This window comes from Eublepharis macularius, chromosome 15 (genome assembly GCF_028583425.1).
Source record: "Eublepharis macularius isolate TG4126 chromosome 15, MPM_Emac_v1.0, whole genome shotgun sequence".
In the NCBI taxonomy this organism is placed as follows: domain Eukaryota; kingdom Metazoa; phylum Chordata; class Lepidosauria; order Squamata; family Eublepharidae; genus Eublepharis; species Eublepharis macularius.
Window position 1 is genome coordinate 17926419 of NC_072804.1, and position 207217 is coordinate 18133635.

At 41.8% G+C, this 207217-nt stretch overlaps 2 protein-coding genes across 7 annotated transcripts; one reads left to right on the top strand and one right to left on the bottom strand.

The window, feature by feature from the left end:
* The first annotated feature begins 25705 nt into the window (after nt 1-25705).
* Nucleotides 25706-145383, top strand: LCORL (ligand dependent nuclear receptor corepressor like). Of its 2 annotated transcripts, none has more exons than XM_054999460.1 (7): nt 25706-25847; nt 72612-72677; nt 85333-85412; nt 85640-85769; nt 92250-92504; nt 117176-117263; nt 145313-145383. In XM_054999460.1, the coding sequence occupies exons 1-7, from the start codon at nt 25706-25708 to the stop codon at nt 145320-145322; spliced, it is 771 nt and encodes a 256-aa protein (XP_054855435.1). In that variant the 3' UTR covers nt 145323-145383. The 2 variants fall into 2 exon arrangements, with proteins under 2 accessions (XP_054855435.1, XP_054855433.1); XM_054999458.1 differs by lacking the exon at nt 145313-145383 and adding an exon at nt 118541-121077.
* A 7734-nt stretch (nt 145384-153117) lies between these two features.
* NCAPG (non-SMC condensin I complex subunit G) lies at nt 153118-192129 on the bottom strand. 5 transcript variants are annotated; one of them, XM_055000023.1, is made up of 22 exons: nt 192020-192129; nt 187362-187465; nt 185014-185229; nt 184075-184303; nt 182899-183044; nt 180961-181045; nt 179256-179448; nt 177935-178084; nt 176855-176995; nt 175119-175242; nt 172587-172676; nt 172282-172461; nt 170699-170809; nt 169911-170030; nt 168937-169179; nt 167903-168084; nt 166973-167147; nt 166371-166532; nt 164584-164758; nt 162957-163031; nt 154360-154441; nt 153118-153628 (listed from the first exon to the last, which is right to left on the bottom strand). In XM_055000023.1, the coding sequence occupies exons 2-22, from the start codon at nt 187461-187463 to the stop codon at nt 153502-153504; spliced, it is 3108 nt and encodes a 1035-aa protein (XP_054855998.1). In that variant the 5' UTR covers nt 187464-187465; nt 192020-192129; the 3' UTR covers nt 153118-153501. The 5 variants fall into 5 exon arrangements, with proteins under 5 accessions (XP_054855998.1, XP_054855999.1, XP_054855997.1 ...); XM_055000024.1 differs by lacking the exon at nt 192020-192129 and adding an exon at nt 191785-191854 and having other exon boundaries at nt 153118-153625; XM_055000022.1 differs by lacking the exon at nt 192020-192129 and adding an exon at nt 191785-191854.
* Between the last annotated feature and the right edge of the window lie 15088 nt (nt 192130-207217).

Here is a 207217-nt window from a genome sequence, read left to right on the forward strand (position 1 = left end):
TTAACTATTCTTGCCCTAGAGTTGTCATGCACAGCCTGGAAGCAGGCAAGAGTCCAGGGGAGGGGTGGAGACATGGGAGCACTCTCAGCATAATATCATTTCTGGGGAAAATCTGCAGATGACAAAATGCCTTTCTTTGAATTGCCAGATACTCTGTGGTAAAACTATAGAACTTTCAATGATTCCTAGAGAAGCATGACATCACTTCTTGTTTTTCCCTGGAAGTGACATCACATCATCAACCCAACAGCAGTTCTTTTTCTCCCTCCATCAATCTGAGTGGTGGCAGGAAAAGTGGGTTGCAACTTGCCAGTGGGTGTCCTCCTGCCTCCTGACAACTCTGTCTTGCCCCATACTCTTCAGTTCTTGATAAGTGCAAGTTTGTTGAAATTTTTTCAGCTTTTGCCACAGTCATTGGAAATTCATGGGGGAAATCCACTTCACACTTCAGTGAAAAGTAGTTGCAGGATCTTTATTCTCTTTTTTAAAATATTTTTAATAAGATGTGGGATCATTCTCTTTTGATTGAACTCTTTCATGCAAGAAGAAATTCAGCTTTTGGCAAAGACTTTGCTAGCTTCCATATTTCTTCAGAAGTCAGGATGACATCAGACAGAACACATTTTTGATGATTGTATATTGCATTGTATTGTCGAAGGCTTTCATGGCCGGAGAACGATGGCTGTTGTGGGTTTTCCGGGCTGTATTGCTGTGGTCTTGGCATTGTAGTTCCTGACGTTTCACCAGCAGCTGTGGCTGGCATCTTCAGAGGTGTAGCACCAAAAGACAGAGATCTCTCAGTGTCACAGTCACTGTGACACTGAGAGATCTCTGTCTTTCAGTGCTACACCTCTGAAGATGCCAGCCACAGCTGCTGGCGAAACGTCAGGAACTACAATGCCAAGACCACGGCAATACAGCCCGGGAAACCCACAACAACCATTGTATATTGCATTGTTGTATTTTTAGCCTCAATTTTTAGAAAAATATGAACCAGGTATGGTAGCACTACTTTCTCCTCCTTTTTTGTAAATCTTCTTATGAACGTGACGCTGCTTGCCCATTTTTGGAAAGCATTAGATTGGAGTCACATGATACACCGGGCAGCTTTTCTTTATCCTCCATTGCCACAGATCTGGTCTCTGCACTGAAATCATTTTCTCCTTTTGGGTCCATATGGTAATGAGGCACCTGCTGATACCTATCTTGGCATCCACCAAGTGTTTTTAGAAAATGAGCAAGACCAGGTGGCACTTTTGCCCAGCAGGGCTTCTGCTTGGCCATTGGAGATCTAATTGCTTGTACAAATTTTTAAAAGTATTGCTTTGGGAGCAACTACCACCATAGTATGAGGATCTTCGCTGCATGAAAAAAGGTAGGCTGTGTATATGCAAGAAAACATTTTAAACATGTTCATTTAATAGGCATCCTATTAAAAACAACTTCTGCCTGAAATAGGGAAGAGTTTACTATTAGTGTTATACATGGCTTCGCTCCCTGACTTTTTGTAGTTGGCTCCACCTCCCTTGGTGGCCATTTTGTGGTTGTGTCCACCACCCTGTGTCAAAATTCCAAAAGTTACTCACAGGCTCAAAAGGCTGGGGAGCCCCGCCCTACAACCATAACACCAGCCAGGCAGCTTGGAGAGAACAGGTACTAGCAGCAGTGGCTGATGACAAGACAAAGCACAACTAAACGATGAAGATTCTTTCCACACAGGACCTTCTAAAATTCAGCAGCTTGTCTTACGAGGACAGCCTTGTCATCTTCCGTAATGTTTTCCATGTGTGCTTTCTCTAGAAGGCTGGTTTGAGAGTAAAATGGATGCCCTCACTTGAAAGCTAAAATTATCTTTCTCCATGTTATTTGTTTGCTGCATCAACAAGAACCTCCTTGATTTGCGCCTGGAAAGTTGACAACTGTAACATAAAGAAACATAAATGAGCCAAAGGAATGTTTAATAACTTTTTGATATTGACTTTAAAAAAATTGTAAGCTTTCCTTGAATCACATTCATTTGCCCCTGGTTTACATAGAAAGCTTCGTTTATAAGAATTAATAATCTGAATTCAGTTCTTAAGTAAATTGTTTATCTTACAGTCCACCAGAGCAAAGGTGCTTTTCCAGGGTGCTGTGTAAACTGATGTCTTAAAATAAGATCTTGTGTGTGCTCGTGTGTGCATTTTAGATGATACGCACCAAACACAATCCAAGAGCTCAGTTTCATTTTCAAGGCTGGTATCCTGGAAGAAACTATTGACAGATGGGCTCTCCCTAGTCGGTCTCTTAGATTGGTTTTTCTGAGCTTTTTTGGGAAACTTGTTTTTCTTATTCTTCATATGAGTACTCCAGGAGTTCATACGTTTGTGACCTACTCTTGCAAAGAAGCGATAGGACAATGGGGAGTGTTTGCAGGAACTGGGAGGAGTTGCAAACTCCCAGGCTCCCCAGTATGTTCCAGTATATGGGCTTGGTTTATTTTGCTCAGGAAATGAAGGCTAAGTGCCACCATGGCCTTTATAAGGCTAGAGTGAATTTCTTGAGCATTAGCAAACTCACCCTTCCAAGCCTGTATTGTTGAAAATGCATATAAAGCTACACTATAATAATAACACTCTTTGTAAACCACTCTGAGTGGGCATTAAGTTGTCCTGAATGGTGGTATATAAATCGAATGTTGCTGCTGCTGTTGGCCCACTGAGCTCAGTATAGTCTTCTAAGACTGACAGCAGCACTCCAGAACTCTCTAACTCTTTACCTTGATCCTATACCTGGGATTGAATTTGGGACCTGGGCTGCTTCCACACATGTTGGATAATCCACTTTCAATACTCTTTAGTGAACATTTGGAACTGCTTTTCCATGTGTGGAACAAAAAATCCAATTCCAAAGGATTGCTAAAGTGCATTGAAAGTGCATTATTCAACGTGTGTGGAAATGGCCCTTGTATATACAAAACTGCTCTTCCCCTTGAGGTTTGGCCCATCCGCTCCTGTTCAGTCATCGTTTTGTTTTCGTCATACGAAGGCTGTGACAACAAGTGCAGACAAACTACCCAAGTGGTTTGGTCATCTGTGTAAGCTCAGACAATAATCTTATGGAAATAGTTATACCCTTGTCATGACAAGTTGCCCGTTGTTCACTTGCCATCTGTATTCGCTCAAACTGAACAACAATTCTAAAAGTCGAAGGCTTCTAATAATTCATTCCTCTGATGATCAAAGTGCAAATGAATTAATTCTATCATGACTGATGTAAAGCACAGTCTTCTAAGGTAAACAGGAACAAACTCAACATAAGAAAAATATCATTAGAAGAAGTTCCACATTGATATACATAGAGCAAAGGAGAACTGCCCTGAGCCTGCGAAAGCGGGGAGAGCGGAATATAAATATAATAAATTAAATTAAATTAAATCTAAGCAATCACCTTCAGCAGGGCTTTTTTTCAGCGGGAACGTGGTGGAACGGAGTTCCGGCAGCTCTTGAAAATGGTCACATGGCCAGTGGCCAGACAGATCTCCAGACAGAGGGGAGTTTAGATTGCCCTCCACGCCGCTGAGCGGAGATCAGGGGGTGGGGCCACTGGCCATGTGACTATTTTTGCCAAGGGCAATTTAAACTTTAAAAAACTCCCCCCCCTGTTCCAGCTGACCCAAAGTGACGTCATTGTGCGGTCCTGAGTTCCACCACTGAGTTCCACCACCTCTTTCCCCAGAAAAAAAGCCCTGACCTTCAGGGATTCTGGCAGCAGGATCCAGTTACCTTTGCGCCAGCACTGCAGTTTGTCAGCATAGGTGTTGAGGATATTTGTTCGTTAATTGTAGCAAAGTTGCACAGGCAAGAAAGCGTGGGATCGTGTGGGGTGGAAACACTCTTCAAGCCACAATACTGCAACATTTAAAACTTAGTTTTATTGATGCTGATTCACATTCACTTGCATTTTTGTAGTCACAAAAGAAAAACAGAAAACCTAATCGAGATAACACTGTTGTTTATTACAAGTGGCCAGCTAATCCAGCTGTACGTGACGAGGAGTATAAAATCATAGGTGTGCCTCTAGCATGCTTGCATAGGAGAGCTCTGCAGAACTGTCTTGCTTCTTGTGCGACCACAAGGAGAGAGAAAACAAAAGCACAGAAAGAGAAGGAGAAACGTCTAACTCAGACAAAGAGAGGCACCAACACAGTCTGGTTTTAGAGAAAAGGGGAAAATAGCACCCCTCCAGTGACCAGGCATGCTGAGTCGCCTCTGTTCCAACAGAAGGGAAATGTGGGCCTTCCCTCCTCTGTGCCAGAGTACCGCTGCTGCAGAGGGCTTGAGGGCAATATGGCAGCTACCACCAATTCAGCAGAGAGCAGATGAAAAAAAGGGACCAATGGAGTCTCAGTTAATCTGGTGAAGTTGCCAACTCTTGCCCAGTTTCACAATCTAACCATAATCAACACAATGGACCACAGTGTAAAGTCAGAAGACTAAGACCAATTTTTTGCTGTACAAGAAGTGTATTAATATATAATTGTTTGTAACTTTATGTATATCAGAAGCTACATAGTAATTGAGAACTGTTGCAATTCTATACTGGTTTATGTAGGTATTGTAAGAAATTTATGAAATGAGTATTATTTTCAGTTGATTTTGTATTGCTGTATATGGGATTTTGAGTGTCTGTATATTCCTTTATAGATTTGTCTGGTTTCTCACCATCAAAAAAAATTTTTTATTGAAGATTACCATACAAGTAGAAGATTTTGCTTCTTGTTGAAGCAATACCACGTATCTAACATGATGGAGGAAATGGATTCCTGAAACAGGATTAATACTGGAAGCCCGTTGTTAGATATTTGCGTTAGACAATTCTTGAATGGATTCCATGTATTGAATTAAGTTGTTGATAATTGTAAATTGTTACAGACATCATATTACAAGAATTATGTTCATTTGAGTAACTGCCTTACTAATAGTTTTTGTGCTTCCATAATACACGGTGGTTGTATAGTTCTGCAGTTTCACAATCTAATCAGTTCCTTACTCAGGCGCATAACTTCCCCAGTCAGCAAGTCTCCGTACACGAGACGCCTGGGCACGTGTACCTTATTCAGGCACAGAACATCCCCAGTCAGTCTCTCTACACGAGACGCCTGGGCACGTGTACCTTATTCAGGCACAGAACGTCCCCAGTCAGTCTCTCTACACGAGACGCCTGGGCACGTGTACCTTATTCAGGCACAGAACGTCCCCAGTCAGTCTCTCTACACGAGACGCCTGGGCACGTCTACCTTATTCAGGCACAGAACGTCCCCAGTCAGTCTCTCTACACGAGACGCCTGGGCACGTGTACCTTATTCAGGCACAGAACGTCCCCAGTCAGTCTCTCTACACGAGACGCCTGGGCACGTGTACCTTATTCAGGCACAGAACGTCCCCAGTCAGTCTCTCTACACGAGACGCCTGGGCACGTGTACCTTATTCAAGCACAGAACGTCCCCAGTCAGTCTCTCTACATGAGATGCCTGGACACATGTCCATCAAGTGCTAGGAGATGCAATGTTAGCTGGGAAGTGTATTTTTAAAAGACAGAGCCTGCGGAGATTGCTCACCTTTTAACTCCTCTCCCCAGGTCCTCTACCGAGAATCAGTTATTTCAAAGTTTTAAGCAGCAAAGGTGGCAGGGCAAAGGCTCCAGAAGGGGAGACAATCTGGCACACAAGAGCAAAGGGGGGCTGTGAGAGAATCCCTCCCTTCCAGAGCGATCTCCACTGGCTCTGTCTGCGCTTTTAATACTACGCTTCCCTGCTAACATTGTGCCTCCCGAGTCCCGACACATGAAGAACGTGTGTCAGAAGTCTTGTGTAGAGAGATTCTGAGCTGCTTTTGGTCTCCTCCCTGATCCTGTGGCCCAAAGGCCTATGAGCTCTCAGATATACCCACTTGTTTCTTGTATGTGCAGGGAGACCATATTCATTTAAAGGAAGGGAACTGACCCACATACACATTCCCTTACATGCACAGTTCAGGCCTGTCCATTGAAATGCAAATGGGAAAGTATCCCCATTGAGGAAGCTCTAAGAAGAGAACAGAATTTCTGTGCTTGTCCTACATTGGGGTGATTCTAGTGATTGGAGATTCTGCAGATCATTCCTAACAAGAAAATGTTGTTTATAATTCTGGAGCAGAAGTGCTCAAATAATGCAGGATACTCAGTCTACAATTATCCAGTTATCAAATATTTATATTAAGGAACAATACTACTATGGGATCTGTGAAATGTTTTGTGTTGTGACAAACACCAAATTTTATGTTGGAAGAAGTGAAGTCTTCAGTAAGTTAACTCCCATTTAACTAGATTTTATTTGTCCGTCTGCTAATGTGTAATATGGATGCCATATCCTTTAAGGTCTTTGCTAGTCATGTGTGTTTGTATGCATAAGATTACAGGTTCCAAGTCCCATTAAAAATCTCATGTCATAAATATCTTACAGAAACTTTGGAGAGACCCTGTGAGATACAATTTTGAGCTAGATGGACCTTTGATCTAACCCAGCATCAGATAAAAACCATTTCAGCACAATGGAGAACATCAAATTATTCGATATTGCTTTACTGTGATCTATGTACCTGGTGTTAATAGTAAATGATATTGTATACCAGACAACAATCATCCTTAAATTATTTTTCCCACTAATGACTATTTTTATTTGGAGTTTCATAAATTAAAAACACACTACTATGAACTCACTGCTCATCCACAGATTTTTTTAAAAATGTATGTAGATGTGCTACAATACTTTACATGTGCAGGTATAATTTCATTTATGAACGGTATACCTAATTCACCCATAATCTTTGGTAAACTAGTTTAACTAAGAAATGACCCAAAGGCAGGAAATTAATTCCTAATTCTGGGCAGTTCCAGTTCAGTTTGGTAAAATGTTAAACATTTTATAATACTTTTAAAAGGCATTCTTGCCCTAATCCAGCTAGGGACTTAGGTAAGCAGGCTTCCACCCATGACTCCATTGCTGGGCAAGAGACTGCACAAAGAGATGGGTGTTACACACCTGAGATTCCTTTGCCCAGTCCTCTTATCAGAACTGTTTATGTGGAGACTTCTTTTAAAAGCCCTAAAGATACCTGCTGCTGACGCCTTAGAGAACAGCGAACAAGTTTAGCACAAATCCACTACTTCCTCCTCCTCTTCTTCCTCCTTTTTCTCCTCCTAACATGGGGCTGCTTAATTGTTCTAGAAGAGACTTGGGGAAGTATTGGGGGATTTTCCTAGCAGCCTCCCACCTCACATATGCTTCCTTCAACATCAGGCAGGACCACGCCTTTTTTCATCGCAAAAACAAAGCTGTGGCTCATGATTCTGAGACTCTCTGCACTGTTGCCACTGGCCTTGAACAAAAACGTTAATTGCAGGTATCAGCTGTTCAGGAGGGGAACTAGAGGGCTGGACTTTGTTCTCTTCCCCCTCCCTGCCACACAGATGATCAGAGCAGTCTTTAAAGAGAGCTTCGCCTATGAAGCCTGGGCTGCCGCAAACATGCGCAGTCGGGCTGGAATATCTGTCATTTACCCAAGGCCCTTAGCAATGAATGGGATTTTCCAGTAAATGTCATCACTGAATCGGTTATTTGGTTGGGCCTGGAAATTATCCCACCTGGCTTAGTAAATGTCAACACTTACTGGGATAACTAGAATTATGGTCATTAGCCGAAGGACCTGGATAATTTATTCTAAAGTATTCTAGTAAATGACAGAATGTTCTGACATTTCCCACTTTCTTTGCAAAAGTTATGATTTGCCAATAAATGCCAACATTTTCCAACCTTCTGACATTCACTGCAAAAAGATCATAAACACACATAATATAATATCAACAAATGTTGCCTTTGACTCCTCATATTGTAATATACCTAAAGCGCATGCCAAGTCCTGCATACTAACTAATGATTCAATATACTAATAAAGACATATTGTAATAATGGAAAGATAATGCCAATGTATTTGAAGTTGTACACTCCCAATAATGAGAAGTGTTTCTTTCTGGGCCTCAACCTGACTTACTTTTTTTTAGCCCACTGGCTTTTAAACTGTATTCTGGGGAACCCTGGGGTAATATTTCTTTCTGCAAACTTTGCAAAATGTTGCAGGAAGAGATGTAAATGTAGAAAAATCCATGTATAACTCTTACAACAATTAATTTCAAAATATCTGTGGCTATAAATTTCAGTTCTCCTTTGGTGTTCCCTGTAATGGCTACCCCCCACTGTTGGGACACTTTTGTTCCTACACCTAAGAGCCAGTTTGGTGTAGTGGTTTAGAGCGGCAGGACTCTAATCTGGAGAACCGAGTTTGATTCCCCGCCCCTCCACTTGAAGCCAGCTGGGTTACCATGGGTCAGCCACAGCTCTCTCAGAGCTCTCTCAGCCCCACCCACCTCACAGGGTGATTGTTGTAGGGATAATAATAACAGACTTTGTAAACCACTCTGAGTGGGTGTTAAGTTGTCCTGAAGCACAGTATATAGATCAAATGTTATCATTATTGTTGTTGTTGCTGTTGTTTTTCCCCTCGAATCACACACACACACATCCCTTGAGTAGCGTATGTTGCACAGCGTATGGGTGTGTATAATGTTTAGCTTCTTTTACTGGGAGATAAATCTGTCTCTTAAGTCTTCCACCTACCAGTGAAAACTTGTTCTGTTTTGGTTTTTTGGCATTAATTCTTATTAGTCCTCCTTTCTGTCTGTGTTTGATATAGTGGTAAAGAGTGGCAGGACTTTAATTTGGAGAATTGGGTTTGATTCCCCACTCCTCCACTTGAAGCCAGCTGGGTGACTGTGGGTCAGCTCCACTTACCTCACAGGGTGTTTTGTTGTGGGGATAATAATGACATACTTTGTAAACCGCTCTGAGTAGGTGTTAAGTTGTCCTGAAAGGTGGTATATAAATCGAATGTTATTATTGTTATTATTATTCTCAGATATTATCATGGATTCTTTTATGGCAACAGATGCAGAGGAGTTAGGAGTCACAGGGTGTTTTGTTGTGGGGATAATAATGACATACTTTGTAAACCGCTCTGAGTAGGTGTTAAGTTGTCCTGAAAGGTGGTATATAAATCGAATGTTATTATTATTACTATTATTCTCAGATATTATCATGGATTCTTTTATGGCAACAGATGCAGAGGAGTTAGCCGTGTTAGTCTGTAGTAGCAAAATCAAAAAGAGTCCAGTAGCACCTTTAAGACTAACCAACTTTATTGTAGCATAAGCTTTCGAGCATCTGACAAAGAGAACTGTGATTCTCGAAAGCTTATGCTACAATAAAGTTGGTTAGTCTTAAAGGTGCTACTGGACTCTTTTTGATTTTATGGCAACCTTTCTTGAAACACATCTGCTACTTATGTTTTGGTGCTTTTCTTCTTGTTCCTATTTCATCCATCCAAGATTTTTTCCAGTCTTATTTTGGTTTAAGGGTAACCCAGGTGACATATAATGTTTGAATTGTATTAACCTGCACAATTTCAATAACAATGGTGAGGAGGACCCATTCGTATGGACGTGACTGGTTTTGAGAATGCTCTTGAGGACTTTGAGAACCTAGGCAGAGAGCTGATGTAGTGTAGTGGTTAAGTAACTGAGCTGCAATAAAGCCCTTCACTGATTCGAATCTCACCACTGCCATGAGCTCCATAGGTGGCCTCGGGTAAGCCACTCCTGTCAGCCCCTGCTCCCCAGCTGCATTGTGGGGATAAAAATACTGACTTGGTTCACTACTCTGTGTGGGCACTAATCTGTCCAGAAGAGCAGTAGACAAATGAACTTATTTATCTTTATTGTCGTCATCATCATCATCATCTCTCCACTGAGGGTTTGGCAAGCCAGACTCCCAATGGTAACTGACAGAGTTGCTTCCCAGCACACCCATCTTTTACGAGACTCCAAGAAGCTTGATTTCTCAGGATGCTGAGGGAGATGAAGAGGATGAGGAGATAGCTAGAAACAAATCTAGCTATAACATGTTATAGAATCCATTAGAAGGACCATGAGATGACAGTTGCAATAGCAAATAAGGTTTTAGTCTCTGCTGTTATTGCATCAGCCAATTTACATCTAGCTCAATTCTTTACAATAATTCAGAACTTGACAACCCTCAGGATGGTGTCCCAACATGATATCCAAAAATGGCAATTAGATTTTGCATGGATTTTCCACTGATAAAACCCCCGATTTCTGACCTGACTTGGACTCCATATTGGGCACAGGTCAGGGAGCAGATGTCATCAGAAGCACTGTTAGACTGGTGATTTGTGTGGATGGTCTTGGATCGGTCTTCCTGAATGATGTTGACAAGATCTGGTCCTGCTTGGCTTGTTAGGTCTTGTTGGGATAAAGTAAGAGGGCTTTTGATTAATATTATCAACTCCTCGTTACCAAGGGGGTGATTTTCCAACATCTCTGTTGAAAAGCTGCTTCTTAGTCAAAATGTCAAGACTCATTCACCTGTATCAAACTTGTCTTCTGTGAGTAAAGTGGTTTTGAGAGTGGTGGCAGAAGAATTTCAGAATTTTCTGGATAACTCCTCTGCACTTGACCCTTTCCAGTCTAGCTTTGGGACAGAGATTGCTTTAGTTGCTTTGGTGGGTGATCTCTGCAGTTTTTATTTATTGTCTATTTACATTACTTTTTGTCTACCTTTCTCACTGAGACTCAAGGAGGAAAACACAGTGTTAATTCAATATGATCAACGGCTAGGACATTCAATAAAGTCCAGTTAGATGAGAGAAATACATCTACTTTGATCCTATTGTATCTCACTGCTGGCTTTGATATAACTGACTACTTGATTTTGTTGAGATGCCTTGAAAGTAGGCCAGGCTTGACTGTGTAAAACAGGTTTTAATTGTTTTCATTTGGGCAGACGCAGAAAGTCAAAGTGAATGAGTAGCACATGGGGCTTATCTTGTGGAGGGTTTGATCCTTTCATCAATGGTGTTTAGTTTTATGTTAGACCTTTAAATGAGCTCATCCAAAGCTCTGGGGTTCAGTATAAGCAGCTCTACATTTCTTTAAATAAGCCACAAGAAGCAGCACTCCCAGTCCTGGAAGAGTGTCTGGATCCTGCAACCGAGGGAAAAGAAGCTAAAACAGAACCCAGAGAAGATGGGTGTGATGCTGGTCAGGAGTGCAGAAGCTCTGAAGGGGACACTCTCACCTCTTCAGATGGAGTGGTACTGAACCTTAAATTCAGTGAAGAGCTGGAATTTTTATTAGAGCCCATTTTAACTGTAATGGGCAGCTGTAATGGAGAGCTAAGCTGTAAAACCAGGACGCCTACGTTTCCCATCAAAACTTGAGGTAAACTGACAAGTGCCCAACCTGTGTAAGGCGTCACTTGTAGCTTGGCTCTAAGAAAGTTGATGGAGAGGGAGGGACAGAGAAGTGGGGAGTGGCATAACTGATTTTCATATGTCACATCCCCTGACCTCACCTGTCCTGGCTGTTTTGGACCCAATCCTGGCCATTCAGGGCCAAAATTGGGCCCAAAATGGCAAAAAGGGGCTGAAAATGGTTGAAAAGGGGCCCCAAATGGTCAGAATTGGGCCACTGCTGAGTGGGAGAGTGATCCACCACCTGTAAGAGGCCCAATCCTGGCCATTTTGGGCCCAATCCTGGACAAAATGGGCCCAAAATGGCCAAAAATCAGGTGGGCAGGGCAACCTGACATGTGACCTCTTTGGAGAACTACCGGAACTGCATTCCTGTGCGTTCCCCCTCAAAATGAGCCCTACAATAAAGTCACAACAAGCATGAACCAAGAGAGGTGAACAACCAGCAGCAAAGCTGGTGTCAGGAGACACCATGGAGTGAGGTCTTATAGAATCAAGGACGCATTTTCCAAGGTCTGGAAATTCAGAGGGCATCTTGGCAATGCAACCACAAGAATCCCCAGAGGAAGCCTGGATAGCTGAATGTTCAGTTGGACCCAAGTGATCCTGGAGTGTCATGATTCCAACATGTTTTTGGGCCCTAAAAAGCAGTCCTGGGTGGAGGAGGGCTGAGGTGGATTGGGGCTATAGCAGGGGAAAGGGTTAAGAAAGAGCCAGTCTGGTGTAGAGAGCCAGTTTGGTGTAGTGGTTAAGAGCGCAGGACTCTAATCTGGAGAGCTGGGTTTGATTCCCCTCTCCTCCACTTGAAGCCAGCTGGGTGACCGTGGGTCAGTGGCAGCTCTCTCAGGGCTCTCTCAGCCCCATCTACCTAACAGGGTGATTGTTGTGAGGATAATAACAACAGACTTTGTAAACCACTCTGAGTGTGGCATTAAGTTGTCCTGAAGGGCAGTATATAAATCAAATGTTGTTGTTGTTATTAACTCCACACATACACACATGCAGTTTCCCTGGTTGATAAAGCCGACCTGGATTGCTTTTAGCCCCAGTAAGGAAAAATAAACGCACAACACAAGAGCAAGATTGGGATTAGTAGCTCTTAAAGACTAACTAGATTTACAGGGCATGAGCTTTCAAGAGTTAAAGCATCCTTTGTCAGATACGAGGAGTGAAAAAATGAAGCAGTCCTTATTAGAGATAGGCACGAACCACAAAAAAAAGAACCATGAGGTTCATGAACTGGCATGAACTGGGGCAAGTTTACGAACCAGTTCGTGGTTTGTGGGGTTTAAATGCCCCTTTCCGGCTGCTTAGCAGTGGCAGGGAAAGGGACATTTGACAGTTTAAAGGGCCTTTTCCTACCTTGCAAGTGACAGGTCCTTTTAAACTATCAGCTAGCAAGCAGCAGGGGGGGGAATCCCCCCTTGCTGCCTGCCAGGTGATAGTTTAAAGGGACCTGCCACTTGCAAGCAGCAGGGCCCTTTAAACTGCCCAATCCCCACCCACCCCCCAGCCCCAGCCCCACACTTACCTTGTCCTGTGGGCCTGCAGCGTCCTCCCCCTTTGTCCATGAGGGCGGGAAGGCCGTTTTTGGCCTCTTCTGCGCCCCTCGCGGGAGGAGAGGGAGGATGCCACAGGCCTGCAGGGCAAGGTAAGTGTGGGGCTGGGGTTTGGGCAGTTTAAAGGGCCCTGCAGCTTGCAAGCAGCAGGTCCCTTTAAACTATCAGCTGGCAGGCGGCAAGGGGGGGTTCCCCCTGCCACCTGCCAGCTGATAGTTTAAAGGGACCTGCCACTTGTACGCTGCAGGAAAAGTTTATATGGCCATTTCCCTGGGGCCATTTAAACTGCCCCTTTACGACCCAAACGAACCAGTAGACCAGTTCGTGGAAACGAGCTTTCGCAAACCACTGGTTCATGAACCATGAACCAGCCTGGTTCATGCGTTTTTTGGGGTCATAGTTCGATTTGTGCCCATCTCTAGTCCTTATAATCCAGGCAGAGGGTGGGAGGGGTATAGACCAACACAGCTACCCACCTGAAACTATCTACACAATGCAAGAACTTGTCTTATCTCCCCTCTCCCCGCATTGGAGCAAAACACAGGTGGGGGAGGGATTTTCAAGTAGTAAAACAACAGAGGAGGAAGAATTACCCCCCCCTTCCCAGTACCACAATCTCAAACCATATGGGTCCCCAGCTTTTTACAACCAAAGAAAAAAATCACACAGATAGATTCACAATGCAATCTTGAGCAGCTACATCCTTCTAAGCCTAATAAAGTCTGTTGATTTCATTAGGATGTAACTCTGTTTAGGTCAGCACTGCCAGGCGTGGAATCCCAAAGACTTCTGAAATCTCTTCCTGTGTCAGCACAGTTGCTTGTCTATTGGACTGTTGCTAGGCTTTCACTCTCTTAACCTTAGTCTTGAGTGGTTTGCATAAGGATAGATCAACTTCCAGCTAGTCCTATCACGAGAGCTGCAGATTTCTTCCACACTGAGGGCCAAGCTAGAAGTGATGAGTTACACTTGAATGGCAAGTGAATGTATTCCTTCCTGTTCACTTGCGCTCCACTTGCACTCCACTCGATATGTGATCGAGTGGAATGCAAGTGGAGTGCAAGTGAACAGGGAGGAAAACGTGAGTCTGTTCACTTGCCATTCAAGTGTAACTCGTCACTTCTAGCTTGGCCCTGAGTGAAACAGTTTAAGCCTCTGAATACCAATTGTGGGGGGGAGGTGAAGTTGGATGGAAGCACCTTCAAGCACTGCTTCTGGGCTTCATGGAAGGCTGGCTCCACTACTGGCAACAGGATACTAGATTAGAAAAACATGGAAGAAGGTGTAAACATTCTCCATATTTCTCCAAGCAGTAATCAGTTCCAGGGGCAGCACTTACCTGTTTTGCTTTCTCTTGGAAGAGAGGTCAATGGAGCCTTATAGCATTTATGCAGCATTGGCTTTATTTACAAATATACAGGTTAGACACAGGTGGAGGCAAAGAGACACCCCTACAGGGCAGAAGATCTGCTACTCCACATCAGATCTCCAGAGAGAGATTCTACACCCCCAGGGCGCTCCAGGCAACTCGCAGCAGTGGTTGTCTGGTTCTCTGGCCCTGCTAAACTGCATGCTTCTATCAGACACCAATCTCACAATGCAAGCAAAGCTAGAATAGGGTATTCTGTCACAGATTATTTCCTGCTCTGGGAGAAAAGGAAACAAATATTCCAGGGGCTGGAAGAATGTTTTTTGAGGGCTGTTATTTATAATGTCAAGTACACATGGCTCTGCCAAGTGATAACAAAACGTGTTGAAGAAAGGTTACTGGCAAATATTTAAGCAGTTAAGACATGGAATAGCAAATGGTGTGCTGTAAATGGATACAATTTAAAATGTAAAATGCTTTTGTTCAAATGAGGTCATGTCTACACAACACTCCCATATATGGGGACCTTTGTTTCCATGGACACCTCAGATTAATCGAGTGGTATACCCTCAAAAAATGATCTTCCTCCTTCATATTGGCATCTTCAGATCATTTCTGTGCGTGGAAATTCTCTTCAGATCGACAAAACGCTGCAATCCAAAGCACAATTACTAGGCAATAAGTCCCATTACATTTAGGGAGACTTACATGTATTTAAATACATTTCAGACCTATGCAAGCAATTTATTATGAATTCTGTGCACAGTCATGTGAAAAGCCCTATCTTCGTAGATATTTTTGCTTTTTGCCTGAAGATTTAAAAAATGTTAATCTGTATTCTGTTGTTTTTTTTTAAATAACCATTGGAAAAAGGAAATGTGTATTTCCACAAAAATTATAAATCTCTCTGTTCACAAGTTCCTGGGAGATATTAAACCAGTCAATCAATGGGACTGCTTTCCTAGAAGTGAAGAATGAGCGTGTGGGAACACACGCCTGCTTCAAAGGTACAGGTGCACCTGCAGATATCTAGTTAGCACAAGCCAAATCCCACAACAAGATGATGTAACTGTTGCATTTGATGCCCCTATGAAGGCAACATGATTCCATTTTCCACCTATCGAAGTAAATCTTATAATCCTGTAATACAACAATACAAGCTGTCCGTGGACCTTTGCAGCTGAAATACATATTTCATACTACATACCATTCTAGCTTTTGGGATCTTTAAATTCTGACTCCCTGATTCAGTATCACAATGCTAAGAAGTTAGGTCCTGTCCATTTCACTGAATACAACTGCTCTCTTATCTTGATATATTCCTTTCTCACAACTTTTCTTAAAAGCTTAATTTATGTCAAGGTCAGTAGATGGAAAATTCCAAATCACTTTACCTGCAAAGACAGGAAAAGGCAATACAAGTATGAACAGCCAGCATTAAATGGGAGCTGCCACTGGCCAAATTTCCCTCTATGCAAGCAGCTGTGCTCTCTCTAAATGAAAACCTTACACGCTCCTCCCATTGGCAATTACAGCAGCAGTTAGCTGGGTTCCAGAACTTCCAATAAAAATGGCTTTGGAAATATCCTCCCACCCACCCACTCCTCATGCCTTGAGCTATGTCTTTTCCATTGTGATTGGTCATTCGTCTGTCCCTAAACAGCTAATTTCTATAGTTCACAATTTTGAGAAAGCCTGCCTTGTTTTCCTAGAAATATTTTACTCATCATATTTTGTTTTGTTTTTTGCCCTCAATCATTCTCTTACCTACTTTGGGCTAGTTCTTGTCTTTGAAAAGATGTGCCTGTCCTAGGGTTGCCAGCCTCCAGGTAGTGGCTGGAGATCTCCCGGAATTACAACTGATCTCCAGGCCACAGAGATCAGTTCAACTGGAGAAAATGGCTTTTGGGGGTGGACTCTATGGAATTATGCCATGCCAAGGTCCTTTCCCTCCCCAAACCCTGCTTTCTCCAGGTTTCACCCCCACCCCACCCCAGATCTCCAGGAATTTCCCAACTTGGAGCTGGCAACCCTAGCCTGGCTCTGATTCTGGAATGGAATGCAAAATTCTTGGAGTCCACCAAAGAAGGATAACTGTAGGACAAGGTTTCTAGGATAACAGAAAAATGCTGTATCCTGAATGAATGGAAGCCAGCAATTCCTGGATGCTTGCCTCCAGCTGAAGATGAGAAGCATAATCAATGGAAATGCTCTCTTTCTTTCTCAATACCTTTATCTGCTTACCTAGTTAAGGAAGCAGGATTGCAACTGGAGTTGTGTTAGCAATAGGGAGAAATTGCTCTGAAAATGTGACTTCTGTATGCTCTTTCGTGCATTGGACCCTTTTGGATATGTAATATGAAACTGCAATTAGCAATGTATCCTCTGTAGGGTTTATCTCAATATATTTTCAGCTGCAGGGTTGCTGTGGTGATGACACACTTAGAATAACGGAGCTCCTCTGAGAGAACCATATAGTGGGCCGCCTGTCTGATGAAACTGTACAATGAGTTGAAACCCACCTTTTGTTGGTAAATAGTATGAACTGTCGTATCAAAGAAAACTTAATTTGGTAAACAGAATGAGAAAATACTGTAGGTACATTTTACCCCCATAGTTCTTGCACTGTGAGCTGGATGGAGACCTCAAAGTGTGCAATGGCTCTCTTGCAGGTCGGCTACAAGGCTGGAAGGAGGAGACGAAGAAGCTTTGAGAGGGAAGATGGCAAAGCTGGGTTTGCCTCAGCATAAGGTGAAAAATGGTCTGGTTCAGGGTTAAGCAGGTTTTATAGTGGGGAAGGAGAACGTTGCGTGGAATAAATATGCAAGTGGGCTCCAAAAGGTCTTCTAGAAGTATGTTCAGAAAAGCAAGCTTAGAAATAGGTCCTACTTCAAATATATTGGGACTCACGGGTCTAAACAGTACTAATAGAGCAGAACGTTATAGAAGAACTTTGTTACATCACAAATTCATGTATGTTTTATAACTGATGTGATTCTTCTGCTCTCCTTCTTCTTAGGCATGTCTGTGTGCACTCTTACGTGCATGTAAAGATCTCTGCTGCCTTTCATGGAACTTAAGTTTCCCTGGAAGATGTAAAACTACTTCAAATGTAGGGCTTCTCTAAGGAAATGTTTTTAAAGAGACAGTAACCATTTACAAGGTAAAACTCTCTAAATGCCATAATTGTCCTAATTAAGGGTAAATTTCCTCCCAGGTAGAAGAGAACAGCTGATTACAAGGTGGCCAAAAAGCTGCTGAGAGCAAATGCAGAAAGGCGATGGGTATGGTAAGGAAACATTAAATTTGTAAGGAGGTCATTCTCTAAGTCTGACCATTACTGTGGCTGCTGAGAAGATTAATATTGGTATCAAGGGTAACCAGTGTTACTGCTTTGATAAGAATAATTATGTTCTATCAGGGTTTGAAAAACTAGACTCTGTACCTGATTGGTTAAGATTTTGCCATGCTGCCACCTACCCCAGTCTAGGTAATACCATGTACATCTTGTTACAAAACTGGCAAAGTATATTTAACCTATCGTCAATGGAGTCACTTGGTGGAGGAAAGAGTACACAATAAAACCTTTGGCATTGAGGGAGGAAGCAGCTTTTAAGTGACTAGGGGGCAGTCAAATCTGCTCCAGACAGACCCTTTGAGAAAAGAGAGGTTAGGCACGATGTCCTAAATGCCTTGCGTACCCTTGGGCCTGTGGAGCAGGGCACATGTAATTTGTATTCATATGATGTTTGGGACACATCCAAATGTTCTAAGGAGAAGCCATCCGGAAGGGGTCTTTGTCTGGGGCCCCACAGAGGGTATTTCACATCCCTGATGTATGCTATTGGTACAGTTAGCTGGAAAACTCTCTTGTGTAACTTTTATTAATTTCAATAGTATTTTTGCAGGTGGGCTTCCAGTGGATAGACCACTATATTAATCTGGAGGCTTCTTTCTGTGTTGGGTGCCAAAATGTTATACTATGTCTTCAAACACCATTGTGTAGTAATGTCAAACTAGGATCTGGGAGACCAGGTTTGAGTGCCCACTCTGCTGAACCTCCACTCTGCTGGCTGACATTGGGCCAGTCGCACACCCTCAGCCTAGCCTACACGCAGGGCTGTCGTGAGACAAAATGAGGAAAATAATGCGAGCAGCTTTGGGTCCCAGTCAGGGAGAAAGGCAGGGTGTATATAAAGTAAATAAACAAACTAGGTTGAATAGGGAAGTTTATAGCCGGGAGTATGCTGAACCATGTCCTAACGAATTTCAGAGCAGTCCAGTTTCTTAACTACTTATAGTTGCAGTTTGGGAAGACTGAATTAAGAGGGAAGAAATCTGAAGGATTTTTAGGGGCAGGCTACCAGACTGTGTCCTCATTTAATTTGTTGGGGATGATGGTAGAGCCAAAGCGGGGAACAGATCAGGCTATTGATGTTCTGTTACAAATATTTTCCAAATAGAAGATAGTTGCTGATGCTGGACTGTTTTAAAAATAGTAAGTTGGGAAAAGGCATTATCTTCTAGCACCGCTTATAAAACTTTAAAAAGACACTCCCAAAATCTTTTTCAAAGGCAAAATAGGCACAGTTTATTTATCTGCGATGAGTCCCAGAAAACTGGTACTGTGCCTGGTAAAAAGGTTAGTGAGAACATAGGAATAGGCAAGGGAGAGTAAATGAAGACGGTATGAATTGGCCAGGACAGTTAATTTGGCTACTAGCAGTAAGAATTGGTTTTGCTAACCCATTCAATGGAACCAAAGACTAATGTTCCCCTTGAAATTAGATCTTCCACTTTTCTTCCAGATTTTTGGAATAAATAGAACTTAAACTGCAATTCTATGAACATTTCCATGGGAGTAAGTCCCACTGACTAAAATGGAATTCACTTCTGAGTAGATCGGCTTAGAATTGTTCCCTCAATATTAATGTAGTCCCACCATGTTCTAAATGTAGTATAGAATAGTTATGCATTGTTAGTGGGGGGGAAAGGGAAATGTTGTGTAGTGGCTGAAGCGCTGGACTAGAACCTGGAAGGCTTAGGTTTGAATCAATACTCTGCCTTGGAAGCCTGCTGGGTGTCCTTGGGCCAGTCGCACACACTCAGGGCCAAGCTACAAGTGTCGAATGACACTTGAACGGCAAGTGAACAGACTCACATGTATTCCTCCCTTTTCACTTGCGTTCCACTTGATCACGTAGTGAACAGGGAGGAATACATGTGAGTCTGTTCACTTGCCGTTCAAGTGTCATTCGACATTTGTAGCTTGGCCCTCAGCCTAACTTACCGCACATGGATGTTGTGAGGATCAAATGGAGGAGAGCAGAATGAGGTAAGATGCTTTGGGTCCCATTGAAGTAAATAAATAATGTTGACAGCAAAAGGTTCAATAGCTTGTCTAGAAAGAGTGTATTGTGACGAAACCTCAAGGGCCAAAACAGATATGATGGCTTTTTTAAAAAGTTAACATCAGCTGCAAGAGGGAGGGCAAGGGGATGACTGAAGGATCATCAATTCCGATCACTTTCCTGGTGCAAATAGTTCCCCCAGGAGCTGCTATTTGTCCCATAGGGGAAAGCATACGTGTACTGATCGGGTTCTCCCACAGAGCAGAAAGTAGCTTTATTGGAGGAAACCAACTCTGTTTTGCATCTGGAAAACATTGGAAGGAGGAGGGCAACCCGTTCCCCAAAGGAGGTCATTTGCAGCTGCTATTAACTTATAAAAACCCTCAGGAAATCCATTCACAGATCTGCTGCCTGCTGTATGTGTTTTGGTCCCAACATAAAGATGAACAGAACATTAAGGCTATTAGCCTCACCCTATGTACTTTCAACAAAATTCTATCATCATAATTCTGAACATGGTCAATGCAACCACTTTATTTGCCATCTTACAAAATTCTATGCCTGTTATGTCAGATACATATTACAGGGGTCACATGGTGTTACCGGAACTGCTCTCTGTTTGGATGGGGAATTAGCTAGCAGTCCAGAACTGAAATTAGCGGGGATCCAACCAATGTATACCAAGGTCCTTTTTCCAGAGACTCACGTGACAAAGAGGCAGACTACAATTATTCAATCAATAAGGTGTATTTTCTAATAGTGTGGCGTATGCTTGAACTTACACACACATACAAGATTACATACAAGAGCTAAGAAATACAGAGTAGGAAAATTAGAGACGGATGCAGGAGCAGGGACCCCACGATGACAAGGGCATACTTACAATCCCTGGGCGGAGCAGAGATCTAGCAGCGAGGTGGTCTGGTGCCAGCACTAGGACCACGGGTAGAAGGGTAGCAAGGAAGTTAGGATAGGAATGGCGCGCGCCCTCTGGTCTGAGGGGCTAGCTTATATACTCTCAAAGTATACAGGGCTGGGGGCCCCGTTCAGTGGTTCCCACGACTTAAATCAAAGGATTCGGGGCTATCGGAGTAGCCTTGATTGGACACTGTTTGAAGTCTGATTGATATATCATGACACCTTTTGGGAGAGGGGACGGGGGAAGGAAGGGGATCCGGGCAGTTTGCACATTAACAGCGCTCATCCTGGTGCCATCAAGTCCGGTGTGCGGAGGCTGCTTTGATGTGCGCTCGTTGATTGCTCTGGCTGACTGGCGCTCCATCTTCATCCTGGATAGGTGTTAAGATATGCAGAGGACAGCGGAATTCTCTCGCTGTGTACGTGGTCAGCTTGCTTCTTTGAAATGGCTTCCCAAAGCAGGAAGTTCCCCTCAGTTTCCTGGCTGCCTGAGAACAAGGCTGTCGTCTGGGCACGGCTGGGGCTTACTAGCAGGCTGCCCGGTAGCGAGGGCGAGCTTGGTAACCAGTCCGCGGGAGGCTCCTGGCAGGAGCTGGCCAGGGGGCGCCTGGCCAGGTTCGCTGAAAATCTCCCTGGCTGGCGCCTGGCTGCTAGCAGCGTGGCTGGGGCCCAGGGTGAGGCAAGCTCTCATGGCAGGTGAGGAAGCAGTGTCTAAGACACAGTCCATGATTGGTGGTAGGGTAGAACCACAAGGGAAAGTCCAAATATAAGCCTGAACAGGGCTGTGCCACACAAGGGTCTTGCAAGCAATTGTCCAGGAGACTGACACTGTCTGTTGCAGCATCAGATATGAAACTGACACGTGTATTAGGGGCACACGTGCAAGGCAATCTTTTAGTGTAGAACTCAGACACAGTTCGTGGCTGGCCTCAAGGCAGGAGGGGGGGGGGGCTGCTCGGTAACAATGGCGGTTGCCAGCCATTCAGCTCTGCCCTCCGCCTCATCTCACTACTAGCATGGAGTGAGAACATCTTTTTAAAAAAAAACAAAAAACCCAAATGTAACCTGACTGATGTGGTGGTGTGTGCCTGTGGCTAAGAGGTATGCAGGCTGCTGATAGCAGCATATCCCTCTAACAAGTAGTTAGTCAATGAAAGTAACAGAGAAAGCACTGGCCAGGCGTCCGTTATCACATCAAGTAAGGTGAAACAATTGAATAGGAAGAACACTTTTTACTCATTCTTCAACAAATATGATGTGACCAATCATACTTTGTCACTGAAATGGAAATTGCAAGCTCACACAGTCTCAGCTCATATGGAAAAGAAAGAGGAGGTTGAACCTCTTAGTTATGACAAGTAAAACTGGCTCCCCTGCTTGGGCTGCCAACCTCCAGGTAGGTAATCAACAAAGAAAAAAAAGCCATGATAAACTTACTAGAAAACTATTTGTATATTTCAGTTAAAGAGCCATACGTTCATACAACAATTTTTTCAAGGGTCTCAGATAAAGTACATGTATTAGTGCATGGTTACATAAGGAAGGCAAAGCATCTTATAAAGATGGTTGTTGTGGGTTTTCCGGGCTGTATTGCCGTGGTCTTGGCATTGTAGTTCCTGGCGTTTCGCCAGCAGCTGTGGCTGGCATCTTCAGAGGTGTAGCACCAAAAGACAGAGATCTCTCAGTGTCACAGTGTGGAAAGGATGTAGGTCATTTGTATCTACTCAGGAGGGGTGGGGTTGAACTGAGTCATCCTGTAAGAGTTTCCCAGGGTGTGGAATGCTAATGGAGGGAGGCTTCACTGTATCCTGAGGAGGTTCTTTTGCATATGGATTGGTACTTGATGTGCTAATCTTCTCTGCAGGGCTATTGTCGGGGATAGAATGTTTTGTTAGCCTGGTGTTTTTCAGAACTGGAAACCATGCTCTGTTCATTCTTAAGGTTTCTTCAACAGGAAAGAAGAAACCTTAAGAATGAACAGAGCATGGTTTCCAGTTCTGAAAAACACCAGGCTAACAAAACATTCTATCCCCGACAATAGCCCTGCAGAGAAGATTAGCACATCAAGTACCAATCCATATGCAAAAGAACCTCCTCAGGATACAGTGAAGCCTCCCTCCATTAGCATTCCACACCCTGGGAAACTCTTACAGGATGACTCAGCTCAACCCCACCCCTCCTGAGTAGATACAAATGACCTACATCCTTTCCACACTGTGACACTGAGAGATCTCTGTCTTTTGGTGCTACACCTCTGAAGATGCCAGCCACAGCTGCTGGCGAAACCTCAGGAACTACAATGCCAAGACCACGGCAATACAGCCCGGAAAACCCACAACAACCATCGTTCTCCGGCCGTGAAAGCCTTCGACAATACATCTTATAAAGGTTTCACATTCACTTTAACAATGACAAGAACAAAGTGCCAAGTGCAGAAGTAAACATCACAAATTTCCTATTTATATAACAAAGTGCCTGTGCCTGAAATTGACAAAAATACTGTCTAACAAGTAACCAAAAGCATAGTCAAGTTATTGACGGTGTGGATGAATCCAATAGTTTCAAATCTTCTGTATAACGATCCAAGATGTCAATTATGAGTGATGATAACTCTGAATAATAACTGCAACGGGAAGCCAGCAAGTCCACCTGTTTCAAATCTTCATCTTGGCAATTATTATAATACGGATAGATCAAATACAAGTACAATCAAGCATTTCACTTCTCTCCACCGCTATCAGCAGCCATCCTCCATTTTAGGTGTTACTTGTTAGACAGTATTTTTGTCTTTAACTGCTAAACCCTTCCTTACTACATTTACTTTGAGCAATGGTTGTATCAGGCCTGAGTGCAAATTGAATACAGCAATAACTTTCAGGAATGCTTTTCAAACTGGTTCTTCTGCCAAAAACCTCTTATGTACTTCAGAAGTTTGTGAGGCTTCTTTTAATGGTGCTAACTTAGTTCACACAAGGCTGGATGGACAGTTAGACCTATGGTTGCCAACTCTGGGTTTGGAAATTCCGGAACATTTGGGAGGGGAGGGACCAGTGGGCTCTAATGCAATGGAGTCCATTCTCCAAAGCAGCCATTTTCTCTAGGGGAACTGATCCTGGTAGTCTGGAACTCAGTTGTGATTCTGGGCGATCACAAGGCTCCACCTGGATGTTGGCAACCCTAGTTAGGCCTCTTTTGTTGTCTTGCTATTGGTTTTCTTGCCTTGCTGCAAGAGTTGGCCATCTTAAGGGAACCAGATCTACCATTAGTTAAGGTCTGTCAGTCTACTGTATCCCTCCATTTCTCCAAAGAATTTAGGCCAGCTTACATTTATCCTTTTATTTATTACATTTACACAGGCTTTCTCTGTGGTGGCTGACCGCCTACCCTGTGGAATGGCCTGCCTGAGGTCAGGCCCACTCTCCTGGCTTTTCCCAAATGATGCAAAATCCAATTATTCAGAAAGGCTTTTTACTCAGATCAGAGGGCTGGATTGTGAGGAGGGGGTGGTGGTCTCAGATGAGTTAGGAACCATAGATTCCACCACTATAGACTTCACCACTATGTTGATGTAGGATTCCTGCTAATGCTTTGTCTTTGTGAACGTGTATCTATTTACTGTATGGCATTGTTTATGGAAATGTTCTTGATATTGACTGTGCTAATCTCACACTGTGTCATCTGCCTTGAGTCTCAGTGAGAAAGGCAGACTATAAATGACAAATAAAATGACATAAATAAGTCATAGCTGACTTATGGTGACCCCTGCTGGGGTGTTTAAGGCAAGAGACCAACAGGGGTGGTTTGCCATTGGCTGCCTTTGCAACCTTAATCTTCGTTGGAGGTCTCCTATCCAAGTACTAACCAAGGCTGACCCTGCTGAGCTTCTGAGATCTGACCAGGCTATCCAGGTTAAAGTGGCTTTCTGAGTACGCCACCCCAAATAGCTGGCAGTGAGGGTCATCCTTGGCCGCTGAACTCAGGCCCCCCCAAACAGCCCACAGAGAGAACCAGCTTCTCTCTCTCCAGGCTCCCCTCCCAACATCTGTCAAACTCCCTGTTCAACCCACCGCTGCCTCTTCCTGCAGTGAGTTTCACCCGCCCCCCCCCTGATGAGCCGTTGGATTCTCAGTGAGAAAGGCAGAGTATAAATGACATAAATATCCTTACAACAACCCTATGAGGGCAGGTATTGCCAGCCTCCAGGGGGTGGCTGAAGATCTCCCAGAATTAAAACTGATCTCCAGGCCACAGAGATCGGTTCCCTTGGAGTAAGTGGCCGCTTGAGAGGGTGGAATCTATGGCATAATGCACCCTACCGAGGCCCCTCCCCTCCCCAAACCCTGCCCTCTCTAGACCACCCCCCCCCCCGCAATGTCCAGGAATTTCTCTACCCAGAGGTGGCAACCCTAGGAGGTGCTGAATGGCTCCAGACCGTCATGGCTGAGAGGGAGCTCCCCTCCCTCCACCGGGGATGGGGGCTCCGTTTGCGAAACCTTCCAAGGAAGCCGCAGCAGTTCTCAGGTAAGCCGTTCGGAAACCGCCGGGGCGTTGCAACAACAGGGCAGAAGACCGGTCCCCCTCCTTTCCTCAGAATGACTGGCACGTTACTATTTCTTTTCCGGTTGGGTTGCGAGAGGTTTGTTTGCATGGTTTGTCGCTGTAACGCTAAAAGCACTGCCTCCCATCCCCACACACCCCTTCCCCTTCAAAATGAATTTCTCTTCTTCGAAAAACTTGGGGAACGCGGAGGAACTACGAATCCCAGCATGCCTCGCGAGAGGTTGAGCGTACAGGCAGCCGGTGGAAGAGGCGCGGGGTCTTCTGGGATCGGTAGTCTCCACGAGAGCCCTTCCTTTCGAGGGGTTTCCTCGAGGTCTCTCACCGCCCCTTCCCCAATTCTGGATGAGCCGCCTGGCGCGCCGTCCTTTTTCTCCTCAGGGTTTACAAAAGAGGCGGCTCGCCCGTCCTCTTTCCCGCGCTCTGAGGTGCGGAGAAGCCGGCGCGCGCCGGGCGGAGGAGGCGGGGCGCCCGGGGAGAGAGGAGGCGGGGGAGGCGCGGCGCGCGCGCTCCCGGTATGCAAATGAGCGGGCGTGAGGTCAGAGGCAGATGGAAAAGGGAACAGACAGAATGGCCGCCGCGGCTCCCGCTCCTGCCGCCTCGCAGTGCCGGAGCCCCCGCTGCACGGCGGAGCGCAGGGGAGTCCGCCGCGAACTCGACTCCTGGCGGCACCGGCTCATGCACTGTGTGGGTAAGAGGGGGAGGCGGGCGAGGGAGGGACGGCGCGGGCGAGGAGCCGGCGGTGGGGATGGCAGCGCGGGGGTGCTCCCCTCGGAGGGGAGCGCTCCCTCAGAGGCGGCGGCTTCGGACGACCCTCCCTCAGAAAGGCGGGCCTGACTCGGGGGTCTTGCGGGCGCCCCTTCTCCGGGCTTGTCCTAAGCCGGCGCGGCCGCGCCGAGGCGGGGCGGGGGGAGGTTTGGAGCGAGCGGCCGTTTCTTTTGTGCAGGCTTCCTTCTGGCCGGAGCGCGCCGGGGTCTGTCCCCTTTAAGAGGGGAAGCCGCTCGTGCGTTGACGGTTGGGATTTGAAGTTCCCCCCCTCCCCTCCCCTCTCTCCCGCCGGCCTGCCTGCCTGCACCGCTCGCTCTCTCGCTCGGCGTTGTCATAACAACGGCGGTTCTCGCTCCCGTTCTCTCCTCCTCGCCCCCCCCTCCCACCCCCCTGGGCTGTCCTGCGTCCTGAAGGGGCTGGATCTGGAGCGGGATCGTTGCCTGCCTGTCTTTTCTCTCCCCTTTCGCCTTTTCAAACTTTTAAAATAAACTTTTCCCCCCCTTGGCAGAAGAAAAGCGCAAGAGTCCCGTAGTACTTCTAAAACTAACAAAAATTGGTGGTAGGGTAGGCGCTTTCCTGAATGACAGCTCACTTCTTCAGATACCGCAAATGTTGTTAGCCTTAGAGGTGCTACGGGACTCTTGCTCTTTTCTGCTGCTACAGACGGACCCACACGGCTACCCATCTTGATCTTTCTTTCCTTGCTTTGCTTCACGTTGTTGTGAGCGGAGACCTGAATTTCCGCCTTCTTTTCCCGGAGTCCCAGATCCACTGTGTTTGTTCGTATGAAGCGCTGGGCAGGAACACCTGCCCCAGAGTTTCAGGATTTTCTTGTGGGAGGGAGGATCTCTTGTAGAATGGTGGGAGATGGTGTGATCCCTGGCTCAGTCATCTCTATCCTCTCCCTTTTCCCCTCCTTTTGCTGTTGTGAAGTTGCTGCTTTGGGAGGGCACCATTAAAGGATAACAAAATGTAAGAGAGATAGGTGTGACCTACAGGGAGTAAAGTCAATAATGCTTGGAAAAGTGGCAGTAGGAAAAGAGGAAGACCTAAAATGAGATGGTTTGACTAAATAAAAGAAGCCACGTCCTCCAGTTTGCAGAATTTGAGCAAGTCCATTAATGATAGGATGTTTTGGAGGTCTTTCCTTCATAGGAGCATCATAGGTCAGAGGCGACTTGACAGCGCATAACACACACAGAGAGAGTAAGTATTCTGCATACACCTCATTGAAATGGTGTTTCAGGCCCTTATTCATTTCACTGGGATATTGTGGCCTGTTATTAGAGGGGGTTGGAAGGCTGGACAAGAGAATATCATTGGGATTTTCTGCCTCATGTGCCATAATGTCTTGGGCTAACCCTGCCTCTGTCCATACCTGTTCATTTGCCAGAAGTTGAGCAAGATGGAAGATTGTTTGGACTAACTTTAGTGGGTCTTATTGGCAATTGAGGATCAATTGCCTATTGGTTATGGCATGAATCAAGAGGGGTCCTTAGCTTAGGGTGTGTGATGTGCTGTTGAGTTGGGGAGATGTTATGAATTAACAACCTCAGTAGTCTTGCTTTATTCATGTATGGTTTGCAAGATTTTTTCATACCATTCTGAAAGTTTAGGGCAGACCTACTTTTTATCCTTTAAAATCCTGCTCCCATTTGGAATTATGGGGCATCCTGTTGCCTGTTTGGTTGAGGATGGACTATAATCATACCCAGCTGCTGCTGATGAGTATTGAATTACCGTCAGACCACACTGTTTGCATGTTCAGCTGTCAGGGGAGACTGTTACAGACAGCGGAGATTTCTTTTGTGTATCTGACTGTTGTGCCTCAAGAATGGCTTGAATTCTTAAATTTTTTAGTTTTTTATGAGGTACATTGTCCTATATTTATCAAATGAATCAAAATCATTCTCTGTTCATTTCTGGCTTACAATTTGCTTATTGGAAAGGTGGTCAGAAAGACACTGGGAGATGAATATATTCAAATTGTGTAAGATGTGGATGATAGCTGATGTAGTCAGAGAGCTTATGTCAGACTGCCTTGACTCCCCCTATTCTGTAATTTCAGAGTGGAGTTGCAGATTTGGCTGGGAGGTCCTCCAGTATCTTCTAGATTATAACTACTACTTATCTATAGTAATATTTTGCTCCTCCTCCCCCCACCCATGCAACTGATAAGAAGAAAACATTGATCTTAATTTTCCAGAGTACTTTAGTGAGAGAGCAGGGGGCCTGCATCTTCATGGCTGACATACTTGGATGTTTATACAACAGACTAATGGAGAAGGGTATAAATCCTGGCATTCAGCTTGCAGAGGGTTGGTTTTGCATAATCGACTGTGTCCAGTGTACAAATACTGAGTTCATAAAGCATAAAAAACTTGGGCATGATTTCTCTTGCACCAACAGAAATAGCTTAAAACTGATGTTATTGGGAGTTGAGACATAGTACCTGTTGTCACTTAAGAGATAATAGCTAGGTAGTTGCTGAATATAATAATCGCTCCTGCTAAATATTTATTTCCCTCACTTACATTCAGTGTATCTGTATGCAGAGACTAATTATTTAACATGCAGCTACCATATCTTCAAGTTGCCATGTACTTTTGAAGTAATTTAGGCAAGGCCTTTTGTTAACTGCTAGTATAAGTTCACTAGCTAAGATATGGGTCTACATAAAATTATCATGTAATTAAATATTGCCAAAGTATTTTCAAAGGATTAATTGATCCTACATGTTATACTCATAACCCAATAGATCATAAGCAAACAAAAAAGAATATATTAATATATCAATATACAGACAGTATAAAAAACATGAGAATACAAAATTCAGAAATAATGCCATTAAATGCCATAGACAAAAATTTTTTACAATTGCAAGAGTCACGTTTGGATCGATATCTGCTAATAACAGCTACAGCTTATTGTTTTGTAACAAACCTCTATTTTTGTATATATGTGCTTGTTAATGCACTAAGTAATCACAAATACCTCTGCTACAAATCATAAAACATTTTCCAAAAAATATACGTTGTAGTTGGTCTGTGGAAGTTCTATATCAGAAGTAACAATTGTGAGCAACATAACAGTTTTAGACGTTGAGAACTTGTTATAGAAATATGAATGGTTTATGGTAGGTATTTTATAAATCCTCAGACAGTACTCTCAAACCTCTGCCTTCATGAAACTATCTCCACATCTCCCAAGGAAAACTAGCATGGTGGCAGAAGAGTCTGGGATATATTCCATGGTGCATATTGGTTGTTGGACCTTGATACTGCTCTCTTCAAAGTTAGCAGAAACCCTCCAGGTATATCATATTGTTTAATTTTCCTGGTGCTGTATAGTTTTTAATGCCGCTGTTTCATTGTAAATCTGGATTTGTAAATCTGGATTTGTATTGTATTGTATTTATATTGACTTGTTTTTTAGACATAGTAAGCCATCTTAAATGCCCCTTGGGGCAGAATGTAAATGGTTAAAATGATGAACATAGTACACTGTAAAACAAAGTAAAAGCTAGCCACCAGAAAGCTTTTTTCAGGCACCTTTTTTCCTGTTACCAAAATTATCAACAGAGATTGCTTGACACAAATTGTGGGGAATATAGAAGTTCTGAGGAACATGATGTGGCACTAAACAACAACAGTCTATGGAGGAGGGTTCGCACCGGATGTTCCAGCAAGCAGCTGGACATGGCCAGAGTGCAAATCATCTTGAAATTCTAGCTACCTTACTGAGGGTACCTTTACATTTTTATGAACTTCAGTAACCTTTTTTTCCAATTTTAACTTTTTAATTCATCCTCCATTAACCAGGTAGCACCACAGAAAAAGCTCTGCCTGGTGCATTCCCACCTCATGAGGGAGGCAGTACCCAGTGAGCGTGTGAGTGCGTGCACGCGCGCACACGCACACACACACACACACACACAGAGGAGAAAATGGTCCTTCAAGTACCCTGGGTTTAGACTCTATAGGTGAAAACCAGCGCTTTGAATTGCGTTCAGAAGCCAACTGGAAGCTAGTGCAGATATCTCAATGCTAGCATAGTATGTTTTCTCCAGTAACTATTCTCGCTACTGCATTTTCAACTAGGCAAATCTTTAAAAGCAGTCCTTCATAAAGCAGACTGCAACAGTCCAGGCCAGGTGTAATCAGTACATGAATGTCTGAGGCCAGGTTATGACTTTGAGAAACAGCTGCAGCTAGTTAACAAAACCAGGTTGGTTAATGGTATTACATACTTTAGAGGAGATGCATGCCTCACATTGTAGCCTCAGGTCTACATACCTTATTCCTCCGAGCTGGCTCCTTAAGAGTAAGTGCAGCCCTCTCCAAAACAGACCAGCTCTGCAATTCTCAAATGATTTTTATTGTTTGTCAACAGTATCTGCGTCTACCTGGCTTGAACTTTGGTGTGCTACCCCTCATCTAGCTTATCGCTGCGTCTGGCAACAAGGATCTTCACAACTTCACTTTATACTGTTGGAAAAAAGAAGTAGAATTGAGTATCACCACATACTGGATCTCTTAGCAAGATAGAGGTCCATTATCTGTTTCTGACACTGTAAAGATCTATATCGGTCTCTTTCATGTCCTGCTCTTTCCCTGCTGTATTGATGTCACCAGCTCCCTTTTTCTTCTGCACCTCTACATTATTTCTGTTTTTCTTCTGCCACACAGGATTCTCCATTTACCTTCTTATTCTCCCTATATCTGTGCCCTGCTCAGTTTCTGTTCCAAATTCTCATATCTGCTTCTCCTCAATGATTACTGCAGCATAAGCACAGAAAGCATTCATGCTCCCAGCAAGTCATGCTGGTGAAAGCACAAGTGTCCTGATGCCGTGTAGCATGGCCTGTTGGCTGAAACAGGCTAGGAGCTAATTCCACCATGCATATTTGAATCCAGGGAGGGAAGGATCAGTACGGATGTAGTTATGCAGCCATTCTCCCCTCCCCTGTGTCACGGGCTGGGCTAGCCCAAGCAGGGTGGTTCAAGTCCAAACCTTAAGGCCAAAGTCAAAGGGGAGTTCCAAGAGCGAAAGCCAAGTCAAACCGGTGGTCAGAGCACAAGATAAAGCTAGGAGTGAGTCCAGAGTCCAAGAGCGAGGTCAGGCACAGTCCAAGGTCAGTCACCGATAGCGTCAGGTCCAAAAGCAGGCACAGGCGAGATTCACAGAACATGGAGCAGTTGCAGGCAATAGACACATTGCTTCCACGCCCGGCAGTTCCTCCAGACTGGCTCTTATAGCCAGGCGTGGTTTTCAGCCAGCTGCTGGGGCTCCAGCCTGACGCTACTCATTGTCACTCTCCAGCAGCTGGCATTGGCTCAAGAGGCAAGCACTGCGCCGTCTCTCCTGCAGTTCCAGCCCCTGGCGCTGCCTGCGGCGTTCCTTGGGCGTGGGTGAACCTGGGGGGGGGGTGGAGGCTCTTGGCTGCGCTGCACCTGTAGAAGTCCCTGGCTAAGCTTCCCCTGTGGTATTGGAGCTAGAGGGTGCTGGTGTCTCAGCTGCTGGCTGCAAGCTCTGATCAGACAGCAGCTGTTGCTCCTGATTGCTGGCTTCTGCTGAATCAGGGCTAGGGCTGGCTACACAGGGCTCCTCTTCTCCTGAGGAGTCCTGGCTGGCTACACGAGGCTCCTCTCCTCCAGAGGAGACCTCACTCTCAGACTGGGCCATGACACCCTGGTTCTGATGTCTTGTGGGGACCTGTATTGTTCCCCAAGGAGGAGGGAAAGGCTGCGGGTGGTTATAGTAATTTCCTCAAAGGGACCGTAGATAGAGGAGGGGACTGACGTTGACCCCTTAAACTGTGCATGTTTGCCTTATTCATAGTGCTATCTACAATTGCTGATGTCCTCAGGTACATTTTTTCCTTTGTATGATTGTAGAACATAGACAGAGGTTAGAATTATTAATAATGACAATTCTGTTTTCCCAGTCTCTACCAGATGTTTGGGCAGGAATTTTTGGTCCAAGTAGCATGTTCCAAAAAGTACAGTTGTTTGCAACTTTCCAGTTGTTATTCTTTCTATGGCAATACCTCCTTGGTGTTTAGTCCTTTGAGAATTGCACCTAGTGAGTGCCCCTATCAGTATTGGAATAATTGATCTATGTTTCTCCCAGAGATGCTGGACTTCAAATCTTAGATCATGATATTTTGTTATCTCAGTCTTTCCCCTCAATTTGATTGTCACCTGGGATTGCCACATTAATCATTTTTGACCTTTTTAGCTTTCTTGTTGAGTTGCACTTAGCTTGGAAAAATGGTTTTTAAAAAGCTGATAGGCCAAGGATGATAGTTTGCTATCTTGAACATTTCTCATAGCTATCTTAATGCATTGTTTTGAATTTTGAGCTCCCTTATTGGGTCCTCAGATCACAAAACTTCTTCAGGAGGTTGAAAAACTGCAGTGTTAAATGGAAGAGCTGTAGGACTAAAGTAACAACAAGTGTATCTCTTTACAACACTTGAATTTGCTGTTAGTGTAACATATGGTAATAATTGCTGCTTGGCTAATACAAAATCTGAATAGTGTTTGGTTTATAATTCAAGCAACACTGATTCTGTTAAACTTCTTGGTTTTTTTCTGTATTATGAGAGCTTGCAAAGTTATACCTGTATGGGAAAAAAGTCTTAGGATAAGTTATTTTTTTATTCATTTGCTAACAGGGTGATAGAGTTTCCTTTCCTTTCTTGGCAACATATTAGCTCATGAGATTTGAGGAGATGGGAAAAATTGTGTGTGTGTGCGTTTCTGACACTGGTTATAGAAACATGATCTTGATAATCTTGAGGAAAATGTACTTTCAAATGTTGCAGAACAACAGTCAGATACAGTCTACAAAACAAGAAACTGGAAGAATTTCCAATTCCCTAATTACAACTTGACTTCATTTAGCATATCTGTTCTAACAGGTTTTAGTTGAAAAATCCCAAACAGATCTCATTTTAATTTTATGTCCCAGTAGCAACAAATATTTGAACTGAAATATTTGATTAAAAAAAATAAGTGCATGTGCTTCTCCTCATTTGATGAGGAAGACACTGAAGACTGACGTACAGTTCTTTGAATGTGTTAAATTTATTGTGTGATTGGCTAAACCTATCACTAAATCCAGAAAAGAAGTCCACACTCTGCAAAGATGAACGATGTTGATTCAGGTTTCTGGCAACTGGTTTTCTTCTCCAATGTGCAACAGAGAAACCAAGAGGTTGGAGAAGGGATAAAGAGGAAAATGCAGAAGATTATGCAGGGGAAGAAGTAAGAAGCATGGGGAACAAAGGGGAAAGCACAGATTGAAAAAAAGAGTTCTTCCTTTGCTTTCTCTTAGAAAGTTTCTTTTTTCTGGAATGATCACAGGATCTTCATGGTTCGTTAAGATACTATTAATCAAACTAGGAATTAAGAATAGATAAAAGGTACTAGTGTAAAACAATCGACCTCAGGCCAAGAGACTATTAAAATGTAGACTTGCTTTCTCTTTTTACCACCCAAGGTCTATTCTTTTTCCAAAGATCTGTTTTAGGGCTTTGTATGTTGAGAAAATACAAAATTTAAATGCATGAAAATTTTTCCCTCTTGTTTGTTCAGGAATCAACAAAAATGTTCTCTACTCTTGCATAAAAATTGGTCTCCTCAACACACAATGCCTTAGATCTTGGAAAAAGGAAACAATCTTGTTTAGCCAGAGCTAATATTTTCTTTACACACACACTCACCCAAATTCCCCTGATGAAGAGCCATCTGTGATCTGAAGTGCATTGGGCTTTCGAGCTGAATTGTTTGCTTATTTTGAACTTCGAATTAATCTCCTTCTGCACCACTTATGGACTGTCCTTGGGAAGAAAAAAGAGCAAAAGGCCATTCGATGAAGTACTTGCCACCCTGCTGCAAGAGCAGTGTGATTGGCAGATTTCCAGACCACATTCTGTGACCTGCAATTGGGATAGGTGGGGGGGATATGTCTGCCTGAATCTCTCGTTGAATGAGGCACTGGATTCATGCCAGTTTGCACTTACAGGGGAATCCCTTGTATAAGAATTGCAACCTTCCGAGCAGTCACTTATAACACCATATTTCAGCCCCTTCTTCTAAAAGCTTTTCCACAACCTTGACTCTACTAACACTGCCAGGAGGAAAGGGAGTACCAACGCTTTACTTTACCTACACCATTAAGAAAATGAATTTCTCCTACTTACGCAATTATTCTTTCTGTAGGGGTGGACACACTGCCTTCATTGGCAAGTCCAGGATTTCTCCTTCACCAGCACTCTTCTTTTGTGTGTCTCCCTCAGGAGACTGGTAGTCCTGGCCACCTCCTTCACTCCCCACTGTGACTGAGCTCATAGATATATCACATCTGGGGGCCACATGCTGTGACCAAGCTGGCTGAGTTTTTCCACCATGGGGTGCCAAAGTGCAGATATGCACACCTGCAATAATTTGCTACCAGAGACATGAGGCAGATTTTTTCCAGTGATTTATTTTGCCAAAAAACCTACCCCATTTCTAAACATTGTTTCAAATGATGTTTCTGGACACAGTATTGTGGACACAGTATTAGGCAAACTTGTATCAAAATCATGATGTTTTTCACATGATTGTGTGACAGCATGTGTATGCTTCACTAACTTGGTAAGCAGGAGATGGGGGGGGGAGGGAACCAAATGCATATAATCCATTAAAAAAAAACAAATCAAATTAGGAATGTACATACCTTATTGAATGTGCAGGTAAAATCAAAACCAGAATTCTTATTTATGCATTTCTCACATGGTGGAACAGATACCAATCTGATATGGAACTAACAAGTAATGCAAGTGATAGTACAGAGAGGGATAGTGAAACTGAGGTGCTCCAATGACTTCAATGGACCAGTTAAGTTCTGTTGAAACAGATGAGTGGACAACTGTGCTTTCATGCTTTCTTCAAAACATGGGAGGGGTTTGAATGAGCAATCTTGTCTTTATTCTCCCCCACAATAATTTCAGCTTTCTTTATGATTTGGGAGAAAGGTGGTGGGTTCTATATAAGATTATACTGACTTTTTAAGTTCTGCCTAAAATGTGTAGAGTGCATTAGCTCTGTAAAATAATAGGTTTTTATTCTGTTGGTATTTTCTCTACTGTAGGCTAAGTTCATTCTATTGTGTGTTGTCATTTGGTGATGGGCAAATTCAGCATCTCTGGTAGTAAATGTGATTTTGATACTGTACATACCTCATTTAATGGGTATTGTTGTTCAGGATCAAATGTTCAGATCTTTGAATTTAAGATAGCATGAATCAGACAACCGCTTTAATGGAATATGGCACATGCTTGGAAACTTGACAAAAGGAAATGTTTCACTCCTTCAAGGTAGTGGGTGCCAGGTATTAGAGCAGGCAGCATTGAAATTTTGGCACAGGGTGGTGAGGACCACAAAAACTCAAGGAGTGAGGTTGTACATGATTCTTCAATAGTAACTTGAGATTTCAGACAGAAGTTCTGCTTAACAGGACACTTCCAAAAAAAATAAACATTGTTTTAAAATCTTTTCTCGAGTGCCTGTGGGAGTCATGATGCTCACAAACACCCCTTTTGGCAACCCGCTAAATATTTCTAGAATGTGGGCAAGGCTAGGTGGCAGAAGCCGTTAGTCATGCAGTGATGATCCCTGTGCTGTGGTGGCAGCTGTTGTGGAAGCATTTTTATCTACACAGCCAAGCAGATCTCCAGTGGTCAGTCAGAAGCAAAAATGCCACCTAGCCTTGCCCACATTCTAAAAATATTTAGCGGGTTGCCAAAAGGGGTCTTTGTAAGCATCATGACTCCCACAGGCACATTGTTGGGGACCCCTGCAATAGAGGGTTTGACTAGGAAGTAGATACGTACAATTTCTGATTCGTTTTCGTTTTCTCGGCCAAGTCGGACGCTCCTGTCCGCAGGTCCGAGAGGAAGCGCCCGAGCAGCCTGACAGGGCGGCTGATCTGCGAAGATTTAGCCCCCAGGACTCCCAGTGAGGGAGGCAGGGTCCGGGACGCGGCGGGAAGAGCCCCCTGAAATCGATGCGGGGGTAAATTGCCCGTTTGTCCCTATGGAGGCCGGCAGACGTGCGCGGCACCTCGAGTGCTGCCGGGCCATGGAAAACGGCAAAGAGCAGAACTAGGAGGAAGCCTGTAAGTAAGCGGATCCCTTCTGTTATTACAAGCGCACGCGAAGGAGTGGTGGGATCTGAAGCTAAGAAGGCTCGTTCTTCCCCCTCGCTGAGTTTCAGAATTTGGTCGGCGGTCCCCCCCCCCCTAAAATGGCAGCGAAAAAGCAGAGTCCCGCTTTGGGCAAGTCAGTCTCGGCTGCCTTGCAGGGGAAAGGAGAGTCGCTCGAGGACTTGGTGAAGAGGTCGGTTATCGAAGCCATAAAGCCCTTTGTTGACAAGCTGAATGAAACAGATCAAAGGGTGGGCTTAATTGAGAGCGAAGTGAAAACCATTAAGGAAGCAGCGGGGGGGGGGGGGCAGAGAAGTCTGCTCGGGAAAATGCGTCACTCGTGAGGGCAACGAATAGAGTTAAAGCTGGTGGAGAACCAGCTGATCAGGCTACAAGTGGAACGAACACAGACAATTTTGCGCCTCCAGAATGTGAAAGAGGAGGAAAATGAGGATTTATGGGGTCTGGCCTCGGAACTATTGGTGACACCCGCGAGGGCAACTAAAGAAGAGGTAAAAAGCGCCATTTTGGAAGTCCGTCGGGCTTCTTCAAAATATGCAATGAAGCGTCAGCTGCCTCGTGAGATCATCATCGATTTTTCATCTAAGAGGATCCGAGACACTATCCTATACAACTCATACAATGCGGATCTGGACTTTCTGGGTAATAAAGTTAAGATACTGAAGGACATCCCATTTTTAGTTCAGAAAAGAAGATTTAAGTATAAAAAGTTCGCAGCTCTTGTGAGGGAACGTGGAATAAAGTATAAATGGCTATTTCCGGAAGGTATCTGGTTTAGTTACAAAGATCAAGCTTACAAGATAATATCAGAAGATCAACTAAGGGATTTTGAGGACAAAAATCAAGAATTTCAGCAAGACACCAAGCAAGAAGAAAAGGATTTGAAGTCTGAAGGGGAGGGGGAACGAGCACTGCGGTTGCAGTTGCTCAGAGAGAACTGCGTCCGAGGCCCCGGGGGGGGGGGAGGAAGACTTAATTTGGATTGTAATCTGTATTTTGCAAGGTCAACCACTCCATCAATATCTTACAAAGTTTTAATTTTTTAATAATGGCAGTATGAAGGGAAAGCATTATTTGTAGTGTAGTGTTGTTATATGTTGCTGTTTTTTTTTCTTTCCTTCCCCTGCCCCCCTTCTTTCCCTCTGTATTGTTAGTTAATGTAGGTAATAAAAAAATAAAAAAATTTCAAAAAAAAAAGATACGTACAATTTCTAAAAAAAAAATTTGAAACCACGAGAGGGGGAAAAAATGCTGTTCTGTTTGAAGAGGATAGAGATTTGGGGGGGGGGATGAAATACACCAAACTGAGAGCCAGTTTGGTGTAGTGGTTAAGAGCGCGGGACTCTAATCTGGAGAGCTGGGTTTGATTCCCCACTCCTCTGCTTGAAGCCAGCTGGGTGACCTTGGGCTAGTCAAGGCTCTCTGGAGCTCTCTCAGCCCCACCCACCTCACAGGGTGTTTTGTTGTGGGGAAAATAATGACATACTTTGTAAACCGCTCTGAGCGGGCATTAAGTTGTCCTGAAGGGCGGTATATAAATTGAATGTGGTTGTTGTTGTTATATGTAATAATAATTTTCATATGTGATACTGTTAATCGTTAACATAAAAATAGAACTAAGCTGAAAAATCATCAACATATAATGAAAATAACATTCCTGAAGAATTTTTGGAGCTGTGGGAAAAAGACACCATCGCGAGACCTGCTGTGGGAAGACGGGAGACAGGAAGTGCGTAACAACAATAGAGTGGCTGGAGGGAAGCGGCCCTTGCCGACGGACAGGAAGTAGGGAATCGCCATTTTTGAAAAGGGAAGGGTCGCGGCTTCAGCGGAAGAGGAAGTAGGCCATCTTGGATTACAATAACATAGAGAAACCATAGAGAAAAGACGCCCGACATTTTGGATACAAAAAATTAATTTTGGCAAAGATTGGGACATTTGAAAAAAAAGGAAAACGTTTAAACATACGCCACGGAGCTAAGGAAGAGAGCAGATTCGTGGGAGCGAGCTAAAGCAAGCCCCACGATGTCGAAAAAAGAGTGGCAATCGGCAATAGAAAATTTGGACAAAAAGCTTATAGACATGATGAAAGAACTTAAGGACACGAAATTGGAGCTTATTAAAGAGGTCAAAGAAGTTACACAGACAGTAAAGTCGGAGCTGTCAGAAGTGAAAAAAGGCGTGGAAACGATTAGTAGTGAATTACAAGGAACGCAGCAGAGAATTAAAACAGTAGAAGACGCGATGGAGAATTTAATAGAAACGCAACAAACAGAGATGAGACTGGTGAAGGGGAGGATGTCAGTTGCAGAAACTAAACACATGGAGAAGCAGCTTCGTTTTCGTGGTCTGCCAGAAGTGGAAGGGAAGTCAGCGTAAGAACAGATGACTGAGGTGTTGGCTGATTACCTGGGGAAGGAGGAGGAGGAAATTGTGGCTATCCTAGATGTGGCGTACCGTGTGAACTCGAGAATTGCAACCCAGAGGAAACTACCAAGGGATGTGATTGTGCAGTTTACAACTAGAAACATGAAAGAGAGGATTGTGACAAAACAATTTCAAGATCCATTGGAGATTGATGGCAAGACGATTATCATAATGAAGGAACTGCCCAGATCAGTGTTACTGGACAGGAAAAAATATAGAGTGCTAATTCAAACTTTGAAGGACATGAATATCAGATACAGATGGGAGTTACCGGAAGGAGTGTCCTTTGAGTTTGGAGGGGCAAAAAAACGCATCAGATCTGAGCGGGAGATGGAGAGATTTATCAAGGACAATGAAAAAGACTTACCAACAAAACCATGAATATGGAGTGTAATGTATTATCTTGGAATGTAAATGGACTAAACTCACCGAATAAGAGGAAAAATATTTTTCATTGGCTACTAAAACAAAAATGTGATATTGTTTGTTTGCAGGAGACCCATATTAGAAAACAGGATGTAAAATATTTAAAATCTGGAAAATTGGGCAAAGAATTTGTAGCGGCCTCTAACAAGAAAAAAAGAGGAGTGGTGTTGTACATAAAAGAGGAGCTGCAGCCAAAATTTGTTATGAGAGATGTGGAAGCTAGATTTGTAGCGGTGGAATGTAATTGGAATTTAAAGAGAGTGTTGGTAGTCGGACTTTATGCACCTAACGGTGCAAAGGAAAGCTTCTTTGAGGATTTAAGGAAGCATTTAGACGATCTTGTATATGACCAGATAATTCTTGCTGGAGATTTTAATGGAGTGACAGATTTGGAACTAGATAAAAAGACTACAACAGCACAAAAGAAAAGAGGACTATTGCCAAAGCTTTTTTTTGAGTTGATTCAACAAGAGACTCTCGAAGATGTATGGAGGAGAGAATATCCTAAAACCAAACAGTTTACTTTTTATTCTGCAAGGCATCTTACATTATCAAGAATTGATATGATCTGGGCCTCAAAGGACTTAGCGTTATGGACTAAGGAGGTAGAAATAATGCCGATGGTAGGCTCAGATCACAATCCAATTATGTGGAAATTTGGAAAAAGGAGAAAAAGGAAAGCCTGGAGAATAAATGAGGACTTGCTACAGGAAAGTGAAAATATGGAAATATTGAGAAGAGAGACAAAGTTTTTTATACAATATAACGTGAATAAAGAAGTACCAACCAGTAAAGTTTGGGACGCGTACAAGGCGGTTGTAAGGGGCATACTAATGGACTTAAATGGCAGAGCAAGGAAAAAGAAAGAGGAGAAAAGACAAGAGATTGAGGAGAAAATAAAGGCCAAAGAAATACAGTTAAAAAAGAGACCAGGGAAAAAGAAAATACATCAGGAAATTAAAATTCTTCAAGAACAGTTAACAGCAATGAGTAATAAAGAATTGGAGTGGAACCTTAAAAGACTGAATCAAAAAGCTTTTGAGGGTGCTAATAAACCTGGGAAATACTTGGCATGGCAATTGAAGAAGAAAAGGGAAAAGAAAATAATAAATAAAATCTGTGAAGAAAATAAAACGTACCTGGAGCAGACTACCATTAGTAGAGCCTTTTATAAATTTTATGCTAAGCTGTATAATAAAAAAGAAGTAACCAAAGAATCAATAGCATCATATTTGGAGAAAACCAAACTTCCAGAGATCTCGGAAGCTTGGAGAAATAAGTTGAATAGTGAAGTAACTGATGAGGAAATAAGTAAGGCAATACAATCTGCAAATCTAGGAAAGGCGCCAGGGCCAGATGGACTTACGGCTAAATTTTATAAGACAATGGCCAACGAACTGGCACCATTCCTAAAAGAGGTGATGAACGGAGTTTTTAGGGATCAAAGAATTCCAGACACTTGGAGCGAAGCGAATATATCATTGATCCCAAAAGAGGGCCAAGATTTGACTAACGTGAAAAATTACAGACCTATATCACTACTTAACAATGATTATAAAATTTTTACGAAGATATTGGCGGAGAGACTGAAGGGGTGGCTCTCGGAAGTCATAGAGGAGGAACAAGCAGGCTTTTTGCCAGACAGACAAATAAGAGACAATTTAAGGACAGTGATCAATGCTATTGAATATTATGATAAGCGTTGTGACAAAGAGGTTGGTTTCTTCTTTGTAGACGCTGAAAAAGCGTTTGACAATTTAAACTGGGATTTTTTGTTTGCCACTATGGAAAAGCTACAATTGGGAGAAAGATTCATCAGAGCAATTAAAGAAATTTATAGAGACCAGACTGCAGCAATTGTAGTGAATGATGAACTGACCAAGAAATTGACGATTAGTAAAGGAACAAGACAAGGTTGCCCGTTATCTCCATTGTTGTTCATTTTAGTATTGGAGATTCTGATGATACAAATACGACAAGACGAGGAAATACGAGGAATAAAAATAAAGGACTATTCATACAAGGTTAGAGCATTTGCAGATGACATAATGTTAATTGTAGAAGATCCATTGGAGAACATGCCAAAAGTGATAGACAAGATCAAGGAGTTTGGTGACTTGGCAGGTTTCTTCATTAACAAAAAGAAGTCAAAGATATTATGTAAAAACATGACTAAGCAGAAACAACAATTGTTAATGGAAACAACGGACTGTGAAGTAACTAGTAAGGTGAAATATTTGGGAGTTGAGCTGACTGCAAAAAATATAGATTTGTTCAAGAATAATTATGAAAAATTATGGACTCAGATAGAGAGAGACTTGATCAAATGGAATAGACTGAATTTGTCATGGTTGGGCAGGATTGCAGCAGTTAAGATGAATGTGTTACCAAGAGTAATGTTTTTGCTACAGACAATACCAATCATCAGAGACTCTAAACAATTTGAAAAATGGCAGAGGAAAATATCAGATTTTGTTTGGGCAGGCAAGAAGCCTCGAGGGAAAGTAAAAGTTCTACAAGATGCAAAGGAAAGAGGCGGAATGCAACTGCCCAACCTGAGACTTTACCATGATGCAATCTGCCTAGTTTGGTTAAAAGAGTGGATGACATTAAAGAATAAGAAACTATTAGCCCTAGAGGGATATAAAAAATTTTTTGGATGGCACGCATACCTATGGCATGACAAAGTAAAGGTCAACTCGATGTTCCTGCATCATTTTGTAAGGAGAAGTTTATATACAATCTGGAAGAAGTACAGAATTTACCTACAAGAAGGAACCCCTTTGTGGGTGGTTCCATACGAGGTGATAGATCCGAGAGCTGTTGATAATGAACAACAATGTTTAACGTACAAAGAAATAACTAAAACTGAAGTGTCTAAACTTAGAATAAAGACGCAAGAGGAACTATCACCGAACTACGATTGGTTTCAGTATAGACAGATCAGAGATTTGTATAACTCGGACTCTGTAAAGGGAGGTATACGAACAGAGAATTCGGAACTAGAGCAGACCCTTTTTAAAGAGGACAAGAAAAGAATATCCAAGGTATACCAAGTACTGTTGAAATGGTATACCGAGGATGAGACAGTTAAAACACAAATGGTGAAATGGGCTATAAATTTTAATAAAGAAATAACAATGGAGGCATGGGAATACTTGTGGAAAACTACAATGAAGACAACGACATGTATTAATATTAAAGAGAACATTTTCAAAATGATCTATCGTTGGTACATGACACCAAAGAAGATTGCGCTAGGAAACTTGAACACTTCTAATAAATGCTGGAAATGTAGAAAGCATGAGGGCTCCCTCTATCATATGTGGTGGTCGTGTGAGGTAGCTAGGCAGTTCTGGGGGGAAATAATAAGAGAAATGAGTGAAATTTTACAGTTTCAAATAAATAAGAACCCAGAACTCCTGCTGCTAAACTTGGGAATGGAGGGAATCCCAGCCCACCATAGGACGTTGATATTTTATATGACTGCAGCAGCTAGACTTTTGTATGCGCAGAAATGGAAAGTACAAGAAGTGCCAACTATTGAAGATTGGATCTACAAATTGCTGTATATGGCTGAAATGGACAAGATGACAAGAAAACTGAGAGATCTGGACTCAGGGCAGTTTAACACAGACTGGGAGAAGCTGAAACAATATCTGGAGAAGAAGTGGGAGGTGGGAGGAAAACTGAGGCAGTTTGAGAACTACTGAAGTACAATAAAAGTATAAAAGAGAGGGGTGACTTTACCGGGGGAGGAAGAGAAATGTGAATTTATAAGCAGTTAGATTAATTAATTGATTGAGATATATATAGATATGTAAAGGTTAATTGATAGAATATTGATAGAGAATAATTAACGGTTTAAACATGAGGATTGAGTAATTAACAATATTTTTTTTTTACTTGATAAGACTTATATGCACCAAACTGAATGTATAGAAGAGTTAAAATGACTGACTATGTGATGAGTTATATAGAAATAATATAAAAAGAAGAAATGATTAATATAGAGAGAACAAATCAAATTGTTTGATTTAAATGTGGGAAATTTTTATGGTTTATGACATACAGAAATATTCAAAACTGGAAAATGGGATAAATTGTTTATCTAAAGAAGTATAGTTTGGATGTTTAGTAAGTAAAAGAGTTAAAGATGTACTGCTTAATATAATGGAGAATATATATTTGTTTTAGATAGAGGAAATTAATAGAAGTAAGGGAAAAGGGACAGAGGGTGGGAAAGCTGTTGGAAGTCAACAAAAGGGGGGGAAAGGGAGGGGGTTAGAAACGAAAAATTAGGGGATAATTGAATGCAATGTAATGTAAAAATATTAATGTTCTAACCCAATAAAAATTTTACAAAAAACATTCCTGAAGAATTTAAAGATCATATAAAGGACAGATTTGCATTACTAAGTTTAATTAAAAGTGAAGCAGAAGAACTATAGGCTGAAGAATCTGCAAAGACTATTCCTGTAGCTAAAAGAAAGAAAAAACTTGATGGATGACTGATGAGACAAGTGCTAAAGATAGACAATAAGTAAAAGTAAATGCTTTTCACTGACTTGAAGCAGAGATAAAGAACCTTTATAATAGCCACTACAAAGAAGTAGAAGAGAACAACAAAAAAGGAAGAAGAGATTTGTTCCACAAGATCCAGGAAATCAAAGGAAAATTCAAACCATGGCTAGGGATGCTGTTCAACCTCTATGCAGATCATATCATAAGAAACGCTGGATAGGATTTAAAAGAAGGTGGAATGAAAATTGGTGGAAGGAACACTAACGATTTGAAATGTGCAGATGACACCATGTTACTGGCAGAAAAAACGAATATGTGAAACAACTACTACTCTATGGTGTAGAGGTGTGGGGATGGAACAATACTATCATTGCCAGTCTGGAGAGAATCCAAAATCTCTTCATGAAAAGGCTCCTTGCATTACCCATAAATACCCCAGCTGCACTGTTAAGAGCTGAATTGGGCCTTCCTTCTCTCCGCGCACATGCATATAAAGCCTTCCTCAACTACTGGCACAAACTGAAGAGAGCCCCTGCAGATCATCTTTCACCCATCTGTTTCCTAGCCAGCCAGAAAGACCCCAAATGGCAGCTGACATATAACAGTATTCTGCAAACATATAACCTCCCAGATGTAATCTTCGGGCCTTCTCAGGCGGACTTTAACAGCAGGGAGCAAATATACATGCAAGACGCTGCCCTTGATAGGCGAGTTATACAAGAAAATAAATCCTCACTTTGGTTCAAATTAATTAAGCTGGACCATACTAGGGCACAATACCTAATCAAGATCTCAGTTAGCAAACTACGTGTAGCCCTTCACCTCAGTCCGCTTTCAGTCCATGAAAACAGCCATGCTCGAAGGCCGTTCTTCCAAGATTCCAGCTGCTCAGCGCCTTTACCCGTGTGGTGGCTCAGAGCCAGAAGAGTTGTGTCACTATTTACTACACTGCCCGCTCTACACATCCCCCAGAAAGAAATTTTTAAGTCCAATCCTAGCTAGTTTAGGTTTCAGACAAGATAACGAAAACATTGTTGCTGCATTAGCAGATGTGGACCCAGAGACCTCGTACAGGGTTGCTCTTTTTGCCCTTGCAGCAGGGAAAATCTGAGAGAAGGTCGTGACAGCACAGGGCTGTCCACAGGCTATAGTGTAATTCCTATAGTGTTTTATCAAGTTTGTATATTTTACCTGCATCGTCGCTCATATTTTTGTTACTGTTTTATTGTTTGTAACGGCCTTTGGCCTAATGCAATAATGCAATAAACCATACCTACCTACTGGTGAAGGTTAAAGGAGAAAGTGCCAAAGCAGGATTACAGTCAAACATTAAGATGACAAAAATAATGACTACTGAGGAATTAAACATTTTTAAAGTTAACCGTGAGGAAATTGAAATTAGATATTCTGTTCTTTGGCTCAATCCTCAACCAAAAGGGAGGCTGCAACCAAGAAATCAGAAGAACATTGAGACTTGGAAGAGCAGCTGTGAGGGAACTAGAAAAGATCCTTGAAGATGAAGATGTCTCTGGGGACCAAAATCAAGATAATCCAAGCTATAGTGTTCCCCATTAGTATGTACGGATGTGGAAGTTGGATAATGAAGAAAACTGACAGGAAGAAAGTTGATTCATTTGAAATGTGGTGCTGAAGAGAGTTTTACAAACACTGTGGGCCACCAAAAAGATAAGTGAGTTCTAGATCAAATCAAGCCTGAATTCTCCCTAGAAGCTAAAATGATGAAACTGAGGCTATCATGCTTTGGTCACTTCATGAGAAGGCAAGACTCGCTGGAAAAGACAATAATGCTAAGAAAAGGTGAAGGCAGTAAGAAATGAGGAAGACCCAACATGGTATTGATTGACACAGTAAAGAAAGCCACAGCTATCAGTTTGCAAGGTCTGAGTAAGGCTGTCAGTGATAGGATGCTTTGGAGAGCATTCATTCGTAGAGTCACTATTAATCTGATGCAACCTGATGGCACATAAAACACAGCTTTCATATGAAACAAACTACTGCTTTACTGATAACATCATAAAATACACCATTCATGACTTATTCAGCATATAGAGTTGTAGTATGTGGCATATATTTATACTTATAAATTCTATATATCTTTATTTTCTATAAGAAAAATGGCAAGTATAGTCAAGAGTTGCAAACTGCTCATCCTATACTACAACAGTACATACATACTAGTTTTTGCTTCCTGAGAGGTAGGAAAAAATAAAAATTGTAAGTAAAAACAAAATTCAGTAGGAAACAAGAGAGTGCAATATTTAGACTGAAATGTTCTCATGTAGTCAGAACAGGTAGGGCTGCTAGTATTTTTGGATATTAAGCTTTATAACATTGAAAACACTGAATTCTTTAATAATACATTATTCATATTATAGCATTTTAATTGTAGCCAAAATTATTTGTATGTAAACAAAAAATCTTGATGTTATATATGTCTTCAGTATACAGATGAATTATCTAATGCTGTAGATTGTCTTACATATAATTTCTCATACTACACTTTTTATGATAGAAGATCTAAGGACTGTAAAATCAACCAGTTGAGACCGAGGATATTGAATTTAATACTGGAACATGATTTGGTAGTGCTCAGTGGTAGAAGGGGAGTGGGTAAATGTGGAGATTACCCTTTTTTACTCTCAAGGGTGTAGCTTGATTGACTATTTTCTTATTTTCCCTGCATTTCTTAGTTTTCTGCTGATTTACAGGTGTGTCCTCATCTTGGTAGTGACCACCTGCCGATTACACTACTGTACTGAGATCTGAATTAGGTGTGCGCTCCCTAGAGGCAAGGACCTGAATACCTGCTTTTGGATTTTGGTTTAAGCTAACTTATTCTTCCCTGGGAACGGGTGGGCTCTTTTTACTGAGGATGGATGCCTTTAAAACCACCTGGTAAACTCCAGGTTTACTGAACTGGGTGGGGATTTCCCCTAATGATACCGACCACCCCAGTCTGACTTTATTAGAATTTTAATTTTGAGACGCATTTATGCCTTAGCCAAGTTCAGTACTAGAACTTGCTCCCCTCTCTACTTGGGATTGGTATATACAAAATCTAGCTCAGCATATCTTGATTACTTGACGGTTCCTAAATATCGATGAGCCTTTATGTTGGCTCATTTTAATGCAATCCCAACGGCAGAACTATCTGGCCGCCTTGGAAGGATTCCATTAGCTGATAGACTTTGCAGCTGTGACACAAGGAGCCTTGACACCTTGTTCCATTGTTTATTGGATTGTCCAAAATTCCATAGGTATGACTGACTATGTTTCTTTCTCCCTTTGTAAAGGATCTGGCCTGTGTCCCAGCTCATCATAAGCTATAGATCCTTTTGGCTGTAAGTGATCATAATATCACTCTGGAAGTAGCAGGGTGGATTTGATTTAAATCAAACTGATTTAAATCACGATTTAAATCACGATTTAAATCACTAGTCATTAAGACTTGATTTAAATCATAGTTTTCTACATAAAGACTAATTCTTGCTGGTATAACTTTAATATGCAAGTAGATGCCTGCCTTACCGATAGGTAAAGGAACTTCATTAAAGTATTCCCAAACTGGGTCTCTTTTACGGCCTGCTGCCATTATAGGTTTTTTCCTCCAAGGAAAGAATGTGATAAACCTCAGGTCATACACACAAAAGATCCAAAGACTTGTGCAGTATTGTGCTCAAAAAGTTTCACTGTCATTTTGTACTGCTTGCCCCTCCCTCCTCACACTTAGTTTCTTCTTGTGCAGATCTATTCCACTCCAAACAATCAGAAAAATACTGTTTCTATTCACTGAACTTCTTGAAACTTAGCCCTGGAGGGGTTGGTTCTGTCTTCATAGGTTTGTAGAACAATAGGATTAAGGTCTTTTTCTCAGCTCTGTTCATGTTATAACATTTTTGCTGTGAAGAAGAGGCATGTGATCTCTGCTGAGCTGACAAATTCAGTTTTGAGAACTGCAAAACCAAGCATCTGTGATAATATCTTGTAGGCAGAGAAACTGCCCAATAATCTTACAAAAACCTCTGGAAGAGCATGACGTTGTGAATGGATTAATGGAATTTATTTACCAAAAAAATTAAACACATACAGCTTTATTCTACATAATTAAAAACTAATCTTTATTTCATGATGGAATATGGATGGTAATATGTTTTCCTCAAAAAGCATTTTATTTTAAAAAATCCGATTTAAATCAAAAAAATTCAATTTTTTTTATTTTTTTTAAAAAATCATTGATTTTTATCCACCCTGGGAAGTAGCCAAATACTTATCCTATGTTATAATTATCAGTTGCTGATATCATTTTAATTGCTTTCTGTTCTTCTGCATTGTTGATGCTCAAGACTAGTCCTGAGAACAGAAAATAAAGTAAAACGTCCCTCTCCTTGACTCAAACTCTAGTTTGCCATGATGCTAATATCCAAATACGTGTGCCAGTCAAATCTGAGTTTGCTTTCTCCTTGCAAACCAGTTTTCTAACTGACATTGTGCTTTTTTTTATTTAGAAAATCAGTTTTGGGGAGGAAGAAAGCTCCCATTCGGCCAGGTATCTGGATTTAAACATGGCAAATTGAAGTTTTATCAAGGCTTCTGAAACCAGAAAGCTTTCCATTGTTCTCTGTGTGAGAGGGGCAGGAGGGAGGTGGTGGGTGAGCATAGCAACAAGAAGATTTTATGCCTGCTACAAATTACTTTGTTCATGACTTCTGAATGCTTATAAATTTGTTAAAAGTGTTTATAATTAAAAATCTTGCAGCCTTGAGTGCAAGTTATATACCATTAGCTCTTCATATTAATATTTGAACTCGTAGCCTTTCCTGGACTCCAAAAGAGCCGTGAAATAAAACAGAAATATAAAAAATCATTAAATTCCACAGGTAATGTTTATCTTGGTGTGGCTTTCCCAGTATTTTTCAGCTTTTAAAAATATTTTCCTTGAATCTGATACCAGTAATCTGTTATACAAATTTGTGTGGAGATTCTTCTTCATAATCTCATACAGCCTCCTGTTGTGACATGCAAAGAATCGTAGTCTGGAGTGCTGAACAGAACTTTTTGGAGTTCTTTGAGTGTATTCAAACATGTGGATAAAGGTGAACCAGTAGACATTTTATACTTGGACTTCTAGCTTACTTTGGGTGAAAGACTCCAGAAGTAAAATTTCTGCAAATTTTGAGGTCATGTGGAACCTTTTTTCTGTTTTTTAGAACAAATTTGGTAATTTAAATGTATGAAATACTTTCGTATCAAAGCCAAACTTACTTCAGTAATAACACAAAATACATGATTTATAACGGCGTTCAAATTGGCATGATTTGGCATATTTAGGGAATTTCTACAAGTGAAAATGCAAATATACCCAATACACTAGAAAGAACTTCAAACTTCTGCTTCGTATATTACCATACGGCACATATCTTAATTTTTGCCTTCTGCCAAGTAGGAAAAAATACAAGTTGGAGCTAGGAAAGAAGTTTCATAATAAACTATTGTATTATTTGGGCAGAAATAGTGGCATACAGTCACAATAGAACTACAAGCATATCAATACCAAGTTAAACTTTATAATGTTCAGCTCTTTAGTGTTTGATATCCATGTAACTATAGCATATAAATTATTGCCAAAATATTACACATTTCATAGCCACAAAAATATTTTGTCTTTTAAATCCCACAGCTCCGGAAAGCCTCACTCCTACTTCTTCAATTTGCAGTTCTCTACTTTTCATTGGGGTTCTCTGGTTTGACATTGGTTCCCTTCCTTCTCTTGTGTTCTGTTGGGTTTTGTTGGTTCAGGTTGCATGAGAGTGAAACCTGTGTTTGGGACAAGTTTTTGGACAAGGATTGCCTTTGCTTAAGGTTTTCCTTTGTCTGGAAACCCTTGGAAATGTTTCCACCATTGGAAACAGTGGAGAGTGACTGGGGACAGCTTGTTCAGGAGCCCATTGAATTGGACCTGGGGTCTAGTCTTTCTGAAACTTGGGGTCTTTAGTGAACAGGAAGGAGTAGACTTTGCTTGCAAAATGACTCCCCCTGCCCAGCCTCTGGGATAGTTTTCTCCATAGGGAATAATTGCTGGATAAATTTGAGATTCTCTAACCGGATTAGAGAATCTGACCTGGATTTCAGGGTTACCAAAAAATTTTGGTATCCCTGAAACCCAAATCTGGATCACCTGAATTTTGGGGGGATGCACACCCCTAGTATTGGGCATGTGCAATGATGAACTCACACTATATTGTTTGACTTGAGCAAGGCATCAAGTTTCTGTGCACGTGCTGCCTCCGTATGGGTTAATGGGTATGGAGGCAGTACATGCATGGAAAACCTGCTCATTTCTCAAGTTGCATGATATGCAGTGGTACATATTTTGGGGACTGTGTGTTCATAGTTTCCATCACATGTTTATTTGAGGGAGATGGATGGCTTCTGTGCTGCAATTTGATTTGGGCTGCTCTCACCTTCCTTCTCTGTGTATAATACCTGTCTTTGCATGACCTCTTGCAGGTGTAGATTTGAGATTGCCAGTGGCTTTGTATGTACAGCCAATGAAGTGCACAAGATGTACAATTTCCATAAATTTTGAAGCTATATTGGGGAAATTCTCCTCACCTCCAAAACACAGAAATTTGGAGGGACATCTAAAACATAAGTTTTGCATGTGTATTACCAACACTAAACTCGTACTGTTTTAATTTAAGATTATCATTTATAAAGAAATGAAGGCCCTTGAGGAATAAGTATAAATGATGGTTTTTCCATTTTATTTTGAGTACTTTTTTGGTTTTACTGAGGGGAAATTGGTAAATCTTTAGTTTTTCAACAGTGAGAATTTCTCTAAGGAAAATTACCTGGGAATAAACTCTGTAGAACACAGAGAGATTTATTTCTAAGTAAGTCTGTATGGATTGCACACCATCATTCTTCATTCCATTGCAACTTTATCACACTGTTTTCATTCCTTAGGTTGCAGAGAGAAGAATAGAGTTTGGAATGTGCAGCTTTCCTTGCTGAAAGGAACTGAGAGCTTCTCTCTCTGTCTTCCCTATGAATTTAGTGCATGACTTTTCTATAGCTCTCACCTTTGTGTTTTTTAAAAACTAGCATAGCGTCTTGAGTTGGGAAGAGAGGAGAGATGGGACAAGAAGAGCTCTTATTGCCCTTCTAAGTTTCAGAGCCACTCTTGTGTGACAGTTGTAGTCTTAAAAAAGTAGAGATGCTGGAGTCCAAAGACATGTAGGAGCAGGAGGCTAGACAGAGTGGGAAGCTGGTGCATGCATCACAAAAGCAGTTAGTGTCATGAATAGCACATCAACAGGCCTTGACACTCGAGATGAGAATTGGTTGCTGAAAAGAGATGGAAAATCTAGATCCCTTGGAGATAGGTTACCCTATTTTCTATGATAGAAGCTGTAAGAACAGTAAAATCAACCAGTTGAGACTGAGGACTCTGAATTTAATATTGGAACATGATCTGGTAGTGCTCAATGGTAGAAGGGGAGTGGACATCAACATCTGGATGCCAGAGCCTCCAAACGTGTGATGCTGCAGTTGTCACCTGCCACCCCATCCTGAGAATGGCTTTGAAACTCAGTAAGAATTTCCATTTGTAGGCACCATCCCAACACCCTAGCTGTTTTTTCCCTGTCCAGATTCACTGTCTAAGTATAAAACCTGTTTTTTTGGTCTCTGTTAGCATTTTGTTAACTTTTAAGGTGACTTTTTTCTACGTTTGTTTATTTGAACAACTGTGGATGATATATCCCCAGTTTGGTGCCCACTGAAGTAATTCCTGGTGCCTACTTGCTTCTTAACCATAGTCAAGAGCGAATTCTGAGTTTTGATTTTCCTGCCTCCTGTCCTGATGGGAAGAATCAGGTAAGGATGTCCTCCATACCTCCAAGCAGACATAACAGTCCTGTGAGTCCAGAGTCCCATATTATACCTTCCATTGCCAAAAGTGACAAGATAATGGTCATATAACGAGAAAAAATAGCCAGGAGAGGGCTGGTGTAGTTGCAGTAAGAGGAACCTGCTTCTAGGACATACTTTGAATGTGCCCTCTGAACTGGGAGAGATAGAGGCTAAAAAAACAATGCTCTTTCTGGGCAAAGTGATTGAGAGAGCAATAGTGGACCAGTTCTAGGTAGTCTTTGATAACTGATGTGCTGTGGACTCTTCCGTCTGCTTTCAGGCCAGATTATGGAACAGAGACAGCTCTGGAGGCTTTAGTTTGATGACTTCTATCTGAATGTAGACGAAGGCTGTGCTTCTTTGCTATTCTTATGGGATCTATCTGCAGTAGATCATGCCATCATGCTAAGGCATTTGGAGGCAGAAATAGGTATCAGAGATGTACCTTGGAGTGATTTAAACCATTCCTTGTGGGTTTGACACAAAAGGTAGAGAACAGCTATCTTCAGTGTGGGAGTTCCACAGGTTTCAATCTTATTCCCCGTGTTATTCAACCTTTTTAAAAGCCTTTAGATGAAATCATTCATAGCTTTGGAATTGCATATCGTCAATATGTTGATGATGACACCCTGTGTCTTTTTATTCAAATTCCGTAGTGATACAGTAGAGTTCTTGAGCCAGATCCTAACTGTTGTGATTAAAAGCCTGAAAGTCAACAAATTGAAACTGAACCCAGACAAGACGGAGTCTAGTCCACAAGCTGGCCCCTTCCTTGATCCAACTGATCTGGCCTTAATAGCATCGAGATTAGACTACTGCAATACACTCTACATAGGTCTCCCCTTGAAGTCAACTCAGAGACTCCAGTTAGCGTGGAACACTGCAGTCCAGTTATTATTGGGAGCTAGGCAGAGCATGCATATTACTCCCATTCTGCCATCACTCCATTGACTGGCCATCAGTTACTGGGCTCAATTCAAAGTATTGGCTATCACATACAAAGCTATTCATGGCCTTGGTCCCTTTTATCTGTGGAACTGCCTCTCCTATTCTCCACCATGACAGATTTGCTCATCTTAGCAGGGCCTTCTCCAGGAACCACCTTGCAAATGGGTAAACTCAACAACTACCCATATCTATGCATTCTCTAGTGGCCCCCACCTTATGGAATGGCCTGCCTGATGAAGTTAGGAAGGCTCCCATGCTCTTATCTTTCTGCAAACTATGGAAAAACTGAATTATTTAGGAAGGGTTTTTTACTCAGATAATAGGGCTGCACTGTAATACAATGGTTTAGAAATGAATAGAGACCACATACTGTACTCCTGGGTATGTATTGCCTATTACTGTCCTACTGTGTAATTTTTGCATCGTTTAAATGTCTTCTTTAAATGTTTGTTTTGTTTCAACTTTCAGATTTCTGCTTTTCATATTTCTAAAATCCAAACCCTATTGCACTGTTTATTGGATGTCCTGTGCTGTTGATTGTAGTCTGTTACACTGTGTAATCCACCTTGAATCTCAGCAAGAAAGGCAGACTATAAATAATGTAAATTTAAAAAATAAAAAATAAATATGTAAGTTGAAGCCTGAAAGAAAAGACATATTAATGTGTGGGGAAGCCAGGACGAGGCTGGTTAGCTTGGAGTGTGGCACCAGGGATGTGGTAGCACCCCCATGGTTGGGCCAAGGGATTGCTGAGAAACATGACAGTGGAGGCTTCTAGACCGTTTAGCAACATGACCATAAAAAGATGGCTAGAAGGGAGATGGGGTTGGATTAAGTGAGAAAGAAGGCAGAGAAATGTGAGAAAACAACTTTTGACATGCTCTGGGGAACTTTATAACTGCCAAAAACAGAACAATGAGAAGGCGACTCAGCAGTCTTGGAGGGTCAGCAGTGTTGTGTACCCTGGGCAACAGGCTACTTGGCATGAGACAGAGATCCCTGCCCAGCTTGCTGTGTCCAGTGGCCTTGGCACCTCCATTGCCTAGCATGGTCCTGTTCACAATCACAACAGCGTATTATTAGTTTAAAGCCTTCGCTGAAATAGTCTTTATGTTTCTGTTAATTTGTGTTCTATGTTAGGGAAGAACTTCCTTGAGTTCTTGAGCAGTTTCTTGGACAAATATCTCTGTCCAGCAGCACAATTTCAGTCCCGTGGCACCTTAGAGACCAACAAGATTTTCAGAGTGTAAACTTTCGAGTCAGAGCTCCCGTCTTCTGATGCCATGAGCAACACCTATCTAAAACTGTCAGATGTGTAACCATAGGTGGTATATGATCCTTGAACATCAAGTTTCTCTCCTCCATACAGATTCATGGAGATGCCTCTCTTAAGAGACTTGAAAGCCACTTTTCCACCCAAACGATCAGAGTAGCTTGGATTAAATGGGTTGAATCCAAAGTACGGAGTGGAGTATAGCTTGCAGAATAGGACTTCCTTCTGAGCATTCTGCTGCTGGCGACCGGGGAATGAACAGCTGGGTTAGAAATAAGCCACAAAATCACCCCCTCCCTCAGCAGAAGTGCCATTACGCAAGAATAAATGCTGTTATGGTGGTGGATCCATAGCCATGTCTTTTATAATTGAAATGGCAAAAGAAACACAGCCAGTTTCTTCTTGAAAGGCAGTAAAAGGAAAGCAATGTGTGATATTGCTTTAACCCAAGCCAGAACTCATCAAATCTCAGGTGTTAGGAAAAAAAATCTCAAGTGTTAGGTCATAATAACACTTAAAAATTTCATTGTGGACCTAGTATTTCCAGCCATTTTCAGTGGAAGTACAAACCAGCTTTTCCACTGACAATAAGGGAAGGAAGGGGTGCCCTTTGACCATCAAAAAGGCTATGTTTGGATCATGGGACCTGCAAAATGTCATGTGGAATGGGTACTTGAACAGAAAAGCTGGCTGGATCCAACCCACAGCTTATTTATCATACTACCTCATAGTGTTTTATATGACAAAAACTGGGCATGAAGTCATCGTTACTGCTTGTTTATATATAAACTGAACTTTACACTATTTGGTGATGCTGGATAAATTATTTTCTTAGCTAGTTGCTTTCTACACTGACTCCAATATTAAATTAAATTGAGCTGTTTAAAGCAATAATGGGATTATGAGAAATTGGGGAGAAGTTATACTGAGGTTATAGGTTACAGGTTACCTTTTTGTTGTAGTGATGACAACCATGGTTACCCTTATATTTACTGACACTTATCAACAGAAACTCTGAAGAGATTAGGATTAAGTTTTGTGGTAAAAATAATTAAAAATTTGGTTATTAAAATATGGAACCCAGAGGGCTGAAAATGAACCTGGCTCCTAAGTTTTTGGACTAATGTACAGTGACTTAAATGCACAAGTGGGACCAAGGAATTTGTAATATTTCATTAAGTGCTTTTGTAATAATTGGAGTTGTTTGTATTACCTGTTGGTTCAAGACTGATGGTATTGAATGTCCAAATGTTTGTAAAGTTATTACAGTGTTTGTATAAGGAGCACTTAGCCCCAAATTTTAAAGTAATGGTCAAATAGGTTAGAATTTTGTGTTGGGGGAGGGGTTGACACAGCTGAAAAATAAGAACTACTTGAGTAAAAAATATTTTACTTGAGTAAAAAATATTTACTGAGTGTGTGTATATACACATACACCCTCCAGTACTGCTATATACAAGCTTTCATGCATATGTCACTAATACTTCTTGCTAATATATGCCAATTTTTAAACTTTGATTTCATTGATTTGTAAATTTCTGATGTGGGATTTCCACATGCTATATAAGTGAGGTTTACTGTTGTGGTCTTAATTGTTGTGTTTACTCAGTTATAGAACTTTCTGTCCATGAAGATTTGTCTATTGGTGATAGTTTATGTGCAGTTGCTTTCTCCCTAGCTCTGTTAGTTTTATAACGCTGTTCTTTTAAATACTCATCTAAAGTTGTTTTTTGTTGTGGTTGTAATGCTTTATATTCGATATATACAATTTTGATTCATCTTTTTTAATTTAGAAGTCACATTTGGTACCACCACTTAAAAGTGGATTCCAGTCCATCAATTCATTTATAACACTTTCCTTAAATATTAGTAAGATTTATTTCATTTTCAGTCTCTTCAACCATAAGGTTATTGGATTGTGAATAAAATAGAAACAATATATCCATAAAACAATAAATACTAAGATCATTTAAAAACATATGCAAGAAATCTAGCAACAGCTGCCCACCAGCTTGCATCATTTGAAAACAACAGTTTCAGAATAATACAATTATTAGAACACTGGACGTCAGAGTTGACAAGGGATCCCAATATATCATGCCTAGCTTCAATAAAATAAAGGACAGTGTAACAGCACATATGAGATGGTGTCTTGCTCCAGATGCGTAGGGACAATTTCTTTCAGTCCAAGAAATACCTTTAAGCCCTTGTGTGTGTTCAGCTGTTGGAAGTGTATTACATCTTGCCAAAAAAATTTAAACATCTGTGTTTGAAATTTTTTATAGTAACTAGATAATTAGCAACGCTAAAGGAAGTTGTAGGGATATAGCCATAATACAAAGAAGAATACTTCCTATATGAATCAGTGAATAACCCAGGCAAAATTGCTTCTGTTATAGTTTTCAATAGGTGATCTGAATAGTAATTAAATAGATTATCGTCTAACAAAAATCCCAATTCACACAGTTTGTCAAAAAGGAATTTGTGGGGGGGGGGGCGTGGTGTCAGACCCACATGATGGATTCCTAATAGATGAGCTCCGTCTCTCCCACCCACTAAAGCTCAGCGAAAAGCAATACATCACCCTTGTTTACCTTCAAATTATGGGTAAACAAGACCCAGAGAAAAAGAAGCCTCTGTCTAAAGCAGCAAAAAAGTTACAAGAATATTTCCCGTCAATTCAGCTGCCTTTATTGAGGGACGGAAGTGTCGAGCTCACAGAAATCGCCGACTCTGAGAGCTGTGACGCAGTAAATACCTCTTTAAATCTTAATGATACAGATCTATCTCCGCAACTAGCAAAGCTACAGCAGAATATTTTCAAACGAATGTCAGAGTTACTGCAACCGATCATGGAGCAGCTCCATGATATTAAAATGGAGCTTCAAAGAATATCTCAAAAAGCCGATTATACTGCTGATCAAGCTCACAGGATGCAAAATGAGCTGCAAGAGCTTCAAAAAGAACATACCAAAACCCAAGACAGACTTTTATATTTAGAAAGTATCTCTCGGCAACGGAACCTTAAATTCCATGGCTTGGAAGGATTAGCAACACAAACAGAAGATCTAATGTCCTTATTATCGAACTGGTTAACTATGTCGTTACATTTAGAAGAGAGTTCCACTCCGATATTAACCAAAGCCTATAGAATTGGCTTTAAAAAAAACTATGAAAAAAACAAACCAAAAGATATAGCCAAGTTTCAAGATCAACAAGTAAGGGAAAAAAACACTAGATCTCGCTAGAAACCAAGGCTCTATACTGTACAATGGATTGCCAATCCAAGTATTTACGATTTGCCTAGTGAGGTTCTCCTCAGAAGAAAAGAATGGAAAGAAATAGCGAAATCACTGAGAGAGACCAATATATATGACAAATGGCAACATTTTTCTAAACTTTATGTATGTATCTCATAAAGGAAACTTTATATGCTTCAGATCTCAAATCAGGAAGAACCCTTCTTTGTAATCTCAATATGGAAACACCAATGGATTGGGACAGAAACATTCAAAAAAGGAAGCTGCAGCAGTCGCTCTCACCACATAAGGGCAGTACGATACCTGTCAGAGACATTTAAGGATAAGCTTTTCTTTTATTTGAACTTATGACAGAACTCTAGCTACAGCAAGGAAGATGTTGTATGTATTCTTTATGATGTATTAACATACTGGGTTGTGGGGGTGGGAGAGACTTGATCTCCTACTCTTAGCTTGTAACAGTTCCACAGTCTTGGTACTAGACCAATAACTGGAGAGTGAAGTAACCCTCTAGTTAAAGGGAACTGTTTAAATTTATAAGATATCTAAGTTTGAATACTAAGTACAAATAGGAAATTAGAAGGGAAGGGAGGAGCCGGTGGGAGATAATAGGGGTAGGTGGGAAGGGGTAAAGGAAAGGGAAGAGGGGAGGGAGGGAGGGGAAGAGTTAGAGGGGAAGAGTTTTATATATATATATATATATATAAGGTATAATAATTACAACCCTTATATTAAAGCAAAAAGAGAGAGGGGTAGTGGGTAATAATGGATGTAAGTGGGGGAAGAAAACAACAAAATTGTATTAAAAATTATATACACAGTTATTTTTTGTTTATTGTTCATCATATTGTTTGAATAGGAAGGGGGAGGGAAAAAGGAAAAGATGGGGGAAAACGAAATTGTGTTGTTCACTGTTCATCAAAGTTTATTGTTACAATTTGTTTTATTCTAGTTCGTTGATATTATAGGAAAACTATTAAACTTTATTCAGTATTGTATATATCATAAAAGGAAATAAAAAAGAGAGAGTTTGGTGTTTTATAGCTTATAGTGTTAAGATTGCTTAATATATTTAATAAATATTTAAGTATTACTGTTATACATTATATCTACAGTTTTTTAAAAAGATAGTAAGGAATTATATCTGATTGTCTTTGGTTAAAAGTGTTATTGAAATTTGTAGTAATTATAAGGTAAAGAAGTGATAATAAGAAATGATTGGTTAATCTTCATTACTACTTGTAACGTGTAAGAAACTAAACACTATAGAATTTAAGTTACATCCTTTTTTGTTGTGTGGGTGATTTTTTCTTTCTTTTAAAAGTGAAAGCTTTGCGAGGAAAGAGCAACAAATCTTAAAACCAAAAAAGAGACTAAAGAGGCAAAAACCCCATAGAAATGGTTATCAGAATAGGTCAGGACATGTAATCGTCACAATCTCAGTCTAATCTAAACGTAATTTCACAGAATGTACATGGTATCAACAACTTACTTAAAAGAAAAAGAGTCCTATCTAATACAGCAAAATTGAACCCAGATATCGCACTTTTACAAGAAACACACTTAACACTCCTCAACTCATGATAAGCTAAAAAGTTCATGGATGCGAGAGCAATATCATGCTAAAGGGACGTCGAAAGCTAAAGATGTTGCAATTATAATATCCAAAAAACTCAATTTTACGCATAATGCAACACTTGACGATCCCAGAGGGAGATATATCTTTGTTAAAGGGATTATTGCAGAACACACATATATGACTCAATGTACATACCCAATTCAAATCAACTGGAATTCATAAAAGAAGTATTACAAATCTTACACAAATTTCAAGAAGGGGCAGTGATCGCAGGTGGGGATCTCAATCATATTATAAATCATAACTTAGATAGAACCTATTTCAATAAGGCAAAATCTAAAAGGAAAAATCAAGACACTCGATTGGCTAAATTTCTCAACCAATACCATTTAGTAGACATTTGGAGAGTAATCAACAAAAAAGAAAAAAACTTTACCTATTTTTCACCCCGACACCGCGATATATACTAGGATAGATTACATCCTAATTTCACCTCAACTTGTAAAAAAAGTGCTAGATTCAGATATAGGTAATATAAGAAATTCAGATCATTCATGGGTTAATTGCACGATTTCATTAGGACCAGAACAAGTAACAAAAAAGCAATGGACGCTGGACAAATCTCTAATTTTTAATTAAAGTAATGCCACCATAATAAGGAATTACCTCATACAATATCTGAAGGAAAACCAAACTGGAGATGTCTCCTCTCAAATCATATGGGATGCCTTTAAAACAGTGATTAGAGGGCAAGTAATCTCATTGTCATCTCATGTAAATTAAACTAAAAAATTATCTAAACCACAGTTAACAGACAATTCACACCTTACAACAATTGCCTAATGATCGAGGAAGCAAATATATATATATAAGCATCTCATAAACGAACATAAGCTTTTAGAAACAATGGAATACAAACCAAATTCAAAGAAATCTTACATTTTTAAAACAGAAATATTGGTTAGCTACCCCAAGGACTCTCCGTACCATTTCATGGAAGATCAAAGAAAAGATAGCATCAAAGAATATCAATTTTATCCAAAACCAAAAAGGCCAAATTAAAACAAAACCAAAAGACATAGCTCAGTCTTTTAAAGATTTTTATTCTCAATTATATAAAACAAGTCCAGATATAAAGGAAATCCATAGATATTTACAAAGCCAGAAAATTTAGAAGATATCAGTAGAACACAAACATAATGGAAAACCCCATTACCGAGCAGGAAGTTAGTGCCATAATAAAAAAATCTAAAAAGTAATAAATCATCAGACCGGATGGTTTCCCTCAGGAATTTTATAAGATATTAGAAACAAAGCCTGTTGTGGAAAAAAATACAACGGGCTCTAGAAAGGGGAGAGTGGGCAGGCAGGCATTCCCTCCTCCTCTGTCACTGATCCCGGCCGGTGAAGGAGTGGGGTGGGCATTGCCACCTGCTCCACACCTGATCTCAGCAACATGAAGGGGTGGTGGGCTTTGCTACCTGCTGCATGTCTGCTGCATTTTCCCTTCACCCAGCTGGGATCAGGATTAGAGCAGGTGGCAGTGCTTTGCCACCTGCTCCGCTCTTGTTCCCTGCCTGGAATTCCCACCAGGGCATGTTTTCTGGAGCGATCTGGTGAGCTACCTGGGCTTTCCTCTGCAGCAGCGCCCTCTGGTGGTGCACCAGGGTATAAAGTGAGTTGCCTGAAACACGCTTACTCAATTATATAGTAAGATACTCTGACATATTAGCTAAGCCCATCACTAATGCTTGCAATAATATTTTAGAATCAGGCACACTGCTGTGTTTGTGGTCAGCAGCTACAATTATTATGATACCAAAGCAAGTCAAGGACCTTTCAAAACCAGGATCTTTTAGACCCATATTGCTTTTAAACCCTGATTATAAAATGTTTACATCTATTTTGGCTAAACGCCTCAATCTCTTTATTGAAAACTATATATATCAGGATCAAGTTGGTTTTATATCTAGGAGAGACATGACTGATAATATTTTTAAAATAATAAATATTATTTCATATTCCAAAAAGCAAATAGAAGCCTTATACTTTCCCTGGATATAGAGAAGGCATTTGATTCTCTTGAAATCCCTTATCTACAGGCTCTATTACAACAAATGAACTTTGGGGATATATTTTTACATGCAATAGAGGCGATTTATTTGCATCCAAGGGCAAAAATTAAAACCAGTGTGGTATCTTCTGAAAATATTGAACTCACCAGGGGCACGAGGCAGGGATGCCCATTATCCCTGATCTTGTTTGCAATAGCTTGGCTCCTCTAGCCAAATCAATAAGGCTCAATAAGCAAATTAAGAGAGTGCTAATTGGTAAAGCAGTTTATAAATTGAGGCTATTCGCAGATGACATGCTGCTTTATATAACTCACCCATTAAACTCCCTACAGGAATTACAAAACACACTGAATATTTTTAGGCCTGGATAAATCAGTCAAAATTGCAAATACTACCTCTGAATGTTAGAAATCAAGAAAAAAATCCAGATTAAAAATCACTTCAAATACCAGTGGTCTGAATCTCATACCCCATATTTAGGGACTCTTATTCCAAATAATCTAAATAGTTTAATTAAAATCAACCATTTTCAAAAAATTACTGAAATAAAAGTGGATATAGATAGGTGCAATAAATTACATTTATCCTGGTACAAGAGTTACAATGTAATTAAATCCTTTATACTTCCTAAATTTATATTTCTCTTTAGGACTCTCCTCATACAGATTACATCAAACCTACTAAAAAATGGCAATCCATTTTATGGCAGTATAAACAACCACATATATCATTTGCCACATTTTAAAAGGAAGAAGCAACATGGAGGGTACAACTACCCAGATATAGAATTTTATAATATAGCAACTAGGCTTTCCCATGTGATTTATATATTTCAGAACAAAGCAAAATCGGACTGGGTAAACATGTTGCAAACTCTTTGTAAACCAATGACAATTCAAGAAATTTTATGGGCAAAAAATACAGTTCGATCTGGCCTCCTTATCAACAATCTTAGCAAAATTTGGGAATCTTGTAGGAGTAAATTAATACCTCACCTGTCACTATTCATTATTAACAACACATGAAAATTACCCAGCAAAGTATATAACTTCCAACCTCTTAGTAAATTTAAGGCTGAACAAGGCATCTAAAAAAGGCTTAATTGAAAAGTCAGAACTTGAAAATAAAATTGGACAAACAATCCCATGGTATATCTATTTTCAACTATCATATTTTGCCAATCAGATTAAATTAAAAGAAATAATGAGGAGAACAAAAATGGAGTTTGAGGAATTGCATGGGGCATCTAATTCTACACGTAAAGGTTTTATTACCAAAATGTATGACATCCTTTTACGAATAAATAAATCAAATAATCTATTATTATATCAAAAATGGCAACAAGATTGTAATATCTTAAAGCCAATGTCAGCTTGGGAAAACCTGGGTATCAAGGCTAATTAAATCTCAGGTTATAACTACAAACCTACAAACGTATGAAATAATTTGCCAGTGGTATGTTACACCACGAACGTTATCTAGGATAACATCCAGAAACTAGCCATTATGTTGGAAAAATTATGGCAAAGTGGGCACATTTGCCCATTGCGGGTGGCAGTGTACATATATAGTAGAATTCTGGGGAAAGATTTTGTAGCAGATCACAGCCATTACAAATTATAATATCCCTCTAAAACCTGAACTTATTTTTTTTGGATATGAGGCAAGATATTACAATTCCACAAATTCGATAGGACTTGATTACTTCACTTTTAGTTGCAGCCAAAACAACCATTGCATCATGCTGGAAATCTTCACATCCACCCCAGGTAAGCGTATGGTTTAACAAAATATGAGAACATGTGGCTATGGATAAGGTTACAGAAAAAATATAGCATTTACCAAATTATTCTAAATCATCAAATTTCTCAGTAAAGTGGCAACTTTTTTGGGACTCTCTCAACTAAAGATCCACAATTAGCAACTACATCCTACCAAAACTTTCTGATTATAGACCTCTGAGTACATCATAGAGTCTGAACTGAATTGATCCTATATCTCTGCCAAAACTAAATTGCTCTTAACTCGTAACTTAAAAAGTTATTAATCTAAAATAACAATGTTATTTCAATCTGTTTATGGTAATTAATGTATTGACTGTTTTCCTAGGTTACAAAACTGTTTGTGTTTACTTATGTATTGTTTATATTTGAATAAAAGTTAATTTTAAAAAAAGGCATTTGTGCTTGATGATAAAAATAAGACTTGCCTCATTGTATGTACTAGTTGATGCAGGAGTTCTAATAAGAATATTTTTAACCACATCTTAATGGCATATTTCTATGTGATTGATTGTAAGGGGCACGGTCCAATTTCTAATCTAATTACTGAGTTGGAGATACAATTGGGAATTCTTAAGATGGTTCTAGCTTGCAGCCTCTAAAGATCTTTAGCAATTGCATGCTGCCATAATGGTGCCTCATATAGAGTTGCAGGTAGGATCTTAGAATTGTGTAGTTTGAGCAATGCTGGAAAAAACTCTCTGCCTTTTGTAAAATAAAATTTCTTCAAGGCTATAGACAGAATCTGAAAGTTACTTATGATATGTTTTAAATGACTTTTCTATGTCGTTAGAGCAACAAAATAGATGCCCAGATATTTGTAAGAATAAATTTGTTCAAACTCCTTACCTTGCAAACTCCAAGGATGCCCCGTCTTTCTAGGGTCTCCAAACAGCAGTATTCTAGTTTTATTCTGACTTGTACTAAGTTGCTCCATCTCACAATCTATATATCTAAAGACAAATGTCCTGACTGACTCATCAATGCCCAGCCCAAACCCCTGGACCGAGAAACATGAAATATGGGGAGAACATTCCTTTCATGATGTAAACACCCACTAAAAAGGGATTTTAAGAAATTTGCCCCCTAAGGGGGTAAAAAGAGGTAAAATCTGTTTTCCCAAAGGGATACAGCTTCTCTGTGTGGCTGGCAGACTGCCGCCTGCTTGCACCCCTGCCCACTGCCAGCTCGACCACTCTTCCCTGATTGGGCCAGCCTTTCAAGGTCATTTGCATATGTGGGCTGATTAGAGCTCACAGCATTTCACACCTCATCCCCCGCCCTCATCCCTCTGTTGGAACACAGAGGTCATTTGCGTATGCAGCCTGATTGGTCCTCACCCCCCACATTCTAAACTGACTGCAGTTGCTATTGGGAGTCATTGAATGTGTCCTGAGGTAAAATGCACCTCCCACCGTAGCGAAGCATGGATATCAAGTTAGTCTCTATATATAAAGACAAGTGTCTTGACTGACTCATCAACTCCCAGCTCAAACCCCAGGACCTAGAAATGTAAAATTTGGGGAGAACGTTCCTTTGGTGATGTAGAGGGATTTTAAGAAATTTGCCCCCCTAAGGAGGTAAAAAGGGGTAAAATGTGTTTTCCCCTAGGGATACAGGCTTCTCCTCCCCCCGCCAACTGCCTACTTAGCCACTCTTCCCTGAGGTTATTTGCATATACATCCTGATTTGTCATCACCCCAACATTCTAAGCAGTATGCAGTTGCTGTTGAGAGTCATTGAATGTGTCCTGAGGTAAAAATACACCTCCCAGTCTTCCCCTCTAGGGTTGCCAATCTCCCTGTGGGGCCTGGCTTTCCTGTGTAGCTTCCAGGCTCCTGCCTGATCGCACCCACCCCATCCCTGATGGGTCAGCTGTGTAACTCTGTGTTCTGGGTTAAAAATCAGGTAAAGGAAACTGAAGACAGTTAAAGAAAGACAGTATAAGACTCTTGAACAGGGATTTTGTGTAAAAGTCAGTATGGCAACTGTCGAAGTGCCCACCACACCACCTCTCCCTCAGTCCAACTCCATCTCTCACCTCTCACAGCCATCACCTCTTACTGCTGCCAAGAAGCCTTCTGGCAGACATCGTGCAAGATACACCAATGCTAAAAGGAGGAAGCAACTTAGAGATGCAGCAAAGAAATATGCACATCCTACTCTTACAGTGCACCGAGCAGAAGTGGCCAAGTACCAGCAAGATCACCCCAAGGAGCACAGAGCAAAGCAATCCTGGAAGATGAATAGAGAGGCGCTCATTTCCATGGAAGGTCAAGGCTCTCTCAGGCATGGCAGATGATCCTTCACTACCTTCAAGCTGCCTCTTAACCTCATCCATGCAGAAACACCCCTGTTCAGCAACTCAGAACAAAGCAACATGGCCCATGTGCTGCAGAACTGTAATCTCATTGTTTGGAATGAGAGCGCCATGGTTCACAAGAGATGTTTTGAGGCACTGAGCCTAACCCTCAAAGATGTCAGGGGAAACGAGAGAGTGATGGCGGGAGTCACCATGCCACTGGCTGGAGACTTCCGGCAGACTCTGCCAGTAGTCCCAAGGGGGACTCGAGCTGATGAGATTACTGTGTGTGTCAAGCATCACATCTGTGGCCCCCTCATCAGGAAACTCTCACTAAGAAAGAACATGAGGGTCCACTTGAGAGACGAGGTGCCTGCTGGGGAATTCTCTGAACTTCTACTAAAAATAGGGGACAGAGCGTATCCTGAGTCCAAGGGAAAGGTGACCATTCCTGCAGACCTGGGCACAGATCTACAGAAGACCTACAGCCACAATATACCCTGATATCGTCACTATCACGGAGAAGTCCATAGCCTGGTTGTGAAAGCGTGCCATTCTGACCCCCAAGAACAACAAGGGCTACCATTGTTAATGAAACACAACTTAACTCCCTCAAAGGGGCAGAAATGGAGTACAGATCTGTGGACTCAGTGGTGCAAATGGATGACGTGGACAACTACCCCGTGATGTTCCTCAACACACTCAACCCTCCTTGCTTCCCATTGTTCACTGGAAGCGCTTGGGGGTGGGGGGCGGGAGTCGGTGTTCATACCATGCATACCTCTCATACCATCAGAGAACCCCTTTGAATTCAAGAGACTGCAGTTCCCCCTCAAGGTCTGTTTTGCTATGATGATCAACAAGTTCCGGGGCAGACACTGAAGGTGGCAGGAATTGACTTGAGGGAGGATTGCTTCTCACATGGGCAGTTCTACATGGCCTGCTGCAGAGTGAGTTCACCTAGCAGCCTGGTGATCCACAGAGGTCCCTCAGTAGAAAAAACCAGTTGTATGTATTTTTCACTTTATTTCTCGCACTACAATCTTTTCCTTTAAAAAATCTTCAGTAAAGGTAACATTTTGAAATCCACTTCGTCAGTTTCTGGCATCAACACGTTTCACTTTATTCAAACACTTTTGTGAAGCTTGAGTACTATGCTATCATACTACAAAATGAACTCAACCCCACCCCATCCCCACAAACCAAAAAATGTTACATACCCATAATTATTATAACTGGATTTAAAATAGTTAAATACCATAGCGAAGCACAAGTATCAAGGCTTGTCTATATATATAAAGACAAGTGTCCTGACTGACTCATCAACACCAAGCCCAAACCTCTGGACCTAGAAACATGAAATTTGGGGTGAACATTCATGATGTAAATACCCACTAAAAAGGGATTTTAAGAAATTCGCCCCATGAGGTGGTGAAAAGGGTAAAATGTGTTTTCTCAAAGGGGTACAGCTTCCTTGTGTAACTGGCAAGCTGCTGCCTGCTTGCACTCCCACCCACTGCCAGCTTGGCCACTCTTCCATTATTGGACCAGCCTTTCAAGGCTATTTGCATATGTGGACTGATTGGGGCTCACAACATTCCCCCCCTCCCGAGACATTTGGAACACAGAGGTCATTAGCGTATGTGGACTGAATTTGCTTATATGTAAAGAGATTTCTGTGTTTATATATTTATTAGCACTTTGCACTTTGGCACCTTAAAATTCAAAAATGTATTTATAAAAATTTATATCTTATAAGCTTTTTGGATTGTCTTAGCCCCTTAGGTGTGGTTCTCCACTGTTTGTCTAGGCAGTCAGTACTAAGGGAGCTTCTGTTTGGTTTTTGTGTCCTGTGTGGCTGGCAGGCCCCTGCCTACTTGCATCCCCCTCTCTCTGATAGGTCAGCTGTGGAACTCTGTTTTCTGAGGTAAAAATCAGGTAAAGGAAACTGTTACATCCCCATAAGTATTATAACTGATTTAAAGTAGTTAAATACCATAGCGAAGCACGGGTATCAAGCTAGTAATTAATAAATTGATTAATTTGATTTCTTAAGTCCTTCCTAGTCTATGATAGTAGTAAGACATCATCAGCATAAAGCACATTAATTTGATGCCCCTTCTAATGAAGGAGCCATTACTTTCACTTTTGACAAGAAAGGACTCAAATCATTTAAGTAGAGTGCTAAAAACTCTGGAGCCAAAATGCAGCCCTGCAGCAGTCTTTTTACCACAGGTATCCGATCTGTTAAAAGACCTTTCCTCTACCACCTAACCTTTTCAGTTGTCTTAGTATACAGTAATTGAATCAAATACAATAAACATTTAGAAATTGCGTACTTTTGTAGCTTGGCCCACAACTTTTCTCTATTTACAGTATAAATGCTGATTTTAAATTTAAAAAGGTAGCATATAATCCATTCGTCTTTAAATATTTCTCAGCTCAATGTGACAAGAAGATTATCCCATTATACATTATAGAATATCCCTTTCTAAAGCTGATTTGGTCAGGTCCCAGAATGTTACAGTTGTCCGTCCAAGACTTCAATTTGAGTTCCAAATGCATGGCATACAGTTTCCCCAGCACAGGAAGCAAACTAATGGGCCTGTAATTCACAGGATCTAAAGGAGTACCCTTATTTTTATAGATGGGTACCACAATTGATGAGTGTCAGTCTGCAGGGATTTCACCTGTCTGATCTAACACTGTGAAAATATTAACTATACTCCAGGGTCCTGTAAAATTGGTGCAGGAGGAAATTCTGTTCTTCCCCCACCCCTCGCTGCTTTCATCCTCTTTCCTTCTTGCCATTTTCAGCCACCTTTCCCTACTCCCTCGTGATTTTTTCATCTTCTCTCCTTTCTGATTGCTCCCCACCCCCCATGATTTCCTTTCTTCCTTTCGAGGAGATTTTAAGTCACCTTTCTTTTTTAATTTCTTGGATTTTTGTTAAAATATGGGAACTGTCCCAGGTTTGTAGAAAAATCCTCTGTATCTGAATATGTTCTCATTGTACAGTTCGTTTTAGTCTCTAATATAAGGCACCACCCTGCCGATGGGCAAAATGTCCTGCTCACCAGATTGGAGGCAAGTCCCACCAACAACAGGTCCCACAGCAAGGGTTCTCAGGCTACAGTCCAAAGTCAAAGTACAATGGCAGGTAACATAATCCAGAAACATAGTCCAAAAGCAGTCCAAGGTCACAGTTGAGGGTCAGATAACATATTGCAAAATCAAGGACTGGGGCTGTCCAAGGTTCTGGCAGCAAGTGTGCAATAGCTAAGCAACAGGCAAGACAGCTAACTGGTAGGGTCATCAGTTGGATTGTAGGCAACTTGATCCCACACTGGCTCCAGCCTTACTGTAGTCATTTACAGAGAGTTTCCCCTACAGGTGAGGCTAGGTCCCTCATCACGCTTCTATCTCCAAGATGAGTCAGTTTCACTACTCATAAGGAGTAGTAGGGCCCAGCTCCAGTAATTAGTTAGGTATCTTCTTGCACTTCATCAGTAGGGTGAAGGCCTCAGGCTGCCAGGCATGTACTTGTGGCATGGTCCAGGCCTCTGCCCTAGCTCTTCACTTGTTCTGCTCTTGGGGTCCTCAGGAGACTGTGGCAGGTCTGTCAGTGGACAGGACCATGCTGGTCCTCCTGACTTGGAAGGAGTCCTGAGGAACCATCATCATATGAGGAATCTCCCAAGGAGGCACATGGGGGCAGGTTGTCCTCCTCTGAGGAAGACTTACCTTCTGACTTGATATCAAGGCAGGCCCTAACACCAAATCAACGTGCACATTCTCTGTTGTGAACTCCACCTTATGGAATGGGCTGCCTGATGAGATGAGGAGGACTCCCACTTTCCTGACTTTCCACAAACTGTGCAAAACTGAATTACTCAGAAGAACTTTTTTTACATGGGTTGGAGGACTGTATTGTAAGAAGATGGTTCATAAAGACGCTTTGGCAAAGGAATAGGGACTGTGGACTATACTGTCTTTTGCTGTAAGTATGTTTCTACTAGGTAGTTTCTGCATCATTCAACACGTGATGTTGCTTATGTTTTTTTAGCATTGATTTAGTTCTGTATCAGATTTTTGCTTATTTTTCAAAAAAATTTGACATTCCAAACCCATCACATTGTTTATTTGATGTCTCTACCGTATGTAATCTGCCTTGAGTCTCAGTGAGAAAATCAAACTGCACATAATACCAATAAGGTATATTGATTGTCTTATAATATAGAATTAGAATTTAAAATCACTATTCCATGAGAGAGATCTTCAAGCTATAATGTGACTTATGTAGAATTATATATTCGATAGGTTTTTTCCCTCAAAAAGCTTTTTATCCCCAAAAAATCCTCCTTGGAAGATATGCACATAAATCCAGGAATTCTTCTTCCAGAGTAAGACTTCACACTGAGCTGATTGGAATAGTAGAACTCAACCCAATATCACTGATCTTTTGAAAGTTCTTATTTAAAATGGAGCAGTAAGATGTAGTGTGCTAGGTTCCTTCTTTGCAATTCAGTACAATATATGAGACTCCCTCAGTTACTGAGGAACTACATGTGACTCTTTGACATGCCACCTCTGGCTCTTCTGAGTACGGTTCTGCAATGTGGCACGCACCCCATTTTCCAGGAAAGTGGGCAAGACCATTGCCTGGTGGGGCTTGTGGTTGATGGGTGGCTTCCACATTGAAACAACTGCTGGAATGACAGAAGTGTGGGTTACCTGTGAGCTTCCTTTGGCTGCAGGCATTGTGCCAGGATGTAAGTAAAGAGCCCATCCGGTTCAATGCCCTATGTCCTGCAATGCTACAGTTCAACTTGAAGTAAGCTTTTAATATATGGAAGCATTACGCTGGATGTTAATGGTGAATAAGGTGGTGGAAACCTTGGGGAGAAGTGATCACAACCTCTTAGAGTTCCTTTTGTTGTCGGGTACTAAGGGCGTTTGTAACCAAACACGCAGGTTAGATTTTAGTAGAACAAACTTCAGTAAGCTTAGAGATATGATGAGAGTTATTCAATGGACAAGAATGCTGGAAGGGAAAGAAGCGACTGAAGGGTGGACTCTCCTAAAAAAGGAGCTGTGGCAGGCTCAAGCTATCACCATTCCAGCAAGATGGAAATGCTGCAGAGGATCTAAGAATCCAATGTGGATGAATTCTGTGATGAGGCAAGGAGGTAAAAGATGTTCAAGAAATGGAGGGAAGTTCATGAATCCAAAGAAGAGTATCTAGGGGTAGCTAAGCGCTGTAGGGCAGCTGTCAAAGAGACCAAAGCTCAGAATGAGCTGAGACTGGCCAGAGGGATTTGCCACAACAAAAAGACGTTCATCAGATATATGAGAAGCAAATGGAAGGTAAAGATACCCTCATTGCTGGATGAAAATCAAGAAACATAGAGGACGGAGAGAAGGAAGAAAGGCTCAATGCCTGCTTTGCCTCCGTTTTCTCCTTAAGGATAAAACAGGCCCTTTTAAAGATAGTAGGCAAGGCATGGCTTTAGGGTTGCTGGTTGACCTGAGCAGAAAAGTTGAGGAGAAGCACCTTACTGCACTGGATATGTACAAATCCTCCCTTTATGAATTACCTTCTAGGCCTGTTGGAGAACATGTGATGTGTCGGAACACTGGAGGAGGGCAAATGGCATTCCAGTCTCCAAGAAAGGGAAAAAGGACAGTCCTGGGAACCACAGGCCAGTCAGCCTGACTTTTATTCCAGAAAAGATACTGGAACAGATATTAAAGGTGTTAGTCTGCTAGCATCTGACAGACACATTGTGATACAGGGAAGTCGGCATGGATTTGTCCACAACAGGTCTTGCCAGATCAACCTCATCTCATTCTGTGACTGAGTGACAGGCTTACTGGATTGCGAGAATGCTGTCAATGGAGTTTATCTGGATTTCAATAAAACTTTTGACAAGGTGGTTCATGTTTTGATGGGTAAACTGGAAGACTGTGGACTGGATTCTAGGATGGATAGATAGGAAACTGGCTTGATAACTACACCAAAGAGTAGGTATCAGTGGCACCATCTCTGATTGGAGGTGTCCAGTGAAATGCCATAGGGCTCAGTTCTGGGCCCAGTGTTTTTCAATCTTTTTATAAATGATCTGTATGAGGGTGTAAAGGGATTACTCATTAAATTTGTAGATTGTGTCACACTGGAAAGAGTAGCAAACACCCTTTAAGATAGGGATAGAATTCAACGAGATATGAAGACACTAGAAAAGTGGGCAAACTTGAATAAGATCCGATTTAACATGGATAAATGCTGTGTTCTCCACCTGGGTAACAAAAATACAAAGCACACATACATGGTGAGGGATATACTTCTGGGTAGCAGTCTGTGTGAACATGATCTTGGGATATGGGTGGATGGGAAGTTAAATATGAGAAATCAGTGTGATGCAGCAGCAAAAAAGGCAAACAGTCATGAGGTGTATCAACAAAGGCATAACATCCAAATTGATTTGGCCCATTATAAATGTGTTGGTCAGGCCCCACCTGGATTATTGTGTGCAGTTCTGGATGCCTCATTTCAAAAAGGATGTGAACAAATTGGAACAGATGTAGAGGAAAGCAACCAGGATAATCGGGCCTGGAGACCAAGCCCTACAAGGAAAGACTGAGGGACCTGGGAATGTTCCCTTTGGAGAAGAGGAGGTTGAAGGGAGACATGATTTAAGCATTTAAAAGGTTGTCACTTAGGGGAGGGAAGGGAGCTGTTCCTGTTGGCTGCAGAGGATACAACCCTAAACAATGGGTTTAAATTACAGGAGAGAAGGTACCAGCTGGACATTAGGAAAAACTTCTTCACGTTAAGAGTTATTCAGGAATGGAACCAGCTATCTAGGGATGTGGTGGGTTCCCCCTCATTGCCAGTCTTCAAGGAGCAGCTTGATGAATACTTGTCGGGGATGCTTTAGGCTGTTCCTGCATTACGCAGGGGGTTGGACTGAATGATTTGTAAGGCCCTTTCCAATTCTGATTCTTTGTTTTTTTAAAAAAGAATTCTGTGGAAATTGAAAGCTTGCTCTGAGAAGTATACTCTGGTAATACAAAAAACTTCTATTTTATATTATTGTATGTATGTGTTTGGGGGGTGCACAGGGACATACAGTTAATTTTGGTAATTGATAATTGTGAATGTGGCTCTCCACAAGTCATGGAGTGAGTACTACTGGTATATGAAGTTTCCTTGCTCTAATAACAGCAGTCTTGAAATATTTTTATTTGCTATTGCATGTCACTAATTTCATTCTGTTTTGATTCTTTCTGTCTATGTTGATTCCAGTGACTAAGCAGATTAAGAACTGGGTTTTAAATGTTTTAGTAATTGTTTTTGAGAAACTAAGGGATTGTAAGAAAAATTTGGTAAGATTATCTTTAACAAATCTAGGAAGAATGTTTTTAATGACTTAGGGGATTCCACTGTTTCATTTTGTATATTGGGATGGGAAAGCAAATCATTTCTGAACAACAAAGCTAAATAATTTGATGGTTGTTGTGGGTTTTCCGGGCTATGTATTGCCTTCGACAATACGTCTAAATAATTTGATTATAAATAAAATGTAACTGAGGGGAGCCATTTCTGCCTCCTTCATTTCCATTCTTCTCCAGAAGGTAGTTAACATATGGAGACATTGTATTGGACACATTTCACCTCTAGGATTTCTTGGTATCTATTTTAAGTCTGATTAGCCTGTTGGAGCATGGCTTAGTAGGCTGATTGGGGCCAGATGGCAATTTATCTGTCTTAGATTCATCTTCTACTAATATTGAGATGTCCAATAGGTAAGAGATGAACTTCTCTGTTTTATACTCAAAAGCATTTTCAGCTGCTAGGTATGTTAAACTACCGATAATTGTGATTTTAATGTATCATTTAGTGGCAAACTGCATTGTAAAATGTAATTTTTATTTTTGTTAGGTTTTGAAAGTATTTTAGAAGGGCTTTATGGACCAAGGCTACGAAGAGACCTCAGCTTATTTGAAGGTAAATAATTGTTTGCAGTGCATCTAAGTTGACTTTTTAATTATGCAACATTCTAAAATTTTATTGAAAATTAGGGAGAAATATTGCTTATGCTTCATTCTATATGTTACGTTGAGCGTTCTTTTATGGCAGGCTCCTCTCTGTTTCCCTATCCGTAATTTTTCAAGGACTTTCAGCAGATTTCTAACTTAAAGATGGCTGAGAAAAAATGCCAAACCGTGGTTTCATTTAAGTCTTAGGTTCCTATACTCCCTCGTTTCCTAACTTGGTGACATTCCCTCACTCTGTTCCTGCTTGGAGGCAAACCATGGTTTGTTATTACATCCCAATTGGGAAATTATATTTTATGCTTGCCTTGAATAATTTGATCACGGCTTCTAGTTCTGGTTTGGAGGGCGTGCAAAGCATCATTTCACAATTTAAAGGTAATTGCGTACTGTGGTTCACCACAAAAGGAAGAAGGAGAATGTGATTGATGGCCCACTCATGGATGAGAAGAACATCTAAGTAAATTGCATATCCCTAGATACTTTTTCCTTCAGAACAATATACACAAAGAAAGGGAGATTCATTTTTAACTAATTAAACATAAGAACATACTATTAAAGCTGATGGAAGTTGCTTTTCTTATTCCTGTGCAAATGTTTCATTTTTTATAAAATGATGTTTGTTTTACCAAATTACATTTTTCCATTTAAAAAATTCACCTTAGATCTAGCTTAAACAATGAGCAAAGTCAAGGAGTAAAATCGTTTCCTCAACTTCAGGCTGCTAGTATGGGCTCACATATTTGAATGTTCCCCTATGAAGGAGAAAGCCCAGCATGTAGAAATTAACACGTCAGGAAAATAGCTTTTGTCATATGGTGTCACAAAATGACTTTGAGAGCAATCCTAAACAAAGTTACACCCTTCTAATTCTACTGAAGGCAATGAGCTTTGAAGGGTGTAACTCAGTTAAGATTGCATTGTGAGACACAGGTTTAGATAGAGGTTTTTAATGTGTCTATTTAGGTTGACGCTACATTCTCTTAGTTGAAATTTTAATTCAGGAATTATCTTGGTTGGAAAAGAAGTGGTATATGATGCATTGAATCATTTTAAAATCTTGTGTTATGAGAAGCAGCAGTTGGGAGCTGAGAGGTGACAGTTGAAGAATTGACCATTGGGGGCTGGAGTAGCTCAGTCTGAAGAGAAGAGTAAATTAGTCTTAGAGGGTTTAGAAAGAGAAAGGGGCGTTGCTCTTAAAAGATAGAATAGACCAGAAAAGATTACTTTTAGGAAGAGTTTTAGAAGTTGTTGGGTACCAAGATCTGTTGCAACAACTCAAGATAATTGAGTAACTGGGGCAGAAAAGTGTTGTGGTAGTATAAGAATGAACCCATTTGCTTATGTTGTTAAAACAGATTTTTATAGTAGGATAAAATTGAATATTCTGTATTGTTCCCTTTCATAATTTTTCCTTTCTAAGAAATACTGTTTTACTGTACCCTTGGTAACCTCTCATACCTATTAGACATTTGCCATGAATAGGGCAGGAAGTGATTTTATTGCTAAACTAGGATGTGCCAGTAAGTTTTGATGAAGCTGATATTGCATGCTCTGAAGAGCGTTTTGAAGAAGAGCTCTGAGTGGTGTCAGAAAGGTGGTACAGGTAGCTGGTAGTATAGGGGTTAGTGAAACACCCAACTTGGATTCACTGCCAAGGCAAAATAAGCTGACCCTGAATGATGTGCAACAGGTCATTATACCATGCTTACTAGTCTTCTGTATTGAAAGATTTTTTAATGGAGGAGCTTAATGTATCTTGGTGGCTTCTGTGCAGTCCCATATCGAGACTGCAGACACTCATGCCAGCCATGGTAAGATTTCCAGAGCTTTCTAGAAGATTAGGAATGTCTACGGTTCCCATTCCCCCCCCCCAGGGCGGGGGATCTCCTGATCCCACCCTTTCCCCCCTGTGCCCAATTACTTGGCCGGCAGGGGGCACGCTCCCTGGGGCGCACCCTCCCCGCGCAGCATGGTGCACCCTCAGACGGAGGGCACACTCCTGCACCACGAGAGTGGACTGCAGCAGCGGCGGCGAGAGCAGGCTGGTATCGCTGCCCTGTGGCCTGCTCTCGCCGCCACTGCCGCGGCCCACTCTCGCCGCCGTCCACTCTCCCTGCTGCCCTTTGCGCCAAGCGAGAATTGGCTGCAACGGTGGCACCAAGAGTGGGCCACGATGAGAGCAGCCCACACTAGGGAGGACAAGGGCTCCCTTTGACCCGGGAGGCTCCCTTTGACCTCCACGTGATGACACCACTCCCCAGAAGTGAGGTCATCATGAAAGCCGGGGGCACGCATGAAGAAGAAAGCCAGGTAAGTCCTGTCTCCCAGTCCCCCACCAGGAGAGTCCAGGGACCTGGGGATCTCCCATCAAGGGACTTCAAGTCCCTGGCAACCCTAGGTGTATCCTTCCTTTGGAGTTTTCACCAAAAACATCACATGACCAAGAGGAGTGGAGCTATTTCCTCAGATCTCTTTTTGCCACTGCAGAGATCTCTGTTTCTGTTCTCTGCTTGCCCTTCCACTTATCCTTGAGGCTGAGGAGAATTATTTCTCTTAAAAGTTTTTAATTATCAACAGTTATTCTAGTGAAGAATAATACTACGTTTAAAGAGTTCATTGTCAGTCTTCCTTTGCAGTCCCACATGGGACTGCACATGCACAGTCCTGCCGGTTTTGGAGATTTTCTAGCTAAAAACTGCTAGGGGGCACCCAAGCCTCCAATGTGCATGCGTGGCCATTTTCCCTCTGAAACAGCTGCTATAGAGGCGGGGCGCCCCAGTTCATACCCTCAGTTCCTCTTTTGCTGCTGGTACAGGAGGTTCGAGCTCTTCGCTTCTCGATCGGATAAGTAGTACTTTTACTCTTCTCCTGCTTAAAATGTCAGATAAGCACCTGCAATGCTAAGATGATCCGTACGAATGGTCATGCAAACCGCCTGCTGTGTGAAACCCATGACACATGAGCCTGCAGGCATTGCCAAAATTTTACTCCGAAGGCAAGGGCCAAGCGTTCAGGTAGATTGAAGGCCTCATTATGGCAAAAAGCCATGGCAGTTACTGATCCTCTGGCAAAGGCAAAAACACCTGCCTTATCCGGCATTTCTGGTTCCTCGGATCCGAAGCCCCCAATGGCCTCCAAACCACCTTGATCTACCGCCGGCTCAAAGACTCCTTGGATCTGATCTTCCCCAACGCATTCAGAGGTACGCACGCCCATGGAACCATCAACTTTGAATCCAAAGAACTTTCGGATCCAGAAGCCATCAGAACCATCAGACCCTTCTGAACTGACACCATTGCGTTCAAAGACTCTGAGAAGTTGCCCACCCTCGGCTACACCCGGGGATAGTACTCCCCTAGCATCAAGTTGCCCGACCTTCGAAACACCTTGGATCCTAGCAAGCCCCACTTTGGAACCATCTAAGGATCACGGCTCCGAGTTGGAGCACAGATTGTCTGCTGGTTCCGACTCTAAAAGGACTAAGAAGCACCACTCCTCGGAAGAGCAGAAGGGCAATTCACAAGCGATTCCCCAGCGCACTCCGTCCACCATTGACATTAACCAGGCCTGTAAGCAAGAGACAAAAGAAGTCCAGACACATCTCATCTGACCAAAGTGTCTCCTTATCATCCAGAGGTTGGGTTGAAGAGGAGGTAATCTTACTCAACTGACCTCCCATGCCTACTGGCCACTCCAGGTCCCCCTCTGCCAGGTCATGGTCCTTGCAGTCTTCGGAGGACGAGAGTGAGATCCCTCGGAGGAAGGTGAAGTCTTATGCTTCATCCAGAGACGGACATTACTCCACGTTCCGATGACCACTGGTGCTTCGGAAGTTCATCTTGTCACGTGGATACTGGTCGGACCTTTTATACAGATGTTCTACCTAGGAACTGTTCCCCCACACCTTTAAGGGAACAACACTGCTTTTCGAGCTCTAAAATGGCATTTCAGCTCCCCGACAAAGACACCGAGGTGAATCCCTATCCTGTCAGAGAGAGCTCCAGTCCTTAATCAGAACCTTCACCAGACAAGTCATTTGGAAATGTAGAGGAAGTCTCTCCCACGGATGATTTTCGGTCATACACTGAACTTTTGTTGTGCATAGCCAAGGCCTTGGACATTGATATCTCATCCTCAGAGCCTAGATCGAAGGATAAGATTTTGCAACATATTTACTCCAGCTCGACCACCAGCATGACCTTCCATATCATTGAAGGTTTTGTCGAAATGATGAACTTCATGAATCTCAAGTCGGCCTCTTCATCAGCTACGACCAGGAAGGCTGAAGGCCTTTATAAGATCAGAGATGAAGTTTGCCCTTACCTCTCGCTACACCCTCCTCTTTCATCCTTGGTCACCAAGGAGATGCAAACCAGACCATGACAAGGCTCCCATTCTACACCTTTAGATAAAGAAGGGAGGAAGCTGGACGGTCTCGGGAGAAAAGTCTACCCTTCTTCTGCCTTGAATGTAAAAATTGGCAACTATTGGGCTATGATGGCTGCATACCAGTTACTTTTGTGAAATAAGACAGCAACCTTTATACCTACTATCCCTGAGGATCAAAGGTCATATTTGAAGGTGATTCAGGAGGAGTTAGTTCATGTAGCCCGTCATCCGATCAACGCGAGCTGCAACATGGCTGACACCTCATTGAGAACCCCTTTCCCCTCTCCTTCGCCTCACCTGGCATATTAGCAGTGATGGCATCGTCAGCTAAGGGGTCAAAACGGTTAAACACTGGTATAGCAAATAAAGTGGAGTCTTTTGATGGAAAGTATTCCTCTATTTTTGTTTGTTTCTGAGCTGGAACTGGAGTTGGGTCTTCCAGGTCACATTGTCGCTTCCCCACAGGCATTTCCAAGTAGCCAGCCAGCTGTTTGCAATTAGGGTAAGCTTTATTTCACTATTTGCAATAAGCTTCATATCACAATGCAGAGGTGTCTGACATCTCTCTTTTGTCAACAGTCCCTCAGACATGAGAGAATTTACACTCAGTTGGGAGCATCTTATCTGGCAGCTGTCTCCTGGCTATTCACAAACAAAGCTGAGCCGACTATAAATCTCTCAAATAGCCTCCAAAAGTAGAGCAGGACTGGCAATTTCTCTTGCCCTGCCCGAGCTGATATGCTGGCATGTTAAAACAGTATTGTTAAAACTCACTGATATCCCAAATAAGTTTAAAACACAGACTTGCAGAGTGCTGATAAACGTAGCCTTCAGCTTGTGGCCATCTTAAATGAATCATCAAGAACACTACTCTCTGTAGTGGTATTACTCAGGCATGCCTGGCTACGAGCCACTGCTTTACCCACGGAAACCAGGAACAGGGTGGAAGACCTTCCCTTTGAAGGGAAAACTCTCTGAGAAGACCGATGATTATCTTTCTCAGAAACGGAAGAATCAGCTAACCGCCCACTCTCAAAATCAACAATCCTCTGGATGATCGCAGTACAAATTTTATTCCAGAGGTCGCTTGTAGCAATTCCACCCTTATCAAGGGTACACATACCAGACCTAATGCTCTTATCAGCTTCATTCACCAGGAGGAAGAAAGATCACAGACACAAGCAGGGTTTTCAGCAACAACACCCAAAGGACCAACCTCAAAATCAGAAGCAATTCTGCCTAAGGCAGGTTCCAGACCCTGAATTTAGGGATAGGTTAAGTGCCTTTTACCCCACCTGGTGTAACATTACCTCTGATACTTGGGTTTTGGACATTGTGGTTTATGGTTATAAAGTTGAGTTTCTGAATTTACCTCGTTTACGACTCCCTACTTTCTCTGACTCAGTACCTTGCCCGGGTTTACAGGTAGAATTGAAGGCCGTATTAAAAAGGGGGGCTATAGAAGTAGCAGCCGATCAAACGGCATGATGGGGTTTTTACTCTAGACTTTTTGTGGTTAAGAAGGATGGTGGCCTCAAGCCAATTTTTGACCTCTGTGACTTAAATAAGTCAATCTCAATATGTACATTTTGTATGACCACCCTCCATACAGTCATGACTCTCATCCCCCCAGACTCTTCGTTTGCAGTCCTGGATCTCAAGGACGCCCATTTTCATATTTCTATATTTAGGGAGCACAGAAAATTTCTAAGGTTTACTTACAATGGACGTATTTATCAGTACCAGGTACTCCCCTTTGGTTTATCAACCGCACCACAAGTTTTCCTAAGTGTGTAGCCGTCATAATTGCTTATTTGAGGACAAAGGGTTGTTGCATCTATCCTTACCTGGATGATTGGCTCATCACTGGTCATTCAGCTGAGGATGTAGCTAGACAGGTACACTTGACCATGCACACATGCATAGAACCGGCGACTCTCTGTGAATCAAAAGAAGTCAAAGTTGATCCCTTCCAGAGCGGTCCAATTTATTGGTACGGTTCTCAGTGGTAACCATAATAGAGGTTTTTTTGCCTACAGAGCGGATTAAAAAAATAAAAGTTTTAGTGAGGAGGCTCAAGAAATGTAGATTACAATCGGCAAAGGACATACAAACCTTGCTTGGCTTCATGGCCTCCACTACAATGGTAGTTCCTTTTTCTAGGTTGAACATGCGTCCTTTACAGTTATGGTTCTTGGCTTCCTTTCATTCTGAAAGTGACTCACAGGATAGGAAATTGAATGTCCCACATAGGGTCATTAGATCCTTAGACTGGTGGTTGGATGAGGATAATCTTTTGGAAGGAATACAGTTTGGCCAACCTAAATCTGATATCACCATTACCACTGATGCCTCCAACCTAGGTTGGGGTGCGCACTGTGAGGGATCGTATGCTTATGGTACATGGAATGCAGTTGAGAGTGATTCCCATATCAGCCTATTAGAACTGAAAGCAGTGCTTTATGCCTTGGTCTTGTTTTCAGATGTGTTAAGAGGCAAATCCATCCTGATCCTCACAGACAACATGACCACCATGTTTTAATTCAACAAGCAGGGGGGCATCACATCCAAGACTCTGTGCAAAGAAGCAATACGGATTTGGAATTGGGCCATAGAACACGCTATATTGCTGCATATGGTTCGCATCTCAGGGGTGAACAATGTTCTAGCAGATCACCTGAGCAGAATAGGGGAAGATTGCCACGAGTGGTTTATAAAGGACTATAACTTAGATCCCATTTTCAGCCAGTGGGGGTCATCCAGAAATAAACTTATTTGCTTCAGAAGAAAATCAGAAAACCGAACGCTTGTGCTCAAGAGGTGGTATAGGCCACGGTTTGCTAGGAGACGCATTCCAGTTTCAATGGTCCAATCACCTCTATTACATCTTTCTACCCATTCCACTGTTGACAAGGGTGGTAAGCACGTTTCAGTCAGACAAGAAGTCGGCAATTCTAATTGCCTCCTGTTGACCTAGTGCTGTGAGAGCATTGTCTAAGGAACGCTTTGAACCTATGGCATCATGCCCCTTAAAGGAATTAACCTTTAAAATCATCTTCTTAATAGGGATTACTTTGGCCAGACAAGTGTCTGAATTACACCTGTTCACGACAGAGTTATCCTAAGGCCTGACCCAGACTTCATCCCAAAGATGAACTCAGATAATGCTACCCTCGTTCTGTCCAAACCTGAAGCACAAAAAAGAAAAGGAATGGCACTGCCTAGACATAGGCAGAGCCTTGAGTTTCTACATGGATAGGACCAAACAGTTACATAAGACTGAAGCCCTTTATGTGTCCTTTATACAATCCTCCCTGGGACAGAGAGTGTCTACCTCCTCAAGTAGATGGATCGGGGGGGTGCATTATCCTAGCATATAAAGCATAATGGCACACTGAGGAACTGCGACATTGGCAACAGTTAGAGCCTCCCTCTAGAAACAATCTGTAAGGCCGCAACATGGAAGACGGTACACTCCTTCACTACAGAACAGACAAGATTGTGTCTGCAGAAGCAGCCTTTGGCAGGAAGATGCTGCAGCACACCCTGTAGACCCAGAAGCTGATCCATCCCACCCCCAGGACACTGCTTTTTTATATCCCAAAAGTGAGGACTGCTTCACTCCCAGGACCACCAGAGAATGGGTGATTTGTTCTCACTTACCGTGAAGCTTCCTTTCTCAGTGGTCTGGGAGTGCGACAGCCCTATCCACTCTGTGGACGGCTTCGAGGAAGTATGGGGGCTGCTGGAGTACCACGAATTTAGGGTTATCAACGAATAACCAGCAGAGTGCAAGGATTTAGTGAAAGTACATAGTTTTTCTAGAGTGTTATAAAGAAATTAACGTTTAACGTTTAGTTAACAGTTAGTATGTTTTGACTAGAAGTAGTTCAGAGGAGTTTTTTCTCAAAGTGGATGTCATTACAGAGAGTCAAAGCTTGGGAACGGACTGGTGATACTAGGAACAAGCCCCTCCTCTCTGGGATCAGTCAGTTGACTGACCCTGCCTCAGAGAGGAGGAACTGTATCCCAGAAGTGAGGACTGCCCCACTCCTGGACCACCAAGAAAGGAAGCTTCATGGTAATTGAGAACAAATCTTCCATTCTTTTTCACACCTGTGTTGCTTTGCTCCAAAGATGCAAAGTCTTCCTCACCTCTCAGGGGAGGTTGCCTATCCTCCCATTAATTGAACTACTCGATTCTGTATTCTTCCTGAGACAGAAAAGGGTGTGTGTGTAGTTTTTGAGCGCTTCTTACTTGTTAAGAAAGACAAATCGAAAAACCTATTTTAGGTCCAGGTCATCTAATTTTGTGTTTTGTAGTCTTTACAGTTGTACTTGGCTGTCTTATTCATACATCTCTCTACCCTTCCTGCAGAGATTCCCTCTGCTGTTGAGCATGCAGACTGCTAGTGGCAGAATTCCAGCAGTTTGAATGTTGCATGACAACGAGGGTATCCCACTTGAGGCTGTAGTATAATTTTTCTCTGTTGATGCTTGTTTACTGACTCTTTCCAGAGGAACCCCCTTTTAATCTTGCTAGTTGAAAAAGTTTCCTTTGCCTTTTCAGTCATCGCCAGTCCATATTGACTAATTTTGTTCCGCATTTCCCTTTTCACAATGGTACTTTTGTGTTCTTATATACCTGTATGTGACACTTTAATAGAATTTGGGCTTTAGTTTAAGTTTCACACTTCAAAGGAAACTCATTTGTTTTCTTCTTTCCTAGACAGTGTGCATGTGCATCATTCTCATACTTTCAGTGCTCTGTTCTTCCTAGGGCACTCTTGTGATGCTGTGACTCTAACACTTAGTGACATCTCAGGAGTGGTTCTGGGTCTTCTGCAAAATGGCTTTGTCGTTCCACTACTTCTTTCACCTAAAGTACTAGATGTACCTTAAACGGTCTATGATGTTGCAATACATTGCAATTATGTTTTTCTCAACTAACTGGCACCATCTCCTAGATACACTGATTGAAGCCATGGGCTATTTGGCCTTGCCACACACTGTGATGGTCCATGGCCTTCCCTTTTGTTTGCTCCTTTGCTGTCAGGGACCCCTGTCATGGGGGAATGCCCTTGTTAATCCACTGACTGGGTAATCTGTTTTTATGGTTTAGCCCCTGGCTGGTTTTACTGCGCAGATATCTCTTCCAGCAGTACAATGTTCATCGGTCTGTCCTTTCTTTGGCTCTATCATGCCTGCTTCACTATTTTCATTATTCAGGTATAGATCTGCTATGTTTTCATTCCCACTGATGACTTCAGAAATTTTGGACAGCTCCTTTTTCCTGCGCTATAGCAGTAGTCTTATTTTTTTCTCTGAGTGACAATTGCTGCTCCTTGACTACTATATCTTGCATCTCTAAGTGGGTAAGAGTCTACTGAGGCTATTGTTTGGATCCTGCTGTCACACACTCTCTCGAGTGCTTGACTGTTCACCTGTCAGTGAGACACTAAGCATCTGTTGGGAAGGTCCTCCATAGTCTCTTACTTTGAGAGATTCACACCCAGCTCCTTCAATAAGAGAACTTGCTACATTCCCAGTGTGGGACTGCACGGAAGCCATGAAGATGAAAACAGGGTTGCACTTACCTGTAACTGTTGTTCATTGAATGGTCTTCTGTGCAGACATATATCAGTCTGTCCTGTCCTGCTGTGAACTCTCTGGAACCTGTTTCGGGAGGGGGGGCTCCAGTGGCGGCATGAAGAGAACTGAGGGAATAATGCCCCTCTTCTGTTCATGTGTTGTTTTTGGCAAAAAAGCACCAAAGGAAGGAGAGGTGTTTCTAATCTTCTAGAAAGCTCTGGAACTCTTCTTTGCATCTGGCCTGTGCATGTATAGTCCCAGTGTAGGACTGCACAGAAGACCACTTGATGAACAACAGCTAGTGGTAAGTGCAATCCTGTTTAATTCTAAACTGAGCCACAGACTATATGATCACTAGACTGGCAAAATGAAGCTAAGAACAGACAAGGGGATTTCTTCAAATCTTGAAGGAATTCCCAGGTTTACAAAAAAAATTTAAAGAATACATTGGGGGATTAACACTCTCCAGAATAATAGAAACACCATCTGTATCCTTAAATAAAGAATGCCTACTGAGCTCTCAGTGTCCGCTTTGGTGTTTCTAGGTAGCCACAACAGTGTTGCTTAGCTTTCCAAGTCTTGCAGGAGGGTGGAGCAGGGGTGGATTGGGAGGTCAAAACTGCCCTGGAAAAGGTCACACCCCTTAATGCCCTTTGACGGAGGAGGAATCACTGGGCCCAGCAGCCACTGTGCTACCTGGGCTTACTAATGGTCACCATGCAACTTTTGCAACTTATCTATGCTTTATCTGAGGAGACGCTGCCAGAAGGAGGCAAGGGGGTAAAGCTGAAGACTGGGGATGGGTGGGGGGCACTAGTGGGTGGGGAGAAGGAAGCAGGAAAAGGGAATGTTGTGGGGGTTGCCAGTGAAGAGAAAGATGGAACTTTTGGGGAGGGAGGGCATATGGTGTGGTGGTGTGAGATTTCTGGTCCCCCGTTTGTTCAAATATATAATCATGCAGCTGTAATCTTGAGTGGTACCGTGCAAGAAAAAACTTACCACCTTATGCTGCTGTTGTTTCTTTAGATTTTCCTCAGACATAAACTTGGTAGCTTTAAACTTTCAGTGCACTTTCTTATATACCTGTACACACACATTCCCCATAAGAGAATTATAATACAGACTTACCTTACCAGGCTGTAAGAAATAGCATTTAAAATAGGGTTTATCCACAGAGCTTTATTATTTGCATAGTTTTTCTGATAGAACTATTGTGATGCTTTTAAAAAGTTATATGGATTTTGTAAACTTGTTGTGCATGTTGCTAGTTTTAGAGGCCCTCCAAAGAATGGGGAAAGTAGCCTTAATTTTTTTAGTTAGAATAAAGAAGGCTAGGAGATCTACTTAATCATGCGTCTTCTGTATACTATCCTAATATACTTAGAGTACACTCTCTCCAGAGTTAAGCATTTAAAAACTCATTGATTTCAATTTCAATTAATGTTAAAGTTAAACATGTTATTAACTCTCTTGTTAAATCAGTGGGATGTCAAAGTGATTAACTTTTGGATAATTGTGTCCATTGTACATAAAGAGGTCTTGAAAATGCAACATGATAGTATTACTGTATCTAATAGCCAATAAGCCCTTGTGCAGATAGCTAAATCTGTGCACCCTAACCAGCTGCAATTTAGGGTTCTACAAATCTCGAGTAACCACACATGTTTGCAGGAAAATCTTAGTTTTAAAAAGCAGAGTAACCCCACCCATCCATAAGTTAATAGCACGCACAGATATTTCAAAAACCAATCTACAGGAGTTCAGGAAATATTTTGAGTTTCTCCGAAAGGGCATGTGAAATTTGATGGGGGCAAGGACAAGCAGGCAGCAGCTGAGGCAGCCAGCAGGAAGACGGGTGGAGACAAGGGTGTGTGTGGAAATCATTTCTCCTTTCTCAGAAGTGCCCCTCTTGTTTAGTACTTTCAGAGTTATGCTTTTGCTACTCACTATGATGTGATATACTAGTGCACTGGGAATTATAACCCAGTGGCTCAGTCCACTGTTTTCCTCATTTCTTCTGGTAGGAAAACGACTGCTTTAAACTAAGGAGGAGATCTATTGAGAGCCATACCTGCAGACTTTTCTTTGGGGTCTAACCTCAACAGTGTTTTTCAGGAAATTTCAGCAGACTCTCTGAGCTTCAGGGCTGTTGTTCCTTTGAGCAAAACAGCAGTTTTTATCACACTTTTATCCCAGCTACTTCCAAGGAGCAGGCCTATCAAGAGCTTCTGAAGTTGGAGGAAGGCTTCAAACTTTGAGCCAGGTTGTAGGACAGAGTCCCATCACTTTGTGGAAGTAGTTGCAAAATTGTACAGCTCTGTGAGTGGGCAATGTGTGATGTCAGGAAAATGGTTTTTTAAGTGGTGGGAGGAAAGGATGGAAATGTATAAAATTATGTACATTAGGGAATAAATGAAGGGGGGCACTTTCTTCTAAGACTAGAACTTAGGATCGCACAAAGTTTTAAAAATCCTTTTTGTTTCAGAGATATGTGAACTAATTCCGTCTAAAATTCTCTGTTCCTAAGAGTAGTTGTAATGGAATTATCTACACAGTACAGTAAACTCTAAGCTGCTTTAACCATGTGTTTTTACAATTTGCATTTAAAACATGTTTTACCCTAGACTGTGAACCAGAAGAAGTGACTGACTGGTCTATGGATGAAAAATGTTCGTTTTGTAATTTACATAAAGAAACAGTCAGTGTAAGTATTTGTGCCATAAATTGTTTAAAAAGATATTTTATGAGTAATATTTTTCAATCTATTTGAATTTCCATTATTAAAGTCTGTAAATAAATTATTGAAAATTAAATTTATGAAGGAGATCCATGTTTATTTATTTAATTTATTTATAGGATTTGTCAACTTTTTTGGATCTCCCAAATTATGTTCAACCTTTAGATCTGTTGGGTTGTTTTTCTCCTTTTTAGGATCATACAACAGTCATTGGTTCTTTGCAGTCCACACCTACAGAGGAGTTGTCATCTCAGGGCCAGTCCAACACTGATAAAATTGAATGCCAAGCAGAGAATTACCTAAATGCACTCTTTCGCAAGAAAGGTACTATTATTTATTTAGTTTGGTGACATTGTTGTATAATGCCATTTTTAATAGCATCGCTCTAAAATTCATACATTTTAACTCCCCAATTTTCACAATGTAATTGTGCTTATTTTACCAATTTATAGACTTTTTTTCTCTTGTTAAAATATTCAAATAACTTCTTTTAGGTGAAAGGAATAGATTTGCCAAACTTAATTAATTCTAAATTGTTAGTAGTGTTGAAACCTAGCAATATCGTGACAGTATTTTTATTTTACTGACATACACTGATTCTGTTGGTGATTGGGTTTTCCCCTGATTAGGGACCAGAGGAATACAGTCGATAGAGCATTGCTTCTGGATGCAGAAGACCTAGGTTTCAACTTCCCTTTTAGCAAGTCCCGTTCCAATGGTAGCTACAGCTTAAAGCCTCACGTGGCTTTGGTACATAGGTATACTTTGCAAACATTTGTCCCCATATGAGCCTGTGACATACTTTTGTCCTATTAGGAAAGTCCTGAGGAAAATGTTATTTCACTGCAAACCTAAGAATTGCCTTAATATATTAGACTATCTAGTTCCACATTCTCTTTCTAAAAATGTCTAGCCAGTTGATTATTTTCTTGTTGTTCTTTCTTCTAGCAACAGCTGTTATAGATCCAATTCCTAAATAAAGGTGGTCAAAAGACCATCGGGAAGGAAAATTCTACAATACTATAGTGCAACAGTTTATAAACCTTTTCAAGTGATTTTAACAATAATACATAATTACATCATATTACATATCATATCATTTTTCAACATTTTTCAGCAATCTTATTCATAATACATAGAGACAAGAGTCCTCTGCAAGAGGACCTGAGGGTGTGACAGCAATGCAGCAGGAAAAGTCTTTAAAGACTCAAAATAACGTGTCTTCTTTAGCTTTTTTCTTTTTTCTTTTTTAAAATTTTTCAAATGCCAAGATGGAAAAGTACGTGGCTGGTCCAAAGATGAAAGTTGGAAAGCCCAGCGGTGCTTTCCAAAGAAAAAAGAAAAAAAAAGAAAGAAAAAAAAAGAAAAAAGCTAAAGAAGACACGTTATTTTGAGTCTTTAAAGACTTTTCCTGCTGCATTGCTGTCACACCCTCAGGTCCTCTTGCAGAGGACTCTTGTCTCTATGTATTATGAATAAGATTGCTGAAAAATGTTGAAAAATGATATGATATGTAATATGATGTAATTATGTATTATTGTTAAAATCACTTGAAAAGGTTTATAAACTGTTGCACTATAGTATTGTAGAATTTTCCTTCCCGATGGTCTTTTGACCACCTTCATTTAGTGACTGTAATCGAGAACAGCCTTATCTTTTGGCGTTATAGATCCAATTGGCAGATAAGAAGTTCCATAAATTAATCCTATATTTAATGTGCCCTATTATTTTACTGTAATATGTTGCTACAAGTAGTGGTTATCTTTTCATGAGACTGTTCTCCAAAACAAAATTTGGACTTGTAGCCTGGTCCCAATCAAATGTATTAAGAAACAAATCCTATTGATTCAAATGTGTTTTATTAATAGTCTTCTTCCAAGATTTCAAATGTGTTTAGGGTTGTTTTCTTAGCCCATATCTACAAGATTTCCAAAGGCAATGTAAAAAGATTTTGTTACAGCAAGATTTATTATTAGCATGTGTAATGATTTTAAGTTTGTGTGTGTTTCTTTAAATGCTTGGTGTGTTACTGAAGAAGAGTGGCGGGGGTGTGAAACAGAGGGGTAAGTGAGTGAGGTGATTGGTTAATGACTGAGAGTATGGGTGGAGTCGAGAAGTGTGAGTGGAGTGAAATCTGATTGGACAGTAGCAGTACTCTAGGGGCAGAGTGAACTGCAGGTTTTTTTATTTACTGAGCGGAGAGAAAAGTATTCCTTCTGGGCAAAGCAGGCAACCTGTGTGGAAGTCTGAGGGGATTCTCATTCCAGTCAGGCAATTTGTGTGAAGCCTGAACTGTGTGTCCCTGAGAGAAAATATTCAGTCTGGGCAAAGCAGGTGACATGTGTAGAAGCCTGAGGGCATTCTCTTTCTACTTCAGTCAGGCAACCTGTGTGGAAGCCTGAACTGTGTGTGTCTGAGAGAGAAAATTCATTCTGTCTAAAGCAGGCAAATTGTGTGTGTGCCTGAGAAAGTCTTATGTATATCTGAATGACAGATTGATCTATCTAAATTAGGCAAGCTCTGTGGGGAGGCCTCAGTGAATCTAAGTCTGTGTGAAGTTTATTCTCTTGAAGAAGACCTGTGTGGAAAATTACTTTGTGTGACTGAGCCTATGTAAAGAAACTTTAAGAACAGATAACTATCTTTGAAACCATCAGGCTTAAGAAATAGTGTGAAATCAATATGCTTCATGCAATAATAAAGTTTGTTTGGGGGTTTTTTTTGTTCACCCTTCTGCACATGGGTTCCCCCCCCCCCCCCGCCCCAGAATATGTGTGATTTCTGTATATCCCATTCTTATCCTCAAGGCCATATAGTCCCACGAAGGAGCCTAACACTTGGGTCCATTATTCAAGGGAAAAATTAATTAGTTTGGAATTTAATTCCTGGTGGCAGCATTATCTACCCAGAGGATGTAAGAACAAGAAGGTTTAAGGCATAATCTAACTACATGAGAGAAAGGGTGTCATGACAGCATGGCTTTTTAATAACTTTCATCAGCCTTGATTAGTTTTGTGTTGTTTTAATATTGGTTTATTAGATGGTTTTGTAATTATATTGTAGTAAACTGCATTAAAAGCTTTGTGTGGGTAGCCTTGTTACACTGTAGTAACAAAACAAAATTTGAGAGCCCATTTGGTGTAGTGGTTAAGAGCACAGGACTCTTATCTGGAGAACCGAGTTTGATTCCCCACCCCTTCACTTGACACCAGCTGGGTGACCTTGGGTCAGTCACAGCTTCTAGGAGCTCTCTCAGCTCCACCTACCTCACAGGGTGTTTGTTATTGTGGGGATAATAGCATACTTTGTAAACTGCTCTGAGTAGGTGTGAAGCTGTCCTGAACGGCAGTATATAAATTGAATGTTGTTGTTGTTGTTTTGTTGTTGTTGTTGTTGTTGTTAATAACAACAACAACACATTAGAGACCAATGAAATTTTCCAAGGTATAAGCTTTTTGGAGTCAAAGGTTACTTCTTCAGATACAAGTAAGAATAAAGATATTCTTACTATTTGAAAGAATAAAGATCCATCAAGTCTTGTATCCAGGCTAGAAGGTGGGAGGGGTGTTACCAAGAAGGGCCAGCTGGAGTCAGGATGCAGAGGTACAATGCAAAATGTGATCAGCTTGTTTCAAGCAAGAACATATAGGTGAAAAATGCAGAAAATTAGTATATTTAATGAAGTATGAATCCAGTGTCCCTATTCAGTCCGAACTGGGGGGGGGGGGGTTGTTGTTGTCCTGAACCTCTTAATGAATTCTGGTTCCACAGTCTTGCATTATAATGTCCCTTAGAACCTTCTCTGTAGGAGAACTGCCACTCTTAAGTCAGCAGTAGAATGTCCTGGAAGATTAAGATGTTCACCCTCTGGTTTCTGAGTATTGTGATTTTTAATGTCAGATTTGTCCATTTATTCCTTTGTGTAGGGACTGGTAAGTTTGTCTGATGTAGAGACCGAAGGGCATTGTTGATACATATACAGCATTAGGGGCTGAGCAAATGAAAGTACCTTAGATAGTACGGTAGTGTTAGGCTCGGTGATTACGTTTTTAGAGTGTATATGGGGACGACGTTTGCATCTTGATTTATTAAAAGTCCCTGGTCACAGAGTCCATGTCCATGTTCAGTAGTGCATTATTGTAAGTGAGAAGTTAAGGTTAGGGAGCTGTCTGTGGCAAGAAAAGAACTGGGGAACAGTTCATCAGGTCTCATCATGTTCAGTCAGAGTGAATTAAGCTGATGTCTTGCTGCTCAACGGAATGTAAAAGGCATTTAAATTAAAATGTTTTAGAAATAGAAAAGTAGATGAGGGCTGTCAGGATCTAGGCTCTGTTGTGACAAACTTGCAGTGAAATGGTAATAAAAAAGATCAATATGGATTAAAACTTAGCTTCAAAGTTTCTAAACATTTTATTAAAATGCAATTTTAATGCGAAAAAACCTCATTATTATTTACATGGAACTGATCCCATTTATTTCAAGATGTGGTAATTGGTAACTCATCTAACATTAGGACAAACAAAATATGTTACATTTTAAATTGTTTACATGTTTGTGTTTGATGTTAATGAGGATTAATTTCAAAATGAATTTTCTTTAATTTAATGACCATCTAGAACAGGGGTCCCCAATCTTATTGATTCTATGGGAGCTTTTGGAATTTTGGGAAAAGGGCAGTGACATCCACCACAAAATGGCTGCTGTATTATTTGTGTCGATTTCAAAATGTTGAAAGATTCTCTTATGATGGAAGCAGCCATGATTGGTTCTACAATGAAGCAAAGCCTTGGCATTGAGAATTTTGTGGTGCAACAAACTCTACCAGTGCCTCACCCTAGCTGCCATCCCACTCAGGAGCCAGAGCCGTTTACCCTTCCTTTTCACTGTAAATACTATATGGTTTGCAGTATTGTGTTTAAGATACCCAGGGAACAAGGAGTGCAAGAGCATTAAATGCTGCAGTTCACGTGTGTGGTGAATAAAGGCAGCGGCTCAGGGCAGTAGCCACAGGCAGCACTGTTGAGCCATCACTACAAGCAGATCTTTCAGCACATACAAATGTGATGCCTTTTGTATTTTCTTTGAAACACCCCCTGCATCAAGGAGGGGGAAGAAAGCCAAAACCAGCTCTTTGCTTTAGGGATGCTGTTACATTTAACTTTCCAAGAAAGGGGAGGTCTTGCTTCCTAAACAGCTATGGGAAGAGATTTCCAAGCCAAGGGTCATAAGAGAGTCTGTGAATATGTCCACAGCATGGACACACACAGCTCTGATACATCTACCTGGGATAAACTCAGCTCGTCAAGGTTTTTTTGTTTTGCTTTTTTGCTGTACCATTCTCAAGACCCTTTGGATTTTAAGTCCAAGGGTCAGAAAGCAAGAAAGACACCAAGAAACACATTGGTGGTTTCCATGGCCACTAGATGCCATGGAGACCACTTACTTTATTTGAGTTGATCCAATTATATTAATTTCAACGTATTATTCATCTTGCACTTAAATGGTGTTAGATAGGATTGCAAAATCCAAATTCAAAGCCATGGTCAGCCATGAAGCATATGAGTGTCTAGTGACTGTCTCTCACCTTGCTTTCTAAGAAAGTCTTTCACCAGCATATATAGAATAACAGAAAAATAAGCAGTATGTCACACCACTTCTCTGAGTATAATGAGGTCCTGCCTCTGATCCATTAAATACATGTACTCTAACTCCTTTAACTTTCAGGAAAAGACAGACATTATCTTCATTTGCACAGCTTCAATTTTCATAATTTGGAGGAAGGCTTCAAACCTTATCCAAAAGAAAAGGTTGTGTATAAATACTATAATAAATAGTTAAATAATGTTTGTTCAGTGAAGTGGTAGGATAGGGGTAGAATCCACCCCACTGTTAGGCACTGTGTACTTCCTGTTGCAGCAAGCCATTGGTCCTTAGAACGGCTTCATTCATTATCATTTCAATACTTGGGATGGGACCCATAGGTTATCCTGCTCCCTTATACATGGATTGCTGTGATGTGCACCATGATGAGTATGGCATGTACACATATTTTACATGTGTGTGTTACAGTCTTAATAAGCAATGGAGCTATTAATTTGACTTGTATCTGGTTTTCAGCTCTTGTATTGCATAAAGATTCTCCTTAGTCTTCCATTGTGCTTGATTAATAGAATGCTCTGAAAACTCCATACACCTCATGTAAACTAAATCTCTGCTTAATACATTTTTCAGTTCCTATGGTTAGGTTCCAATTAAGTGAGAGGCTGTGGCTCAGTGACAGAGAGCTGCTTTTCATGCAGAAAGGCTCAGGTTCAATTCTTGCCACATCAACTTGAAGCATCTCAAATTTTGTGCTGGATCCAACCCCCTTTATCAAGGAAGTAATATCAGATGCAATTCAGAGAAGCCATGGGGGTGTATGCTTTGGAAGTGTATGTGCAGTTCAGGCCTTTCTCTGCCAGTATTATGTAGAAGAGCTGAATAATTTTTCATGCAAATTATAGTCTGACTATTTTCGTCCTGGAGATGCTGTAGTGCAACTTGTGGGAAAAACTTTGACTATGTATACATTTGTACTCAGCTTTTTGGGTTATGGGAGGCCTTTAACTTTGAACCAACAGTACTCAAAGTAAGAAGGGAATTAGTTGTTATTTCAATAAGTGAGAATTATTGAGCAGACTGACAAGTGACAAGTTCATAAATACTCCACAGCATCAGTGAGTTTTGTTGCAGAAAGAAAGTGTTATTTTATTTTTCTAACTTTATTCTAATTCTTGTGTGTGTTATGCTGTTTTTTCCCTCTAGATCTTCCTCAGAACTGTGATCCTAACATTCCCCTAGTTGCTCAGGAATTAATGAAAAAGATGATCCGTCAATTTGCAATTGAATACATTTCAAAAAGTAGTAAAATGCAAGAAAATAGAAACGGTTCATCATATGAAACAAGTCTGATATGTAAAAGTATCCAAATGAACCAAACGGATAATTCACTTCAGGAAGAACAGGATAGCCCTCTAGACCTCACTGTGAATCGAACACAAGAGCAGAGTACTCAGCCAGGTAAATATCTTTTGTTGTTGTTCATTTGACTTGACTGGAAATGAGCTTCATAAGATCCAGATCCATTTTAAATTACTTCGAATTTATTTTTTAAAAAATGATAATTTATAGTAGAGTAAGGTTGCCGTCCTAAGAATGCTTTCCTGGGAGCAAACCCATTGAATAAACTAGGATTTACTTTTGAGTAGAACTGCTTAGGATTTCTCCCTAAGTAGATTTGAAAGTTTGATGTTTCAACCCAAAGGTATCACAGGTCTTTTTATGACGTTCTAGAATTGCATATGCATTGTTTTGCTGGTGCATATTGAAATGAATATTTGAAAGGGGTAAGTAATCTCTTAGGAAAGGATAACTCAGTGTGCATGTTAGAGTTCTGTACTTATAGGCAGTCAGTAGATCAGGGCAGTTCACAGCAGAAACAGTCACAGGTGACCATCCATCTCTTCCACCATCCACACTTTCTCTTGATGCTGGTACATCTTTTAGACTGTAGAGCCCAGGGGAAAGAAGCAGCAGATGGGAGAGATTCCTGCACATATCCTCCCTGTTACAGCACAAAAGAAGCACTAAGACCAATTCTCTTGTGTTGCCTCTGGTGGTCTTAGAAGCCCAATAAACTGCTGCAAAGGTAGTGTTGAAACCCCAAAATCAGGTTCTGATATAGGCCTCTCCTGTGCAGCAGGCTGGCTGCATGTGTATTGCAACTCCTCATATGTCGTAGTATACTCCACTAGGATGTTTGCTTATTGGCATTTGGAAAGTACTGTTTGGAGTCCATGGCTAGTCAGTATGAAGTCTGAATTACTGCATTTCTACTAAATATACTATCTATCACAAACCAAAAATGTAAAACATAGTTGGGCAAAAATTTAGCTTTGGTCATATCTCTAAAATGCACTATGCCAATATTATTTTTGTGGGGAAACACTCCCTCCCAGCGAATTCATGTTGCAATTGGCCTTCTTCTTCAGTGGGGGAAGGCATCCATACCGATTAGGTCACGTTGTTGTTCCAGGCAGGGCTATGCAAATTTTTGTGTGTGCCTTCCTGGGATCGTTCATGTGCGTCCCTTCAGTTTGAATAGCCCTGCTGCTCCAGGAGGATGCTAGAACTTAGCTCTAACTACCTAGAAGGAAAAAAGTGGGAAGAAGCTACCCAGTTGCCCAGACAGGCAGTGATAGAGAGTAATCCCCTCCCCCCCCCAAAGGATCCAGGACCCTGAGTCTATGGAGAAGAGAACGTGTGAAGGACAAACCCTCCCCATCTGAGGCCTCGGGCAAAGGGGATGGGCAAACAAGAGGTGCTGGTTCCACAGTGGTACAAGCTGACCCATCAGGAGTTTCTGAGGCCTTGGATCTCTCCTTGATCAGATCTGCCTTGCCCTCACCAACATCATCAGCACAACCAGAGCCATCAGCCATCATGGGAAAGGCAAGGAGGGTCAACTTCTTGGTGATGTGGAGGCCACCAGGCTGAGCTGGACTGCCTTCACACCAGGCGTTATCAGCCAAGTGGGTGGTGAGACAATACCTCATCCAATGGCTCTAGCCCCCCTCGATCCCTTTCTGGCAGGCCGAGACCGCAAAATTGGGATTTCCTGGCATGCTGTCTCTCTGGCAAGCTCAGATAGCCATTTTGGGGGCACTGGCTACAACAGGAGCAACAAATATGGTGAGTGTGCCATTTTTTACTGCTCTTTTCAGACCACCCCCTATGGAGTGGATGATGCAGGTTTGAATACGGCCTGGATAAACTCTTCACAAGTTGTGGGCCCCAGCATAAACTTATTTCCCTGAAGCAGAAGGGAGAATTGGATTTGATCAAGAGGGAGCAAGGGGTAGCAGATCATCAGCGGGTGAATGTGCAGAGATTAGAAAATGCCTCCTGAGCATGCAGCCCCTCTATCTCCACAGCTTCAGAGTCCTCAGACTCTTCTACCTCATCAGCTCCAGAAAGAATGCAGCCTGGGTGTAAGCGTGACAGAGCTTCAAATAAAAGTGCTAAGAGGGTCAGATCGGACAGAGTCAGATCCCCATCCGCTCCCCATCCCACAAAGGTTCACAGACACATTCAGACAGGGAGTTCTCTCTCTCTAAGACAGGACTCCGGCACAGAGGACTCTTTTATCTTTTAACCTCTCAGCTATCATGACATCTGATAGGGAGGAGGGAGAGTGGTTGGGGGTGGAATTGGACGTGACAGATATTTCAACCAGGCTGTTCCAGCCAGAGCACTTACAAAGGCTGCTTAAAAAGGTGGTTACCACTTTAAATTACCCCAACCAGGAAAAAACTCCAGAAACTGCCCATCCCGCTCTGGACTCTAGAGGATTTAAAAAGCCACCCCAAAAGGTGTTAGGCTGTCCTTTTCCTGAAAACTTTGATGAAGTTATATATTCAGAATGGTCCATACCGGGATGCAGGTCTACTCTACAATCAGTTTGCAAAGAGGTTTTACACTTTGCCGCCCAGTAGGATCATGGAGGATCTTAAAGTCTCCCTAGTGGATGCTCCTGTAGTGGCACTACACTCAAGCAAAAGAGTGTCAAAAGACAGGGATAATGTATTGAAGGACCCAATGGACAAAAAGAACAAATCTGTACTAAAACGAAAAATTACATGAGGTGGCTTTGCTAGCAATAAGAGCTTTGGTAGTTCTTTCTAATTTCACCTGTGCAGTAGTAATCTGGACAGATGACCCACTACAACAGCCTGAACCAGATCTACTGGCTCTAAAAAGGTCTCTGCTAAAGATTAAGAGAGCTCCCCAGTGTGCTTTGGACGCCTCACAGGACAGCATCCAGTTTTGAGCTAGAGCCCAAGCAGCAAACGTTGTAAGGAGGGAACTCTGGCTGAAACACTGAAAGGTAGATCTAAGTCTAACCTATCCATTGAAAAATATTCAGGTTGACTGCTCTTCAGAGAAAGAGCACGTGATAAAGTCCTGGTTGAAACTAAGGAAAAGAAGAAGCCTATGCCATCTACGTCCTCTAATAAAGAGGACTACAAAGCAAAATCCTTTCAGTCCTTTTGTTCCTACAGAACCAGTGACAACAGGGAATCAAGACCTGGAAGGCAATTTACTTACGAGTCTAAATTCCAAAGGAGAAACAAAAAACCTCCCCCAATCCAGGATGACTCCAGGACTAGGGGACGGCTTTCACTTTTTACCAACAATTGGGAAAAGACCACCACAGATTGATGGATATTATCCATAGTACAAGATTCAATTTTCGACTCTTCCCCCACGTTGTTTATTCAGTCACCAATACCCCAAGATATAAACAAAGCAGACCTGATGCAGAGGCAATACAACACCTGCTGGAAATTGGGGCCATATAGCCTGTCTCCTTTCAACAACGTTTCCAAGGGGCATTTTCTGTCCTCTTTTTAGCCCCCAAGAAATCAGGGAACTGGAGGGCTATATTGAACATAAAAGACATCAATCTCTGGGTGATGTGACAAAAATTCCAAGTCCATTTTACAGTCAATACAACAGGGAGACTTCCTAATGTTCTTAGACCTCAAGGAAGCCTACCTGCACATCCTCACACATCCATCATCCAGGAAGTACCTTTGGTTTGCCTTCAGGGAGCAACACCAGGGCTTTTTTTCAGCCAGAATGCGGTGGAACAGAATTCCGGCACCTCTTGAAAATGGTCAAAGGGCCAGTGGCCCCGCCCCCTGATCTCCAGACAGAGGGGAGTTTAGATTGCCCTCTGTGCAGGCGCGGAGGGCAATCTAAACTCCCCTCTGTCTGAAGATCAGGGGGCGGGGCCACCAGCCATGTGACCATTTTCACTGAGAGCGATTTAAACTTTAAAAAACCCCCCTTTGTTCCAGCTGACCCAAAGTGATGTCATTGTGCAGTCCTGAGTTCCACCACTGAGTTCCACCACCTCTTTTCCCAGAAAAAAAGCCCTGGCTGTTCCCAGGACAGAATTTTAAGACGTATATAAATTCGTGTCTCCGTTAATAAGGAGCATACACAGGCTTGCCTCTAAGCAGGCCTTTCTGAGTGACACGTTGGGGTGTGTGGGAAACACCTAGATTCTCTTCCACTTTCCTCTTGTCAGGTTGTGGGCATTGTGTTCTTTGTGGCAGACTGGCTTTCATGTCCTGTAGAATGAGTGAAGAGACAAGGCCTTTAATGGTAGCTGGTGCTGGTGGGTGGCAGAGCAAAACTGGGTTCAGTTCATGTGTGATGTGGAACTGCTTGCCAAAAAACCCCCAAAACCTCCTAACCAGGGCTTTTTTCCAGCTGGAACGTGGTGGAACGGAGTTCTGGCACCTCTGGAAAATGGTCACATGGCCGGTGGCCCTGCCCTCTGTTTGGAGATCAGGGGGCGGGGCCACCAGCCATGTGACCATTTTCTCTGAGGGCAATTTAAACTTTAATAAACTCCCCCCTTGTTCCAGCTGACCCAAAGTGACATCATTGTGCGGTCCTGAGTTCTACCACTGAGTTCCACTACCTCTTTTCCCAGAAAAAAAGTCCTGAACAACACTATTAGTATAATAGTGTTGTATAATAGTATAATATCCTCATCACTGAGGATTTACAAAGTACTGATTACCTTGGTGGCAGCCTTAAAGACAACAAGGGATGCATACGTAACCCTATTTGGACGATATCCTCATAAGGGCACCAGACAAGGAGTGGTGCAGTTCGCGCATACAGACAGTAGTTCATTTTCTCCAAGACCATGGGTTTCTGATAAACGCTCAAAAGAGTCAGATGTTCCCATCAGAGAGTTTAATACACCTGAGAGTCAAGATATACACACTAGTAGCAAAGGTTTACCTGCCCCTGGAAAGACAGACAAAAATTAAAAACCTAATTATGACTCTGCTGCGTCAAAAGAGAGCATACATAATGACACTAGCACAACTTTTGAGACTTCTCATATTTATAATAAACTTAGTGACATGGGACAAATTCCACACGAGAATGCTGCAGTGGATGCTGATCTCTTACCAAAGGGACATAAAGGAAAAAAGACACAGAAGCATCAAGCTGACTACTGCATTAAAGCACTCTCTAAAATGGTGGATATCTCTGTCCAATCTATCGCAAGGAGTCCCCCTTTGCCAGACTCATCAAATCATAGTAATGTCAGATACCAGCCTGAGAAGTTAAGGAGCCCACTGCTTAGAAAAGGTAGTTCAAGGGAAGTGATCCCCAACAGAGAGACTGAACAGCATAAATTGGCTGGAGCTCAGAGCAATAAAACTGGTGTTGCTAGCCTTTCAGAAACAGATTCAAGAGAAGTCTGTGCTGGTAAGGATGGACAATATAACTGCCAGAGCACACACAAACTGTCAAGGAGGAACAAGAGCCCTTCCTCTGCACCAAGAAACTATCCAGATTTTCCAATGAGTAGAGAAACACCTAAAAAAGGTCTATGGGCTCAGCATATCCAAGGAACATTAATCACACAGGCCGACTGGTTGAGCAGGCAAGATGTGGACCAGGCCAAGTGGTCTCTGAACGACCAAGTGTTCCAAGTCATAATAAAACATTATGGAGCGCCAGTGATAGACCTGTTTGCATTTGCCAAGAACCAGTACCAAGATTCCTGTCCAGGTTTGATGAGAGTGAGGCCGAAGGGACAGATGCCCTGTATCAGACCTGGCCGAAAGGCCTACTTTATGCCTTTCCTCCACTGCTGATCACCAGCAGAATGTTGGCCGAGATAAGGCAGGAAAAAGCAGACATTCTGTTAGCTCCGTCCTGGCTGAGGAGAATGTGATTTTCCGAACTGATATAGATGTCAATCAGGAGGCCATAGAGGCTTCCGATCACAGACAGTCTACTGTCCCGGGGACCCGTATACCATCTAGATCCATATAAATTGAATGTTGTTGTTGCTGTTGCTGTTGTTAGGATTGCCTAGAGAAATCACAGGCATTATGTTCCAGACCAGACAACCCACCACTAGGAAAATATACAACTAATCATGGGCAACTTATTCTTGGTCTACTAGCCAGAATAAGGATCCGTGGAACCTGTCTAGACAGGTCATTATTAAGTTTCTACATACGGGTTGAAAAAAGGTATAAGACCTAATACATTAAAGAGACAAGTGGCGGCCCTTGCCGCTGTACTTAGCAACAGCGGATTATGTAACTTAGCCTCTGATAAGCAAATCAGACATTACATAAAGGGGACAGCACAACTAGCGTCCTCTGTACAACACAGATTTCCAGCATGGAGTCTGTCCAAAGATTTACAGGCCCTCATAAAAGCATCTTTCGAATCCTTACTAACTGCAGAATTAAACATTATGTCCTGGAAAGTTGCATCCTAGTTGCTATTACCTTGAAAAGAGTGTCAGAGCTAGGGGCCCTTTCAATACAAAAGGAACTTTGTATCTTTCATAAGGATTCAGTGGTACTTAGAACTGATCCTTCCTTCATCCCAAAGGTACTCTCCCCTTATGACATCAATCAGCAATTGTCGCTTCCTTCATTCTGCCCTAAACCTAAACATCCTAAGGAGGTTTTATGGCATAAGTTAAACATCAGGAGAGAACTCTGTATCTATATAAAAAGAACAGCCACTCTCAGAAAACCTGACTCCTTTTTTGTCTCCCATGGGACACAAATTCAGGCAAAAAATTTCAAAATCATCCATAGCCTTTTGGATAAGAATGTGCATTTGCCAGGCCTATTAGGTCCAAGGCCTCAGAGCCCCCACAGGTGTAACAACTCATTCCACCAGGACAGCAGCCACACCGGCTGCTTTTTGTACCAGGGATCCTGTAGAGGAGATTTGTAGAGCGGTGACATAGTCATCCTTTAACACTTACGTTAAGCACTATAGAATTGATCAGCAAAATTCTGTAGAAGCTGCATTTGGGAGACGGGTACTCCAAAGAGTGCTGGAACAGTAATTAAGTTTTTCCCACCCGAGCTATGCTTGGTTACCTAACCAGTATGGATGCCCATTAAAGGAGAATGAAACATTGGAAAGAACTTACCTGAAGGTTTCTTCTCTTCAGTGGGGTGAATGCATCCAGTTCTCCTACCCAAGTTGCAGGATTTCATTCGGTTGCAGGTAAGAAACAGTATTAAGGAAAAAGAACTATAACTCTGTTTTTGGAGTTCTAAGTTTTAAAAAAATTGTTATAATAAAAGATTGAAATGAACATCCTGAGCTAGGCTATTTTATGTCTGGAGAGGATGCACACACATGATCCCAGGAAGGTGTACACAAAAATTTGCATAGCCCTGTCTGGAGTGAGAGGAGGTGTGACTAACCAGTATGGATGCCTTCGCCCCACTGAAGATAAGTGTCAGGTGCTCAGGATCACCTGTCATACCCCGGAAGCTGATGCTGTTGTAGTGATTCTGTACTACAAACACTAAGAAGGCTCCTCCAGGACCCAAAAAGCTACCAACAGCCAAGGGGAAATCCCCACTGGAGGTCTAACAAATTATCTACACATTCATGAATAACTTAATATAGGGATTTTTTTATAACTATTTAAATATTTTATATAGAAAGTGCAATGTGCTTTAACTGTTTTGTACATATAAATAGATAAATGCAAATACAATTACTATTAAATTTGTAATAGTAATTGTATTCACATTTATCTTTTTATATGTACAGAGCACTTTAAGCACATTACACCTATGTAAAATATTTAGTTATACAAAAAGTCCTATATTAAGTTGTTCATGAGTGTGTAGATAATTTTGTTAGACCTCCAGTGGGGATTTCCCCTTGGTTGTTGGTAGCATTGTGATTCTCTCACTGGGATTGGGAAACTGAGAACGGGAAGTGGTTGTTGATTCCTGCTGTAATCTCTGATCTCTATGAATCCCACAGCCTGTTTTCTTGCTTCCAGCATTGAGGACTAGAAGGAGGGGGGTAGCATGGGGAACCTTTATCTGCTTTAGGCTTATCTGTAGCCGCCAGTCCTAGCAAAGATGGCATAAGAGCATGAAACTGGCATCTTTAAATAACTTCTGAAGTGAAGTTTGTTGAGAGTTGCCTGGCAACCTTACAGATTGCTAGGACTGCTTTAACATTCAGACCTGAATCACCGTAGATTCCTAACTCTGAGCCATGGCTGCTGAGGGAGGCAAGGGGACCGGTGCTGCAGAGCCAACTGAGGGAAGCCTTGAAGACCCTGCCAAACAGCATGGGCCCAACGCAAGGGTGTAGGCTGGAGCCGGGGCAAGGCCCCACACCGGTGTTTCCTGGCTGCTTCATGACTACAGCTCCTGGATGGAGGGGTCTTCGGTGCAATGGACTCCGTGAGTGGCGTCAGCCAGGAGGGAGCTGGAAACGAGAGATCATTGAAGGGCTCAGCTCCACTGACTGAGTCTGCTCCAATGGGATGAGTTCCCTGAAGGAGATGGGGAAGGTGTTGAGGATTACGGAGGAAGAGGAATGCTGGAAGCACCCTCCAGTGACAAAAGTGCAAGAGATCTGAGCCGAGATGGGGGAGATGAGATGTGACTTGTATGCCTTTATGGAGAATATCCAGCAGATGATGAAGGCGGCCTTCAACCTGGCCCACTGGATCAAGCCGCCCAAGTGCTGCCAGGACAGCTGCCTACCCTTCCCCCAGACGGGCAAGGAGCTCAGGCGCCACCAAGCCCAACTGCCCATCCACCCCCAGATGAGCAAGGAACTCCAGTGCCATGGGGGTTAACCTGTGCGCCCAGCAGGAGTGCCAGCTGGGCTTTTGCCTGCTCTCCGCCTCAGCCACAGTGGGGACTACAGAAACTAGAAGCCCACATTGAGGGGGATCCAGAGGAGTTGGGATACTTTCTAGTGCAAGTTCTAGAGAGTGGTCACACCTTCCTTGATGAAGCCAGCTAGGTTTGCTACTTGGGCTCCCAATTGGGAGGAGAAGTGGTCAAATGGTATGTGATTCTCTACACAGCTAAAGCCCCAGAGCTGCAGAGTGTGAGTGCTTTCATGCATGCAATGTGGGCGCAGTACGCAGATCCTCTTGACGAGACAGCGAGAACTAAACTGAAGTGCACTGCTAAGGTACAAGACTGGACTGAATCAGTGAAGGTGAAGCTTTTCCGTGCTAGCTTGAACCCAGACTTGTTAGCCAAAGCCATGGTGCAAGATAACCCACAGACCCTGCTGGGGCGGATCCAACTGGTGTGTGAGATTGAAAACAGAGAGGAGGTTGTAAAGCTGCTTCGCTTACAACACCAAGCTGGCCAACAGCGTAGAGCTGGCGAGAGCAGAAGAGGAGACAAGCCCCACATGAGAGGATCAATCCCGTCAGGCGAGATGGAGAGGAGGAGGAATCAAGGTTTGTGCCTAAAGATTGGCAGGGCGGGCCACGTCGCCACAGAATGCCAGGGGGTGAGAAAAAGTTGGCCCGAGAGAGAGCTGGGATCCCGGAGCAGCCTGGCTGGGAGGCCAAGGCAGAGAACTAATCCCTGGGTAGAACCTTCCTAAGCGGAAGCTGTACTCTATGAGCCCAGCCAAGAGAGGGGAGCTCCTCAAGTTCATCGAGAAAAACCTTGAGAGGGGCTTTATCTGAACTGCAAGTTCTCCTCATGCCACCACGGTGCTGTTCCATAAGAAGAAGAATGGAGGCTTGAGATTGTGCACTGATTACAGAGGAATTAATACAGTTTCTCTGTCAAATGCCCGTTAGAGACTTGCTTGGAGTAGTGGCTAAAGGGAAGATTTTTACTAAACTGGGCTTAAGGGCTGCTTACTTCAGAGTGTGTATTCAGAGGGGGATGAGTGGAAGACTGCATTTAACACCCCTTTGGGACAATGTGAATATTTGGTTATGTCATTTGCCTTGCAAGAGGTACCTGGAGTCTTCATGAACCTGATCAATGAAGTATTGCATAAATATTTATACAAATGAGTGGTGGTTTACTTGGATGATGTTCTACTTTATTTCACTAATTATGAAGAGCATTTAAAGTTGGTGCGGAAAGTTCTGGGCACCCTGTATAAGAATCACCTGTATGCTAAATTACCAAAGTGCGTATTTCACAAAGAAGAGCTGGACTTTCTGGGATATCAAGTTTCCAAGGTCGGGCTGGGAATGGATCCAGCCAAGATTAAAGCAGTGCTGGGGTGGGAGGTTCCTATAACAGGAAGGCAATTACAGTCATTTCTGGGCTTTGCAAATTTTTACAAACCATTCATTAAGAACTTTGCACAAAGTGCCCTGCCTTTATCTGACTTGATAAAAACGAAAGGGAAAGGACCAGAAAATTTGAAACCAAGCGCTAAACTAGACTGGACCACTGAATACTAGCAGGCATTCACAAGATTAAAAACCCTGTTCACCTCTGAACTTCTGTTATGCCGCCCAGATGAGAATAAAAAGTTCATTGTGCAAGTAAATGCAAGTGATGTCGTGATAGGGGAGGGTGATTCTACAGGAGGGCTCTAATGGAAAGCTAAACCCCTGTGCCTATGTATCCAAAAAGTTTTCAGGGACAGAGACACACTGGTCTGTTTGGGACAAAGAGGCTGCAGATGTTAAGTTAGCCCTGTCCATTTGGAGACATTGGCTGGAAGGAGCAAAAATACCCTTTGAGATTTGGACTGATCATAAAAACCTTGAAGTGCTTAAATCATCCCGCAAGTTGGGAGCAAAGCAGCTCTGATGAGCAGAATTCTTCTCCAAACGTCAATTCACATTCAAGCACCTCCTGGGGAAATCAAATTTCCTGGCAGATGCTCTATCCCACCTCCCACAACACGAAAGCAGGAGGGAGGAAATTGTTGACAGTCTCTTCACCCCCACACAGCAAGGGCAGTACTGATGCACTGGCAAGCACAGAAACTCTCTTCCCCCTCAAAATCCTGGCTGGAGACAGTCAAAAACAACAGGAAATGGAGGAGGGGTTTTTTACAAGAGTTTACGGAGTCTCTGTAGAAGGGGGAGGGGGGTTCTGGTAGAAGCAGGGCAAATTATACATACCAGCAGCCCTGAGGAAGGAGGTTTTAATAAAATGCCATGATGACAAAACAGCGAGGCACTTGAGGTTTGTTAAAATTTTGCATTTAACACAGAAAAAATTTTGTTGGCCAGGAATGAGAAAAGACATATCCCAGTATGTGTCCAGCTGCCCAGTTTTTTTAATGGGGAAAAACTGGGGTGGGGGGAGCCTCCAGGTCTCTTACAGCCACTAGAGGACCCCCCCCCCATGACCTTGGTCCACCATCTCCATGGATTTTTTCACTGATCTTCCCCCCTCCAAGGGAAAAACTAATTTTGGTCATAGTTGATTTATTCTCCAAACAAGAACATTTCGTTCCTTACTCCAAACTTCCCACAGCAAAGAAACTAGCTAGTCCGTTCATGCAGAACATGGTACATTTACACTCTTTTCCAAACAAGATAATCTCTGATGGGGGAGGGGCCAATTTGTTGCCAGATTTTGGTAGGAGCTTATGAAGGTAACGGGTTGAGCTCCAGTCATCATCCCGAGACGGATGGAGAAACAGAACCTACTACTCAGATACAATCCCTGAGATGTTATATCAACTATCAACAAGGTGACTGGGTGAAGTTCTTGCCTTATGCAGAATATTGCTACAATAATAGCCTACACAGCTCCACGAGGAAAACGCCCTTCCAAGTGACTCAAGGGTTTGAAGGGAAGCCTATTCCAATGCTAAGTACAGACCCAGATGTGAGGGGGAGGGGGTTTAAAAGATTGGTGGACAAGAATTGTTTCACAATGGGATGTAGTAAAACCAACATTGGAGAGAGCCAAACGTGCTTACAAAATCCAAGCAGATAAGAAGCGTTCACCCCCTTGGAATCTGAAGGTGGGAGACAGTGTTTATATATCCACAAAGAACTTGGGAGGAACACAACCCAGAAAAAGACTAGGATGGAAGTATCTGGGTCCTTTTCAGGTGAAACGTATGATCAATGACGTTATTGTTGAACTAGAATTGCCAAAGAATTTGAAGCATGTACATCCAGTTTTACATTTCAGCCTTCTCAAGAAGGACCCTGGACCTGACCAGTGGCACCCGGACCCCATAGCCTTACCTCCTATCTTTATAGACAGACAGCCCCATCAAGAGGTCAAGCTCATTTTGGACTCTTAAGTGGAAGAGGGGAGTGCCGTATTATCTAATTCAATGGAAACATTTTTCAAAAATCCAGGCTGAATGGTTAGGTCCACTGATGTGAGAGCCACGAGGTTGGTTCAAGCTTTCCATAGAAAATACCCAGAGAAGCCCGGGGGGGGGGGACTGATCTTCCAGGGGCAGGATGTCAGGTGCTCAGGATCACCTGTCATACCCCAGCAGCTGAAGCTGATGCTGTTGTAGTGATTCTGTCTGTGATCCTGTCACGGGTGGGAAACTGAGAATGGGAAGTGGTTGTTGATTCCTGCTGTAATCTCTGGCCTTAAGAAGTCTATGGCCTGTTTTCCTGCTTCCAGCGTTGAGGACTAGAAGGAGGGGGGTAGCTGCGGGGAAATTTTATCTGTTTTAGGCTTGTCTGTAGCTGCCAGTCCTAGCAAGGATGGCATAAGAGCATGAAACTGGCATCTTATCAATAAATAACTTTAACTTCTGAAGCGAAGTCTTTTGAGAGTTGCTTGGCATCCTTACAAGAAGAAACCTTCAGGTAAGTTCTTTCCAAAGTTTCGATCAATTTTTTGCGTAAAAGATACGAATCATACTTGAAATTCAATCCTAATGAACCCTCTGTAAAATAAATAAGGGTGTGATCCAGCTGAAGTTAAGCTGTTCACATACCACTGATTTCAGTCAGAATTTACTTAGTATTCATAGAAATCACTGAAATTTAAATATAAGTAACATTTACTGGATCATGCCCTAAATGAATGCCCAAAAATAATGAATAGGATTTTTACTTTTAAAATACACCCTTAAAGAGGAATTTTTTATTATTTATTTATTTATTTATTCTTGACTTTTATTCCGCCATCCCCACAAAAGCAGGCCCAGGGCGGATTACATCAAGTAAAACATTCATAATAACTTACATCTTAAAAGCAGTTTAAAATTAACAAGCAGCACAACAGTATACTATAAAAATTAAAATATATAAGACAGCAGCAATCAATAATGCTAATTGGAGGCAACCAGTCTGCCAGTTGGAAGTTGGATGGTAGACGATTCTAGTAGGGAAGGGTCTTATCCCCCTCTCTCAGGGCCAGTGGAGAACCCAAATAATTTTATCATTAAGTTTTAACCCCCCCCCCCCCTTCGATGGAGATTTAATACATGAACTACAGGCACACAATTAAAGATATTGTATAGAAATATAGCTTCTCTTTAATTCCCTAATGTCACCTCTATGGAAAAGTCTACAGTTCATTGACAAGTAAACTTCTGCGTTGATTACTTTGTAACATAAAACTTCTATATTTGCATGCTTTATTTTAAATCCAGCTTTGTCTTTGTGTAGAACTAGGATATTTTTGGCAAACAACAGTGTAGTATCAAGAGAAAGTGAAATGCATTAAGAATACATAGTTAAGATAATAAACTGGTAATGGTTCAGGACACAGAAGATCTTCCCTTGTAACACTGGAGTTTTTTGTAGATACTGTCTGCATATTTCATAATATTTTGCAATCATTCAGGGTTGAAATTAAAAAAAAAAGATAAATGCAGACTCTAATAATCTAAATTATTTTTTAATACACTTTTATATGTAAGGTATTGTAGAGAACTGCCATCCATGGTTACTAGATTTATGTAGCTAATTATAATATTAGACAAGGTGGAGTTACTTAATTGATACCCATAATGTTAAACAGGTGATACTGCAGACATCAGAAGTAGACATGGGCATGAACGGGGGGGGGGGGGGGAATCTGAACACCCTGTTTGTTGTTTGTTGCCATCCACGAACAATGAACAGAAGCGAACATGTCCCCTTAATGAACATGTTCGGTGTTCGTGGCGCTTGTCAGAGGGAAGTGGGGACTCCCCTTGTCCCTCTGACAGCAAGCAGAGCCAGTGCTGCGGGGCTTCATTCTGCCCGCTGTCAGAGGGAGGAGGGGAGTCCCCTCGTCCCTCTGACATCGGGCAGAGTTGCCACCACGGTTCTTCATTCATCCCTCTGACAGCGGGCAGAGCCGCCACCGCGGGGCTTCGTTCTGCCCTCTGTCAGAGGGACGAGGGGACTCCCCTCGAGCCACCGCGGGGCTTCATTCTCCCCGGTGTCAGAGAGACGAGGGGACTCCCCTCGTCCCTCTGCTAGTGGGTAGAGCCGGCAGAGACTTCTCTCCATCCCTCTCGCATTGGGAGAGCCGGCGGCACCCCCTTTGCTGTCATTTTCTCTTCAGAGTGGCAAAAACTGGACTGTCTGCTGAAAGATGAAGGGTTAAAGTCAGAAGGAGTTGATACAGAGTTCAGTCCCTCCCGACCTCCTTTGCCAGAGGAATTGATTGAAAGGCACCAGACTGTCTGGCTTGACGAATGGCTGACAAACGCACGAAAAAGGCTTTGCAACGACCACTTGTTTGTTCAGAATGGGGCCTCGCGAACGGCTTGTTCACGAACAACTGAACCCAATGTTCATGGCTTTTTTTCGTTCGTATTGCTGTTCATGCCCATGTCTAATCATAAGGTGCCTCCTATATATCAGAATTAGGAATTTGCTGGATGTTGTCCAGGGGCAATTCCTTCATGCTTTTTTTTTAAAAAAGAGACATTCAAATTTCTAGGTATCGATAAACCATCTGCCATATGAAGCTAGAGCAAGTGTATTTTTCAGTGTATTTATCATAATAGTTCTTCCTGGTGGGATTTTATGAAAAGATCTTCTGTGACAATTGGGAGGGAGTGGACTTTCACAACATTGGGATCTACTTTGTGCTTTGTATTCTTTACTCAATTTCTAAATTGGTTTACTGTGACAGGATGTAATAAGGATGTTTACCCAAAAACATACCTATCAGTACTTCTGAACGAATGTAGCATTTTTTCCAAGCTGAACACTGTGGCATACATATTTTAGATGCCAGGAATTGGCAACTGGTGCCCACATAAACTCTAGAAGCATTTTTGAGTAGAATTAAACAGATATTTTAGTATTCAAGTCTAGAAATACTGCAGTTGTGTGCAGCCGCATATTGGATCCACCATTGCCGCTTTTTTCATTTCTGTTACTTCCTGATATCAGACACATGTTTTATGGGTTAAAAATCCAAATCTGGCATTATTGTGAGCTGTTAGGATGATTTTACCTTATGGTGACTTCAATATATTTAATTCTGATCCAGGCCATAGAATGTGGATCAAAAAATACACGGAATGGAACCATGAACAGATGGGGTGTTTTTTCTGCAACACTGAATGGAGGTTTGGAGAGAAATCTAGGGGGAAAAGTAGAATAGTATAAGCATCACCTACAGTTTCAAGAAATGAATGCTCATTAAGATCTTGCAAGCCTATATGACTTGCTGGCATGGGGCTTGTGTAACAGCTGTGGCCACTGCGCAACTCACATGAGGGACTCATTGCTGCATAGCCTCCACATAATAATAATAATATTTGATTTATATACCGCCCTTCAGGACAACTTAACGCCCACTCAGAGCGGTTTACAAAGTATGTCATTATTATCCCCACAACAACAAACACCCTGTGAGGTGGATGGGGCTGAGAGAGCTCCTAGAAGCTGTGACTGACCCAAGGTCACCCAGCTGGCTTCAAGTGGAGGAGTAGGGAATCAAACACGGTTCTCCAGATTAGAGTCCCGTCACTCTTAACCACTACACCAACCTGGCTCTCATAACTTCCCCAGGCCCAACCATGTCCACTGCATGACTTGCCTGGGCCCAGCAACTCACCACAGTATAAGTGCTGTACAACTCATCCAGGTGACTTGCTCCCACTTGACTTGCATGGCTTACTCAGGCCTGGTAGTGGCCACCATACACCTCACCAGGGCCTAATAGCAGCCACTGTGTGACTTGGGTTACTTGTCTGAACCTGGTGGCAGCCACCAAACACTTAACCTAGGTGACATGACTTACCTGTGCTTGGCCAACAAACAAATCACCTCACTCACTGGTAGCCACCATGTGAGTCAACTAAGAGATTTGCTACTGCACTTTCATGCTGCGGCTGGTGCTAGCCACCACACAATTCTTCTGGACAGTTTGCTACCGTGTAACACATTATTCATCCAGGCCCACCAGTGGCCACCAAACAACTTGCCTGTGCTTGGCCACTGCACAACCATCTTGCTACCATGCTACTCATCTAGGCTTGGCAATGATCACTATTCAAGTCACCCGGACAATGCAGTACTCTACATCTGGGTGAGACTTGGTGATGGCCACCACACAGTTCACCCTGGCATCTCTCTACCATGTCACATGCACAATTTTTGCAGTTTGCCTGGACTGCTCCCAGTGATTATAAAGGCCAATCTGGCCCTGAAATTGAGTTACTGAAAAAGATTAATGCTAGAGGGGAGGGAAACAGAGCAAGGTAAAAAAAAAAGGGAGAAGTTAAAGGTGTGAGGAGAAGAGATCAGATAGACAGGTGGATGGGAGAGAATTTATTTTATTTTTTACTTCATTTATACCCCATCTTTCTCCCCAGTGAGGATCCAAAGTGACTTATGTTGTTCTCGTCACCATTTTATCCTCACAACAATCCTGTGCGGTAGATTAGGCAGAGTGTGTGACTGGCTTAAGTTCACCCAGTGAGCTTCCATGGCAGAGTGGGGATTTGAACCTGGGTCTCCCCAATCCTATTCTGACACTCTAAACGCTATGCTACATTAGGGGAGAGGCTGCAAGGGGGAGGAAGGAGGGAAAATTTAAGATTGGGAGGCAGATGAAAGTCGGTTGGTTTGTTAGAGGGGGTGCATAGGGACTGCCAGAGGGACAGAAAGAGGAAGTCGTCGGGGAGGGGGGATATAAAGGGAAAATGAGATCGCTCCCTGCAAGTCCTCATGGGTCCTCAATTTGTATCAACATAAACATATACATGTTGTATTCATAACACACAATGGGTAATAAAACTGAAAGTTGTTTTCATGTTTGTTAGTTCTTTGTTGCTTCTAAGACTTTTTTAAAAGAAGCATTTGATGTACAGTTGATCTATTCATTAATCATCTGACTCCTCACCATGGTCACCAAGAGTGAATTGTATAGATGGCAAGTCTTGGTACCTGCATGACAATGTATTCATTGTAAACATGGTGCAGGTAAACAATGATAATTCAGAGTTAGTAGTACTAGGACATGACAAGGAGGACAGCTGCATGAAGTTACGGTGCATTGCCCAGGGTGATAGACATTAAGATTAGTACCAAGTCATTTACCTTGTGTTTTGAACCCATTGTGTCAAATGGTGGTAATGGATTCCTTCTGACCACCTGCTTGAATTAAACCTGTTTGATAGTGATACAACTTAAAATAAATTGACATGGACATTAGATTCAAGAAGGTTTGTATTTTTAGCACCAAAAAAAAAGGAGGAATCGTTGGTATCTAAACAATCTCTGTGTTGAGCAGATAGGCTTTTTATAAAGTTGTGACATCTAGGAAGAATTTGAAAAAAAGGTTTTCAAAAAGGGTTTTAAGAAGGGATGCATATTATGCAAAGACAGTGATAGTGTACAAAGCTGGATAATGGATCTCAATAGTGCCTTTAAATGATCTAGTACTAATATAGAATGGAGAATTCAAGACACAAAGCCATGTTATTAGAACTGTTACTTGATCTTGGCTGCTACTGTCCAAAATTTATAAACTACAAAGAATAACAACCTTCAGATATTTGGCTGATGTGAAGTTCAGTTATGCTGATGTAGTCTTTAATATGAAATACTATGATATATTAAAATAGTAACGAGCCCGGTAGCACCTTTAAGACTAACCAACTTTACTGTAGCATAAGCTTTCAAGAACCACAGTTCTCTTCATCAGATGCAAGTTTCTTCATGAGGTTGATGGATTTTCTCTCCATTCAGCTGAATGTGGTGCTTTCCATGGTCATAGATCCAGAGTAGTTAGCCGTGTTAGTCTGTAGTAGCAAAATAGTAAAGAGTCTAGTAGCACCTTTAAGACTAACCAACTTTACTGTAGCATAAGCTTTTGAGAAAGCTCATACAGTGCGCTTCCCCAGAGGCAGCAGTCTAGGCAGCTGTACTCCTACCACCCTCAACAACCATATAGGGGCAAGCAGTACTGCTACCAGCTGTATCCTACCTACCTTCAATATAGGCAATCTCAGCCACAACAGGAGCAATTCCATTGTAGGCGGTCGAATAATAGATCCCACCTAGGGCAACAAGCCCCATTGACCTAAGTAGTCCCAAGGATCACAGAAGCCATTCTGACTAGGGGCTGAGCAGTCAGTTATATTTGGGAACAGGCTAGCTGATCACTTTACAGCCTGGGAGAACATTACTTCTGATTCCTGGACATTACAAGGTGTTTTGGTTGGTTATAAAATCAAATTTTGCTGTTACTCACCTGAGAGTCTTCCTGATTTCTCTCATGATATCTAGTCTGATAGATTGCTCCAAGAGTGAATGGAATTGGAAACAAAAGCAGCTATTCAGTCAGTGCCCGTAGATGATTCCCAACATGGGTTTTACTCTAAGATGTTCCTGATAGACAAGAAGGATGGTGGTGTCAGACCCATTGTAGATCTTAGGGGTCTAAACAGGTGCATACACACTCAAAAGTTCAGGATGGTAACACTCAACCATGGTTGCTCCCCTTTAATACCTGGTTTGAGGTCCTAGATTTGAAGGACACACATTTTTATATTTCTGTCCATCCTGCACCTAGGAAATTCCTTGGTAGAGTTTTTCAATACCAGGTTTTGTCCTTTTGGCCTTACAAAGTGCATGGCTGTGGTGGTAGCTTACTTATGGAAGCAGGTATGCTTTATCTACTCCTATCTTGATGATTGGCTGGTTTCAGCCCCCTCTAGTGAGTTATTAAAACAGCACGTGGGTCTAGTCATCAATACCTGTACAAGATTAGGTTTGTTAGTTAACTTTAAGAAGTCTGTACTTATACCCTTTCAAAGGGCACAGTTTATAGGAGCCTAGATAGTGTCTTTAATAAGGGTTTCCTGCCCCAAGAGAGGCCAGATAAAATCAAGAATCTGGTAAATCGGGTTACTCGTTGCAGTTTCCAGTCAGCTATAACTATTCAAACCTATTGGGTCTGATGGCCTCTACCACAGCGGACACTCACTCCCATGGCTAGACTCCATATGTGTAGACTCCAGTTGTGGGTTTTGTCCGTTCACAACTTTGAGACACAGAAATCGGATAAGAAATGTTCCATCCATAGGGTGGTTCTCAAATCGCTTGAATGGTGGACCAAGGATGACCACTTATTCAAAGGGGTGGAGTTTGAGTCCCACCAGATAGAAATGACCGTAACTAGTGATGCTTCAACTTCAGGCTGGGGTGCCCAATGTGAGACTCACGGAAAATAGTCTAGACACAAGCAGGAGTTACACATTAACATCCTGGAGATAAGAACAATTCATTATGCCCTTATCACCTTCGCAAATGCGGTAAAGCGGAAGACGGTCCAGGTGCTAACTGACAATTCCACTGCTGTGGTTTATTTAAACAAGCAGGGGAGCACCACCTCCAGTGTCCTCTGCGAAGAAGCCATTCTGATATTAGAATGAACCTTTAAAAAGGGATATTACACTCCATGCTGTACATATCCCAGGCACTGCAAATGTTGTAGCAGACAAGCTCCACACGGAGAATCACGAGTGGACCATAAAGGATGCTTACTTAGAACAAGTGTTTCAGGAGTGGGGGTACCCTGATATAGACCTCTTTGCAAAAGTGGGGAATCAGAAAGACCTGAGGTGTTGCTCAAGGGGAGGCCTAGATCCGAACTCTCTAGGAGATGCTTTCCAGTTTACCTGGAAAGGGAACCATTTCTATGCCTTTCCCCCCATTCCGTGATTGCCAGGACAATCAGCAAGAAACAGAGAGACAGACCAAACATAATTCTGGTAATACCTTATCGGCCCAGAAACCTTGGTCCCAACACATACTACACCTATCTAAAGTTTGCTTTTTCATTTCGGATCAGAACCAGACTTACTCAGTCACATGAGGATATGGTATCATGACCTACCCAGACTGAAACTAACAGTGTGGCTCATAATACAACAGAGAGACTCTCTGATAGAGCAGCAGAGGTCATTCTCAACGCTAGATGAGAAAACACCAGAAAGTCATGCAGCTTAAAGTGGGACAAATTTACCAGATGGGTTAGAGAGAAAAGATCCCTTTTAAGTCCTAGAATTCTCATTGACACTCAAAGACGAAGGCTTATCCAATTTGTCAGTTAAGGTCTATCTAGCGGCCATTTCGGCCTTTCATTCTAAGATAGATGGGAAGCCTGTTTTCTCCCACCACATCTCTTAAGTCATTTCTTAGAAGCTTACAAAACTCCTTTCCACCAGTGAAGGAAATTGTACCTCAATGGTCCTTGCAGTTAGTTTTGGCCAGGCTGATGCTTTCACCGTTTCAGCCACTAGCGAGTTGTTTGTTGAAATACCTAGCCTTGAAAATTTCCTTTTTAGTAGATATTACATCCACTAGATGGATGAGTGAATTAGCTGCTCTAAGATTGGACTCTCCCTTTCTTAAGATACATCAGGGTAAGGTGGTATTACACCCTTGTACTAGATTTAGACCTAAGGTTGCAAGTACTTTTCATTTATCCCAGGACATAGTACTCCAGGTGTTTTTCCCTTTGCCCTCCGATAACTTGGAAACGGCATTGCACACACTTGATGTAAGAAAGGCGATATTATTTTACTTAAATTGTACATCGCCCTTTAGAAAGGACAAACAACTATTTGTATGTTATGCAGGGCCCAGGAAAGGGAAAGCAGCGACAGCTCAAATCTATAGTCAGATGGGTTACATTAACAATTTACCTTGTCCCTTGGAAGTGAAAGCACATTCAGTGAGATCTTAGGCTTCTTTGTCTGCATGGTGGAGGGGAGTTCCCATTCGTGACATCTGCAGTATAGTGACTTGGTTGTCTTCAGACACCTTCACGAAACATCATGCTCTGAATGTGATGGAGAGAAAAGAATCAGCAGTAGGACAGGCTGTACTCCACTCACTCTTCCAAAGAGAGCACACCCACCTCCAAGGTAAGAAGCTTGTTAGTCTCCCCTGTGGGACTGCTCGGAAGACGGACTATGAAAACAGAGTTGCACTTACCATAACTACTGTTCATTGATGTCTTCAGTGCAGGCACACATACCCTCCCTCCTGCTCCGCTGTGCCTGTTCAGTATTTACCCTAGGCCAGCGACTCAGGAGAACTGAAGGTAAGGGGGGCGCCGCCTCCCAGTGGCGTGTTAGGCGGGAAACATCGCACATGCATACTGGGTAGGCAAGGGCCCCCTAGCAGATTTCACCTTAAAACCTTGCTGTATCAGCAGGCCTGCGTGTGCGCAGTTCCATGTGTACCTGCACAGAAGACATCAATGAACAGTAGTTACGGTAACTGCAACTCTGTTGTCTTGAAAGATTTATAAGTGATTGCCAAAGCTCCAGCAAACATTAATCATTGGGGCATATGGATTCTTTGATGAGGATTATTATTGTCGCTTATCGTTTATTATTAGTGTTGATTATTTTCTCATTGAGTTCCAAGGCAGATTACATTCTGCAAGTGAGTGCAATATAATCAATAACTAGGACAGCTGCAGAGCAAAAGCACAATATGATCAACAGGGCATTCAGTGAAAACAATAGGTTATGGTAGCTGCAAATTTGAAAACTAGGATAATGCTGAATACGTAGATGAAACCTTTCTGAATTAGTGTCAATAATTAACATGATATCTTTAGCAATGTTGAACAACCCAGTAGGAGCATATCTACATCAGCAGACAGAACCCAATAGCTTAGTCTATAGTCCTTGTTTCTTACCACGGTATCTCATTGAGCTATTTCTTATGACACAGCTCTGTAATCTAAGTAGAAAGCCTTCCTGAATAATTCAGTCTTGCATATTTTTCAGAAAGCCAGGAAAGTGGGAGCTTTCCTGACCTCCTCAGGCATGCTATTCTACAAGGTGTGTGTGTGGGGGGGGGGTGCTATTCCAGAGTGTGTGTGTGTATGGGCATTTTATGACTTAACTATGGTGGTATCTGCAAAAGGCCCTGTTCAGATTAGCAAAGCTGCTGTAGCTGAACATAGGGAGAGATGCAGTTTTGCAGATATGAGGGGCCTAGGCCATGAAAGGCTTTGAATGCGATAATCATGACCTTGAATTGATCCTGGTAACTGATGGGTAGCCAATGGAGCGGTTGCAGAATGGAACTGATATGCATGATCTGCCTAGCTCCTGAAAGCAAACGAGCTACAATGTTTTGCAATTTGGATATGAATGTTAAAGAACGTAATGTAAAGTATGAAAAAATGGATGCCAGAAACATCCTGCACCGTGTCATTGGTGTCATTTTTTGTAATACTGATGTCAAGCTACAGTTTCTTGCACACTTTTAAAAGATAGAAACAGAGATGGAAGGGACTCCAAGGATCATCCAATCCAATCGAATCCCCTTCACAGTGCAGGAAATTCACAGCACCCTCCCCCTCTGCCCCCCATGACCCCTGCTCTGTGCTCAGAGGAAGGCATCCCTGGCCAGTCTGAAACTATAAAAACAAATGGATGAAAGTTGGAACATCTAAAATATATATATCCCCATTCATTCTTTTGTGGAGAACATGACATGCAACCCAGTTAGTTTATCTGCTGTTTTACCTTGCCATGTTTTCACAACAGTATATTCTTTGTTGATAGTTAATCTTTAACAAAATTTGTTTCAAGGTGTATGAGCTATTGAATAACCTTAGGGCATGCGAGCTCAAAAAATATTGAAGCAATTAAAGGCCTTTTTGCTTTGAATCTGTAACATCTGTGATACAATTGTCATGGCCTGTGCTTTCTCCAGGAAAATCTTCTTCCAAACAAGAAATGTCATGCATTTTCTTAATAAGAAATGTCACTGTCAAAGTGCTGTATGCATACATACACCAAGCACCAAACATTGCCACAACCCAACTCAGTAGGTTGGAAATACAAGGAAACCACCTTGTATGAAGTCTTGTGTCCATTGCACCTGTGCATAAAGGAAAGCTAGGTATAGCTTCATGGACCTACACTGTCAGATATCATTCAATGTTGTGTGGTAGCACAATATTTAAAATGTGCACATCGTCATATAGGTACTGAGACTTCCAATATACAGTGACCAGGGTGAAGAGTCAGAAGATGAATGACTACTTTGTGCATCAAGCATTTCTTTTTAAACATATTTTTAAAACGGTGTGTGGGAATCAACAAACCTGTGAATAATTTTCATGGAATGTTTTACATACCACAAATACTTGTTTACATGTACTTTATTAAAGACATCATAAGCATCCTGAGAGTTCATGGTAACTCAGAATTTATTTTTCCTTACCCCCCAAACTCTCTCTCTCTAAAATTGGGGACATAAGTGAAATAAGCAGCCAAGTGGGAACCAACCTAGAAGCTGCATCACAGTGTGATCTATCTAGCCATGACAGACATAATGGCATGAATTAAACATTTCCAGCAGCAAGTTCCTTGTAGTCTTCTTTGGTCTGTCATTCTCAGAAAATATGCATCCATTTTCTGCAGGAGAAGGTCCTTATTAGTTCTCCTGGACCTCATTCAGTGTCACTTTTCTAGGTCTCCTGACCAAATTAGGTCTAAATGGTACTGGTTCCATATTAGTTTCCATTTTTCTTGAATGGTAGGTCTTAGAAGGTGTTACTGGTTGTGATCCTGTGCTGTTTGGCCCATTGGCCAGTGTTTCAGCATTGTTTCAGCTCTGTAGACACACACTGCTTTCAAATGTCTGCAGTCCTTGCCCTATTGTGTTGTTCACTGAATGTCTCAGTCAGTTATTGTATTGACCTACACTGTGTAATCTGCTTTGAGCCTCAGTCATAAAGGTGGAATATAAATAACAAATTAAAATATTTTTTTTAAAACATGGCCTATGGGTCCCTCAAGGTTTTACTTTACATCTACATGATACTGCTATAAAATATCCTACAGAGACTTCAAGCTAAGAGTCACCAATATGCTGGTGAGACACTGCTGGTCTATGCTCATGTGCTCCTTTCCATCTAAATCCAGGGAAGCAGAGGGAATGCTAAAATGCTTGGAGGCATTGAAGGACTGGAGGAAATGGATAAATTAAAACTTAGTCCACATAAGACAGAAATGCTGTGGTTTGGAAATAAAGCAGAAATATGTATACAACTTATTTTGGGTGGGGTTACACTTATGTTGATGAAGCATGTGCATAGTTTTGGGGGGGCACTTCTGGATACCTTGCTATTCTTGGTGACAAAAGTTGCCGGGAGTGCCTTTTTCTTAAGTTGCTTCCCTGGTTGTTCCAGACCTTGCTGCCCTCACCCATGCATTGGTAACATCCAGTGCATGGTACTGCAAAATGCTATGCGTAGGGGATGTCCTTTAAGATGATTTGGAAGCCTGGTGCAGAATGGAGTGGCTGGGGTTCTGACAGCTGCTGAGCTCAGCTCAGAGTACCGGTCTTAATAGGCGGAGCATTAAAATTAATTTTGCTGCTACAAATGAAACTCACTCATTTCTAAAATAATACTTACATATTTTTATCATTACTGTAGGGGATGGAGTGCTAGATCTCTCTACAAAGAAAATAACCTTGGAACAGTCAACATATGATGGATCATGTTCTGAAAATTCGGTGTCTGGGTAAGGAATACGTAGCAACATTTTTTTGGTTAATTTAATATTTAAACCTGAAGAGAGACTTGTTTTGTAATTTATTCTGAAAAATGTATACTGGCACAGTTATATTTTGCTTTTACTGAAGAGTTTTCCACCCATAATTGTGTGTTTGTGTATAACTCATACGTTTCATTTTGTGTTTTTCACTTTTTTCTGTTAAAGAAAAGTTATCAGAACAATCACCAAACTTTAGTTCATGTTACTGAAAGTGAACTGAAAGCTTAATTACATCAATGCTAACAAAGCGGGGAAAGATAGTAGAAAAATATTTTCTGTGCCTTAGAAGCTTCCAAATTGGGGCAAAGGAAAATATCTGTATTTTAATAGAACTCTTCATCTAGTAAGAAGTTAAAAATAGTTACTGGTATAGTTGCTGTTTCCTCATGAGAAAGGGAGAGAGCTCTCAATGGCCATACTTGCATTTTGATTCTGCCTCTGGTATGTAGTGGCATGCTGCTAAGCTACCATTTATTAATGTGATGTTTAATGTGCTAAAACTTCATGTTAACTGAAGTAAGAGAGAAATAACCAATGTTAATAACTTTGGCATCTTTCCATCCACAAACCACAGCAGTCCTTTTTATTATATGTATATCTTGTAAACTGATTTTTTAAAAGCAAACGAACAGGAAAACCTTAACAGTCTAGAAGCATTGTTCCTAGATTTGTTTTAAAATCTTTTAAATATTATATATACACACATGTGAACAAATATTAATTTGCTCAAAATTATGATATAATTAGTATGTAGGACTTAATTGCAACTTATGGATGTTTAGGATGTTTTCTGATAGTAGTTGCAACAGTTTCTATGAGGGGGTTGACTCTTTTATTACTTGTTTAGCGGTAACGTCACGTTTCTACTAACAAAACTCCTTTAGGATGGGGGCATTCAATGGATGTTAATTGTGGAAAGAAAAGCTCTAGGTGTTGCTCTGCAAGCATCTGTCAAAAGGGAGTTGCAAACAGATGAGAATGTTATCAAATGCTGGACTAGGATTTAAAGTTCTTGCAAGGGCTGCTGTAGAAGCCGGGGTATCATTTTTGACACAAGGTCCTGCCAGAACTATAGCATTTGCTATGGTTATCAATAGCTACCACATCTCAAAGACTTAAAAAGTAACAGAAGCGGTGATGTTACCTAAGCAAGGAGTATAATAAAGGAGTGGACCCTTCCCTTCCATAGCTGTGTGAGAGTCTCTCATGCATCAGTTCACCATCGTTTCATTCCATCCATCCAGGAGACTCCACAGACACAGAGAGGACTATGTGGAAAGAAGTGCTGAGTTTGCAGATGGTTTGCTCTCAAAAGCGTTGAAAGACATTCAGTCCGGAGCACTGGACATAAATAAAGCAGGCATACTTTATGGCATACCTCAAAAAACTTTACTTCTCCACTTAGAAGCCTTACCAGCAGGAAAGCCTGCACCCTTTAAAAACAAAACTCGAGATTTCAGTGACAGTTATTCTTACAAAGACAGTAAAGAAACTTGTGCAGTGCTGCAAAAAGTAGCCTTGTGGGCAAAAGCTCAAGCAGAGCGCACAGAAAAAAATAAACTCAGTCTACTTGAAACCTCAGAATTAAGATTCCCAACAGCTTCCAGTTACCTCCACCAGTTAACTCTACAAAGAATGGTCACTCAGTTTAAAGAAAAAAATGAAAATGTACAATATGAGACATCAACTCCAACCGTACAGTTAAAAATTCCTCAGCTAAGAATCAGTGCTGTGCCCAAACAACAGCCTGATAGCGCTGGACTTCTTGATGTTATGTACCATGTTTCCAAAACCTCATCAGTCTTAGAAGGATCGGCTCTTCAAAAACTGAAAAATATACTCCCTAAACAGAACAAAATTGAATGTTCTGCATCTGTAACTCAGTCAAGTGTTGACTCCTACTTTCTGCATGGGGACCTCTCTCCTTTGTGTCTTAATACTAAGAATGGAATTGTTGAGGGCACCTCTGAATCTACAGAAGATGGCTTGGATCGCAAGGATAATAAACAGCCAAGAAAAAAACGTGGTCGTTACCGACAGTATGATCATGAAATAATGGAGGAAGCTATTGCTATGGTAATGAGTGGGAAAATGAGTGTTTCCAAAGCACAGGGAATCTATGGGGTACCTCACAGCACTTTAGAATACAAAGTTAAAGAAAGATCTGGAACACTGAAGACTCCACCGAAGAAGAAGCTCCGATTACCAGACGCTGGGTTGTTTAACGTGACAGATTCAGGGACTGGCACCTGCAAAAATAGCAAGCCTATGTAGTTAGTTTAATTTGTTAGAAATTTATGTGCGCCTGTATGTGTGTGTGGGTGTGGGTGTGTGTGTGCGCGAGTGCATGTGCTGCGCACTTGTGTGTAAGACTACACACATGAGAAACACAAATGTTCACTCAGACAGAAGACAAAATTTTACAGTTCAGAAACCACATACATGCCTTTTTGAAGAATAATTTTATTCAGGGTTTTCACTGTGGACAAAATGATAGAATCAATCACTTATTGTGATAGTTTGTATTTAATATAATCCTTGTATAAATAAGTGGAAAAAATTCAGGTTTTATTTAGTAGTCAATAGCATAAAATGTTTGGAATAACATGTATTTGTCATGTGAAACATTATTTTTTACTGATAAAGAGTGTCTCTAGCCATTCAATAATCCATTTTATAAAGGAAACACGTGATTGTTTTGAAGACATTTATGCCTCTCAGAATATTTTCAGGAGTTACAAGAAACTGAAAATATATGAATTAAAAGAAATTAAGGGGGACAGCTTTGATTTCTTAATGTGGAAACTTGTGAAGTATTAGTTTAACTCAGACAGTTCTATGGAAGTACATCAATGCTAAAAAATCTGATATAGATGAAACATTTCATTTTTAAAAGTATGTGTTAAGTATAAAACTGGGTTCTTACATTTTTGTTGGTTTAGCAAGAAATTGGTGTTTACAAAATATATACTTGTGAAAACTGACAAATTTAGTGTAGCTATAGAATGATTATAATAAGATGGAATACTAAAGGCATAAAATTATTAACTGTTTTCCTTTAGTGTGGAAAATAAGCTAACTTGTAAGGGGTAAAGACAAAGAGTTGGAATGCATATTAGAGCATGTTCATAATGTGCACAGAATGAGCTTGAGAATGGTTATTTTGGTTTAAATGTGCTGGTTAGTTAGTGGTATGACTACTTACATTTATTTAAGGATTGTGTAACACTCCTACTGAAAAACCTCACTGTAACAGTAATGTATTTGCTGCTGTGACACTTCAAAACCTTTTCAGTTTATCAAAATGAACATCAGGTTTTCATTTTGGTGGGCCGATATATCATCATTTTGCTAATAACCAAATTTGCAGTTCAGGGTCTTGATATAATTACAGATACAAAACAGTAAAGCTGTTTTGAACTTTCAGTACTAGAAATCCTTTATATATTTACTATTTGAAAGCTGGGCAGTTCATTTTAAATAAATAACTTTTCATGGAACCTCAGAGGACCAGTTACCTTTAGATTACAAATGAATTTTTAAATGAATTTTGAAGTATTCGTATTGGGTCTGATCCTTCCCTGCAGAGAGATGCCTATAGGGCTCATAGAGTGCCCTTCCTTCCCCAGCACACATACGGGCATAAAAGGTTTACTGAAGAATAGGGCGTGTACGTGCATTCCTTCCTTCCCTAGTGCTCACATAACTTGAATGAATGGCAAGAGAGAGGGAAGGAAAGTGGACCATGGGGAAGTGGGTGGTACATGCCTTCTGATCTAGACAATAGACATTGCACTCATGTGGAGAAGGACCACCTCTGTTGGATTTTATATATTATGTAACTTGAGTATGCTATCAAAACATATCTATGTATAAATAAGGACATCCATGCCTTTTCGTTGACTACTAGGTGTTTATGGAAAGCTTATTACTTCCAGAAGCTTTATATATTTTGACCATATCGATTTTGCTGCAAACATTGCAAACTACATTTTTTGTGTTATTTTTGTGTTATTGTCAGGACTGTGAATTACAACATCTAAATTCACATTTAATCATATTTTTAGAGTTTGCCATTCGACTCGATTGGTAGCATTTCATAATCAGCTGGGAAGGGAAAAATCAGCACTTTCTTACTTTTTTTGTTTAAAGTGAAGTAATAAATTATAAAGTAGCAGTAACAAAATCAGCTTAACAGTTATTTGGCCGATTGGGCCAAACTACACAGTATATTGTAAAATTATATTTAGATCTTTCCATTTTTTTAATGCGCATGAAAACATGGGGAGTGTACCTTCCCCTTGTGTCTCCCAAATAACATCATCCTGCTCTCAAAGCTACTATCAGCTGCAATGTCCCCACACTGACATGAGAAAGGATTAAGCACCATCCCCAAGCTCCATGGCCCCAAGAGAATTTGGGCAAACCTGGATATTGCTATGAAGCCTTTTATAAACACAGGAATATCTGATCATGCTTCTCCTGTACAGTGTGTAGTTTGGCCCTTCAATCTGAAATGAATCTTCTTCAGTTCAGTTACCTATTAGGAAACAAATCCTTTTTAAACAAAATAAAATATTAGTTTTAAAGAAAACATCTAACATCAAGTGTCAAGGTCACCGTTAATTTTAAAGAACTAAGCCATATTTTGTCAGGTTTAGAATTTTGTTGCATCTTTTCCCAGTAGACCAAACCATCTATTTGAAGAACTTAGACTTTCATTAATTGCTTAATGGGCCAGGACTCAAGCATTATGGAGGAGGGGGTCTGCCACACTTTCTTCCAGATCCCCAAAGCTGCCTCTGAAAGTCGATGAAACCTCAGATTGAGGTGTGATACAGCAAGGGAGACAGACGAGTTCTGTTGGGGGGAGCAGTGCCCTGTATTTTGCTTCTCATATACAGGGTTCTTTCTATACTGGCCTCTTTTTTAATTCCACAAACAATAGTTAAATGTTTGTCCGAGGTTTCTATCAAAGACAAGTTACAGTACACTTTAAATATCATTTAAAAGGTGGCCTGACCAAAAAGTGACAGGATTCATAAAATCAGGGATCATTTTGCTATTGACTTTAACAGTGATTGGTAGTTTTGTATGTAATATTATAATTACTTTTCAGCATTTTAGTACTTGTATTTATTTTTGGTCAGAAATAGTATATTAAAATATTTTTTGATAGTTTGTAGATAACGCTCAACCTGTAGGTTTAAAAAAGAAACGTAATTATTTCTAATGAATATGCTGAACCTTACTTTAATACACAACTGAGGAAAGGCAGGGAAATACGTAGGCTCCCCTTATCCATCCCTAATGTATTCATTTAAAAGGTTGTTAACATTATAATTTTGAAGTACTTTTTAAATTCAGTTACCAGTCGCTACTTAGAAATTGACAAATTTTGGAAAATTCCTATTTCAGCAGACTTTTAAATGAAGGTGAAAGCAAGTCCTACATGCTTTCTACTTATTTGAATGTTTCTCAAGTATTTTATATTAAAAAACAGTGCCTCTGTTTTTAGAACTACTGCTCAGTAAAGTTTAAACCATTTCTGGTAGCTAATGACTATTTTATATTAAATTGTATATTAACTTTAGTGAGACTGATTTTTTTAGTTGTTTACAGTACAGATACCTGTATTCCTTTTTTTAATTGCAGTATTTTCCATTGTTGCAGTAATTTAGTAAAACTCTGTGGCTGCCTTGATTTTTTGACAGATTTTGTTAATAACTGATTTCTAGGCAATTAGTTCTATTTATGCATAAATCAATTGCACTATAATTCATGAATTATTTATTACAATATTTTCTAATGAATTCCATGTATTTGTCTTGTGTTGTAAATGTACTGTAATTCTGTTTCCTATTTGTGTTGTTATATTTCTAAATCTGATTGTATGAATTTGTTAATGTGTTTATATGTTGTAATTTTTAGTAAAGCACTTCAATGCTTTTGCACATAAATCTACAATACTGACGTGTGATTGATTTGCTCATTCAGTAAAAAGAATTACTGTATGTTGGCTCAATTGATTTACTCCATAGGCATAATAGCTTTGGTGTAACAGTGTGGTAGTAGAAGAGATCATTTTATACACTTAACAATAAAACACACATATTTGACACAAGGAGATCTGTTTCATCATCTCAGGCACTATGCTCTTGCACAGTGTGCATTCATTTCCATAAGGTTTGTGCAGGAGTGCTTCCCAGTGTATTGTGCCTATGATTTGAGGATGTTAGAAATATAATTAACAGAAACATTTTTCTTGTTGCAATTCACTTTCACATTAGATTTCAGTGTGTATTTAATACATATGTGCAGTGTTTTTGTGGGTGGGGTTGATTGATGTTACAAAAAAAGGTGCCAGTACTCATACATAAGGTTGTGGCAATTTCTACCAATTTCCCCCTCAGGTTGTGCCAAGTCCTGAGGGTACAATTGTTGGTAATTTCCGCAACCTTATATAGGAGTACTGGCCCATTTAAATGTACTGCTAACTTTTTTGCTCAGCTTCACCCAGTTTCTCCTCATTACAGCCCCTGTCTCCATATGACTTTTGTCCATGCGGGTCGCTTAATCACCTTCATGGCCTTTGATGATCAAAAGGGACCCTGTCCTCCCATTGCCACCAGTGAAAAAGCTCATTTGATTTCTCTGCCACAAGCGGAATGTTAAAATGTTTACAAAATTTCCCTTTAGTATCAGAAACAATGTAAAATGCAACTTTTAACTTATGCATATGGTCCCTGTGCAGCAAAAAAGTAGACATGCATAGCAGGGATATAGAAGATTTTGCAAGAAAGCTCAACTGTTCCATAATATGCATTTTCAGCCTCCCCTGACATGAATCATCTCTTGATTCTGTTCCTGTTATTTATCAGGATTGTCTTTTCAGATCTACTTAAAGTTCAGCCCTCTCTTTCTCTAGGTGTTCTGATAAAATTAAACATGTGCACCTCCCCAGGAACAGTTGGAATGAGGAATATTTGATGCAGAGAAATCTTTAAAAAGTGTTAATTGAGAAAACATCTTATGAACATACTGGCAGAGAGTATTTATGTTGCAGAAGTGAGTAAACTTGTACAAACTAATTGTGGGTGTAGGTGAAATTTACTCACGTTTGTAATATGGCTGTAGCTATCTGGCATCAGAAGTCCATACAGACTTTTCCCACTGCTTCTGTGGAAAGAACCTTGCCCGTGGTGATCATTGGGGGCGTGTTTCTTAAAGGCATGACTGGTTATTACCTTGGCGTATGAATGTTCTGTAACAGTTGTTTGCCAAGAGTAATGTCAGAGGGGTGCCTAACGTTTCCCGTGCCTACTGATTCACCACTGATTCACCTCTCAGGATTTTTCCCCTCACCCAGGTTTATTTCCACCTTTGGAGGCTTACTTGGGGGAGCCATGTCAATTATACATAGTTGGGAAGGTGCACAGGAAAGAATCGGCGGGTCAGGGAAAGAACCTACCCATCTGCTGATTCTGTCGGCATGAGACATAAGTGAAGTTACGGTGGAGTTGGAAATACTTTGCTTTCCCTGTTGCACCTAGTTCTACGTTCAGTTAGCCTTTCTTTAGGCAGCCTCTCTGCATTTCTTGAACCTGAATCTTCTATTACCAAGTTCCTATTAGAAGTGCCTTGTTTTTTATTACAGCAACTATCTCCTGACCCCTGAAGTGATTGTTTCTGAATTTATTATAGGATAAATTTCTATGAATGCTGAAGGCATCTTAAGGTCATCACGTCTCACTGAAAACTTCTCAGTACTGTGGACTATGGAGACGTGTATACATTAGTAATAGCAGGCATGAGTTATTGAAATTAAATTTTCTACAAGGCACTTAACTGACACCAAACTGAAACATATGACCAGCTGCCCTTGCAGTGCTATCAGATACTTTACTGAATCTGCAGTCACCATACTCTAGTTACATATTGGTTTATTTAGCAGTGTTGTTAATTGGCTGTGCAGAGAGACATTTTGATGCCTTTTTTCTATGACTGTAGGCTGAACCTGGAACTTTTTTGGACGCAAAGCATGAGCTAAGGCTCTTTTGATTTGGGCTTTTGCCTGGCAAATTTAGAACCACATGAGATGCTGCTCTATAGTTACAGTAATCTTTGGGGACACTAACATTTCTTGTAGTATTGGACCATATATTTCTTATCATACAGTCCCAATAATTATGACTGGAATAGTGCAGAGCTAGAAGGCAGCTAAATATTTTTAGACAAGAGCAAGGCTATATCGGTAGTCAAGCAAAATGGAAATGTTATGTGACATTATTTAGTATATGTGGTATTAAATCTAGTTTTCTTCATTCTACAATTCTGGATCTGTAATTACTAAACATTTATAGGAACCTGATAGGATTAACAGCTAGTGTCATGTTCAGAGTTTGGTGATATGTTTGAACATATACATGCTTTTCTGAAACAGAATTATATTAATATTTGTTTTAATTGTTATTTTTCAATAAAATGGATCTACTTTGATGTTCCAGTTAAACAATTTTGTTCTAAATCTGAATTTTCTACTATGAACTATTTAGTTTTTCATTTTGAATTAATAATTAGGTAAGTAGTTACAGCTTTAATACTACATAGTTAAAGAGACAGTATTTTGTGAGCTATTTTAGCTGAATTTTTATTTAGAGCAGATGGACTTTTATTTAAATATTTATAGATTGAATCCAACACTGAAATGCTACCAGTTTCCCGTTATATTTTTGGCATACTTGTACATATAAAATATAAATACTGCATCTGGGCACCATCACCCTTTCATTGACTTTTCGTCTTTAAGATGTCACCCAAACTACCTAAAATTGCTCTGATCCTGCTGTTTGTTGTGGACATTCACAGGGGTTCCCTGACCATTTAAATGAAGGGGAACGTTCTGTTCCAGAAAAAGAATGCACACAATTGCTTCTGTTGTTAAAAGGGACAGATCATTCATAGATTTTCAGGTTGCATTTGAATGAACAAAGATTGGCTTCTGTGGTACACATTGAAAAGAAAAGATACGTTAATCTTTAGGAAAGGTTTCTGCCATGAATTATTTACTAGTAATCCCAAAACTTTTCAGTGTCATTTTAAACAAATTTTTAAAATTCATATTGATGAGCCCAATATTCTGTGTTTTGTGGCACTGGTTAGAAAAAAGAAGGGGCATAGTTTGGCCCAATATATGCACCTATAGTGAGAGTATTACACACAGGCTTAATTACAGACAAAATGCAGGACATAAAGGAGGAACTGCTTTTCTGATCCTCTTAACTTTTCTGTGTAAGCTTGAAAATATTTAATACCACCACCTGATCCTAAATTGATTTCTCTGGAAGTACCAGCTATTTCATAAGTGATCACTTACCTACACAGATACCACTCTCGTGCAGGAAATTGTGTGTACCATCTTGTGACAAATGCAAATGTGTGTATTTTGCTGCACATACATCTAGTGAGAAAATAGTTATGGTTTCTTGTATCTGCATTTAATTGCACATAAAAATGCACTCACGCGGGACATGCAATATTCTGTAAAGAAATTATAACATTTACTATTTATGAAACAGCCCAAATTCCCACTGAGTGTAACTGACATGTTGTTAAAAACGTGCTTATGATCACGGCCAGGGTGTGTTAGATTATTTAAATGAAGAACATATTCCTCCAGAGTGATACATACCTTATTTCCATAAAGATGCTATGGAATGGAAGGTGCAGTTATATAGCTGACAAAAAACCTCTTGCTAATCATCTTCTTTGCTAGCTAATTTAAAAATTTTCTCACTTGAATATTTTATCCCTTAGCATACTACCCAGTAACTCATTTGTACCTGTTTTCCACTTAACTGCATAGCCAAATCTCTGTGGGAGTATAGCATTTCTACAATAAAACTTCCAAATAATTTGCTACCTTATCACCAATTAGTCTTTGATCAAAATGTGCCATATTTTACTGTAATTTACTTTTTGTTTTGATCTGCTTTTTGTTTTCAGTTCAAGTACTACAGCTGTGGCAAAATCAGAGGAAACAACTAAATTGGAAAGAGGAAAGTCTGCTTTAAACAAAGTTTTGGAGTCGTTGTGCCCATATCATGGCCGTCAAATCCTAGTTATGTTGCAATTTTTAATCCAAGAACAGAATATCTATTCATTTTGCCATTGCCAGCTGCCATGTACTATAAATTCTGAAACTTCTGAAGATCATGTGCATCGTCCTGTCTGCAGTTGTGACAGCTGCATGCTAAGGAAAAGGTGCTGTTTACAAAATCAAAGACCAAATACTCTTTTACCACCTCTGTCTGCCTGTGTGAATGACTCTGATAGGTTTTCATGCCAATCTGTGGCTGCTGGATATTTTAACTCTGCAATGAACAAAGGGATTACTGTGCCTCACAATGCTCATAGGTGCTGTCCGAAACAAATACAACAGTGTAGCATCCACCCCGTGAAAGCAGCACCTTGTATGCATCTTTGTTCAGCCAAGCAAAACATGACCAAAGCTAGAAAAGGACGCAGCCCTTCACCACCTCCGTTATCACCTGTGGAGGCACATGAATATTCTTCTGGGGAAGAATCGGTTGCAGGTTCTCTAGCTTTAGATAACCAAATTGAAATCAGTGCTAATCAGCCTCCATCCCTTTTGCCAGCTGAAAGAAGTTGTTCCGCGTGTGGACCTAAAGATAAAATATGTATTGCTAAAGTGTCTGATAACACGGAGGAAACTTTTCTGTACATAAATCAAGAAAATCACCTTATGAATTCTGATAAGCCTGAAAAGGTTGAAAATGCAGCTGCATTTCAAGATTTAATGGATCGAATTAATGAGAAATTAAAATCGATAGAAGCTACTGATATAGCAAACCCTGCAAAATTATCAAAGAGTGATGGGAAAACAGAAACGGATACTAAATTGCAAAAGTTTATAGCGTCTCTCTTACGTAATGCTAAGGCAAATGATTACAATTTTATGGAACTGTTGAGTCAACATGACACAGAAATGGAAAATAAAATTATCCAAACTAGATTTCGCAAACGGCAAGAAACCTGGTTGGCAATGCATAATTCCCCGGATTCATCATTGTTTAGACGGCAGTCCTTGCAAATCAAGAGGGAACTTGCTAGCCTTGATGAAACCTTTATAAGGAAAAGGGCAGGTTCAGAGAGAAATATTAAAAAGCCTACAAAAAATGACAAACTATCACCAAGCACAACAGACAATCATAATGCGCCAAGAGAAGCTGCTTTACAAAATCATGAAAATAAAGACAAACTATTTTCTCCCATTAAATCAAAGTCTTTGCCAGTTTGTCAAGAAGAGTCATTAGGACTACCTCATAATAATTTAGAAACCAATTCTGGTTTTGTGGCACTTTCAAAAAACAACTCTACATCCCAAACCAACTTGATTAAAATGCACAGAAATTGTGGAGTTGAAGTCCATACAGATCAGATTCCTGTAAAGGGACAGGATAATGGTATATTGGATGGGACCAAACGTAACAGCGTTATCCCCCCTGTGTGGTGCTCTGTGTATGTAACAAATAACTTTTTATTTCCCAAGCCTGTAAAGGCAAAAAATAATGATTGCACAGAAAGAGAAAAAATATTTAAAGATTTTCAGGCAAAAACGTATAGCAATGAAGATATAAATAAGATTGTACATAACACAAATCTGCATGTGGTGGTAGAACGTTTGGAAGATACAATAAACATGGCTCAGAAGACTAAAAATCCATTGTTCACTGGATATACAATATCCAGCAAACTGAAAGATATTCACAAGCGTGATGCCAACAGTTCTAAAAGTGGCCTTCTTATTAGCATGAATGAAACCGGAAGCAAGAGTCAGTATGTACTATCACAGGCTCATTGTAGCAATAATAGCAAAGACTATGTGTCCATCAAAGAAAAAGCAATAATTAAAGAAGAATGTAAAAATATTCTGAAACACTCAACATTTGATTCAGCTGTATTGACTTCTAACAATGAGGACCTGCAGACGAGTTCCAATGATGGGGATAGTTCATCAGTTCTAAAATATACTAGTCCTATTAAACTTATGTTTCTTTCAGAGATTAACAGTAGTGAAGGAGTCAAATATACTCTAACCTCTGTGCGTGATTCAACTAAATTAAACATTGATCTTTATTCCATTCAGAGGGAAAATATGCTTTCAGAAAAACAATCAGACATACAGGATCTCACTAAGAACAATTCCACTGAAGAATGTCTCTGTGGCGATAATGAAAATAGTCATAAAAGTGAAGTGAATTCTGCTTTACCTGCGATAATTGCTAATGAAACAAATGCTAATGAACATAAGCCCAGTGAAGGAACTATTGAACAAAGCAACAGTGGGCCCTGTCTGAAAAGAAAACCTGGCCGACCCAAGAAAATAGGTCCTCAAGTTGTGAAGCAAGTTAAGCGGCCAATTGGGCGACCTCCAAAGCCTAAGACGGATGTCGCTGAAAACGCCAGCAATCCAAGTGATTCCATTAGTGCTGGGAAAAGTGCCAACTCTAATGCAGAACCACTAGAAAAGGATAATATTAATAAAAATATTACTGTAACAGTTGTCTTTGGAAGGTCACGAAGGACTAAGAGGTGTGTTTCTGAAGGTGGCCTCAGTGGGGTCAGTGTGGTACGAGGGCCTCCTGGCCATTGTGAGGCTACCAGTGAGTTTGCTCAAGTAAAGCAGAACTTGCAAACCAGAAACAGTTTGCCAAAAAATAAAGACATACAAAATCCTGTTACTGAAAACAAGGCCTGTACAGCTGGCTATGAATATGTCAGACCTCTAGAGAGCAATCCGGTGCTACCATCCCATTGCAGCAATGTCATAAGACCAAACCAGAAGCCTTTAAATGTGATTCGGAAACCTGGTAGGCCAGCAAAAGTAAAAATATCTGGCATATCAGTGACTGTCAATCAGATTCCATCTCAGGAAAGAAAAGTGAGTGTTAGCAGCTGTCTGCCTCCTTTAGAACAAGAGACTGTGTTAGAAAAATGTGCATCATCTAAGGAGGGTCACGAGCAGGACAGTAAAAGGGATGATAGGAAAATTTTTCAGAATGATACAAATGAGGATTGTTTGCACAATAAAATGCCATTAGCCTCAAAAAAGCCTGAAGTTCCTTTGAGGCAATCCCTTCGAGAGAAAAGACCATCAATGCCTTTCTTACATTCATTAGCATCCTCTAGCTCATTATCTTGTAGGAGTGCCTTTCTACACAAATCATATAAATTCTGTTTGCAAAATGCTAAAGATCAAAAAATAAAACATGACTCAAATGTAAGTGTACCATCCAAAGATACCTCAGTAAATGAAAATTCAGGAAAAGCAAACAAAGGTTCTGAGAATAATAAATCCAGGTCCTTCAGTGGAACGCCTTTGGATCCAATTGTTTCATCCAGTCCTTCCCTTAGGTGGTGGGATCCAAAAGTTTCTAATGATTCTCTGTTAAAAGAACTGAACAGTCGATATGAACATATAACAAACACTTGGTTGCATGTAAATGGAGAAGAAGGGTGTCCTATTGAGCAAGACTGTAGCATTAAAGTATCAAACTCCTTGGACTCCTGCATCTTACAGCTTGAAAACTCGCCTATAAAAATGCTTTTCCAGAAAAAATGTAATGTAGATGAACTGTGCACATGGTTTATGCAAACAACGGAAACACAGTCGCTTTCATTAGTGAGAAAGGCAAATGCTCGCAATCCTTTGGAAGTACTTAGTACAAGGCAGTTTAAAATGGGAACAAGACAATCTGATTGTAATTCTAACCCTTTCAGAAAGCACTTTAAAAAGTTTGCACTATCTACACCTTCAAAATCTGCAGGAAAATTACAAATTCTACATAAAATAGTCAGGTCTCAAGTCTTAAACAGGAAGCATAACTTTACGTTAGCTAAATTAAGAAGAGCTGAATTTGAAAATTTACAGCATGAACAGTGGAGACAAGTGAAAAAAATGTATAACCATGGAACAAGTAACTGGAAATCAAAAAAGAAAAACTTGCGATTCTTCTGCCAAAGCCAATGTTTTGCTAATGGAAGTATGAGAATTAATGACAAAATGGACACGTGCCCGGAGCATGGCACAATAAAAAATGAATCGCCTGCAATTCTGGTAGGATCCCATAGAATCATGTCATCAACTGAAACAAAAATAAGAGATACAGTTTTTCAACAGAAGACACAATTGTCTAATTTCAGCACAAAGCCTGACATAATAAATAATTGTAAATCAAGTGTACAGTTGACACAATGTAACCAGGAAAATATTGGAAAAGCACAAATCCCTGGAGAATTTGGTGAAGGAGTGTGGAATGGCAAAACCTTTAAGGATTGTAGAATATTTTTGAAGAAAATCAATCCCATCAAAGACCAACATTCATTTCATAAAAATCCTGCTATTTGTACTCCAGAGGCTATTGATAGTAGTACCAGCCTTAGCTACTTTCAAGAGGAAAGACATTGTACTTTAAGGTCCCATTCTTCTAGACAAAATGTGTCAGACATGTGTGAGAAGAATGCAGAGACATCTAAAGGAGTTCAGCATTCCAGCTTGGTTAATGGGCTGCACACTGAACAAGGTAGCAGGAAATCAAGCAAACGTGTCACTTTTGATGATGGCCCGACTGAGGTTCCTAAAAAAATGAATAAGAAAAGGAGAACACAATGCAAGCCCACCGATACGGATATCAGAAAAAGGAACAAGAGGCGATTATGCAGTGCTGGCCAAGTGTCAAGTTGTTTCTCAAAATACCAGCTAGGTAAGTTTTATCTCATCTTCCTGCCTCCTACAAAATTTTAATAACTTTACATTACAGTGAAACAATGAAAGTTAAATACCCAGTCAGGAAAGCAGCACACGATGGTAAAAGTGCAGCTTAAATAATAGATAGGATCAAAGTATGCCATAAGATGCTAAAGTACACCATTTACCCATTCCCATCACAGATTCCTGCTTCCCCCAAACACTATTCCTGAGGGTCTCTAGACTTCCAAGAATGTGAGGGTCTCAGTTGGCTGCTGGAGGAGTTTGGAGGTGGGGAAGAGCCTGCTTCCTCTGTCTGCAGTGCTCTGGACCAAGTACAACGTCTTCTTAAAATAGACTCTCCTACTGCTTTTATTATAGATATTTTCAGGCATGGTGGGCACAAGTTGGCTTGTGCCAATTCCATTTGACGTTCAGAGGAGATTAAAGAATGGTACCTGGCCTGCTGCGTTTGCGTGAAAGCAGGACATGGCTCTGCTGCCAAACTGGGAACTATACTTGTAACTGGGTGCCCTGTCTGCAGTCCTTGTGCCTGGATACCACCCCCACCTATTCAGCCACCTTAGGCTGAGCGTGTGTATCATTGAGCATCACAGTCAGCTTTAGCTACTTGTATTTATTTAGAAAAATGTTATATAATCTCTCCAGGAACTTGCCCAAGGCAGCTTAAAAAATAACATGAATTACTTGTTGGGCTATGAGTGTACCTCACCTGACCTACTCTGACAGTGCTTACAACTAAGAAAACAGCGCTGTCTGATGAACAGATGGACATTCTCGAAAGCAACCTTTTGTACAGCACCTGTACAGGAATGGGTGTGCCAGAGCCAGTGGCATCAGGGTGATGGCTCCTTCCGAGGGAGGAAGGAACCCCCCCCCCCCAGCACAACGGAACTATGTGGTCCCCCTGTTTGGATTTAGAGTTTCATGTAACCACATAAATTAACCTAGAAGATCCAACTAATTTGTAGCACAGAGTTAAAATATATAAACATATAATTAGATATTAAGGTTAGATAGGAAATTACCATCTGTATGTATATAAGCAAATGTACTAAATTTGGGGCAAAGGTGTGTGTGTGTGTGTGAGTGAGAGAGAGAAAATTGTGTATATCCTTTGAGATGTAAACTAAATTAGGCTCTATTATTTTCAATATTTTATATCCCACTATTGTCCTTAGGCTTAACTAGGTGGTTGAGGGAAATAATTCAAAACAATCATTCAGATTTTTTTTTTTTTGCTGCAAAGGAGATAAGCAACATGCTGCTGATTCCCTTTTATTTATTTCCATTCTTTCCAAGAATAAAAATGCTTTCTAAATACATTGTAAAGGGAATAGAGGAGGTAAGACATAAATTTGGTATTCCTGCTGACTGTGTCTTGAATGTGTCCTTCGATTAAATCTCATCTATGCTCAAATGAAAACGTCTAAAAGAACTGTCTTTAGCAGTCTCGTAAAATGGCATGCCTGCTTCCTATCATGCATGTAGAAAGAGCTCTCTCAGGGTGCCCCTTTCTCCTTTGATCCTGTAGCTCACTCTCTTCCTCCAACCTGCTTCAGCAACCAGGACTTGGATTTTACTGCTCCACAGGAGCTGGAAGTAGGGTAGACATAAAAGAACGGGCAAGGGACCAGAGGAAAGATAGAGCAGTGGCTGTATAGTCAACTGCTGTCTCAGAACATTTGAAAGGAAGAGGAAGAGTCTCGAGTTATGATCTGGTAACCTAAGGCTTATCTTACGGTATGTTTTTAAAAAATCAGGTTACTTGTAGTAACAAAGAAGCACAGATATGTAGACATTAGCAACGATTGGTGCTTCTTACTACATGGTTACTCTTTAAAAAACCAAACACTGATAACTTTTTCAGTCTCTTCCATTATTTCACTTCAGACTTCTGTTTGTATTCTTTTCTGTTCTTTCTCTGTTGTTCATATTTCCATACTTAAGCATACAAAGGATCTCATAAACCAGCTCTAAAATCAGGCAGACAACGTTTCAAATCCACTTTATTTTGACATTAAAAATGTTGTCTCTAGGGTACCCACATAATTAGATTCAGTGACCCTCTTCGTTCAGTGTCGAAATGTACTGTTTGCAGTTATTATTTCTGGCTATAGGACTGATTCTTGCATGCACAGATTAAGTATATGAACATATAATTAATGTGAAGCCCTAATGTCATACCTCACAGTGACAGATTCAAGCCTGGGGAGATGTTGGTGCTGTTGCCACATGCTCCCCCCCCACACACACACCAGAGCTGGAAAAGAGCAAGAGTCCAGTAGCACCTATAAGACTAACAAAATTAATGGTAGGGTATGAGCTTTTGTGAGCCACAGTTCACTTTTTCAGATATGTACCCGAAGAAGTGAGCTGTGGCTCACAAAAGCTCATACCCTACCACTAATTTTGTTAGTCTTATAGGTGCTACTGGACTCTTGCTCTTTTCCACTGCTACAAACAAAGACGGCTACCCATCTTGATCTATTACCAGAGCTGGAGCAATTCATACACCACCTACTTTCTGCCTCAGGCTCTTTCAACACACTGTAGCAACCTGCACATGCTCAAAAGGAATTGTCAAAATTTTTGCAAGTTTTGCCTCATGAATGCCTCTAGGGCATGTGCTGGGTTTGGACAGCTGGGGAGCAAGGAAGGAAGTAGCATTAGCTGTGTGGACCAGAAGCAATGAGTGTTAGAGGAGAGGCAGAATTGGGGGGGGGGGATGCGGCCTCAGGAGGCACCCCTTGTGACACCCCCACAGAATAGATTGCTCTTCCATAGTTTGTTTCTCAAATTTTCATCAAGCGATTCGAGCAGGGCAGTGTTTAAAGAGGGGTCAAAATGAGATATAAGTATTCCTTAGGAGCATCTCCCCTTCCTAGCCAGGTCAGTAGTTTGCTATATCTACACTGCCATCCCAAGCAGAGTTATGCCCTTAAACCCATGGACTGGACTTGGATGGGTGTTGGCATTATACATGTTTGCTGCTATAAGAAATCAAAAGCAACAACTGTACTGCTAACATTTCTGTAACTGTTATAAGGAATTTTTTAAAAACCCACCAGATGCTCGTTAAATTCACCGTTCCTTTGTAGTTTGAATATATCAGAAATCAGAATATTTTTACCCATCTTCCCACTCGGTTCCTAAAATACTGAGCCTCGTTTTAAGATTCCCCTTTAGATTTTTTTTCTTAATCTGGGCGTAAACGGGAAATAGGAATCCTTAATGAATACTTTGAATACTCCTTTTTTAAAACGGAGAATTACGTCGAAAGGCTAAAACAAACAGAACTGGGTAATACGTAAAGAGTTTCATCCCTTTGTATGGCTGCCTGGGACAGTCCTTTCCCCCATGAAGGAAAAGTGCTTACACTCACATGGGGGGCGGGTTGGGGAAACTGTTCTGACAGCCAGCTTGTCTTGCCTCTTGGGGTAACTTTCCAACCCTCGTGGGTGAACTTTAGGGGGGGCAAGAAGCCAGGAGAGGGGCTGCAACTCATGCAGCATTTTTCAGAATGAAAAAAACCCTTAAACTTTCGAAAGAGAAGCTGCTCGGCATCCATACACCCGTGCTGTATTGTTTGCATTGTCTCTCTTCACTTCATTCTCATTTCTTCATAATTTTTGTTAGTTGGGGACTTGCATCTGCTTGGAGGGAGGGGGAGGCCATTAAATTGTCTGTTATAGAGGCAGTAAAAACTACAGAATCGCTGTTGAACTAAAGAAAGCCAGTCTTTCCCTTTCTGAAGCAGAATGGTGAAGTCTACAATGGATTTTGGCATCTGCCAATTCAGATTCTCAGGAAGAAAAATATTAAATATTTTGCTCCCACATTTTAGAAAACTTATAGTTGGTTTCTGCAGATTTTCAGGGTAGCAGAGACAGTTTAAGTCGTCCCTGGTGCCTGGTTTTTCCGTATGTAACTGCCATTATAACTGTCCTAGTGGTGTACGTTGACTGATTGCAAAATTAAGTGGGCAGTGTGCTGCCTTGGCTCCTTAACAACAAGTCAGTGAGATTCAAGTCCAAAAAGTATACCAGTCATATCAAACTGCCTACCCCGGTCTCCACTCATTGGTTCCATCTCTCCCAATAACGTCTACTGTGACTGGTGATAGCTCTTCAAGGTCTTTCCAGCCCAGCTGAGCTGCTGCTGGAAAGGTCAGCGTATCTTCAGAAGATAAAATATGCGCACTGTGCCACTCAAGTTCTTCCAAACAAGCTTTTCAGCCCCTGTGCCTGTAAGAAACCATACGATGGAATCTTTAAGGCCTTTTAGCATCCTAAACCTGGAAGTAAATCCCTGTAGTACACTTGTTTCTATATAATGGCCTGGATCCCTTCCATGCTTTCCACTGATAAAGGCACATCCAGTGGAGGCAGAAGGAAGAACAATTTTCACTTATTCTTCCCTCCCACTTTATCCCCCATGTCGTTTACAGGGGCTCACTGCTTCTCAGGACAGGTTTTCAGAGGTCATGGCAGGAAGTTAAAGGTTAGAACATTCCTTCCATGAGTATGTCTATGCTCATGTAGCATAAGATCCACATCAGCATCTTTTTGCATCAAAAGATTAATTTATAATGTGCATTGATTGTCACACATACTGCCGTTTTAAATCTGAGTTAACATATATTTAGTTCCTGTTTCCTTCTATCGTTAAAACAAACAAAAAATCTATTTAGCACTGTGAGCCATAATAAGAATTAGGAAGATTTCAAGAAATGGCTATAACATTTGTTGTGCTCTCCTTAGAGACTGTAGCTCCAAAATGGGTATATTATTAAGCTGCCCATAGGGCATTCAAAGGAGTTAGAGGAGCAATGTCCAGCACAGAAGAACATCCATTTACTACTAGCACAACCAGGGCTTTTTTTCAGCTGGAACGCAGCGGAACGGAATTCCAGAACCTCTTGAAAATGGTCACATGGCTGGTGGCCCCGCCCCCTGATCTCCAGACAGAGGGGAGTTTAGATCGCCCTCTGCCATGGCATGGAGGGCAATCTAAACTCCCCTCTGTCTGGAGATCAGGGGGCGGAGCCACCAGCCATGTGACCATTTTCTCCAAGGGCAACCCACTGAGTCCCACCACCTCTTTTCCCAGAAAAAAGCCCTGAGCACAACCTTGTAGTTTGTGAAATGCCATTGCAGTGGTAGGAATACCCACTTCCCAACCCGTTCACTGGACAAGAACGGTTAAGTGTTCATAAACTCCATAAGAAGAAGTATGTTGCATTCATTGCTAGGCCTAGATTGCATAACCAGCATCATCATGGCAAGCTCACCCTGTGCTGCTTTTCAGTTGAGGGGAACTCACCACATGACACCAATATCCTCTACAGGGAGAGTTGCACTCTACTACACTATTCAGCGAACAGCAGCACATTTTCTTGATGTAAGGAGCCTTCCTTTGGCACAAGGGGCTTTTACACTGAAGAGCCTCTCTTATCAGAGGGCTTCTTGCACCAGAACAGTGAGCTGTTGTTAGCTGAGCAGAGTGGCAGGATGCAACCTCGACACTTCTCTCTACACCTTCCTGTGACCTGGATTAGGTAAAGTCATCGTGTGACAATTTTAAGAGACACATAAACAAGTTAGAGATCTAGAGCAGTTAGCCATGTTAGTCTACAGTTGCAAAATAGTAAAGAGTCCAGTAGCACCTTCACACCCAGCCTGGATTGCGAACTTCACCTCTTTTGTGACTTTCGCAACTGATTTACATTTACATGGCCCTCACTTCCTGCACCCTCTCCCCTCACCACTTTTATATCTCTGGCCAGTTTCTTTTTGTGTTTGAATTTTCTTTATTTAAACTATAAACTATACACCATAACTTAATAAACAATAAACATAGAGAATAAGAAAAAAAACACAATTCTAAACATGACACACTAACAATACAGATATCCTCTTAAGAGGAAAAGAAAAAAGAAAACAAAAAAACCCCTAAATTACACTACAAGTTGAGTTCCAATTTTCTCCGCCACAAGTATATATCATTTCTAGAGTCCCACTTATTCTAAATTAGTCACAAAACCCCTCTTTTTTCTATTGTTCATGTTTCTTAATCCATAAATCCAGATGTCAACAAATCCTTGTTATCCATTTCATGCAAAAAGTCTATTAACTGTTTCCATTCAGTCAATTAGTTAACTAATAAGTTTTGCCATTAACGCAAACGCCAAAACTTTTGTCCACCATTCCTCCACTGTAGGCAACGTTGTAGTTTTCCACTTTTGTGCATAAAGTACTCTTGCTGCTGTAATAAAGTATAAGAACAGTGTTCTAAAACTTTTTTCCAAGTGGCTGTCCATTATTCCCAACAGAAAAGTCTCTGGTTTCAGCTGAAGTTTAATCTTTCAAATCTTCTGCGTCAATGATTGTATCTGCAACCAAAAACTCTTTGCTTTCTTACATGTTCACTACATATGAAAAATGTCCCTTCTTGTTTAGCACATTTCCAACATACATTTGACGCCCCCTTCCAATTTTTCAGGAGTCATATACCAACGATACATCATTTTGTGAAAATTTTCTTTAATACTGGAGCGTAATGTAAATTTCAGCCCTCTTGTTCACATATTTTCCCATTGCTCCATTAATATATCATGTCCACAATTTTTCACCCATTTAATCATACATTCTTTTACTTGCTCTTCTTCCATTTCAAACCTCAACAAAAGTTTATACATTTTAGAAATAACATGTTCATCATTTGTACAAAGGGCTATTTCAAATTCAGGTTTAGATTTTTCAAAGTCATAATGACTCTTGTCTAGTTTGAATCTCTCCAAATTTGCATATACGGAAACCACTGACAGGGGTGCCCTTCTGCTGCTAAGTCCTTTCTTGATTTAATTTTAACTTGGTCCTGAGAGAATTCCAATAAATCCTGATACGTTAACCATTTAGGTGGACTATTTCCCTTCTAAAATGAGTTTCTTGCGATGACAGCCAGAGAAGTATTTTCGAACAAAATCTAAGTTTGTATTCATTCCATACTCTCAGGACTGCACGCCTTACATAATGATTAGTAAACACTGCGTTGGCTTTAACTTTGTCATACCATAGATACCCATGCCACCCAAATTTTAGATCATGCCCTTCCAGGTCCAGTAATCTTCTATTTTTTAACAGTATCCATTCCTTCATCCAAGCCAAACAGTTAGCCGTAAAATATAATCTCAAATCTGGGAGGCCCAAACCTCCTCTTTCTTTTGCATCCTGTAAAACCTTAAATTTAACCCTTGGCTTTTTGCCTTGGCATATAAATCTTGATATATCCTTCTGCCATTGCTTAAATGGTGTCTCTGTTGTCAATACCGAAATCGTCTGAAATAGGAATAACATTCTAGGTAAGACATTCATTTTAATTGTAGCTATTCTTCCCAACAGCAATAATTGAATTTTATACCATCTTAGCATATCCCTTTTAATTTCTTTCCAAGTCTTAACATAGTCATTTTGGAATAAAATATAGTTCACATTTGACAAAGTAATACTGAAGTATTTTACCTTTTTCTCAACTTTAAACCCTGTTTTGCTCTCAACTTTCATTTGATCTTGTATTTTCATATTTTCATATTTTTAGTTAAGACTTTGGTTTTCTGCTTATTAACCTTAAAACCAGCCACTACACCAAATTCTTTCAATTTTGTGTAGAGTTTCAGTTCCCTCCAAAGGGTCCTCCAAAATCAACACCAAATCATCTGCAAAGGCTCTCAGTTTGTAGTTCTCCTGTTTCACCTTAACACCTTGGATTCTCTCATTTTGACTTATGTCCCTATTCAAAACTTCAAGCATCAGTATAAATAACAAAGGTGACAATGGGCAACCTTGTCATGTGCCTCTTTGTATTCCACATGGTTTGGTTTACTCTCCATGCACGACTATCCGTGCAGTCTGGGTTGTATAGATTGACTTAGTCCATTTAATAAAATTGTCCCCAAAGTCCATATCTTCCAATATCTTAAACAAAAATTTCCACTTTTAAGTTGTCAAAGGCCTTCTCGGCGTCTAGGAAAATCAAAGCAACTTGTCTTTCATTATGTTTTTCTTACTATCCCAGAATATCCAATACTGTTCTTACATTGTCGACTTTGGTCTTCAAGAATAATGTCCCGTAGGATACTTTTAAGTCTTCCTGCCAAGATTGAGGCAAACAGCTTATAGTCATTATTTAATAGTGATATTGGATCTCTGGCCAGTTTCTTCAGATCTTCCGTGCATCTGACAAAGAGAGCTGTGGTTCTCGAAAGCTTATGCTACAATGGGTCTTGTTGCCCTTGGCGGGATCTATTATTCGACTGCCTACACTGGAATTGCTCCTGTTGTGGCTGAGATTGCCTGTATTGAAGGTAGGTAGGATACGGCTGGTAGCAGTACTGCTTGCCCCATATGGTTGTTGAGGGTGGTAAGAGTACAGCTGCATAGGCTGCTGCCTCTGGTGAAGCAAACTCTTTGAGCTTTCTCAAAAGCTTATGCTGCAGTAAGTTGGTTAGTCTTAAAGGTGCTACTAGACTCTTTACTATAAACAAGCTAGAGATTTTTGATTGGAGACTTACTGTTTTGTTGTCGAGCATAATGTGCAGCAAGGCTCCAACATACAAAGAAGTAATTGAGTGTCTATATATTTTCTCCCCGGCAGTTCTTTTCTGCCATCCCCTTTTTAATAAAAACTTGATGTTTTTGTTCACTCCTCCTCCGGCTCCAAGAGTCTTCCCACTGCTTTCAAGGTGGAATTCCTGCCAGCTGCCACGAGTGTTGTGTGCCATCACCTAGTTACGTTCAAACATCAACTGGGTTCAGCTCATGATAAGAAGACAGCTGAAGGTTCAGTGAGCCGTTCAAATATATCTCTCTGCATGATTACACTACTTTCTTGCCACAATAACAGGTTTCCTGTAGCAGCAGCCCCTCCATCACTTCATATTTGCTGCTGTTTCCTCCAGTTTTAGTTTGAAAGGTACGTAGTAAAAAGTACTACAACAAGTCTGAGATTTTTTAGTGGAGACTTACTACTTAACGGTGTCAGTGTGCCTTCAGTGGTTGACCATAAATCTTGCCATAACTTTGCTATCATTTTTCAAATAGATGCTGCAGACCGTGCAAGCACAAAAAGCAGACAATGCATTCTGTTTTATGATAGTCTTTTAAAGACTGCATCCAACTGCACAAGCCAAAGACGGGACAGTGGCAAGCAATCCCATGGTTTATACAAGTTGGTCAATTTAATGACTTGAGCATGCTGTCTCTCCTCCAGGAAATGAGATGATTTAGTTCTTGGAGTAAGTAAAAGCAGCCACAAGCTGCACAGACATTAAGCTGCTTTAGATTAATTTTGCCAGGGAACATTGAGGGGATTTGATCAGGAGCCTACCTTGAATGTGAATGAGGGAGGTTGAACAAGGTCTGGAGAGCACCCCCCCTTCCCCCACCCACCCCTTCAGTTTTTGTTTGATTGTTTCCATCTAGGATCTTTTTTCTAAACCAAACTTTCACAGCTTGGCCTAGTATGTGTTGTTTAATTGGCAGCTATCTGGATCTGTCAACATTTCTTCTATTTTTCTTTCATCAAAATGTTCCCCCTTCTTCAATGTTTAATTCCAACATCAGCGTCCCGTATAAATACCAGCTGAGGATCACTCTATTAATAGATAAACAGAGAGAGAAAAATGAATTCTGCGTAGCAGTTCCCATGCTCCTTACCTTAACCGTGGTATCTTTACCGTGGCTAAAGACATCACTGGTTTTATCTGACCCAGCAAGGCTCCAAGCTTACTAAGTATCTCTATGAGGTGGAGAGAGAGAGGCTAAGCATCTCTGTATACCTGGGTTGTATTCTACACCATCCCTAGAGGTCCGCAAAAACAGAAATAAGCCTTTTCTGGGGTCCAATACATGATCAGGTCCTTGATACATTAAATGTCCGTGATACTGATTGTACTAATCTCACACTGTGTGATCCACCTTGAGTATTAGTGAGAAAGGGGGACTGTAAATGACAAATAATAAATAAATCATTTGTTCCAAGGCCCAACACGTGTGAAAAATAAAATCGATTCATGTTTCATTCAGTAAAAATTCATTCATGCTTATACTTGAAAACGAGACCCTTATAGGGCTTCAGTAGGCAAATACTGGTCTCGTAAGGAGGACACACAGACTGTAGTTTTAACTGAAACAAAGTCTTGAAAGTCTGAGTAAAAGGCTACAAGGAAGCACAGAAAAAATTAGCAAAGGAAGAGAAGTACTCACACAGAAATACAATTGAATTGGACTTACTGTTCGGTTTTTTTGCAGCCATAACACTCTCCTGCCAATTCTGATTTAAAGCTAAGTTACTAAATTATTCTAGGCCCGTAAAGCATAGATATCCATAGTTACCTAGTCAGAGTCCCCAGGAGAGGCAGAAGACGTCAAGATGGCTTCACGGAATCATCAACCCCGGTACCCTGGCTTCTGCTCCCTTTGCTGCTTTTTATACATTTCTCTTTACCAAAGGTGGGGGCAGAGGTATTATAGAGCTGCCAAGCCCTGCCTCATTGCCTAGTGCCGGAAGCAGCAGCGGGAGAAAGATTTTTAAAAAGACCTCATACAGGAAGTTCTTTCCATATGGTTCTGGCTATTCCTAGAGCTACCTGGAAGAAACAAAGAGTAGCTCTAGGAAGTACCATAGGTAAGGCTGCTTCTCGGCCTTTTGGCTATGATCAAGTGTAGTATCAAGTGTAGTAAGGCTGCAAGTTCTTACTACCAGGTAGCTCTAAGGATGGCCAGAACTCTATGATAAGAACTTCCTGTAAGAAAAGAAGGCCTTGTTTTTCTTTTGAACTTTTCTCCCTGGATGCTGGTGCCTCCCCCGCCCCCCAGCACCAACCCTAAGGCATTAACATAATTTTAGTTTACATTTAATACCCTTTCTTAACATCAGGGAGACAAAAATGGTGGTTCTCGTGACATCCCTGATGGTATCTGTGACATTCCCTTGAAGAGCCTGAACTCTTCAGAGGGGCAAGGTCTTTGCTTGGTTCCAAAGCCTGGAACCCGGAGAACCCGGAGAAGCCCTTTCTCTAACCCGGCAAAACTGCCAGAAAACCCTTGCTGTGCCCCAAACTAGTCTCTCTCAAATAAAAAAAACTACTGTTTAAAAATATAAAGATCTTATTCGTTAACTTGGTCCTGTAAAATCCAGTACAGTCTCAGCAGGTGATTAAGCAACAAAATTATAAAGCTAAGCTGTCCTAAATAGTCCAGTTGGTACCTGGAGTCCAGTTGGTAAATCACTCCATAGCACACACTAGCAAAGCTTTCAGGCCCAAAGTACCTTTGGTAGAGATGGGTGCCTGATAAGAACCATAGACCAAAAAAATACAAAATGACTCCTGCTAAGTTATAGGGTTCTAGCTGCTCTACCGTATGGCCTGTGTTAACAGAATGCCTTGCTTTAGGGAATTTCTCGAGTCATCACATCACTGCTCCTTCTCCCCCCCCCCCCAACTCTGAAATCACAGTGCCCAAAACACTGATCTCTGCCTCTGTTGTTGCTGGCCCCGGCCCCTCAGGGTTGGTAGGTTCCCCCCCGTCGAGTTTCCTAGCTCTCCAAGTCGTGTGGATCAGCTTGATTTCCAAACTTCCTCATCACCCTTCCCATACTCGACAACCCTGTTGAATCTGAGGGTCTTCGGGTACTTATTTAGTATGAAAATAGCTGGGGCATTCTTCCCTCAACCCCCCCCCAATTATGGACAGACCTTCTATGATGTTCTGCATAGTCCAGCTACAAGTATTAGCAATTCTGAGACACAGAGTGGGCTTTACAGACTCTCCTGTGAAGTTAACAACTCTCCCCCAAACTGCTGTTGGGTTTTCTGTGGTGTTCCGTAACTGAATACATAATAACACACTCCTTGCCTATTCTCCAACCTTCAAACTTCCACTGAAGTCATTAACTTTTGTTTTTCAACAAACATACCAGCAAGTAATTTAGATGCTCTTAACATTTCAAAGATGACCTTATGTTCAAGTTGTTTTGGTTGTAATGTTATTGAGAACGCACTTGAAAATCCAAAAAGCTTATTGTCTTTAATTCAAATCGGTCATATTTCTTCCTCCCATAATTACATTCTGTGAAACTGAACACTCTTTTTCAAGATTCAGTAGATGGTAAATCAAAGGAGGTCCCCTTCCAGGCCTCCAACCATATATACTCGTGTGAAAATTCCCGTTCCAGGCAATATGAGAGTGGCATCGGTTTCCCAAGGCTCAAAAGGTCTTGCCGATGCTGTCAATTCATGGTGTCATCTCCTTGTCCCAAAAGAACTTTCTTTGTTTCAATGTTTCCGTACAGTGGGACATTTCCATACAGAACTTTCAAACTCATATTTTTCTATCACCTAAAATCCATCTTATTTCTAGATGTAATACATCTGTACCGAGACCCTTCATTCACCAGGCAGGAGTGCCATATTGCCAAGGTGAAATTAACAAAACCAGATCTACAGTAGGAATCACTACATTGCCAGCACCATACCTTGGATTTCTTTTTGTATGCTAGTGTAATGTACATGCACGTAAAAGGCTGGATCCCAAGGATCTAGTCAACTAATGGCAGCAAAGAGGCCATTGCATTAGGGAAAGATGCCTTGTGCCTAAGGAAGGTGTCGCCATCAGCAGAACAGACGTGGTGAATCTAATCTTGATGTAACAGTTAAAATGGTCAATGAGTTTTAGGAGGGGAACAGCAGTTCTTTAAGTAAAATTACATTAGGTAATTCTAATTTGGGTGTGACATTTGCTCTTGAAGGCAGACACATAAAAGTGGCACCCATGTAAATCACGGGCTGAGGAATACCCCGTTCCTTGGGAAATTCTGGGTACAATCCAGCCAAAATTAAGCACTCAGTTTCCATTGATTGCTTAATTTCCCATTAAAATCAATAGGACAGGCAGCAAGTCCCACAGAATATATAGTAGAGCATTCACTAAAATTAAGTGTGCATAGAATTGCTGCCATAAAGGTTGTGCCTTTGTTAGAGAAAGTCTTCCCTAAAAGAAAACTAGAATTTCACTGATTGCAAATCAAAATAGTAAATATTATTCCTATATTGGTCTGATTTCTACCATCACATCATTCTCCACCACATTTTTACTAATTGCAAAAAAAAAAAAAAGAGTTGTAAACAAAGTTTAGGTTTTAATTGCTTGCTTCTTTTTTGTAGGGCCTCTTAAACCCGTTGGATTGCCTTTGCTGAGTGGATTTGCAAGCAGAGCTGTTGAATACTCCATGATCCCATTCCAGTTGCCTCTTCATGGAAGCTCCCATGTCTAACAGCAAAACCCATGAAGTCTCAAGCTGAGTCCATCCATCACCTAGTTCCTAATAAGCATGCAATACTGTGAATGATTGTAAAAAAAAAAAACATAATGACCAAGTCATGGCCATAATACTAAAACTGCTTCGATGAACTAGACCCTAAAATCCTTTCCAAGGCTGTTTTTAAGGCAGTTGCCATTGGGGGTTGTTGAAAGGCAGCATGTCGCACCTGGGCTAAGGGCTGCTTCCAACATTCAGGCACAGTTCACTAGGGGGGGAAACCCCAGGGACTGAGTCCATTCTTACTACAAGCAAGCACCTTACAAATGATTTCGGAACGTGCATGCCAAAGTGTGTTTAAAAATGGTTAGCTGTGTTTTAGTTGCAATGCTCAGATCTTGCATGTTTGACAAACTGGCTTCCAGGGTTGGATCCTCCTTCCAATGCAGAGTAAAATGGGTGTGTCGTCTAACTATATTTATGTGACAGGTTGCATGCATCTCAAAATGCACATGGGTTTAAAAAATGGGAAACAACCCTATGGAAGATAGTTGGAATAGCAGTTGCAGAAGCATCTCTCTGGTAGTTGAGATAGCTATAATGAGCCCTGTGTCTGTGTTTTGTCTTGATATTAGCTTTTCCCCATCGAGATTCCTTTCCGTTGTCCCTTTTGAGGGGCAAGGGTTTTTTTTTTATCTACAAAGGGATCTTTACTGGATACCCTTACCTTCTGCACTGTTTCCTCACCCAAGACAGACTTATAGGAATGTAACTCTTGAAGTTATAGGTTCAACTAAATGCCATGTAGAGAACACTGGCATTCCTAGAGAGTAAGTGGAGAAAAATAATGGATCAGAAAAAGTCCTGCTGGCAAAGGGAAGCCGGCAGAGCGGAAATCTCCCTCCTCCCCATTCCTGCTTCTGACCACTGAGCTCTCCATCCCGCCCTCTGAAATTCAGCTCATGAGAGTTGAGGAATCCTCAGGGACAGCATGGGAGCAAAGAAGGAATCTGCAACGGGAAGGGGGAACTGAGCCGAAATCGCCCTTCCCCCTTCCACCAACAGAAGTGCCATTACAACAGAGTTAGATGGAAGAGTTTTCTGCAAACGAAGCTCTGATCCAACTCTGGCGAAGCACAAGGATGCATATTCCTGTCTGCATCAAAGGACATACACAGCTGGTTCAGTTTTGGCCTAGTTGAGCATCGTGATGATGCGCATCCTGGTTGGCCTTGTTAAAAGAAACCAGCTTCCACAGATGAAGCTCCCTTGTTGGACGTGCAATCTAGTCTACAAGATATAAGTGAGCACGGAGGTAAGCGTTATAGGAAATATCATCTAGAAGTCCAAAACTGAAGGAACTGAAAAGTTTACTTTATGTAAAATTACATTAGGTGATTCTAATTGGGGGCGTGACATTTGCTGTTGAAGGCAGACACTACACAAAAGTGGCACCTATGTGAATCATTGACAGAGGAATACTCAGTTGTTCCTTGGGAAATTCTGGACACAATCCCGCCAAAATTAAGCACTTATTTTCCATTGATTGCTTGATTTCCCATTAAAATCAATAGGATGGGCAGCAAGTCCTACTGAATTTAGTGAGGTTTTCACTAAAATTAACTGTCCATAGAGTCGCTGCCATAAAGGTGGTAACTTTGCTAGAAAAAGTCTTCCCTAAAAGAAAAATAAAATTTCACTGATTGCAAAACAATCACCGAAACAATAAAAATTATTTCTGTATCGATCTGGTTTCTACCATCCCATCATTCTCCTACCACATTTTTACTAACTGCAAAAAAAAAAAAAAGTTGTATGCAGAAATACCATCTAGAAGTCCAAAACGGAAGGAACTGGAAGTGATATCAAATGGTAAGATTCTAAACCTTGGGGTTAGTGTGATGTGGGGCTTCCAGATATTATTTCTGGTAATCAACCTCTCTCTGCACCCAATGATCAATTATGTCTTGTTCTTCGTCTTGGTTGGATGGGACCTTTCAATGGATTGCACTAGTCTCCAAAGCCGTATCCTTTGGAAAAGATTCCGTAGGCTCAAAGGAAAGAGGACCTGCTTCCATGGAGACTGAAATATCTCCCTCTTTAGTATCCCTTCTTGAGCCAGGCTTTCATCAAAGAGAAAAGACAATCATGCGTAGCTTGGTTCATGACATCACCTGCAGCTCTGCTTTCTTCTCAGCCTGAGGTGTCTGCATGGAAGCATCAAGAGACTGCGCAGAAAGGAGATGTATGCACATGTACAGTACCTGGATTATATTTCCTTTGTACTGGAACATAGCAGCTTCCCTTCTAGCTTTGCTTGAGTTGATGTTTTGTTAAAGAATTCTGTTGTGTGTTTTGTTCATCTTCTCATTTTTCCAACTAAATTTCAAATAAATGTACCCAAATGCCAGAATGTTTTAACATTTTGTAATAATTAAATATAAGAACAGATGAAATGTTAGAACGTTACTCTTGGCAAACGTCACTGTAGGGCCAAGCTGGTACAAACAGCTTCCTCCAATGGATTTCAGCAAAACTGTGTACATTTTTCACCCAGTAAGGCATACATGTCAGCTAAAGGGGGAAAGGACTTCCTTTGCAAGGCTGGCCGGGGCTTTCTGTTGTGTGTGTGCACAAATCCACAAGTATACTGCTCACATCCCTTGTCTCTCCCTCTACCTCATTGTGGCAGGAAAGAGCCCAGTACTCAAACACCTGTTCATCTCTGTGTCTTCTGTGCAGTCCCACGTGGGAACTGCGCACGCACAGGCCAGCATGCGCAGTTCTCATGTGTGCCACCACAGAAGACCACTCGATGAAGAAGTTACAGGTAGGTGCAACCCTATTTTTCCTTTGTTACTGGATCAGGAGTCCAATTCTTTTTAAGCAGAGTCAGCTGTTGCCCAAGACAGATGAAGGCCTGAGTTTGTTTACTGACTGGCAGGAAACAGGATGTGGCTTAGAGCTAGGAGTATCCTTATATATTTTAGAACAAATGAGCCCAGAACAACTTGAAACATTCAGTCATGCTTGAGCACCGTCTTATTTAGAACTTGTTCACATAAAGTTTCCTTTTAAGAACCTCCCGTCATGGTCATCTGCCATCATGTGCTTGATTGAGGTCCTGGAGATATCATAGGCCTTGCCAACAAATGCCCAAATTTAACAGGCATTTGCTTGAAAACGAGTTTTTATTAAAAAGGAACAATTTTTAGTTCTCGCGTCAGAGTTAAAAATGGTTTTATCTGTCAAGAATGAGAGGAGTTGCAGTTAACCTAAGAGGAGATGGACACAGATTAATTCAAAGGATTTAAAGCAGCAAATATTGCCTTCAGGGTTTCTTACTGGGGAGGAGGGGGAGAACTCGGCTTGGAAATATTCATGACTCTCAAAGAACTAGCTGAAGAATCATTATCAATCTATCTAAAACTTATTCTTGTGACCTCTGTCGAGAGGAGAGCCACTGACTTCCTAGTATCAGCAATGAATCAGAGCCACTGGATAGGCAGGGCTTGCCCCAGTCCCTTGTCAATCCCTTGCTACCAAGAGTCAGCAACAATCCAAAAGCATTGGTTCGTGGTTCTACCATTAGCAGCAGCTCGTTTCAGCTCAATCAATTTAATTAGTTACAAGGAGCCATTTTGTCGTCATCTCCCCTACACCCTAGCAAATTATGGTATATCACTAAAAAATAAGGGGGGCTGTTGACAAGACTGGCTCTTTGGGGTTCGCAGTGTGACTGCCCTCAAAGTATTGCTTCATCTAACAGCAAAACAGCCTTGTTACCCTTACAGGGTGTACTAGTCTCCCTCACTACTAGGGGAGGGTGATGTAAGAGCAGGGCTTTTTTTCTGGGAAAAGAGGTGGTGGAACTCAGTGGGTTGTCAGCACACAGGGCAACTCCTGGCGGGAGGTGGTGCCCCGGTACCACATGCATGTACGCAAAGTGTGCACATGCTCCCAGGACCGCACAATGACATCACTTTGGGTCAGCTGGGACAGGGGGGGGAGTTTTTAAAAGTTTAAATCACCCTCAGTGAAAATGGTCACATGGCTGTTGGCCCCGCCCCCTGATCTCCAGACAGAGGGGAGTTCCAGCAGCGCGGAGGGCAATCTTAAACTGCCCTCTGTCTGGAGATCAGGGGGCGGGGCCACCGGCCATGTGACCATTTTCAAGAGGTGCCAGAACTCCGTTCCACCGCGTTCTAGCTGAAAAAAAGCCCTGTGTATATTGATAGCAGCCTGTGTATATTGGTAGCAGCCTGAAGCCTGCCTGAGCCAGTTGCGAGATTTACAGCCCATTTGAGTCTCACAGGCCATTAAGTAACTTTATACAGGAAACAGCGATGCACCTACCTGTAACTGTTCATTGAGTGTTCTTCTGTGCAGTCCCACATGGGAGCTGCGCAGAAGACACGATGATGAAAACAGGGTTGCACCTACCTGTAACTGTGGTTCATCACATGTTCTTCTGTGCAGGCACACATGGAAACTGGGCATGCGCAGTTCCCATGTGGGACTGCACAAAAGACATGATGATGATGTATAGTTCTAGGTATAGTGAAACACTATACAAAAGTCACCCTTTAGCTCTCATGAATGGGAAGAAGGGTATTCCAGCAACAAGGAGTGCAGAAAAGAAACCAGATAGACATGTTCCTTGCTCTACTAAATTCACATAGCTCCAGCTTTGTGCATTTGAGGAAGCATTCTCATTCTGCAAGTTGTTCACGCTGAGCTCATATTGAAAATCAAACCACTACAACTTCTTGGGCTGTATCTGCCAGATGATTTCCATTTGCACTAAAGTCCTTGCAGAAGTATGACAAAAGTTCAGGCTGGTCTGTTGTATTAAGGCATATAGGATATCTCAAGCTGTTTTCTGCATGCAAGACAGCATGCAAAGAATCTTCGCTATGCTTTTGCTGATTATTTTTCAGAAAGTGTGCTGCCGTGCCATATTTTAAACCTGATACAGATTGATTTGGAACTATTGAAATGGTCGTTAATATCTGCTGCCAGAACCGGCTAGATGTAGCAGTCGGTTTTGTCCACGCATAAAAACACTTAAGTATAATTAGGTTTCTGCTTGCTCCAGACCCCTTTCTTTACCCAATCCTAACCACTTTTGAAGCCTTCACTCGTAATTGGCAGTAAAATCTCCACTGTAGCAACCAAGTGGCCACGAAGCATAGTCCAAAAGGGATTCTGATTCAGCAAAGCCAATGGGAACCTTACATTGCAGCAAGGCAGAGCAATGTGTTCTCTTTCAGTTGAAAATCTAAACATTTCTTTTAACTCCTTTCCTCCCCCAACCAGTTTCTACAACTGAAAAACTAAAAACTGGAACCCTTTTGACACAGAGATAAGCAGCCAACCTTTGACGTGAATGATGTGCCTTAAATCCACCCATGGCGTGGAAGCTAAGTTTTACAGCACCACCTCTGGCCCGCTGTACAGTTTTTAACCAAAAGCGCAACAGTGAGAACAAGTAGTTTGCAGTTCTTCTTGCACTATTGTTTTATACATTGTTAATTTTTTTCCTGCTAAATAAGCATTTTCTATCATGAAATGACCTTCTGGGGTTTTGGCTTCATAGTAAACCACGAACATTATTCCATTCACTATACCTCTTTGCATGTAGAGACAAAAACAATTCAGTATAGATCATAGAAGAATCGGATACTGTCTTTTAACAGTATGTTGTCATTTTTCTATCCTTTTATTGCTAATTATATATATATATATATTCTCCAGTTTTATTTTGTGCACAGATGTTAATATATTTATGTAATGTGGTGTAAGAGTTATTCATAGATTCAATAGATAGATTGTTTACCTTGGTGCAAAGCTGTATAAAAATGCGAAGGGTTTTAAAAATCTTGCAGATACTTATAATTATCAGAACATATGGTATGCTTTTAAACTGTTTTCATTTATTCTATGAAATGATGTATGTTCATTTTTTTAATTTTAAAAAGGCCATTGATTGTAGAGAAAACCAGCTCTTAAAAGACTGTCATTTAACAAGCCTTCACTTTATCAACATTTTTGCTAAGTGTTTGGTGGTGGGGGTGACAATTTGTATCAAACTCAGATTAAAATGGTTGTAAACTACCTACTGACTTCCTTGTATAAGGTCATCTGATCCAGTTTGCATAATTTAAATATCACCGGACACATAATTTACACTCATTTTATAAGAACTTTAGATTATAAAATTTTAACTCACCCTTACCCTTTTGAAAATGGAATAGTGCACGTCCTATTGCTAGAATGTTTTAAAAGCAGGCTATCCTATTATTCTGCACCCATTCTACTGCCAAAAATTCAAAGAAAGGAGCTCATCATACGTATTTCCAGTTTTTAAAACTTACTCATGTTGAACTTTATGTGGGTATCTGATGTACATGAATATTTTCTTACCATAGCTATTTGGGGGTTGGGTGGGAAGATGTAGAAAATGTCCCTTCCTTGACCCAAGATACTCAGTTTATACCACCCTAGCACTGAAAGGACATCAGTCTTCCCGTATAACTTCTCCACACTCCTTTTAAATACTTCCACAAATAACCTTTTTGATAAAGTGGGTTCTCTTACAATAGAGAGCACCAGCAGTCCTGCAGAAGTGAAATCTCTCCAACCAAAGCTGAAAGAAGGAAAGACCCAACTGAAGGCTGCCTTAAGAAAAAGCTGACACAAAAGGGCTTTTTTGCACGGAAGTGCAAAGAAAAGCTGGGATGGAGCATAGAGACTTGTACAGGCAAAAGAATCTGGAGGAAAGAAAGCAGGTACCAAAAAAGTTCTAAGAAATGGAGGGATACTCAGGAGGAAGCTGGTAGAATTATGCCACCATCATCAGTTGGATGGAAGGAGGAGCACTGAATAGCAGCTTGTAATTAAGACCCCTCCCCCCAATAGGTCATAGGGTGCAAAATAAGGTCTGATATACTTCTGTTATTAAGGGTGCAGCTCCTGTTTCATTATTGTGCATTATTGAAAGCAACAATGAATAGAGTATTTCCCAAACTTCTAACAGCAAAGACTCGTTAGTTTCCCTAAACTGAAATTGGAGGCATACTTTACTCTTAGCCAAGGCAGTGCTTCTTGAACGCATTTATGAGCACTTGTACTCAGAACCTACCTGCTATGTTTCTGCATGAATCACTGTTCAGGACATTCCTCTTTGGCGGGCAGATTATACTGATGGATCAGGTGTGACCGAAAGATCTGTTTGTGCCCGATACAGAGATGTGGCAGAACTACCCATCACTGGTGGAGACTGACTAAAAAGTGGTGTGTCCACTGGTCAAGGGCAGCCTCTTCTCTAAGTGGGTGGCACTGGAGACTTTTAACTGTAATTCTTGACCCATTTCAGGCTGGTAGCTCTCACAGCACAACAGTATACCCTCAGAACACAAACAGCGATTCAGAAACTGGCTCTGGATAAAACCTCTGCACGCAACAGGGAAACGGGTTGAGAAGTGTTCCTAAGGCAAAGGAGCTGCAAACTCATCTACCACCTGACATTTCTTCCAGGCACTTCCTTCCATCACATTTCAAGTTTGAGATAAGTAAGAAGAAAGAGAGACTACTAGGAGTCTGTGTCCATCAAAGTGACCAACTTATAGTTCTGTTTCTCAGCTGACTTGAGAACCGCCCCGCTTTGAAGCCAGACTAAATTCTCAGCCATTAATTTAGAATCCAAGACATTTTATTATATGCAAAAAAGACAAGGTTCAAGAACACACATACACACACATTTTGCAAGGCAAAGCTGATCTAGAATCTTGAAGTGCATTTCCATCTGCACCAACAAGATGATGGGACCTACGATGCCGCTTGGCATTCAGCTGTGTTTAAAGTATAACCTGGCCAGTATCTTTTTAAAAGGCTGTCCTCATAAGCATGTGCTGTACTCTACATTTAAAAAAGATCACACTTTCTAAATACATCAGACGAGCTGTCGTGATTTAAAACGTGCCATACTCGGTACATGCTGTATTCTGATTTTGCTAGTCGTTTCTGAATATTAGTTCCTACACCTTTTCTACACAGACGTTTGTGGATCCACGGCAACCTTTTGTCAACTTGTCATTCATCTGATTCTTGGTCCAGAAGTTTTGAGAGATTCATTCGTGTTTTTTGCAGAGCTGCTGTTTTTGCTCGGCGAGATGATCTTGAACTTTCCAGTGGGACAGGCTGTTCACTGGCTTCCCTACTAAAGAAGTTTAGAAGTCACAAATGCAAATCAGTCCCATTCAATAGTTTTCAACTAGAAGCCACAGCCAAGGACTGCGCTGCCATGAACTTTGACCTTTGCCTCTGTGGCTCAATGCTTCCAAGTCAAGGGCGCCTCTCTGTGCTTTTTTTCACCCCTTCACAGGCTCCTCCCTCTGGCCTTCCTTCATCTAGGCCATTCTCTCTTTCCACCCACCTTTGCAAAGCATCCCTGCACCCATAACCTGGTGCATTTTCACATTTCCATCTCCTAGGAAGGACCAGAGCAGCTCAATTAATAGCAGCCAGAGAACAGGGCAGCTTCCCAGTCTCCCAGAAGCATTTCAGGCACCTCAGCCAATCTCTGTTGAGATGCTCCATCACCCCAGTGCTATGTCTGAAGCACTGAAACTGAGGTCTTTAAAAAAACAGACTCTCCTTTAACTTGTACTAATAAGAAATTGGAGAAAGTGGGGTGAGGGCTTGTACACATACCAGAAAGAAGGAAAAATAACAGGATATTGATTAAAATCAACAGCTGTTGGAATGAGCCATTTGCCATATACTAACAGAAAAATTTTGCTATCTGCATAATTGGACAATCATAACTACACAGCACGCACAGATACAATCATCCTAGGTATGGAGGAGCAGGAGAATTAAGATTGCAGTCTTTTGAGTGGACAAATAATCTGAATCATGGATGTTGCATAGTCATAAGGCTATATTTACCTTTCACTTTCAGACCTTGCAATTCTGCAGTTTCTTCTTCTTCTGGGCACAGACTTTGCTTCTACCGTTGCTTTTCTCAGACCTAAAAATTACAAATGAGACAATTGTTTCCCCTTTAGGGCTCTACCAAATTACAAAGTCCACATTTCCACTAGAGTTTTGATTTATTTTTTTTTAATTTATGTCATTTATAGTCTACCTTTCTCACTGAGACTCAAGGCAGATTACATAGTGTGAGATTAATAAACAATGCCACAGGGTATATAAATGTAAGTTTCCAAAAACATAACATTAACAAAAATCCAACAGAGTTGAAGAAATGCTGAAACAGTGTAATGATTTTAAGTTTGTGTGTGTGTGTGTCTTTAAATGTTTGGTGTGGTATGTTTGGAGTGAATGCAGTTACTGAGTGGAGAGAAAAGATTCAGTCAGGGTTTCAACAGAAAAGCTGTGTGCAGCCTGAGTGTGTTTAAGCATTTCTGAGAGAAATATAGCCTGTGTGGAAATGTGAACTCTGTGTGTCTGAGAGAAACCCATTCATTCTATCTAAAGCAGGTAAACTGTGTGTGTGCCTGAGAGAAAATCTGGGTGACCGTATCTACGAAAAGAAATTTTAAAAACAGCTAACACTTTTTGAAACCATCAAACTTAAGAAATAATATGAAACCGATCCGCTTCTTGTAAAAATAGAAGTTTATTTTCTTTTGTTTTTTTCAACCCAGAGTTATCTGTTTTTCCCATATCCCATTCCTATCCTCAGGGCTACATAGTCCCACAAAGGAGCCTGACACTTGGGCACGTTACTAAAGGGGAAATTTAAGTTATTTAGTAATATGATTCCTGGTGGCAGCAATCTACCCAGAGGGGGGCAAGAAGAAAAGGGTTAAAAGAAAAATCTAACTAAAGAAAGAACGGGGCTCGTAACACAGAGCATAGCAATTTGAGGATTGACATTAGACAACACAGAACTACCCAGTAGGATCATATTTAAAGCAAAAGGTGTTGATTATAACTTATTTAAGTTATTTAGTTATAACTTCCCCAACTCAGCCCTTTTGTATTGTGCCCTATTACCATCCTTCCCTCATCACTCAGGCAGACAAGCCAAAAGGTCAAAAATAAATACACCTATCAGTGACGAGTAGATACGGTGCCAGAACTAACTGTCATGGGTCAGCCAGGCCTCAGCGACAGGCAGGACTCCTCAGAGGAGGTAGGGCCCTGTGTACACAAACAGTGCAATCCTATGGAGAGTTACTCCAGTCTAAGCCCATTGAAGTCAATGGGCTTAGACTGGAGTAACTCTCCATAGGATTGCACTGTAAGAAACCTACAAGGAATGGAAGACTGAATCGCCACACATTTCCCATCAAAAGCCAGTGTGGTGGAGAGGTTAGAGTGTTGGTCTAGGAGACCCAGGTTCAAATCCCCACTCTACCATGGAAGCTCTCTGGGTGACCTTGGGCGATATTATTTATTTATTCATTTATTATTTTTAACCCGCCCTCCCCACAAGCGGGCTCAAGGCGAGGTACAACACTGATTAAAATACTGCTTAAAATCAATTATAAAAACGGATAAAATACAGATAAAAACAGATAAAATACTGTGCCCCTTTCGGGGCAACCAGAGGGAGTGGACTCTCCATACCCCTTGTAGAGGGAGACCAGTGGAAGACTCGGCAATGATGGGCTAAAATTAGCCTCCACCATATGCCTGGCGGAACATCTCCGTCTTACAGGCCCGCCTAAATGATGCAAGATCCTGGCAGGCCCGAGCGTCCTCAGACAGAGTTCCACCACGTTGGGGCCAGAACCAAAAAGGCCCTGGCCCTGGTAGAGGCCAGCCGAGCCTCCCTAGCTTGACCCAGTTTCCGGTGCAAGATTACAGATGCCAAAGGCTGAGCGCCACTCCCTGAAGCTTTGTTTTAGCCTTATTTTAGACTATTTTATCTAGACATCATCATCACACCTTTTAATGGCATAATAGAACATAGATTGGCATTTACAATCAATAAGAGGTTAATGTATTGTCGAAGGCTTTCACGGCCAGAGAACCGATGGTTGTTGTGGATTTTCCGGGCTGTCTAGCCGTGGTCTTGGCATTGTAGTTCCTGACGTTTCACCAGCAGCTGTGACTGGCATGTTCAGAGGTGTAGCACCAAAAGACAGAGATCTCTCAGTGTCACAGTGTGGAAAAGAAGTTGGCAGGTAATTTATATCTACTCAGGAAGGTAGGGTTGGGCTGAGTCATCCTGTAAGAGTTTCCCAGGGTGTGGAATGCTAATGGAGGGAGGCTTCACTGTATGGCAAAAACACTTTTCCTGTGGGAGACTGTTTTTCCTTGGTTGTTTGATTTATCCTTGGTTTAATTACTCTTCTGATTTCATTTCTGGAGTAGCCATATATGAAATCAAATGGCTACTCCGGAAATACAGCCCGGAAAATCCACAACAACCATCAATAAGAGGTTAAGATCACATATAATTTCCACTACTGAATCACTCAATAAGAACTGACAAGTGATCACAGTATTTTGAAAAAACATTATCTGGGGAAGACTATCAAACAAATTCCTACGTAAGTTTGTATAAAACTGGCAGTCGAGCATTATATGCTGAATTGATTCAGGAAGATTCACTCCACAGGGACAAAGCCTCTTGTGGAAAGGGATTTGCTGGTATCTTCCACAAAGAATGTTAGAAGAAAATGCATTCAATCTAGCCAAAATAAATTTTGAGCCAAAATTTGAAAGTTATAATCTACGCCTTTGATTCCAGCAAGGATTGACCAGTTTCTGAACAAAGTGCAGAGTATGAAACACAATTAGGCACTCCCAAAATTTGCCTAAGAAAGGAAGCCTGGATATCCTCCACGTTCCAGTTAAAAGTGTTAATCCATATGGGAAGATTTGCGAAAACGTTTTAGCATTAAATACTCTTAATTGTGGCAGAAACACACTGGTTACCAGATTTGACATCTGGTCAAGTTTATTATTCTATTACGATGCGTCACTCATTTGAGATTTTAATTAAAGGTGATACCCAGATATTTAAAGCACTTAATTTGCTTGATTTCCCAATTACCCATAAATCATTTTTTCTGGAAAAAAACCACTACTTTAGATTTAGAAAAGTTAACAGAGAGTAGATTGTCTTGACAGCAACTGCAAACTATTTTATTTAGTTTTATCACTTTTGGTCTATTTTAGTTTATTTATCTAGTTTTATTCAGTTTTTAGCCTATTCTACCTAGCTTATTTTACTCTCTTCTCTTATTCTTCCCCCTCCAAGTTTTTAATGGGGCTATTATATTTTTCTTTTGCTCTTTTTTTTCTCCAGCGTTATTAGATATATTGACATTTTGTAGTCCTTTTTTCTTTTATCTTATCCACGCTTTAGTTGGATTTGTTACCCTGCCAACGGCAATAACTCCTTTCCTGGCTTCCCTATCCTGTTAATCTGGGGAGGGAGGGATGAAGCTGTTTATAGACGCTGGTATGCTTCCTTCTACTTTTATTAATGTCTTCTACTTTTATTAACCTCTTTGTTAACCTTTCACTTTTTTATTTTTTTCATTTTTAACTCATGTATTATACAATTGCTTCTAACATTTAAAATTTAAGTTTAATCTTATTTCAGTTTATTTTGTATTTATCAGGCTGAGTTTCAGTTCAATTCCTTTTAAATTCCCTGCTTCTTTTTTCCCCCTCTTTCTCCTCTTTGTTTTGGAGATTCTTTTTGTTTTGGTGATCTCTCCCCTCTCCATTATGGTATGGTTGAGGCAGGGAGGGCTTTTAGAGGAGTTCTGATTACTAGTTCATCATTACTCAGACAATGCATCCACCTGGATTGAATCGAGACCTAGGCTTCCTGTCTCATTACCAATACTGATTTCTCCACACCCACTAACCTTTTGCATACCCCACCCCATCGAATCACAGCTGCTATTGTTATTCACCAGCTACTGTCATTTGGCATCTGAAACCACTCAACTCCTCAAGATATAAGGACAGATGGACTCACATTCTAGCTGTATCTGAAGAAGTGAGCTGTGACTCATGAAAGCTCATGCCCTAACACAAATTTTATTAGTCTTATAGGTGCTACTGGACTCTCACTCTTTTCTATTATTCAGGCTATTCATCATTCCTTTTTATTTGGATTTTCTCTCTTAATTGCCAGTGAAAGGAAGATAAGAATAAAAGGGCTAAGTTGAGAAAAGCTGAGAAAAGCGCAGGAGCCATTTCGAGTGGGAGTCTGTTGCAGCCCTTCCTCACTTCGCTTTTTGTAGTTATATTTCTGTCCTGTTTTGTTTTTAACTTGCCTATAACTTGTTCTTAAATTTGTTTTTAATCTGTATTTAAAGTTGGGACAGGAGTGTATATTCAGTCTTTTCCGGGGGGGGGGGGGATCTCAACAACGTTGATTTTAATAATTGGTTTTTAACTTGTAAGACTGAGTCAGGGGTGGATACTTTTACCGATAGGGAGGGTAGTAAACCTAAAAGCATAGATTTCAATAAGGACCTTTAATAATTAAGTATTCAATAATCCATTTTAGAGCACAATTTTGTATAATTTAAAGACTCCCTCTCATTAAAGAAAAGTGTATTATGAATCATAAGTATAACTGCCCCTTTGAGAACCTTACGCCTCACTCTCCTAAGCAAAGTAGGGTAGAAGACCCTTTTAGACTCCATTATAAGTCTGAAAACAGCTCTGAGGCTTTACAATTGATCACAGACCACTCCCCTGATATAAATGTGGATGGTGCCCACAATTTCTTGAATGACTTTTCAACAAAAGAGGTAGCTACAAACCTAGACGATCTGCTGAATATGCCCTAACAGTTTGAGATACCCCAAAATGGGGGTTCAGTACTGAATCTATAGACATCACAAACATTACTCATTGCAGATACTTTAAACAAAAATTTTGAAAAAATAGGCCATCTCTCTGCCCAAATCCTAAACAGCCACCTAGTGAAAAATTGGGGGAAAGCACACAATCCAATGAAAGGTCCCTCCTCTGTTCCTGACCTTTGCAGAATCATGTTGGATATCCATTGTTTTAGAGGAAGAATTATCAATTGGAGCAGCAAATGACTTATAATGGAGTATTTATAGGATTCTTTCTGAATTTACCTTCTGTCTCAATTGAATTAAAATATTACGACAATCTGTCTAGCAACCTCTGTCACTCTAAAGCGGATGGTAGTTTTGGGGAGTGGAATAAAAGCATTAATCTAAATTAATGCTTTTATTTCATTCCCCAAAACTACCATCCTTAATTATGTCAAATAGGGAATGGTTTCGTAGTCCTGGTATTTTTCCTCAATGCTCCCTCAAAACTCCTGCCCACTAAGTTTTCTTTGAAACTCCCCTCAAAAGTTCCTAAATTATACAAAAACTATAGCAGTAGGCTCCTAACAGCTAGGAGGCAGGCGTCCAAAACACCAGCGATCACACTGATCAATTTAATTAAACCATCCATTCTACTTATTCCATAAGAGGCCAGAAAAGCGCAGGAACGGCAAAGGAGGAGGAAAAGCCCAAATTGTACTCCAGTACTCTCAATGGGAACTGATTTGGATGCTATTGATGAAAGTTTCTTAAATTCTTTTGAGGTCCTCCCTCTAAGAACAAACTGATATTAAGAGATTTGAACAATTACGAGATCATTTGATTGACGTTCAGAGGAATGCAACGAAACCCATCAATAATGACAAGAATAACGAGAGTGCAAAATCTCCAACATTACAAATCACATAAAAACTCCCAACTTAGAGAGATAAATATGAGGAAATCAGAAGAAAGGGGAAAACCTCCCCTTCATAAAGCTCTCTATCTTCTGGAACAAACTGTTCCCAGCAAGGGGCAGGCTCGTTTCCCAGAGATTCTCCCTGTCCTGCTTGCACCCGGCTGGCACCCTGGGGCTGCTTCTGCCCCATGCGAGCGGGGCAGGGAGATTCTCCGTGTCCCTCTTGAACTGGGCAGAAGAAGCCACATGGCATTGGCTCTCCCGGTGCTCATAGGGGAAGCCCCCGACGAGCAGCTGATTCAGGGGTTTAAATGCCCCTTTCTGTGCCGCTGAGCAACAGCTCAGAAACGGGCATTTAAATACCTCTTTGATTCCGGGTTTCCAGGGCAACAGCAGGAGTTCAGACAATCCCTGCCTGAGTTGCCATGGGAACTGATTGCAGGTGCCAGACTGTCTGGCTTGATGAACAGCAACAAACGAGGCTTCCAACTACCACCTGTTCGTTTGGAATGGGGCCTCACGAACAGCCTGTTCGCAAACAGCCGAACAGGCTGTTCGTGGGCTTTTTTGCATTCATAATGCTGTCCATGCCCATGTCTAGTCATGAGCAGAGCTTGGGCTGCAGTACTGCAGCTTACCTTCTGTGTTAGTGATTGAATGCTGCTTCTTTTCCAAGGGAGGCAAATATATCCCAGGAGGTTTGCACGTATTCAATATGAAAATCATCCCACAGCTCCTTTATGGAGTCTCAATATGGATTCTCCAATTAAATGAGAACTTAGATCACCCACTTTGCCACTTTCTGTGACGCATTACAGAAACCCCAAAACGTATAACTGGAATAGCTCTAAGGTTAGAATTGGGCCAGGGCTCTATTGAAGCCAAAACATGGCAGCATGCATTCCAACATAGGCTAAAGGTTCTTTTCTCCACAAAGGAGGATGGTTTGCTTTATGAGCTAACCCAAGATCAATTTTGCTCTCATTGGATGCAAGAAATAGACAAGAAACTATCTAGCCTTGCCGTAGCAATGGATAATATATTGAGACTTGGGAAAAGTGAATCCATACTATCAAGAAATGCATAAAAGACCTAGTTTACTCCAACTCAGTCATATGAGCTCAAAGAGTATGTTCCACCCAGTTCTTTGGCATCCTTCCACCACCAACCATTCCAGCCTATGCTAAATATTTAACAGTTCCTCACTACCATAGAGCATCCATTCTCGCATGCTTAAATGCTGCCCCCTAAGCAGTCTTACTTGAGAGAGACTGTAATTTGCCTTATTCGGACAGACTCTGCCAATGTGATTTGAAAATGGTTGATACCCTGCCCCATTATGATGTTGGAATGTCCTCATAACTTTTATTTTAACTTATGGATTGACCCTATCTTAACTAAACTACTTCATACTGTATCAAAAGATAATATAGTTCCCTATCTGGTGGTGGACAGTGACCCATGAATTATGCTGGCCGTTGCCAAGTAACTCTGTACCATATTTTCCTTAAAGAAATGAAGACTCCCTACCCGCTGCGCAACATCACTGGATCAAAGGAGCTTGAAAGGAAAAGGAAAGGTGACCTTGGACTAGTCACACAATCTTAGGCTAACCTACCTCACAGAGTTGTTGTGAGGATACATGCAGGAGAGACGAATAATCTAAATTGCTTTCAGTCACCATTGGGATGAAGGCGGGGTATAAATGAAGTAAATAAATAAAATAGAGTAGCATTCATATGCAAAATTGAAATTAATGCTGATCTTCTCAAATTCACAACATTTAATGCCCAAAATGTGAACAACAACAACAACTGCACTCATATAACCACTCTTCTAGACAGATTAGTATCCCACTCAGTGTGGTGAACAAAATAAATGCTATTATATTATTATCCCCACCATACAGCTGGGGCTGAAAGGAGTGGCTTACCCAAGGCCTATTTAGTTTTGTTCTGCTCCACTTTTTAATGAGATCTGTTGATTTTATTTTTTTTAATGATTTTAACTGTTAATTATATTTTAAATTGTGGTTTTCATGATGTTGTGACCTGCCCTGAGCCTGCTTGCCGGGAGAGAGGGATATAAATCCAACTAACTAACTAAATAAGGCCACCTGTTGAGCTCATGCCAATAGTAAGATTCAAATAAGCAAAGGCTGATTTGCAACCCAACCACTTAACTACTATGCTACATTTGGGGCATAAACAAACAATACATTATATAGATGTAGATCCTTGTTCCAAGAGCTCAGGGCAGCTAAGTGTAACGTACACAAGGACCAGGCTTCTTAGATGATTCCCAAGTGAAGGACAAATAGGTCCAGGAGGAGAGAATAACAACAACAACAACAACAACATTCGATTTATATATTGCCCTTCAGGATGACTTAACACCGACTCAGAACGGTTTACAAAGTATGTTATTATTATCCTCACAACAAAACACCCTGTGAGGTGGGTGGGGCTGAGAGAGCTCTGAGAGAGCTGTGACTGACTCAAGGTCACCCAGCTGGCTTCAAGTGGAGGAGTGAGGAATCAAACCCGGTTCTCCAGATTAGAGTCCTGCGCTCTTAACCACTACACTAAACTGGCTCTCAGAAATGCCCGGGGGGTGGGGAGAACCCACTTTTATATAGTGAACTTAAACAGCAACAAAAAACCCCTCTCACATAAAAAATACAGTCAAACACTGGTGTGATATCAGAAATTCAGATATTTGGCAAGCTCCAGAATTTTTACGTATTTAAAAACTGGTAGGGCAACAAATCCTTGCAAGTTTAACCTTTTATGTAAAAGACAATAGGGGGTTGTTGATTTGAGCTGTTCTACTGGTACCTTTGCTTCTTGTCTGTCTTGACTTTGTAGTTGTGCTCCCTCCTTCTTCAGTAGCTTGATCCATTTCTTTCTTCCCTGTATAAGACAGCAAACACAGTCAAGATACTAGCAGCAGAGGTGCTTAGTGCCAGAGCAATGCAAAGCAGGTTTACTTTGTGATAAGACCTTTCTACAACTATATGCTTCAGAGCACCATCTTTGCATCTTGGGACACAGTCACTGGTGTTTCTGCAAGAGAACTTGGGCCCTCATAGAACATTTTCCTGCAACGAACCCACCCCAGCTAAACAGATACCCTTCTGGAAGTGCATTTTTCTTATTTTAGCTAAACTGCATAAATACTGGAAATGCAAGGTAAAATTCTCATGATACTGAAATATTGGGTCACCATTGCATAGTACCCAGAAGACAAATTTTTTAAAAAAATATTTCAGAAAAATATTTCAAAGGATCTCTGAACAGTTACTTCTCTCTCTGCTGGATTTTGAATAAACTCTGAGGTTAAGGATGCAGGAAAGACTGCCAAGAGATCAGCCATGTACAAGGGGCATAAGGCAACATGGTTCCAAAATGGAAGGCCTCCAGGGCACATGGGCTTGCCATCTCCGAGGGGACTGGCAGGCAACAGCCCCAGATCACTGGGTGACATAAGGCAAGTTGCACACCTGTCAAAATGAGCCCTTTCCTCCCAGGCTGCACTGCAAAGATGCATATATTGGCTGACACTGGAGCACTTCTGCAGTCTCAAATGTAGCTGGAAGCTGCAAGTTAAAGTTGTGGTCTTCGCAATACCCAGCTGGCCTGGATCATTTTGCTCCTTCCATCCCTGCCACTGCTGTGGTCCTCACTGCAGACACAGCCTGATTTGCAATCCATTTTTTTAAGGCTTCAGAAGAAAATCTGACAGCCAACTCTGAACAACTGCCCCCGCCCCGCACACACACTGTACTTCTAATGAATTGTAAGGTGAAGGAAATAGGAATGGCAGCAAAGGGGTCTGCCCTGTAACCCTGGCAGACATTTTCATTCTGTCCGTAAGTCTTTGGATCCAAATCCCAGGTGGAGAGGAAGAGAGACATTGATACCAACACCTTTAGAACCTCAAGAGAAACATGAAAGCACTTTATTTTACAAGGAAGCACCAATATAGCTGCAGAGTCTTTCACACACAAGGTTATGCCACTGAACAGAGTGCCGCTATCATTATGCAGGTGGATAAGCCACTAGCTATGCGAGCGCCAGCCATTCAGATGTGTCGTGTGGCTGCCTCCCACTGTGACAGCTGTGAGGGTGAAGGAAACCTGAAGTGAAAGACAGCTGATGCAAAGGGAATGGAGAAACGGCAGAGGTAGAGGACAATAAGCTGCTATGGCACTCTCTCTGCTATATAAAACAAGGGAAGATGACATTAGCTTGCACTCAGAGTTTTACAGCTTTTATAGGTTCTGAGGGAGACTGCACACTCGAGACCCCATACGTGCAAGGCAGAGAGACCACAAAGAAGAAAATCAGCTAAAGGGAAGCAACCTGCTTTTGTTTAGATTTGACAAGTGTTCTGGAGACGGCCTCATAGTAGATTTTCTCTCCCCCCCCCCCCGCCCCCGGCAAGGATTATTTCCTACATTACCTTCTTCATTTGGATTAGGCAATGTTCTATCGCTCTCATGTTGTGGATCTTGAGTTACTGGAGACAAACCAGTCTCTTTGGTTCTTTCAGAGACTTCTTCACTGACATGGCTTCCTTTATTTAACTTGCTCCTCACTTTTTCAATCATTCTTAGACATGTTTTATCTTTCACTACCTGACACAGAAATATTAATACCATGCAGAAATGTAAATTAATGGTATAGGAGTTTGCAAGAGACAAACATCAGCATCTCTCCCTCCTCTTAAGACATTTGTAGGAGTTTCAGTTAATAGTGTGTTTTGACAGCAAAAAAAGGGATACATTATTCTGTAACTACGCCAGTTTGGTGTAGTGGTTAAGAGCACGGGACTCTAATCTGGAGAGCCGGGTTTGATTCCCCACTCCTCCACGAAGCCAGCTGGGTGACCTTGGGCGAGTCACAGTTCTCTTGAGCTCTCTTAGCCCCACCCACCTCACAGGGTGATTGTTGTGGGGTAATAATAACACTTTGTAAACCGCTCTGAGTGGGCATTAAGTTGTCCTGAAGGGCGGTATATAAATCGAATGTTATTATTATTATTATAACTGCCAAAAATTAAATCAAGAGAAGATTAGATATACAGAGTTGATTGAACATACTATAAAATATCATCGCACGCTTTAATTCTATGGGCTTTTAACAATTAAACTTTAAATAAAGTTTTACGAACCAACAAACTGCATTCTCCAAAAATGAAACCCCAAAGCAACAGTTCTTTTATTCCCTTGTGGCTAGATCAGCCTTGAGCCCAACAGCTCCTTCCTTATTTTGCATAACAGAAAGGAGATCTTGTCTCACTGAGTAAGGAAGATCCTGCATTCACAAAGTTCACAAGCTTCCCGTCCCAACTCTTCTGTGTGTCTTTCAGCACACTGTTCTTCCCTCCCTGCTTTTCCAGAAGGCCATACAATGAACTGGACTCCCTTATCTTTGAACAGCTTTTCTGCAGACAGCTGCCTCAAAATGGTTGCAAACCAGAGCCTCACAACTCTCCTTTCTTCAGAAAATGCTATTCTTTGCAATCCAAGAATTGTGTGTAGGCAGGAAGTGACAACAGTTGAAGGCAAGTATTCAAGGGAGCATCAGAAAAGCCAACCGGAGAGGAATTTTACAGGGACACACAATTCTATGTGCTCCTTTCCTTTCCTTTCCTTAAAAGCTCATTGATTAACAAATCTTGAGCAGCAGAAAGTTCTTGTTCATCGTTTTTTGCACTCAAGGGATAGAAGGACTGAAACAAATTTTGATACTGTCAAAATAATCTTAGAATCATTATCTCTGAGCAGATAAAACAGTGTTCTGAGGTGTAGGGGGGCAACTGATCAGTAACAAGTATCTCTCTGATATTCTCATACAAACAGCATTCAAGCAGGACATGTAAAGAAGAATCGATTCTTTTGAGACTGCCAAGGGCAGATTCTATCAGAATAAGGCCTGTTTAAAAATCTTCCTTTTGAAACCACAGAAAGGATAATATTCAATCTCGCAAATAAAAAAGTTCTACAATAGCATGGAATAGTCAAATCATACATACTGTACAGGGAACTAAAGATTTCGGAAGAGTAACGCCAAGGACCGGCATTACTCTGGGGACAGACATAAAGAGTTTTATATGTTAAATTTCCATGGATGATTTCTAAACTGACGTTCTAGTTGCTCAGTTTTCTCCCCAATATCAAATTTATGTTTTTCACATAAATGTGTTTCAAGAGAGCAGAAAAATCAGACCATCCAGTTTTCACAAACCTCAAGAACCTCGTCAAGCAGAATCAGGAGGTCTTTGGTGAAGTCTTTATTTAACTCCAAGGAACTCAAAGCTTTGGTATAGATACGGACCTCTGGTGCACTCGGATCCGCCAAGATTTCATTGCAGATTTTCACTGCTAAGTTATCATGCACTGTCAAGCCCTGGGGAGGGGAAAAGCCACCACAATGTTGTGATATTTGGCTGCACATCTTCGAGGAAAAGGCTAAATTAACTGTTAATCTTAAAACTCTTTCCACACTGCAAGCCTCTAAACATAATACGGTTAATCCAGCGGAGCCCATCCTTGGTATACGTTTGCAAAAACCATAAAACGGCAGCCTAGAAGCCAAAATTTTAATCAGACTCCTTTTCATGCAAGACCTCGAGGAGCACCTGGGATCACTTTTTTCAAGCGTTCCAAAACAGCTGGGGGGGGGCGGTCTCTTCAGTACTGAGCAGAGATGCTCAGACTGCCTTCTGGCTGTTTCCTTCAAAACTTTTCAGCACAGAGATCAGGAATGATGAATGAGCAGAATGGTGGCACTGGTCAATCCCAACTCCAAGCGAGACAGCAGCCCCCCTGAAATGTAAGCCAGCATACCTGGAAATCCTGGGAAGCCTTACTGCTTTGATTCAGTCCACTTGGTCTTGTCAAGTCCACAAACAGCTCAGAAACGTTACTTGCATCTACTTCAGACAAAGGTGATGACACAGGAGCATTGAACAAAAGTCGCAATGTTGGAAGATATGCTTCCTCAAAGCATTCCTGATTGGCCCTAGATTTTTTAGATTTGTAAAACAAAGCGTCAATATACTGCGTTACAAGTCTACTAAAAGGTGTCAAGATCAATTATCTTTAAAATGGACTCGTGTCCTTTAAATCCCATATTCCAAAAGTTGAAAAAGAATTCTATCCAGCCAAATTCAAAGAGAACCTGTTTGCTGCAGCCACAAAGAGCAACACAGAAATAATTAGTCTCAGACTAGAAGGCTGATTCTGCACACGTTGGATAGTGCACTTTATCAATAGTTTAAGGTGGATTTTTTGTTCCGCATACAAAAAAATCCATTCCAAATGATCTATAGAGAGGACTGGAAGTGCATTATCCAACGTGTGCAGAATCACTCGAACAAGGGCAACCCAGGCTCCGATCTATGCTCAGCCATGAGGCTCACTGGGTGACTTTAGGCGCTTCACTCTCCCTCTGCCCAATGTATCCAACAGTGCTGTTGTCAGGATATTATGGGGGGGCCACATACACTGCCACAAGACCCTCAGAGGAAGTCCAGGATGGGAGGGGGGTGAGAGAGAAAGAGTTTCCAGCTGATGAGAAACCTAGGTAGGCAACACCAAGCCAAGGCAACCCTCTGGGAGCTAAATGTATCTACAGGACAAAAATGGCATTCAGGTGCCTAGCTTTAGGGATGAAAAGCCTTAACAGTTTTATTTCTGCTGTTCCACTGTGGCTGTGGTTGTTGTATGTATAGTTAATTCTACTCAGAATATAGAAAAAGGAAGCAAAAACTATACCTATCTGAATAAGCAAATAAAGGGAAGAAAACTCCTAAGCAATGCCGGAGGTGAGTGTCTTCTTCAGTTACTGGATTATACCACAACAAAATAAGTCGAGAAAGAAGTCTGGCACTAATCAGTCGTCCAGAGAACATCAGTTTGGCCAGGCCCTCTGCAGATTCGGTTCTGAGTTCAGAAAACTGGAGAAGAGTTTATGTTACAGGGGCATGCATTCCCAGACTAAATAATGATCTATTTCCACCCTATAAAAAGTTTCCACTCAACAATGCTTCAGCAACACACAGCCTTCGGCAATCCAAGGACTGGAAACACTTAGGAAGCACATTCATTAAAGCTAACAAATGTCTTAAATAAATAAATAAGCTACAATGAAACCTTAATGTGACTAATGCACTTATTCTCCTGGGCTCTGTAATCTACCCCACCTCAGCTACAATTGGAGTTTAAGGAAGGGAAGAAGATGCATTGGCATCTCTTCTATTTCATTGGCTGGCAAGCAGAAATCAGCATCTCAGGGAAAAGTCCATTAGCTTCTCCCCTCTCTTTCCTGGTCCCTTCCGTCCTGTGGTCCCTCACAATGTCCAAAGGCATACGAACTCTTGGATGGAGAGACTGCTTTTCTTAAACGTTTAAATGAACAATGTATTCTTAAATATTCAGCCAGTCTCCTGTATCCCCCAAAGCCCTTTAACTGGAAAGCATTATGAAGGCTGAAAGCCCTCCTCTGAAGGCCGAAACACGTTTCCCCCCACCCCGAGCCCCAGTGTAAGGGCAGGCTGACCACGTCAACAAAATAAACACAGCAGCTGCAGCAGCCGCCGCCATCTACTCATTAAACTTTCAAACACCGAAGTGACATTTCAAAGCTCCGTTAACCCGCAAAGGTGCAATTAGGCAGGACTGCTGTCTTTGTTTAACGCTTTCCTCCATGCACACAACCTCCTGGAAGAAGATTACGGCAAAATTGCATCTTATTTACTCTCCCAACTCATACCCCCTACTAGGGTATTTGCTGATACCCATCATTTTACCTTGCTGTCTAAGAAGCCAGAAAGAAGCTGAAGGAGATTGTGGGTGGTAGCCATTTCTTCTTCTTCTTCTTCAGCTTCCTTCGTCACCTCTGCATCAGGCAGTCCATTTTCATCCTCCTCCTTTTCACTGTAGGAATCACTTCCTTTTTTGGCTTTGAATGGTTCTATTCCAAACATCATCAGCTGGTCAAAGATGGCCTTTAAAGCACTTAGCTTTACTTTAATCTCGTCAATCTGCAGCACCTAGATGTTTTAAATAAATAACTCATAAATAAAAACAAAATAATAAGAATAAATGCCTATGTTTTCAATTAACAATTAAAACCCATACATTTTTATATATTATTTCTTAGCTGCTTTTCCAGAAAACTGATCAGAGCAGTGTACAACAGATTTAAAAGATTTTTAAAAGGCAAAAAGCAAATGCAACCAAGGATTAGGCAGCATTAACTAATAAAACAAAAACACCACAAAGGAAGAACAGCAGCAAAATGAAAAGTTAAAATAAAATCAACATAAAATCCATAAAACACTGCCAGACAAATACAATGCCTATAGTTGAAAGAAAAGTTTAAAAAGGCCAGGGAAAAAAATCAGTTGACAGTCTGGGCAATAAAAGTTTCTTTCCTTGAAAAGGCCCAAGTAGGGCTTTGAGAAGGCCTGTTCAGCGATTGCTCACCAAGTCTTGCACTGCGGCAGCAAGACCCTAGTCTGTCAGGTGACCAGCGCCAACCTGACCCAGGTCAATACCACATAGGGAAGCAGCAAGAACCCAATCCAGAACCTGTCCTGTTCCTGCACCAGAGCCAGGAGAATAAAGAAGGGAAACCAAATTCTCATATGTTTCCCACATAAACAATTCCCTTCCTGCATGAACCGATGCAAGTCAAGAACACTCACTACTTTCACAAGTAACAAAAGTCTGCTAATGTAAGAGCGATAACATGAATAGACCCCGATATAAAAATCTTTACCTGCAATAACAAGGGAAGGTGCCGGCTGGCAAAGTCTTTGCTCTGCAGCCCACAACAGCCCAGGCATAAAATGGCCATATTTCTTACAGCTGGATGAATATTAGTAATTCCTGGAATTATCTGAGAAGGCAAGCAACATAAGAGATTAAGAAAAGCCATGCTTTTAAACAGTGGGCTAACCTTTATCTAGGATTGCACTATTGAGTCTTGCTAGCCAGGGGACTGAGACTGGAGTGACTATGCATAGGATGGCAAGGTAAACGACCACACAGGAAAATAAGATTTGATTCTCCCCCACCTCAACATTTTCCTGTCTGTCAAATTGCCACAAACTCTAATAAATCTCGAGACAGGCTTTCCTGGGCTAACAATTACTGATGACTTATTTTCAAGGCTGACGCAAAGAGAACTCAACTGTAGATATTATTTCAGAGTAAAACACTACATGAATTGTTGTATTCGATTTTTGCAAGAGAAGTGAAATGCAGATTCAAGCCAAATTCAGCCTCCCACATATCAGTGCTCGAGAAAGCAATGCCTAGCAATCGTTCTGTGGAGGCTGGAATGCAAGGCAGCTTGAGATTGCAAACATTAGCTGCCTTTCTCATAGAAAGAATCTATCGGGGGGGACCTCTCCATTTCTGCACCTGCACAGCCTGACAGACTCCAGGAATATAACACAGACTCAAGGATGGCCACCTAAGGGAATATTTGAACCCACAAGCCTTATCCACTCATATCTTCTGAACTCTCATACAAGTCAAACTCTTGCATTTGTTGCCACATACCAAAGATTCAGTAATCCCATCCATAGTTGGGCCTAATCCTTTGGACAGGGAGAGTTGTTTTAAGAGTTCATTGCACATGGTCAGACATTTCAGCAGTGTTTCGGGATCATCCTTTGAAAACATAAGGAGTTATTCAAGAAGGGAAACAAGCACTTTTTGGTCTTCATCATGTCTCCTCTGAGCAAACCTATAATGATGTTATCCCCCTCCCCCACGCTCAATATTTCAAAAACCGCATTACTATTATAATTGTTATTATTAATTATATTTATATCCTGCCCTCCCCACAAGCAGGCTCACAACAGTAGATAAAATATACAGAGATAAAATCACAATCATTTAACACAGCCATCTAATAAAACACCTGCTTGCCACAAAAAACCATGTAGCATCTGATGGAGGTGGAGGTGCAGCTTAACCACGCATGGTCGCTCATATGGGGGGGGGGGGTAGATGGTCAATACCGCCCCCTACAGACATAGGGGAGACCGGGAGAGAGGCTCATTTGATGGAATCGCTGATGGCCTCAACCATATGCCTAGCAGAACATTTCCGTATTACAGGCCCGCCAGGAGACAAGATCTTGGTGGGCCCAGGTGTCCTCAGACAGAGAATTCCACCAGGCCTGGGCTAGGAATGAAAAGGCCCTGGTCCTGGTTGAGGTCAATCTGGATTACTGCATGGCCCTGGATCATGGATCACTGTTTCCAGGTCATGGGTCGAGAGATAGGGAGCAAGCAGCCTGGCCTGCCGAAGATGGAAAAAAGCAGACCGGGCAACTGCCGCGACCTGGTCCTCCATTGATAAAGAGGAGTCCAGCACCACGCCAAGACTTCTGACCAACAAAATGGGCACAAGTGGTGCCCCATCAAAGGCCGGAAGCTGGATCTCCAACGTCCCATGACCCAAGTACAGGACCTCTGTCTTCATGGGGTTCAACTTTAGTCTACTCTGCTTCACCCAACCAGACACGGCATCCAAAGCTCTAATCAGGGCTTTTGTAGGCGAGCCAGGTCAGCCATCCAACAACACATACAACTGGGTGTCATCAGCGTACTGGTGACAACCCAGTCTGAAACTCCATACCAGCTGGGCGAGGGGGTGCATATACAGATTGAACAACAATGGGGAGAGAATCGCCCCCTAGGAGACGCCGCATACCAATGATTGGCGTGCAGACACCACCCTCTGTCCCCGACCGTGCAGAAAAGAGACAAGCCACTTTAAGGCAGTCCCTTGTATCCTCACATCGGCAAGATAGCATATTCAATATACACATCGGTGTATTCAATAGACGGTGTATTCAATAGATAGGAACAAAGTTGGTCTTATTCAAAACGAGTAGTAACATGAACACACTAGACAGTCTTTTTCTCTCTTTTTTTGCAAATATTTCTACCTCCTGGCTACCACATTAAATATTGTGGTCAGGCACCTGGAGTATATCCTGGCCTGCATAAGAGTGAAAAACAACACTGAGCGATCCCTTCAAAAATTATTACAAGCCGACTGCAGAAATCAGGGAACTTTATACTGGTGTATAAATGTAGTTGACATGAATCGGCAAAGATAAGCAGAAGAACCTTTTCCACACATATTTCTTTAGCCTGAGGCTCCTCTGCCTCTTTTAACAAGTCGTTTTTAGTGCCTTCCAGCTCCAGGACTCTTCGTTTCAACACCGATGCCTGGCTGAAGTCCTGGACCGCCACACACTGCTCCAGCGCATCTTTTGCTTCCATCAGTTTCACTTTTATTTCAGCCAGCTGGAAGGAGAGCCAGACATTAGGCTACAAAGTAGCTGAATGTAGATCTACAAAAGCTCAGGACTCTGAGCAATGACATTAAACTGATGTGCTCAGCTACCTTCAGCCGTGCCATCCCGACTTACCTGAAGCTGTTGCTTTCTTATTGCAGCCGCATCTAGAGGCTTGTCAACGGTAACAAGTGCTTCACGAACCTCTGAAATGGTTTCGGCAACCTAGTAAAGCAGATGAAGCGAAGATGGAGCCTCAAGGATGAAACCACCACCATTGCCCTCTTCTTTAATACTTTGTAGAACAGGGGTCCCCCTCCAGACAGCCCCTCCCCAGAAGGTAGTAGTGCTCCAGACTGGGTTAGTGAATCAACCCCTCCCAGAAAGCTTTTGGAGACTCTTAGGGACCCTGAGAGCCTTCGTGTTTTTTAAAAAAGTTTACTCTTGAAAAGTCACCAACCATAACATTAGATCAAGTGAGATGGATACTATGCAGGGATTTGAGGGCGGGGGGGGGGGCGGGGGTTAATATTAAAATGAAAACATTAAAGCCAAACTTCCTAAAATGAGTATTTTACCCAAAATTAACTTTTTATTTAAAATGTTACCAATCAGTATAAAAGAAAAATACTGGAAAGCTGGCAAAGACATATAAATCAATTCATCTGGAATGGCAAAAAACCAAGAGTAAGATTTAAGGTATTACAAGATGAAAAAAGGAGGATTGGCGGTACCAAACATTAAATTATATTATAAAGCAGCAGGTTTGGTTTGGATTACAGATGAGATTAAAAACTCTAAAGACAGATTAATACGACTAGAAGCTGCTGATTTGCCTGAAGGGCTACATAAATGAGTGAAGAGAAGAGCAAGGACACAACATAAAAGTCATATGACAAGAGACAGCTTGATTCAAATCTGGGATTCGGTAAGAATGAGGATAAGCCCTCCGATATCACCAATACTGTCACCAATTGATGCCTTTCTTGATAAGAATCAGGAAAAAAGCTAATGACTTTATAACTTATCAAGATATGATAAAGGAAAGATAAAATCATGGCAAGAAATTCATGATGAAGGAAAGAAAATACAAGGGCTGATATATCTTCAGGCGGTCTCCAGATTAAAGCAAGCTCTTAAGGATTACAGAGGCCAACTGAGGGATCTTACAGATTTTGAGAAGATAATCACACAGAAAAAGAATCATATTCTGGGCCAAATTTACAAACTTTTACTTCAATATGACACAGAAACCGAACAAATTAAAACTTGTATGCTAAAATGGATGCAAAATTTTGGAGAAGAAATAACATTTCAACAGTGGGAAAATTTATAGACTAACAGCATAAAATTTACGGTGAGCCAAACACTCAAGAGAAAATTGGTACAAGATGTTTTTTAGATGGTACATTACACCAAAAATATTGAAAAAAATGGATAAGAAATATGTAGGGTCATGCTGGAAGTGTAAGGAAGCAGACTGCTCTCTCTTTCATATGTGGTAGACAAGGGGAAAAAATTAAAATTTGGAAAGATAATACACGCTTAGATTCAGAAGATTTTAAAAATTAATTTCACCATGAAACCCCAGACTATGTTGTTGGGAATAATACCAGATAATATTGACAGAAAATTACATAAACTATTTGGTACTTGCTGACAGCGGCTACAGTGGTAATGGCAAGTAAATGGAGAGAATGTCCAACCAGGGAAATTTGTAGGGACAAAATGTCAGAATATGCAGTGATGGCAAAATTTACAAATTACATAAACAGAAGGCCAATCAAAGAATTTGAAGAGAAATGGGGAAAGGATTTCGCTTATAATGGATAAAATTTATAAGATGTTTTAGTCCTGTAAATTTTAAAATGATTGCATATTGATATATTTTATAATTTGATTGTAAGATAATTAGTTATATAAAGATAGCAGACTGTATAATATTGAAATATCGGCAAAAAGTCAACACTGTTATTGTTGAGTACAGTTTAAGTAAAAGGTAATGATAAATATAGGGGAAATAAGAATTTTTTTCTTCTAATTTTTTAAGATAAGTAGAAATAGGTCAGAATTTCCAGTACTACTTTATCTTAATATTCCTAAAGGTTATGACAATCAGTTACCTTAAGTAATAAGCACTGCTATTGTTAATAATTTTTTTATTATTATTACTCAAATAACGAGCAGAAATAGGTTTGAATTTTGCATGAATTGTTTATTTGGAAAAATATATACTTAATAGGCTTTATTATTCTAATCGCTATTTTAATATCTATAAATGTTATGACTTTTGTGCTCTGTATTTTAATAATCCTTGTAGTACACAGTTTTATATCTGCTGTGCTTGTCTGCTTCCCCCCCCCTCTTTTTTATACTCCCTTTCTGTTTTAATAAAACAAAAAATGTATTTAAAAAAAGCCAAACTTCCTACATAAAAACCAAACTTTAGACCAAGTTACTTTAATAAATAAAGTTGCCTCAAGTCACACAAAGATACTGTATTTTAAACAGAGTTCCTCTGTACTCCTCAATATATACACATTGAACTAAAAATGGGTATATCAAGATTTTTCTTCCTTAAGTTGAAAGGTAAATGCTTAATACTAACAATGAGCATTTGTAAGAAAGGGACCAAAACGGAAATGTTTTATTCATGCAATGGCTTACAATCTGTATCCTTCTATCGTCATCTTTCAGAATACCAAGCAGTTTCTCCATAACGGGTGGCACAAGGTATGCCGAAGAAGTGGGAAACAGCAGGATCTCTTGCAAGACAGCCAATAGCCTTTTCCTTCATTATAAAAAAATTAAGAGATTAATGAAGTCTTGTGCATCGTGTAATATCTTTAAAAATATTATTGGCCTTGAATACTATGATGAGCAAGGATGGTCTGGTAATGCAAAGAATATGCCCCCACTCGACCAGCCGGAAGAGGGAACTCGCTGCTCACCCACGCTGATGTGAACGAGTTAGCTCAACTGTTCATGGGGCCTTTCAGATTCAGCACGAAACGGGGGTCTCATTAAACTCACCAGAGTGCATGGACCACCTGAACCTATGTCACCACACCAACAACATAGCTAACTGGGGTATCTGAAACTGGCTTATTAACAGTGTCTTCACTGGGGCTTTTTCACTACATTTATTTGTATCTAAATGTCCCAGTTTTCTCCCCACTGGGGACCTGAAGTGTCTCATGGCATGGTTCTCCTCTCCTCCATTTTATCTTCACAAAAGCCACCCTGTGAATTAAGTTAGGCTGAGAGGGACTGGCCCAAGGTCACCCTGTGAATTTCCACAGCGGAGTGGAGATTTGAACCCAAGACTCCCAGATCCTAGACTGACACTAACCACAGTCTTACAAAAAACACATTATTCTGGCTAGTTTAATCCTGGTTTAGTTGCCCTCCAATGACGCACACCACGACCACTTACAGAGTCACCTGGCAAGAATGGCTCAAAATTGAAACTCCTCCGGCTTCAGCTTGCTGGGGAGGGGGGACAAGATCCGAGTTTGTGCAAGAAGAGTCATCTGAGGTATGGAGCAGAGATGGGACGTGAGGGTGGCTGTTCTGGTTGCATTGGTAGGGGGGTCATGAAACCAGCAGCAGGAGGGTGTTTTCTTGAATTCTTTGGGTGGGGGGAAGTGTTAACGGGGAAGCCTCGCCTCTTTCTTGGTGAGTGTGCGTGCATGCGTGAGCATGTGCAGGGGGGAGGGGTTTACTTGGCAGCTGATGGCTGTTCCAAGAGTAAGTGGCCAAAGATTTCTGGGAGAAACTTCCCTGCCCTCACGCTGCTGGCAGCCAATGGTAAGCGATCTAGTGATATAACAAGGTGTTTCCAAGGCATGCTAGGATACCAGTCAGGTCTCTAGCAGGAAGGAGGAGGAAAGTGACAGGCCTTAAGCTAGGATTCAGTCGCCTGAAAACCAAATCCTGGTTTCAATCTAGCCACAGTTAAAATAAACCATCATTCTGCGTTGCATCTAAACTGATGCGGTACATCTGATTTGGGCCTATGCGTCAAGTTACATTTGGAAGCCACGTGTCCTTGTGAAATAATACCTGCAACACATTATGTATTAGATGCACTCTTTGTACAAGGCAGCGACCCTCTCTTAACCATCTAAAAAAGTATTCATTTTAATTTAATCTTTTATCTGCCAGCTCCACTGGTATCATACCAATTGATTCAAATGGATTTTGAATTTTCACGCAACATCAAGTGGTGAAGTCTCTGAATGCAACTTGCTTAAAGCGGAGCTGCTTAATATTTTCTAAAACCATTCCAAATCAGTTAGCAAACAAAGTGCACATTTCGGTGGAAGCAAGGAAGCGTACGCCGCAAAAGCCAGTACGGAAAAACAGCAGAAGTATCAACTGAGGCTGAGCTCAGTGGTTACCTTCCTCCCTCTTCAGTGGTATCCATACAGCCTATCGTAAGAATCAGCTGCCGACCTATAAATTCTTTAGTCATCAGGTGTTCCATACAGGCCATGTCCTCCTTTTCTTCTTCACTCAGAACTGGCATATTCTGAATGTAACTAAATTAAAAATAAAATGGTTATTTATTTAGTGGGATTCAAGCTATGCCGCCTCCACCACCCCCACCCCCACCCCCACCCCAACCACACACACAAAACAAGGACCAACTGGCCATTTGACTTCTATGGAAATTTCCCAGAGGGACACCAGTTGCCAGCTCCAGTTCACCTGCAGCTGCCAGCACTATAAAAAAAGGCAAGAGAAGAACCTAGTCCCACGGTCACTGCCATCAGCGGCGTTTCCGGAGCAGGCCAGGAGGCAGCCACCGAGCTCATGCCTTGAATGCCCTGTTCTTATCGCTCACAAGAACAGGTGAGGCACAAGCCCTTTTCTCAAGGACAGCCCTCTTGTGAGGAAGAGGCAACAGCCTAAGGAAGGGCTGGTTCTGCAAGGTAGGCTCCGGGGGCCATTTTGGTCTTCTAGTCCATGCCTGCTACTGATCCTAGATTGCTTTACTGGGCCAGAGGTTCACAAGTTACAACTCCACTCGCTCTGCCTAGTTACCAATGCTGCCTCAAATCTCCATAGCACTGCTTTAAGTTAGCTTCATTTCTAAATTTGCTCTCTTAAAGGAGTTCCTGAGCCTTGGAAAACTGCTTGGGAGCCTGAAAAAGCCCCCTAGGAGAGCCTTTCTAGACTTGGTCCCACCCTGCCTGTGCTGGAAGAGCCTCCCTCAAACAAATTCAGCACTCCTAAAAACGCTTTGCCTCACTTAACTGCTTCTGCATCCTCCCCAATGTAATTGCCTTTAATAATTTTTGGAAAGCAAGCTGAAGGGCTGCTTTCTGTATTTTTTTTTTTAAAAAGAGTAGAGTATTGCAAGCCAGTGGTCTCAGCTGCAGAGAGGAACAGCAACCCAAGGAAAAGCAGTGTGAGCTTAACTTCCAGTATTTCCCAGTATTCTAGTTTTTTCTGACTTATTAATTGCATTGATTTACCTTAATAAGTAGTCTGCATATATAGCAGGTTCTGGGAGAAGGTGCTCTAAAAACTCTTCTCCTTCTTCTCCTTTGGATTTCAAGTACTCACAAAGAGCCCTCCAGAATAAAGCATTCTCGGCAGTTAGTTTCTCTACTGGAATTACTTTCCTTTAAAAAGTGAGTAAATAAATAAAAACTCTCTCTTCATACATACACATCACATCAGCATCAAGGGAAGTTTCATTTTACCAATTAAGACCCAGCAATTTTTAGAAGGCAGCCAATGCATCTGTAAAACCCAAGACTCACTTTCCGATCACTTCAGATGCAGAAGAGGTTATAAGCCATTGAAAGAGGTGATCCTGCCTTCCCACTCTTGATAAGCTACGCCAAAGACAGAGGCACTGAAACAGTTACTTAAGGCACAGATGATCCCATTTCTGCCTCTGCCCAGTTACCAGAAGGAACATTTCATTTAAGCAAAGGGCAATTATGTTTACTCAATATATTTCCATTGCTACACAGTAAGTCTGCATGCTAAAAACCCCTCCATTGCTAAGCACAATCACCATCGTTATTCCCAGTTAACAGAATTTATATATAAATTATATAACACATTCACACCAGTGCACAAATACACAAGCCAGTTTCCCAGAGTTCTGTCTGACTCAAGTCACACTTGTGCATGACCAAGAAATTGAACACCAGGAGGTGTGTGTTGGACTATAGTTATCGCTGTTCAGCTTCAGCAGAACAAACCAAGAGAGTTACAACCTAAAATAAGGTGAGGAAGGAGTGAAGCATATTTATCCTAAGTACTGCTGCCTCATCCTCGTCAGAGCTGATACCCCTGCCCTTTTTTCTCACCTCTTATGATAGCTCTGGGGGCATCTCCTTCCATGGGCATATTCTGTTCACAATCCTCCTCCCTAGCCAGCCGATTTAGCCACTTACTGAACTGGTCATTCTTCCAGAGGCACTCCCTGCTGGTTAACTCGGTGACTTTTGATTGGAGCTGTTTTAGTTTGGCTATAGAATCTTCTACCAGGGAATTCTGAGAGCATTGATTATTATTGAAACTGATGAACTATCACAATGTTGCTCTGCAGTTTTGCAGCATATCAATGCTCAAGCATGGGTATTTTTCACTAGTACCTGGAATAACATCCAGGAGGTATATCAAGCAATAGCAATCCAAAACAATAAACATGAAACAAAGTTCTACTAGCAGCTTTTTTGGGGGGGTTTACCTCCACATAATGAAGAATAGCTCCCTTTTACCCATATTAAAAATTTCAAAGTTAAAATCAGAACAGTGAACAGAATTTTTTTCACATACCTGTCACTAAGGTCTGAAAAATATTTAATCAAGTCATTACATGGAGACAGCAGAAACATGGCATTGAGGGCTGTAATGCCCACTTCCGGGCAACTTTCTACATCCAGCCGATGAAGCAATTCTAAGGCATTCCCCTCAGCCAGACGTAGCCAGGCTTGAAGAAGCTGCTTCTGCACCACTTCTTTCACAACATCTGTCGAGCAGAGAAAATGTAGTTCTGAATAGCACTGCCCCAAATGTTCTGTTTAAGTAATTTTGCAGAACACTGAATATTCCAGGAGTTACCCAATTATCTCTTAATAAACCACATTAAATAGTGCACAAACACTTTACTCAAGTAAAGTAAGAAGATAATAATGAAGGCTTCCTAAAATTGTCAATATTTCACACTGAAATGCCTTGCGTCTCTTCTCCCCTTCGTTTTTACTCCCTCTTCACATTGTTCCTAAATTCTAGCTCTCCTCATCCAAATCTCACCAGCCAATAAGCCTATATGGGTCTTTCATAACTTGCATGGCACTGCCCATTTTCACTGGCTAACTTGCAACACACTTATAGACATTTTCAGGTAGTTGTAATCGCTGCACTTGTTTTATGTTGGTTTCTTGTATTTCTGAAATTATGTTCTGCATTATTGTAAGCTGACTTGGGAAATTTGTTTGGAAAGGTGGGATATGAATGTATCAGTCTCAAGCACACATGCATAGCGTCTCTCTCTCTCTCTCAAAATATATAAAAAAAGACAAGTGTCCTGACTGACTCATCAACGCCCAGCCCAAACCCCTGGACCTAGAAACGTGAAATTTAGGGAGAACGTTCCTTTTGTGATGTACAGGCTCACTAAGAAGGGATTTTAAGAAATTCACCCCCTAAGGGGGTTAAAAGGCATGATTCTGAAAATGCTTTGGTAAGATTCTTAAAATTGTATTTTATTCTTTAGATCTAACGCAGGTAAGGGATGAAGACAAGTATGCATATCTGCTTTTAATCTCTTTAACACATGAAATTGTTTAGTGTATCTTTGTGATTCTTATATATTTGGCTATTTCAAGACTGATTGATTTTAAATAAAAGTCTTAGGAGCGTGCTCCAAAAAAATTCAGTAAATTTGATTTATTTATTTTTACCAAACCTGAGAAAAAATTTGGAATTCCCCAAATTCCAAAATGATTCTTTAATGCAGTTTGAGTATTTCTAAAAATTTTGGCCATTGTTTTCGATGGGAAAATCACTCTGGGAGATACCTGGTGGGCTGGAGGGATCATTTTTCAACCGAATTTCACCAAATTTGGAGGGAACCTACTCTTGGCGGTCCTCTAACGATTGCCCAAGTTTCATGAAGATTGGACTCTGGGGGCCAATTTTATGGGCCCCCAAAGAAGAGGCTTCCACCCACTAGCCATTATTCCCTATGGGGAAAATATCAGGGACTGGGGGTTCTGGGCTGCTGTAGCAATCCATAATGTAACATGAAAACGGTGGGGAGGTGGCAGCAGCAACCATGAGCCTATGGAAGGGAAGGAAGCAGGAAGGGGGGGGGAGAAGCAGAGAGATCTCTCCCCCCCCCATGATTCTTTGTGAGTCCCCCTGTTTGTTTTTTCAAGCAACATCCAGATATCAGACTAAAACTAAAAATCCAAGACACATCTGACCAAGTTACGTCAAGTAGGCAGACATCAATAAAATAAAAATTAAGGCCACTTACCTGATCTATCATTAAGCCCCTGCTGCAGAAGTTTCACTCTCTGAGCTATCGTTAAAGCTTTCATGTGAACTTTTTCTGCCAGAACCTTTCAAATAAGAGCAGGGAGACCTTAGCGTTTGGCTAAAAATTTCCTTTCTGTAGATCACAGCATATAACTTTTAAAGACAGTTGCATTCCTAATAAAGGGGACTGACACTTCAAGCTTGAGACTTTAAAGCATAAGACATTCTTCCATGATAAGCAAGGCAATACGCAGTTCCCAACTTCTGTGTCTAAATACACCATTGAAACCGCAGTTAAAACACAGGGACAGGCCAGCCTAGAACTTACCTCAGGGTTACATGGCCGCCGGCCCTCTCCTGCAAGCCCCACCAAGGCTAGGAGAGCCCCAGCACCAGGGCAGCTGTGCATAGATGCAGTGAACCACACCAAGGCCCTGAGAGCCCAGGCACTAGGTCCTCGGACCAGCCAGAGGCCATGGCAATTAAATCAAGGGGGAACAGGAAGGATCTTTGGGAGTGTGAGGGAGAAACCTTCAAAACACCTTTCCCCTTTGCCCTCACCACGTACCCTTCTTATTTGGCTACCCGCCCCCCGCAAACCCCTTCCACTTTGCCCCTCCCTCAAGGCCTTTGCAAAGGGGAACAGTGTTGGGAACGGAAGTGCAAAAGGGAAAGAGTCCGTGCAATGGAAGCAGACCAGAAGCAGGAATACACCTCAACAATTTTTGTAGTCCCTCATTTGTTTTCTTCTAATGTTAATGGACAATCAAAAAAATTGACGTGGGAAAAAAGCTTGAAACAAAATCTATTCCTACATGCCTCTAGAAAAAACTATGCTAATAAAATGGACAATGCCTCACCCAACATACCAAGTACTTGGTGCTGTGAAACCTCATTTCCAAAACTGACCTGACCAACAATTCTGGATTCCTATGCATATACTTCCTCTTAAATAGTTAAGAGAACTAAAAGAAATATACTTGTGCCCCTACTCTTTCTGCCCCCTTAACTGCCAGCCAGAAGAGGAAGCAGAGCATGAAGAAAGGAGAATGGATCTTGTTATAGTGATTTTGAACACTTGTCAGAGGTTGTACTGATCAGATTTGAGTTATTTTGACCAGATATTTTAAAGCCTGTTGTCATAAGTCAGCCTCAGCCTCGACTGGCCACCTTACCTCTTGCCCCAGAGTCCTCCTCAGAGGATGAGCAAGAAGAGCCAGCCATGGAAGAGCCAGCAGGATCTACTCTGGAGCCAGAGCCAGCCGTGACAGCTGCTGCTCCAGAGGAAACTCAGCAGGAGCAGCCAGAAACCTCTGCAGAGGCTGTTGGAGACAAAGACTCCCCCCCAGAGCAAAATAGAAACCTGAGCTCCCTGGGCCAGCTGAGAAGAGGAAAAACAAAGCAAAGGCAGCTCTGTGGGAGAGGAGAAAAAGTCCTCGTTTGCAGGCACAGCACCGGCTGGGGCTATCAGGCAAAGAGACAACACCTGCTCCTCGTTAGGACAGTATGAGAGAGAAGCTGAAGATGCCAAGTGTGGAAGCAACTCAGCTTGCCACTCCCTGTGACCAAAGCTCTGCACCTGGAAGCTCCTGACCTGCCCTCGCCTTGTGGCCTGCTCTGCTTCTTGATTGATCAGACTCTGACCTCGGCCTGCGTTCTGACTTCCCTTCTCTGATTGGCATATTGGCTCTGACACTTGGCCTGACTTCTAGAGTCTCATTTGCCGGCTCCTTGACTACTGACTTCCTGGCAACTAACCTTGGGACCGTCTGCAGTACCAGTGAGCCACCTGCCTGTCGTGGCCAGCCCTGAGCACAACACCTATTATAGTGAGCACTCTCTACATTATTTGAACCTACAGACGATCAGACTGAGTTCTGCTACATTTTCAAAACTCCCAGTTATTAATAAGTGATATTAACAGAAGTCTGTTTACCTGGTATGCTAATTTCCTGACTGTCTCCTTGACATCCATGGTACGACCGACAATTTTTGACAGAGTTTTAGCTGATGGAGCAATGCATGACAACACAGCACGCCTGACTTCTGAACTAGAGTCATTCTCAATCAAATTGCTGTAAACTGAAAGAAAAAGAGTGATGTGCAAAACTGGTTAGGTAATGACTGGAAAACTACATTACATAATTTTTAAAAAAATAAAACAAAAAAAGGAGTGATGCTGGCACACCTTGGGGTGCTCATATTAGATACTGAACGTCCCCTAAATACTCAAGGATACTTCTGGGAGCCACAGCTAATTAGGGCTTCCCAACACGTTGTGTGAATGATTAGAAGACAGAGAATCTCTGTCCTTCACGCCTCTCATATTTGCTATGTGAAACACTGTGTAACAGTAATACAGCTGAAGCAAACAGGACACCACTTCTGGAAGACAAAAGTGACCTGTGGACTAACTACACTGAGGAACACCCCCTTGTATTAGACAGACAGAAAAGCTGACCTTGAAAACTGGGTGATGGCCTTCTCTCCTTTAGATTTAAAAGATAAACAAGCTCTTTGAAAGAGTTACTTCAGAAGTCTGAATGCTAACTACTTTACCCAGAATCTTCAATGAGCACCCATGTCCTAGCTTAGAGATGCAAAGGCCAAGAAAAAAAAAGAACAAAAACCCCAGCCCCAACCCTCCAAGGACACCCCCTCCTCACATTTTCTGATTGAGACTGTTTCTGTCCAATAGTAAATTGGTGGAGCACAAAAAAAATAACCCCATTTTATTAACTTTATATCGAAAAATTCTGGTTGTCCTACATACTCTGACTGTGTAAGAGTGTTCCTGTCTGATTAATACATTTTCTTCTGTTTCGTTTAGAATTTGTTTTCTGCCTTCAACTTTTACTTTTCCCTACCTTCCATATATCAATTTAAGATACATGTGTTAAGGTAGCATAGGGTGCAACAGCTTGCAACTTTCAGCTATCCAGTATATTTGCAATTTTTCTTATATTAAACAAGACATTTGCAATTTTGAATTCCATAAATTTATTCAATAGTACAATTTTAAAGTTAAAAATTAATGAACAATTGAGCCCAGTGAAAATTCCTGAATAGGAGCTCAAAGCCACACCATTGAATGAAAGATTTAACGACGTACCATTAACTACAGGGCAGTCAACGTTCTTCGGATCCTGAAGCCTGGACAGCGCTAGCACAGCTTGAATTCTGACGTTCGGAACTCGGTCTTTCACTCGAATTAGCATAGCAAGGTTAATTTTATCAAACAGCTCATCCTCAATCTGAGCGTTCTCTGGCAGGCTCCCCAAGAGTTTATTAATAAGTTGGCATACTCGAAATCTAACTCCTTTGCTGTTAGCGTTATGAGACTTCCAAAAAAAAAAAAGAAGAAGAAGAAGAAGAGGGCAGAGGGACATTTTTTAAACATGCCTGTGCTATTGTTCTCCTGTTTATTCATAAAGATGCATTTCCAAAGTATGTGTAGAAACATCCCTTAGGTTCATATTTAATATAAATTTACTTCTCCAAATATCTAATTTCTTCATTGATTTTAAAGAAGTCCCAGTTGTTCTGAAGTTCAACTACCATCTTGACTATTAAGACTATTTTCTAAGCCTAGGAGACACGTGAGAGCTGCTAAACACATTGGTCTCTGTTCCTTAAGCTGCTTTCCAAACATAGCAGCTATAGGTACTGCACATTAGCATGCAATACTACTCAAGGAAGCGAAGCGAAGCAAAGCTTTAGTGACCGCACTATGAGTCCCTGGTGGGTGCACTACAGAAATCCTAGCCAAAGTGATAGTCATTCATAATGAAAGCTCTGACAGAGGGTCAGAGGCTAATCAATTTCTACCCTTTGCTTTTCTTTGTGTGGAGGGGAGAGAATACCATACTTTCTATCCTAAATTCTATTACCCAATAAAATTGAATACTGAGTTTACATTACTATTACAAACACAGCATAAAAACATATATGCCATTTCTAAGCAGATTCATGTGATGTCTTTTGGCTAATTATGTCACAATGGGAACTGATCTACTCAGTGATGGTTTTACCACTATACTGTTTATGGTACCTCAAGCAGAAAGTTGAACAAATAATTCAGAAGTGGATGTTCCCCTTCTTCCTCCTCGTCATCTTCAATGGCATCTTTCTCAGGCTCATAAAAGCAAACCGCGAACTTGGCCACAAAATTGATCACTTGTTCTACTGCAGGTTCTCGTTTATAGATTATCATGGCATACTTAAGGTTATGAACAAACTCTTCATGAAAATGGATTTTGTCCTGCAACTAGAAGCAACATTTACACAATGAGCAACGCAAGTTCACCAGCCCAACTGAACAAGAATTAGTTGAGGCATTTGTTGGGTATGAGGCAGATCCAGATGACATTAACAACCCATCAACACGACAGCTGATAAATCCATCATGCAAAACTTTGCTTCCCTTTGAAGGATTCTACTCTTTGATGGGTAGAAAAACCCCAGCTATGCCTAAAAATGCAACCAAAAATGCAACAATGGCACCTAAATATGCAATGCTGATGCGTAAGAATTTGAAAGTTGTTTCCAGCACTTGTAACATTAGCAATGAAATCCTATGCAGAGTTGTGCCAGATTCAGACTACAGATTTCAGGGTGTTTAAGATGGAGTAACTCTGCAGCACACCAAGACTGAATCCGGCTGTCAACGCTCTGTTAATAGGGACGCTTTTACTCTTAGACATAACTCAGACTGCAGTAAGCAGTTTGCCATAGACTGTAACACTCCATTGTAAATAGATGCCACATGACAAATTAATAACCCAGGGACTGAACACCATCAAGACTGATTTAATGTTTCCCACCTGCTTCTAGCATTCATTTGCATGCGATCCAGCAGGTTAGATTTTGCTGAAATGTGAAAGATTAATTATACACTTAATCAAAGAATGCTTTGGGAGTTCCTCCGTTTTTGGAACAGGTTATGCTGTCCAGTACCAGATTACACAAACACACAATGAAACAGAATGAAGCAGATTTTTCAAGAGGCTCTTTGAGCTGTTTATCTAAAAGATGTTTTGAGGACTTTGATACATTAGTAAACAAGATCACCACCCCACATAACTACACCATGCATTTCTGAGCTAAAGTGGAAAGAACAATTCAAAAGCTAGTTATTAGAGTTACTCAGGGACAAGATGGCCAAGAAAAGTCAGTGTTAGGAGCCGACAAGATTGGAACACACCTGCTAGATTAAGAAGTAAATTCTTTCTACACAAAAGACTTCCTTCACCTCTGCTCAGCAGCTGCCGGTAAATAAAAGCTCAAAGCAGTTTTAACGTAGTAGCTCATATAGTAACCTATGGCAACTAAAAACATTGCCAGGGGAGCGAGCCAGAAATGTTTTTTTTAAAAAATACAATAGTTGGTTTTCTACGCAGGTTAGCAGAGATGAAGAGATATTCATGCAGGCTGGTGGACTAAAGTGTTTTTGCACATGATTCACTGTTTTAGACTTCAGCTCAGGTTCAAATTCTCCTTGTCCTGTACTCTGTAGGGCTGGACTACTCAGGAGTAAGCCAGGTGAGCTCAGAAGCACAGGGCAACAGGGTCTTGAAGCTGGATGCTGTGGCTGAAGGCTGGAGCACAAGGTTTGCACCTAGTAGACAAGCTGATCCAGCAAAGCAGTCCTGTCAAGCCACAGCCTATAAAGGCTGAGAGCGTATCTGGCTTAGCTGTAACCAGTGGCAGGTGTGGAGGCTCTGGAGGCTGTGCTGGGCTCTGGGCAGGATCCTGCAAGGACTCGCTACCCTCAGCACCCTGCTCTGGGTTTACAGGGAAGTTCCATATAGCCAGCCTGGCACTTTGCCTCCTTTGTGCCACCTCTGCCTGGGGCATCTGCCACCACAGTTCCTGCAGAGTGGCAGAAGGTCCGGAGGGACTGCAGGCCCGAGTTTGTCTCCTGCCTGGCAGAGGCCTAGTGGTTGTCTCAGGGGCCAGCAATGTGTGTTTACTAGCAAGATCTGGCAGGATGGCTTCTGGTAACACTGCATGGTCAGCAGGTGCCCCTGTGCCATCAAGCCGTCCCTGATCCCGCTGGCCCTCCTGGTTCCCTGGTCCAGCCCCCTTAGGCCCTTCTCCTGGGTCCTCTGAGTCAGTCACTGAGCTGATCAGAGAAGGGTCATAACACTCTCAACAATGAGTGCTCAGGGTGGACTTAGACAAGCCGCTGTTCTCTCTACATAATATGAATAGAACACCATTGCCTACTTTGTAAAGTATGTGGTAAGGTTCACTTGCATGATTGAGAATGGATGAAAATCCAGGAAAAGTTATGTACATGCTAAGTATTATTTTTATTACAATAAAATATGCTGGTATTAATTTAACATGGCTCAGGGGTTGCAAATATATACATTATGGTTATAGTGGCTTATTTACCTTATTGTATGTATGCTTCAAAGATGTCACTAGCTTTCCATGATTCTGATGTGGTTTTTGAGCTTGCTCAAAGGCATTCCTAATAGAGATTGTCTTTGTCATGGCTGCCAAAAAAGTGTGTAATTACAACAAAATACAAGTGAGAACAGACACTATAATATCCACAGAATAAGCTTCACTAGATGCCAGCACCACCTTGCTCTTACCAGTGTGGTGGTGGTAGAATGTGCCTTCAAGTCATAACTGACTTATGGCGACCCCTAGTGGGGTTTTCATGGCAAGAGACTATCAGAGGTGGTTGGCCATTGCCTGCCTCTGCAAACCTGGAAATCTCCCATCCAATTACTAACCAAGGCCAACCCTGCTTAGCTTCTGAGATCTGACGAGATCAGGCTCACCTGGGCTATCCCGGTCAGGGCTGCTCTTACCATTAGCTTTAATAATTTGCCTTTTTCTAACAAGCCTTTCAATCAGTCTTTACCTAAGCACAAAATCAGACCTATGATACTTATTGCAAACCCTTTTATTCATAACTTCAACCAAGGGCTAGTCAGCTATTACTGATACCAATAATGCTACTATAACGGATATAGAGAAAGGGAAGACAGTATAGCCCAGTCTTATCAGATCTTGGAAGCAAAGCAGGATCAGTATTGGATAGGGGACCACTAAGGACTCTGCAATGGAAGGCAACGGCAAACCACCTCTGCTTATTACTTGCCTTGAAAGCCCCTTGCTGGGGTCGCTATAAGTCTATTTTGACTTGACAGCACGTACATAGGGATGTAGCCAGGATTACAGCAACCTCTGAAAACTCTGCTGACTGAATGTTTATTTCATCCCTGTCTATACTAGCAGCTGCTGTCTATATGTTCTGGATACTCATTTCCACATAACTAAACCTTATTCAAACGCCAGCCTTTGGCTGTGCATAACAGTACACCATTTGTGGAATGTACGAAGAACGTTATTAAAGAAAGAATTAATAGGCACATTGATGAACAAAAGATACTGAGGAAGACTCAGCATGGGTTCTGTAAGGGAAGCTCTTGTCTCACGAACCTGTTATAGTTCTTTGAGGGAGTGAACAAACATGTGGACAAGGGGGAACCAAAACAGATGTTGTCTACCTGGACTTCCAGAAAGCTTTTGATAAAGTTCCTCATCAAAGGCTGCTAAGTAAGCTCAATAGTCATGGGGTAAAAGGACAAGTCCTCTCGTGGATCAAAAACTGGCTAATGAATAGGAAGCAGAGAGTGAGTATAAATGGGCAATATTCACAGTGGAGGGTGGTAAGCAGGGCTTACAATACAGGGCTCAGTACTGGGCCCAGTGCTTTTTAGCTTGTTCATTAATGATTTGGAGTAAGCTGCGAAGTGGCTAAGTTTGCTGATGACACTAAATTGTTCAGGGTGGTGAGAAACAGGGAGGATTGTGAGGCACTCCAAAGAGATCTGTTGAGGCTGGGCGAGTGGGCGTCAACATGGCAAATGAGGTTCAACGTGGCCAAGTGCAAAGTAATGCACATTGGGGCCAAAAATCCCAAATATAAATACACAATGATGGGGTCCAAACTGGCGGAGACTGACCAAGAGAGAGATCTTGGAGTCGTGGTGGATAACTCACTGAAAATGTCGATACAGTGTGCAACGGCAATAAAAAAGGCCAACACTATGCTGGGGATTATTAGGAAGGGAATTGAAAACAAATCAGCTAGTATCATAATGCCCCTGTATAAATCAATGGTACAGCCTCATTTGGAATACTGTGTACAATTCTGGTCACCACACCTCAAAAAAGATATTATAGCACTGGAAAAAGTGCAGAAAAGGGAAACTAGAATGATTAAAGGGATGGAACACTTCCCCTATGAAGAAAAGTTAAAGCGCTTGGGGCTCTTTTGCTTGGAGAAACGACAACTGAGGGGTGATATGATAGAGGTTTACAAGATTATGCATGGGATAGAGAAGGTAGAGAAAGAAGTATTTTTCTCCCTGTCTCACAATACAAGAACTCGTGGGCACTCAATGAAATTGCTGAGCAGTTGAGTTAGAATGGATAAAATGAAGTACTTCACCCAAAGGGTGATTAACACATGGAATTCACTGCCTCAGGAGGTGGTGGCAGCTTCAAGCATAGACAGCTTCAAGAGGGGATTGGATAAACATATGGAGCAGAGGTCCATCAGTGGCTATTAACCACAAGGTATAGAGGGAACTCTCTGTCTAGGGCAGTGATGCACTGTATTCTTGGTGTTTGGGGGGGGCAATCAGTGGGAGGGCTTCTAGCGTCCCTTCCCCACTGGCAGACCTCCTGAGGACACCTGGTTTTTGGCCACTGTGTGACACAGAGTGTTGGACTGGCTGGGCCATTGGCCTGATCCAACATGGCTTCTCATATGTTCTTATGTTCTGTGATGCTGTTGGTTTGAATTGTGAAATTCTGCAAGTTTTACAAAACAATCTGAAACAGGTATTGCCATTGTGAGGGGTTGCGTCAGTAACGTACAATGGTATGGCCACAACACTCAAAGCAACAAATAAACAGAAGAGGGCCAGAACGAGGATCCCAACTGGGCAAGCAGAGCCCAGTGTGGTGAGGGAAGCTGCTGAGGAAAGTAGCAGCTCTGCAAGCCCAGGGATAAGAAGGAAAAGTAAACACAGCTGGAGGGGGGTGGGGAGAGCAAGAAATAGGTCGTCAGAGACTGAAAGAGAAGAAGCAGGGGCCAGAAAAAGCAAAGGGGTGTAATCAGTGTGGCAAAGGATAACGGGATTATCTCCCTCACAAGTCCCCTCTCTTGTACATTTCTAACACATGCAATCTTGCTTTTTGAACACCAACGTAGGAAAAACATATTTTCAAGTTAGGATTCTGCTAGGGGTCACATATGCAAAATTTTCTCCAGAACTATTGCCTACTCTATTCCTGTAAATCAAACTGGTGGAGAGTGCCCTCAACTCATAGCTGACTTATGGCAACCAGTGGTGGGGTTTTCACGGCAAGAGACTAACAGAGGTGGTTTGCCATTGCCTGCCTCTGCAACCCTGGTCTTCACCAAAGGTCTCCCATCCAGTTACTAACCAAGGTTAACCCTGCTTAGCAGCAAAGATCTGATGAGATCAGGTGCACCTGGGCTAGCCAGGTCAGGGGGTAAAAACAGACTGCTAATAAAGAAACAGGCGCATGCTCAGACATCCAGCATGTCAAAAGAATTCTTTAGACTTACAGGGAATTGCTATAGGAACAGAATCAGCTGTTAATGTATGTTTAGCTAGGGGTTCTCTGGGGGAATTCTTGGTGTCAGTTCTGCCCTGCTGTACTCCTCCTGGTAGATAGCACCAGGAAAGGAGTCTACAAAAAATTTATCCTGGAATGTCCTAGTGGTTATCCAGCCCCCTCTCCAACTATATCACAAAGTCTTAGTATTGCCAACCTGCAGATGGATTCTCCCAAGTTTACAGTTCAGCCCCTCTATAGGAAATGGCAGCATCTGAAGGGGGACTCTGTGGCATAACATCACTCCTGAGTGCCTTCCCCAAATTCCATCCCCAGATCTCAAGGAATTTCCCAAGGCAGAGTTGGCAACCTTGAGAGGACTTTCAACTGAAGGCGAAAACAGTAAGCAGTTGAAAGATTTTGCGAATGCAAAGGTTCAAGACCCTCCCACCCTCACCAAGGATGGTTGTTTAAAGGAGTATACCAGTGTTGCAGTTTTAACGTTTCAGTGTGCTGCTACAAATCCACTGGCGGGGAAAGGCAAGCTAAAAACCACCCCAATAAATAAATACATTTCAAATCCCCCACTTGGTCATGAGCCACTATTGCTCAGCCTACCCCACCTCACAAGACAGTAGTGAAGGTAAGGCAGGAAGGACAAGAACGAGGCTGAACACGGACACAAATGGGAGGGGGCTGCAGTAGTGCAACAGGGGTTGCAGCTACGAGATGCCATTATCTTGTGTGCAACCTGTATTAAAGCAGCAGCAGAAAAAAGCAAGAGTCCAGTAGCACCTATAAAACTAAAACAAATTGTGATAGGGCATGAGCTTTCATGAGTCACACAACTCGCTTCTTCAGATTGAAGAAATGTGCTAGTTGCTTGTGCTTTTTCAGTATTTGCTAGTAGGATAAGTTTCCCCCCCTTCCTAATATTGTACCCAATCCCCCAATAAACTCCACATTCCTTTTTAACCTTTAAAATCTGTTTCAGATGGAAGAAGTGAGTTGTGGCTCACAAAAGCTCCTACCCTGCCACAGTTTGTTGGTCTTCTAGGTGCTACTGGACTCTTGCTCTTCTCTGCTGCTACAGACAGACCAACACGGCTCCCTACCGTGCATTAAAGAAGGTTATGAACAAATTCAATATATTTATTTTCAAAAAGCAAAAAAGACAGCGTTTAAAGAGGGAAGCGGCAAAAATCACCTCAAAACCCAAACGGGCTTCTTTTCTTGAGCTCGCAATAAACCCCAAGAGGGGCGAGGGCCTTCCCTTTTACCCCATTGGCTGTTATTTGTGCCAATCTACGACGACTCACACGGCGCGCGCCAGAGCCGGAGCAAGCCCCGCCCACCTCTCCCCAAGTGGAACCGGCGGTTGGCAGGCCAGACCACCCCAGGGCCGCGACCACCCCGGCCACTTCGCTACCCGCCGCCCTCACCTGTGACGCCGCCGCAAGACAAAAGACCAAAAAAGCAGGCCGTCCCGTGCTTCTCGTACGTCCTCCCGTCCCGCTCTCGCAAGCCTCTTTCTGTTCCCGCGTTTGCCTTCAAAAACCGTCACGGAGCTCGGTTGGAAATCTCGCGAGATCCCTGAGGGACGAGAAAGAGGAACAGCCAGTGCGGAAAGGGGGCGTGATTAATAAGCCTCACGGGGGGGCTGAGGGCGGTAGCAAGGGGAGGAGCCCTGGCACCTTCTGTTCTGTTGCCATGGGCGACCAAACGGCTTTCTTGCGCATGCGCGCTGTCAAATCTTCCTGCCTGTTGCTGTTTCTTTAAGAGGAAACGAGTGGCTGTCGAGAAGGCATCTTGTCAGTTTTAAAACAAGTCATTTTGTTTCGTACAAACCCTTAATTCATGCCGACCCCTGCTCTGTCCAGAGATGCAGGGCCATGCATATGGATTTGCAGCCCCTTATTTATTTATGCCATTTATAGTCCACCTTTCTCGCTGAGACTCAAGGCAGGTTACACAGTGTGGAATCAGTACAATCAGTATCCCTAAGTATCGAGCACGTTTCCATAAACAATGCGGTAGGGTAAATAAATGCAAAGACGCAGCATTAGCCAGGATCCAATACAGAGTAGAAGAAATGCTGAAACGGAACATCAGCAATTCTAGGGCAGACAACATGAAGCACAGGTAGCTCATAGACGTCCCTATTTAAAGTAACTGATAATATTAGCGTTGCCAGTCTCCAGGTGGTGGCCAGAATTACAACTGGTCTCCAGGGGACAAAAATCATTTCCCCTGGAGAAAATGGCTGACTTGAAAGGTGAATTATATAGCATTATACCAGCGGAGGTCCCTCCCCTCCCCAAACCCTACCTTCCCTGGCTCCACCCCCCAAATCTCCAGGAATTTCCCAACATGGACCTGGCAACCCTAGATAATATGTAAGGCAACATAGTGGTGAAGTCTATGGTCCCTAACTCCTTCCACCCAATGCCCTAAGGATAGAGGATGGAAGTAGCCACTTTGGGCCAAAACAAAACCAAAACTCTGGAAAGTTTCTATTAGGGTGGACTGAAATGACACCGCACAACGCAGAAGCTTTCAATTTCCCTGGAACTTGTCATCAAGCTAGATGTTCAAAGTAAAAGAGGGGGGGTGGCGTGAGAGAAAATAACCTTACATTTATTAGCTACTTTTTTCTCCCTTCTTTGTTCTGATGAAGAGTCTTAGAGAACTTGAAAGCTTGCCCACTGCATTGTGTTTAGTTATTTGGTGTATTTTTTCCTGTCCATCTTGCAAGGAGTCCCCCCCTTTCATTGTATCAACACAACAGACCCCTGCCTGAAGTAGATTGACCTGAGAGTCTGAGAGAGGGCCAGGGTCATCCAGTGAGCTTTCATGGCAGACAGGGATTTGAACTAGACCTTCTCAGTCCTGGACTAGTACTCTGATCATTGTATTGTGCTGAACTCTTAGGGTTTTGGCTGGGATTACTAAAAGATCCTGCATGGTTTTCCCCTTGAGGCTGAGAGTAGCTGGCCGCCCCAAGGTCATCTAGTGAATTTGAACCCGAAGCCCTAGTCTCATATTCTAATCTCTGCACCATACTGCCTCCATTCATTTCAAAGGAACGTACACCTGCTGTCTCAAAACTCCCTCCCTCCCCAGTTTAGAAAGCTAGTATTTACTATTCAGGATTGTATCGTGTGCAGCAACAGGTACTAAATGTGTATGGGCAAAAGTTATTCACAGATGCTTAGCATCCAGCTGGAGGTTGTTTAGGGAGGGAGCCTGGAATAAGTCGCACTGCATTCAGTGGGACTGATTCCCAACTGAGTGCATAGGACTGCAATTTAATGTTACTTTGAATATAATGTAGAAACTAGCCTACAAATCTTCATATCCTCCCATGTTTAAGATTTCTCCATCTAAGGAAGCGACAATAATAGCCTGCCCTGATGGGCCTTCTGCCAGCATTCCTTATGATGGAGTTTTCTAACCTTCTGATTGTGGAGATGTGCACTTACCCTGAATTAAAGCAGACAGCACACTTCACTTTGACATCCCAAAAGGATCCCTTTTAGGGTAAGTATTGTCTTGCACACCCTGGCATTGCTGTTTAAGTCACTCTGTACTTGAGCTACGAATTGCAGGTAGTTCTGCATCTCCACAATGGGAGTGGTTGAATGATACAGTCACAGCTGAAGTAGCAATGCAATAGAGTTATCCTCACAAAGATGAAAAAGGCAAAGCCAAAACAGTAATGCACGCAAAGATGTAACAGACAGCCCCCTCTATGTATGACATATGGCGCAATCCTAAACAGTTACACCCAGGGCTTTTTTTCAGCGGGAATGTGGTGGAACAGAGTTCCAGTACCTCTTGAAAATGGTCACATGGCTGGTGGCCCCGCCCTCTGATCTCCAGACAGAGGGGAGTTGAGATTGCCCTCCGCTCCATCGAGCTGCACGGAGGGCAATCTAAACTCCCCTCTGTCTGGAGATCAGGGGGAGGGGGCACCGGCCATGTGACCATTTTTGCCAAGAGCGATTTAAGCTTTAAAAAACTCCCCCCTTGTTCCAGCTGACCCAAAGTGACGTCATTGTGCAGTCTTGAGTTCCACCACCTCTTTTCCCAGAAAAAAATCCACTTAAGTCAATGGCCGTTGATGGTTTTAACTAGGATGTAAAGTCTAGGATCACACCATTGCATTGTTTCATTAATTTACTTGTTTTGCATTGTTTCATTAATTTACTTTTTGCAGCACTTTCTGTGCTCCCATATATTTGGGGGGAATTACTACATCACTCTTGCCACTAAGAAGAAAGGTGCGCTTGTCTGGAGACTTTTTTCTTCTAATACACAGAACACTGGGTGACAGGAATTGCTAACGAGGCCTGGGAATAGAAAGATGAAATGGAGGGATGGCTAGAACAGGCAAATATGTCATGTAACAGTGAAAATTAGAGTGACACAACTGTTTGTAGAAGAAAATTATAAAGAGCTGTATTGGCCTATGCAAAATCCAGACCAAAACACAAAATACCATGCAAGCTTTCGTGCTCACCAGAATTCTTCATCAGGTTGGATGTCACCAAATTTTTTTTTTGAGAAAGTAATGTTCTTAAGACCCAGTCTTGTTAGCATCTGGTGTTCGATATGCAGCCTGAAGGACTTGTGATTTTATTGTTGCCGCTGTTAGAATACAACACTTGTATTCTGGGAAGAAGACCCAAACAACAGAGGGTCATTTTGTCTGAAAAAACAGAAGGGTCCAGCTAAATAAATAAGTCCAAATGTCACTCAAAAAACCTCCATGTGAAGCACAGTCCTCTTTGCAGGCTGAATGCAGAAGGAAACATCTTCGCCTCCCCAAAGGCTCTATCAACGTCACCTCCCCTTCTTGGAGGCGAAGATGAAATTAACAAACCCTCTGAGGACCCGTCTCTGTCTTTTTTTGTAGAGAGGTGAAATTTAAACTACACTTCCCAGCTAACATTGTGTCTCCCTGCACTTGAGCGTTCTCATGTTAGATGTCTCCTGCAGAGAGACTCTCTATCAAAAGGCTATAGATTCATTTGGGAAAAAAAATGTGTTTGAATTACTAGCCGCTAGGGGTCAGTATAATTGTACATTTAGGAGTTGAGCCTGCTTTCAATATTCTACTATTATCTATGAAATACTCGCATTTGGCCTTGGTTCCAAGGTTTATAAAAAAAAGATTTGTTGGAGTGGAAGTAGGAGGTCAGTTCCACACGGAACTACTTAATGTAGAAAGAAAAAATGTGTCTCAAAGAGACACTATACTTACCTTTTAAAAATCTCATATACTAATAGCCAAGTGGCCCCGATCTGCAGCTACTTAACTCTGTGGATCAGAGCCACTTTGACACAAAGGAAATTTCCCCCTTAACCTGGCGGACCCACAGGCTTGCAGAAAATCTGAAAGCAGAAAAGGGCAGGTTAAAAAACCTCTGAAAAATTTAGAACCATTAACTGTACAAGTGCAGTGAACTGCTCTCAGCAGATGTGGGGAGAGGGGGCAGGCCACCCTAGAACTTACCTGAGGGTTTCCATCCTGTTGGCTGGCGCTCACCTTTTCCCAAGATCAGGAGAGGCAACAGCAAATCACGTCAAGGTAGGGAGAGATAAGAGGGACTGAGAAGGATTTTTGGAAGTGTGAGGGAAACCTTCAAAACACCTTTCCTCTTTGCCAGCCCCCTTCCCAAACACCTTTCCCCTTGGTCACCTCCTCTTCCACTTTGCCTTTTGGCCCCCTCCATCCCCAACCCCCTTCCTCTCCCCTGATTCCACCCCTTCCCCTTTGGAGGGGAGTGCAAAAGAGAATGCATGTGGGAAAGGAGTTAACAAGGGGGAGGCTCTGTGCAATGGAGGGGGGACACAGAAGCTTGGCATGGCTCTCTGGAACCCCCCCCCCCCCATTTTTACAGGCCCTCATTTGTATATCAAAGAAGAGACACTTGTGGGTGGGCACCAAGTGCCATGGAAACACATTTCACAGTGTGATCAGCTGATTGAGTCCCACACTGCTAATCCAAGGGGAAGTAGCTAAGAATCCTGAAGGAAGCACAGCAGCTGTGCCCTAAATTTTCATACCTTGGAAGAGGCATATATAAATATAGGATGAAACTAATACCATAGGTTAGTGTATGGGACTCAGGCAGGAATATCTCCTGTTAGTACAGATCCTCTGCAGTTGCTGTGGTTATGTTTCGTATTTCCTCTGGAGTTGCTTGGCACTTGGACTTGAGAGTTGTTATATCTAATAATGTTTTCAACAGCATCAGCATTTTTTTTTTACTGAAGTAGCTTTTAGGACCATTATCCTGTGAACTTACTCTGAAAATGCCAAAGTGCTTAATTTTCTTAGTAACTCTGAATGAGCTGATATTTCTTAACAAAAAAGAAGTACATGAGAAAATAATGTGAAATATATCCTTTCCTCGTTTCTCTTTTGCTGTTCATCAATAATGAAATTTAATTTTACATAGCCATATCTTTTTGGTCTATATTATTCTGTAAAGAGCTGTGTGTAACTTGACATTGGCTCCCAAAGTACTATGGATAGTAGTAGTGCTATATTTTTATTATTGATGATAAAAATTAGCCACAATGCCACAATTTCCTAATCTTCATTATTTGGAATGGATCTGTATGTTACAAGGAAAGTACTCGGTTATTTTGTATACTGACAGTTTTGAAATACTACAAATACTGTTATCCGCCCTGAGCCTGCTTGCGGGGAGGGCGGAATATAAATATGATAAAATAAATTAAATAAATAAATAAATAAATATTTTTCACCAGAGACTGTAGTGAAGCAGAGTAACTTGTAGATGCACCCTGTGGCAGGTTATGTCACCCTCTTCTTAACATTCAATGAACTCTTTGTGTATAATGCACTCTACACAAACCAAAGAATTAGGAGAGTACTCCTAAACATGTGTCAGAAGCTGACTTGGGTCTACTCTATCCAAAACATATACAGCTTTGAGAGCTACACACAATTAGCAGAATGCCCGATGGTTACTTTTTCAGGGTGTTCATTCTATAGAACAAATTGCCTGCTGTAGTCTATGAGTTGAATTCTGTCCAGTATCTGCCCAAATGGAAGACCCGCCCACTTCAGGTAAAGTATGTATGAATGCTTCATCTTTTCTTTAAATTGCTCACTGGATATGTGGATCAAACATTTATCACTAAGCTTTACACAACTAGGGACTGAATGTGATATTTGAATGTTGCATACACATTCTTGAAGATAGCAAGTCATTGTTACTTGGAGTATACACACTCCATTTTCTCTGGTCAAATTGGCTGATAAGTACTATAGATACTAGTAACATATTTTTCACCGGGCAGTACAGTTAAGTCAGGGAAATAGACATCCATACTACAGGCAATAAGTATGAGTAATATTCACACATTACCTCAGGGCTTTTTTTCTGGGAAAAGAGGTGGTGGAACTCAGTGGGTTGCCCTCGGATAAAATGGTCACATGGCTGGTGGCCCCGCCCCCTGATCTCCAGACAGAGGGGAGTTTCTAAGGCACTTCCAGCGGTGCGAAGGGCAATCTAAACTCCCCTCTGTCTGGAGATCAGGGGGCGGGGCCACCAGCCATGTGACCATTTTCAAGAGGTTCCGGAACTCCGTTCCACCGCGTTCCAGCTGAAAAAAAGCCCTACATTACCTCTTTTTTTCTGTTCACCCATAAGGTTTTTTAAATGAATACAGTATGTGAAAATGTCAAGTGTGAACAAGTGGGGCAAACAGGTTTGCAAATTTGGGCACCCTGTACACACATTCTAGGTTGATTATGGCTGCAGGTCAAATATACCTGTACTGATGAGCCCAGGATTGCTGCTGTGTAATGTGTGAAGAGGTATATATTGTATATATCCAGCTGAAGTCTCAATTTAGACCTAACAGAAATATTCATATGGCTATTGGTCTAGCTACATTTACCATTTTGTGTCAGAGAACAGCAGCCTGTTCTCCATGTTCACTGAGGCTTTGACTATTCTCTCTCTCTCACACACACACACGCACACACACACACTCACTTTAGATGGGGCATGAGGACCTGTTCAAAAAAAATAAATGAATGAAAAGCTCTACCAAGCTCGAATGTCCACAGCCCTGGAAAAAGATATCTAGTGGTGCCAACTGGTGGTGTTAAATGAAAAGGAAGAGCTGGATAGAGAAATCTTATTGGCACATCCAAAAGTATTTCAGGCATCTGAGTTTTATTTATCATTCTTTTTTTATTTTATTGAAACAAAGAGGGGTACAGGGGAAAAAAGGAAGGATAGGGAATGGTAAGGTCAGAAAAAACTATGAAACTATGCGCTGCAAGGGTTATTGGAATACAGAGTACAAAAACATAACTTTTCTCAAAATTTGTCAATATTCAGATGGAGATTACAGCCATTATTAAATCTGATTAATATGTATTTTCCGTCTGTGCTGCACAAATTGAGTACATACCTCTTCCTGCTTATTAATTAATAATAGCAATTAAAGATCAAAAGGAAAGGGCTCCTTATTTCATTATTACTACGATATCTCCGCTTATTTCTTAATATAACTGTAAAGATCATTTCTACTTATCCTTAACTTTATACCAATATTTCCACATCATACAGTCTATTTTACCAATTATATATTCAAACATTTTCAATGATGCACAGCTATGACCTCTTATAAACTATGTGCAATATATCGATATGCGATCCTATTCAGATTTACAAGACTAAAACACGTTATACATTTTATCCTTTATAAGCAAGGGTTATGTGTTCCTTCTGTATTTCTATCACTGTGCCCATTCCCACATTCCCCATTTCTCTTCAAATTCTCTAATTGGCCTTCTGTTTAGGTAACTGTTTAGGTAACTAGTTGGTGGTGTTAAATTAAAAGGAAGAGCTGGAGAGAGAAATCTTATTGGCACATCCAAAGGTATTTCAGGTATCTTTTGAAGTCCATGGGATGGCCCAGCACGTAGCATAACACCAGTTTAGAACCATTTTCCTGGCATTTCACCAGGAAAATCCCTACCAACTTCAAGTAATCCTTTAATCCTTTAACCCTTCAAGTAATCCTTTATTGGGAAAGCTGAATGACTAAGGGGGGGAAAAGGGAATTAAAGATGGCTTGGGTGGGGTTTGGAATGGATGCAGGATGTGGGAATGGGCGCAGTGATAGAAATACAGAAGGAACACACAACCCTTGGTTTCTGATTTGATTTGGGAAATCAAACAATCTCTTCCTCCTATGTCCGCAGGGTAAGGCCAATACGGCTCCCAGCAAAAAAAAGTGACAATATGGTCATTATTGGTGGTCACACAGCTATGATTAGTGGTGCGGGCTGTACACTTGGCAGTGCAGGAGCACTGCCGTGGTCTGTTGAAGCCCACCCCTATGAGGAGGCACAGGAGGCAGGAGTTATAGGCAGCCTGGCCAAGGGACAAGCTGACTCAAGAGATAACCTAAAGACACTGGGCTGAAACATGGGGGACCAAAGAGCCATGAGTTGACAAGCCAGATATGGAGATGAAGCAAGAGAGAACCAAGGAGAACGGGAGGCAAAATTTTATGGGATCCTCAGAAGGAAGGAGCTGTGCGCTCCTGGCAAGATGGGAGGCCTGGAGACTGAGAGAGTTATCAAGGGCACATGAATCTAAGGTCTGGCCCCTGACAAGGGCTGCCATCCTTGCACAGAAGGGGAATTCGGTCAGTTGTGAATTCATCTCCTGCTGCAGCGGGTTGACAGCAGCCAGAAAAAGGAGGGGGGGGAGTTTAATTTCACCTCCTGAACTAACCAGCCAATTCCTTGGCTGTGGGCTTCTAGCAGAATTGATTACAGACGCTTTAAAAGATTTATATCCATTGTCTTGCCAGCCTTGAGGTAGTGTCTGCAGACCTCTGAATCAATCATGCAGAATAAATGGTTGCTTATGGAAGTTGTGGCTCAAGCGCCTACCGTTGAAAGAGGAGGACTCAGCACTGTCCCTTTCCTCAGGCTTCAGAGGGGAACAAACCAAACAGTTTGAAAGAGAGAGCAATCGGGGCACTCTGTTTACTGCTCTGACTATCATTTGATATATGGATTGCTATTCTCAGGATTTCCTCCTCCTGACTTCCTCCCTCTCACTTCTTCTCTTCCTGGCATTGTTCCAGGCAACATCTCTCTCCTTCTCCTCCCTCCATCTTGGCAGCACGGATGCAGGCCTTGTCCTAGCATCCGTGTCCATCCTTAGACTAGATAGGTAGTTAGGATCTGTCTCTCCTCCTTTCCTATCAGAGTATGGAGTTTTTACAATAAAGAACTCTTATTTCTTTTCTAAATATAAAGCAAGTGTATGATTTGTTATTTTCTCTCCTGCACACACCCCAGCTAGCAGAACCAGTCCACAACCACCTATAACCACGTTTTCTCTGCCAAACGACTCTGCTAACAGCCCAAACATGGAATCCTTTAATTAGGTTTTTGGGCCTACATATGATTTATTTATCACCTACAACATGCTTTGTCAGTACAGTGAGATCTTTATAAAAATACATCAAAAGACACTGCTGAAATGTAACACCCATCTCTTAACTCCCAACTACGTATTCAAAGGCACTTCATTATTTTTTCACGTTTCCTCATTATGAATGATGATATTACTGAATGGAAACTATGGTGCTCTCCTTGAATGCCACAGATGGTACATTCTACATTTATGGCAGGTACATCCAGAAAGACAGGATCCAAGCATGCAGTAGGACTTGTCAATCCAGAGTCAATGTACAGCTTTATCACAGGAGTTAATGTAGTAATGCTTGCTTACATGCTTAAAGAGAAGTCTTAGATCTGAGCATGTATGATCCTCTGTAACTTATTGGGCTAGAGTCCTACCACAGGATGGGGGTACTTGGTTCAAGCACAGGATTCCTCCAAGGCTGTGCTGTAGCACAGAGGTTAAGTGGTTCGGCTGCGAATCAGCACTCTACTGGTTTGAATCCCACTACTGCCATGTTCAGTAGGTGGCCTTGGGTAAGCCCAGCTCCCTAGCTGTATTGTGGGCATAATGATAATACTAACTTGTTCACCGCTCTGGGTGGGGCACTAATCTGTCTAGAAGAGCGGTATAGAAGTGTTGTTGTTGTTGTTATATGAAAACTAGCTTTATCTGAATAGCCAAAAGCAACCTTCAACATCTTCATCTACTACTTTAGTTTGGGCCAGTACTAAAAACTGTTTGTTTGTTTGTTTAAAGCATTTATTAGCCAACTTTCCTCTAAAGGTGCTCAAGGCCACTTACAAAGTAAAATATAAACACAAATATCAAAAAACAAATAAAAACATACTTAAAGCAGTTAAAAACAGAGTAAAAAGAGTTAAAATCCAGTAAACATTAAAAAGCTGTCCTAAATAGTTTTCAAGTGTCTCCTGAAGCTAGAGAGTAAGGGGCCCAGGCACACCTGCCTAGGGAAATTGTTCCACAATTGTGGGACTACCACCAAAAAGGCCCTCTCCGATATACCCACCAATTGAACTTCTTTGGTTGATGGGACCTTCAAGAAGTCTGTGATCTTAACTCCCAGGCAAGAACATACAGGAGAATAGGGTTCTTCAGATAACCTGGTTCCAAGCCATGTAAGGCTTTAAAGGATAGATCTGCATCTTGAATTGGGCTTGAAAGCGGATCAGTAACTAGTTGCTGTAATATTGGGGACACGTTCCTGATAGCTGGCTCCAAACAATAGCCTAGCTGCAGCTTTCTGCACTAGCTACACTTTCTGAACTGTCTTCAAAGGAGCCCCAAGTAGAGCAAATTGCAGTAGTCCAGTTGAGATGTAGCCAAGGCATGGATCACTGTGGCCGGATCTTACTGAACCAGTAATGGACACAACTGGTCAAATGCACTCTGAGCCACCACAGCCACTTTCTAAGGTGACCAACTGTGTCAAGCAGTACTCCTAAGCTGTGACCTGATTTTTCAGAGGGTATGTGTAACCCCATCCAAAACAGGGGAGGCCTCACATTGTTGATCAGCCTTTCTACATTGCCAGAGAACCTCTTGCTTGTCAGGATTACGTTCCAGCTTTTTCACCCTCATCCAGACCATGACTGATCCGAAACACCAGTTCAGAATATCAACAGCATCCTTGGAATTAGACAGAAAAGAAAGTTAGAGCTGGGTATCGTCTGCATAATGGTGAGGTGACACCACAGCTCAGACCTCCAGATGATCTCTCCCAGTGGTTTCACATAAACGTGGGGGACAAAATCTAGCCCTGCGGGACTCCATAGGCCAATGACCATGGGGTAGAACAGGAATTCCCCAGTACTACCCTTTGAAACCAGTCACCCAGATAGGACTTGAACCACCATAACATGGTGCTCCTTAATCCCAGGACTGAGAGGCAGGGCAGGCGCCACCGTTGAGGCGGTGGCCACGGGCACCGCAGGGCTAGAGGTGGTGCTGGGGGCAGAGGCGTGCGCCAGGCCACTGCTGGCCAGCCCCACGCCGGTGCTGCCAGCGCCACACACCCCCTGGGCAGGCGCAGCAGCTGCGGGCCAGGGATGCGTGCGGGACGCAGGCGGCCTCCTCGCACCGCCCCAGCCACCCACCAGCCAATGGCCCCAGCATCACTGCGTGATGACGTCATTGCATGATAACATCATCATGCAATCCGGGGGTGGCCTCAGGCGCCAGTAACCCTGGCGCCGGGGCTGCTGAGAGGTGGCTCAGAAGAATACCATGGTTGACGATATTGATGGCTGCTGAGAGATCCAGCAGGACTAGCAGTGCCATGCTCCACCTGTCTAGTTCTCGGTGGAGGTCATCAACCAAGGTGACCAGAGCAGTCTCTGTTCCAAACCCCAGCCTGAAGCTAGATTAAGATGGGTCAGTCTCTTCTAAGAGCCCCTGGAACTGAGAAACAACCACCTGCTCTAACACCTTGCTAAAAAATGGAGGATCGGAGACTAGCTGAAAGTCCTCCAACATAGTAATGTTCAGGAGGAATTTTTCAACACAGATCAAATTACACATTATGAGTGGTACCATTCCCGTTCTCAAGGAAGCATTTATCACTCCCCTTACCCAGTCAGCCAGTCCTCTCTGGCAGCCTTTATCAGCCAGGAAGGGCAAGGGGCAAGAATGCAGGTAGTTGGTCACACCTCTGCAAGGATCTTGTCCACATCCTTGGGCTCCACAGGCAGAAAGGTGTCCGTATAAACAGGACAAGCAGATGTCAGAGGTACATCGTCTGATCATGCATCCACACTAGCATCGAAGTCTAAGCAGACCGTGGGCAATTTTGTCTGCAAAATAAAGAGCAAATCGGTCACAGTGAGCCATCATGTGACCAGAGTCCAATTCCATGGGGCCACGATGACGCCTTTGGACCACACAAAACAACACAGCTAGACAATTGTGTGCAGACTGAATGGTGGCGGAGAAATATTGCATTTTCGCCACCATCCCTACCATCTAATATGCTGCGTACAATTAGTCTCGCTCTGAGTTTTCTTCCAGCAGTGCTCCAGCCACCGTCCCTCCCATTTCATTGCCATCAGTAATATAATAATCTATACAATCTCAGGCTCATCCACTTGCATGTTATCCAATTTAATCTATGGCGTCATGGGCCAGCACCCTTCTACTGTCTACACTGGACAAACATGTTGGTCCATATGTGGGAGAATCACTGAACACCAGGGCTCTTTTTCTGGGAAAAGAGGTGGTGGAACTCAGTGGGTTGCCCTCGGAGAAAACGGTCACATGGCCGGTGGCCCCGCCCCCTGATCTCCAGACAGAGGGGAGTTGAGATTTTAATATCAATATCAATATTAATATCAACTAAACCAGAGGTCGTCCCAACATCTGGTGGAAACGATTCACATTGATTTATTATGCTGCAGGCCTTACATTTCCTTAAAAGAACATTCCAGGGGACTTACTTCCACCTAAACATGCATTGGATTGTACTACAGACATACAAAGAAATCTACATTCCTTCATAGGGGAATCTTCAATAACCCCCCTCAGGGCTTTTTTCCTGGGAAAAGAGGTGGTGGAACTCAGTGGTGGAATTCAGGACCGCACAATGACGTCACCTTGGGTCAGCTGGAACAAGAGGGGAGTTTTTTGACGTTTAAATCACCCTCGGCAAAAATGGTCACATGGCCGGTGGTCTCGCCCTCTGATCTCCAGACAGAGGGGAGTTTAGATCGCCCTCAGTGCCACGGCGTGAAGGGCAATCTAAACTCCCCTCTGTCTGGAGATCAGGGGGCGGGGCTACCAGCCATGTGACCATTTTCAAGAGGTGCCGGAACTCTGCTCCACCGCGTTCCAGCTGAAAAAAAGCCCTGCCTCGACTGCAGTAGAACATGGATGGGGGAGGAAGACTCTCTGGCTTCAAAGGAATGCTAGGATCGCAGGGGTTAGATTTAAAATGTACACCCACTCACTGCTCTCCCTTTCTTCCCCTGCTGTTGGTTTTTTTTAAAAAAAAATTCTCTGCCTACTAGACCTGTTTGTGGAAGGAATGTGATTTTTAAAATAAAGATCCAACTCCTGCCTGCTTGCCCTGTTTATCTTGCGTACCTGCCACTTCCCTCCGCTGGATTCCCACCTACTTGTTTGGCAGCATGACAGAGCTCTTTCTTTCCGGGCCCTGCAGGGGACACGCCGACCACATTCAAGCTAGATCTGACCTCACTGTGCCCTCTTCCTTTCCCTGCTCTGGACAGAGAGCCCCCCTCTCCCAGTCTAAGCCTAAGAGGTCGCCCGTCCCGAGATAAGCCAGGGGAGCTCTGTCCTCACACCTCCCAGTTCTAAAATGTTCTTCCAAAGCGGCTGTGGTGGGGTCTAAATTGGAGCTGGACTTTGATGCTGTAGGAAGTGAGTTCACCCTTCTCCCCGTGTCAGTCTGAATCTCCCCCCCCACACACACACTTTGCCCAGCTATTTTCCTAATTTAAACCAGGAAAGGGGGAAAATGAGAGGGCCCAGGTCCAATTCAACATCACACACTTCGTCTCTTGGGCCTCTGTTGGGGAAGAAAGGGAAGAAAGGGAAAGGGAATTCAGAGGCAGGAAATCTCTGAACCTCAGCACCAGGAAGCAACAGCAGGGGAAGGCCATGGCCTCTGTGCCCTGTTGTTGACCTCACCATAACAACTGGTTGCCTGCTGCGTAGGCTTGCCACTCCCCTGCCAGGAGCGGGGGATCCCCTGCTCACACCTCCTCCCCCCGCCCCCACTTACCTGGCCAGTGGGGGGGGGCACACACCCCCAGTGGCACGGCGCACCCCTGAGCAGCGTAGCACACTCCTGCACCCCACAACGGGCCTGTTTTGGGCTGAGTCCGGCCCACAGGGGGGCAATTCAGCCCTTTGGGGAGCACACGCGCTCTCCTGGGACCGCCCTCTGACCCGCATGATGATATCACTTCCCAGAAGTGGCATCACTCAACACACAAACCACCTCTGGGATTCACCCAGAGCAGCAATTACCCTTGGGCCAGTCACACAGCTTAAACTACCCCACTGGGTTGTTATGAGGGCGAAAATGGGTGAGAGAATGATCCAACGCTGCTTTAGCCCCATTGGGGGTATAAATAGTGGGGTATAAATGAAGTAAAATAAAGGTGGAATATAAATGGCCCTGACCTGTATAGCCCAGGGGAGCCTGATCCTGTCAGATCTCAGAAGCTAAGTAGGATCGACCTTGGCTAGTAGTTGGATAGGAAGCCTCCAATGAAGACCAGGTTTGCAGAGGCAGGCAATGGCAAACCACCTCTGTTAGTCTCTCACCCTGAAAACCCCACCAGGGGTCGCCATAAGTCAACTGTGACTTGAGGGCTGTCTCCACCACCACCATAAATGAAGTGGTGTATAAATTGTGAGGTATAAATGAAGTAAAATAAAGGTGGGGTGTTTTATTTATTTGTGTCATTTCTAGTCCGCCTTTCTCACTGAGACTCAAGGCGGATTCCACAGTGTGAGATTAGTACAGTCAATATCAAGGACAATTCCATAAACAGTGCCATAGATAAAAGTTCACAAAGACCTAGCATTAGCAAGGATCCAATAAAGAGTTGAAGAAATGATGAAACAGAACATAAGCAATTCTAGGGCAATTCTGAACATGAAGCACAGGTAACTCACAGGAGCACATATTTAAAGCAACAGACAGTACATAAAGCAACAAAGTGGTAATGCCTAGAGTTGCCAGCCTCCAGGTGGTGGCTGGAGACCTCCCGGAATTCTGAACTGATCTCCAAACAAAAATCAGTTCCTCTGGAGAAAATGGCTGCTTTGGAGGGCGGACTCTATGAGCCAAGCTACAAGCGAGGAATGACACTTGCCTGGCAAGTGAACAGACTCACGTGTATTCCTCCCAGAAGGAGAGCAAGTGAATGGCAAATGAACAGGGAGGAATACACTTGAGTCTGTTCACTTGCCAGGCAAGTGTCATTCCTCACTTGTAGCTTGGTTCGATGGTATTATACCCCTCTTTAGTTTCCTCCTTCCCCAAACTCTGCCCTCTGCAGGTCCCACCTCCCAGATCTCCAGCAACTTACCCACCTGGAGCTGGCAACGCCACCAACTCGTCAGCGAAGCATCTGAGAGCCGTTCCCTACAATACATGAAGTGGGTTATAAATGA

Excerpts from the sequence above, each read along its gene's own strand:
- NCAPG (XM_055000023.1), bottom strand. The coding sequence starts at position 187,463 with ATGACAAAGACAATCTCTATTAGGAATGCCTTTGAGCAAGCTCAAAAA. Across the intron at positions 184,304-185,013 it reads TGTTCAACTTTCTGCTTGAG|TCTCATAACGCTAACAGCAA; the intron begins GTACCATAAACA and ends TTTTTTTGGAAG. Across the intron at positions 179,449-180,960 it reads GGGGCTTAATGATAGATCAG|ATGTTGTGAAAGAAGTGGTG; the intron begins GTAAGTGGCCTT and ends TCTGCTCGACAG.
- LCORL (XM_054999458.1), top strand. The coding sequence starts at position 25,706 with ATGGAAAAGGGAACAGACAGAATGGCCGCCGCGGCTCCCGCTCCTGCC. Across the intron at positions 25,848-72,611 it reads CCGGCTCATGCACTGTGTGG|GTTTTGAAAGTATTTTAGAA; the intron begins GTAAGAGGGGGA and ends TATTTTTGTTAG. Across the intron at positions 117,264-118,540 it reads TCTGAAAATTCGGTGTCTGG|GAGACTCCACAGACACAGAG; the intron begins GTAAGGAATACG and ends CCATCCATCCAG.